The sequence below is a fragment of the Lampetra planeri genome, chromosome 44 (genome assembly GCF_965212315.1).
Source record: "Lampetra planeri chromosome 44, kcLamPlan1.2.h2, whole genome shotgun sequence".
In the NCBI taxonomy this organism is placed as follows: domain Eukaryota; kingdom Metazoa; phylum Chordata; class Hyperoartia; order Petromyzontiformes; family Petromyzontidae; genus Lampetra; species Lampetra planeri.
The window spans coordinates 1,886,658-2,152,371 of NC_136150.1; the positions used below are offsets into that span (position 1 = coordinate 1,886,658).

The window sequence follows — 265,714 nt, forward strand, 5'->3', positions numbered from 1 at the left end:
TCTTTAGATTTCTCTATTTTTTGTGATTCAACTTGAGCTGCCAATAAATGTCTTTACTGAAACAACCCACAGTTCAGAGCTGTTTTTATTATTATTCTAAAGCACTCAAATAACGTCGTGTTTTTTTTGTACGTGACTCCAAAACTAGTACGGCGTAATTCACAGGAAATCTGGTTTAAATCAGTCTGGTCTGTTAAGCACCATTACAGAGTACAGTGGAGCTCAGCACCATCCAGCGCCATAGTTAAAAACTGTTGTTGACTTTTAACTTCAACGCGAGTTCCATTCTGTCCTTGCGTGTGGCAGCAAATATGTTCAGGATCTAGGTGCCAATGTTGAGGTCTGCTAGCCACGGCGAGAGGGCTTCAGGAGTTAGTTCGCTTTGCTCTTTCAACTCCGTTGAAGGGCTGCAGACTCCGGCGGTTTGAGTCACGGGGTTAACTTCACCCATCATCACATCAGGGGTGTATTAAATGAGGTACCACTTTATACTAATAGGGTTTTTCCCCTTTTTTCTGGCAACAAAACTGACACCTATTGGTACTGGCAAAGGAGGTCCCATGATGTAGCTGCTCACCCCGAGCTCTCATTACTCTGGTAGTGCGTTGTCTTGAACTGTGCGCCTTTTGGCGTCATCTGGTCGAACACCATATGAGACGAGGCTCCAAAGAAAGCTGTCTCTGGTGTGGACCAATCAGTTTCAAAGACAATGCATATCAGAGGATTGTTTTTTGTTTGCATTTGACTGCAGGTATTGTGGTTCATGTAAGCATGATTCCTTGCAAAAGGTGTCAGTTTTGTTGCCAGAAAAAAGGGGAAACCCCCTATTAGTATATTTTGGTACTGGCAAAGGAGATCCCATGATGGAGGTACCACTTTACGCTCCATCCAATGATATCAATCGGTGTTCGGCGTCGCAATGTGGAATCTCCACCGACAGCATCCCGAGCCACCGGGGGGGGGAAATCAGCGCTGCCCCGTTGCATTTTTGCTTCTCTCCGCTCGGGGTCAAACGTGGCCGGGAGGTCACGGGGAGCGAGCCTGCGGTGGATCCACGAACTGCAGCCATCCGCAGGCAGCTAACGCGGCTTCACGGCTAACGACGCACCCCGCTGGGCCAACGGTGGAGGGGTCGCCACGTGGCTTTACATGTGCGGATGAAACAACGCTTCGCTTTTGGGCATTAAAGCCCTCTTGTTGTTGTTTTTTTTTTACGTATTAAAATAATACGAATAATAATCATTCACACTCTTTGGTATGAGATAAATCACGACGTTTCGTTTATACCTCCGTGACTTTGCCGAAAGAACCAAAGAGTATGGATTCCTGCAGTCACGAAAGCTTCAAATCAAGATATAATCATTCACGTGCATTTGCAAGCCGCCTTCCGCTAATGTCTCGAGGCGTCATGAACCGGTACCACCTTCGTCCGCCGTTCACGTGACCGTAAGCGTCGCGTCGCACGTAATCGCACCCCCCCCCCGCCCCCCGGTAAATCACTGTCCTTGAAGTTGATTGGTCCACACCCGAGACAGCTTTCCTTAGAGCCTAGTCTCACATGGGTTGGACCAGAAAGCTGTCTCGGGTGTGGACCAATCAACTTCAAGGACAGTGCACATTATCAGAGTTATGTTTTTTGTTAGCATTATGACTGCAGGTATTATGGTCTATGCAAACATGACTCCTTGTAAAAAGGTGTCAGTTTTGTTGCCAGATAGAAGGGTAAAAAAACAATTATCATATTTTTACTGGCAAATGAGGTTCCCATGGTATAAACAAGTCACTTCATCTCTGCACAATGAAGAGGCACACGATGTAAAGCTTTCGTGACTGCAGGGATTCATCTTCTTGGTTCTTACTGTAAAGCCCCCCTGGCCCTGCTTTAATTAGCCGCCACGAAACGCCTACGACCATTCTGGCGCCTGTGCGCACGGTAGACTTGAAAAGCCACGCGCGACATCTGCCCTGCAGCCGATGAGGATAGAGGGCAGAGGTCGCAACCGGGTACCCGATACCCGTACCCTACCCGATACCCGGCTACCCGCTTGCGACCCTGGTGCGGCCGGGTACGGGTAGACCGTGAGTCACCGGTGAGTCACCGTTTGTCACTCACTTCCCAACGTCTTGTCTCTTCTCACAATTCAAGTTCCTAGAATCAACCCACCCGTGTCTGCAACATGGCTTCATCCCAGAGGTCGCAATCAGGTACCCGATACCCGTACCCTACCCGTACCCGGCCGGGTACGGATAGGGTACAGGTACAGGTACGGCCGCGTACGGTGCGGAAGAAGTTCAGCCCATACGGAATAAGTTCAACACACACACACGTCATCACCATCCCAATTGATTTTGCCCACCCACCCCCCAAATTCGACCGAGACCAATCGACATCGCTGCTTTTGCCTCTCGGGTTTCCCCGCTCGGCCTTCCTGCGTGGCGGAGCCGAAAGCTTCGTCTCCCCGGGGGCTCAGAAAGGAAACAGGAAAGAGGGGGGAGGGGGGAGCAGGAGAACACAGATCATGACCTTCCGTGACCTTGCCACGGTGGTTTTGATGAGCGCTGGCTTGCCCGTCGCAGCCTCAAGCGTTTGCAGATGCCGCTGCATGTGGCGGCTGTGGCCCGCGCCTGCACTGCGTGTGTGACGAGGTGATCTGAAGCAAAGGGGGCATGATTTGTGCGGATCGTGCTGGGATTGAAGAGAGAGTGAGAGAGATGGAGAGGGGAAAAGCTGCTGACGTAAGGTCAAAGATGATCTGCGCGCCTGATCAACTCCCAGCAGCGTCGATCCAAAGGGTCCTCGGGAGATTTGCGACAGCAGTAAGCGGGTGACGACGCATCTTCTTCCCCAAGCCGGTGAAAAATAACAAATAAATAACAATAAACATACTCTTAGGTATTTTCGGTAAAGTCACGTAGGTAAAAATAAAAATAAATAATAATAATATAAATAATAATAAATCACGACGTTTCGGAGGCAACACAAGTCTCCGTCATGATTTATTATTTTATTTCGCAGGTGTTGCCTCCGAAACGTCGTGATTTATTATTTAATTTCTATTATTATTTCTGTGTCGGGTGGTGGCGAGTTTAACAACACATTTATATTTACGCGATCTAACCCAAGAAAAACTCTTCCACGGATAATATCGCTCGCGAAAGCCTACTACCACGACTACGCGTTAAACGTACTGCACGTACGTTGAACTTCTTTAGCAGAGGGTGGCCTGACCCACCCCCCCTTATGCACGACTACAAAGACAAAGATCCCCCATATAGCCTTAACAGACTGTAGGGGCAAGTGCTGTTAGCGAGCACCTATAAAGGCCGGCACGGCACCACACCAGGGGGTGGGTGGCCAACACCACGCCCGGCCACCTTTGTCTCCCCAGTGGCGATGTTAACACATCGCACCAGGTACTCAATTGAGGCTGAGTCGACCTAGGGGAGGCCCAGGGCCGGTTCAGATAATCGTCACTGATGTTGGCCATGAGCGGGAATCGAACCCGGGTCGCCGGGTTTGTAGCGCAGCGTAGCGCTAACCGCTACACTACCGCTCCCCACACTCACACGCACACACGAGGCACTCTCGCGATGGAGGTAAATTGAGGAGTTCGGTGGCCACGTGGGAAGTGCGACGATCGCTCAGACAGAGGCCCCCTGGCGAATGCCACGCACCAGCTACGTCAATCTGCGCCGGCCTTGAGGAGCGAGCGCACCCACGCAAGCACCCACTCACCCACGCACGTGCACACACACGCACGCACCCACGCACGCAGCTACGCACACACATGCGCACGTGCGCTGGGGGGGAGGTGGAGATTTACGCGCCCCCATTTCCGGCAGTCAAATCCCCAAACTGATGCACGACAGCCCAGCGCCAAGGCCGTGGCCCCCCATCCCCGAACTTGTCCATTCGTGCAACATGGGCACGGTTTATTATTGCGCAAGGCTCATTGGACAAAGTCGGTGCCGTTCACGATTCGCGTAGTAGTCGTAATGATAATCGTCGCAACAGCTACGACAACTTCAACTTGTAACGTGCACAGAGGTCGTTCGCTTTCCAAGGCGGAGGTGAATTGACGACTCGGAGGCGCGAGGAGGAACCACAGAGGGGGGCGGCAGCAGCTACGGGGCGACGAGCCGGCGCTGAGCAATTGCCCAAGCTCTGCGGTCCTCTAACATTGAAACGCGAGGTTTAAACGCGGCGTTGTATTCATCCGAGATTCAAGTCTAATGATGTACGTTGAGCTTCTTTCGCACCGTACGTAGCCAACCGTGCTAATCGGAGGTACGGAGTTCTAAATAAATGAGTGTTCAATTTAGATTTGAAAGTGCGTAACTCCCGTAACTTCCTAATGTCGGAAAGAAGAGCGTCCCAGACGGCCACGGAAGCGCATCTGAAAGCGCCGCGCGATGCAAAGAGTTCGATGCTGCCATCGAACTCTTTGTTCGATGGTAGAAATATGTTGCGAGAGTTTAACTCTTTGTTCGATGGCAGCAGCCAAAGGCCGCCACTGCGAGGATGGCCGGAATCCGCGTGACTTTTGTTTGATGATCCGACGTTTGTTGAGCACGTTGCTTGAAGAGCCCACGAGTTGGCCCAAATTTCTCGTTTGTGCGCGGCTCCGAAACGCTCACGGGCACAGCATGAAAAATGTCCCGCTGAACTCGGTTATATAATATGTGTTTTTATTTTATAATAACCCAACCGTACAGTCCTTGGCGAGGTATACATGGGAAAAGAAAAGCTCGGCGAGCCAAGCTATTGCACTTTCGGGGATGAGACCTCTTAGGGAAGGTTGGATCCGTCAGCCCGCCACCGCGGGGGTAGGAGGGGGGCGATGGTCGTGTGTAGCGTATTTATAAAGCGTCTCGTGATATTTAACCCAAACGAGTTCCAGCTGCAACCTTCGCTCGTCTGCGTTCGTTTCGAGGCGGCTATAACCCCCCCCCCCCACCGAGTTAACCCCACGTCCCTCATCCTCCTCCTCGCCCTCCTACAGAGCCGAAAAGCACCCCCTGCCCAGCGCTGTTGAAGACATGCCCCGCTCGTGCCCAAGGCCACGTTAAATTAGGCTTAGCACGCGGACGTTAGCCGTCTCACCAGGCATCACTGCAAACGCACATTCAGCCTTTGTTGAGCTGCTGGCTGAGAACCCAAAATAAAAAAAGAGACAAACATTCCCCCTTGCAGATCAACCGGTGCCACACTGCACACCAGTGTGCCAGGTCAATGCCCCAGCTGTGCCAGCGGTATTTTGGGAATTGTGGGAAATCGCCCGAAGATGCTGGATGTAATTACCAGCGAAACGTCGTACTACTCAAATTCTAAATGTTGCGGATTCACTCTTCAAACACACCGGTGGGCTGAAGAAGTAACCAATTGGCGTTTTGTTAACGCGACACATTTATTACTGATTGGCCGTGTCGGGTGGTGGAGGGTTGCGACACATTTATAATAACGCGATCTAACCAAAAAACCTTTATTATGAATACTACTGGTCGCGAAAGCCTGCTACGTGTTAAACTGTGGGAAAAGACCTCGTCGTTCAAAGACTGAGCACAGACGAACGCTCGCCACCCTCCCCTTCACGCCGTCGAGTGGCCAATCCAGCCACGCACACTTTCTCGCAAAAAGGCTCCCGTAGAAATATGTTGCGAGAGTTTAGCGTCAAGGAGGCCAATGCCACACCGAGTCTCATCGGCGTGGCACGGCCTGGCAAGCCAGTGGCACTGTGCCATCCATGAGCTAGGTTGAGGCGCAAGGCCTTGTTAGAAAGCCACTGGGAGCCATGCACTTTTAAATCCTCTAGATCAGGGGTGGGGAACCTGCCAAGGGCCATTTGGATATTTATAACATCATTCGCGGGCCATACTAAATTATCAACTTAAAAATTAGCCCGTTATATTTGGTTGAAACATTTAATTAACTCACCCCTAATGCGATGGCTGAAACTGCTTCTCTTTGGCGAGGCGTGTGATGTTAGCTGGTATTGACGATGTTGCTACTCGCAACTGCTTTGCCAGGTTTGCTCCGAGATGTATTGAATTTCGAGTCACACCTGCGGTTGCCTTGGCAGGGCCACACCAAATGATTTCGCGGGCCTTATACGGCCTGCGGGCCGGACGTTCCCCACCCCTGCTCTAGATTGAAAACGTATGCCTTTTAAGAACTGCGTTTTTGCGTTTAGTTTGTTGTCCTTTCCCCGCACATACGTACAGTGCGAAATATGATACACATACTGCCACAGTTGAGGCTGACTTGTCACCACTTGTTTAAAGTTGAAGGGCTCACAGTCCACTCTCTCTTCATCTCTGCCCTTTGTCTAAGTGTACCGTGGTAGAGGCTTCGAGTCAATATATACAGCCAGCATTTTGGGAGTCGAGTCGTTAGCTCACGTCAATAATGACAAGTGAAGAATGCAAGCACTCAATTGCTCACTGCCCAGTAATGTACAACTCGAATCAGATTACCCAATAGGTTTACAAGTAATCCCTTGTTATGATTATTATTGTTCTGCGTCAGTGTGGAATCAGATTACCGTAAATTGTATATGACCGGTCGATTACTGTTTTATGAATACTTTCATTTGCAAGGCAACGTGGCAGCAAGGTATGGAAAAAACACCCGTTAATAATCTAGACTTGAAGTTTTCGTGACTGCAGGTAAAGTCACGTAGATATAAAACATTTATTTTGTGTTATATCTACGTGTCTTTACCGAAAGAACCAAAGAGTATAAACCCGTTAATATTGCTATCGATATTAAAATACTTTATTTTACCAGTCCACACTCAGCAGGATGGTGAAGTGAGTTTAAACGCCTCCACGAATGGCGTACGAGGTTCTGGTGCTGAATGTACCACGGGGTCGGCAACCAACATAACAAGGAGAGACATTTTGGCCATGTGTCTGGCCCGTCCCTGATGAGATTTATCTCCCACCAATTTTTTTTGTTCTTAAATCCATTCACGAACCGTTTGTGTGCCTGACCACCTCGCTCGACAAGGTCGCCTTCATCCTCCGGAGCGCTGGACCACAGGCATGCGCCTCGAATCCTGCCCGGTTTGAATGTGCCCACAGTTCACCGAAACTTCGGGATATTGATAAAAGCCGTTCTGTTCCACACCCGGAAGAAACCCGTCGGCCTCTAAGAGCAAAGTCCCGTCCCGTTCAGGTCGGCGACGGTGTTTCTATCGCCCCGATCCTCCGCGCAGAAAATAAGTTCTCCCGAGGAGAGGGAGTGGAAAAATGAACTTTCGGAATCTCTGCTCTGGGCCAGCGAACACGGATCGATCCGCATCCAGGGTTCAAGTTCAAGTTAATTTATTAGGTATAGCCCTGTGAGCCATTCGGCTCTTGAATCGGGTGCAACCTGCACTGTGTTTGAGTTGTACGCCTTCTGGTGTCATCTGGCCCTACACCAATGGGGACTAGGCTCTAAAGAAAGCCGTCTCAGGTGTGGGCCAATCAACTTCAAGGACAGTGCATATTATCATCCTTATCAGAGTTGCTTCTTTTTGTTTGCTTTTTTGACTACTTGCGTTGTGGTCATTGCAGACATGATGCCTTGAATAAAGGTGTCAGTTTTGTACCAGTTAAAAGGGTAAAAACCTACTATCATATTTTGCCACTGGTAAAAGAGATCTCATAGTGTAAATGCTTACCCCGAGCTCTCAATACTCTGATATTGCACTGTGTTTGAGTTGTACGCCTTCTGGTGTCATCTGGCCCTACACCAATGGGGACTAGGCTCTAAAGAAAGCCGTCTCGGGTGTGGGCCAATCAACTTCAAGGACAGTGCATATTATCATCCTTATCAGAGTTGCTTCTTTTTGTTTGCTTTTTTGACTACTTGCGTTGTGGTCATTGCAGACATGATGCCTTGAATAAAGGTGTCAGTTTTGTACCAATTAAAAGGGTAAAAACCTACTATCATATTTTGCCACTGGTAAAAGAGATCTCATAGTGTAAATGCTTACCCCGAGCTCTCAATACTCTGATATTGCACTGTGTTTGAGTTGTACGCCTTCTGGTGTCATCTGGCCCTACACCAATGGGGACTAAGCTATAAAGAAAGCCGTCTCGGGTGTGGGCCAATCAACTTCAAGGACAGTGCATATTATCATCCTTATCAGAGTTGCTTCTTTTTGTTTGCTTTTTTGACTACTTGCGTTGTGGTCATTGCAGACATGATGCCTTGAATAAAGGTGTCAGTTTTGTACCAGTTAAAAGGGTAAAAACCTACTATCATATTTTGCCACTGGTAAAAGAGATCTCATAGTGTAAATGCTTACCCCGAGCTCTCAATACTCTGATATTGCACTGTGTTTGAGTTGTACGCCTTCTGGTGTCATCTGGCCCTACACCAATGGGGACTAGGCTCTAAAGAAAGCCGTCTCGGGTGTGGGCCAATCAACTTCAAGGACAGTGCATATTATCATCCTTATCAGAGTTGCTTCTTTTTGTTTGCTTTTTTGACTACTTGCGTTGTGGTCATTGCAGACATGATGCCTTGAATAAAGGTGTCAGTTTTGTACCAGTTAAAAGGGTAAAAACCTACTATCATATTTTGCCACTGGTAAAAGAGATCTCATAGAGGAAAAAACAAAAACATGAACAAAAAACATCTTTAAGTGAATATGTGACTAAGTGCAAACCGAAAATCCAAGAAAAGACAGCAAAATATTGCAGAAAAAAACACCGTACACCAACGCTGTGTGCAAAAATCCCAGTGGGATGCAAGTCAAACAACAACAACAACAACCACAAGACAACTTAGATTAAGGCCATCAGTCTAACTCTGTACTACAACAAACAAACATGGCTAAACCAATACACTTTTCGAAATCACCAAAATAAAGCCATGAAAGCAATGAAAAAGCAATCATAAGAACCGTGATGGAATTTTCACAACAAATGGCATCAACAACATGTACTACCAAAATCCTGCAGCCATAGCTGGCTGCATGAGTCACTCCACAACAGCAGGAGGGTCACAGCCGAGTCCACGGGGCGAATTTGCCGCGCCGGCTTCGGCGGGGCCAATCGATGGGGGCGCAGGGCGCCTTCCGCTACGGCCGGGAGGGCCTCAATTTCGCGCCATTCCCATGAGCCAGCAAACCCAGCGCCTGGGTCCAAGGTCTGTCAGTTTTTGGTCGTGACCCTTTCTGGACGTGAGCCACCATGCTCCCACCAACTTCTCCGCTGGCCACGCCGCTTTTCACCACAGGCGTGCTGAAGCCGCTACCACGCGTGCGTTTGTAATGACTCCGACGCACGTTCTCGCTTTACTAAGAGCCTTGATTGCGGGCACAACGCGATTCTTTAGGCCCAGAATTCGGTTTTTTCGTGCACAAAATTTGTCTTCTCTCCAAGACGTCCCTTCCCCCTGTGCTTATCCCCTTCTATAACCACAATAGAGGTGTTTTTGGGTTACATCGCGTAAATATATAAATGTGTCGTTAAACCCGCCACCACCCGACACAGCCAACTAGTAAGGGTTGTCACGTGAACAGAACGTGGCCAATTTGTTACTAGTACAGCACACCGGTGTGTTGGAGAGCCAAGCCACAATGACACATTTATACAAGGGATTATTGTGTCCGTCCGTCCGTCGTGGATAAAAAATGGGAGGGCTGGGTGGAGAGGGGAGGGTGGGGAGGGGCTGGGTGGGGGGTGGGAGGGGTGGGGCTGGGTGGGGAGGGGCTGGTCACCCCGTGGTGCCCTTATAAAACTCAACGTTTAACCTACTCACGCCGGCTTGTGCCCGCCCTCACAGTCGGGCATATTTGCGGAATACACCACGCCGCCGTTGACCCTGGCCATTGACCGAGCAACCCAACGTTACTACCAGCTCCCTCCGCAGGAATGTGTTATATTTACGCGATCTAACCCAAAAAAACCTCTATTATTGATCAAATTGAGACCCAAGTCTCGAACCTTCTATCACTCCATTTCCCTCAGCCAATCCCCGTCCTCCTCCTCCAATCTGTTGTCAACCGTCTCCCCAGCCCCGCCCATCAGTCAATCAACCCTCGTTTCCCGCCATTTACGTTTGAATTTCTCCGCCAATCATTTCCCTTCGCTGTCCTTAGCCAATCCGCTTTGAGGCCTCCCTGCACCAATCCGGTGGGGCCTTGACACACTTCCTGACTGTCCGTTTGCACGTGTACAGTGGCAGGTGAGCGGTCTGTTGTGTTTCGGTGTTTACAAACTCATCTTTGTTGAATGTTTTAGCTGTTGCAGCTCTTGTTCAGGAGCGACCTCGCCACCGCAAGTGATAGCCCAACGAAGTGGGCTTATTGCGTGGACATTTATAGCGGCCAAACACTCTTAAACGCGTGACGTTGATTCTAAATGTGGTGGGGGAAACCCGGGGTAAGGACCCGGACACAAATCGATGCGACCACGGGGAGAGAGACACCGCAAACTCCAAATATACAGCAGCAGGCGTCAGGGTCGGGATTGAACCCACGACGTCCTGTATACCAGGCGAGGTAGTCAACATCTCCTAGCCACGTTGATGATGAGAGAGATACGCAAACTCCAAATATACAGCAGCAGGCGTCAGGGTTAGGATTGAACCCACGACCTCCTGTATACCAGGCGAGGTAGTCAACATCTCCTAGCCACCTTGATGATAGAGAGACACGCAAACTCCAAATATACAGCAGGTGTCAGGGTTAGGATTGAACCCACGACCTCCTGTATACCTAGAGAGGTAGTGAACATCTAGCCACCTTGATGAGTGATGGTGCGCTTACCGTTCACGGGAATTAGGCTACCGTATGAGGCGCAAATCGATGGGCAGATGGATCGGCGTCCGCATGAATTGATGAATGGCTGATTCGATGGGGCGCCGCGGCTGCGAGATGTCCACTGCCTCGCCTGGTGCACAGGAGGTTAGTGGATTCGATGCCGACTCTGGTGTCTGCTGTATATTTGGAGTGTTCTTGTTTCTCTCTCTTCGTCATCACGGTGGCTAGGAGATGTTAACTCCCTCACTAGGTCTACAGGAGTTCGTGGGTTCGATCCCGACCCTGACGCCTGCTGCTGTATATTTGGAGTTTGCGTGTCTCTCTCTCATCATCACGGTGGCTATGAGATGTTGACTACCTCGCCTGGTGTACAGGAGGGTCGTGGGTTCAATCCCGACCCTGACCCCTGATGCTGTATATTTGGAGTTTGCGTGTCTCTCTCTCCCCGTGGTCGGGTGGATTTTTGTCCGGGTGCTCCGGTATTTTCCGTCCGCATTTAGAGTCAACGTGCGTGCAGAGTGTATGGCTGCTAGCAATTTTCACGTGATAAGCCACTTCGTTGAGCTATCATTTGTGTCCAGGTCGCTTCTGAAAAAGAGCTACTCAGCTCAGTGGGCCTTACCCGGTAAAATAATGTTTTTAATGAGATGATATGGAGGAATGGATTAGACGGATGAATGTAGGTTTGGAGGCGTAAATGGCAGGATGAGTATGGGCAAGTAAGTAGGAGGGTGGATGAGTCAACGAATGGATGGCTGATAATTTACAGGAGGTTGAGCTGCGTTGCCATTGTGGATGCTAAATGATGATTCGAATCTCTCCGCAGGAAGATGCTTCTTCGTAATTACATCGCCAACAGGTGCAGTGTCTGGATACTTCTTTAGAGAAATTGGCTACTTGACAAAAAAAGACAAAGATCCCCCGTATAGCCTTGAACGACTGTTGGGGCAAGTGCTGTTAGCGAGCACCTATGAATGCCAAAATGGCACACGAGGGGGTGAGTGGCCAGCACCATGCCCGGCCGCCTTTGTCTCCCTAGTGGTGATGTTTACACCCCGCACCAGGTACTCATTTGAGGCTGAGTCGACCTAGAGGAGGCCCATGACCGGTTCAGATAATCGTCACTGGTGTTAGCGTGAGCGGGAATCGAACCCCGGTGGCCGGGTTCGTAGCGCTAACCACGACACCACCGCTCCCCGCACTGCAGTGTTTCAAATACTTCTTTAGAGAAATTGGCCACATTTGATAAAACACAAACTACTGAAAATGCCCGAGATTGAGCCTTTGTCTGGGAATGCAGAGGGTATCGTTTCACTTTACATGTAGCTCTCTTTCTTAGCAGAGGCTCCTAAAAACTGGCGTAATAAATAACAAAAAAACATTTGAAAAAATGATGTAATTTAGTTGAGTGGCTGGGCTTTCACGGGCCCGCTAACCCTGACCTGCACACATCTCAAGTTCAAGATGACGCCATGACTGCAAGCGAGCAAGGGGGTCAGCTTAATCAGAGGAGAGTAACCAGCCGTGTCACCTGAGCTTCATGGGAGGAGGGCATGCGAGGTGACGCACGCGCAATGCACGTTGCATTAAAAGGGTCGGAGCAGGTTAAAGCGACGTCTCCTTGCTAAAGTCGGCACGGAGCAGTGTTCATTTCTGACAGAGTGCCCGGGAGCTCGCCCGTGAGAATTCCACATTGCAATAGGCCGAAGCACCGATGCGTGCATTTCTCACACTCGGGGAGTTTTCAAGATTTATCCATAACAAAGGGGTATTGTTTCTTTTGGGTTAGAGCGCGTAAATATATTAATGTGTCGATAAAACCCGCCACCACCCGACACAGCCAATGAGCAAGGTTTGTCACGTAAACAAAACGTGGCCAATTCGTTACAAGTACAATACACCGGTTGTGCGTTGGAGAATAAATTCCCCACAACTTCTCCACAATTCCGGTAAATCGCCTCATCAAGCTGATTGTAAATGTTGTGGCTTGGCTCTCCAACACACAACCAGTGTGCTGAAGTAGTAACTAATTGCCACGTTTTGTTTTAATTTTACCAGGTTAAAAAAAATAACTTCTATGGATGATATTGGTCGCGAAAGCCTACGTGTTAAGCTAAAAAAATAATGATATTATATTCCAGTTACCAAATGAACTAAAAGTTTAATAAGCGAAGATGCAGAAACGCTCACAGTGACGGCTCATAGTTAATGTACAACCCGCGTTGGAAGGGCGACTTTTCAAAAGTAATTAGCTTCTTGTTATTAATATATTTTTTCAAATATTTCACCTGGAAAAACATCGACATTGAACGACGCCCATGTGCGCAGATGCCCGAGTTGTCGGCTGACACGTGCATTTTCAAACGCGCGTTGAAGCATGCGTTGAAACATTTTAAATCCATCCTGCAACTTTATTGTGGACCCCTTGAGGTATCTTAACAGTAATTCATCATCCCGTAGCCGTTGTTTTTCAAAGTAACATGATCTGAATAAAGTATTTGATTACTGTTATGATGTGCATTCCTCGAAACCGATGGACATCGTTGAGGCTTGATTTACAGGCGTGGTCTTGGGAGTGTGGCTTATAGTTTGTGCCTTAGGCCCAAGCTTTAGGCACATTCATTTACACCTTTGTGGGATTTTTTCGTTTTTGGGGAGAAATTATTTTCGACTTTTTCCCAAAATTAAAGTAATCGTGAAACAGAAAGTCAACCGGTACATGTCCAATTCATGGTAATCTGATTCCACACGTACGCAGAACAACAATAATAACCATAACATGCTTGTGGCATCTTTAATTGGCTCAACATTTGTGTGTTCGTTTGTCTGGAGAGGCATACGTACACACCGGCTCTTTGCTCGTGTCACCTGGGATGTGGCCTATTTCTTGTCACGACTCTGAAGCTAAGCATCATGCATAGCAGGCGCTATAGGCTGCTCCGGGGCAACGTTGTGGATAGTAGAGGCGTAGTACAGCATAAAAAAAACGTTGTACTCTACCTCTAAGCTCCCACGTTTTACCAACGCACGCTGACCCAGTGTGGTGAAGTATGGTTAAATAACCCACCACGACGCGCATTGCTTGGGGAGTAGACCCCTACCCCCCTCTCCATCCAGCAGTGGATTAACACACGGGGCTGTAAATGTGTAACCACGGATACACATCTATAATGCAAAGGCGCTTCAAATGCGAGAGTGGTCTTCTTCGTGTTCTCCTCTCCAGCCTCTCCACGGTGGTCTTTGCCCAATATTCTGCACAGGCCACCGCTTCTGGCGTTGGCATCGCCAAATCTTGAGGAGGAGCATTGTGGGTGCTGCCAGGGCATCTCGGGAGACGCCCCACCGTGGGCTTCTCTGGACAAAATATTCTCAGGTTTTTTCGGTAAAGTCACGTAGGTAAAAAATTTAAATTAATAAAAGTAAAATAAAATAAAAATCACGACGTTTCGGAGGCAACACAAGCCTCCGTCTTCAGGTGGAATCTCTGGACAAAGCAAATTGTTCGGTTGCGCAGAAGCCCCGTGATTTCATGGGCCTTCTGCGCGACGGATGGTACGATGGCACATTTGCAATTGCACTCTTTGCATTGACGGCATTTTATCGGTAGAAATACACCCAGCGCTCACTGGCTTCAATGCACAAATCACTGTAGATTGCGCGCACACACACACACACAACCTCTGAAGCTTGACAAAAGAAACAGCTATCGATAATGAACCGTGTAACCAAAGAGATAAACCGGAGCCCCGAGTGGCTTTGGTGCTAATTGACGTAAACAAACGCTCGAAGACAAATCACAGACAACGTCAATTGATAAAAAAAAAACCCCTACGATATCTTGCTCGGCAAAAGTTTTAATTTATCATCAGCAGCTGATAAGAGGATGGACCTACACCCCCCCGCCCCCCTACTCTACTTGCGAGCAAAATTGTCGCGGTGCAACTTGAATGCCCAGAGAGATGAACAACGCGAGGTGTGTAACCTCGGATGGAGGGAGGGTTGGGAGAGAGAGAGAGGCGCGCGGGGCCATCCAATGTCGCGTTGAACTTTGCTCGCTAGCGCGTACGCACGGCGTCGGCTGTAAGTCAACAGACGGTAATGAAATCCAGCAAAAGGCCACCCATCTGTGTCCAGGGTTCCAGACAGAAGTCACCTGATAAAGCCCTTTGATAAACAAGGAGAGATGAGGAGGAGGAGGAGGAGGTAAGGCTCGCCTGCGCGTCACACCTCGTTGAGCCGTGTCAGACCTCCTGCCTCCCGGACCACTGACGACAACGCGCGTTCTGCATCACGCTGGTTTGGCACAATGCGCCGTCTTTATGGCCGTGGGGGGGTGCGGGGTGCCCACTTCAAAGCCACGTCCTTGGCACGAGACAGACACAGAGGGCTCCTTCTGTTTAGACACAACTCTGTGCAGTCTCAAAATGTCACCCCCCTCCAACCCCCGTCCAGCCACCTCCAGCTGAGCACGTGTTTTCCTGCCGCAATCGGCACGCGTCGGTTGCTCTGTGCTGAACGCGATTTGTCCCATGTGTGTGTGTGTCAGTGTGTGCGTGCGTACATGGGGAGCGGTGGTGTAGTGGTTAGCGCTGCGCTGCGCTACGCTACGAACCCGGCCACCCGTGTTCGATTCCCGCTCACGGCCACCAACACCCAGTGACGATTGTCTGAACCGGGCCTGGGCCTCCCCTAGGTTGACTGCCTCAAATGAGAACCTGGTGAGGCGTGTATAAACATCGCCACTAGGGGAGACAAAGGCGGCCGGGCGTGGTGCTGGCCACCCACCCTCTCGTGTGCCATTCCGGCCTTCATGGGTGCTCGCGAACAGCACTTGCACCAACAGTCTGTTCAGGCTACACGGGGGATCTTTGTTTTTTGTGTGCGTGTCTTTCTCTTTTACGGATGAGTATCAAATGAGCGGCGATTCAAGCCGAGGGATAATCATCTGAAGCCTCGTCACCACCGCCGCGGCCATCATCTTTGCCGCGCCTGGGAAGTTGATCAATATTAGCACCAGAGTTCACTGCCAATCGCTGTTATCAATGTTTTTAAGTTATATGTGTGTTATGGAGTGGTAATGTTGGCGGTATAAACTTAAAACTATTTTAAACTATTTTTATTTTCACAGGTAAGACCCACTGAGCTGAATAGCTGTTTTTCAGAAGTGACCTGGCAATCCCAAATGATAGCCCAACGAAGTGGCTTATCACGTGGACATTTATATCAGACATACTCTAAAAGCACGTTCATTCTAAATGTGGAGGAGGGGAAAAACCGGGGTACCCTGAGAAAAATCCACGCGACCGCGGGTGGAACGTGCTAATATTCCACAGGGGTCAGGGGCGGGATCGAACCCACGAACTCCTGTGTACCAGGCGAGGTAGTCAACATCTAGCCACCGCAGCGCTCCAGTGTCCTCCCACAAACAAAGCATCCCTTGGAAACGAATTGCTAAAAACACAAACAAATCTCAATGCCTGCCAGACATTGCTGTGAGCCTGGAGAAAGACAACCCCGGACTGGTGGCAAAAGGCCCTTCATCCCTACCCAGGTAAGAGGGCCTGGCCTCTGGCAAGCACTCGCTCTTCAGACGGGTTCAGGGCAAAGGAAGGGGCTGAAGGTGACTTGGGGAGATGACACGTGCGTTGCACGTGGAGCTGGCGCGGAGCCAAGAGTGGTGAGCATCAGAGTCACTTTAATAATGAATTCTGCAAGCCACTTGGATTCAATTCGGGAGCTCTGAGTTTGCCACGGGAGAAAACGGATACCTGTGAGAGTGCTAAATTGGATTAACTTGTGTTCCCCGCCGTTCTAAGTTCGAACGCGACAGTGTGATATTTCACCCGTGCTCCAGCTTTAATTCGATTGAGGGCTCGTATCTGGTGTTGATTAATCATTGCTTCTGAATGCTTTTGCGACCGTTAAACGAATGCAATCGTTCCTGCGGATTTCCAGGTTTCTAGCTGCAATCATTACTCGCGCTCAAATTAGATTACGATGCAATTGAACTTCTACGCATGCGGTGATTTGCAGCAATGCTTTGCTATTTTGCTCGCGCACCTTGAAGGGCATTGCAGTCCTCAGTTCCTGCAGTTGAGTTAAAGTCAAAGTGCCCCACTGCAAATGCAACGGGGAAGCATTTACATTGGCTGAGACAAGGGCGGAAATTCCACGTTCCCATGGTTGTCGATCGGTGCATTCTCAAAAGCATGAGTCGTCATCGCCAAGGCCATCGGGGTAGCGGAAGGTCTTCCCTCCCTCCCTGCCGCTTTCTTTGCAGATCTCGCTCAACGTCTTTCTCCTTGTCATTCTCCAACCTCACGTGCAAGGGGCGTCGCGGTGGCTAGGAGATGTCAACTACCTCGCCTGGTACACAGGAGGTCGTGGATTCGATCCCGACCCTAACGCCTGCTGCTGTATATCTGGAATTTTCATGTTCTCTCACCTTAATCACGTGGATTTTTCTCTGGGTCTTCCGGTTTTTCGCTCTACGTTTAGAATCAACATCACGCGTTTAGAGCATTCGGCTGCTATAAATCTCCACGTGATAAGCCACTTCGTTGAGTTGTGTTGCCAGGTCGCTTATGAAAAAGAGCTATATAGCTCGGTGGGCCTTACCTAGTAAAAACTATTTTTTAAAATAGTTTATACTCATTGTTTTTTTCGGTAAAATCACGTATGTAGAAATAAAATAAAATTTAAATAAATACAATTTAATTTAAATAAATCACCATTGGTTTTGTTCGGTAAAGTCACGTATATAGAAATAAAAGAAAATTTAAATAAATAAGATAAAATGTTAATAAATCATAATATTTAAAATTTATTTTATTTCTACATACGTGACTTTACCGAAAAAAACAAAGAGTATAATTTCTGCAGTCACGAAAGCTTCAACCCTAGATTTAAAAAAATAGTTAAGTTTATCTCGTCATGTCGCTCCTTCCTCGTGTCTCTCGTGATGCATTCTTTCCTCAAGTCTCTCTTCTCGTGTCCCTCCTTGTATTGAGGTGCCCCCTAATGCTCCTTCTAGTGGAGACCCTTCTGCCAGCAGTGGCGTGAGCGGGCAATTGCAGAGTTGCGCCTTTATCCTGCCGTTATTAATGAGCAATTTTTTTTTAAACGTGAGCCAAGCACTTTGGCAAACAGTGCCTTCTTCTTTAGAGCTAAGCCCTCGGGATATTTAACGTCTACTGCAGATGTGCGCACCGATAATAATCATGGCCTACAGCATTACCGGCACAAAGGTGGGATCCAAGTGGCAATCTGCCATCTGTCTGGTGACTTCCAAAGACATCCGCGGAAGAAGTCACGGCTTTGTCGACAGCCAACCTGCAGTGGTGAAATCATTGAGCGACCGACTCCCACCCCCCCCCCCGCCTGCGGCACTTTGTGGTAACAGTGACGGGCTGGGACGATTGGCCCAGGCGGGCATTCGTAGACGCACAGGAGGCCCAAATTGCCGTTGCGATCTCATCGGGCCCCGTTTGGAGACTGGGTCCAAAAAACAAATGGGAGCCGCGAGGAAGAATCTTTGGGGCGCCCGAATGTGGCAGCCGAGAGCGTAAATAAGCAATGAAGCGTACACATAGGAGGGAGTAAAATATTTTAATTGCAAAAATAAATAAATTTCGATTTCAAGCTTTCGTGACTGCAGGGATTCATCTTCTTGGTTTTTTCGGTAAAGTCACGTAGAAGGGAAATAATAAAATAATGAAACATACTAAAATACAACTCTCACGACGTTTTGGCCACAACGCACGCAGCCGTCCTCAGGCGAAGAACAGGTCTGTCGGAAAGACAGCACACAGACCGGCCCTCCTCGGAATTGACCGGGCCCACCGCGGGCGTTTGCCCTCGGCACTGCTGCCTCATGGCCAGTTGGGGGCCCGTCTGTGGCTGCCGTGAAAGTGGCCTCTTTCGCTGCTCTCGCCGCGCTTCCCAATGGATGTAATTTTTTCTAGATTTGAAGCTTTCGTGACTGCAAGGATTCATATTCTTAGGTTCTTTCGGTAAAGTCATGTAGGTAAAAATTTTAAATTAATAAAAGTAAAATAAAATACAAATCACGACGTTTTGGAGGCAACACAAGCTTCCGTCTTCAGGTGGAACCGTCACAGCACGATAGCTGTATCAAGTGAGAGAAATTTCACGATAGCTGTATCAAGTGAGAGAAATTTCACGATAGCTGTATCAAGTGAGAGAAATTGATCTCACTTGAGAGAAATTTCTCTCACTTGATACAGCAATCGTGCTGTGACGGTTCCACCTGAAGACGGAGGCTTGTGTTGCCTCCGAAACGTTGTGATTTGTATTTTATTTTACTTTTATTAATTTTTATTTTTTACCTACGTGACTTCACCGAAAAAACCTAAGAATAATGGATGTCATCTCAACGCGGCCGCGTGAATCCGCGTTCGCCCGTGCTGTTGTGGGTGCTAATTTCCGATTCGTCTCGTGCTGCTGTGCGGGTACGTCGACACAATGGCAACTATTGATGCCCAGAACGCTCCATGACGACACTCGTCATCTGACCCTGCTGAGCTGGGGTGGGGTGGAGTGGAGTGGCCGGGGGCTTGTTGAGATGAGGGCTAACTGCCCGGTTCATTCTTTAATGAGTATTGTCCACGTGTTGTGCACAAGGTCGCTTCGGCTGGTCCATAAAACTGAGAGGGCATTTAGCGGCCCCAGTTCATTGAAGACACAAATCAATTGTGCAACACGCGATGATGATGTTAGTCTGTAGTTGGTATGTTTTGGGAAAAGTGACAGGTTTCAACAATAAACTTTATAGTTCATTTCTTTAGAACAAACGTTTGCTGTCCTTCTCCCGCACATCCGATTAGCAGGGTTGGCTCCTTACAGTGAGAAAAGAGTTCAGCATTGTCACTCTACAATATCTAGTGCGGTATTATAAACATACGCGGTGGAGTGATGGTGCAGTGGTGAGTACACTCCACCATGAACCTGGCGATCCGAGTTTAATTCCAGATTCTGTGGGTCCCTTCCCGCCGCTACGGCAGTGACCAGTGTGGTGAAGTATGGTCGAACAGCCCCCATGACCTAAAGGCTCGAGGTCTTTATCCGGCAGTGGATTGACAAGAGGCTTGCAAATTATTACGATACATTTTCTACGACAAAACGTGTCGTTCAGTTGGGTGGCAATGTGGGCAAAAATCACACAACTAGTATACGCAAGATTGCGAATTAAAATTCTGTACTCAGTTTTGCCCACGGTCGATAAAATACGTACCACTTTGCGAGAAGTAAACCGTGATTGTCCCACCGTAGGAATGTAGAATTGTCACCAGCGATTAACGGCACATGTATGGCAAACGTGTCGACCCCTAATCAGTGCCCTCCCTACCTTATTACAGACCAATTCAGACCTTATTAGTCACCCCGTTCCCGTAAAAATCTCAACATTCATCCCACAAAGTCACAAGGGAGAAACACAAACAAATAGACCAATAAAACCGTTTGTTTTGCTCGTATTGAAACGGCTGTACGCCGTATAGACTTGAAAACTCTCTTTTGTTGCACAAAGAATGCGGCTAAACCGAATGCGGCTCAACTGTTGACGGGTATGGACACGCTTTGGCTATCCGGCATTCACTCCCCCTTTGCTAATATTGCCTTGAGATCACCAACACTGGAGCAGATTCGAGTGGCCTTCTCCAGTATATTTTGTGAGTGATTTGTTTTTACCTTTCTATACTCTGCACTTCTATCGTTTTGTTGTTGTTGCATCGTTCGTTCTTGTTACTTTCTGACCTCCCAAACCCTCTACTGGACATCCGTGAAAAAAGAGCTTCATAGGCTCATCGGATTCCTCCCGTAGTATAAATACATGTTGTGATTCTGGCTGTCTGTGGCATACTCTTAGTTTTTTCGGTAAAGTCACGTAGGTAAAAAATGAAATTAAAATTAATTTTATATTCATTTTTTACTTACGTGACTTTACCGAAGCCGGGTTTCGGGTAGGGTACGGGTATCGGGTACCCGGTTGCGACCTCTGCCAAGTACACATTTTGAGGCTGAGTCGCCGGTTCAGATAGTCATCACTGGTGTTGGCCGTGAGCGGGAATTGAATCCGGGTGGGCGGGTTTGTAGCGCAGCGCGCTAACCGCTACACCACCGCTCATAATCCCCTCCGCACACACACACATAGACATTCGGGTTTTTTTTCTACACTTGCACTCACAGAGACAAAAGCGATATTGAGATCGTATGAAATCTCATGTCAAGCATCGTGATGTGTCGGTGTCTGCATATGTCTTGAAATGTGTTTATCTCTCTCTATCATTGAAGGTCTCTGTGTTGGAATCTCTGTTTCTCTCTGTGTCTCTGTGTGTGTCAGGATCTATCCGTGTCTTTCTCCGTGTCACTTTGTGTCAATCTCTCTCCTTGTTTCTTTTCATCTGTTCTCTGCGTCTCCTCTGTGTGTCTATCTCTGTCAGTATCTCTCCATCTCTCTGTGTGCCTCTGCGTCAGTCTCATCTCTGTCAGTATCTCTCCATCTCTCTGGCTCTGTCTGCCACTCTCTGTCGGTATCTCTCCATCTCTCTGTTGTGTGTGTCAGACTCTTCATGTCTCTCTCCAACTCTCTCTCTGTGTGTCTGTATCACACTGTGCATGTCTCTCTCCATCTCTCTCTCTGTGTGTCTGTATCAGACTCTGCATGTCTCTCTCCATCTCTCTCTCTGTGTGTCTGTATCACACTGTGCATGTCTCTCTCTCTCCGTATCTGCCTCCACGTCCCCTCCTCCCCACATCTGTCCAGGGCCCAACTTGATGTCAATATTACTTAAGGCAAAAATCCCCCATATAGCCTCAACAGACTGTTGGGGCAAGTGCTGTTAGCGAGCAGTACCTATGAAGGGCCGGCACGGCACACGAGGGGGTGGGTGTCCAGCACCACGCCCTACCGCCTTTGTCTCCCCAGTGGCAATGTACTTACTACACACCGCAGCAGGTACTCATTCGAGGCTGAGTGGACCTAGGCGAGGCCCAGGACCGATTCAGATAATCGTCACCGGTGTTGGTGGCCGTGGAGCTGAGATCGAACGCGGGTGGCCGGGTTCGTAGCGCGGCGTAGCGCTGACCGCGTGCTACGCTTAAGCTCCCCCAGATTGCTGGGTCCACCCACTCGCGCCTAATGTGGTCAGATAAGAACAAGGCGCTTCTGGGCGTGGTTGCCGAGTGCACGGCGGAGTGAGAGTGCAAACACATCCATCTGCCAGGGGGGGGGGGCTCTCTCCCGAGAGACGGCCCCTAATGCAATTTCACACAATTTCATTCTGGAGGGGGGGAGGGGTGGGAGTGGTGGTGGTGGAGAGGGGGTCATATTGAAAAACATTGGACACGGTAACAGAATACAGCAAAGAGGCGAATGGGTGAAGGGGCGGCCGTGGGTTTTGGCGTCGTGGGTGAGTGTTGGACAGATTGGGGGGGGGGGTGCAACCATTGGCACACAGCTCAATGCGTGTCGGCCTGATGGGAAGAGGCTGCGCGCGGTGCAGGGAGCCTACAAAGGGGGACGTGGGGGGGTGGGGAAGAGCTTCATAGCTCATTGGATTCCGAGAGTATACATTCTTAAACGGATTCTGAGAAACGCCTGTGTCTGTCAACTGAGCCGGCAATTCTGCGTCTGAGTCGCGGTTTTCAGCCACGATTGAACCAGGGTCTCAAACACAGAAAGTTGCCGGTAAATTTATTTTCGTGTGCCAACGTCTGCCAAAAAATTAAATACCCCAAACCGAGCCGATTGACGTGGGGGGGGGACGACGCGTAGCCACATCGACTACGACCAAATTGCAGTCGAGCGGCGACCGGGGGGGAAATCTTCGTCGAGAAAAGAAGTCTCCGTCACTGTGGGCGAGCGGCACTGATGAAGGCCCGCATGGCACGGGGAGGGGTGAGTGGTCAACACCACCACGCTCGGCCGCCTTTGTCTCCCCAGTGTGCGATGTTTACACCACACACCAGGTCCTCTTTTGAGGCTGGGTCGAGCTAGGAGAGGCCCAGGACCGATTCAGATAATCGTCACTGGTGTTGGCCGTGAGCGGGAATCGAACCCGGTCGCCGGATTCGTAGCGCAGCGCGCTAACCGCTACACTACCGCTCCCCCCCCCCCCCCCACACACACAACACACACACAACACACACACAACACATCACACACAACACACACTGCACATACCCACAACACACAACATATACAACACACTGCACACACACACACACCCACAACACACACACCCACATCACACACTGCAGCCACACACACACATACCGCACCCACACACAACACAGCAGCAGCAGCAGCAGCCTGCATGACCTCCCGACACCCGCCGCTGAATACGGAGGAGGCAGGGAGAGCCGTGGACGCAGGGAGCCCTGCAGGAGGCGTGGGGCTACCGCCACCCGGCAGGCCCCCCACCCCCAAACCTCCCGGCACGGCTTCCCAGAGAGAGATGGTGGGGTGGGTGAGGGGGCTGTAGCTGTAGAACCTTCATGTCAGCTATCGTGACGATGGTTACCACCAATCCTGGTTAGCCCTAATTCAGAAGCACATGGAGAGGCTAGAGACAGATTGGGTAAGATAACAGCTGGGGACAGCACTTTCTCCCATCGGGCTTTATACGCATCACATTTTTCAAATGATTCCTGATGACAACTGGCAAACTAGTCAAAAGGGTTTGGCCAAAACTCGGTGATACATAAAATAAAAACCAGCGCTAAATGGCAAGCCTTTTTTTTGCAATAGCGATTCCATCCCACGCCATGCACTCACATCACACATACGTCATAGCACGTGGTGTCATCCCGTTAGCTGGACAATAATATCACGATCATCAACCACATATATGCATGTTGAATTTCTTTTGCACCAGTTTAACACGTAGGCTTTCGCGACCAATATTGTTCATAATCAACGATTTTTGGGTTTAGATCGCGTTATTTATAAATGTGTCGTAACCCTCCACCACCCGACACGGCCAATCAGTAAAAAAGTGTTACGTTGACAAAAGACAAATAGTTCACTGCTTTAGCCCACCGGTGTGTTGAAGCGTGAAACTACGTAGCCAACCGCGTTAATCGGAGGTGTGGGGGAAGGACAACAAAACTAAACACAACAACGAGCAGTTTAAAAAAACGAGTTTTAAATCTAGATTCAAAAGTGCATATCTGCCAGTGGCTTCCTTATATGGGAAGAGCGTTCCAGACGGTCGCAGAAGCGCATCTGAAAGTGCCGTGCGGTGCGGTGACCACCGCCTTTGTTCGATGGCGGAGCCAAAAAGCCGCCGCTGCTGCTACTGCAGCGAGGATGAGCGGAGTTCACGTGATGATGGTTTATGCTCCTTGATGAGATCAGCAAGGAATTGTGGTTCATTTGTGGCGAGCACTCTGTGTGTGTGCCATGAGTGCTACCTTACAACGACGTGTTCGTTGGGCAACCGGTAACCAATGCAGCTCTGCTGGCACGGTCGGACCTTGCAGTGCGCGTCACGAGCACGTGTCAGAGAATGTTGTACACATTGCAGCTTGCTAATGCTTTAGTTTGGAAGATGTCCCGTATGGTAGCGAGTTGCAAAAAGTAATGTGGAGGATTTGTCTGATTTATAAGCCCCAGTTCAAATTACATTTCACACATTTGGAATCGATGTATCACATTTTAATGGCATCAATGTGTACGTGCTAAATACATTTTTTTTTACAAATTATTACATTTTAATGAAGGTGTTGTGGGTTTTCGCAACATTTAAATTTACTTATTTATTTAATCAAAACTTTGTTACTTTGTGTGAAGTGATTAAACACGTTCTGCTCATGGACAATCAACTTTTTTGCGATTCGTACGTAATTTTGCTTTCAAAATGGAAAACAATAATTGTTGAATTTAATGAATCAGTGCAGTCAGGAACAGACCAGAGCGTTGTCTGTAAATTAACACTGCCATCGTGTCGTGCTGTGTGTGTGCACTCAACTTGCATGTGCAACACAGTGATTATACATACATCATTAATGGTCAAAGGTCTTTATAAATATTAAACGCAATGGAACATTGTGCCAAAAAACACATTGCCTGGGGTCGGGTTTTCTTTAATCACACTATTTTTTTTTTTAAAGCGATTATTTTAAAATTAATGAGCACTTACAGGGCATTCACATCATACAACACTTTCACAAAATTGATGTTTAAAATCTACTGTTATGACGGCTTATGATACCACGCGCGGTTGTAACATATTTCCTCGAAATACATTTCCTGGGCATGCAATGTGGTTCTTCGGACAGCAAAGGTAACTTCACGAGCGTTGAGTCAAAGAACATTTAAAAAAAAAAAAATTTAATACAATGTTCTTCAGATTTCCACCTTTTCCACAGACACAAACCCTGACGTTACGGTAGTCTCGATCGGTCTACGTCCGTATCACCTTACCTCCCGATATCAAAGTGCGGCAAGCCCATTTTTTTTAAAGAGGGGGGTGTGGGTATGAGAGAGCGAGCAGTTGCAGATACATCCCCATTGTTGTACTCTACTATCCCCCCGTGGCAATTCCCGCCACCTTCAACAACACAGAGTGGCCAGCGAGGGGTGAGGTGTGGCGAATTCATTTCCACCACTCACCAGCCGCAGATACAAAAAAAACACACGAGGGCTGATTCAGAGAGATGTATTGCTTCAGCGGGACAGGTTTTGGATAGACAATAATAATGACGAGAGACAAAAAAAAACACTTCCTATAACTCACTGTGGAAGGGAGAGGTAGTGAGCACAGTGAGGGACCACAGGCGAGTCATCTGAGCCAGTCCAACCCATGGCACCACCTGGGGGTTTGTCCCGTGACCTGTCAGCGGGACGTCCCACACTTCACGTGGCCTTGAAGTGCACGTAGCCTGGCACAAAGCGTCGTGGCGACGTCACCGTTGATGTTATTTAACACGGTTGGCTACGTACGGTGCGAAAGAAGCTCAACGCGCAGACGGACCTGCGGGGATGATGCCCGTTACTGAACGTGGCAGAGCTCGATTTGAGCCCTTTACATTTGTCGCTTTCCAGGAACGGCACGACCGCGCAAGCGACTTGGAATCGCAGAAGAGAACGTACGGTGGGACAGCCTCGGGAAGGGGAGGTTGTGACCGGCTCGTGCGATTGATGAGAGGACAGCTCAAAGGGCGGACATTGGAGTCCCACCCAGAGGGTGTGGGAGACACAGATCGAGATGATGGAACACTCGACCACGATGGCGGATCTCGGAGGTCGAGGTGTAGGCCGTGCAACAGGTGACATCTGACAGAAGGAAGCAATGCCGAGGTGTTGGGGGGAGTTGGTGGTGGTGGCGGCGTGCGATTCGAGCTACAATGACCCCGTGGATTTGCATCTTTTTTTCAAACTCAACGATTTTGACCGCCACCTTTGGTATTTCCACGCTAATTATGCGATGTCTAAACACCCCCCACTGCAGCAGGCAGGCACGCTTTGAAGAGAGGCAGTGGGTGGCGTGCGTGCTCATGCAAGCAGGCGTCACACACACACAGAGGGATGATGCATCAGTGTGCGTTGTCTCTCATTGCGTCAACAAAAATGCGCGAGAACGACATTGATGCGGGAACGCGCGTAGTTTCTCACAGCTTCATCGGATGCCTCTTTAAGTAATGAAGCGTCACTCCGAATAATGATGATTTACCGGCTCGGCGCGTTACTTTAATTCGCGAGCGAGGTTTGTGTGTTAGCGCTCCTCATCAAAAAAACCCGATGTGGCAGTGCAAAGCAAATGGACACCCTTCTGTAGCAATTACCATCCAACGACAACTGGCAAATTCAGCCTCGATTGTTTGACAATGCACTCAAAATCATGAGTTTGAGTTCACGATGACATTATACTGAAAAAAAAGATAACTCACACATTGAAAAAATAAAGTTAAGTATGGACGTTAATTTTCATTCTTATCACTCCGGTTGCTACATTTTCTCCCGTATTTATATTGCATGCATAAATAACCCACAACGATGAGCCAGACGACATTTCCACTGTGGTGAGATGTTAACTGCCTCGCCTGGTATACAGGAGTTCGTGGGCTCAATCCCAAGCCTGACGCCTGCTGCTGTTTAATTGGAGTTTGCGGTGCCTCTGTCCCTGTGGTCGCGTGGATTTTTCTCCGGGTCCTCCGGGTTTTCACTCCACATTTAGAATCAACATCACCACGCGTTTGGAGTGTTTGGCCGCTGCAAATTTCCACGCAATAAGCCTCCTCGTTCAGCTGTCATGTATATACACAGACCGTTTCTGAAAAAGAGCGAAATAGCTCAATGGTGCCTTACCCGGTAAAAACAATAAAAAACTTCAGTGTTTTACGACTCACTTTGCCCATAAAAAAAAACATAACGGAGTAACGATTGTCCCCATTGCGAGCTCCAAGCCAGCATTTGAATTCGCACAATTCCGAGGACATACGCACAGTTGAGACTTTACTATTACATTCAGGGGTCAACTACAATCCGTTAGGGGTCAACACACGAGGAGCACTCCTATGAGTGCCGCATCAATGTGGATTGTTTTTCTCTCCCACCGCGGGCGTATGCCCCATGGTCATTTGAACGAGGTTCTTCAATCAATGAAGCCGCGGCTTCGTGCGCAAAGCCAACAGCGGGTGTCACGTGGATATATTCACCCCTGCCATGGACGTGTGTGGCATCTGCATCACTGGCCCTATGGCTGTAAACAGGACATCAGATGACGGATTAAACAAAATTAAGAACGGAATTGAAAACACTGGGTGAGATTCTACAATTGGGATGAACACACCGGATGCTGGTGGAGCCATGAAGCGGAATAGACATTGCAGAACACCTTTTGAATGGCACAATTTTATTTCCACCTGATACATATATAATAACTCGTGGGCAGGCGTATCATGGGGCAGTGGGTCGGCAACCTACGACGGCTCAAGGGCCGCTTGGTGTCGTTATTCATCAAGCGCCGTCGTTTCGAATTCACCGCAAGAGCATTGCGGCTCTGAGATAGATTTTTACCGAATTCGTTATTTTGGTTGTCGATTCCCATGCCCTAGGGGTTTAAGAAAGCTGCACGGTGAATGAAGTACACACGGGTTAGCATTCAAAGTGCTGCCATGGATAAAAACGTATCCAAGGCGCTCTGCAGACCACCATCTGCCCGAGTGCGAAATCACTGCACTTGGTGGGACTTCAGTGCCCTCTGCTGTTCAATTATTACAACGGTTTTTCAACAACCGTTCAAAAGTAAATGTGGTCATTATGTAATAAAGGACTCTCTCTCAGATGTCGATCTCCGTTGTCCTTTATTGGGTTCGTAGAATCTCGATACCACGGCGTCCTCGCTCAGGCCCGCGTCCCTCTCGACGACCTCTCCACAGCCACTCGGCTGCTCCGATAGTTCAGTCTCCCTGCTGCTCCGATATGCAGTCTCCCTGCTGCTCCGCCTTGCAGCCACACCGCTGCTCCGCTCTCTAGCTTCACTCTGCCCCGTATACAGCTAGCCTCCCACAGCCGCTAGCTCTCTGCGTCTGACACCGATGGCTGACGGTGTCGACGTCTCCCACCGCGTGGCGACCGCGCCACTCTCTCCATCCTGCCCAGCGTGGCCTCCTCGTGTTTCACTCCGTCTCAACTCCCCCTTCCCCTTCCGGTTCTCTCCCTAAATCCTCTCCCCCACGTGACCCTAACTCCACCCACTCCCCACGTGACCCAGACTCCGCCCCCCCTCAATCCTTGCTCGCATTACAATTAGATCAGTTTCCATACCAAAACAAATGGAAAAGCACTCCCCTCTCTCAACCAGCGATGGAAATTCCACATTGCCATGGTAGGAGACACTTTCTCCGTAGGACTACCACTATTAAGCTTGGCTGACTTGAACCCGATTAGGGATTTTAAATGTACGACCTCCAGACTAAGTTGAGTGCTCCAAAAACCACGGCGAGTGGCAGGGTTATTACAAATGAGCATTTTAAAAATGCAAATGTTAACAGTCAAGATCACAAATTCATTATGCTCAGCGCCGTTCATTCCACCACACCAATCCATCCTTGTGCCAGACCCTACAACGTATCGGCCTTGGTCTGATCACCACCGGTTTCGCCAACTTGTGGTGCCACTCCAATGCCTGTCCTGGGAACCTCCGCACGGCTGTACATATTCTAGAACGTGTTGCTTACGTTACGATGCAATGGAATTGTGACTCTATCCTGTCATTGGATTTCTAGTGGCTCACACACGCGCCAGTTCAAAGGGGCCAGAATCTGCTAAGCGTAATGTAATAAGGGCGCTGGAAGCAGAAGAACATGTAGTGTTGGAGGTACTGAAACTCTTGGGTTTTTGCGGTAAAGTCACGTAGGTAAAAAATGACAATAAAATAATAAATGAAAATAACTCAATTAAATCACGACATTTCGGAGGCAACACAAGTCTCCGTCTTCAGGTGGGACCGTCACAACCAAATTTACTCTATCAAGTACACAAAAGCTTCAAATCTAGAGGTACTGAAATATGCAATCTGACATCGGTCCCAAATGGAATGAACACAAATTGAGTAAATACTGACGATGGGAAAAAGAGAAAAAAAACAGCCGTACAAAGAAATTGCAATCGTGACTGCAACAATCCATACTCTTTGGTCGAAACATCGTGATCTATTAATTTTGTATCTACGTGACTTTACCGAAAGAATCAAAGAGTAAAGAAATTGAATTTTATTAAATTATCGCATGTTATACAATGTCGATGGACAGCTGTATGTAAATAGAAGAAAATCTGGAACGTTTTGAAATTGGTGAAAACAGATTAGAAGACTTTGAATGAAAGAGAAAACATGCATGCACACAAATTATATCGCCTCGGGAAATATCATACAATGTGTCCAGAATATACAAAACAATAACCACAACGCATTTACAAATATATACATGTTCAAGTAGAATTCCAAAATGCTTAATGCACAATCTACATCCTTTCGAGGCTCCTAATAGTGTACAACAATGTTCCAATAATTGGCAATCACAGGTCCAATAAGTCTGGTCCTCCCAGTGAGGCTTCACGGGCGAGTCAACAAATGTACACGCGCACAGTCAGTCTGATCAAAGTGTTATTGTAGTGGTCAAAATGCAAGCTTTCCGATCAATTCTAATAACTTACGTGGACATGAATTGCCTTATAGAGCTACGGAGAATTGTGTGGCTTGATTCAAGACCATAGTATTCAGGCTCTTAAAGGAAAATAACTTTTGTATCACACATCTATAAACTAAAAAGCTACGACTAAACCAATTTTGTTCTACCAGGCAAGACCCACTGAGCAATGAGGCTCTTTTACAGAAGCGAGCTGGCCACAAATGATAGCTCAACGAAGTGGCTTATCAAGTGGAAATTGATAGCAAACAAACATTCTAAATATACGTTTCTAAATGTGGAGGAAAAACCCGGAGGACCCGAAGAAAAATCCACGCGACCACAGCGAGAACATGCAAACACCAAATATACAGACGTCAGGGACGGGATCGAATCCACGCCCTCCTTCATATCGGGCTTGGGAGCACTAGTGTCTCAATGCCTAGCACAGCAGTGGGTGGCGATCACATCTCTGTTGCTAGCCCCGAGATAAATATGTCCCATCAAGTGGTGCTCATGTTAATGAGAGAGAGGGCCGACAGAGTTGACCCCTGACAAGGATTTGAATTTCCAACCTTTGCGAATGCTCCGACACTGCACCACCTGGTCATAGCATGATATTTATAATTCTAAAATCCATCAATAACTGGCATTTAAGAATTCAGAAATATTGGTCATAATGTGGTAAACAAATCCTGTTGCAAATACAGATGTAACCAACAGCAACAATCTTCGTAACACATCAACAAGTGTGCTTCCACAAAAGGGGTCAACCATCGAAAAAAAATGTTCAGAGTTCTTGGCCATGTTCCTCTTTGCATTCGAGTCCATCGAATATTCCACTTGTTGACAAATGACACACACGATGAGCATTCATATTACCCGACTCATCTTCTTGGTTCTTTCGGTAAAGTCACGTAGAAGGGAAATAATAAAATAATAATAAAACATAATAAAATACAATTCACACGACGTTTTCGGCCACAACGCAAGCAGCCGTCCTCAGGTGAAGAACAGGTTTGTCGGAAAGGCGTCTGAATGAGCACCACCAAGCTTGGCAGCGTATATTTAAGCTGGGTTAGAGGAGGAAGGAAACACCGTGAGAATTGTATTTCATTGTTTAAATTTTCTTATTTAATTATTTCCCTTCTACGTGACTTTACCGAAAGAACCAAGAAGATCAATTGCTCTGGTCACAAATTGTAACCATGACCCACGTTAGCTCTTGACAAGAGTAAAAGCGTTCTCACATCTAAACAAGCCACAGGGCGGAGCAGCTGAATGCCCCCAAGTAGCCTGGAAATTCCTTCTCTCCATAGGACTCCCCTCTTGATCTTCACAAAAAAATGCTCGTTCTGTACACCCCGAAAAAGTACGACGGGCTCGGAACATGGGGCTGAACTTCACCAGTACCGTATATACCAATGCCAGCCTCTCCTCATAGTGAGAGAAATCGGTTTGAGACCTACACCGCTCACGTTTGTCGCACCCCCCGCCACAGCTACCGACGACACAAAGCAAATGGGAGATCCTTCTCCGTGCACGCTGCCGTGCCCCTCGCCGCCAACTTGCGCTTGCTCCGTGCCAGCTGGTTTCACCGCGAGGAATCGGTGGAATTAAAAAAGCACGCGATCCGGTTAGCGGTAGCGGTTCCCAACATTTTCGAGTGTGCGCACCCCCATTGCGACCTCCAAACACATTTCGAGGACCGCCACATCCCTGCCAGCTGTTTGAAATTGCACATTTCCTTGGCGATGGACGTCATTGCTTTTATTTTCCGCGGACCCCCCTGTAGTAGCCCTTCAGACCACCAGGGGGTCCGTGACCCACATGTCGGGTGGGAATGCGAGACGGTGGCGGTCCTCACAAAAAAGCAGCCCTTAAAGAGCCACCGCATGTGGCTACGGAGCCACAGGATGCCAACCCCTGGGCGCCACGGTGGCTAAGAGATGTTAACTACCTCGCCTGGTATACAGGAGGTCGTGGGTTCGATCCTGACCCTGACGCCTGCTGCTGTATATTTGGAGTTTGCGTCTCTCATCATCACGGTGGCAAGATGTTAACTACCTCGCCTGGTATACAGGAGGTCGTGGGTTCGATCCCAACCCTGACGCCTGCTGCTGTGTATTTTGAGTTTGCGTCTCTCTCATCATCATGGTGGCGAGATGTTAACTACCTCGCCTGGTGTACAGGAGGTCGTGGGTTCGATCCCGACCCTGACGCCTGCTGCTGTATATTTGGAGTTGCATGTCTCTGCTCGTGGTTGTGTGGATTTTTCTCCTGGTCCTCCGGAATCATCATCATGCATTTATAGTAATGTGGCTGCAATACATTTCCAGATGATGATAAACCACTTCTGTTCAGCTATCATTTGTGACAGCCAAGTCGCTTCTGAAAAATAGTTTTATAGCTCAAGTGGAGCCTTACCTGGTAAAACACAAAAAAATATCATGCCCAGGACACCAAGGTGGGTGGGGGGGGGGAAAGAGGGAGTTGAGGGTGAACTGCCAGGCGGTGGTGGCGGTGCAACGTCGTCACTGGAGGAAGACGTCCAGCTTCGGCTGGTTTTCCGGCACGGTTTTTTTGTGAGAGCACCGCGCCAGCCCGCCGGGTGGACGGCTCACTTTCTTCTTAATCGCCACCAGCGCCGGGCGGATTTCAGCCACGTTGGTCTGCAGCGGTAGCGAGTCAAGGGGCTGACCGCCATCCAGTGGAGCATAGTTTTGGACTTCACGCGCGTCTCTCTCTCTGTCTCCCCGTGGTCGCGTGGATTTTTTTTTTATCCGGGTCCTCCGGTTTCTGCCTCCATGTCTAGAAAAAAAGCGCTTAAGATTGTTCGTCTGCTCTAAATTCCCCACGCGATAAGCCACTTTCGTTGAGCTATCCATGTGGCCAAGTCGCTTCTGAAAATGAGCTAGATAGCTCAGTGGACCTTACCTGGTCAAAAAAAAAAAGTTCAGTTTAGTATAGTACTCCTTGGGAACCTCATTTGCCAGTAAAAATATGATAATTGGTTTTTTACCCTTCTATCTGGCAACAAAACTGACACCTTTTTACAAGGAGTCATGTTTGCATAGACCACAATACCTGCAGTCATAATGCAAACAAAAAACATAACTCTGATAATGTGCACTGTCCTTGAAGTTGATTGGTCCACACCCGAGACAGCTTTCCTTAGAGCCTAGTCTCACATGGGTTGGACCAGATGATGCCAAAAGGCGCACAACTCAAAGACAATGCACCATCAGAGTATGAGAGCTCGGGGTAAGCATCTACACTATGGGAACCTCATTTGCCAGTAAAAATATGCTAATTGTTTTTTTACCCTTCTATCTGGCAACAAAATCAACTTCAAGGACAGTGCACATTATCAGAGTTATGTTTTTTGTTTGCATTATGACTGCAGGTATTGTGGTCTATGCAAACATGACTCCTTGTAAAAAGGTGTCAGTTTTGTTGCCAGATAGAAGGGTCAAAAACCAATTATCATATAGTACTCTTGTTTGAAACCTAATTTTTGTGCTGAAATTCGTGTTGGGCTTCATGGGGTGGGATACTGCTGATGTCCACTGGTGGTTCTGCACTCATGGTATGAATTCCACAAAGTTATGATGGGGACCAGTCTCTCTGTAGGAACACCCATTGATAACTACCCACTAAAAAGGTACTCAATTTTATTGACCTGACGATGGGCTGAGCTAATGCTTGACCAAGATGCGAAATTTAAAATGTTCCAAGTTCGAAACATGCAGTACCATGTTACTATATTGTACAGTTTGTGACCATACAGTGGCAGGAAAGAGATACATTAATACATTACATATCCAGACAAATGTGTTCATATATTTGATAATGGCATATTTCTTGATAATGCATGAAAAGGATACAGGTTCAATGAACTTTGTTCTTCCTCCCATTCCATCAAAACCTGTCCGCACCTGCACACAGAGAAAGGCACAATTATTAGTATTTCTCTACAATATTATTTTTCATCATTCTCCGGTGAAGAATTCATGTAAATACATCTCCAGCTAGTTAGCGAATGGCTCAAGCGAAATACTTATGCTGTCACTTCAATAGATCCCTCAACTGTGTGATGGTCAGCTGAGCTTGTGAACCAACAACACTACAAAGCTTTGGATTTATGTTGGCAAAGGTAAAAGCCATTTGGCAAGAAATGCTCATTTTCAATGTGGACATAGTGACAGAAACCTGGTTATGGCAACAAAACAACATGAACATTATTTTATAAATACTGCTGTACATGGCCAAGGTCGTGCATCAACAATCGGGGGTATGACCAACGCACAAAATACACACGAGGCTAAGAGAACACATCACATACCAAAAAAAACACACATTTATAATGTAAAGTCTGCGAAGCATAGCCAGCAACTGCAAGCACGCTTGAAATAAAAAAACGAGATCAAACGGTGATTTAAAGTAAGACAAGGGTGGCGAGGTTTTGCATCCTAAATATTTTTGCTCGGCTATTCCCTGGCCGCTGTTCGTGCATCGTCAACGTCCTGTTCGTACGCACCGAGCCTTTTGTCGAGCAGCCCTTGGGTGTGCCCGCATATGACCTTTTCTTGAACAGCGTTGAGGTCTTCAGAAAGTGCGACATCTTGATTTCATCCTCGCTGTCATTCTCATCCTGCAAATGAAGAGAACACGATAAGGCTCAGCTTCGTCGTCATCGCAGTCATGAATGTCTCTTCTTGGTTCTTTCGGTAAAGTCACGTAGAAGGAAAATAATAACATAATAAAAATAAAACATAATAAAATAATTCTCACGACGTTTCGGCCACAACGCAAGCAGCCGTCTTCAGGTGGAGAACAGGTCTGTCGAGAAGGCAGAGTCTGAATGGCACGCCCCAGGCTTGGAGCGACTATTTATGCTGGGATGGAGGGGCGAAGAGCGTCTTGACAAAATAATTTGCATATCAAGAGGAATTTAGCATATTTATGGGAAATGCAGATATGCGACTAGTACTACTGTCTGTCGGCAAGGCTCTTCCTTGACGGTCTAAATATGAGCGTTGAAGTGAGTACGTGAATAAGAGGCTTTTAAGTACGTGCAGGGCACTCTCCGCTTTTACAACACAATGTTCCTAGGAACCCACGTCTGAAATGCTGCCTCAACACTGCCACAAGGCATAGCATAGTCACAAAATCTCCCTCCCAAGTCTGACTTTAAATAATCTACCGTATTTCAGCATCCAGCCAGTCATCCCTCTAAGGTCGATACAACTACTCTATGTAATCCAAAAGTGGTTGCCCTATGGGAGAACACTCCTAGAATTTTTCAAAAAATATTCTCATGTCACACGTCAGCCAAATACTGCCATGTAAATAATTGGACAACAGCATGACAATCCCTGAACAATAATTACTTTAAATAATCTTAAAAAGCAATATGAATTCATGAAATATAAACAAAAGCTGGGTAAATTATCAATAAAACAGTCCTGACATGAAGCAGCATATAACATTGAAACACAAAGTTCCTGTCAAAGTAAGTGCCCAAGGCAATGCTCAGCAGCTTTGATATCACATACGAAATTGTAACCAAGCATTTGTCCATGTACTATAAATTATAAAAACAGATATTCTGATGCACGCTAAAAATGTAATCTACAAAAGGAATAAGAATTGGCCATTTGATCAAGTTTGACTTAAACATTATTGTTTGCAATATGGATTAAGGTTGTGCTATCATCTTGCAATTAAAACTTCTCATGTTAAATTTTAAGTTAAATCATTTGTTTTTCTTTCATGTACCCAAAATACAACGTGAAAAGAAGTGCACAATTTAATCAGAATACATTTGAAACATGAGCATCCTAATACATCCTGAATAAAATAAAAACAAGGTAATATTTTTCGGTGGTATAATCCACAAAATGCTATTTCAGCAGTTGTATGAAAACGATCACAAAACGTTGCTTTAAATTAAATTCCAACTTTTAACAACGCGCATCTCCCAGCTGTGTGGCACAGTGGCTAGAGCACTCGCCTTAGATGCCCACAGGTTCACAATTCAATTGAGGGTTAGCTCAGCCAAACAAGCTCCAGTCTTGTGACATCAACAGCGGTTGTAGCGAGCAGACCGGCTCACCCACGGTATGAATTATGAAATATACACGGACGCGTCAAGATTACCAATGAATAGGAGCACATATCTACGCCAATTCTGGCAGGGACACGCTGTGACTGTGTATGGGGCAGGCAGTCATGCAGTGAATACGTATGCAAAAGAAAACACTACCGAAACACATTCCTGTGGAGGGAGCTGGTAGGAACGTTGGGTTGCTCGGTCAATGGGCAGAGTCAACGGCGGCGTGGTGTATTCCGCAAATATGCCCGACTGTGAGGGTGGGCACAAGCCGGCGTGAGTAGGTTAAACGTTGAGTTTTAGAAGGGCACCACGGGGTGACCAGCCCCTACCCACCTAGCCCCACCCCTCCCAAACCCCACCAAGCCCCACCCAGCCCCTCCCCTCCCATTTTTGGATGCACGACGGACGGACACAATAATCCCGTGGGCTGGTGGAACCAGGTGGTTCCTACCAGTATAAACAATCTGCTATTCAAAAGTGATCAACGTTAAAATGGGGAGAGGATGTTAGCATCTTTGGCAAGCAAACAATTCTTAAACTTTGCAATGCGCATTGCACTCACTTTATAGAAACCTCTGACACACCCAAACATATCAGCATCTCTCCCTTTCACAAATGAGCCACAGGGAAAGTATTCAGCTCAGGTGGATTCTCTGAACCACTGCTCCAAATCCCATATTCCTCTGGCAAGAACGAGATATCGGGTTGCTTTTAAAGGAGTTCCACCCCCTCCCCTCCACCCTACCGAGCCCCCCCCCACCCCCTTTGCGCGATCGGCATATTGTACCGGGCTCGCGTTGTGGCAATAAAAACATTTTTTTTTAAAGAACTCACTCACCACGAGCCGAGCACTGATAAGCACTAACCTATAACGGATGAAACAAAAACAATGACGAGTGCAATTTAATTCTGGATGACTGCAAATCATTGTATTGCCAGCCACGCGTGTCGGTTATGGCGAATATTAAACTATTTCCCTTCAACGTATTCAACTGCAGATAGCACAGCACAAGAAATGTAAACGTACACCTGAATAAACGAGACAAGCAGATTATAACGACGAATTTGTATTTCACCATCTCTGAATCAAGCGTTGTAAAACAAAGTGACGGAGCCCATTGTGTTATTATTTTTTAAATCCCACTGGTAATCATGAACTCATGAATATGCATTCCCCAGACTATGGGCATCCAGCAGCAGTGCCATAAGCCACAAAATAATTTATTTATCATGCTCAATTTATTCAACATGTCTTTTAACGATGTGATAAAACAAATCGCTTGTTCAACATAACCGTTCAATTAATTATTCAACGCAATTCGAATTATTCCACAAATGTGTTCTTGAGGCTCCATGCTTTCATGCGATTCACTTTTCATTAACCTTTTCAATCACGTTTACTGCCAGCACTTGCAATTGCAACACATTAATATCAATGTACACTAACTTTAAAGTACAAAAATTCCACAACTTTCACAATGTTATTTTGGCAATTACTTGAAAGTCATTAAATGCGGTGTGAAACATTCTGTTTTTCCCATATATTTATTTTTTACTTCCCACAATTAAGAGATTGTGCATGCTACAATTTAATCTTCTTCGTCATTCACTCTGCCAGTTTCAATCACCCAACGAATCTATACATAAAATTCACCAGTCTGGCCGTCACGCGCTGCATCTCGCAAACCGCTAAGTCACACAACAACAACAACAAAATCTCTACACGAGAACATTTTAGCTCAATTGTCGCCTTCCCAATCAACAATGCGCGCCCAAAACATTCACAAACCAACGTCCAATACAGACGTAAGGGAGCTGAAATCGTCCAGAAGGGTAACTGGTGTCGTATTGGTAGAGTTGAACTATTGGGAGGCTGTGCTTTCCCATTCAGAGGCAGTCCTCGACTTCCGAACGGGTTACGTTCCCGAGACCCGTTCTAAAATGTGTTATGGCTCAACCAAAAAGGGAAATAATTTTTCAACTCATGAATAAGAAGAAATAGTGTACATTTTCATGCAATACTCTAATAAATAATGTAGAGTAAATAAAATAACATAAAGTAACGTGAAAAGAAAACAAATATTTAATATTTTCACTGAACTCGAGTCCTGGTGCTGGCTTGCTTGTCGGGAGGTTCGGTTTGTAAGTACGACCGAACGTTCTCAGGTCGGACGGTAAAAATAATAACATCTTATGGCGGTCTGTTCGTAAGTGCAGATGTCTGTAAGTTGGACGTTAGTATCTTGGGGACTGCCTGTACTTACGTTAAACCCATTCCACAAGACGTCATCGTCTCTTATAACAAACCTATGGCTATGCTACAGTGACGTCACTCTATAGGCCTGAATAATGACGTAATGACGTGATGACATCATCACACTTACTGCCAAATCCTTATGCAATGTACAAGCGGGCAAATGTGCGGACAGTACTAGCTGCAAATCATTTGGTACAATGTGGCTTTGGAAGTGTACAAAATCTGTAAAATGTAACAAACTAAAAATAACTGCGTTGTACTTAAACACACGTGTGTTTGGCTTGTTGTCACAGTGCAAATCATATAATGCATTAACAAATATCTTCAAACTTAAGTCTTCAAGGCTGTCTCGTAAGGTGCAGTTAGCCAGTACCTATTAAGGTAATCACACCACACAAGGCGAATATTTTTGACAGCATAATTTCTGACCAAATCTGTGTGTAAGCACAAAACATTTGAGTAAGCACTCGTTTGTGGCCGAGTCAACATAGGGGCAAGGCCCAGGAAAGATTAAGATTCCACTTGTCACATATTCATGGTTGGGAATGTAACCAATTACCCAGAATTGTAATGAAGTGCACTAACTACTGCACCACAGTTCCCCATAATACAAATGCCTGCCCACATATAACACACACGCACACACAATCATACGTTCATGCATACATTATAGAAATGATTACTTAATAACGCGGAAATTACTATAAATTATCAACTTAATAATGGCAGTGTTTGTGCGTAATAAACACTGTTGAAGAAAATGTATGAAAATGTTCCGGATTAAAATAATTCTTTAATAAGTAAACATCTATGCTGAGACTGATATAATTAATCACGTTGTGTTCCACATAGTACATTCACTGTCACACATAATTTGCTCAATAATTGAAAAATGCTTAAATTATCAATCACAAAACACACACACGTTTAAATGATTCAAAATTGCAATAAATCCCACCCAATTTATCAACATCAGTTCACTTATTCCTACCCACATATTTAACCTTTACTATGCCGAGCATATTGCAGTAGTTTAAAACATCCCAATACAACGTAAATATTTTTCAGCAAATGCATGTGGTCCCAGTTTGAGTCAACCAGCACCACTGAGGTTATTATAGCCATCCACTTACATGATCATTTTAATCTCGCCTTAGACACATGACTGTACAAATACAAATCCTACATGAACACATTTGAACATGCCATGGTGGTGTGATGTTATATTCCCCGCCTGGTATGCAGGAAGTCGGGGGCGTTCAATCCCGACCCTGACGTCTGTATATTTGAAGTTTGCATTTTTGACCCCATGGTCGCTTGGATTTTTTCTCCGGGTCCTCCGGTTTTTCCCACCACATTTAGATGATATAGATTATTTGGCTGCTAGACATTTCCTAATGATAAGCCACTTCGTTGAGCTATCGTTTGTGGCCAGGTCGCTTGTGAAAAATAAGCTAATAGCTCAGTGGGCCTTACCTGGAAAAAAAAAAATTTGTTTTCGTAATTTTCTTACCTTTCCTATACTTTGCACTCCTATCATGTTTTTGTGTTGTTTGTTGCTATAACTTTCTGACCCGCGCCGACATCTGTGAAAACGAGCTTCATAGCTCATTGGATTCCTCCAGTATAAATCAATATTCTGATTCTGAACTGCTGGATGAAGGCCTGCCACATGGGGTTTGTTTGACCATACTTCATTATGCAGGTCACTGTGGATTGCCGCTGATGTGCCATGTCACCGTCCCTCTAAGTCAGCGGCTCTTAACCTTCACCGCAGCCTTGCACCCCCCTATGGTTCTCAATTGTTAAAAAATGTAGAATGTTAATCAATACATAAGTTTCATGAACCAAAGTAGTTGTACTTGGGTGCCCGTGCTTCATTTGCGCTTTGAAGAATTACCTTCTAAACTAATCTGGCTATGTCTCGCACCGCCAGAAAGGGCATCTCACACCCCCAGAAGGCGCGCGTGGCACCCCAGGTCGAGAACCACTGCTCAGAGTCATAATGTGGGAGCCCTGTGACTCTGGGCTACAACATCAAAACATGTCGCTTTTGGTGTTTGCAGACCCATGGTCAGCCCATTGTGCCCATCGCATGATGGCGAGGAGTTTTAACCACAGAATGGGGGCAACACCTCTCTTGTGGCCAGGAACCAGAAATTGTTGAGAGGCGATCTGAGAGCACTGCCGTAGATCGATACCAATTCAGTAATGACATGGAGCCTCAAGATCACAAGACCCGTTAATGTGCCTGATTCCGCCAGACCCACCAGAAACAAAGCCGGCTTGAGGCTGGATTAGTGCATGGACACGTGACCACAATGCACAAAGGACAGGTGCAATAGGTGTGCTGTGTGCAGCAGGCAGCAGACAGCAGTACAGAGAAAAAACAACCTATTGTTCTTTAGCATTCTCCCACCCACCATGACAAACCTGTACTGCTGAAGTAATGATCAAATGTCTCTCTCAACCAGCCATGTGTGAGGAGACCCTTCATCCAGCAGTGAAATGTTGAACGTGGAATGCGCGTGCGTGTGTGTGTGTGTGCTCAATGTGAGAACTTGCCTGGTTGTGAGAAGGAGCTGGCCTGCTAAGCTTTGCGGCTCTGTAAATGCGCACACAAAAAAACCACACAAGCACACAGTTTTACAGTTGTGGCGATCATCTGCGTGTGTGTGTGTCGTGTGCAACATATTACGAAGAGTGCGCTGCGTAACGTAGCACTATCGTGCAGTCCACGCTTTGCAGCCAAGGCTGCGACATTTTACGCCGCGTAACAATCCAGTCCAAAGTTGCGGCAGTAGCACTTGCTTACAATATCGAAGGTTGCAACAAGCTTGGATCCTGGTAGGGGGTTCATTGAGAACGCTTCAACGTTGCCCGATAGACCGGCCTATGGCTGGGAATGTAAAATTTCCCCGCACGTAAGCATACTTTCAATGTTGACGGTGCACTGTACAAGCTAATGTACAGTTTTCAATGCAACTTAACACAATACCGTGGCCCATCCACAAATTTACAAAAAAGGGGGTTCTTTGCTTGTAGCAAGGTAAGAGTGAATTATCACCAACCCCCTAATTGCATTTCCCACAAAAGTGGAATTTTCAACATTTCAGCATTGGTTCATGGTGGGTAACAGATACGAGTTCTCTCTAAGACGTATGGTCACCAGGAGATTACATTATGGTTTCTTCCATGCAGCTCACTGGTTTGAGACGACCATTTAACTCGACCTGAACATCTGGTTTCTCCATAACGGATGGATAAAACGCCGCATTTTAACCCCGGGTCCCTCAACATCAGAGGCAGGCTCAAAGCTCCGACGTAGAAATTACGAGCAATACATTTTTTTTTTTACCCTATAATTTAAAAGGTAAGATTGACGAAAATGCAGGCGAGTAGGAAATTAATCTCTGGGCGCACCACATTTTATACAGGCACGACGAAGGCCCGACCCCCTAAGTAAATTTACACCGCAGTTAGCCTCACGTGCCAAGCTTCATTACAGCAAACCATTGCTCCTGCACGCAGCAGCCCCTTCCGTTCAACCATCCGAGGCAAAACGGAGCCATACATTCTCTGCTGTTGCTTTTGTAGCTGGCAAATGGGGCGTAGGCCACAAATTGCCTGCAATACGGACAACATTATCCGAACAACAAGCACTGTTTAAGCGATTTGGCGCAAGGGGCGACATAGATGCTTGTTAAGCCGTAAAAACCTAAAATAAATCTGCCGTTGCCCTGCTCTAACGAACAAGACGACAGTGTTAGTGGTCCTGAGAGCAGTCATATAAATTCTATATTCTAACGGCAGGGGCCACTCTGTACTTAGAAGAATGACTACTATTGATTTCTCACAAAAGTGGTGCTTATTTTATTAAGCTCGGAGAAATGATTGGCAGCCTGTCGACCGAAACGGGAGTGGAAGCAAGCTGGATATTGACAACGGTGAATGCCTGCAATGTTAGTCTTTAAATAACTAGTCTTCACATGATTAGCACGAAATAAAATTGTTGCCTTTACCAAGCAATGCACATTACACATTGCATCCATGTGTTTTTGTGTGAATTGTGGGCAATTTATCACACTTGCATACCAGGAGGGTGGGGGCGATGTTTAAGGAACTGCATTCAAATCCCATGGTTCAACCCTAAATTCGAATTGCCCATTTCTATTCCCACGTAAAAGTGTGATTCTAACAGAGATAACTGGATGGGTTTCTGTTGCAATTCTATTGTGAATCCAGCTTAGCGAAATTTCCATGCGCTCGCTAACAGCACTTGCCTCAGCAGTCTGTTAAAGGTTCTTTGCCTTAGCGGTTAGATGTGTACACACACGTACACTTGCGCAAGTGCGCTCGTGCACACACCTGCTTGCAGTGTGTACACTGTTGCATGTGCATGTGTGAATGTTGGAGGCAGTATATATGTAGCAGCTAGCTCACTATGCTGCTAACAAGTTCGATTTCCACTTACGGCCAACGTCAGTGACCATTACCAGTCCCGGGCCTCCCCTCCAAGGTCGATCTAGCTTCAAATGAGTACCAGGTTCTGTGTGTAAACATCAGCATTGCGGATACAAAGGTGGCCAGGTGCGGTGCTGGCCACCCACACCCTCGAGTGCCGCGTCGGCCTTCATAGGTGCTGTTAGCGATCAGCCCTTGCCCCAACAGTCTGTGAAGGCTACATGAGGGGGGATCTTTGTCTCTGTTTTTTGGTCAAGTGTGGCTAATTTCTCTAAAGAAGTATCGAGACACAACACCTGTTATAAAGAAGAAGCATCTTCCTGCGGAGAGATTCACATCATCTTTTAACATCCACAATGGCAACGCAGCTTAACCTCCTGTCATCAGCAATCCATTCGTTGACTCATTCACCCTTCTGCCTGTCCAGCGACTCCATCCAGCCATCTACTCCTACAAACGTACAATCGTCAGTCTAATCCAATTCGCCATCTTATCTGATTAAAAATTAGTTTTACCAGGTAAGGCCCACTGAGCCATACAGCTCGTCTTCATAAAGGACCTGGTCACAACAACGTGGCTTATCACGTGAAAATTGCTAAACAGCCATATAATCGAAACGCATGATATTGATTATAAATATGGAGGGAAAAGCCACAGGACCCGGAGAAAAATCCACAAGACTACAGGGAGAGAACATGTATGTGCACGCAAACACACGAGTGTGTGTATGTATGTGTGTGGGGAGCGGTAGTGTAGCGGTTAGCACGCTGCGCTATGAACCTGGCGACCCGGGTTCGATTCCCGCTCACGGCCAACACCAGTGACGATTATCTGAACCGGTCCCGGGCCTCCCCTAGGTCGACACAGCCTGAAATGAGTACCTGGTGCGGTGTGTAAACATCGCCACTAGGGAGACAAAGGCGGTCGGGCGTGGCGCTGGCCACCCACCCTCTCGTGTACCGTTCCGGCCTTCATAGGTGCTCGCTAACAGCACTTGCTCCTACAGTCTGTTAAGGCTATACGTGTGGTGGAGGCCGTACTGGTTGGCCAAGCCGTCGGTTTGCTTGCGCTTGGCAGGGCCGCCCGCGGAGGTGCCCGGCTGGGGAGGCGGCTCCGGCGTGTCCGGGCTGTAGAATCCGTCCAGGTCGAGGTGCACGAACTGCCCCCTTTCTGGCCTCCGCAGCTCCAGTGGCGCTGGGCTGCACGTCACATGGTACAACCCAACCATCAATCAATCAACCAATCGCCTTATCTACTGCATGTATGCAGAACCGACACAGCATCACAGTGGTTCCTCTCTTCCTCTGCTCATGACCGACTAGATTTCCCTCTACAGGGTGGCAGGGGTGGCGCAGTGGTAACACAAGTGCCTCGCACAAAGAAGTGCCTGGGTTCGATTCATGACCTGGATGCCTTTCTGTGTGCACTGTGCATTCTAGATTTTAAGCTTTCGTGACTGCAAGGATTCATACTCTTAGGTTTTTTTCGGTGACTTTACCGAAAAAACCTAAGAGTATGGACTGTGCATATTGACCCCCTGTTCTGCAAGGGGTTCGTCTGGGTTCTCCGGTTTCCTATCATAGCTAAAGAACAAACAAAACATCCCAGTCAATGTAAATGGTGCTGGCAAAAAGAAAATCCCAATGTTGAAAAATTACCTGTAAATTACTCAATTAGGATTACACACAGGAACATTGTCCCCTACTCTGAAAACTTGGCAGGACCCTCAAAGAGTGTATTGAGACTCAGCGAGGAATTTCTGGGTAAATAAGCATCATAATAATAATAATGATGAATCATCCATGCAGCTGCCTGTTACCCTTAATGGTCATGTACTAATATTGAACATTTTACATTTTGGACGAGCTCATCTTCCTTCATCATCAACCAATCTACCCATGCATTCGTGCATCCATCATTCCACCCGTCTTCCAACCTATGCACCTGTGGTGCCATTCATTCAAACGTCACACAATAGCCCATCAGACCCGTGAACAATTTTGTACCATATTTGAGCGTGACCTCTGATATTGAAGTCTTCTTTTCCTCTCTGACATGTACTAGCCTGCTCTTCACCAAGCAAAAATCACCACGTGGGCTTCTTAAAATAATCCTTCATCTATCACAAGCCCAAAGGCACATATAAGTGCCTCACTCCCTGTACATCATCTTGGTACGCGGTCACATTAAGACGCTTGAGAAATCGAATTTCCTCTGCATTGTTCTAAAACCTAATTGAACGCAGCACCCCTATATAGACTTTCAAAAACTCTTAAAGCCCATTAGAGTGAAGAACATTGTCAATGTCCAAGTGGTTCCCCGCTGCTCTCACGAGGCTTGGACCGTGTTCACCTCCGATGGTGGCCCCTAAAAGCCAGCAGCGGCGATACCGACATTCGTGAAGGGGCAAGAGCCAGTCTATCCCTAAGACAACCCCGGTTGGCTTCTCTCCGGCAGGGAATTTGTTTAATCCACCGTGAGATGGATGGGGCCCCCCCAAGTCGAACCCAGACTCGGATCTGAACTCGTGACATTGCAGAGGGATGCGGCCGCTGACAGCGCCACCAAGGGCGGTGGGGTCTGAATTCAGCAAACACATTTGCGTGACCATCGTTGCGAGAAGCAATTAGCACGGATGACGAAATTAAGATTGCTTCCAGTGAAAAGATTGTTGCACAAAGAACACCACATATGCTAAACATGAGTGCGTGTTTAATATCCAGTGGGTGTCTGGGATTTGAACTCCAAAACTGGGTCAACGCTTTGAGGAAGGAAATAACAAGTTACCAAGCCACCAAAAAGCTACAACTTTTTGCAAATAGCTGAACTGAATTCAGGAAGCCATTCTCAACACACACCAAAGTGTGTTGTGAAAGCTGTTTGTTTCCAAGTCTACATTCATGGCTATTTGTGATAAATTCTCTTCAATTACAGATATAAATTATCATTACCCTGGGGCAAGTGCTAACAGGGTACCAAATCATGTACAAGGCCTCTCCATATATGGGGCTCCCAGAGGCACATGGCAGCAGAAAACTGTTCTACGACTGATGAGTCCAAATGATAAAAAAACGGACTACAGTTGTGTATTTTTGTAACGTTGCTTCCTGTTGGGATGGCCACATTTTCTCAACTCTGAATTGGTCTCGGCGACATTCATTCAGTTATTTTAAGCTGGTGGTCAGGGCCGAGAGCTCTTATACATTCAATGCACACATCTGTGCGCTGCTAAATTATAAGCTGTCACACCCCCCCTCAAAAATGTTTAATCTCTTGTCATAAATACCAAATGTATGGTGCCATCTGCTCTCGTTGATCAAAATGCATGAGTGCTATTTTGAGCCTGTTCCACTTTGCATTAAATATCCCGTCAGGTTATTTCAAGAGCTACCACAAGGTGGCTCCACAAACTCACTTTAGGTCACTAGCCTGGGACAGATTGCACATATGGACCAACCAACTGCACATGTCAACCAATGCCAGGGGTTGAGACATCACATAATCAGCGCAGCACAGAACACACATCATGGTCAGGAGTTGACTCACCCCATAAACTCATCATATCCCCGTGGCCAGTAAAGTAAGTGGTTCTATGTAAGTAGTAAATGGTTCGTGTTATTGTATCCTGTTTAATCGGATGAAATAAACCCACTGAGACATGTAAAACATTGCTTCTATTCCAAGGGTGGCTTGGGTTACAGCAACAACAATGTAAGATTCCCGCTCACGGCCACCAGCACCAGTGACGATTATCTGAACCGGTCCTGGGCCTCCCCTAGGTCGACTCGAGTTGGTTCAGGCGTGTAAACATCGCCACTGGGGAGACAACGGCCGTCAAGCGTGGTGCTGACCACCCAACCCCCTTATGTGCCGTGCCGACCTTCATAGATGCTACCTAACGCCAGTTGCGCGAAAAATCTTTGTCCTTGTACCTGGTCCATTACTCACCTTTCCTGTATGAGCCGGGTGATGGCTTCATTAGCTCGGCATGGTGAACTGAGGGCCTTCTGCAGGAAATCCACCTTCTTCTTAAGGCTCTACAAGGGAGGACACATACACCGGTGGGCAAGCATAAACAAATCCAATTGTCCGACAACATCAAGAGCGGAGACCACACTGAGGGGTGCAGGGAAAACAAGATAAGTTGTGCTGGGTAATTATTAGGAAAGATTAATCGATCATCAGGCACGATAACTGCATTCATTAACCGACATTTATTCTTGTGCTCGTGATGCACGCATCGAATCATGCATTTATGAATCAATTATTTCGATGTGTGTGTTGTACGTGACTGCTTTGCAATGAAGCCTGCAGACTCAAAAATTCCAGAAGCATTGCGATGGCAAAAAAAAATTCCATTCTTGAATTGAATCGTGACCCCAAATTGTCACAATCCTTCGAATTGTGTGAAGGGCAATTAATTTCATTCCGCGTCATTATGTGACACCCATAATGGCCATTATTATTTTATTCAATAAGGCACCATTTTTCCCCCAAATAACATGAACCGAGGGCGAAAGAGAAAAGCTCATCAATGCATCGCCGATAAAGCCAGTTGCGATAGATGTGCCGTTTCACAATGGAGAACTGGGTGAATTTCATACGTTTTGTTGGGGGCAATTCACAAACGGTGCTGTGTGGTTCGAGCACTGTTGGAAGGGTGTCGTCTGCCCGTCATCCTTCAAGGATTGACAATTAAAAATTTAAAATGTTAAACCGCTTCGTGGCAAGTCAAGAGCCGATGTCCTCTGGGAGAGACTGGTCCCCACAGTGAACACCAGGAAATTCCCACCGCTGGCTCGGAAGCAAACGATGAAGGTGACCACTTCCCTATGGCTTATTTGAGAAAGGAGACAAGTAACATGTGTTTAACTTTACACGGCAGTTGTCCGGTGTGTGTGTGTGTATATATATAGACTAGGGGTTGTTCGGGGGCGCCTGCAGTGCCCCTCACAACCATTGACGGCCTTCGGCCAGGAAAGTCACAAAATAAATGGCACACGAACGACGCATTCACGCAAGCACCCGATGCTCCGTTTTGAAGTTTTAAAATGACACATCTTTGAATTGTATTATGTTTTGAATTAGATAATTTTACTTCTTCACTAAAAGCTTATATCATTTTACACCTGGAAGACTTAATTGAAAAGGACATTTCGTGTGAATTTTCTCTCGTCGTTAAGTAGGTGGCCTTGCTGGGGGTTCGGTTCGATGCGGACTTTCACCCGTTTGGGATTGCGGGATCGAGATAAGGCGACACAGAGCTGCTGGCTGTGCGAAAAGACCGCCGTCAAGAGATCGATTCTCACGTAATCGAGCGTCTGTCCCTGCGCCTCCGTCGTTCATGCAGGGGGCGCGTAGGTTTGCAGCGCCCCCTGCATGAAAACGACGGAAAGTGCAGCGTTCATCACAGATAGATAAAGTTGTGCGCTTATATAAGAGTATTATTTGAATATGGCATTTCTAGCACTAGCCCAGGAAGGCATATGCTTGTTTGAGGACTGAGCCACTTTGAAGACAAAACTTTTCTGTGCAACGTCATGACCAATGCGAAAGGTTACTACTCCGTTGGCTTGCGTGTCGTCGTCGACAGCGCGTCACCAGTAATGCACAGAGAGATGTGACTGACACGTTGAGCGAGTGCGTGTCATGTGAAGTCGCGCACAGCGCCGGCAACGCCAACGCAGCAGCCAGGTTTTGTGTTGCCACCGGGCGGCATAGCGGGAGCAGGGCGAGCGCAACAAGGCGCACAGAGAAGAAGAACAGCGTGCAGATCAGCAAACAAGTTGAGCACCGTGTGTGGTGCACAGCCACCAAATATAAATCATGCAGGGATGGTGCGGCATCCAGAGCACACATTTCCCCATTTAACAGCATGCGGGCGCACCGTTCGCACGCACGCAGTGTGCACTACAAAACACAGGTAGGAAGAATTTAGAAACTAGGAATTACATCAGACACGAGGAAAACTGAAAGGACAAATCAAGACTAAGTATGTCAGCTCAAAATGAGAATAATCATTGACAAATATTCATAAATGAACCGAAAAGACACGTTGCCGCATTTGGTATAAGTGCAATCCTTAGAGCAAAAAAGATATCATCAATGCCCCGTGGGTTTGCTTTGTAGGCTTTACAGAACATGTCCATCTTGAGTCTACTGCGGAACTGGCTCAGTTTGTGACAAATTTCAGACAGTGGCCAGCAACGAGTTCCACATATATTGGCCAACGCCACACAAACGGTGAGGGAGTGGCTGAGCACATGAGTGAGTTTATTACTGAGTTGTTGCGTGAGTTTGTGAGTAAGGGATTGGGTGAATATGTAAGCGAGCAGGTTTAATGGGCGCGTCCATTTTTCTCCAGGTCCTCCGGTTTTTCCCTTCACATTTAGAAACATGCCTTCAAGAACATTTAGCTGCCATTAATTTCCACATGACAAGATACTTCGATGGGCTATCATTTGTGGCCAGGTCACATTTCAAAAAAGAGCTATGTAGCTCAGTGGGTCTTGCATGCGTTAAGACGTGTGCGCTCTGTCACAAGTCGTAACGCGTGCTTGCCATGTTCCCTTGACGACTTACTCATGCCTGCTTGGTCCCCGATAATGAGTTAGTGCCGGGTGGCCGGTGACATGTTTTGACAGGAAATCTTTCACGCCGTGATTGATAGGGTTATGCACGGGGGCACAGACGATCTTTTCTACCCACGCAGGTAAGCGGAAGAATTGTGATGGATCGCGGTGGTGACAGGTGGCTTGATTAATTGAGGCCTCACAAAGAGCCACCACACAAAAAGGTGAGCAAATCTATGCCGAGTAAATTCAACGTGACAAAGGTTGCCTTTTGCATGCACTCACACTCTACATCTCAATGGATCGGAAGGTAGTTACCGAAATGGACTCGCAATCGAAAGGTTCGGAGGTCAAATCACCATCAGGGATTAGCTGGGACTTTTGCGTGCACTTATAAAACACATTCCTGCGGAGGGAGCTGGTAGGAACGTTGGGTTGCTCGGTCAATGGCCAGGGTCAACACAAATATGTCCGACTGTGAGGGCGGGCACAAGCCGGCGTGAGTAGGTTAAACGCTGAGTTTTATAAGGGCACCACGGGGTGACCAGCCCCTCCCCACCCAGCCCCACCCCTCCCAACCCCCACCCAGCCCCACACTCTCCACCCAGCCCCTCCCTGCACGACGGACACAATAATCTCCTGTGGGCTGGTGTAACCAGGAGGTTCCTACCAATATTAATGCAGACTTGATTCCTTCAAAAAGGTATGCCATTTGGTGTTTGAACATCTTAACACCTCCTGTTTTATTGCCAGAAAGGGTAAAACCTATCCTTATTTTTCACGAACAAACGAATGCTCACACGGTACGCAATTCCAACAAAATCGTCAAGGAAAGCACTCCGCGTGTAAACAGTGCGGAGCACGAAGGCGGACTGAGAATCAGAATATTAAATTATACTGCTCGAGGAATCCGATGGGCCACAAAGCTCTTTATCACAGATGTCCAAGTAGGGGGGGGGGGGGGGGCAGGTCAGAACGTTGCAACAACAAACAGTACCAAAAACACAACAGGAGTGCAAAGGCATAGGAAAGGTAATCAAATCGCTTTCTTGTCGAGTAGCACCGTGCGACAGGGCCCTGAATATAGAAAAACACAACTCCAGGAACGTCAAATATCACTCCAATAACTGTGGCAAATAAGCAAAAAACTGTGATGGTAAAACCCGCAAAAAGGAAGGATTTGCTGGACTCGGTGATTGCCTATGGAGAAATTGGCCTCCTACCATGGGCAAGTGGTTCAGTGTCACGCGATTAGCACCGCTGCAGAACGCTACAACAAACAACAATACAGAGTGCAAAGTGTAGGAAAGGTAAGTAGGTCACTTTCTCGATGGTTAGCAGCGTGCTACAGCCCCGAATATTGAAAAGAGAACCCCCAGGCGTTACAAATAGCACTCGGATAATTGCGTCGCGAATATGCAAAAAAAACACGATTATAAAGCCCGCAAATGTGAAGGGTTCTCTGTACTCGGCGATTTCCTACAGAGGGATTGGCCTCCTACCATGGGAAAGTGGTTCAGCGTCACTCCAAGATTAGCACCGGCCTATTCTAGTTTTAGCACGGAAGCAATTTTACGTGAAAGGATTCTTATATTACACAGCTATGCCAGGGAGTACCAGATTTTCCTTGTCTGCTTGTTGGATGTCTTCCTTGGTGACCTTCAGGTGCTCCTCTGTCTGTTCTAACTTGCTGGATGTTCTCTGCAGCTGGATAACAAGACATGCGAGAACAACACAATATCAAACAATACAAAATGACCGCATTAAATGCATTTTTTTATTTCTATGCAGTGTTATGGGGAAACCCACAATACCACCCACACAAGTTCAAGATGGGCGAGTGCTTTTTCGAGTCTGACGATTATCATGATTCCTAGCCTGGAATCGCAATTAATATCCTTGGAATCAAATAAAATTCATCATCATAGAATTTTTTTTTTTTTATTAAAGGCTCTCAAATGAACACTCATTTATTGACATTGGTGGAGCGATGTAGGAATTTTACCTTGCCAGATAGAGCTTCAACATGTGTGCGCTGCTACTGCTATTGTTAATCCGGCTGTTATGGATTAACTTATGCAGCTCGCGAAGGATGCTAGGTTTAGTGATGTGTCGCTATTGTAAACTTTTAATCACAGTTGTTGGGAAAACTGTTACGTTGTTGTAGTAGGTTTTTACCCTTTCAACTGGTACAAAAACTGACACCTTTATACAAGGCATCTACTACTATATTTTGCCACTGGTAAAGGAGATGTCTCAGTGTAAATGCTTACCCCGAGCTCTCAATACTCTGATAATGCGCTGTCGTTGAGTTGTACGCCTTTTGGCGTCATCTGGTCCAACACCATGTGAGACTGGGCTCTAAGAAAAGCTGTCTCGGGTGTGGATCAATCAACTTCAAGGACAGTGCATATCATTATCAGAGTTGTTTCTTTTTGTTTGCATTTTGACTGCTTGTGTTGTGGTTATTGCAAACATGATGCCTTGTATAAAGGTGTCAGTTTTTGTACCAGTTAAAAGGGTAAAAACCTACTACTATATTTTGCGACTGGTAAAGGAGATGTCTCATAGTGTTACGTTGTTTATATAGCATTGTTTTAGTAAGTTTTAGAGGGGCTTGGTTTAGCCAGATTTTTTTTATTTAGTATAGATTTATACTTTAAAAAAAATATCTGTATTGTATTATCATTGTTATTGGGATCAAACATCGAAATTGATTTTTTTGCACTTTCTGTACGCAGCATGGACGGGTTGTGCTTTTTCTCTAGGATTTTATTGTTTACGTACATGATGTTCAGATTTGTGTACAATGAATTTTAGGTGTGTCTTGTAATTTTATTGTTTGTTGCGGTTGAACCCAAATCAAGAGCCGAATGGCTCACAGGGCAAATCCTAATAAATTAAACTGAAAACTGAAACACGGGGTGCATGTTGGACGTTGTCTAACCGTGCGCTATCAGCAAGCTGGCGACCAGGATGATGTAAATTCAGATTGTGCGGTGCTTTTAAGTGACAGCGAGGTGTTGTGGCATCCAACACAATTGGCCATCAGGTCCTGTTCACACTTAAGAGCAGCAGCCAGCTTCTTACCAGACTTTGGAATGAAAGACGCTCCCTTTGGATTCGATCCTTTTCTTCTACCACCAATTTGAGATTATCTTTCAGTTTGTCGTACTCCCTAAGGAAAGGCATCAAGCAAATTTTTTAAAAACACAATGTGATACACGCCAAATCTAGATTTGAAGCTTTCGTGACCGCAGGAATCCATACTCTTTGGTTCTTTCGGTAAAGTCACGTAGGTAGAAAATATTTTTTTTTTGTATTACATCTTCCCATGAACATCAAATAAAGCACACGTGATGATTCAATATAAAGTAATGTCTAAATATCAAAGAATATGGCATTCATGCTTTGTTAACAGTTACACATTTAGCATATGCTAAATAATATATCCTACAGACCTTGATATTTGGAAACACAAATGCAATTATTGCTCGTTTAAAATTGCTAATGTATAAATGTAGCAACATCAACCACATCTAGCTCTCACTGAGAAATAATTGCATTATTTAAAGTTTCCTTCATATCTATGCACAGCCAAACATTAAAAACGATTAATATCATGCACAAAAAACTTTGGGATAATAAAAAATAAGTACCAACAATAAACTTAAAATGTTTTAAACTAATTTCGTTTTTACTAAATTTACTAAATTATATCGAAAATAAATTGCATGTTAATATCACAATGTATTTTTCGTGCAGCTGATTTTTAGAATACAAAAAAATCTACAATACTCAACCAGTGAATACCTTTCTTAAAACAATTCTAAACTGATATCTTTAAATAGTATAGTGAAGTCAGTGAAATCTGTCTCTTTGCCATCGACCAATGGGGGCGCCGCACTCATCTGCGCTGGTGTCCACATTACCATGGCAGGGCCAGTCAGCAGACGAAGATGAAACCATTGTGCAAGCCCTCACTTGATGCAGCAAATCTGGCTGTGACGGTCCCACCTGATGACGGAGACTTGTGTTGCCTCCGAAACGTCGTGATTTTTATTTTTATTAATTTTAATTTCATTTTTTTACCTACGTGACTTTACCGAAAGAGCTAAGAGTATGAATCCTTGCAGTCACGAAAGCTTCAAATCTAGAATGAAACCATTGGCTTTGCTCAATGCCAATCATTTTATTGACCCTGGAACATAGTGAATTTACCAATGGAAAACATTCAAAGCATTCTGCCCTGTTTTTATCAATGGGCAGTGCATACATCCACCGTCCGATCCGAAACCGTGAATATTCTAAATTTGTATTCCATAGAGATCAGTCTTTCGTTACCCCAACAGCAGCTGGCTTCTCTCAAAATAGAGCAACCTCACCATGTGAAGCTAATTTTCTTATACCCCAAAGGGATGTCAGGGCTAAGTCAACCCTGACCGGGATTTGAACTCAGGTACTTGTGGTCAGGAGACTGCTGTATCTATCCCTCCCGAGGAAGGTTTCCGGGCCAAGCTGGTAACGATGCGTGTCGGGATAAGCTATTTCCCGTGTGAAATGGTGCAAAATATTGAAAGGAACGTGCTCAACGTGCACTGACAATAATGTGCCTTGTTTAAAGGCGTATTTAAAGTTTAACATCTTTTTAGATAAGACGTGAGCTATTACCCATTGAAATGAATACACGTTTACAACAGCAGACACTAGCCTACGTGCCATATTGTTAGGAAGGGCCAATTCATTCATAACGTGAATGCGAAATGATCACCTTGAAAAATGTGGCCAAAAGGAATCTCCCCCCTCCAGACCCAAATCCAGGCTAAGAAATGGGGTTTCTTATGATGGCAAATGTGACATGAATGGACCGCGATTATTAATTCTCTCCAACTTTCAATACAGAGGTTATTTTAACATTTATAAAACTGGGTAATGACACCAGCACACAATAACCTGCCCTTGTGAAGGTGACATCACGGTAATGTACACGTGACTTTAGCAGTAGTGGCAACGTGGTAAGAAAGCATGAATCACAATCAGAAGGTCATGAGTTTAAAGTCCTGTAGGGGATCCGTTCAGCCTATTATCCAGCCTTGGTCGATACGATGAGCACCGCTTTGTAAGAAATCAAAAGGAATCATTGCATGGACTGATCCTGGCCACGGAAATGTTGAATTTTCACAAATGCCTCAGGACTGCCAATGAAGGCAAGCATCACACCATTGCTAGTTTGAGCAAGGAAATAGTTAATATTTTTTACTTTCTAAATATGCTTTCATAATGGCCTGATTTGAGGCCATTATCACGGTTGATGTGAGCTGTATATATGTTGAACTTCTTTCGCACCGTACATCCGAGCTACTGAACCCTCCCCAAACTGCCATCTTAGTGGAGTTGGTGCCAAGCAGCAGTGTGTCCAGTCGTGTTTATAATCATAGTAGCTCAGCTTATTGAGAGTATATTTAGTATACTGATGATACTATGTAGTTTATACTTTAGTTTTTTACGTGGTTGTTTAGTTACTGCAGCTACATACTATTAACATTCCTTTCCTTTAACAGGACCCTGCGGGGTGGGCTGGTAGGAATAATACTTAGTACCGGTACAGGGATATCGACCGGGTATAGAGGAGTTAAAGAAAAAATTACTGTATTCTAGTGTAACGTTAATTAAAAGTGTTTGTTTTGACAAGAAACGCTGTGAGATTTAAACACCCCCCAACACCACCCTCAACACCACCCCTCCCACCAGCCCTCACCACCCCCCACCACCACCCCCCACCACCACCCCTCACCACCACCCCCCACCACCACCACCCCACCACCCCCCACCACCACCTTCTGCACTAGGCCTCGCGAAGCCTGCCGCACTAGGCCTCGCGAAGCCTGCCGCACTAGGCCTCGCGCCGTGCTTTTCGTGCACAAATAAGGCGATTAAATGTATCTCGTCTCTGTGTTAATAAATGTTTCTTGTCTCTGTGTTAAAAAACGTGCTGCGTTTCAGTAAAGTAATTTTTTTTTTAAATAAACGTGCTGCGTTTCATCTCTGTGTTAATAAGCCTGCCGCAATAGGCCTCGCGAAGCCTGCCGCACTAGGCCTCGCGCCGTGATTTTCGTGCACAAATAAGGCGATTAAATGTATCTCGTCTCTGTGTTAATAAATGTTTCTTGTCTCTGTGTTAAAAAAACGTGCTGCGTTTCAGTAAAGTATTTTTTTTAAATAAACGTGCTGCGTTTCAGTGAAGTAATTTTGAAGCGAAGTTTAAAGTTTTGCCGTGATGCGCCGGAAGCGACGGCCATCTTGTTTAATTCACAGATCGCAGGGGGAGCGGGCGGCCATCTTGTCGGACAGGGTCATGCCAAGTGTTTGCAGTAGGGGGTGATGTTGATACACGGACGGACGGATGGACGCGGACGGACGGACGCGGACGGACGGACACATTAATCTATTGGTGGTCTGGTCCACTTCGTTCCTACCAGTATTAATGCTACCCCTATCCCCTCCCTTTGATGCTGCTAATCCTGCATAATGCACGGGCATAATATGACTTTGAAAACCCCCCGCCCACCTCCTACGCATTTCACAAGTAGTACTAATCACATTCTTGCATTTCCCATAAATATGCTAAATTCCTCTTGATATGCAAATTTTTTTGTCAAGGTGCACTTCCCCCCTTCCAACCCAGCTTAAATAGACGCTCCAAGCGTGGTGGTGTTTCATTCAGACGCTGTCTCCCCGACAGACCTGGTCTTCACCCGAGGACGGCTGCTTGCATTGTGGCCGAAACGTCGTGAGAATTATGTTATTTTTATTATTTTATTACTTCCCTTCTACGTGACTTTACCGAAAGAACCAAGAAGAATCATAACAGTAACAAAGGTGACGGTGAGGATGACATCAGGTACCTTTTCATAGAAATGCAGTAGAGCGAGAGATGTTCCACAGCAACTGCACCCGTGCCAACATCTCCTACCAGGCCCTTCACCTCATCTCCTTGTGCACTAAGAAAGCTCTCGAGTCTACAGTAACACCCACAAAATGCCATCGAGTGAAACTCCCACAATAACGTTCATTCACAGCAATGACACACGTGTTAACAAATCATCGTCACACACACAGTGAGCGTAGACTTGCTATTATTATCTTTTAAACCTTTTCTCACAAATGTATTACACTCGTGAGATTGTGTCATATCAAGTGATCAAGTCCACGTATAGATCTCGCATAACGGTGCATCCCTTCACATTACAGAACAGCCCACAGAAGCAAACATCACAAAGCTGCCACTGAGATCTCTTTAAGTGATCTCTTTTCCACAAAAGGGGGCAACACTTTCCCGCCTGCTCTGCCACGGAGAGTCATACAGGTAGTCCCCGACTTACGATGGTCTGACTTACGATATTTCGATCTTACGATGGCGATAGCGATATGACAAAATTGTAACATATTTTACATTTTGCGCGGCAGGCAAACGCAGCAGCGTACGAGGTACGATACTGTACGTTGGGACGCTGCCAGGATGTACTGTACGCATATAGTTTATACAGTACGGTACTGTAAATTGCTATGTTTTTCTAAATTATTACCATTCTTTATAACTCCTGGGGAGGCTAGGCCATTTTCGACTTACGATGGGGTCGTCGTAACGCATCTCCATCGTAAGTCGGGGACTACCTGTATTTATGCATTAGAATCCAACCAGTAATTTTCATTCTCAGCGTTAGAATTGGCCAAAGTGCAAGGACGAATGTCACGCGATGGTATTATTGTGCGGTCACAGGTGACCCGGGGCTCTTGACAACCAACTAACTACACTTGAGGGAGGTGCTTTAATCACAGGCCTAAATTCTAACCGAGGATCTCAACGGTGCCAGCTCAATGCTCTGACCACTGAGCCAGCCGGCCACCTCTTCAGGAGTGTAGACTGAAAAGAATGAACGGTGGCTCTACAACAAAAAAGACACCATTGTACAATACCTCTCCATACTCTGCATCTTGGTTCGAAGGCGTTGAAGCTCAGCCTTGGTTGCCTTGGCATCTGCATTCTGCTTGTTAAAAAACTTCATTTGTTCCTGCATAATGCACATCAATGTTCGCAATGACCAATAATGATTAACAGTTATGAAAGCAACCCTCAAGGTAGGGTTGACTGTCCTATTGAAGCCACATGAATTATCGACTTAACGGCAAATTAGTGGGCATGTTACTTGCCGGGTTGTGCAGACACATCGAGCAGCTGCCTGGTCATTTCAAAAGTATTTACCAAAGTGCATTATCTACTGGAATATAGATAGCAAAGAACTTGTGACATAATTTACAGACAATTATGTACCACTGTCAAAGCTGGAATCGCAATATGAAAAATTCCTGCAAGGAAATGTGTTTGACTTATTTGTAGGCTTCGAGGAAATTTCCACATTTCTTGGCGGAATAAAAAACGGTGGAAAAATGTGCATGTTTCAAAACAGTTGGGAGATACCGCATTTCTGCAAACACAATAATGAGGCCCAATGAATAGAAATAGTGCGTAAAACTCGAACATGTTTAAACAAAGTGTATCATATTTATATTTAAATATGCACAGCATGAAACACTATTTCTATGCGATCACCTACACGAGGCTCCCATTAATGGGCCACTGTGTTGTAGTCAGGGTTCAATTGCAATACAGGGACACGTTCCGGAGCTGCTCGTGCATAACAAAGTTGCGGAAAATATTGGCCGATTAAAATAAAAACATAAATAAGCTATTAAATACATGAAAATTGTGTTGCGACCGAAACATCGTGTTTTCTTTCATAATTTTTTCTATCTACGTAATGTTACCGAAAGAACCAGAGAGTAATAAACATAAAGTAAATAAAAATATATATTACAAAATGAAATAACAGCTTACAAATTAACTTAGCTTAAATCATTCATGATCACTTTATCTCATCACTTTCTCGCATCACCATTCTCTCTCTCTCTGGTGACTTTCTCTCTCCTTCTCGATGCAGCAGTATATCATTTAATGTTGGGTTTGTCTATGGCAGTATATAGTACGGGGTAGACCCGTGTGATGTAAGAGAAAAAAGTTTAGCTGGAAGCATATTATATTTTTTGCGACATAGAATTGTAATGTATTACTTACTGTTAGTAGCTCAGCTTATTGGAGAGTATATTTCGTATACTGATAATACTATGTAGTTTATACTTCAGTTTTCTACGTGGTGGTTTAGTTACTGCAGCTACATACTATTAACCTTCCTTCCCTTTATTAATGCTACCCCTATCCCCTCCCTTTGATGCTGCTAATCCTGCATAATGCACGGGCATAATGACTTTGAAACCCCCCGCCCACCTCCTACGCATTTCACAAGTAGTACTAATCCCATATCTGCATTTCCCATAAATATGCTAAATTCCTCTTAATATGCAAATTATTTTGGCAAGGCGCTCTTCCCCCTCCAACCCAGCTTAAATATACGCTCCAAGCCTGGTGGTGTTTCATTCAGACGCTGTCTTCTCGACAGACCTGTTCTCCACCTGAGGACGGCTGCTTGCGTTGTGGCCGAGACGTCGTGAGAATTATTTTATTATGTTTAATTTTTATTATTTTATTATTTCCCTTCTACGTGACTTTACCGAAAAGAACCAAGAAGATGAATCCCTGCAGTCACGACAGCTTTAAATCGAAAGATGCAGCAGTCGTGAAGACTTCCGGAAGCGATTCGCGACCAGCAAGTTGGCGACAGGCGACAGGATGGTGTACCTGGAGAGCTGCGCAGATGTCTTGGCTCTCCTGCAGCTGCTTGTTCACCACCTCCAACCTTGTGGACTTGTTCCCCAGGGAGTGCTCCAGGATACCCATCGCTTTCCTTACCTCCGTCAATTCCTTCACTGAAAGGACGCGGCAGTCAACGGTGCTGCTTTTGGTCAACAAATTCCCCCTTGCTGTTCATTCATCGATTTTTAGGTTGGCTCATGGAATTATCTGGCCGAGTGTGCGTCATTAAATCCCTCCACCACCCGATTCAGGAATTCAAATGTAGCGTGGTTAGCACACTATACTTTCCTGTCAGTTGGCAGCATTGTGCTTGTACGCCACTGCCAAGACTAACATTGAATCGAGTACGACTACAACTATTAGATAAAGCTTTCGCAGGTTTCCATTCATTATGTGAAAAAATAAATTATTAAAGATACCATTCACAGCTAATATAGAGAATGTGGCAAGTATATTGTCCTGTTGGTTGGTCAATCCTTTCAAATAATGAGAACAAATATTCTCTTAACTGTCGCACACAAACTGGTGGAATATCAATGGTGGGTCAGGGTAAGGAACTGTACATGCCATGGGCATGTGGAATGTCCAGCCCTTGCACAGAATCAGTAACGAAAAATACAAACAACCAAATCGTGTTTGATCATGAGGACACTGATTTAACAGACGCTAATAATAAGGGTTCATAGACACTTCTCGGTGTGAAAATCTCCCATTTTTGAATCGCATCACTGGACCAATGTCCTTGTGGAATGTCTTTGCATGGGAGATGTTGGAATTTAATGGTCCATCCCACCTTCCGTAATGTAGCTTAATGTACTAGATTTTGAAAATGCCTTTCATGCAGTCCCTGAACGTGGATGAATATTTCATGCGTTTTTAGAAATGAATCCAACAGCATTTAATAATGCATTGATTCCTGGCACCCACGTTGCTGGAGGCAATTTCCTTACAATATTAATTTTGAAATCAAAAAATCTCACCATGTACAGAATGTGAAATTGGGTTAATAACATGTGACGTAAAATATAAAATTGGATTTGCTTGAAATATGTTTTTAAAAGTCAATATCATCGTCAACTTGACACAATGTCAAGTAAAATATGACAATTCTCATTGACTAAAGTTTAGTTATATTATATTCAAGTCTTTTATTTGCGTATGTGTATGCATATATATGTGTATATCCTGTCGGGGAGCACTCTGGCAGAGCATTCAAATCTCATTCAGAAGGTCAGAAGTTAAATTTCAATCACCAGCCACATCCATTGATGATTACTTGCTAAGACTTTCAGTGAAACGAATTTGATGACATTGTATTACAATTTTACATTCTATTTCAACAGGTATTGAATATGAAACAATGATTAAAGAAAAAGAAAAACATAATGGTGCCACTTAAAACTCAAGTTGTTCAATTCAAGGTCATGCCCTCCAGGGTTTACTCATTTTCATGTTACGCCGAAGGCCTGCGAGTCAATCGTTCAAAATGTATCAGTTGCTCAACGGAGTTTAATAATGCATTGAGGTCAATGCATAGCCATGCTTGTGGCATAGATGCAGAGAGGTAGGTGGTGGTTTCTGAGCTAGACTTATATACAAATATTAAAAGATTACAATGACATTCTCAGCTGCTGACTGTTACACAAAAAACTAGCACACATAGGTGAGGAGGAGGGTGTGATCCAAGTCATTGGAAGCTTGCCTTCTCGAATGCATTGGGTGACATCATACGTATGTGCCTAAAGCTATAATGCAGTGCCTGCACGTTTATTAATTGCTCCGACTCACTTTTCACCACAAGTTGTAAATTCTTCTTGTCCAACTCATTCTAAAACGAAACAAGTATATCGATTAAAAATGGGTCAAAGGAAAGATCAAAATATAGAGCAATGGCATATACTGTTCTATATATGTTTAAAAGAGCATACATTAACACATAATTACTCCATCTTTTAATTCAAAAGCAATAAATCATTACTTATTCCCTAAAAAGCAGTCGCAATATTAAATATGCATGCACGTGTGTGTGCGTGTGCGTCACCAATGCTCCTATAAATTGATGCATTTATTTTCTAAATATCAACATGGTGAAGCTGGTTAAGTAATCTTTAAGAAATTGTTTTTTTTTTACCATTAAAATTAGGGCTTAAATCATGTATGAGCCGACCTCAATAATGTTAATTTGGTGCTCGCTTCATTACCGATCAGATCCAAACTGAATCGACTTAAATGTGAAAGACGTCAAAGTTTCTCCCCGCTCAACAAGAGAGCATGGGGACACTGCTTAGCGATGTTGGCAGCCTTGATCGCCAGTGTGGTGGAAAGTTCGCAATGCTTGAAGACAGGGCAAAAAACAAACTTTACTTCCCGCAGAAGTAATTAAAACTCACAAACGTTCACAATGCGAGCCAAGCATGACGACAGCGCAGAGGTCGCAAACGGGTTTTGATTCCTTACCCGTACCCGTACCCGGCCGCACCAGGGTCGCAAACGGGTACCCGTACCTGTACCTGGCCGGGTACGGGTAGCCGGGTATCGGGTAGGGTACGGGTATCGGGTACCCGGTTGCTACCTCTGCGACAGCGGCCCCCAGATGTGATTAAAGCTTCAGGGATTATCAGTCCAGAAGCCAGATGGTCAAGAGCGACATCACACGAGTCTTTTTTTTCCTTCTGTCATTTTTGTCAAACATAAATTATTCCCAGTGGCATACATCAGCTGTATAGGGCAACGAGTTAATGCATCATTAGGATAAATGTGCTTATGGCATTGGGGGTATTAACTGTTATGTAAAGCATATGCTATTTAAAAATGTATGCGTGCTATTCGGTGCCACGTCTTGGTGGGCAGGAAGCAATGCATGCTGCCCAGCAGACAAGAACGTTTTGGAAAACATTAATTCAAAATGTTTTATTTTATTATTTTATTATTTCCCTTCTACGTGACTTTACCGAAAGAACCAAGAAGATAAAAGAACCCGTCAAGCTAATACAGAGTGACAATCTGTATGTTATTTTTACATTATGTAAGCCCGAATGGAATTGAACCAAGCATGATTATTTGGGTTGAACATACTTTCTCAAATTAAAATACCTTTTAAAATACATGCTCAAGTTCATGCAATTTTCGCGAGGGCTGGGAAGTTCTGACGATTTAAAATTGTGGAATCCATCCTTTACAACTGAAAATGACTCCTAACGGGAACATAGGATCAGCATAATAATACAATTGTGGGAGAGATAGACTGCCTGGAGCATTGCCTGGTGTTCAGGCTAAAAATGAAGCTCTGTAAGTAGGGGCTTGGCCAGCAAAGTGAATTCCCTACTGAAACAAATCCCTGTATGATATGTTCCATCGCCAATTCTGGTCGATACACCGGTGTGTCCTCGGTAGCGGTGTCTGAACACGCCGCGTGGTCAAGCACCAGTGCTTCACACACGAGAGGTTTTCTGAAGGCCCCTCTACCATATTTTTGGCCCTGCTTGAGATTGTTTGCCGAGTACCGGATCCGGTATTTTCCTGCTCTCGCCGCATTTAGCGCGTCCTCTAATGGTAGGCAGTCGCTCATTCCAGTCACTCGCTTACCAGCGGCGGTCAGTTGCCTCATTACTCTTTTAGCGCTCCTACAATGGTTACCATTCCTGTAAACTTTACTCATCGATGGCTCCACCCAAGTTAAGATAACTCGGGGTCTACAAGACTGGCTGTTTCATCTCACTGCGAGATACTGGACATCGAACAGCCGAATCGCTCATCGGATTTTTCCAGGATAAATAAAGATTCTGATTCTTCCACAGTGCGTTCGGCCACCACATTGCAGGGCACAACACTTCCCTTGTATGCCTTTACTCCATTGCACTTGGGACAAATCTGAAATTCTCCCCCCATAGTTGTTTACCCCAACAAGCTCTAATTAAAAACCTCGTTCGTTTGAAGAAACGTGTTAAATCTCATCTATTGTAACTTAAGGCAGTGGTGTGGGTTGTGGCCACTTGGTGTGTTATGGTTCCGCTGAACCTCTGCTCAGCAACTGTGTTAAAAATAAAAACATAATATAGAAATATATTACATCTGATTTATCCACAGCTGGAATGACGTTTATCCTGTGGAAAGATTGGCCCTGCCAAAGGAAAGTGCAATTCACACCACTGGCTCAGAGCCATCAACAGGGATGAGCAGAGCCCAAGGCTCATTTGAATATGAAGACGATTGGATTAGTTTGACGTTATGCATACATTTCCATTAATTTAATATAGATTGATAGAGCACCATCCTTTTCCTAAGTATGAACATACTTATTTGGTTATCAATAAACTGCGAATGTGGATTTGAGGAGCATCGTATTGTACATTCCTATCAAGCACCCACCAGACTTAAGATTAAAACAACATGGCCCAGCTGCAGCCGAACAAAAATTAATCTGCAAAGTGCAAATCCTCGAATGCGAACGCGAGACGATAAATGAAGAAGCTTTTGTTCCGTTTTTAATTGGATCTCACCAACATGCATATAGTGCCACTATAAATGCAAACGGGATAGGCTACAAAAAAACGGTAACAAGCCATTTCAATGGTTGTAAGATGTATAACATTTAAATAGCTTATTTTGTTTAAATTGCATATCCGGTATATATGTATGCAAATGCATTTCTCTGAAAAGGAATTAATTTAATGTGTAGTTTTTCACATGCAGGTCTTGAATACCAATACTTGCACTCACCGTTTACACTCGCAAAACTAATATTTGTAAAAAAAACACAGAGAAATAACGATGCAATATGCATTCAAATAGATATATGGCCCAATGTATCTTTCTCAAGACATTTCCTGTAAGTCCTTTACCATGTATCATTACCGCAAATGTGGTGCATGACCAAAAATATTACATCCATGCATTTCAATTTTGAAGGTGTCTCTGTCAGGCTTAAACGCTGTAAGGACAAGAAACCACTACGCTTTAACACTACAGTTTAGGAATCTAGCTATCCGAAGATTACTTGAAAACAAATGGATTTTTATTTAAATCAATTTTCAAATGAGCATGGAGTTGGCTGCTCTAAAACAATGGTGGAAATTCCACATTCCTCTGGCGAAGGACAAAAAACACAGCCTCTGCTGTTGTCTTCCCACAAAAATATACTCATTATTAATGAATATTGAGTAAAAAAACGGACTAGAATGTTAACCCACACCATTGCTTCCGAATATAAATTGATCATTTTAACCACATTTTTACTCGGCTGTTAAGCGATTGTTAATGACGGGGCAAAAGTATGTTCAGTCTCACTAATTAAGACACATTCACACCTTCAAGTCACACAAGCCTGGACATGAATAGCCACTCGAAGGATTTTACCTGCAGTGTTTCTGGATCCTGCAGGAAGCTACTTTCGTCAGCCACATCAAAGAAAAGCTTGCTGATTATGTTTTGGGCATTCACCTGTGAACACAGAACGACAGTAGACATCTCACAGCGCAACGTATAAACACATGGGGCATTCACACGAAAAACAACTCAAAATGGTTGTCATGCTCCAATAAGAATGTGTTGGTGGTGCTCATCCGTTCTGGAAATCCCAAACCAGTGGTGGAAGTGTAAAACTCATTGTGGGGAGGGGGGGCCCGCTCCCTCCATCGGGCAACCACTACTGACTCACCATAAAGTGGCACTGCTCATTTTAACGCCATGCAGTAAAACCTTGGATTGCGAGCATAATTCGTTCCGGAAACGTGTTTGTAATCCAAATCACTCGTATATCGAAGCGAATTTCCCCATAAGAAATCATGGAAACTCAGATGATCCGTTCCACAACCCAAAAAATACTGTATTCATATAAAAATTATTAAGACAAAATACCTTTTTATATTTTTATGACTTAAATTTTATATAAAGTAATCAAATTTATGAATTACATTTAATCGTGGCTGGTGTGATGGAGACGAGAGAGAGGAGAGGAGGGTTGTTGTGTAGGACGACTTTCACTTGCAGTACAATTACTAAAGAACAGTCACTACACTTGGACACAAAATAAAAAAAATGCTTTACGCACACACACGTGGTCACAACCCTACAGTAAACAGTATAAGCTCGCTCGAATGTTGACTATACGAATGAGGCACGCCGACTGAGACCGAGCATGGGAGACGATTACCCACAATCCCGCAGCGAGAGAGAGAAGAACCATCGGCTCAGTTGCGATCACGTGACACTCGGCAGACAAAGCGTATACTGTACGTACTACAGTACTCGTATTGCAAGACATCGCTCGTTTATCAAATTAATATTTATTTAAAAATTTGCTCGTCTTGCAAAACACTCGCAGACCAAGTTACTCGCAATCCAAGGTTTTACTGTACGTTGGGGTGATGACTCGAGTTGATCCCCAATCAGGATATGAGGTATAGGTTGGAGATTATAACCACAGCACCACAGGGCAAAATTACCCAGTCATGTAAAAATAACGATCCGTGCCCGACACTTAGTGGGACATTGTAATTTTTGTTCACAACAGCGGGAACAATATACCAGGCTGGCAAAAGACTTTTTTCCGCACGAAAACCCACGCGAAAAATGTGTAGTTGTGACCAGTGAAATATTGATGATACATTCATTTCCTGACAAGGGACCAAACATGCCACTGTTGCATTCTTTCAACTTTTTTGATTCCCAGAGTGCCTCATGTGCACAATGCTGAGAATGCACCTCTCACACAAGAGCCGGCATGAGGTCAGGTCAACACAGACACAAAGGTGCCTATGTTTAGCACGCAGAGCCAGCGTGGTGCTTACATTCAAAGGAGAGAACAAAGATTGCAACAATTAACTGCTCTTCACACCTCTGAATTGCACATATCGGTTGTGAAACACTTCACGCAAAACATGGGCAGAATCTTCAGCTAAGGTGACATATTTGTAAGGGTTCCCCATTAATATCACAATTGTATTTTTAACGTACCTTCCATCTCTATCCGAAACATGATTTTGATTGATAATTGTTTTTTTACCCTTTTATCTGGCTACAAAACCGACACCTTTTTTACAAGGAGTCATGTTTGCATTGACCACAATACCTGTGGTCAGAATGCAAACAAAAAACACAACTCTGATAAAGTATGCACTGTCCTTGAAATTGATTGGTCCACACCCGAGACAGCTTTTCTTATAGCCTAGTCTCACATGGTGTTGGACCAGATGACGCTAAGAGGCGCACAAAAAAAGGTGTCAGTTTTGTTGCCAAATAAAAGGGTAAAAAAACAATTATCATATTTTGCTACTGGCAAAGGAGGTTCCAATGATGATTTTGATTATTTGAATATATACATTTTTCCCAATATCTGACATTATTATAAGATATCTATTATATATTACAGTTCCATCTCTTACCCCCCACCCCTCCGAGGGCTTCATTAGTGAATTACCACTCATAAACCTCCACTCTGCTGCGCTCATGCACCCACGATGATCAGGTCAGGTGGACGAGGCAGATGGTTTGTTGCCTCGGAGAACTGTGGCGCTGGCTTCGGGGCATTTTCATCCAGCAGCGGATAAACAGTGGCTGACGATTGAGACAGATTTCAAATATTTATCCAGCAAAGTCCTCAATGAGTGCAAGAATGCCCTACTGTGTACTCAAGACGATTATTCAGAATCCTGATGAAGACATACGGTCAATTCCTTTGTTTCAAGTACTGCTGTAATGTGATAGGAAACTAGGGAATAACATTCTGCCACATACACACGCGCAGGCCACACTCCCACACACGCCCGCCATATAACCACTGGAAGACCCCTGTATTTTACACGATTTTACTTAACTCACCTCTGTCTGTTGTATCCTCAAATCTGTCTGTTGTCGTATCCTCAAATCTTGTAACTCAATTTTAACCCACTTCCCAATGTCGTATCGACTGCAACCTTGGTATACATGTCATGCAGATGACAATACTATATTCTATCAGAAAAATATGTATTTGTTTATTTATTTATTTTTAAGCAATCTTTTTTATGTTATGTTTTAGCTTGGGTCTAATTGTCCACGCTCAACTCACGTTGCCTGTATATCACCACGGTCCCTTACGTTATGGCAAGCTTCGGGGCCACTTCCTGGAGTCATGGTGTTCTGCCATTACGGGACATTTCATTAAAGCGTGTTTTAAAAAAAGTATTTTTAAATATTACTTTTTTAAGAACATTTTGCAAACAGCATTCATTCACAATTTTAAGCAACATGGAGGTGTCAAAACCCAAGACAAATAATAAAAATAACAAACCACACCGACGACAACAAATCATAGACTGGCCACCTTCGATGCTTGTATTGCCACTAAGCTTAAAAATATAAAACAGCCAGACCTTTTGGGAGAGTGGCCCCTTTAACACACAAAAGGACAAAACCATAGAGCCGCACTCCTAAGATAGAACACAACACGCCGAGATGAGAGCAGACTACGTACCCTGAAATAAAAAAAAGTACAGAGGACATGTATAAAACAAGAGCGCACTGAAAAAAAAATAAGAAAAGATAACGCAGCACACCCTGGAGAGAACAGCTGTTACACACTTTGAAATCCAGATCACGATTAGATTGACATTCTCCACCGTCCACTTATTGATGTATGCTCCACAATAACACTAAATGTGCTTCTATAAATCAGACACTCCCATGATGCAGTGTCAGCAAATGTCAGTGAGCGGTCAGTATATTATGAGGTCGCATTTTAAGATATCTGCATGAGACTGGGGTCAAATGTTCACCTGCCAGTTGCAGTTTATGCATCAAAGCTGGTTGGATTGGCAGATAAAGCATTATTTTGGGAATGTGCATGATGGCATTTGTTCTGGTATTCATTCTCAATAAACTATAAGGTGAATTTTCCAGTTCAGAATCAGAGTGGTGAGTTAGATCATTTAATGAAGCCTTTCAGAGAAGGTGTTTAACGATGGAACAAACAAGCAAATTAAATTCTAGATTTGAAGTTTTCGTGACTGCAAGGGTCCACTCTTTGGTTTTTTCGGTAATAAAAAAATCACGACGTTTCGGAGGCAACACAAGCTTCCGTCTTCAGGTTGTATATATGTATATATACAATCTGTATATAGTCTCGTGTCTCTTAGAGTTCTCTCCACTTGATACAGTAATTTTGTTGTGACGGTGCCACCTGAAGACAGAAGCTTGTGTTGCCTCTGAAACGTCGTGATTGAATTTATTTGTATTTTCTTTTTTACCTACGTGACTTTACCGAAAAAACCAAAGAGTAAGCAAATGAAAGCCCGTGTGGTTTCGGAGGCAGGTGGGGTTGTACTGAACATTGTTAACGTTCACGTCGTTAATGAAGCACTTGGAATGAGCCGTGGATGTTTCGGGGACCTTAAAACAGCATACGACTGTTTCAAAATAATAGCTACGGGAAATCCTATGTTGCTATTATACGTCAGGTTAAATAAGCGTCCTGCTTAGAGATAGCGTGTTAGTTATAGGCGTGTTAAGATTATAGCAAAAGGGTGCATTTTAGGTGTGTTACTTCTAATACTCGGGTAAGGATAAAGGCTAGGCTTGTTAGGATTCAGGTTATTCTTCTTAGCAGTTGATCGTTAAGTGGTAAGCTTATTAACATGCAAATTGATTTTCAATACATCACCACATGTGAAGAGATGAGCTAATTTTAGCATAAAAATCTATATGGATACGATCGCCATGGAGACACATCACGTTGTTTCCTTACAGGGCAGTCCCTACAGCCACGTGCGTGGCTGTAATCCATCTCACGATATTTCAGCTCATGTCGAAAATCTCACCCGCTCAAATGAGCACTGGGTGATGCTCACCTCCAGTCTTGGCCCCTCGCAGCCGATTGTGGAAACTTCATAATACAATACCAGGGACCAGTCTCTCCGAACGACATCTGCTATTGACTTCGCATTAAATTGGTGTCAGTTTTATTGACCAGTTAGTGTTGATGGGCATAGTAAAAACTCGATTTTAGTCCGCAAGTTGTACCTGGTTTTCATAAGTGGTCACTGGTACGCTCCCCACTGCATGAATAACCCAGTCATTATTTAAACTCCCAGATTTAATTGACCATTGCAACTGAGTGCTGGTCAGAGCACCAGCAGATTTGGGCATGTGATAGCACCTGTCAGCACCTGTCATTCTTGTCTCTGGCCTCTTTAATTAGCGGAAGGGCCATTGCCTTGACACGTCACCTGTTTATATATATTTCTTTATTTTACTGGTAGGAATCACCTAGTTCCACCAGCCCACAGGGGATTATTGTGTCCGTCCGTCGTGCATTCAAAAATGGATGGGAGGGGTGGGGCTGGGTGGAGAGGGGATGGTGGGGAGGGGCTGGGTGGGGAGGGGCTGGGTGGGGAGGCGAGGGTGGGGAAAGGCTGGGTGGGGAGGGGCTGGGTGAGGAGGGGCTGGTCACCCTGTGGTGCCCTTATAAAACTCAACGTTTAACCTACTCACGCTGGCTTGTGCCCGCCCTCACAGTCGGCCATATTTGCGGAATACACCACACCGCCGTTGATCCTGGCCATTGACCGAGCAACCCAACGTTCCTACCAGCTCCCTCCACAGGAATGTGTTTAAGGCCTGTGTTAATAATGAATGCGTTGAGTCGTTGGATATTTGTGCTCGTGCACCACGGTCAATGCAGTATGAACAAATACTTTGTTTAAAAAAAAATTACGAAAGGCAGCTGGAAGTTTCGGGCAGCTTAGCTAGCATCTAATTAGACCCAGAGCTCAACTTCAAACACCTGAATTTCTCCAAGAATCAACAAATTATTCTTGTGTAAATAGAATATAACTTATATAGCTTGGAAATCCTTAATGAAAGCAACATTTTCAGGAGAACTGCGCTACAGAATGTCTGACAATACAAAATGTTTGAAGTGTCACAGCGCTTGATGTTCTCTTCATGATCCACCTACCGTGCCTCCAAAGCACCTGTTTATAAGAGTGTGCCACCACAATACACTCAAAAGCTTTCGCTGTATCTTGCACATAGCACAGGTGATCAGGCCCGCATGTTTCTATCCAGCGAGACGCAACAGCCCACAGATAGCGCTGATTCCTACAGGATATAATTTGGTATACGTTCAAGGATTCACCCACTGCTCACCATCGCGATGAGCTCAGTCATGGAATAACACCCCAATGAGCACCGTCAGTCAGGCCCTCATTACACTACACCCACCTGTGGGCCAACAGAGAATAAAACTCAGGGATTGGTGGGTGGGTGGGTGGGTAACAACAGTGCCCCCAAGGCTTTGGATAAGGGGCCATAATATATAATACTGTATTGGATGAGGGCAAAGCCATAAAAATGATCCACGTGTGATATTCAACGGTTTCGATCCAACCTGCTCATGTTTATTTGATGATGTGCTGGTAAGAAAAGATGGTAAAAAAAATGATGCGTTTTCATCTTGGTTAACGTCACAAGTAAATAATGTCACGGTTACATTTGTGACCTTGGTCTGGGCCTGCAGGTAACCGCGATTCATTGAGATACACTGGGACAGGCGCCCATGGTGTCTCATTCTGAAGCTGTTCCCTGCCAAGATGTGTTTCTCGGAGGTCTGCAGAGGGGGTTATCCTTAATGGGGGGAAAAAAAAGTGCTTTGTTCAACATTTGACACTTACAGCACAATCGGAGGAGTGGGTGGGGGGAATCAATATATTTTTTACATAATGTTCAACCATTATGGAAGCATTTTATACAACATAAAAAACATCCATGTTCAAACAAGCAATGAGTGGCGCACAACTCAATTTTTAGCGCCGAGCCATAAGTGTGAATTCTACATTGCTGTGGTATCAGTTTCCGCACAGTACAGCCACTGTTGAATCCGTACTCATTAATGCAGCCTTACCAAATGGTGCTCATTTTAGACGGCCTAAAAGTATGATGAGCTCCGAGCGCAAATAAACGATGTTCAGGATAACCATAGAAACCACGTAATTGACTGTCCTCTTCATTATTAACAGCAGAAATTACAGCCTGCATTCTGACAGTTGGGCTGTTGTGTTCTTGACGTATGCCGTGGTGGTGCCCTAAGGGCTGCTGAAAGATGGCGTTTTGATAGGAGCCAGTAGAAATCACATGCCACGGATTGCAGCACTCACAATCGGATTCCAATCAACACCACCATGACCTCAGTAATTAGGACGTGTCCTGAAACACATCATAATTGATGAAGATCACTCTGGCATTGGTGAACAATAAAGAATGCTGCAGTACAAGTCCAGGAATGGAGTGACTATTTTAGTGCCGTAAATCCTCGCTTAACGCGCGCTGACACTACGAGTCTTCGCCTTAAAGCGTTTTTTCTTTTATGGAACGTTTTCGCTTAAAGTGTACCGTGCCCGTGATGACGCCAGATGTCTAGCGAGTCAGGGACTACTTTTCTGAGCGGCGTGGGGGGGGTGGCAGCATCGTTGGGTGATGCTGGGAGCTGGTACTGCACTGGTGTCAGCGCTGTGATACATGGCGTCCCCTACTCACCCTCGCTCATTCCTTTCGAGAAAATGACTCTCGCTTAATGCAAATACGGTTCATGCAGCAGCCCCATTTTGTTAAGCGAGGACTTGCTGTACTGTATTTAAAATGAGGATGCTGTAGCACCGGCTATGACCCCTGACTTAATTTCCAAGGGCCAGCAGCCGCACGAAGCCTACCACTTCGAAACGGCTCGAAAAACTATAATCTATTAATGCAAGCATCTCAGCTAGGATGGCCAATCCATGCCCCTCCAAGCTTCGGGCTTTTTACCAACTCTCTCAGGAGGTGTTGGTTGAGTAACCTGCCACGGGGTAAATACATATTTTCACGCGGAGAAATCTGGAAGAGGCGAGAAATACTTACGCTGATGCGGCACTGTGGACATGTTTTGCGGGCAGCAGTCTGCAGCCAGTGCGTCAAGCTATTTGAAAAAAAAAGAGAGATACGTGTTAGACGAGATATTATTAATACGTCTTGCACTTTATACAGAAACAGTTGCCACTCGGCAAAAGCATGTAGAATAACCATTGTCTTACGTCTAGGTATAGCTATACTCCTGACCTTTTCTGAAAGTGAACAGTGTAAGGCTATTTCTATAAGGGGGCGATACTATTATCATTATTACACCATTCTAATGTACATGCGCAGTATGACCTCTCACAATTTTCTCTAAAACCCCTCTAAGAGAACCTAATGTAATCATTAAATTATGCCCAACAGATGATTTTTGGCTCCAGTCCCAGACAAAGAATGAAAATGTCTCGCGTTCTAAAACAGCTGTCTCAAGAATGTGTGATACAGATGAAATTAAACTTTAACGGTGACAAAAAAAGCTATAATCATCGTGATGTGACGAGTCTTCATCACAAAGTCCTATGATATTTGCAATTAGATTTTAAATTCACAGTTTAATTTTATTATAGTTCAACAGTATGTAAAAAATATATATATTAAGCATTATCCATACACAAGGAAATAGGCGAGGCCATACATGTACACCCTTTCGCCAATTAAAGTGTTCATTAATTATACATTTTAAATCAAGTCAGTGTCTCCTTGCTCAACTGGGCAGTATTCATAAGCACCGACAGACATTCAACACTTCATAATAAACGTTTTTGGGTTAGATCGCGTTATTTATAAATGTCGTAACCCTCCACCACCCGACACGGCCAATCAGCAAAAAAGTGTCACGTTGACAAAAGACAAATAGTTCACTACTTTAGCCCACCAGTTTTTGAGTACGACGTTTCGCTGGTAATTGCATCCAGCATCAGAGCAATTCGCCAGAACTTGTATGGCAAAGTGCATTCTGTCCATAGCACCACTGTTGACTTTCCACAAAATAGTATTTAATTTATGGTCCCTGGAGAGCTGATGGGCTTGGGTCAAACCCCACGTGGGATTTTAACTTGCAGGCTTCCAATTTTGAGTCGAGCACTCTAAACACCCCACCCCACTGAGCCAGATAAGATGTATCCCTCGGTGTTATGCTCTAAGATAATCATTATTTTTCACTGCAATCAGTGGTTGACCAAGTGGAGACCCATCAACTCAATACGCATGAAAAACTTATTTCCATTGGGAGCCCAGGACTCAAAGCCCAAGTCTCAGCAGTGCTGGTTCAGTATCTCTGATATGGACATAAGTTAACCCCAAGAGCCTCCAAAGCCACATTGAGCATTTTTCATTTCCTGTGAAAAGTGAGATAAAACACAACAATGTTACACCTGAGGCCCATTTTGCGAAGTATTGCGGAGAACAAGTCAGAATAATATAACGTTATATACTGCACCTTTTGTCCACCTTCGTTGCTCTTTAAAATTCTTACTCAATTTCTCCCAGTGAGCAAAACTACGGACCCAAAGGTTAATTGTTGTCTGCGAATACCCTTCAATCGGTTTTACACTAACATTACACAATAACTAACCTTTGTGCGAGAAGCATAACAGCAAAACTGATCATTTGATTTTATTTCATACACATGCAAAGTATTTAGATCTTGAACCCTGAATAGTGCTGTAATGTAATGTAGGCACATACCACTCTTCATGGAATGTGTGTCCGCAAAGAATGGCTGATATGTTGCTTTTGTTATCAAAAAGGTCAGAACAGATGGTACACTGAGCTCGGATGGGCATTGTGACTACTCTCCCAGCTCCTTTTCCAATGCCTTGCCTGCACACAAACACACAAAGACAGAGATCCTTCATTTAGTCAATTGTTCTGGCATGTGTTGATATTCTAGAACAGCACATGTGTCCAGCACCAACCTCAGCCATCTTTCGTCTCCCCTTTGTTGATATTCACACACACACACAGTACCAAGCGACCCTTCAAGGTTGCATGGACCTAGGAGATGTCCAGAAACAGGGTTTACATACTGCTGGTTAGTATCACTGTGCATATTGCTAAATTATTATTTCACTCGTACATATCAATTCATACATCTCTTTTATTTTACGGGGTGAAGACACCTATGGAAGAGTTGTTATTTGCAAGGAAGATCTAAAGTACCGTGGGGAAAGTTATTATGTTTATAACTGCATTTACATAATACATTATTTGGACTGATGGCGCTGTGGTTAGTGTCTGCCTCAGTTATAATCGCAGCCATGGGTCAAACTCGACCCAAAATCCCTCTGGTTTAAAGAAAATGAGTATAACATTATAATAATAGGGTTTTTCCCCTTTTTTCTGGCAACAAAACTGAAACATTTTTACAAGGATTCATGTCTGCATTAACAACAATACTTGCATTCAAAATGCAAAAAAAACCACACTATGATAATATTTGCATTGTCCTTGAAACTAATTGGTCCACACCAAGGGACAGCTTTCTTTAGAGCCTCGACCCAATTGGTGCTCAACCAGAGGACGCTAAAAGGCGTACAGCTCAAAGACAATGCAATATCAAAGTAATGAGGGCTCGGGGTGAGCATCTACATCATTAGACCTCCTTTGCCAGTACAAAAATATAATAATAGGGCTTTTCCCCTTTTTTCTGGCAACAAAACTGAAACCTTTATACAAGGATTCATGTCTACATTGACCACAATACTTGTGGTCAAAATGCAAACAACGCTGGCCCTTGGTGTGGACCAATCAGTTTCAAGAATGCATATATTATCATAGTATGTTTTTTGTTTGCATTTTGACTGCAAGTGTTGTGGTTAATGCAGACATGAATCCTTGTAAAAAGGTTTCAGTTTTGTTGCCATAAAAAAGGGGAAAAACCCTATTATTATATTTTGGTACTGGCAAAGGAGGTCCAATGATAAGTATAACATTGTTGGTGGTGGATAATGGTAGTTCCTATCGAGAGTGTGGTTCACATGCGCTGAATGTGGAAATTATACTATACGCCTAGAATAGGAGAGAACACAGCATGAAATCAAAGGATATGTCCATATGTACACGATTACCCTCATTGGATGAACACAATCATAATTGTTTCGTGCCTAGAGTTTGCTTGGTATTTGGAAATGATACTAAACCTAACTATAGTGAAACCTCTCAAAGCTGTGGGGTGTCCAGAATACTGCATATAATAACGAGCAATTATTCCAGCTAAATTACATTTACACATCTTATTAACAAGTAATGAGGTAAAAACAAACGACTAAATATGCACAATTAAATGTTTACTGTTTAAGAACACTTAAAAGCACATTAGCTCTACAGTTTAATCCAAGCCACTTACCATCAACGACACAATGAAGCGGAGGTCAAACACCATTTCTTAAAATAAAAAATCAGAGGCTATCCTCATAGGGTTGAAGAGTTTATTTGTAAATTTAAGACAAATGTAAAAATAAGAGAACATGGAGGGTAGCCTTCCCGGCTTAGCCAACATTTCAGTGTATGCAAATTAAGGATTAATTTGTCGCCAATGATTGCTTCTTAGTTCCAGCAGATTCAAAATCCGCATGTTTGTTTATACTGGAGGAATCCGATCAGCTATGAAGCTCTTTTTACAGATGTTCAGTAGGGGCAGGTCAGAACATTACAATGAGTCTAAGCTGAAATAAACTGACTTACCGACTAGAGGTTTTACTGTGCAGTATAAATTTTAAATTGGACATCTTTCTAAAAAGAAAATCCCCCCAAAAATACAGTACTGCAATGCAAAAACATAAAAATTGCATTTGCACCTGGCCTTAATATGCACAAGGACTAGTATATGTAATAGGATATTTAATATTTGTTTCAATGTTCCACTATATCTCAATAAAAGCATATTCACATGCCAGACATTTTGCCAGACATTATGCAAGTGAAAAATTGACATTTAAAAGTTATGTGTTTTATCTGTTTACACCATTTGTGTTTGAAGATGGTCAATTTATTTTTGTACTGCACACACTGTGACCAGCATTTTAATTGTAAGTTGAAACATTGCCATTTTCTGGAATACATTAAGTTGTGATAAAACTTTAAAAATAGAGTCCATAATGTTATGGCATTCATATGCAAGCACTGTTCTTGTTAGGGCATCATGATATATACATTTTATTCATTTCATTGTATTCAAAGCTTCGTCTGGCAGTCATGAGGCCAGTGATTAAAATTCCACATTGCTACAGTGGGGTGCCAGTTGATCCAATGGAAACCCACCACTACCATCTCAACAAAGCGATACAGTATGTTATTTTATCGACCGTGTAAAAATGATGGGCAGTGAACTCCTGACCAAGATTTTCAATCATTACCACGTGAAGTCAAGTCAAAGCACTCTGCAACAGTGCCACCTGCATTAAGTGTTTTACTAATACACTACAATCAATGACCGATAAAATTCCTTATAATGTACTGATGCATCCTGAACATAATTACATTGCGGATGTAAAACACTGCATTAAGCAACAGAGTCTAAATTAAAAACATTACACTTAAGACCTTTGAACTCTTAGCAGGGCCATCCATTATATGAGAAGGCAACAAACAGCCAAACTGGTGACATAATTCTAGATTTGAAGCTTTCGTGACTGCAAGGAATCATATTCTTAGGTTTTTTCGGTAAAGTCACGTAGGTAAAACATCAAAATTAATGAAAATAAAATAAAAATCACGACGTTTCGGAGGCAACACCGTCACAGCCAGATATCTGGCTGTGACGGTCCCACCTGATGACGGAGACTTGCGTTGCCTCCGAAACGTCGTGATTTTTATTTTATTTTCATTAATTTTGATGTTTTACCTACGTGACTTTACCGAAAAAACCTAAGAATATGGTGACATAATGGTGATCCGCTAGGGACAGGGAAAAACAAATGGAGAAATAAAATAAGAGGGAATGTGGGAGATGGATTGCACCTGCTTATAGATCAGTGAAGGAAGCATCAGCAGGGGAATGGCCTTATCGAGCAGTAGATTAATAATAGGACATGACAAGTTTGGGAGGTGAACGTTGCTTGTAAAGATCACCTTAAAAATTTGACAAAATTCACAGGACCCACGACTAAAACAGGGACATTATATCCCCCAATATGATCACATATGTCATTAAAATAAGTGTAATGTTTTGATTTAAAGCTTTTGTGACTGCAGGGATTCATATTCTTGGTTCTTTCGGTAAAGTCACGTAGAAGGGAAACAATAAAATAAAAAATATATAAAACTAAAAAAATTCTCACGACGTTTCGACTGCAACACAAGCAATCATCATCAGATGTGAAATCCCATTGTTCTTGCTGTGGATTTTAAGTACAGTACAACCAAAAAACTTGTCGAAATCACCAAAATAAAGCCATGCGTATGAAAGGCAGGGCTCGTTGCGAGTACAAGGGGAGACGAGTGGGTTACGTTAAACCGAATTCACGTTTCCCAACGGGGCGAGAGAAACCCTGAAGCCTGTTTCGCGTAGGCCGCAGGCTTAACTCACAAGAAGGCTTGCGCGTTCTCCTTTCTCAAAGTCTCCTTACTTTGATTCGCGTTGCAACGTGGAGGACGCAGACGTCGGCGGCGTAATGCACGGGGGGTATCCAGAGTGCCTGGTCTTGCCCCGGTCTCTATCAGTGGCCCGAGTGTTTCGCGCGGACAGAGAGAGCGATGGAGGTTCGCGAAAACCGCACCGACCAAGTCAAATGCGCGCGCCCTGGGCCGCCACTGGTGGTGTCGTCACGCCGGGACAAACCAACTCAACCCTGGGGACGGGGGGGGTGGGAAACATTTACACTTGTAAATTTACATTTTTTGAATACACACTTATATATACGGCTACATTAAAACCATTGCACGTTGTAGGATAATAGTTGATAACTATAATAAATAATACGTAGTTATGTAAAATCATTTATAGATGTTTATCAAATGCAATAATATTTACACCCCCCCCTCCGGGATTGTGTGTTGTAGTGTGGCATGGTCGAGTTCAAACTCCAGATGACCTGATCCTGCTGGGATGACACCTACCATTGAAATGAACGTCTCCTTCATCAATGGAATATTAAAGGCCATGTAAACCAAAAAGGATTGGACCATATGCTGTGGTAGCACTGTGGCGGTGGCTGTGCGCGCCTGTGATCCAGCGCGTACCCTGGGCTCGCCATGAGAAGGCGGCTACAGCAAGTGGACTAACATCCATCGGCTTCAATCTGTACGGGGATTGAGTGTTTCTCCCTCGCACGCGTGGGTTTTCTCCGGGTGCTCTGGTTTCCCTTCACACGTATCGACGCGCATGCGTTGGCTGAAAACATCGTTACAACTCCAATGCAGGACCTCCGTGAAAAAAAGTCCTACGGCTTTAGTGTGGCTTTCCTGGATATATAAATCATTACTATTAATTCGTGATACCCAATAACCCATAGAGACCCATAGAGTCTTATATAGATGCAGAGAGACCCATATACACACAAAGAGATGTATAGAGACCCATAGATGTAAATTAAAGACAAGCCACATGTTACGATTGTGGCCATGTAACCAAAAGTAAACCACTTGTCTGAGCTCCTTCAAGCGAGAAGGAATTATAAAACTACATGAACTCTGGTCGTCCTGCGGATAGACTCGCCCCTGTCATAGGAACGTGGACTTTCCACCCCTGGCTCAGGGCTGTAAACAGGAGATGACCACAGTCTTTAACACTCACTTGAGCCAGATGTCACTTTTATTTTTAATCGGCCTTGTGCCTTCTCGGCCAATGTTTTTGCGGAAACATTTGCTCCTGCATGCAAACTCAATGCTGTGACTCTCTTTAAGTAGGGAATGTCATGTGGAACAAATGTTCATGGATTTTCAGTCGCCTTCTTGTTAATAAGACTCAGAATGTCAACGAGGCACATCTGGAAGGTTGCCTGCTGAAGCAACACGCTGTTTGTCGATAATTATTGAGAATGCCCCATAAGGCGATTGCCTAGATTGTGTTATTTTTTAGTATTAATGTCGCTCTATAATCAGGGAATATAAAACGGTCCCGGTCAAAATTCACACCACTAGTTGGGGGCTACCAGTGGAGATGAGCAGCCTCTGACATTCAGCGTTTGGGCACAGAGACACCATTCAACTTTTCTTGTCCACTTCATAAAGCCCGCTGAGCTATATAGCTCAGCGAAGTGGCTTATTACGTGGACATTTATAGCAGTAAAAATACTCTAAACGCGTGTTTACAAACGTGGAGGGAAAAACCGGAGGATCGGGAGAAAATCCACATGACCACGGGAAGAGAGAGACACGCAAACTCCAAATATACAGCAGGCGTCAGGGTCGGGATCGAACCCACGACCTCCTGTATACCGGGCGAGGTAGTTAACATCTCGCCAACATCGAACTACAGTCCTCACCCACTTCTGTGGTTAAAACTTATCTGGAAAATCAATATGATGGATAAAACATACTTCCCTTAAATATGTACCCCCAGTGAAGACCAAAACGTACACGTCCTGAATGTTCTTATGTAAATAATTCATTACGAATGTTTTATAGAAACGGACGATGCGGTGTGTAGATTATTAATTTTATCAACGAAGGGTCTTTATTCTTTAAAAGGAGTAATTTGTATCAAACACTTTAAGCACTTATATGTAAATGCTTTTGAAGTTATTTCATACTAAATTTCGATTTAAAGCTTTCGTGACTGTAGGGATTCATCTTCTTGGTTCTTTCGGTAAAGTCACGTAGAAGGGAAATAATCAAAATAAAACATAATAAAATACAATTATCACGACGTTTTTCATACTTCTGAGCCAGTACAAATTAGAGACACTGAGTCAGTACAAATTCCACATTCCGAAGTTGGGTAGTAGTATGACTCCAAAACAACCACTGTTGACTTTCCACAAAATGGTACCTATTGTATCGACCCCATAAGTATGATTGGCTGAGTCAATCCCCAACCAGTAATGATTGAACTCACATCCTTCTGACTGTGGGTCACGGTGCTTCAACCGTGGCGCCATTGTCGCGAATTGCATTTTCTCCAAAACCAATCTTGTAGGGTAATGGTGAAACAGCGGTCATCTGCTGATGCGGTGGGCCCTGTTGATGGGTCATATTTTCCATGTCTATCTGAACACATTTCTTCTCCGTAATAGAGCGGGTTTTTTGGGTTAGATCGCGTAAATATGAATGTGTCGTTAGACCCGCCACCGACTGACACTGCCAATTAGTAAAGGTTTCTCGCGTAAACAAAACATGACAATTCGTTACTCGTTCAGCACACCGGTGTGTTGGAGAGTAAACCCACAACATTCATGTTTACGCGATCTCACTAAAATAACCTCTATTATGGATAATATCGGTCGCGAAAGCCGACGTGTTAAACTAACATTTCTGCTGTTATCCACAGATGAACCGAGATAATAGGATCAATGTACGACACTTCTGCAACTTCTGTTATCTGCAAATTTAGCATGGATAATAGGATAAACTTTACACACCTTTTGGGTTACTGACTCCTCTTAATTCATGAATGAACACTGGGGCACCTAACAGATAACTTACAAATTACTTCCCTGATTGGCAGATACAAGCAAATGGGATGAATTTTACACCACTTCCAGGAGACCCCTCTTACCAAAAAAGAGGTGTGGGTCAGTCACGTGCGGTCAGGGGAGGCAGAGCCTCACCTGTAATACTCCAATGAAAATAGCTGTTACGAAAAGTAAAAAAACATCAAGCTTTTTCCACTGATTTGTCTAATAAATGTCATCTTTGTATGATTACAATAATTTGTATAGTCAAAATCGCCAAATTTGTGGAGCTCCGCTGCAAATACAGGGAGAGACGCGAGGTGAGCCTGTGGGTAATATAATTTTCTATGGGCACGGATAATAGGACGAGCTGATAATAAGGGCATGGAAACGAGGAGTGTCACTTTATGGAACAATAGTTTAGTAACCAGGGGCGGTTTCTTCATTAGGGCGATTGGGCGACGCACCACCAATGTCATTCAACCACAGAGTCACGCTAGCCGTCACTGTGCCTCTGGATATAGTCCAATCAGCGTCATGTCACGTTCTGTGGAGTACCGCCTCTTTTTGGGCGATTTCACTCCGGCTGAGAATCGCCCCGAGTGGTCCCGTAGACTTACATTCAAAGATGCTTTTTTTCGAACGGGGGCGCTGCAATGCATTCTCTATGGCTTCCGGGAGGGCTCGCACTAACGTGCTTACGTCATCACACGTAAGCACGTTGCATCCAACAATATAATTTGTCGCCACCTAGTGGAATCTTTAATAAAAGAAACTTGAGCGGATTGTATATTAATAGTGAGTATAGAAACAAACAAGATGTATTGTAAGAGTCACTTTATTTTTCATTAATATTAAAGAAGTGAAGTTGCCTTTACATGCTTAAGCTGTTAATTTATCCTTTGCATGGGTGGACCTTATCCTTATCAATCATCCAGACATTTGCCCCCCCTGAGAGATTTTGCAGGAGCCGCCACTGTTAGTAACGATGGATAACGGGGGGGAGGGGTGACGCGGTGATTAGCGGCACTGCGCTTTGAACCAAGCGATTCGAGTTGAATTACTGCCTACGGATGAGATCAGCGGCGATTGATATCTGAGCAGGTCCCGGAAGACTTTCTCCTTAATGAAGCCACACAAACCAGCGTGGTGAATGCCGATGAAACAACCCCGATGCCTGACGTGACATTCCGAAAGGCTGTGATCCAGCGGTTGATTGACAAGTCGCCTTAAAATATATATCGATCATTACTACATAATAACTAACGATGACGAGAAACATTATGTTTGCCAGGCTTTGGCTAGGTATACGAGACGTGTGACAAAATGGATAGGCGGCATACATAAAACAAAACAGACGCTGATTAATTAACGTGTGGGCATGGCACGCTGCCAAGTGGCAAATCGCCAATGCTCATACATCGAGCGGGTCGGGGGAAGATATACAAAAAAAATGAGGACAGCAAATTGTGGCCCCACTGGGACGTGCCAGTGCGTTGGAGTTGGGCTGCCCACGGGAGATTATTATTATTGCGCATGAATCCCGGGCAGGCCACGTGTCCTAGGTGTCAGTGGGTTCACTGCGCTCTCAATAACGGTTTCGACTAGCACCGGCCACAGGAATGTGGAATGTGTCCCCACTGGCTGAGAACCACCAACAGAAATCACTACCACCCTGTTGGTTATTTGAGCAATATTGTATACGTATATATATATATTTTAGTTTTTATTAAGTATTATTAAGTACTAGCTTTACTACCCGGCTTCCGGGACTTGGATTCACCACACACCAGTTACTCGTTTGAGGCTGAGTCGACCTAGGGGAGGCCCAGGACCGGTTCAGACAATCGTCACCGGTGGTGGTCGTGAATCGAACTCGGGTCGCCAGGTTCGTAGCGCAGCGCGCTAACCGCTACACTACAATGCGTTACGCTTCCACATGTGCGGGTCGCATGACAGATTTGACGTCACAGCTCATTTGCTGTGCAAAAAATAAATGGATTATTGAGCTCCCCTCCACAAAAAGTGTATTTTTATAATTTTTGCATGGTGTACAGTCTGGAAAGTACCCACATGGCAAATTTGCAGTTTGTTGCATGTCGGGAAGTATGCTAAACATTTTGAACAGACACACATATTCACAACTTTGCCATATAAATGGAGATTAGTTTTATTATGTATATACATTTCCAATACTCTTTGCTTCTTTCGGTAAAGTCTATTTTTTCCGCCTGAGGATGACCGCTTGTGTTGCGATCGAAACGTCGTGATTTATTTTATTTTTCTACCTACGTGACTTTCCCGAAAGAACCAAATAGTATGGATTCCTGCAGTCACGAAAGCTTCAAATCAAGATGTACATTTGCTGTTCTTTAGTTGTATCGTTAGAGCTGTCGGTGTAGAGTTCTGGATTTAGGCTGTCGAGTTATCTCACATTCGATGAAACAGCCGGGTCGCATGGAGTTTAGGGTTCAACTCCTGCAGCCCGTTATGTCATGTCAAGGAAAAATTGCCAATTCTTGTGTCGCGTGAACGCTCCAGACTTCGGGAACATAACTTATAACTGCAGGTCATTATGAGTGTCCATTATTAAAATTCTCAACAAATATACCATCCTGAAAAATGATTAATATACTCCATGCCCATTCTTACATCTTTGAAATGTGTCATTTATAACCGCTGGGTTTTTCATACAATATTGCGTGCATTTAAATTACTTGTTAACTTTGATGAATACCACTGCATGACTGTGATATATACAGAACACTGGCGTTTTTTAATCTTGACTTAGAGCTTTCGTGACTGCAGGAATTCGTATTGTTGGGTCTTTCGGTAAAGTCACGTAGATGACAAAAATCACAAATTTGTTATTTTTGGTTATTTTCTTTGAACCTATCTTCGTGACGTTACCGAAAGAACCAAGAACATGACTGGCGTTTTTGTGAAAAGAAACAAAGCATGCTTCAAGTGGAAGTGAACTGATGATGATGAGGATTTAGTACAGCCGATGAAGATTAACCGTTAGAGATACCACACGCCTTTTGGCGTAATCTGGTCCAACACTAATGGAGACTAGGCTCTAAGAAAAGCTGTCTCGGGTGTGGACCAATCAACTTCAAGGACAGTGCATAGCATTATCATCTTCAGAGTTGTTTCTTTTTGTTTGCATTTTGACTGCTTGTGTTGTGGTTATTGCAAACATGATCCCTTGTATAAAGGTGTCAGTTTTTGTACCAGTTGAAAGGGTAAAAACCTATTACTATATGTTAGAGATACCGTTGTAAGTGATTTAGCCATCCAATGGCTTTGTCTGAGAGTTGGTGGTGAATTGCAGATACACTCGCCCACCCACTCAACAATTCACTCACTCACACACCCACCGCCTTCCATTTTATATTTGGGGCAGTGCGACATCACGTGATCCACGTCTTGGTGTTCGTAGCCTCAGTCGCACACAGGGGAGAGTCTTCTTCTTTATTTTCCACTCGTGCGTTGGGTATCCACGTGCTCTGTGGTTTGTGTGGATCCAGTAAAACACTGCCCATTGTGTCCGTGGAAAATGAAAGCCGGGTGGTATGGTGGTGGGCTCGCTGATGAGCTGTGTGTAGAGGAAGCTGTGGCAGTGTGCTGGTGGGCTCGCTGATGAGCTGTGTGTGGAGGAAGCTGTGGCAGTGTGGTGGTGGGCTCGCTGATGAGCTGTGTGTGGAGGAAGCTGTGGCAGTGTGGTGGTGGGCTCGCTGATGAGCTGTGTGTGGAGGAAGCTGTGGCAGTGTGGTGGTGGGCTCCATGATGAGCTGTGTGTAGAGGAAGCTGTGGCAGTGTGGTGGTGGGCTCGCTGATGAGCTGTGTGTAGAAGAAGCTGTGGCAGTGTGGTGGTGGGCTCGCTGATGAGCTGTGTGTGGAGGAAGCTGTGGCAGTATGGTGGTGGGCTTGCTGATGAGCTGTGTGTAGAAGAAGCTGTGGCAGTGTGGTGGTGGGCTCGCTGATGAGCTGTGTGTGGAGGAAGCTGTGGCAGTGTGGTGGTGGGCTCGCTGATGAGCTGCGTGTAGAAGAAGCTGTGGCAGTGTGGTGGTGGGCTCGCTGATGAGCTGTGTGTGGAGGAAGCTGTGGCAGTGTGGTGGTGGGCTCGCTGATGAGCTGTGTGTGGAGGAAGCTGTGGCAGTGTGGTGGTGGGCTCGCTGATGAGCTGTGTGTAGAGGAAGCTGGGCAGTGTGGTGGTGGGCTCGCTGATGAGCTGCGTGTAGAAGAAGCTGTGGCAGTGTGGTGGTGGGCTCGCTGATGAGCTGTGTGTGGAGGAAGCTGTGGCAGTGTGGTGGTGGGCTCGCTGATGAGCTGTGTGTGGAGGAAGCTGTGGCAGTGTGGTGGTGGGCTCGCTGATGAGCTGTGTGTAGAGGAAGCTGTGGCAGTGTGGTAGTGGGCTTGCTGATGAGCTGTGTGTGGAGGAAGCTGTGGCAGTGTGGTGGTGGGCTCGCTGATGAGCTGTGTGTAGAGGAAGCTGGGCAGTGTGGTGGTGGGCTCACTGATGAGCTGTGTGTGGAGGAAGCTGTGGCAGTGTGGTGGTGGGCTCGCTGATGAGCTGTGTGTGGAGGAAACTGGACAGTGTGGTGGTGGGCTCGCTGATGAGCTGTGTGTAGAAGGAGCTGTGGCAGTGTGGTGGTGGGCTCGCTGATGAGCTGTGTGTAGAGGAAGCTGTGGCAGTGTGGTGGTGGGCTCGCTGATGAGCTGCGTGTAGAAGAAGCTGTGGCAGTGTGGTGGTGGGCTCGCTGATGAGCTGTGTGTAGAGGAAGCTGGGCAGTGTGGTGGTGGGCTCACTGATGAGCTGTGTGTAGAGGAAACTTGGTAGAGTAGGGGTGGGGTGCAATGATCAGCTGAGTTTGTTGGGTACGTTGTTTAAATCCAAGGAATCGGCCCATGCCGTTTTGATGCTGACATCTGCATCACACAGAGTTCGTGCCACGTCTTCTTGGTTCTTTCGGTAAAGTCACGTAGAAGGGAAGTAATAAAATAATAACAATAAAATCATTCTCACGACGTTTCGGCCACAACGCAAGCAGCCGTCCTCAGGTGAAGACCAGGTCTGTCGGGGAGACAGCGTCTGAAACGTCGTGAGAATTATTTTATTATGTTTTATTTTTATTATTTTATTACTTCCCTTCTACGTGACTTTACCGAAAGAACCAAGAAGATGAATCCCTGCAGTCACGAAAGCTTTACATCGAAATTCGTGCCACGTGTTTCCAAACCGACTGAGTTCTGTATCTCAGCTGTGGATGTGGGGCCGCTGGTCAGATCTTCGTTGACCGGCGGGAGGTTTTGGGTCGACTTCAGCTCGGCGCAGCGTTTGCAGCGTCTCCGCTAAATATCTGGCGGCGCGATATTTGACAGCGAGGGAAGGTCGAGGCAACGGCGTAGGCTTTCATTTCAGCTCCTACGAAAGTCGGCGTCGCGATGTTCAGTTGGGTTGTCGGTGAGTCAAGTGCGGCAGCTTCATGCCCTAATGGGGCGCAGTAGACTCTGCGGTTATGCACGCCACATGTCCAAAAGCACAGAGGCATCTTGCCCTTCACCGTGTGACTGGATAATTATTGAATGAGGTTCACCTTTCGTTTTTTCAAGTCGACTGACAAAACGTTCAACGCTGAAACGACGTCGGGCATGCGCACATTTTCCCGAACGAGTATCCAACGCGATTTTCTGAAAAATATAAATAGTTTTTTTACGTAAAAAAAAAAATCGCCATAAATCGCATTAAAATTATGGTTTAAGGGATGTTTGTTAATAATGTATGCGCCACGCTGTGGAAGAAGTCATCAACTGCGCTAATTAAATTTGCAGCATTTTGGCTCAATGGCCACGCCGCTTGAAAAATGTGATCATTATCGCGCAGGAGCGAGCATGTGCGCTTGTCAAGAGCATCTGCTGCTCTCAACGGAGACAAGATGAGGCTTGGCAAATCTGTGCAACGGGGGATGGAGGGGTTGGCGAGAAAAAAGAAAACAGCATCAGACGAGCACCCAATTAGTGGTAGGGGAAGATTAGCCCAGTTGTGAAAGTATGATATCTCTCTCATTCATGAGTGGCACAGTCAGCAAAAGAATACATTCTCAGGTTTTTTTCGGTAAAGTCACGTAGGTAAAAATTTTAAATTAATAAAAGTAAAATAAAAATAAAATAAAAATCACGACGTTTCTCTCGCTTGATACAGCTATCGTGCTGTGACGGTTCCACCTGAAGACGGAAGCTTGTGTTGCCTCCGAAACGTCGTGATTTTTATTTCATTTTTATTTTACTTTTATTAATTTAAAATTTTTACCTACGTGACTTTACCGAAAAAACCTAAGAATATGAATCCTTGCAGTCACGAAAGCTTCAAATCTAGAACAAAAGAATATAGTTCAGTAAGAGGGAGTTTTCTGTCAAAGTAGCCAGGAGGCACAGTGGGTTTTGGCGAATTAGGAACTGCAGTCGGAAAGGTTACACGTTTGGGCTTGTCTGCCCTCCTGCGCCAGTCAAATCGGTACATTGCCACTTAGTGAGAGGTCAGCTGTGGTCATCTAATATAAAAACTGGTCTCTCCCATGGCAAAATGGAAATTTCCTCCACTCGCTCATTGCATCAGGAAAATACGCGAGCCCAAACCGTCGCTCGTTTGGGCAGCAAGGCGGCACGTTGCCTTTTATATTGTTTCTACCTCAGGTGCTTTGTGTTTTGCAAAACACAATTCGTTGTTTCAGTACTCTCACCCGATTACAAACTAAAATGCTCTCACTGACTTGAATAAAACTCGTCGCGAAAAATAATTTACCAAATGCTCAAATGTCGTTTTGAGTGACTTTGAGCATCGGGGCTTTGGGACTCAGCCAGCAGCTACCAAGCTCCAGTCAGCAAAGCTCCACGAACCATCGAAGCCACCAATGAAAATGCGGCATCGTGATCTGAGACCATGGCTTGCGATGAGAAGCATAAGTTTGTTGTCCTTCCTCTGCACTTCCGATGAGCATAATTGGCCACGTACGGTGCCAAAGAAGTTCAACATACACGCAGACGTACAAGCTAAAATGGCCGTCAGGAGTCTGCTGAAATCTTTCATCAATCAGAGCGCAATAAAATTAGTATCTCCTTGGTTCTTTCGGTAAAGTCACGTAGAAGGGAAGTAATAAAATAATACAAATAAAACATAATAAAATAATTCTCACGACGTCGTGACGTAGAAGGGAAGTAATAACGACGTCGTGAGAATTATTTTATTATATTTTATTTTTATTATTTTATTACTTCCCTTCTACGTGACTTTACCGAAAGAACCAAGAAGATGAATCCCTGCAGTCACGAAAGCTTTAAATCGAAAATTAGTATCGCCTTGCGAAAAACTACAATAATGGGCGTTGTGTGGATAGACCTTCCCCCTGCCATAAGAATGCGGAATGTAAATCATTTTCTCAGAGTCACAAACAAAACAGTGAGAACCATCCCATACTTGTTTGGGAAACCACTTTTGTTTTTATTACCTCGGAATACACAAATGATATGACCCAAATTAGGTCCACCGTTGAGTTCATTTAGAATCCCAGAGGCATATCAAAATCTTCAAAATGATCCTTGTGAAACGAAACGTGGCAAGTGCAAACACAATACGAGATGTTTAATTTGCTACTTGGCGTTGATAACAACAAAAAGCGACGGGGCATATCCAAGATGCGCGATCTGGTGATGCACATAGCGTGACATAAAGCACACTTGTGTGCGTGACCGCATTGCATGCCGTAGCAAATTGACATTTGTTTTCATCACATGCTGGCTTCTCTCATGATGTGAGCAGCGAATAATAATTAAACAGGGCAGCGTGTCCATAAGATGTTTTTTTTGGGGTTAGATCGCGTAAATATAAACGTGTCGTTAAACCCGCCACCACCTGACACAGCCAATTAGTAAGGTTTGTCACGTAAACAAAACATGCCAATTCGTTACTAGTGAAGTACCGTTGATGACTCTTGGACACCGTTGGTGAGGCACACGTATTTATTCCGTACAAGTAGTCACAACTGTGGACATACAATACTAGAGGGGGTATCGGCCCCCTCACCCGGCTAGCTGGGAATACACTGCTAGCTATCTCTGACCTACCTCCTAGTCCTCCACTAACGGGCTAGGGGAGGCTGTCTGGCCCGACACTGGTAAGTCGGGCTACGGTACCCGGAGTCCCAGAGCACTAGCTCTGGTTCTCGGGACCACGCCGCTGGCTCGGTCCTGCGCGGCCCTGACAAGGGCGGCGTCCCAGGGGAGTCCAGGGCTCTAGCTAGACGATCTTCGGTCTTCACTGGTTTAGCTTTAACATTCTGCCCCGAGCCCTCTGACACATCCCCCTTTATACTCCACCCCCGCTGAGGGGTGGGGCCCCGGGCTGCCTGGTGCGGACGTCGTTGAGAGCACCCCCCCCCCCCGTGCACTCGCGTAGCCCCGCCCACTGTGTTTGTTTCCCATAAGCTGCCATGCATAACGGCTCTCTCTCTAACACCCCTACACTAGTAAACCCGCAACATTTACAATTCCAAAGTATGTTATGCCGGGAGGTTTCCATTGAGGCTGTGCAGCTGGTCGTGTGTCCCCCTGTTTCAGTTCAGGCCCCAGAAGATACCATCATCAAAGTACTTTCGAATTAACGTCAATATTTATCATAAACATTAATATTCCCCCCAATCCACACAAGGGGGTGACCCCTCTTAATGACCTCCAGCGAGTGTCCCTTGCACGACGATCACATGCTTAGGTCTCAGACCTGGAATAAGCTGAATTAAGTGAAACTCCAAATGTAATATAATGTTTTGATAGAGTCGTTGGTGACCAGGCCTAGACCATCAACTCATTGCAGCTGACAGGCCTAGTTTTCTCAAAAGAACCTGATACCCGTGTTCAAACTCTATGGTGCTGGCCCTGACAGAAGATGTATATTTTACAGGTAGGAACAACAGTTCCACACTGCCCACCAGGGAACACGTTCCTTCGGAGTGGGCAGGTAGCAACTTGGATGGACAGCGCATTCATGCACGACAGAAAGCTCGCGGTCACGTGACGCACTTCAACCAATCCGGGAGCGTGCTACATGTTTGGGAGGGGCTATGCACGACAGACAAATAATCCCTGGTGGGCAGTGTGGAACTGTTGTTCCTACCTGCATTATTTGTCTGTCGTGCATAGCTCCTCCCAAACATGTAAGCTCCCGGATTGGTTGAAGTGCGTCACGTGACCACGAGCTTTCTGTTGTGCACGAATGCGCTGTCCAACCAAGTTGCTACCTGCCCACTCCGAAGGAACGTGTTATGCACACACGCGCAAGTGTGTTTTTGCATATATGCTGCTCAGAAATGAAGTTATCAAATTCCAAATGGGCCTGGGTGCAATGCTCATCCCCATCCATGACCCAGAGCCAGCAGTTGCAAATTCAGCATTCCAAATCGCAGCAGCCATTCCCACAAAGTGATGTTCATTGTATCGACCCTGGCAGGAAGTTGAGATGAGTTTACCCCCTGACCAGGATTTGAATTCATAACCTTTCCACCGGTGAGTCGCGTGCCCCATCCACAGCTCCACCCAGCAGGATTTCATTGTCACCAACATCGCATTTTAATTGTGCCGTGCACTCTGCCGCTTCCCCGCTCGACGTGCATGTGTGCTCACGGCTTCACGCGAGGTCATCGCTCTCGTTCCGTCTCCTTGGTACCTTCCCCCAGGCTTCGGATGCTCGGCAGAATTCAGGCCGACCCCCCGTTGCGTCGTTCAACGTACATTTCAGGCCTTCGGCGATGACATTTGATCACGTGCGCTTCGCCAGTCGCGGCACGCGCAGTAACAAGCTGTTAAGGGAAAGCGCCGCTGCCTACGGGGCTGAGTTATCATGGCAACGCTTTCACCACGGAAACCCATCTCACCAACCCTGCAGTTGCCCAATCATTGCCGACAATTCTGTCCTAGGATTTTGAATGCTCCGATGCGGTGCCTTTGGGTCAATTGCTCCTCGAGAGGATGAATTTTGCGCTCCGAATTGTATTGAAGGGTAATGACCCTCCATTATGTAACCCTGTATAATGCGATGTAGAATGCGAGAGGCATGACAGCCTAGCTTATGTAACATCAAAGCTTCTGAATGTGGTCACTTATGTGGAAGGGAATATGTACGCTCTGGTGTTTGTCTGACAATTCGTGATTTTGGGTTCCCATCAGGCGTCAACTCTTACCAAAGGCCATCATTCCGGGCTTGGTAAATTGAGTACCAGTTTAACACGTCGGCTTTTGCGACCAATATTATCTATGAGTCGTTTGTTTGGGTTAGATCATGTAAATATTGATGTGTCGTTAAAACCGCTACCACCCGACACAGCCAATTAGTAAGGTTTGTTACGTAAACAAAACATGGCAATTCGTTATTAGTTCAGCCCACCGGTGTGTTGGAGAGTAATTGTACATTTTGTGGGTTAACTCTCGAACGCACCGGTATGCTGGACTAGTCACAAATTGGCAGGAAACAAGTTAGGCGTGGCACATAAAACTGGGGCTTGAAAGAGATTTGGCATATATCCTGCAACCTTTTATATTCATAGACGTGTTTGATTACCAACGATGTATGGCTTCTATTTTCACGTGTTTGACAATTAAGGTTGACTGAAGTCTTCGACAGTAGGCTTTGTTTTGCTGGAGTTGAGGGTAAAAGCACAAGTGTCTGTGGGTGCCTTTGTGAACCAAAGTACATTGCTCAGGCTGGGGAACATGAGACCATTTTAGCATTTTTTGAAGTTTAGTGGCCGGAATCTCAGCTCCAGGGAACTGCGTTTAATGTCGCTTCTGTGACTGAGTCCAAGCCAGATATTTGTTTTAAGTCATGTCACCCAGACTTGTATTACTCAGCCGCTGGCTCTCCAGGATTTAACGATGCATTTGTTCTGTCATGGCTGGTGAAGAAAAAAAATGGTTTTGTCGCATGGACAGTGTGAGCTTGCATAGGATTAATATTTTTGGGTTTTTTTCGGTAGAGTAAAAAAAACCCCAGGAATATGAATCCTAGCAGTCACGAAAGCTTCAAATCTAGAATTGCATAGGATTCTAATAAAATACTGAAATAACTCAAATTGGTGGTTCCAGGAAGTATATCATCTTATTTTAATGTTTCCAGTAATTTCAAATTTGCAAAGATGATACACTGCAAACAGATGCTTTGAACACTGGAGCGGTTGCTCACCGCATTCAACTCGCTACGGTTGGGAAAGTGGCATTAACTGCCAAAAGCCTTGCTAAGTGGGCCCATGTCCTGGCCTACAACTGGTTGTTGGAGTGTGACTTTTCAAAAGTAATCCGCCTCTCATTTGATAATTACTTGAGATGTTTTTTTACATCACGATGTAATCAATTTTCTTTAATTTTCGATTTAAAGCTTTCGTGACTGCAGGGATTCATCTTCTTGGTTCTTTCGGTAAAGTCACGTAGAAGGGAAATAATAAAATAATAAAAATAAAACATAATAAAATAATTCTCACGACGTTTCGGCCACAACGCAAGCAGCCGTCCTCAGGTGAAGACCAGGTCTGTCGGGGAGACTGAATTATTTCCCTTCTACGTGACTTTACCGAAAGAACCAAGAAGAACAATTTTCTTTAAGTTACGTAAACGGATTGAATCGTGTTCACGACCATTTGTTTTTCATGAACATATCAGCACAAACACAAAAATTAAACCTTCGTCCTCAACACTACGTTTAAGAAGACTACCTTTTCAGACAATGGGCATTCAAATTATTGTATTGTTTTTAATTTGTTCAAACGTGAAAAGATGGTACACTTTAGCAGATGGTTCATTGGCTGCTCAATCCACTAGAATGCGATCGGAAGTGGCATTACCTTGTATAGCTACCAACACAGCGCCTTACATTTAAATGAAAACACGTTATGTTGCCTTTAACATCAGTAGGAACAGCCCAAAATACTGCGATCGTAGCCTTTTTTATCCTCATATTAACCCAAAACTGCGAGACAAGATCATTTACTTACTCCCAATTTGTTCATGGCATTATTTTCAAACGTATAAAAATGAAAGAATCACGAAAAAAACGTCATCGTCCGGGATGTTATATACAACTAAATGTGATTGCACATGCAGTAGTAAAACATGACAAGTGGTACCTGACTTACAAAAACACATTACTTCGTTCACATATTACTCTCTAACGCTATTTAAACGCCACCCGCCTGAATTCGACTTCAAGCCACAAAGAGGCGTTGTTGGTGGTCCCCTTGACAGTGAATACAGCACATGCATCTCGAAGCAGACGAGTGATTCGTTAAAGGTACGGTAAATTGTGCTTTGCATTCACAGACGAACTAAGACCCCTCCTCCCCCCGCCCCCATAAAAAATATACCTCTTGCAATAGTCTCGCGTCGTCACATTCAATAAGGAATAAGGGGGTTATAAAATGTACAGAATCGCGTGCGAAGCACAAAAGCATTCCCAAAGCGTTGCAGTCTATTTAAATTACACAACAAACAAAAAAAACACCACGGGCTTTCAATCCAAATGGCATGACACCCGTGGTTTTAAAGTACACGCAATGTGAACTCACTAAATCTCTAACAACACGAAACCAGTGCCGATCATGAACCTTGCCTTGAGTAAGACAACACGTGTGGTGGGTGGTGGGGGAGGGGAGGCTTTAGCGAATCAAAATTGGAAAGTTGTGGAGGTCAAATCCTGGTCGGATATCTGTTCAACCTACCATCATCTCTCCAGGAGTCATTAAAATTTCGCAAAGCTTCGTTGTATTTAAGGGCTTGTCTCTTGGAATTTTGCCTCACTTGATGCAGTAATTCATCTTCTCGGTTCTTTCGGTAAAGTCACGTAGAAGGGAAGTAATAAAATAATAAAAATATAAAACATAATAAAATAAAATAATGAAATATTTTTTTATTTTATTACTTCCCTTCTACGTGAATTTAAGAAGATGAATCCCTGCAGTCACGAAAGCTTTAAATCGAAATTGATGCAGTAAATGTAGCTGTGACGGTCCCACCTGATGACGGAGACTTGTGTTGCCTCCGAAACGTCGTGATTTTATTTTATTTCTATTATTACTTCTATTATTTTATTATTTATTTCCATTTTTTACCTACGTGACTTTACCTAAAAAAAAACTAAGAGTATACTTCGTGGCAAGAACAAGCAACGTTTCCAAGTGAGAAACTGGAGTGCAACTTGCCTGCTGAACCTTGCTTTGCCACGACGGCGTCAGGGCAACCAATGATGGCATGTAAAGCAGCTCCCCTGCGCTAATTTGAGTGATCATACTTTAACGGAGGCCTTGAAAGCACCGAGACATTTGGAGACGATTTAAATGCAAAGTATAATGTTGGCGTACGTCGATTAGTAAAGCGTTACATCGTGCAATGCAACCAGGGCAATTTGCCGCATTAAGACAATTTAAAACTGCAAATCGGGAATTCGTGCAAATCATGTACTTTTTAAGGATTTTAATTTGTCAATTTCCTCCTTGTTATCCAAAAAAAAAAAAATCTGCGAATATAAAACGGCTTATAAATCACCGGCACCCAAAACTTTCCTGTATTTCCCAATGCCATGCAATTGTTTTGAGCGAGTGGCTACCTGTAGTCCAACCTCAAGACGCTGAGGTTACACCCAGCCGCTCGTCGTATCCCTGTGGTGTTTGCAAGCGAGTACCAACTTCGTCTTGTTGCACCTCAACAGAGGGCATGTGATTGAAGAAAGTGACCCACAATCACGGGAATCTGCAAATTCCACGAAAGGGCTTCAGGGCTGCCGACAGCGACAATGAACGTTGGGGTTTATCTCACGTGAGCGTGCGGTGTGGGGGGGTGGGGCACTGCGACACGGTCAAACGCTGTCTCCCATCTGACCAAAAAATTAACCCGTAAAAACTAAGTTTTTCACTATAAATCCTTTATATGCGTGGCGGCTAGAGTCCTCTCGTCCTTTGGCTTGAGATGGCTGCCACCTATGGGTCAGATGATTGTCTGCCACCATTAAGCAATTGGTAATTAAATATAAAAAAAAATTCCCAAAAAGTGTAAAGTTATGGGAAAAAAATTTCACGAAAATAAATTGTCACGCACAACGAGTCTGTGTGCAAAATGCCAGCTCGATTGGATCACGGGAAGTGGGTTAAAAAACGACCGAAAGATTTGCACGGTCGTAAGCGCGCAAGCAAGCAAGTGAACTTAATATAAAGGATTTAAAAAGACAGTCTGCCTGCGATCTCAACGATCGCTGCCTCGTTTCGGGATGGCGGTGAAGCGAGGTGTTTTCTGGGCAGTGCTTGAAACCGCCCACTGTATGTGAATGAAGCCCCCCCCCCCCCTTTCAGCCTTTTTCCCTCCGTTGCGAAACGGCACTCGGCATCACAATAAAAGGGGGGGGGGGTCTCGGGTCGATGTCACAGGACAACATGAAACAATCTCGACGGTAGCGCGAGGCATTTACCACGCGCCGACTCCAGTTTGCCGCAACACGCATTCCGACTCTACCAACCGGGTGTTTCTCGACGTTTACTGAAAGTGTTTTCTCTCTCTTTCTCTCATCACCAAGGTTGGCAGAATCTTGACAAACACCGACAGCTTTTTCAGGACAGCAGTTGATACATTTCCATCGCATTCATAGAAAGAACCCCGTGAACAAAGTGGCAGCGTTTGGCTGTGCTCACCTCACACTCCACACAAGGTGTGGTGAGCACGCCCGCTCCGGAAACATCAGTGCTGCCGTACAATTGTTATTTCACACCCTGGAGATGTTTCCATGGAATACATCAACTTTCCTCGCAGCGGCTCTTGACGAGCCGTTGAACGGAGACGTTCACTGCCATCGCGGCGCTTTCAGATGCACTTCTGTGGCCGTCTGGAACGTTCTTCCTTCCGATATTAGGAAGCCACTGGAGCTATGCAATTTTAAATCATCATCTAGATTAAAAACTAATTTATTTCGAAGTGTCTTTTGTGTTGTCCTTCTCGCACACCTCCGATTAGCACGATTGGCTGTGTACGGTGCGAAAGAAGTTCAACACCCACACATATACAAAAAATCCCCCGTATAGCCTTAACAGACTGTAGGGGCAAGTGCTGTTAGCGAGCACCTATAAAGGCCGGAACGGTACACGAGGGGGTGGGTGGCCAGCGCCACGCCCGACCGCCTTTGTTTCCCTAGTGGCGATGTTTACACACTGCACCAGGTACTCGTTTGAGGCTGAGTCGACCTAGGGGAGGCCCAGGACCGGTTCAGATTATCGTCACTGGTGTTGGCCGTGAGCGGGAATCGAACTCGGGTCGCTGGGTTCATAGCGTAGCGCGCTAACCGCTACACTACCGCACCCCTCACACACACACGCATACACACACACACACATGCACATACATACATACACACACATATACACACACACACATGCACATACATACATACACACACATATACACACATACATATACACACATACACACGCATACACACACATACACACATACATACTAGTACGCTTGGCAGAGCTCAGCATTGCTCCGCTTAGCGACAGGCAATATTTTGTTCGTTTTATTCCAGACAGTTCTGCTTGCGATGAAAGGTGCAAAACTTAAGCTTCGTGCTTTGCCCGTGGTTTAAATATTTTTTTTATTATCTTCGGACCATTAACTGCCAAGTGCTATTTTACAATGCTCACGAGAGATTCCAGGGCAGTTAAGTGTCCAGAGGGAAATGTCCTAATGCGCGCGTTGGCTGAAGCAACACAATCAATCCTGCAGACGAAAACAACAATTGGATGTTTTCATACGATGACGCCAACTCATTTCAGCACGGGGGTTGGAAAATGTGCCGAGGTCATGCAAATGTGATGCTAATGTTGTTCTCTCCCTGTCGCCAAGCCCCTGTAGCCATGCCGTGACTCCGTTCACTTAGAAAGTCTCCCGGAGCACGGTGACACTTTGCACGTCGAGTCAAAAGTGCTCCCCTGGCTCATGACGACGAGCGTGGAGCCGGCGGGCTGAAGTTCACAGTGAGAGAGGACTGAGACCACTCAAAGGAATGTTGACGCCCTCCCACGTGGTCGTCGTCCCCTCCTTACCCCCCCCCCCCCCCCGTGATCCGTGGATCAAACAAATCACTCGAACGCCGACGCAAGAGGTCACACGTTTGGCGCAGCGGTCCTTTCGCCGACTTAGCGCGGCAAATGAATGAACATCGTGGGGTCAGACTTATCTTCTCTCGCCACGAAGTGGTACCTGTTTGTATTGACCCCCCCCCTCCCCCGAGAGACGATGAGTTGATTCGAACCCTCTCCCCGCCGCCCGGGATTTGAACTCGTGGCGATCCGATTGTGAACCCAGAAGTCTGGGCTGAAATGCTACGCAAATTGGAGCTAAGCGTTCAAAGTAACAGCCATCCCACAGTAGCCGCCTTCTCGTCCAGGGTGCAGCTGTGAGGAGTTCTACAAGAACCCCATGGGTCCAAAGAGGCATTTCACATTCATCCATTCATACAAAGGCCCCACGAACATTTGTGTTTGAAATCCTATACAGAGCTCTAAGTGTTGTAAAGGCCCCTCACTTAGAAAATGATGTCTGTCCACAGGGAGGCAGCATGCGGGTCTCTGAAAGAAGAACCTTCTGCAGTATTAAAGGGCAAAGAGAGATGCGCTTTCGTGATGCACTTACAAAGCTCCCCATTGTGTGTGAACATCTACCACTGCAAAACGACGTGACGCATGCGGGGCTGGGATACAGGGTGAACTCTGGCTCAACACTGAACGCTTAATACGGGAACCGTTAGGCGAAACATCTAAAACGTCTCCATAGTAAACCAGGACGTACACCTCTCATGAATAGAAATACGTTTACAACAACAACGACGACGAAAGTCAAAGTGACCCCGGTACTCAAGCGAGCATTGGAGGGCAGTGGTGGAAATTCCACATTTCTATGGCAGCAAACAAAAAAAATCTCTCCATCGTACAATCACAAAAGTTTACCTTCCCCACAAAGCAGCACTTTTGTTTTTAGTGGGCACAGGTGATAATTGTGCGGGGTGAATATATGTACACGCATAACTTGTTTTTACCCCGCACTCGTTACAGCATTAATCTGATGTGCCTTTTGTGCAAGAGACGTCAGTATTTTGACAACGGAACGAACATGTTACGGCCATTCACTGCGATTTTCCACAATTTTTTTCTTCTCGAACAAAGTGTCGTTTTCATCCCCGGTCGCAAACGCTTTGTAAAATCAAACACAAGAGTGCATACGAAAATCTAACACACTTTCAAATAAGACCCCACTCAAATTACCAAAACACTCAGTTGTACATTGAGATTTTATATATATATATATATTTGGGTCACACTGAATGAGAAATGTCTGCTCTTCATCAGACTCAGAATTTGTATTTATCCTGGAGGAATCCGATGAGCTATTAAGCTCTTTTCACAGATGCCCAGGAGGGGAGGCTCAACACGTTACACCAATTTAACACGTAGGCTTTCGCGACCAATATTGTTCATAATCAACGATTTTTGGGTTTAGATCGCGTTATTTATAAATGTGTCGTAACCCTCCACCACCCGACACGGCCAATCAGTAAAAAAGTGTCACGTTGACAAAAGACAAATAGTTCACTGCTTTAGCCCACCGGTGTGTTGAAGCGTGAAACCACAACATTTACAATTTGAGTACGACGTTTCGCTGGTAATTGCATCCAGCATCATCGGGCAATTCGCCAGAATGGTGAATTGCCCGAAATCGTTGATTATGAACGTTACACCAACACGTGTAATTGCAACCCCAGTGCATCATAGTGGCAGTGGGAGACTCTCTTAACAGGCCATTAGATTGATGCACATGCCCATCATGTATCGTGTTGCAGTGTTGCGAACATTAACATCGCTGTACATTTCGATTTAAAGCTTTCGTGACTGCAGGGATTCATCTTCTTGGTTCTTTCGGTAAAGTCACGTAGAAGGGAAATAATAAAATAAAACATAATAATGTTTTTATTATAAAACATAATAAAATAATATAATAATAAAATAATATATTTTATTATGTTTTTATGTTTTATGTTTTATTATTTTATTATTTCCCTTCTACGTGACTTTACCGAAAGATCCAAGAAGATGAATCGCTGTACATGGTCTACTAGCACGCGGGTTTTGGATGTTTTCAAAGCCGTCTTGGTGTCTGCTTACTAAGTAATTCACTCTGCGGTTGACAAAACATTTGACTCTTTGTATTTGAAACCCTGAATATGTTTACGGACAGAAATGCTAAATTGAAAGTCAATTGGTACCGGTCTTCGTGCTCAAAGGATTGTTGGGGTGGTGAACCATCTCTGTTGAGGATCTTAAGCCGGCTGTGGAAATTCCACATTGCTTTGGCGGTGATTAGTCTATCTGCAAAACCACTGGAATTTTCCCACAAAGTGAAACGTCACGTTATAAACCCCGAAGGGATGATAGGTTGAAGCAACCCCCCTTCTGAGTGAGAGTCAAATGCTTTACCAATTGTGCCACCGAATGAGAATGATACTTTGTGTTTGTTGATCATAAATTATGAATGTCAGTGTTCTGTGTAAACATTGGTATTTTATCATGAAACAGAGTGATGCAATCTTCACGTCGAATCTGAGGATTCGTATTGACAGGTTGGTCTGCTGTGCTTTGTCATGGTTTGAAGAATCTCCAGGCGAGACAGTGTTCTTGACCAAACCGTCATTCATAATTGTCAAAATTATTGGAAAAACGACAGCAAAGGTGGATCGGTGGCACAGTGGATAGTACACTGCGCTCAGAACCCAGTCGGCGGAGTTTCGATCCCAGCCACAGCCAACATTGGCGAGTCGAGAGCGATTTCTTGAACAGCTCCTTTACAACCTTCTTTGCAAGCCCGCACTGCCCAGCGTGGTGAAGTATTGTCAAGAAACGCCCCTCCCTCCATGATTAAAATGGCTCGTAAATACACAGAGCAGTGCACTATTAGGCTTGAGTAAAGAGTTTTAGAATTCACATTCCGAATGGGATGCATAAAGCGGGCGTTCGTATCATCCGAGCAAAAAACCGTCCGTTAAAATATTTCTATGGCAACTTGAATCCCAGTATAGTAGTAGGTTTTTGCCCTTTAAACTGGTACAAAACTGACACCTTTATACAAGGGATCATGTTTGCAATAACCACAACACAAGCAGTCAAAATGCAAACAAAAAGAAATAACTCTGATAATGGTAATGATATGCACTGTCCTTGAAGTTGATTGGTCCACACCCGAGACAGCTTTTCTTAGAGCCCAGTCTCCATTGGTGTTGGACCCGATGACGCCAAAAGGCGTACAACTCAAAAACAGTGCACTATCAGAGTATTGAGAGCTCGGGGTAAGCTTTTACACTATGAGACAACTTGAATCCCATGCAGTGCTATGCAATTTCGATGGATAGCGACACACGGATGTTCCAAAGACGCCCAAAACCCAAGAGACCTCCAACGCAAGGTCTGCCACGACATTGCACAACGCTGCAACAGCACAGACTCAGAAACAGCCAGGCGGCGTTTAACAAACCGAAGAGTTTCGATTTAAAGCTTTCGTGACTGCAGGGATTCATCTTCTTGGTTCTTTCGGTAAGCTGGGTTGGAGGGGGGAGAGCGCCTTGACGAGGCCCTCTTCCCCCTCCAACCCAGCTTAAATATACGCTGCCAAGCCTGGTGGTGTTTCATTCAGACGCTGTCTTCCCGACAGACCTGTTCTTCACCTGAAGACGGCTGCTTGCGTTGTGGCCGAAACGTCGTGAGAATTATTTTATTATGTTTTATTTGTATTATTTGTATTATTTCCCTTCTACGTGACTTTACCGAAAGAACCAAGAAGATGAAACCGAAGAGTGCTTCGGCCACTGAAATTCCCGTTTGTCACGGACCACGTGCTAAGTAAGTGTCTGCAAACGCAGAGGCAGCAGTGTACACGTCTCAAGCGTGCGCGTGCGCGCGCGCGCGTGTGTGTGTTCGACCTGATGGGAAAGACGAGAATTCATTGATTTATTAACAATAAAGAACCGGACGGTGCGTGCGTCGTTGCGGCAGAGTTTGCCCCTGAGTCCGAATCTATCGTCGCATGCAATCGTATCCCGGCGGTCGAAAACCTTGCATACGCACGGCAACACACGAAGAAATCCACGACGTCTACCCACGAGCACGAAGAACTTGAAAAGAACCGCGGTTTTACGTGAGCGAACAGAGGCTGAAACAGGAACGCTAGAAGCTAGTGCATCAGAGGGCTCCGTGTTTTTTTTTACGTGTGTGTTTTTTTTGTGTGTGTGTGTGTGTGTGTAAATAAATAAACTCGTGCATTTTGTACACGTCGGCTTTCGCGAGAAAAAACATTTGCGATTCACGATCGGGTTAGATCGCCGTACGCGTGCGTCGGTGTTAAGCGAGGCGACTTCCACCATCCCCGACAGAGGCAATCAAAGCAAGTTGTGTAACGGGTTGGGGGAGGATGCGTGCCATAATTCTGCTTAGCTCTTCCACGTCGGCTTTTTGCGCTAACAGGATACAAATCGGCACGTTTAGCCCCGAGTGACAACTTGCTTTGCGTGGGCTTCGTCAGGTGCTGGGAGGCTAAAAGGCTCAAATCGTACGCGTGCGCGTGCGTGTGTGTATGTTGAACCTCTTTCAAGCACCGTACTTAGCCAATCGTTGCTAATCGGAGGTGCGGGGGAAGGACAACAAACTAAACACAGGAAACAAAATAACCTCGTACTTGCACGATCTAGCCCCCCCCCCAAAAAAATTCATGTAAATCTACAATGAGGCTCACTTGCCTCGATACGACACAGGACACATTAATATCCTCCAATGTTAACCGCATCCATTAAGTACAATTGTCCGATGTCAACTTCCTTGCATCGATACAATGTGCCTTGTGATGCGACCCATTGGGGCGTAGGAAAATCCAAACGAAAAGTGACAAATTCCACGTGGTGCATGCACAACGCGGGTTCACAGCATGTGACTAGGAGGGTGACGATGTCCGTAAGACGGTTCAATGTAATGCTGATATTCACGTGTTTGTCAATCAAACATCTGCGTGATGCGAACACGTATCGAACGGCTTTCACACAAAACTCGCTATCGTTTCACTAAATACGCACGCTCGAAGAGAGATTTTGCTATTCACTAGGAGACACACACACACAGACAGTATAACGTACATACACACAACGGCTAAAAATATATTAAAGTATTTGACTCTTCTATATACACGTTTAAAATTCATTCAGGTCTGTCCGTCACAGTTCATTTGACCGGAGTTGAGCGGCGTGCTAGAGAAAAAAAACAGCAAAGTGGCAATCACCGTCATCCGCGCGACTTATTTGCACCACGCCACACGCCTGGCTCAACGCAACAGACCAACTCCCCGGGCGCACATCGCGTCCACCGTTTCATTGTCGCAAACTAAAAAATATACAAATCGCCACGGAGATCACGGACGCGTATGGAGATCTCCCACGAGGCCGGCATCGCCATGCAAGCCGAGGCTTTGCATTGCAAAGATGCCGTTTACAATTTTTTTTTAACCCACTTTGACCCCTGAATTACTCGACACCTTCCAAAATTAGCGCGTCCGCGACGAACACGCGTGCGTGTGTTTGGACGTCGAACGCCTTTCGCGAACCGTACGTGGCCAACAGTGCTTAACGGAGGTGCAGGTGGAAGGGCAAGAGACTAAGCACAGAAAATAAAAATAGCACTCGTACTTACACACACTGATGTGTTTTCAAATGACACATATTCACTTTAAGATGTTTTTTGTTCATGTTTTTTTTTTGTTGCGGTTGCACCCGATTCAAGAGCCGAATGGCTCACAGGGCTATACCAAATAAATTAACTTGAATGAGGACGATAGTCCGACAATAATGTCGCGTGGATCTGACGAAGACTTGGGACCAATTTAAGTGGTCTTCGATCGGACGAGTCCTGAGCAGCAACGCAGCTTTTTTGTTGACTAAAGTTCGGTTCGTGTTGGATCACCTCCGCGTGACTTATCGTGGCCGACCCGTCACGGACAGAGGGCCAGAGCTAAATGCGTTAACCATTGTTGGAAAGCGTAAAAAAAATCATCCCCCGGGGTCTCGTTCGTACAAAGAAAACGGAGATCAAAGCGGCATTTCGTTTTCGTGCCGCGCTCAGCTCAGAGTTGAATACGAGGCGAGCGCGCCCCACGCACCACGCCCCGCGCTCCGGAAAACTCAAGAGCTGCCGTAAGATTGTTATTTGACAGCCTGGAGATGCTATGAGACATCTCCTTTACCAGTGGAAAAATATAGTGATAGGTTTTTACCCTTTCAACTGGTACAAAAACTGACACCTTTATACAAGGCATCATGTTTGCAATAACCACAACACAAGCAGTCAAAATGCAAACAAAAAGAAACAACTCTGTTTGTATTTTGACTGCTTGTGTTGTGGTTATTGCAAACATGATGCCTTGTATAAAGGTGTCAGTTTTTGTACCAGTTTAAAGGGTAAAAACCTATTACTATAGCCTGGAGATGGTTCCATCGAACGCACAACAACCACACACCGCTACACGTGGTCACTGGCCTGCACAGCTCCGATTAGCGGCAATGTTTTGCCCGAAACACTCCACGCAGTTCCGCTTGCGATGGAAAAGGCGCGGAACTTAAAACGTCGTGCTTGGGCGTGGGTTTTTTTTCTATTACAATTTTTTTGGGGGGAATCCAAAGATACAAAAAAAGTAGCCATTGGGGCAGCACTCCGTTACACTGGGAGGGGGAGGGTGGAGGACGGGGGGGGGGTCTGTGGGGTCCTCAACCAAGCGGTGAAGAAACTTGTAGAGTGCAACCGATGATGTTGACTCCCCGCCGCACGGTGCCACTGAATTTGAACGACCCTGCCCCCCCCCCCCTCCCAAATAATTGCTCGGCTCGGGCGATCCACTCTCCCCCAGCCCTCCTCTCAGCGAGTCTCCAATTCTCTTGCAAACAAAATGCTGCCGTCAAGCGAACTCGGGGCCCAATGATTATGGACGTGGCATCGGGCGGCCGTGTCTAAGGGGAGGTCGCGATGACCCACGGCTACTCAGCTCGTCGATCACACGCGGCGGTGGTGGAGGAATCTGTTGTTAGCTACGGGCAGCTAATTACCATGATTGTTGGCGGACTCACGGCCCTCGCGCGAATGGTTTGCGTGCGCGCGCAAGTGCAATCGTTTCTCCGCTATTTCATTTCAGCGAGTGCTTTGTATAGAGGATTTTAATTGGCTGTTTTTGTGTTGTTGTTTGTTGTTAATATTAGAAAATATATATTGCGCCAGTGATTACATTTTCCCAGGAGGCACAGCTGGAGATTATCCACTTTCCTGGGCGGGGGTTGTTTTCTTCTCTGCGTGCACACATTTGCTTAAGGTTGTCCTTAAAATAAAAAGAGTCAATGAGGGCAAAAAAAATAAAAATACGTCAACGTAATCGACCGCACAGCCGTTAATTGTCCGATAACGCCTTCATATGTAGGGGACCGCAGAGCTTGGGAGTTTGTTGGCGTCGTCACGTCACCCACGGCGCCTCTTTCGAGTCGTTCTCTCTGTTCGCGAGCGAGAAAGCGAGCGCCGTGCGGCTGCGGCGCATTGCAAGTTGATGTCATCGTCATCATCGTTATGATGATGATGATGACTGCGATCACATCGGCAGCATCGCCCTGCGGGAGAAACACTGAGGCCTGCTGCTGCCCGACGGCGAGGCGTGCGAGTGGGGCGCCAAACAAACGAGGTTCCAAATAATAATAATAGGGTTTTTCCCCTTTTTTGCTGGCAACAAAACTGAAACCTTTTGACAAGGAATCATGTCTGCATTAACCACAATACTTGCAGTCAAAATGCAAACAAAAACACACTATGGTGTGGACCAATCAGTTTCAAGGACAATGCCACTATATTATCATACCCAACACGATTGCGACGATGACAGCCCGAACCCGCCGCATTTCCATCGCAGTCGCCCTCATTTTGGAAGGTGGCTTAGTCTGAGTGAACATCATGCACAAGTGCGTTTACAAAATAACACGGTATACCTTGGTATGTACACAAATCTCACGTTCTCGAAAGCTACCTCTAGATACGATACGCTCTATAATACACTCACTACGCTGAAACATCGTGTGCATGCCTTCTGAAATTAGCTGCTTAAAATATATATATATATAAAAAAGAAGTATAATCAGGCTATTGTGTTGGCATTTTGTTCTTACCACGTAAAAAAAAGTGAATTTTAAATGTACAGTTTTACGGTTAGAGTCACTTTGAAACGTTATCAGTCTGCGATTACCAATTTACCAAGGTTTTTAGAAGTAACGTAACCCTCGATTTGGTATTTTCACAGGAGCGTCATACAGTCACTTGACTACTCTTGAATACGTTCTTCATTTAACGTACAGATGGGGTGGAGTGGTGGCGCAGTGGTTAGCGCGCTGAACTACAAACCCAGCGACCTAATATTCTATTCGTGGTCATGGCCAACATCACCACCCCCTCCACCGACCCACACTCACAAGTGTGGTGAAGTATGGTCAAATAACCCCAATGACCCTCACGGATTGGCAAGATCACCATCCATCAATGTCAATGATCTTAACCTCGTGATCTTTAGCGCCATGCTTTGACTGTAGGATCTTTAACGAATATCTACGTTCATGGGCTGCTACTGCTGCTGCTGCTGCTCTGTTAGCTTCAAGCTCGTGCCAGTGACACGACTGAGTGATTGTAAAAAGAGTAACCAGCCGGTGATCGCCACGTACAGGGTGACTTGACTTGTTTACACGCTGAAAATGGAGTTTCATGCAGGATTACCGATAGACGCGACACTTTCTACATTCGATTGCAGGAACGGACACTTAGAAAACGTTGCCGCTAACAGTGCTTTGATATATGACCAGTTGCCTTGTGTTAAAGGAACACCGATTTTGTACTGTCACGTGGTATAGCGTCATAAACATTGCTGGTTTTGATAAATATATATATACATAAATATTTCCACGCCTTATCGCACACACGGGTTAACATTTCCCAATGAGACGAAACTTAAACTCCCCCCTCTATTTTGTTCTAAGTACAGTGATTCATAATAACGATAATAATACATACTTAGACATGCTCCCTTGCAATAAGGTTAAATATAAGGTGGTCCCCGATCGGTGAATCTACAACCGCGCGTGTCAGTGCATTTACGTGGAGAGGCAATGGTGTCTCTGTTAACATGAACGCTACGGTACACAATATAATTCCTTTATATTCTGCGCGAGTTTTGAGCGAAGATTCATTTCCCTGCCATTGGCAACACGAGCAATTCCAGACGGGACTAGGAACACGCGTAACGTATTTTGTTTTAGGACGTACACATTTTAACCAAAAACAACTTATTACAAGCGGCGCCGTTTAAATTTTGACGGATGCAATGATTCATCCCTAACCGAAAATGTAAAGCGTTACGGGTTCGGGATCATTTTAGCACGTAGGCTTTCGCGACCAACATCATCCATAATACAGGATTTTTGGATTAGATCGCGTACATACATAAATGTGCCTACGCGTCTATATAAGGAACGAAACAGGTGGACTTCTCCACAAATCTGGCTGTCGCCTGATGAAGCTGGTTGTAATTACTGGCGAAACGTCATAAATGTTGTGGCTTGGCTCTCCAACACACCGGTGTTGTACTGGCACGTTCTGTTTACGTGACAAACCTTACTAGTTGCCTGTGTCGGGTGGTGGCGGGTTTAACGGCACATTTATATACGGATTCGAGATCATGATTTCGGTCCCAAAAAACATGTTGTGCTTTTTTTCGGGCCGTAGACTCTACGGCGGGTACGATGTGTATCGAGCCAAGAAGCTGTGGCATGCGGGGAGACTTCGGGGCCAGATTCACCTGGTCACGTAGGCCGTCATTTCCTCCGGCTTTCGGCAGAGCGAGGGCCCCTTTTTCATATCGCAGGTTTTTTGGGGGGGTTTATATCGCGTGAATATAAACGTGTCGGTAAACCCACCACCGCCCGACACAGCCAATGAGCAAGGTCTGTCACGTATACAAAACGTGACAATCGGTGACTACTTCAGCGCACACTTTCGCTGGAGACGACAACAAACAGTTCTAGATTTGAAGCTTTCGTGACTGCAAGGATTCAAATTCTTAGGTTTTTTCGGTAAAGTCACGTAGGTAAAAATTTTAAATTAATAAAAGTAAAATAAAATAAAAATCACGACGTTTCGGAGGCAACACAAGCTTCCGTCTTCAGATGGAACCGTCACAGCACGATAGCCGTATCAAGTGAGAGAAATTCCAAGAACACAGTATTTGTATATATACTGGTTGAGGGTGGGAGGAGCCAAGGTAGGCCCTGAATATTATTATAACGTCGTGATTTTTATTTATTTTACTTTTATTAATTATAATGTTTTACCTACGTGACTTTACCGAGACAACAGCTTCGTCGTGCGATGAACCAGAATTGCTACGACCCTGGGAATAAGAATCCACGCGCGGTGGCGGACCCTGCCACCGCGTTGCGCAATCACGGAACGACCCGACGACGGGAGGGGAGAGGGAGGCTTCGGCTGGAGCCGACGGGGAGCGGAAAGTTCACGACGTGACGCAGGGCGCCGCGTCGCCTGGCGTGCGAGGGCGTGACACGTAGCAGGGCCCCGCTGTGTCAATAATAAAGAAGAAGAGGATTACATTTTGACTTAAAATTTTCGTGACTGCGGAGATTCATATTTTTTTCGGTAAAGTCACGTAGATAGAAAATTTTAAAAATGAAATTTAAATAAAAAATGAAAGAAAAAATTTTGAAAATAATTTTAAACGCTATTTTTTTTTATCTACGTGACTTTACCGAAAGAACCAAGAATAAGAAGATGATTCTGCAACTTGTTTTCCCCACTGCTCTGGGCAATGTTATGCCCTGGACTTTTCAGCAAGTGGCGGAATGAGGGCACGCATGCACGTGAAGGAGACGAGATAATGGATACCCAAAATAAATATGAATTTCGCGGATTATGATGATAACGATGTTGTAGATACATTGCTGATTATTATGATGTTGCTGTTAACATTGCTGCTGCTGATGATGATGATGATCCAGAAGAGGTAGTGTTCCCAGGAAAGCCTCACTGTGCTGATCTTAATGCCAGGATTTCGTAAAAACAAGAAAACACACTCGACATCAATGGGGGCCCTTGATGTCCCATTGGGTTCCTGCCTGGTGAAATTAAGTTGATAAAGTGTCAAACACTTCAAATATACAAACTGAAAATAATCAATTGTTACGTGCATGATTCAATACATGCGTCACAAGTTTACGAATCAACGTCAGTTAATTGATTTGATGAATCATTACATCCGTACCAAATATAATCAGAAAATAAAACGCACGGTGTAAAAATGCAATTTCACATTTTCTGTGTGCATATATTTACTTACTCCAAAATATATATTTCTCAAACGTGCGTGGCCTTTTTCAAGAACGCGTGCCACTCTCTCATTTACATTTTTAAGTTTATTTTTTTCTCCGAGTATTTATTTTCGCATCTCCCACACGCACCCTGTCCTCCGAGCGACAAGCAAAACTTCCCAGACGCGACTTCAAACGCCGGTCGGGCTCGCCGCGAAACCAACCAACGAGACATCTCATCCGGCAATCACGGTGAGCAACCCCCCCTCCCTCTCCCACACGACCGCCCCCCCCTCCCCATCACCAAAATCACGAAACGACGACAAAACCGACGAGCGTCGACGACTTTCCCTACATCTCGGACCGCAACTCGTTTCCTGCCTCGTCTGCTCCGTCGCCATCGCTCGCGTGAACACAAATGACGATCGAATTTTCCGGCACGGCCGCAACCGCCGCTTCAGCTTCATCCTCGGCGGGCGCGGCAGCTCGCGGACCGCCCGCGTATGGCGACGGCTGCCCGCCGGGACGCGACGCCGCCGCCGCCGCCGGGCCCCTCGTCGGCGTCGGCGGGGACGCTCCGTCGGTGGCGCACGGCGGGCCGGCCTCGGAGCGCCGGGGCGAGGGGCGCGCCGAGCCGGGCTGCGGCGAGCGGCCGTTGGGATCGGGCGCCCCCCCTCCCCCTCCTCCTTCCCCCCCCTCCCCCTCCTCCTTCCCCCCCGCTGCCGCCGTCGTCTTCGGCGTTGCCGGCGGCGGCGGCGACCTCCGCGGCGCCCGGTGGGCCGCCCATCGCCGCCGCGGGAGACGGAGGCGCCGAGTGCTGCGTCGTCCGCAGGTGCTTCATCATGGCCGTGACGCGCACCGCCTTCTGTTGGGGGTGGCGCGCGCGGGGCGCAGGGGGAGCGGGGGTGGTGGGTGAGGGGGGTGGTGGGTAGGTGAGGGGGGTGGTGGGTGGGTGGGTGAGGGGGGTGGTGAGTGGGTGAGGGTCGTGGTGGGTGGGTGGTTGAGCGGGGTGGTGGGTGGGTGGATAAGCGGGGTGGGTGAAGAGGTGGTGGGTGTGTGAGCGGGGTGGTGGGTGGGTTGTGGGTGGTGGGTGGGTGGGTGAGTGGGGGTGGTGGGTGGGTGGGTGAGCGGGGTGGTGGGTGGGTGAGGGGAGTGGTGGGTGGGTGGGTGGGTGAGGGGGGTGGTGGGTGGGTGGTTGAGCGGGGTGGTGGGTGGGTGTATAAGCGGGGTGGGTGAAGAGGTGGTGGGTTGGTGAAGAGGTGGGTGAGTGGGTGGGTGAGTGGGGTGTTGGGTGGGTGGGTGAGCGGGGTGGTGGGTGGGTAGTGGGTGGTGGGTGGGTGAGGGGGGTGGTGGGTGATTAAAGGGGTGGTGGGTGGGTGGGTGAGGGGGGTGGTGGGTGGATAGGTAGGAGGAGACCCTCTTTCTACCTACGTGACTTTACCGAAAGAACCAAAGAGTATGGATTCCTGCAGTCACGAAAGCTTCGAATCAAGATTGAGGCCCTCCAAGTTTTTTGAGTGGCTTTGTGTCTCGTCGTGCCCCAGGCCCGATGACGAGCGGCGTGCCGCAGGCCGTGCCCGGCTCGTCAGCTGCGGCGTCGCCGCTCGTCACAGAGGCTCCGGCCACTCGCCGCCACAAACGGAGTTCGTGTCCCGGGCGTGGTCGACGCTTCCGGAGGTTCACGTTGCGGCAGCGGAAGCCTCTAGCGGCGGCCTCTCTCGGGGGCCTCATGCGGGGGCCTCTAGCGGCGGCCTCTAATGGGGGTCTCTAGCAGGGGCCTTCAACGGATACCTCCAGCGGGGGCCGTCATTAACACTGTGGGTTTCGGCAAAGGGCAGCCGGGCTGGATGTACTTGCTGTGAGAAACGAACCCGTGCCTTTAGGAGGAACCTGGCGTCAGTAGCCGCCGCGAGAGAGAGAGAGAGCGAGAGAGAGAGCGCGAGAGCGAGCGAGCGCTCGAACGGCACTCACCTTCCACTTGGTCTTCGCGAAGTTCTTCTCAATCTGAGCGCAGACGCCATCCTTGATGTTCTTGTCCGATGCCGCATTTCCGGACACCCTTGAGGGCACACACACACACAGACAGAGAGAGAGAGTGAGTGAGTGAGTGAGAGAGAGAGAGTGAGTGAGTGAGTGAGCGAGCGAGCGAGCGAGTGAGTGAGTGAGAGAGAGAGAGAGAGGGAGAGTGAGTGAGTGAGCGAGTGAGAGAGTGAGTGAGAGAGTGAGTGAGTGAGTGAGAGAGTGAGTGAGTGAGAGAGTGAGTGAGTGAGTGCAGCACACTCTTTTTGGAGGGGGACGTGGACTCGCGGCCTGTCTCCCTGTCACTCACAGCTTCTGGAGGGGCACTGGCGTGTGTGTACGCGTGGGTGTATACAAACACCACTTGCCCTAACGCTATGATACAGGCTACATGGGGGACCTTTGTCTTTGCCTGCGTGGGGGGCGCTGGTGTAACAACAGTTGGTGCGACAAACCTGGCGACCCGAATTCGCTTCCTGCTCAAGGCCGACACCGGTGATGATAATCAGCCTTAAAAGTTTTACTTGGTGCGGTGTGTAAACATCGCCACTAGGGAGACAAAGGTGGCTGAGCGTGGTGCTGGCCACACCACCCCTTCATGTGCCGTTACGGCCTTCATAGGTGCTCGCGAACAGCGCTTGCCCCAACAGTCTGTTGGGGCTACACGTGAGATCTTTGTTTTTTGGGTTGCAAGACAGGCAGGTAATACGGGCAAAGACGGAGACAAACATTGAGGCAGACAAAGGTAGAGTGAGATGAACATCCTGCAAATGCTTCATCCGGCACTCCAAATTCCTCACGCGCACGAAATATTAATTTTGGAACTGTCAAAACATCGCCGGCAGAACTCTCTAAAATGAAAGGCGTCGTGAGACGTGAGGCGAAACAATGTCGTGCTCTTCAAATTAGCACGGTTGGCTACGTACGGTGCAAAAGAGGTTCAACATGCGCACACAAACAATAATTAGCGCCATTGTGGAGAAGGCAAATAGTTGAAATCAATCAAGATGAAAGGAGAGATTGTTTTACTCAACGCATCATTCGCACAGCCTTCTGGGAATGCATTTTATCAGCGGCATTGTGGGTTTTTTAAATCCTTTATATTAAGTTCGCTTGCTTGCTTGCGTGCTTGCTTGCTTGCTTGCGCGCTTACGACCGTGCAAATCTTTCGGTCGTTTTTTAACCCACTTCCCGTGATCCAATCGAGCTGACATTTTGCACACAGACTCGTTGTGCATGACAAATAAATTATATTTAATTACCAATTGCTTAATGCTGGCAGACAATCATCTGACCCATAGGTAGCCATCTCAAGCCAGAGGACGAGAGGACTCTAGCCGCCACGGATATAAAAGATTTATAGTGAAAAACTTTGTTTTTACGGGTTAATTTTTTTCTCTTCCTATTCTTCTTCGAAAATACCAAACTCTTGCATTTGGTGTCTCGTCAGCAGAGCGTTATTGAGCAAAGGTTAGTTGGGTAAAGGAAAGGACATAATTCCACTATTGTCATCATGTATTTTCATTGTTGATTTCATCAGCAGTCTTCACGTTTTATATATAGATGTATAAATAACAACTGACTTCAAATCCACAGATTTCAAGGTGAGAACAAATGAAACATTGATCCACAATGCTTTGTCTAACCCCTTGAACTGAACACATATTTTACCCGTGGTTTTTTTGTAGTTTTTCCCTCTCTCAGCTCATCGATCTGTCTCCTTTCTCCGAGCCGAACGACGCTGACGCACGCCCGCTGTGGGCTGCGCGAACGCTAACACGACCGCAGCCATCACTTTGGCTTTGAAGGGCAACATTTCGTGCGTGCGAGCGCACGTGTGCATGGCGCAGAGTGGTGGCGCAGCGGTTAGCACACTGCGATACGACCCCCCCCCCCCCGGCTCATGGTTAACAAACGGGGGGGTTGAGGACTCAGTAAGGTCGGGGAGTTCAAGTCCCATGCGGAAGTCGAACTTATCAATCATCCGTCTGGGGTCATTATAACATGAGCACCGCTTCAAGCGTTAGACAAGGGCGAAGTGTTAACTACCTCGCCTGGTGTGCAGGAGGTCGTGGGTTCGATCCCGACCCTGACGTGTGCTGTATATTTGGAGTTTGCGTCTCTCTCTCATCATCATCACGGTGGTGAGATGTTAATGACCTCGCCTGGTATACAGGAGGTCGTGGGTTCGATCCCGACCCTGATGTCTGCTGTATATTTGGAGTTTGCGTCTCTCTCTCTCTCATCATCATCACGGTGGCTAGGAGATGTTAATGACCTCGCCTGGTATACAGGAGGTCGTGGGTTCGATCCCGACCCTGATGTCTGCTGTATATTTGGAGTTTGCGTCTCTCTCTCTCATCATCATCACGGTGGCTAGGAGATGTTAATGACCTCGCTTGGTATGCAGGAGGTCGTGGGTTCGATCCCGACCCTGATGTCTGCTGTATATTTGGAGTTTGCGGTGTCTCTCTCCCCGTGGTCACGTGGATTTTTCTCCGGGTCCTCCGGTTTTTCCCTCCACATTTAGAATCAAAGTGCGTTTAGAGCTATTTGGCTGCAATAAATGTCCACGTAACAATAATCTACTTCGTTGAGCTATCATTTGTGGCCAGGTCGCTTTTGAAAAAGAGCTACGTAGCTCAGTGGGGCCTTACCTGGGAACAAAATAAAATAGTTTGGTGAATAAATAGTTTAGTTTTACATCAGTGACGGGAAATTAATTAACTTCGTCTTGAGACCCCACTCATTACCAATCCATCTTGGTCACAAATCCCTCATGACCGACACAGTGCGTGGTGGCCTTCATCCACAAAGTGTACCGATAAGCCTATGTATTGTGTATTATTATGGTAATTATTTTTACAATAAAGCATATGCGTCGAGCCTATTCCTTCCCATAACCCCCCCCCCCCCCCTCTGTACTGTGATTCCAACGAAGCCTGCGGAATGATGAATTGCATTTGAGACCATCGCTCGCCCCGTGAATGCATGCGACCCCTGTGCAGCGCCTGCACCCCTGGTGTGTACGCCTGTGTGCGTGTGGTTCGTGTGGTGTGCGTGTGGTGCGTGTGGTGCGTGTGGTGCGTGTGGTGCGTGTGGTGCGTGTGGTGCGTGTGGTGCGTGTGGTGCGTGTGGTGCGTGTGGTGCGTGTGGTGCGTGTGGTGCGTGTGGTGCGCTTGGAGTCACGGTGGGGTCGGGGGCTCTCCTGGGTGGCTCTGCGGAGAGGAGACGCGAACCCAAGGGTGCAGTATCTGGGACACGATCTGGAAATGGGTGAACGTTTGCTATTTTAACGCCGGCGCAAGGGGCGAGAAGGAGGGGAGGTGGGACGGGGGGCCATGGTGTTCACGGATGCATGCGCACCCTCTCGACACTCACTTGGGAGGCGGCGGTGGTAACATCTGAGCTTCACAGCAAGAAGGACCCGGGTTTGATTCCCGACTCGGTCTCACTTCTGTGTGGAGTTTGTATGTTCTTCCCCTGCTCTGCAGAGTGACAGCGTGAGTGGGCGAGTGTGTGCTTGTGAGAGTATGTGTTCGCGCGCGTGTGTGTGGAAGTTGTATATTCTTCCCCTGTTCTACCGACACACACTCACACTGTCAATCTGCCTGCGAATATCTGAACCGGTCCTGGGCCTCCCCTAGGTCGACTCAGCCCCAAACGAGTACCTGGTCCGGTGTGTCAACATCGCCACTCGGCAGACAAATTCGGGCGTGGTGCTGGCCACCCGTTCCTCCTCTGTGTGCCACAGTGCCGGCCTTCATAGGTGCTGCTCGCTAACAGCACTTGCCCCAACAGTGTGCTAGAGGCTATGGGGTGGGGGTGGGGGGTATCTTTGTCTTTGTTGTCGCGGCGTCGTCGTTGCTGTGCGAGGACCAGGGACCTACCACGGGTGGGCGATGGCCTCCTGCGCAGTGATGCGCGTGTTCTGGTCCACGTCCATGAGCCTCGTCACCAGCTCCTTGGCTGCACGACACGCACACAGCCGGTCAGAGCCACGATGAGCAGAGCCGCTCAGAGCCACCATGCCCACACAGCCGGTCAGAGCCACAATGAGCAGAGCCGCTCAGAGCCACAATGAGCAGAGCCGGTCAGGGGCCACCATGTCCACACAGCCGCTCAGAGCCACAATGAGCAGAGCCGCTCAGAGCCAGATTGTGATCCAGGCACTATCCAGGCTTAAATCTTCTGAGATTCGACAATATTGTACGATTTCCGAGCGATTTGGCCATCGGCGGTCAAAACTCAAATGAAACCGAATTCAGAATCAAGGCACTCGAACGAGAAAGTTCTCATCTTTGGAAGTTCGTGGTGGAAATTGCACATTACCATGGCGGGAGTCAATCAAATTTTTTTTAAGGAAAACCTTAATTTTACTTCCCATTAATTGGCACTCATTTTTGCCGCCCCCAAAAAGGATTATGATCTCAGCCAACCCACGACTGGGATTTGAATTCGCAACTTTGGAACTGAGTTGAATTGCTCTAAAAGTCTCTGAGCACTCTGAACAACCCACGGCAATACCGAAGAAATTGAAAACAGCGGTGCACAGACATAATCAATATTACATTCAATATTAAATCTATATTAAATTAACCTAAATGTAAGAACAGCAGGTCATCGCTGTACAATTTCCATATCGAGTTCCAGGGTGTCCCCGTGTGTAAGACGTTCTTCCCCCCCCCTTCCCCCCCCCCCCATAGCGCAAATTCGCAAGTTACGGGAGTCATCTTCTTGGTTCTTTCGGTAAAGTCACGTAGAATGGAAATAATAAAATAATAAAAATAAAACATAATAAAATATATTATTATTTTATTTTATTATGTTTTATTTGAATTTGTATTATTTCATTATTTCCATTCTATGTGACTTTACCGAAAGAACCAAGAAGATGAATCCCTGCAGTCACGAAAGCTTTAAATGGAAATTTTACGGGAGTCATCTTGTAGGAAGACACTTCACACGGGCACTGCTACGGGCTTCACTCTTACACGCTCAACAAAAAAACGAGTGAAAGAAGATATATTTCGAAATACGGGAGGATTACGTTCCCGAGAACGATACGTAACCCGAATTTTCCGTATGTCAGAAACTGAACAATTTTCGCGATAGGTTTTTACCCTTTCAACTGGTACAAAAACTGACACCTTTATACAAGGCATCATGTTTGCAATAACCACAACACAAGCAGTCAAAATGCAAAAAAACAACTCTGATGATAATGATATGCACTGTCCTTGAAGTTGATTGTTCCACACCCGAGACAACTTTTCTTAAAAGTTGGTAGAGGAGGTCTCATAGTGAACAATTTTCCTTTCCAAAAATCAAAGATAAATTCCATTTGCCGTACTCCTCGTTTGAAGCCCGAGCGAGGTTCAAGGCCGCTGCCCGCCTTACGCCTCCTCACCCCGCGGTATTCATCCGCGACCTCGCCGCGCCGCACTGCTTGCGCTCACGTAACCGGCGCAAACATTTCCGCGCACTGAACTATTTTTTCGTGGACGCGATTCACGGGGAAGCATTTCCGTAAGGTCGGGTTTGCGTAAGTCGGGTCTTCCGCAACCCGGGGAGACTGTAACAAATACCTTTCTACGATAGCAATTAAAAGTAACAAAAACTATTTATATTTCTGATGGCGTCACCGCCCTGTCGTTCAATTCCCGCTCACGGCTACCAACACCGGTGACAACTATCTGAAGCGGTCCTGGGCCTCACCTAGGTCGACTAAGCCTCGAATAAGTACCTGGGTGCGATGTGCAAACATTGCCTCGAGGGAGACAAAGGTGGCCGGGCGTGGTGCTGGCCACCCACTTCTCCCTCGTTTGCCACAGTTCCGGCCTTCATAGGTGCTACTCGCTTACAGCACTTGCCCCTACAGCCTGTGAAGGCTACATGGGGGAGCGGGGAATCTTTGTCTGTGTCAGTGAACGTGGCTTTGTGGAGCTTGGGGTGCCGTGGATGCCAGAAAAAAAAAAGAAACTCCGCAGATTTTTACCAAAATACAAAAAAATAAACTAAACATCCTTCTGGACCGCCGTGTAAAACCTGCGCGCGGAGGTGGCGGAGACTCACCGGCATCGGAGATGTCGTCCCAGTACGGGGAGTCGAACTCGAACTCGGCGCTCAAGATCTTCCGAAAGAGGTTCTTGTCGTGGTTTTCGTAGTCTTCCTCGTCCTGGTCATCGTAGAAGGGTGGGTTTCCCGAGAGTCTGGGGGGTAGCGAAGGAGGTCGGGGCGAGGGGGGGGAGCCGTTATCCGACTGGAGGCTTCGCGCACGGCACCGCAGATCCACGTGGTTACAATCACCTTCGTCACGTGACGCGACAGCGCACGTGACATTTGGGGGGGGGGGGCGAGGACCAGCAAACCGCAGCCAATGAGCGTTGAAGGAGGCAATTTGAGAGATGCGTGTTCATGACTGCGAACGTAGCAAGTGTCGGATGTCGCCGTGACTTCAACAGCACGGAGCAATCCGTAAGGAGTTCGTACGACTTTTCAGCAGTCAACTTGCCAGCAGTGAGTAGATGTGTGCGGGGGGGGGGGGTGCAGGTGTGTGCAGGTGTGTGTAGGTGTGTGTGTAGGTGTGTGTGTAGGTGTGTGCAGGTGTGTGCAGGTGTGTGTAGGTGTGTATAGGTGTGTGCAGGTGTGTGCAGGTGTCTGTAGGTGGGTGTAGGTGTGTGTAGGTATGTGTGGGTGTGTAGGTGTGTGTGTAGGTGTGAGCAAGTGTGTGTAAGTGTGTGTAGATGTGTGTGGGTAGGTGTGTGTGTAGGTATGTGTAGGTATGTGTGGGTGTGCAGGTGTGTGTGTGTGTGTAGGTGTGTGCGGTGCCTCAAATATTGGAAGAGGTCACCCCCTGTGAGTGGCTGGCTGAGGTACCGGCTGTTGAGGAAGTACTGAGGGCGATCCGGAGTCTGAGACCAGGGAAGGCACCGGGCAGAGATGATCTCCCAGGCGAAATGCTGAGGGAGGGTGGCGTTTGTGCACAGACTGCCCTATATGACATCATAACAACAGTCTGGACCACTGGACGGGTTCCGCAGGACTGGAAGGATGCCCTGGTGGTCCCCCTCTTTAAGAAGGGGGACCGCACAGACTGTAACAACTACAGGGGCATCTCACTCCTCAGTGTGCCGGGTAAGGTCCTGGCAAGGATTATTCAACATCGCCTTGCTAGGCATGCTGAGGAGAGGCTTGCGGAGCCCCAATGTGGTTTCAGGAAAGGGCGGTCCTGCACAGATGCCATATTTTCTGTCCGTCTGCTACAGCAGAGGTGTAGGGAATTCCAAAAAGACCTACATCTCTGCTTTATTGACCTGGTCAAGGCCTATGATACCATCAGTAGGACTGGGCTCTGGGTTGTTCTTCGTGCTTTCGGAGTCCCTGACCCTCTGCTCACGATCATTAAGGACCTTCATGATGGTGAGCGGGCCCGGGTAAAACTACGTGGCCGGGAGTCGGAGCCTTTCCCTGTACACCTTGGGGTGCGACAGGGATGTCCTCTGGCTCCCACATTATTTAACATCTATTTCGACTGCGTAGTTCGTGAAGCCTTCAATAGCTGTACCGGGGGAATTACCATTTGGTACAGATATAATGGGAGGCTGATCGACGCCCGGGTGCGATCAAGGGATGGCTCCCTATTGGTCAACCACGTTATGTATGCCGATGATTTGGTAATAGCTGCTCATTCAGAAGAGGAGTTGGAGACGCTGCTGCTGAGGCTGGAGTGTGCCACTAAGAGGTGGGGCCTTACCATCAGCCCCACCAAAACTAAGCACCTGCCTGGGTATTTTGTACCATCGGGCACTCCGCCCCCACAACTCCCAATCGGTGATGGGGCAGTTGTGGAGAGAGTAGAGAGTTTCCCATACCTGGGCAGTGTGCTCATGACCAGCTCCAGTTTATCAGCAGAGGTCTCACTCCGAATCAGTCGAGCGGCAATATCTTTTCATCGGTTGCGTAACGCTGTGTGGAAGCTACCTGGTCTGTCGCTCCGCACGAAGCTTCAGGTCTTCTCGGCCACGGTCATTCCCTCCCTTCTCTACGCTTGCGAAACGTGGACCCCCCTAGTGGAGCATCTTCGCCGGTTGGAAACATTTAGGCTGGCCTGCCTACGATCCATCCTGGGTTTGACCAGGCTGGATTGTGTGAGGAGCTCACAAGTCCTTGAAAGATCTGGGCAAAGTCCCATCAGTGAGCTCCTCCGGCAGGCAAGGCTGCGTTGGCTGGGTCATGTAGCCCGCATGCCCAGCCACCGCATGCCTAAACAGCTTTTGTTCGGCCGGATCGAGGGGGCTAAACGGGCGCGGCACGGGCTAGAGAAGAGATGGAGTGATGTGGTACAGGAGGACGTGGAGCTGAGTGGACTTGCCGATGACTGGTACCAGCGGTGTCAAGATCGGCCTCAGTGGAGGAGGCTCGTGAAGGACGCTACTGGGCAGTTGGAGGCAGTCGCCCTCCAACAACAACGGAGGGCGGAGGAGCGACGCTCACAACAACGAGCGGAGCGCCGGGTGGCTAAAGCACAGCAAGTTGGCACAGTAGGGGGCACAGGTGGTGCATCAGCCAGTCATCTCGGTCATCTCGGTCAGTCGACCCGTGGCACCTGGGTCTGCCCCGTGACCTCCTGCCAGCGGGCGTTCGACACTTCACGTGGCCTCAAGGTGCACATGGCCTGGCACAAGCGTCGTGGTGACGTCACCGCCACTTAGTGGCGAATGGCGGTTGTTGTTGTTGTTGTTGTTGTTGTGTGTGTAGGTGTGTGTAGGTGTGTGTGTGTAGGTGTGTGTGTGTGTGTAGGTGTGTGTAGGTGTGTGTGTGTAGGTGTGTGTAGGTGTGTGTGTGTAGGTGTGTGTAGGTGTGTGTGTGTGTGCTCACAGGATGTAAATGACGACGCCGGTCGCCCACAGGTCCACAGGCCGCCCGTACCGCTGCCTCCCCACCATCTCCGGAGCTGCAGCCGGCAACAGCAGCAACAATAACAACAACAGCATCAACAACAGTGGCAACAACAGCAACAGCAACAACCGCAATAGCAGCAGCAACAGCAACAACAACAGCGAAAACAACAACAGCAACAACAATAGCGACAACAGCAACAACACCATCGGAACCTCCTTTGCCAGTAGCAAAATATGATAATAGTTTTTTTACCCTTTTATCTGGCAACAAAACTGACACCTTTTTTTTACAAGGCGTCTTGTTTGCATTGACCACAATACCTGCGGTCGGAATGCGATATTAGGGAGCAACTAAATGGCAAAACTCGTTTCTTCAGAACCGCTATTTGTGTTTAGCTTGTTGCCCTTCCCCCTGCACCTCCGATCAGCACGGCTGGCTACGTACGGCGTGAAAGAAGTTCAACGGGCACACATACATGCTGGCTTCAATGGATCATGGGTTCAATTCCTAAGATGCCTTTCTCTTGCATGCTATCCCCATCTCCGCCCCCCTCCCTCCCATCCCCGCCCCGTTCCGTTTGGGTTACCGCCGGGTTTCTGCGCTTTCCTCCAACAGCTTGAACGAAAAAGAAACATGCTGTGAGACCGGTGAATTGGCCAAACATCCCGATGCTGGAAACCCACTCGCCGTTTTAACCTCATCGAGATCGCTCACAGCGGCAACGTCGCCCCCCTACTGAGAAAAACCTCGGCTGGGCTCCTCCTGAAAACGAGTCTTCTATGTACGCGGATTAGTTCGTAAGTCCAACTTTACTGCTGCCGATTCCAAACGCGCTGTACGGCATGGACACTAAACACGGGGAATGGCTTTAAGAGTTGTAAAATCTCCTTTAGACATAGATGCCACTGGTTCTCCATGTTCTGCAGATGTAGATGCCACTGGTTCTTCACGTTCTGCAGATGTAGATGCCACTGGTTCTTTATGTTCTACAGATGCAGATGCTTGAATGACGCTGCCGTACACAGATGTAGATGCCACTGGTTCTTCACGTTGTGCAGATGTAGATGCCACTGGTTCTTCACGTTCTGCAGATGTACATGCCACTGGTTCTTCATGTTCTGTAGATGTAGTTGCCGCTGGTTCTTCATGTTCTGTAGATGTAGATGCCACTGGTTCTTCACGTTCTGTAGATGTAGATGCCACCACCGCCATCTATTGCACGGCGGTTGAACTTACGACTCTCGGTCCGAGCAGGCAACTGGACATGCGGACAGGGTTTGTTCGTATCTCTGAACGTTTGCAAGTCGAATGTTCGTAAGTAGAGGCGTCCCTGTATGTATGTTGAATATATTTCCCACAGCACATAACGATCCATGCTAATCGGAGGTTTGAGGCTCAGCGAGGCTTATTCCGGGAAAACAAGCGTAATGATGATAAGGGCTTAAGAGGTACAAGGAATCATAATCCTACAAACTCACAATAACAGTAAATACAGGGAATTAACATCATTATTATTGCTCTCAATTGGAGCCGAGATAAATTGTCCCTTCGAGAAAAAGGAGGTCGTGACATGTGTCGTAGCAGCAGGAGAGGGGTTTATTTTTTTTCCTAGGCTACGTAAAATCACTCGCTCAGAGCGGAGGTCAACTCGAGCATTAAAGGACGGACGTTTGGGGGGAGGAGTAATGCCTGCATTTCATTTGAGAGGTCAAAGAGCCGAACTTCAACGAAGCAACTACAAAAGATCCTTCTGGCCCTTTCGAGTGCAAAAAGTGTTCACGGACGCGATGAGGTGGTCAGAAACTCGCCCGTGCTACTCCAGCGGAGGCGGTGTTAGCAACGCGCTGACACGAACTCTCTCTCTCTATCTCTCTCTCCTGAAGGCCCCCCTCTCTCTTCGCGGCCAGCACGCCTCCACGTTGGCATTCAGCTCCCCGGACACCACGATGTGAGCGACAGTAGAACAGCGGTAACTCGTCTAGTTTTAGACCGATGCGGCAGGAAGATGAGGTCCGCGACAAGCGGGACACGTGGTGTGCACGGTGGAGGAGGACAGGTCACCGAGACGGCCATTGGAGTGGCACCCAGAGGTCAGTGACGAAGGAGATGACCCAAAGCCACACGGTGGTGGTAGCGGCGGTGGTGGTCACCTTCTTCCGTAAGGCTGTTGACGTAGCTGCAGAGCAACAACTACAATCTCACATTCAGGTGGTCAGGCCCAGACCACCGCGTGACGACCAGCGGAGTCGTGTAGTTGTGGATCGGGCGTTGAAGTCGTTCTACGTTGTACGGTCTGTTCTGGATGACTACAGCCGCGCACCGCTGGAGAGCTTTTATTTTTGTTTTCCACGTGCGCATCAGGTATCCGCGTCTGCTACCACGGTTTGTGCAGTGGATGCGGTTTAGGGTGGAACCGTGAGCAGCTCCGTGGAAGATCAGAACCCAGCGGGTGGTCACGGGACCGTCAGAGTGGACCACGGAGAATGGGAATCGAGCCGTGCGCAACAAAAAGCGTTTTGCAGATGAAAGTGACGAGCAAAGCTCCGCTGACACCGACGGGCCTCGGCCACGATGACCTCCTGATAGGCGAGGAGATGATGGTGTTGTCGAGATGAAGTGCAGAAGGCAGCTGCGGTGGGCTGGAGAGTCATCGTAGCTCCTGTGACGGGAGCGCAGAGCCAGCCCCGTCGAGGCTTGCCGTTATTTTGCATGCGGCTCAAAATTTGTCAAAGTGATAAAAAATAAATTTGGAATTGAACGACTGATTTGCATTCAAGAGAGAAAAACGTTGTTTTGGGATTATAATAAAGGTATGAGCCTTAACAGCTTTTAGCTTTATTAAAATTAATGGCCCCATTTCTTTATTTTTGTTCTGATATATTTAATGCATTAAATGTTTTATGGAAAGATCATAACCCTAACAATTTAGGTTTCGAGGACTCGGCTATTAGAAGGTCGGGGAGTTCAAGTCATCGGTCTGGGGTCGACATAAAACGAGCACCACTTCAAGCATTGGTCGGGGTGACTTACCCCCCCCCCCCCAAACCATGGAAATGTGGAATTGCAACAACTGGTTCAGACCTACTCAACTGAGATGAACATCACAACATTTAGGGGAGCCATGGAGGCGAGATGTTAACTACCTCGCCTGGTATACACGAGGTCGTGGGTTCGATCCCGACCCTGACGCCTGCTGCTGTGTATTTGGAGTTTGCGTGTCTCTCTCTCTCATCATCATCACGGTGGCTAGGAGATGTTGACTACCTCGCCTGGTATACACGAGGTCGTGGGTTCGATCCCGACCCTGACGCCTGCTGTGTATTTGGAGTTTGCGTGTCTCACCTTGCGGTTGCTTGGATTTTTCTCCGGGTCCTCCGGTTTTTCCCTCCACGTTTAGAATCACCATTACGCTTTTTAGAGTATTTGCTGCTATTAATTTCCACCTGATCATAAGCCACTTCTTTTATTCGGGTTCTTGTCTCTCTCGCCACTACGGCGTCCTCGCTCAGACCCGCATGCGGGGTAGATCTTCAAGGGACCAAGTTCAAGTTCGTGTATTAGGTATAGCCCTGTGAGCCATTCGGCTCTTGAATCGGGTGCAACCGCAACAAACAAAAAACAAAAACATGAACAAAAAACATCTTAAAGTGAATATGTGACTGAGTGCAAACAGAAAATCCAAGAAAAGACAGCAAAATATTGCAGAAAATACACGTACACCAACACTGTGTGCAAAAATCCCAGTGGGATGCAAGTCAAACAACAACAACCACAATACAACTTAGATTAAGGCCATCAGTCTAACTCCGTACTACAACAAACAAACATGGCCAAAGCAAAAAACTTTTCGAAAATCACCAAAATAAAACCATAAAAGCAATGAAACAGTGATCATAGGAACCGCTGCTTCGTGACCGTTATTGTATCAAGGACCGCCCGCCACCGTCTCGTATTGAGGTTTTTTTTTTTTTAAGAATAAAAAAAAAGTCTCTTCCTTATTATTTTGGTAGCCGACCCCCTGGGATAGAGGATGTAGATGTCAACGCTTAATAAGATGATGATGATGATATCGTGATGATGCTGCTGCTGACAATGAAGATGCTCGTATAATGATGCTGAACTCTGGCGGGCAATTGTCCCCAAAGCCCCGATGTGTGATGACATTTTCCTTCGTCAGAGACCGCCTCGCAGGCTTGCGCACATCATGATTGTGCAGACGCATGGACCATTAGGGGCGATCGTTACTGTGCAGCCGGGGACTTTAATGGGCCCAGAAGCGATTCCTATAGGAATCAATAGCAAATTCTTACAAGGTCAGAAATGTGTCTTCCTGACATTTTGCCCAATGGGCTCGCTCACACGCTTGTACAACAAGATAATATGAGGGCATGTGCATGCAGTGTATGTACTGGGGTGTACGTATGTAACGTATGTGCTTGTGAATGTGTGTGCGTGCGTATGTGGAGAGCGGTTGGGGCAACGCTGCGCTACGAATCCGGCGACCCGGGTTCGATTCCCGTTCACGGACACCAACACCAGTGACGATTATCTGAACCGTTTCTGGGCCTCCCCTAGGTCGACTCGGCATCAAATAAGTACCCGGTGCGATGTGTAAACATCGCCACTGGGGAGACAAAGGCGGCCGGGCATGGTTCTAGCCACCCACCCCCTCGTGTGCCGTGCCGGCCTTCGTAGGTGCTCGTTACCAGCACTTGCCCCCAGAGTCTGTTAAGGCTACACGGGGGAGTCTTTTTTTGTTTGTACGTATTTCTGTTCGCATTCAGTCCATCGACGTCATTACCTGGCTGGATGTCGCTGTGCGAACGCTGGCTCACGGTGCAAAGGATGCGGATTTAAATCCTGAGCGGGGTTCACTCAAAATCAAAACTAGGCCCGAATTGATCCACCCTTGCAGCGAATCAATTCATTGGTTCGGATATGCGGCCACGAATCGATTCTTTGCTTGCATTTTCCTTTGTCCCTTGCCTCTTTAGAATGTATCCACCCCATGAGCTTAGCCCGGTGTTGGTGGCTACGCTGCACAGCTAGGCCGGCTGCCTGTAACCCAGCACTGCGGAGGCTGCACAGAGGGTTGGGTTGATCGCCGCACAGACGCTCTGAATCTCCCTTCCCGCGGGCGTCGAGGGGCAGCCCCTCGTGCCCTGGCTCACGAGGAGAGGGCAGTACGGGATCGAGCGTTGCCCTCTCGCACGTGCGTGAGCTTTCTCCGGGCGCCGTCACGGGTGGACGCTCATTAATTGGCACGCAACAACCTTCGTATGTAGGGCACTGCAGAGCTTGGGGGAGGGTTGGGGTGGGGAAGGCGGCACGTTAATAAACTAAACTTGAATATTCTTGGTTCTTTCGGTAAAGTCACGTAGAAGGGAAATAATACATAATAAAAATAAAACATAATAGAAATTTTATTTTATTATGTTTTAAAATAAAACATAATAAAATAATTAAATGATTATTTTTTTAATAAAACATAATAAAATGTAATTATAATTTTGTTATGTTTCATTTTTATTATTTTATTATTTCCCTTCTACGTGACTTTACCGAAAGAACCAAGAAGATGAATCCCTGCAGTCACGAAAGCTTTAAATCGAAATTTAAAATATTTCATTTTACCAGGTATGGCTCACTGAGCTATGTAGCTCTATTTCAGAAGCGACCTGGCCACAAATGATAGCGCAACGAAGTGGCTTATCACGTGGACATATATAGCAGCCAAATGCTCTAAACGCGTGCTGATTGTAAGTGTGGAGGGGAAAACCGGAGGACCCGGAGAAAAATCCACGCGACCACGGGGAGAGAGACACGCAGACTCCACATATACAGCAGCAGGCGTCAGGGTCGGGATCGAATCCACGACCTCCTGCCCGCCAGGTGAGTGTCTCATCAGGTCACCAATGCTGGTGACCTGCCACATTTGTTTTTATCGGCAAAGGACCCTCTCCGCTTAGGTGTGAGTCCGAGTTTGATGATGAGAAACCCCTACGAGACGTAGCTCAAGCGAATCTGGCAGATTCAATTTCCTTCTGCCGAGCATTGGGAGCGTTGCGCTGTGCTATCCGCCGCCCATCCGTGCATTTTAGCTCGCACATATCCCGAGCAACAAAGAAAAACCCCGAACGCCATCATGTAAATACGCGATAATCTTCCATTACCCTTGATGCGCACGCAACAAATATTCACGAACATGAAGCAGTGCGCTATTACCCAGAGACTCGTGCTTAAACTTCGAGCACAGCGTGTGCCCGACAGGACGGAAGGGAAGTTATTTAGAGTTTGCAATTAAAAAATAATAGAAGCCACGTGCTCGGACATAAAAAAAAAAGTCTTAAAAAAATTAACTTTCGATAAGTTATTGCGCTAAAATATTCTAATAGCCAAAGCGTGTGTCTATTAATTATGCAAATGCATCCACGGTGCGTTAAATAATACACTGACGGACTGACATTCTCCAATAACATTTCCATTCAAAGCTCTATAACAACAAAGGGAGAGGAACCTTTCAAGGCGCATTGTTGCCATATTACTTACCGGAGAATTACCGGCTTGTGGAATCTATCGATATTTTGTATGAAATGCGAGAGAGAAGCCACTGAAAGTAATGATCTATTTTTCAAAGGAGAGACCCGAGCAACGGCAGCTACAAAACAGTGCTCTTTGTTTTTTTCGGTAAAGTCACGTAGGTTCCACCTGAAGACGGAGGCTTGTGTTGCCTCCGAAACGTCGTGATTTAATTTATTTAAAACTTTTTACCTACTTGACTTTACCGAAAAAAACAAAGAGTATGAATCCTTGCAGTCACGAAAACTTCAAATCTACAAATCAGCGGTTGTCTTCTTTTTGTTTGAAACCCCCCCAATTGCATCACAGTCGCAACCTTGCCCGAGCCGTGCCACGCGATGAAGAAAAATGCCCTTCCCAGAATGCCCACCGTCACCAAAGCATCGCGTGTCACAGAATGGCCCCCAGAAGAAGATTCCGCAGAGCTCGTTCTGGTGACGTAGTCCAACTTGTTGCAAAAGGTTCACGGTTGCGACCCCAATGGGCAGCCCCGGCTATTACTGCGGTTAAATTTCGATTTAAAGCTTTCGTGACTGCAGGGATTCATCTTCTTGGTTCTTTCGGTAAAGTTACGTAGAATGGAAATAATAAAATAATAAAATATTTCTCACGACGTTTCGGCCACAACGCAAGCAGCCGTCCTCAACGCAAGCAGCCATCCTCAGGTGAAGAACAGGTCTGTCGAGAAGACTCTTTGTCGACAGACCTGTTCTTCACCCTGAGAACGGCTGCTTGCGTTGTGGCCGAAACGTCGTGAGAATTATTTTATTATTTCCATTCTACGTGACTTTACCGAAAGAACCAAGAAGAAGAAAAAAAACAACAGGGGCTGTTAAGATGTTCGAACACCAACGAGATACATTTAATCACACGTGGTAATTGTGGAAAGAAATCTGTCTCTGCTGTTGGCCAATCAGTTTCAAAGACAACCGGAGCGCGTGTTTGTGTTTGCATGTTCACAACAAGTAGCGGTGTGTGGTTAATGCGGACACGATTCCGTGCAAAAGGTTTCTATTTGGTGTTCGAACATCTCAGCACCTCCTGTGGTATTGCCAGGAAGGATCAACACCTCTTCTTATGTTTTGACTTAAAACTTTCGTGACTGCAGGAATTTCACATTCTTTGGTTCTTTCGGTAAAGTCGCGTAGATAGAAACATAGAACAATAAAAAAACTACGACGTTTCGATCACAACGCAACACTTACATTTTTTTCTATCTACGTGACTTTACCGAAAAAAACAAAGAACACCTGTTCTTACGTTTAATACTTTGATGCTGGCAAAAAGGTCCCATAGTTTATTAAGATTACACGCGGGATCTTTGTCTTTGGAGTTTGTATGTTCTACACCTGTTCTGGATGGGTTCCCTCCAGGTTCTAAAATTCTGTTTCTGTAGCGCAAAGCACCACGCACAATGTGACTGCTTTTGGTCAAACAGCCCAATCCTGAAACAAATATGCGACGATCGGCGGTGTAAGTGGTGAGTGCGCTTCACTACAAAACCCAGCAACCACGAATCCGATTCAGTGACGATTATCTGAACCGGTCCTGGGCCTTCCCTAGGTCGACTCAGCCTCAAATAAGTACCTGGTGTGGTGTGTAAAAAAAACATCGCCACTTCCTGGCAAGACTATACTATAGGGGGGGTGTTAGGGTGAGAGATGTTCGTCTTGTCATTTCGTATGCAGATCTCAGGAGCCTTACATGCTAATGATAATTTTATTCAAACATACCTTGCCGTATTAAAGGCCATGTCTGCAGGCTTTGTGGGGCCCTATTTTTACCGGCACTCCCTCAGAGGGGCTGTCTCTGTTCGACTGCCCTTGTTCCACTACGCGTTACATTCGAGCACTGCGTGCCGTGTTCTGTCTAGCGGGAGCAGGGATGGTGGAGGTGTGTGTGTGGGGGGGGGGGTAATGCTTGATTCCCCTCACTGCAAATGCTGCAGGAAAATGGCAATCTCGGCCACGGCTCTTTTCAGATTGTGTTTTTGCCCCACTTATTTCGAATGAGAAAAGCACAAAAGGTTCCAACGCCGGCGTTCTGCAGCCCATTTGTGACTTGTGGTGGAAGCTGTCCTCTCTTCGGCGCCGTACTCGCACTGCGTGCGCGCGCGCGTTCACCGTGGTGGCAGAGCGGACAGCGCTACCCTGTTCGATTCCCGCTTTCACGGCCATCGCCAGTGACGATTATCTGAACCGGCCCTGGGCCTCCCCTCGGTCGACTCAGCCTCAAATGAGTACCCGGTGCGATGTGCAAACATCGCAACTGGGGAGACAAAGGTGGCCGGGCGTGGGTCTGGCCACCCACCCACCCACTCGTGTGCCGTGCCGGCCTTCATAGGTGCTCGCTAACAGCACTTGCCCAACAGTCTCAGAATCAGAATGTGCATTTCTACTGGAGGAATCCTATGAGCCATAAAGCCCTTTTTCCCAGATGTCCAGTCAGGCTGTACGGATGATCATTGTCTTTGTTTAAGTTGTACATCCTGCGTGCGGGCTTTTGGTGCTGGTTTATTGTTCGCGGAATAGTTTAGTAAATACAGAACTTGCTCCTCGATTGACCCGGCAACAGCTCTGCTCAGTCTTAATAATAATAATAAGCTCTGCTCAGCCTTAGGACCCTTCTTTTGGAATACCTCGGCAGTAGAGTCGTTCGTTGCGCCTTTGTTTACAAGTATCTTGCACGTGGCGTTACAAAAACAAACAAAAAAACCCCACGGAAAAATCAACAAACGTGAGGTGGTAATGCTCGTGACACTGCGCTCCGGCACAGAGGGGGTTGACGGCCCAATTAGCGCGCTGCGATGCAGTGACGAGTCAAAGCCACTGCGAGGATGACCGAAGTTCGCGTGATGCCTTGCGCTCCTCGATTGCGAGTCGGCACATCAGCAATCATCGCCCCCGACTGCCAGACTAATGGCGACTCGCATGCCCGGTGCCCAAGTCGCCTTGCGCCGCACCGAGACAGCTGCTGCTGCTGCCACTCGGGATGCCGCTTTTCAAATGTGTTGACATGAGATGCGACGATTGCGAGCACCCCGCTGACCTCGTCGAGGAGCGCAGACCACGATCACGCGAACTCCGCTCACCCTCGCTGCGGCGGCAGCGGCTGTGTCGGGTCACCGCATCGCGCGGCGCTCTCAGATGCCGTCTGGAACGTTTTTTATTCTCATACGAGGAAGCCATTGGGAGCTGAGCACTTTTAAATCATCATCTAGATCGATGACTCATTCCTTTGGAACTTATTTTTGCGTTTAGTTTGTTGTCCTGCCCCCCGCACCTCCATTTAGCACGGCTGACTACGTACGGCGCGAAAGAAGTTCAACACACATACGGCGTTCGTAACCGACGCTCACCACTCACCCAGGTACTCGGGTGTGCCGCAGGGCTCCTTGATGAGGCCGTCCTCCGCGCGTGCCAGGTGGAAGTCGCTGATGACGATCTTGGAGTGTTTCAGGCGGTTGTAGTAGACGATGTTCTCGAGCTGCGCGAGACGACGACATCATCGGGGCGACACGGACGGGGCAACCTCGGCGCGGCACGGAGGTCGCGACGAACAGAGTCCATTGGGCACGAAACTCGCTGGCCCAGTGGGCAGCTTCTGTCGGACGCGTTTCTCGCTCGACGCTCGGTTTCGCTGTCAAAACACTGGACGGGATACTGCGGTGGTGGTGATGATGATGATGAGAGCTTGAACTTGTCAAGCGGATCCAGCACACGGTGGGGGCTAGGAGATGTTAACTACCTCGCCTGGTGAGCAGGAGGTCGTGGGTTCAATCTCGACCCTGACGCCTGCTGTGTATTTAGAGTTTGCGTGTCTCTCGCATCATCATCATCACGATGGCTAGGAGATGTTAACTACCTCGCCTGGTATGCAGGAGGTCGTGGGTTCAATCCCGACCCTGACTCCTGCTGAGCGATGCAAAACGCTCCGTGCAGCGGGGAAAACACAACTCACTCACACGACGGCGACATCGCGAGCCGCTCCACAGCCGGACCGGCGGCTGTTCAACGGAGCGCCGGTGCTGGATCTCATTTTTAAAAAATCAACTGCTGCCACCCCAAGGCAGACGCCAATTCCCCCGATTGCACCGTGCATGCGCTGAACATCTTTCGCACCGTACGTAGCCAACCGCGCGAATCGGGGAGGTGACGGCGGCGCCGGCCCCGCCACCCTGGCCGCAGGGCGGACACGCACCTTGAGGTTGCGATGGACGATGCCCAGCGAGTGCAGGTAGGCCACGGCCTCCAGCACCTGCTTGATGACCAGGCTGGCGTCCTTCTCCGAGTAGTAACCCTGGTCCAGGATCCAGTCGAACACCTCCCGGCCCGTCGCCCTGCAAACCCACACACAGCACCAGCACCACCACCACCACCACCCAGAGGGCACACGGTGAGGGTGAGCGACGACCTCTGAGACGACGGCTCTCGGAGTCTGCACTTGCGATTGACCTTTCACCGTTGAATTAACCGGTCAATTGCCAACAGGTTGCTGTGTGTGCCGTTCGTCAAAGGCCAGCTTGACCACTGTAACTCGCAGACCTGCAACTGCTCGCTCGCGCCACTGCTGGCGGAATGGGCCTCGACTAGAAGGAGCCCTAGACAGCCCCCCTCGCGACCGTATTTGGCCTACTCTTCCATGCGAGTCGGACAACTTCAAAGGGGTGGGAGTACCCACACTTTACCCTACCACACGCGGCCTTCACAACATGGCACTCTTCCCCAGGTGGCCATCTGCTTTCGTTTCGTCCACATTCATTCATTCGTTCGTTATTTGTCCACCTTACGTGACCCCCCAAGTCCTGTGCGAACCACAACCTTCGCCGTGAGACGCTTGGCAAAATTGAAACTCTCCATCGCACTGAATTGTAAAAATGGCAATGGTGTGGTCGGTGGGCATCTAGGTGGGGGGGCGGGGGGGGGTGGGGGCTTTTTGCCGGCGGCATTACCGCGTTAAAGACACAAAGCCACAATGCCGCTGAGATTCTGGATGGGAATTCAAAGGCATTGTGACCACTCGGAAATGAATGGGCTACCCGTGCACAGCACACGTTCCCGTCACAGATTGACTTTAAATCCCGGCCGGGTTTCATCCGACAAATGCCTTCCTTGGCGCGCGCCCCGTTTAGGACACAAAGCGCGCTTGCGACCCCCGCTTGGATTGGAGGTGTGGGGTCAGCGTCTCCCTGCGAGGCGTCCACCGGCGTGCGGTACGATGAGAGCTGCCAGGCGAGTGGGAAGCGGAGCAAGCAGGCGCTCAAACCTCCGCGGGTTGCGATTTCAACGTCGTCTTTCCCAGCCGGTGGGATTCTGTCGTTCGCTCGAATTTCCAACCGGCGCTGCTAAGCTAAAAAAAAACGACCCAACCGTTGCGAGCAGGACCCTCCTGCCAACGAGCCTTGTGAAAAGTGTCGCCCCCCCCCCCGCCCCCCCCCCCCCCCCCCAGCTAAAATGAGCACGGGAAGAAGGCACCGATTCTCGGCTTACGGTCCCCCTAAGCCAACGGAGGTGACTCACCATTGACGCCGCAGGGTGAAACCGCCGAGGTTCAGGACGCTGTGTTTATTGTGCGCGTTGCTGCTTCCTCGGGCGGGTGTTTAAACACAGTCATTCGTATTTCACGCGAAAAACACCGTCACCCAAAAAAAACTACGACAATTGGTGGCTTACAATGGTTCGAACATATTTCAAGAGCAGCCTTTTTTTGCCAGAAGTAGACTTGGGGGGGGGGGGGGAAATGAAGGCTGTTTACATTTAATTGCACCCTTTAAAAATGTTAGTAGTAGAAAATAAATTAATAGACAAACAACAATTTCCGTCTGTTATATACTTTGAACCACACTTCTTGACATTATGTGGGTGTCACACCTGGTGTGCCATGTAATTGCATTGCTATTTTTTGCCGGTGCAACCCATGCAATTAACTTTCACCGGCAAATCAGAAGCAAGATGTCCTCGTAATTACAAAGCAAGCTAAAACATACCCAATTAGGGTTCTACATTTAAAAAGAATTGGGGGGGAAATACGCGTTAGGTGGCTTCGGGTGGCTCGCGGTACGGACGATGGCTCTCCCGTCAGTCACGGGGCCATCGCCGATGGGGGAGCGTGGGTTCCGAATCTGGATTTGTGCCACCCACGATTAAACCCAGTTTGCCCAAATCAGTTGACTGCCTCATCCCAGTCACCTACTAGGGAAACCCTTTCAGGCGGGTGGTGGAAATTCTACATTGCTATGGTAGAGCCCAGTCTGTGAAGCGCTCTGTGACAATTTGATCGTGAAGGGTGCTACACTAAATGACGTTCGATCGATGAATACGCATATGATAGTCGCCGCCGACTTACAACAAAGCAGCACCTCATTTAACGGGGATGATTGGCTCGGCGGACCACAACCAGGATTTAAACCCGCAACCTTCAGAATGTTAGGACAAAAAATTCCCCCACAGAACAACGGGGAGGAGAGAGGAGGGAGGGGGGGGGGATGATTGAGCTGGGAGGCACAGCCGTGGCTCAGAACGGCATTAGACCACTCAACGACAAAAGTCCCACCTTGACCGTCGTGATCACCAATATCGCGGACCGTGTAATACTCGGGGCTATCCGTAGATTCACTCAGGTCTCGGGGAAAAAAGAGGCAACGGGTCGGGAAATCAAAAGTCGAGCAGCGCGTGTACGTATATAGCGCGGTAGGGGTTAGTGCGCTGCGCTACGAACCCGGTGACCCGAGTTCAATTCACGGCCAACGCCAGGAATAATAATCTGAGCCGGTGCTGGGCTTGCCCTAGGTCGACTCAGCCTCAAATGAGTACCTGGTACGGTGTGTAAAAACATCGCCACTGGGGAGGCAAAGGCGGTCGGGCGTGGTGTTGGCCATCCATCCCGTCGTGTGCCGTGTTGGCCTTCATTGGTGCTACTTACTAACAGCACTTGGCCCAACAGTCTGTTAAAGGCTATACGGAAGGATCGTTCCCTTTGTCTATATGAGCGGTTGTCAAGAGCGTGGTCCCTGGAACCACGAGTGGTCCATGATACTCCTCCAGATGGTTCGTCGGGCGGTGATCCAAATGCAGGGTTGATCCGCAAATAATGACTAACGCTCATACCTTTTTGTTTCGAACATTAATTCATATTTTACTCATTTAATTATAAAATGAAGTTAGGTCAATTACCCCGATTAAACGACTCTAACCCTACAATCTAAAAGCCTTCATAGCTGCGTAAAAAAAGGGGGAAAAGAATCCGTTGCGGTAAATATGAATGCATCATTTTGTACGAGTGGATATTTTTAGCTGGAGATGAGCGAATGTGTGTTTGTCACCAGGGAAGAGGAGGGGGCCACTGGGTGATCCACGTAAAATGTTTACATCGGCAGAGTGGCCTGCGGGCCTAAGAAGAGTTTGACAAACACTGCTCTGTATGAATTGCTTATTTGCCCCTCCCGTGATGTGCAGCATGCCACCGACTGTTTTGTACAGTCTTGGGATGTGCTTGAGGGTGCACACTATAAACACACCGTGCTGTTGTTGTTGTTGTTGTTTTTGTTGATGCTGTTGTGTTCACATGACAGAGTTGTTTTGGGTTAGATCGCGTAGGTCTATAAATGTGTCGTTAAAACCCGCCACCACCCGACACAGCCAACTAGTAAGGGTTGTCACGTAAACAGAACGTGGCCAATTCGTCACTAGTACAGCACAAATGTATAGTAGTGTAGTGTATAGTGTAGTATACTAGTACAGCAGTAGTGTATAGTGTAGTGTATAGTGTAGTATACTAGTACAGCACTAGTGTATAGTGTAGTGTATAGTGTAGTATACTAGTACAGCACTAGTGTATAGTGTAGTGTATAGTGTAGTGTATAGTGTAGTATACTAGTACAGCAGTAGTGTATAGTGTAGTGTATAGTGTAGTATACTAGTACAGCACTAACCGGTGTGTTGGAAAGCAGATACACAACATTTGCAATCTGAGTACGACGTTTCGCCAGTAATTACAACCAGCTTCATCAGGCGACAGCCAGATTTGTGTTCACAGTTACGTTTCTTCACACTGAGCGGGATTGGAGAGCCGGCTACATTTTGTGTCTATCTTCCACACAATTGCAGCAAAGTGGAACATTTTAACATGGAGGAGGAGGAGGAGGACGCTTTCGCGACCAATATCACATCCATAATACAGGATTCTTTGGGGGGGCTATATCACTTAAATATATAAATGTTGTGCCGTTAAACCAACCAACATCCGACACAGCCAATTAGTAAGGTTTGTCACGTAAACAGAACGTGCCAATTCGTTACTAGTACATCACCATCGGTGTGTTGGAGAGCAAATACACAACATTTACAATCTGAGAACATAGCAAACCTTACTAATTGGCTATGGCGGGTTTAACGACACGTATATTTACGCGATCTAACCTAAAAAACCTGTATTATACAGTGAAACATCCCGAAACACCGACGGATAATATCGCGTTCCCGTATATTAAACACTTTTTTGAGAAGTAAATATATTGATGTGTCTCTTTTCATCTCTCTCTCTCTCTCTTAAACACAATGTCCCGTAGCTTCGACAGTAAAAAAAACTCTGCATGAAACAAGTCAACGAAGTCCAAACTCAATGTGCGCGATGGAGTCAGTAAGAGTTGTGAGCAGGTCGTGGGTTCGTCATTTATTGTGAAAATTCGGTCACAGTTCCTATGACCTGCACTGTTTCATTGCTTTTATGGCTTTATTTTGGTGATTTTCAAAAGGTTTTTTGGTTTGGCCATGTTTGTTTGTTGTAGTACAGAGTTAGACTGATGGCCTTAATCTAAGTTGTCTTGTGGTTGTTGTTGTTGTTGTTTGACTTGCATCCCACTGGGATATTTACACAGTGTTGGTGTACGGTGATTTTTCTGCAATATTTTGCTGTCGTTTCTTGCATTTTCTGTTTGCACATCGTCACTCTAAGATGTTTTCTTGTTCATGTTTTTGTTTTTTGTTTGTTACGGTTGCACCCGATTCAAGAGCCGAAAGGCTCACAGGGCTATACCTAATAAATTAACTTTGAACTTAACAAAAAAAAATCCCAAGCGCCACCCATCAAGCATAAATGAGAGCATCACCAGAATTCTGTCCGCAACACTTCTCTCTCGCCCTGCTCCACTTGGGAATTCCCTCCCATCGTCTCTTTTACCCCAAGCTCTCATGATAATAATGACGACGACGACGATGATAACTGCGCAATTCAAGAAACGCGTTAACTTTCATCTGTTAAATATTTTGAACGCGCTGTTTGTTACCGGCCACTTGGAATTTCGGGCCTTTAGGCCTGTGCTCAGCCACTGTGATTTTTTATTTTTAAAGTGCCCCCTTAACTTGATTTGACCATAGCATGTGTACCTGGTGCAGTGTGTGAACATTGGCATCCGGTGGAAGGCCAAGGTGGCCGGGCATGGCCCTATCCATAACATCTGAAGTGCACCACGCCGACACTTGCAACCTGTGGCCTGGAAAGGCTTAGCCTTAGGGATGCTGTCCACGCTTATCGTTGTCAGCGCGTACGCACAGATACCGCCCGTGGCAATTAGAGATCGCTAAACATCTCCAGGGTTGCGACTGCAAACACCTGGAGCCTGTCCTGTTGCTTTCACGGCTCCTACCCACGATGTGAACTTACCTTTCTCGCCGGAAAAGGGGGACCGCCATGACCATCAAAAGTAAAAAAAAAAAAGGACTTAAAATGTGAACCTATTCAGCCCGGCATTCACAGATGAAAACTAAATGAACCCTTTCCCATTCCGATGACGTAAAGTAACTTCATTTCGTAAGACGAACCGAGGCTCCCACAAGGCCACGCGGGAGGACGTGGCACAATTTGGCACCAGCTATCATAGAGAGCGGTCGTGTCGCTACTACGCCTCTCTAAAAAACATTAACGCTCACCGCTTGCATGTTCAGAGATTCAGCGGTGTACGAGACACCCACCCTGCAACTTGCAGACGTATCTGAGCAGGAAAGCGGTTAATGTCACAAAATGCACCGGTGCAGATTGACGTAATTATTTTAATGGCACAGTTCCCCCCCCCCCCCCCCCCGCTTTAAACGGAGGATAATACATTATGCACAACGAGGGGCCTTGCTTTTAAGAACGATGGCGCATTTGATGAACTCAAAGTTTGAGTGCTTGCTTGTAATCGACGGGCGAGCGAGGTGGTGCCGGGTGACGGACTCACAGTTCCAGGAACACGTAGTGCTCCTTGCGTGTCTCAAAAGCCTCGACCATCTGCAGGATGTTGGTGTGTTTGACCCTGGAACGCAAGGGGGCACGGGACGCGTCGCACACATGTTATTGCTGCTGCTGATGATGATTATTATTATATTGATGATGATAATGATGATGCTGCTGCTGCAGCTGCCGATGATGGTGATGATTATCAAGATGATGAAGTCGGTGCTGATACTCTTAATAACGATGATGACCCTGCTGCTGCTGCTGATGATGATGATTATAACTGATGATGGTTCTGCTGTACGTATGATGAACTTCTTTCGTACTGTACGTAGCCAACGATGCTAATTGTGGTGCTGTTATATATGATGACGTTGGTGACGCTTCTGCTGTTGATGATGAACATGCTGCTGCTCATCATGATGATGATAGCTTCCGCTGTTGACTATGAAGCCCATTTTGCTGCTGCTGATGATGATGATGGCAATGATGATGATGCTTTTGCTCTCGATTATGAAGCTGCTGATGATGCTTCTGCGATCGATAATGACGATGACGCTGTTGAGGCTCAATCCGCTGCTGCTTTTGATACTGACAATTGTTATTGTGATTTCACAATCGATTATCATTCTGATTATTACAACAATGAAATATTAACGACAGAAAAGCCTTCTAGATTTGAAGCTTTTGTGACTGCAAGGATTCATACTCTTTGGGTTTTTTCGGTAAAGTCACGTAGGTAAAAAAAAAATAATAAAAATACAATAATAGAAATAGTAATAATAATAGTATTTCTATTATTATTTATATTATTTTATTTTTATTATTTACCGAAAAAAACCTAAGAGTAGCAAAGCCTTCGCTGAAGCCGGCGCGTCGTCGTCAACACTCACATCTTGAGGATTGTGATCTCGTTGTTGGCGATCTTGCGAACTCTGCGTCCGTCCTTCTTTATGAACTTCTTGCAGGCGTAGACCTTCCCCGTCGACTTGTCCTTCGCCCGGTAGATCTCGCAGTATTCCTCTCTGCGGTAGACGGGCCGGCGGAACACAGCGCGTCGTCGCAACTCCGACCCGCGTCCGACAAGCTTACAATTCCCGACTGCACAGTGCAGGATGAACCGCAAAGCGAAATCGGCTTCGAGGGATATGGTGAAACGTCTAAGTCTACACCGCATGTATATGTGGTTATATATGGATGGGGAGCGGTGGCGTAGAGGTTAGCGCGCTGCGCTAACGAACCCGGCGACGTGGGTTCGATTCCAGCTCACGATTGTCTGATCCGGTGCTGGGCCTCCCCTAGGTTGACTAAGCCTCAAACGAGTACCTGGTGCGGTGTGTAAACATCGCCACCGGGGAGACAAAGGTGGCCGGGCGTGGTGCTGGCCACCCACCCCATCATGCGCCGTGCCGGCCTTCATAGGTGCTTTCTAACAGCACTTGCCCCAACGGTATGTTAAGGCTATACGGGGGATCTTTGGCTTTGTTATATACACGTAAGGGGATGTGGTAGTGTGAAAAAACGCCTCTCTGTTCACGCAAGCCACCGTACAGTGCCGTTGGCAGCGTCTACGCCGTTGGCGGAAATTCCACATTGCCAGAGCGAGGGTCAGGCAGCCTTTTCAGAGGATGACCACCTTTGACTTTGAAAAAAAATTAACGAGCGTACTATCCGGAGGCATCATATCGGAGGCATCGTATTAAAGAACGGTAATTGGGCTTAGGCAGGCGACGTTCCTCCAGACGGGACTGGTGACAGAATGTCAGCCAAGGAATTAAAAGCATCTCAAGGGAATGAGGATTTAAATGCTATTCAGCACCCGAATACAATCAGCGTGATTCATAATTTAGTTTTGGGTCAGATCGCGTGGGTGAAATGTGTGTTGTACTCGCTCCTCCACCCGATGCAGCCAGTTAATAAAGTTAGCATGCGATGAACAAACATGCAGATGTATTACCGCTTCAGTAGCACCAGCAATGTTCGAGAGCAATCCACAAAATACAATAACTAGATGCAGACATTTCGCCGGTAGATACAACCAGCATCATAAGGCAGTTGCCATCATTGCGAAAACTCCCTCCAGTCTTGGGCCTTAAATCAAATAAAAGATGAATATTTACCAGGTAAGAACCACTGAGCTATGTAGATCTTTTTCAGAAGTGTCCTGGCCACAAATGACACCTCAAGGAAGTGGCTTATCGTGTGCAAATTTATAGCAGCCAAATACTCGAAACGCACAATTCAAAATGTGGAGAGAACAAACGGAGGACCCGGAGAAAAATCCAAGCGACCATGGGGAGAACACGCAAACTCCAAATATACAGCAGCAGGCGTCAGGATCGGGATCGAACCCACGACCTCCTGCATACCTGGCAAGAGTTAACATCGCCACAATTTTACTCACGTGATCTCACCCAAAAAATCTAATACGAATCGTAATATTGGTCGCCAAAATAATCCTACGTGTTAAGTTGACACCCGATATCTCAAAGTGCTTCAGAAAACAAGACAATTCCCGTGCTGTAAAACTAAACACTAAAGTGTCTTACTTTAAGTAATTATCATGCTGTTTTTTTGGTGGTAATTACGGTGGCAGTCTGTGTGTGCAAAGCACTAAATCAATATATTTGCATTGACCGTTAGCACGTGTGGCATCGCAAAACACTTTCGCTTCGAGTGATTAAGGCGTTACTTTACAAACGTGAACAATCGCAGTGTTTTTTTTTGTGTACGGCAGCGTCATTCAAGTATCTGCATCTGTAGAACATAAAGAACCAGTGGCATCTACATCTGCAGAACCTGAACAACCAGCGGCATCTACATCTGCAGAACATATAGAACCAGTGGCATCTACATTTGCAGAACATAAATAACCAGTGGCATCTACATCTGCAGAACATATTGAACCAGTGGCATCTACATTTGCAGAACATAAATAACCAGTGGCATCTACATCTGCAGAACATGAAAAACCAGTGGCATCTACATCTGCAGAGCATGAAGAACCAGTGGCATCTACATCTGCAGAACATGAAAAACCAGTGGCATCTACATCTGCAGAACATATTGAACCAGTGGCATCTACATTTGCAGAACATAAATAACCAGTGGCATCTACATCTGCAGAACATGAAAAACCAGTGGCATCTACATCTGCAGAGCATGAAGAACCAGTGGCATCTACATCTGCAGAACCTGAACAACCAGTGGCATCTACATCTGCAGAACATATTGAACCAGTGGCATCTACATTTGCAGAACATAAATAACCAGTGGCATATACATCTGCAGAACATGAAAAACCAGTGGCATCTACATCTACAGGAGATTGTTTAACTTTTGAAGCCATTCCCCGTGTTTAGGATACATGCCATACAGCGTGTTTGTAATCGACAGGAGTGAAGTTGGACGTACGAACAAATCGACTTTACGAACAGACCTTTGGAACCTAACTCGTTCGTAAGTCGAGGAGTCCCTGTACAGATTTTTGTTCCCGACGAGCCGAAGTGCGGGCACCTCCCCACGCCAATGCGAGGGGGAGTATGGAAATGAAACAATTAGAATATGTGTTTTCCCTTTCTGTCAATAAAACAGGAGGCGTCTTCTTGGTTCTTTCGGTAAAGTCGCGTAGAAGGGAAATAATAAAATAATAAAAATAAAACATAATAAAATACAATTGTATATTATTATGTTTTATACAAACAAAAAACACACTATGATAATATATGCATTGCCCTTGAAACTGATTGGTCCACACCAAGGACAATGCATATATTATCATAGTGTGTTTTTTGTTTGCATTTGACTGCAAGTATTGTGGTTAATGCAGACATGAATCCTTGTAAAAAGGTTTCAGTTTTATTGCCATAAAAAAGGGGGAAAACCCTATTATTATATTTTGGTACTGGCAAAGGAGGTCTAATGATGAAATACACAGTCACCAGCAAACAAATGAAACTAAACGCTACAAATGCACGCGATGTGGCGCTAAAAGCACCGCGCACAACACGAAAGAAAAGTCACGTGGTTGTGGTGGTCATCGCGCACGCCAAGCGATGTCGCTAATTAATAACTGGGAGGCACGTATGGGCACTGCCATTTCAGACTCTGCCAGTACCACCGATGTCGAATTAATAATTAACATTGCACCTTTGTTCACTGCTGGACGCAGTCCAAGAGGCAATCCGAATCTGGTGGGATTTCAATGACACACATGCCCACAGTTGAACATGCATCTCAGACCGTATGGCCCACCAGATGTCCAACCCTGTGCACGGCAACCTTAAACCATCATTTGCGCTGTTATTTCAAAAACGTTTCAATCGAGCCGTGCGGCAACGCTGAGCGGAGCACCCGGCTTCACGATTGGGTCGCGAGTTCAAATCCCGAGATGTTTCGTCAGCCCACCGATGAAATGAGTAACCTCGTCGGGAAGTAGACAGTTGTCATCCAATGGATAGACAGCGGACTGACCCTTGACCTCAGCAACATCGACTTCCCGCCACGTTGCTTGCGACCACCAATCGAGATGACCCCCCCCCCCCCCCAAAAAAAAAGAGTGATTTACGTATTGCGACGATGATTTATCAGGTCACAGTACTCGGGGTTCGTCCGTTGGGCAGAGTGCTCCAGAGGGCTTTCTTATGGGACTGACTCCATTAGCGAACGTTATGGAAAGCTGCGCCCTCATTGGCCGAGCGGGCCACGTCGTGACGTCACACCGTTCAGAATCTTGTATTAACACTGCAGGAGGAAATCCGATGAGCTATGAAGCTCTATTTCACAGACGTCCAGTCGGGACGTTACAACAACAAGCAGTGCAAAAACACAAGGGTGCAAAGTACATCAAAGGTAAACAAATCATCCAAACACGTAAAATAAAACTAAACCATCCCCACCCTACCGGGCAACGCTCCCAGAGGTATTAACTTATTTTTCAGAAGCCACCTGGCAATCACAGATGATTGCTCAGCGCAGTGGCCCATCATTTGGACAATTATAGCAGCAAAATAATCGAAGTGGTTCAGTAGGAGCCAAAGTCCCACCTCGTAGCAGCGCCACGCTATCTGAGAGCCATGTTCAAACCCAGGATGTCAATGGGACCGGCTCGGTGGTTGTGACTGACACGTTATGAATGTCTTAGATCCTCACTGAATTAGGGCCCGTTTGGAATCCCTGGTCTCTGTCACAGGAATGTGAATGGTCCACCACTGGCCCAGGACAGACAAACAGGCAACAGAGCTATGCCCTGCCCAATGCTTGCTTGAGTAGGGAGAATTTTTTTTTTACTCACTTAATGGACTCATATTCTTAGGTTTTTTCGGTAAAGTCACGTAGGTAAAACATCAAAATTAATGAAAATAAAATAAAATAAAACAAAAATCACGACGTTTCCGAAACGTCGTGATTTTAGTTTTATTTTATTTTATTTTAAAATTAATTAAAATAAAATAAAACAAAAATCACGACGTTTCCGAAACGTCGTGATTTTAGTTTTATTTTATTTTATTTTCATTAATTTTGATGTTATACCTACGTGACTTTACCGAAAAAACCTAAGAATATGAATCCTTGCAGTCACGAAAGCTTCAAATCTAGAATTAATGGACTGACTTGGCCCACGTTTTGATATTCACAGGGCCCATTGTCTAAGGATGCTGACCATGAGGCGATACGGCATGACAGCCACCATCGGATGTCCTGGGGCTTTGAGCACCAACTGAGCTCCTTTAAAATAAAATCAAACCAGCATGGCGCCTGAACGCGGACTAAGGGGGTCACCGCAGCCTCGCACGCACGCGGACTCCGGCTGCTCAGCACGGACCTAATCAGAATTCACACTTCATCCTCGACTTTCCAACTCTGCGGGTAACACAAATAATTCAGGCTGTTTTTGCACACGATGCACACTACTCACGGACCCGTCGGCTCATTCGCGTCCCTAACATGGCAGCTACAAAAACATCAAATTAAATAATTTTCACGACCAGGAACGCATCGGCTAGCGTACCGCGTTCCTGCAATCAGATTACCAATGGTAGCAGTAACACCGGATTATTGCTCTGTTTTCGAAATCGTGTTATACGTAGCATCAGCCGGTTGATTGCTCTCTGTGATCCGTGGTGGTTCAGAGGTCAGAGCACTGAGTCAGCGCTGCTGAGATCCTGGGTTTGTGCCTGGGCTGTCACCCACAATTAAACCAGGCCATCAAAAGTGATGAGTTTGTGGTCACGGCCTGGTTCGCCGACGACTGTACACCAATGATATCACCTAAAACGTAGGTTTGTTTGTTTTTTGCCCAGATAATATTATAATTCGTAATAGATGTTTGCGGTTAGGCCACGTGATCATCTAATTGCAAAATTCGATTGTGAGGATTAATATTCAGCTTCACCGGTGAGCTGAACTAATAATACTACTATCTTCTTGGTTTTTTTCGGTAAAGTCACGTAGAAGGGAAGTAATACAATAATAAAAATAAAACATAATAAAATGAAACAATTTCATTTTATTATGTTTGTTTCATTTTATTATGTTTTATTTTTATTATGTTTTATTATTTTATTACTTCCCTTCTACGTGACTTTACCGAAAAAACCAAGAAGATGAATCCCTGCAGTCACGAAAGCTTTAAATCGAAATTTAATAATACTAATAATTATTAGGGCGTTAAATGCTCGCACACGTGAAAATAATTGTGTATTGGGTTGTGTCGGGTGGTGAAAGATCGCAGGTTTATACAAACCACTATGCGGCCGAAGCCAAAAAAAATGATCGCGGATCACGTGAATAATTAAAACAAAAATCTGACACCGGGAGTCATAATGCACGTCTGACTCTCATACGAAGAACACCGATCTCACAGTAGAGTATACGGGGAAGTCTGCCCCTCCCCCCCCATTGCGTCAAACCAAAAGACGACTTTTGAAGTTGTTCTTTTCAGCAGAAATGCTGTGACAATCTCGAGAACGGCTGTTCTCGAGAGCGCAAGACTTTCCGAATGGATTATTATCTGTGTCGGGACAACACTCTGCCAGCACACTCAGAGCACAGTTGCGTTGAGGAATATCTCACGAAAAGAATTCAAGTTCAAAACTGCCGGTGGGGGGGGGGGGGAGGGTTTAATAATTATTATTATTATAGAAAAACATTATCACATGAGCTGCTTGGGATAATAAATGAGTACAAGAGCAGTCGTGTGCATACAGATCATGGATCTAGACCTGCCAATGCAGCAGCATACTTGAATCTCAGAGGCTGTATCAGCCTGGACGCAAGATAATCATTCAAGGGGCATGACCGCAAACAGCATCAAGTGAGGCAGATTACATTACTTTCAGCATTCCGACAATGTTGGAATTAGATTACTCCACATTATTTCTGCAACCTCGCGTAATTAAGCGATCAAGCTGGATTACCTTTTAATGAAAGTAACCCTCTCAACAACCAACACCAACCGCTCAAGCCTCCTGTCCGGGTCAGTGGCCCAGTAACGACATTATCAGCTCAGGAGGAGAGGCGATCGGTCAGGAGGGGGGCCCCAAAATATGATTTGTCTCGCACGCTCGCACACAGGCGATTCGACATCGTGGCTCCTCTAGCCTCATCGCGTCAATGCGTTTAATCCGAGTTTTTCAACCTCTTGATATGCAAATTATTTTGTCAAGGCGCCCTTCCCCCCCTCCATCCCAGCTTAAATAGTCGCTCCAAGCCTGGAGTGTGTCATTCAGACTCTGTCTACTCGACAGACCTGCTCTCCACCTGAGGACGGCTGCTTGCGTTGTGGCCGAAACGTCATGATAATTATTTTATTATGTTTTATTTGTATTATTTTATTATTTCCATTCTACGTGACTTTACCGAAAGAACCAAGAAGACGGTTTTTATTCTTTAACACTGTTGTTCAAAACACATCTCGTGGTGCTTGTCAAGGGAGCCACAACTACCACCCCTCCCTCTCCTGCCTATTTTAAAGACAATTTCAGATCTTTTCAGAGATGTTCAGAACATTGACACTTTGTGGGCATGCAAAATGTCTCCGTGCTCACAATATTGACCTTTCTTGGACGTTGCACTCCGATCGTGTTTTTTCTGTTTATTGTTTGCCGTCGTGACGTTCTTACGCCTGTGAAAAAGAGCTTTATAGCTCATAGGATTCCCCCTGCAGTATAACTATTCTGATTCTAATCAGCGGATGCCACGTGACACCGCATTTGGCGGGAAAACCTGCGGAAGGTGGTATCGTTGCACGTGGTTGCCATTTCGTGTTTTCGGATCGATCGATGGTGATGCCACGTTAGTGATTCTTCTTCAACGGTGTCCTGACTAAAGCAACACCGCGCATCAGCCCCACTCCCCTTGCCCCTGGCTTGGCCACAGAGCCAGATGTCTCCTTGCGAAACCACCGTATCACCGTCTGATTCAGGGCACGGCACGGCACATAGCTAGCCATCTACTTGTGCTTTCGTGTGGCTGATGTGGATGCAGAGCGATCAGCTACAGTGAACACATTGAGGTGGTCAAGCCAGACAAGCGCGTGACGAGTAGCAGAGTGTGCAATGATAATAGCCGGTGGGAAGCCGTTACCCAAATCGTATGTGGCCCTGCGCTGGCTCGGATGTGCCAGTGGAAAAGAGGTGTAAGGTTACAAAGCAGGCCACCCAGCACAGCAAGTGTAAATACAGACTTGAATAATAGTCAATACTCTGTTAATATTACGCATGGATGTTGGACTTCTTTCGAACCGTACGTAGCTAACCGTGCTAATCACAGGTGCGGGGTAAGGGCGACAAACTAAACACGAAAATCAGTCCATAGCTCCAGTGGCTTCCTAATAGTGGAGGGAAGAACATTCCAGATGGCCGCTGGAGCGCGTCTGAAAGCGCACGACGCGGTGGCCACCGTCTTTGTTCGACGGCTGAGCCAAACGCCGCCGCTGCCAGGATGAACCGCAGTTCGCGTGATGATGGTTCAAGCTCCTTGACTAGGCCAGCAAGGCATTGCGGTTCATTTGTTGCAAGTACTCTGTGTGTGTGTAATGAGTGCGACCGTATGTATACGTTCAGCAGCCGGAAACCAATGCAGCTCGGCGAGCGCTGGACGGACACGGTGGGACCTTGCAGCACCCGTCACGACACGTGCCTAATACTGTTGTACACGCTGCAGCTTGGTAATACATTTGCCAGACGTCCCGTAGAGCAGCGAGTTGCAACAATCGAGCCTTGTCGATGCACTACGCTGCGCGCCACCGTGTTGGCTACGTCACGACTCGATAGTGGTCGACTGCGTCGCAGAGCCCTGATATGACAATTGCAGGGACCTGACGATATTTTGCACGTGGTGACCAAATGAGAGATTATGGTCGAGTATGGTGCTGAGGCTCTTTAGAAACGTGTAGAAAGCTGCGTCACATAGTCTGCGATTGCCACGCCTGATCCTTCCACAAATTGTTTTTTCTTTTGCCCGAGCCTGAGTGCCAACCGGCAGAACCTCCGATCTTTCTGTATTAAGCAGAAACATGAAGCGTGTTTTATTAGTATTGCGAGACTTTGGTGATATGCATGAATAGATATTAATAACATCACTCTTGGTAGTGAGGCAGTGTTGCATACTCTCACGATCCCAGGTGCAACGCATGATAAGTCATGAATATTTATCGTGACCAAATGCAGCGCTGAAATTGTCTTAAACGCTCCATAAAACATGAAAGCGAGGCAAGGTGGAGCCTGAAACTCAATTGACAACACGGGTCCTTCTCCGTAACAAAATAAAAAAACGCGCATTTGCTAAAGCTGTGCAGGAGAAGCCAAGAGCCCGGATTAGGCCGAATTCCCACACCCAACGGTGTGGAAGCTCCGTGTTGGAGTTTAAAGCCAGCGAGCTGCACCTGCCAAGGTGGAGGGGTGTGTGAGTGTGTGCGTGTGTGTGATTGTTGGGGTACGTGAGCAGCTTCTGTGTGGCCGGATAGAGAGAGAGAGGGGGCTAAACGGGCACGACACGGGGCTGGAAAAGAGATGGAGCTGATGGGGTATGGGAGGATGTGAAGATGAGTGGACTTGCTTAAGACCGGTACCAGCGGTGTCAAGATCGGCCTCTGTGGAGGAGGCTCGTGAAGGACGCTGCTGCTACTGGGCAGTGGGAGGCAGTCGCTCTCCAACAACAACGGAGGGCAGATGAGCGACGCTCACAACAACGAGCAGAGCAGCTGGGCGAATAAAATAAAGCAAGTTGGCACATTAGGGGGTACAGCTGGTGCATCTACCAGTCAACTCAGTCAGCCAACCCATGGCACTTGGGTCTGTCCCGAGACCTCCTGTCGGCGAGCTTTCGACACTTCACGTGGCCTCCAAGTGCACCTGGCCTGGCATAGATGCTGTGGTGACACTTCGTGGCGAATGGCGGGTATTGGTCTTGGTACGTGAGTGTGCTCGTCTATGGGGAGAGGTAGCACAGTTGGGAGCGCACTGCCCTCTGAACCCGTCGACCCAAGTTCAATTCCCGATCAAGGCCAAGACCAGTGACGATTTTCTGAACCGTTCCTGGGCCTCCCCAAGTTTGACTCAGCCTCAAATGAGTACCTGGTGAGGAGTGCAAACATCGCCACGAGGGAGACAATGGCGACCGGGCGTGGTGCTGGCGACCCACCCCTCGTGTGCCGTGGTGGCCTTCATAGGTGCTCGCTAACGGCACTTGCCCTCACAGTCTGTGAAGGCCATGAGCACAGACGCCGCGAATGCCGAAAGGTTGCGGGCTGTGGAGCAAGGTATTGCCACCGTTCCCACTGCACACCGACACCAGATTTTTCGATTTAAAGCTTCTTTCGTGACTGCAGGGATTCATCTTCTTGGTTCTTTCGGTAAAGTCACGTAGAAGGGAAATAATAAAATAATAAAAATAAAACATAATAAAATTATTCTCTTAGTGAGAATTAGTTGACTTTACCGAAAGAACCAAGAAGATGAACCCCAGATATATTTCTCAGTTAGCCAAGGCCAATTGAAACTGTGCAGTAAACGATAATAATGTTCGACGCATTGCCACCAGATCTTGGTACAAATCAATTCTGACCACGCGAATAAAGATGCCGATTCCCAGACTGTCCCGAGTCAGTCAGCCCAGCGTGGGGCACTGATGTGGCTTTGACGTGGCTCGGGAATTGAGAAATCTCACGACTCAAGATGCACCGCTCATGAACAGGCCGAAATGAACATCGGATGTTGTGCATCTGAGGAATGGCTGTAAAAAACGTCTTTGCCCATAGCAGGCCCAAACGTCCATGCTTACTGAGAGGGGACCACGCGCACACGCACCGATGTGATAATACTCAACTTGAGTGACCAACGGCTCACATCAGAGCAATGCAGATGTCTATTTTGTGCGTGTTACACAATCGCTGATTTTTTTCATATAAAAAACATCAGCTGATTAATGCATTCTGGGAAACCCCTTGCTTTGCGCTACACTGGCTTACACAAGTCATTAGCACGCGATCCACCCCACCGAGTCATTTGCTCTGACACTGACGATGTAAATGACAGGCATTAACCCCTCAGCCGACGGGGCCCTATCAAGGCATCTGATGCGGGCCTGTGGGCTGCGGTGGCAGCCCATGTAATTAACGTCCTGTCCGCGTGCACCAAAGCCACCGTTCTTTATCAAAGCGGAAAATAACAGGGCTCGCATAGCGGCAAATAACAGGGCTCGCGAAACGCAGACAAGCGCCAATGTCAAGCTATAATATCGAGCACTATAAAGGATGCCTCAATTAAACATTTACTCTTCGACGGGATAATGCGCTGGGCTGCCAGTCAGGTGCCACGGCGTTTGGCTTATTAAAAAAAGTCCGTTTCGAGCCAATGTCGAGTCGTCTCCCAGCGCGTGTGAGCAACAGTTGTGGAGGCGCGTTACGCAACGGACGCCATTTCGTGTTCTTATTTTTGGGTCTTTCGGTTAAAGTCACGTAGATAGGTTCAAATAAAATAACAAGAAACGACCGTTTCGTGGTGGGGCTTTTTAGATGTGTCAGTGAGTTTGGGGTCAGTGAGACGGCGATGACGGCGATGACAGCAAGCGGCTCGCTCAGATCTTGCAGGGACTTGAAGGCTTTTCGCACTGCGTCGTGAGTCTCTGAAAAGCTCCCCACATTGGCTACGACGTTTCAAATGGCTCTGATCACCTGACATCCTGCTGAAAGAGGGTTGAGATTCCGTGAGGCTTTTCTGGATAAGGCATGGTATGATGATGATGGTGACAATAATTGTGATAATATGATATAGATGCATAAACATATGAATGCGCAGCTTGAACCTCTGTCAGAGCGTTGTGAGTTCAAATCCTCGTTGGGCTGACAAAGTCCATCATCCCGCTGGTGTTGATGGAAAAAAAAAGTAAAGTACCAACTTCTTGGAATTTGACAGAGGGCCTCTTTAACAAAAACTCACCGTCATCATGTGCCGCATAGCCCCAATGCTCAATCAGCATTGGGGGGTTTTGTATCATGTACCTCATGTGCGTACGTATGTTGAACTTCTTTCGCACCGTACGTCGCCAACCGTGTTAATCGGAGGTGCGCGAGAGAAAATTGACCAATAGTTTTCGCACATTTTTGCTGATTGGTGCTTTTTTGTTTTAGAGGCAATTCTGCTGAACAAAAAAAAAGGTTTCACTTCTGCTCTCAGTGTAGCGAATAGATTATGTAAAATTGCCTGCACAATGCGCGATGAAATATTTACGACCACATCCTAGCGAGCTTAGGGCAACGTACGTTTGCAGATGCTTCAACGAGTCGGTCCAAACAAACTCGTACACACGAGCCCATTTGCTCCATCTCCGCAGAGGTTTTCCTTGCAACTTGCAAAACACACCTTTACTGGGATGCCTCAATTTGTTTATATCTCCCTCTCCTTGAATAAGTGCGTCCGTCTTGTTTTACGTCAGCGTGAAAGGTTCAACATCACGAGCCTCGATCTATCCGATGACGGATGAGGGTCCCGTACGTGATTATTTTGTCTCAAGTATCAAGCCTGCGAATTTAATTCAAGGACTTTGAAAAAAAACCTTTATGAGATTATTTCTTTACGATTTTTTTTTTCATTTGCATAATCAAGGCGGTAGGAAGTGCACATACGCAAACCTGCGTATCGCAGCACCAGGATCAGAGCACTGAATACGTAGTAGCCCTGAACACACCATGAGTAGCCTCAGCCATGAGTAGCCGTAAGTTTGTAATGTGATTGCAGGGAAACTTGGGATTTGGGTGATGGGTGACGCACATGAGTACAGGCGTAAACAAAGACAAAGATCTCCCGTATAGCCTTCACGGATTTTTGGGCCAAGTGCTGTGAGCGAACACCTATGAAAGCCGGCACGGCGCACGAGGGGGTGGGTGACCGGCAACACGCCCGGCGATGTTTACACACCACACCAGGTGCTCATTTGAGGCTGAGTCGACGTAGGGGAGACCCAGTACCGGTTCAGATAATGGTCACTGGTGTTGGCCATGAGCGAGAATCGAACTCGTGTGGCCGGGTTTACAGCATAGGGCGCTAACCACTGCACCGCCGCTCCCCACACACGCATAAAAAGACACGCACACACGTATGTAAACGTACACATGCACACGTGTGCAAATATGTAAACGCACACATGCACACGTGTGCAAATATGTAAACGCACACATGCACACGTGTGCAAATATGTAAACGTACACATGCACACGTGTGCAAATATGTAAACGCACACATGCACACGTGTGCAAATATGTAAACGCACACATGCACACGTGTGCAAATATGTAAACGTACACATGCACACGTGTGCAAATATGTAAACGCACACATGCACACGTGTGCAAATATGTAAACGCACACATGCACACGTGTGCAAATATGTAAACGTACACATGCACACGTGTGCAAATATGTAAACGTACACATGCACACGTGTGCAAATATGTAAACGTACACATGCACACGTGTGCAAATATGTAAACGTACACATGCACACGTGTGCAAATATGTAAACGTACACATGCACACGTGTGCAAATATGTAAACGCACACATGCACACGTGTGCAAATATGTAAACGTACACATGCACACGTGTGCAAATATGTAAACGCACACATGCACACGTGTGCAAATATGTAAACGTACACATGCACACGTGTGCAAATATGTAAACGTACACATGCACACGTGTGCAAATATGTAAACGCAGTGCAGGACAAAGATCCCCCGTATAGCTTTTAACAGACTGTTGGGGCCGACACGTGCGGCCGGGTAGCCAACATAATTTCCCGGCCGCCTTTGTCTCCCCAGTGCCGATGTTTTACGCACAGCACGAGGTGCTCACTTAGGGCCGAGTCGACCTAGGGGAGGGCCCAGGAACCAGGTTCAAACATTCGCCACTGGCGCCGGTCGCGAGCGGGAATCGAACTCGGGTCGCCGGGTTCGTAGAGCAGCTTTGCGCTATCCACCGCGCACGCGCGCGCACGCGCACAAACGCACGCGCGCGCGGGTGCACGTGCGCGCGCGTGCACGTGCGCGAACGCACGCGCGTGGAGAATAGAACGAGCTATGAAGAGGCATTCGTTGAGCGGCGTTCAATTTAAATTGCCCGCACGGAGCAAAAGCTGCTCGAGTCCTCTTTTTTTTTTTCTGAAACCCGTGGCGGTTGTCAGCTCCATATATTAAAACATCAAAAGGTAAACACGGCGATGGACGGCCAAAACGACGGCACATCTGCAGGAAGCAGGGCTGCTTTGTGAAATGGAATTATCGGTCGACGCTGCCCATAGTTTTCGGTCTTTAGTCCCTCTAAGAACGCAGCACAGATTACCCAACGTGATGATTAATAGGGTACTGGAGTATTTGAAAGAGACCTATCACCAAACTGTTTCGCTCGAAGGCCGTGCATATAATTCTTGGATTGCATTAAAAATCACGCATTGCAGGCATTAGCATAAATAACGAGGCTGTTTTAAACATCCTAAAGGGGAACTCTGAACAATTCTGTCAGCTGTGTCAGGGCAACATTTGTAGAGAGAAAAACTTGCAAAGTTAATTTTTGCCGAGGTCCTGAATGTTCCCTTCTATAAATTCAAACTGTGCTAGCGACAAGACTTGTTTCGTACACGCGTCGTCGCGCGCTCGTTGCGCACGTGTCAATTGAGTGTACACGTGTACACTTACACATGAACACGTGTACGTGTACACGTGTCAACGTGTACACTTACACTTGTACACGTGAGGAGCGGTGGGTCAGTGGTTAGCGCACTGCGATACGAACTCGGCGACCCGAGTCCCCGCTCGCGGCCAACATCGGTGACGAAAATCTAAACCGGTTCTGGGCCTCCCCTAGATCGACTCAGCCTAAAACAAGGTCGTGATATTCTGCGTAAACATCGCCATCGGGGAGACAAAGGCGGCCGGGCGTGGCGCTATCCACCCCACCTCGTCGTGTGCTGTTGTTGGACTTCACAGGGCGCTTTACTCAAACAGGCTTTGCGGGGGGAACCTTTTGTCTTAACGCACACGTGCAAGCATTCTACGTGCGATTATTCCACGTGCGCGCATTCCACGTGCGCGCGCTCGTGGCGGCGGCGGCGGCGTTCCACGCTCGTCAAATAACGCGCGGCGCTGCGGCCCACGGAAACCCGGGGTGGTGGTGTCCCGAGTCCTCCTGTCAATGAGCCTTCGCCCCTAGCCACGAGCTCAGAATAAATGAGGCTGGGCGCCGAGAGGGCCACGCGCGGTGCCACCGCTGGCCCCGGCGAAAATTGTCATCGATGTCGGAGAAGAGAAAGCGGGGGGCGGCAAGCGGCGAGGAAGTTGAGCGACGCGGTGGCGGGGTTGGGTGGGGTGTGAAGGACGAGGCAAAGCGCTTCGCGCTGCGGGGGACACACAATTCACAGGGCGGCGACATCAACAGGAGAGGACACATCGCGAGCCGGTCCACAGACGGAGAGACGGGGCGGGCGGAATAAGGCGAGGGACTTCAGAAGAGCCATGGTCCCAGGAGCTTGGAGCGGAAGAGGCAGAGCGAGGTGACAGAAGGGCAAGACAGAGAGAGAGAGGCGGGCAGGCAGCGCCAGACCATCAATAATGTAAACGGAATTTTGATTAGATTCCATAATGTGCAATTCTAAAACGAGTTCAAATCCCAGCCAGGTGCCAACTCAAACGAGTATCCGTCCAGGGATGATGACATCATCGTTGTCATCATCCCTCGAGAGATTATCGAGGCTATAATCCCTGATCTGGGCTATTATTCATGAGTACCACTTCGCGGAAAGTCAGCAGTGACTGCCTTTAAGGTGGCCTCGCCATACGAACGTGGAATTTCCACTCCTGGCTCAGGGATTGTAATGAGGACATGGATCACACCGTCCTAACGAGTGGGTGAAATTACTTTCAATGTTTTCTTTATTCACTAAAGAGAGCACCCGCTCCTTTCAACCATAATTAATGTTTGATGTTAAGTTTTTCATCAAACTAGGACCCGTGTTTGACAGAGAGGGCCCTTGCTTGGACACATCTGGCAGCTCACGAGCTTCAGTTGAAGAAAGCCCAACTCTGCTGATGAGGCAGTGAATGACAAAACTTGTCGAGAAGGCCCAGAAGGACGTGTGGCTGATTGATGGGATGTGTAAAAAAAAACTTGCATTTTTATATATCTATACGTGGAAAGGAGATGGTATTGTCTGTTCATATATTTTGTCGCTTAAATCATAGCTGCACTGTCGTGCCAGGCTGCGGTGGGGCTATGATTACCCGATAAGCATTTGAGCGTAGGTGCCAGGGCACAAGAACAAGTCCCAAGCTCTCCTGCACAATATCACAAAATGCAAACAGATGACCTGCCATGGATATACAACCAAGAATAATTGTCTACAAATCCAACATCCAAGGAAGAGACGGGGTGAGAAAGAGAGAGAAAAAATATTTAATTAAAATCATTTATTGTGGCCGAGTGAAAAACTGCGCCATGTAGTGACCGTTCATAGGGAACTGCCGTGTCGGTTATTGAAATAATTCATCACTATTCAAATATTCCGAGCAAAAACTCTTGATTTCCCGCGAGATATAGATTCCATCATTAAGTCCCTTTGCAGATCTGAAGAGCGGCATCCAATCACTCCGTGATCTTGCCGTACAATCCATTACGAATGTCCAGTGCGGTTTGAACTGTAAGATATGTTCGAAGGGTTCAATAGAGAAGACGGCTGCAACGTTTGGCTCGGGATAAACATTTTTTAATTAATTTTAACAGCTAATGCCTGTTGAGTTATCAGCTATTTTTTCAGGGACGGCCTGGCCACATTCGATAGCTCATCGAAGTGGCTGAAATCATCACACGTGGGAATTTATAGTAGCGGCCAAGTAATCTGAACCCATGTTTGTAAAATGTGGAGGGCAAAACCAGAGAAGCAACAGAGAACAATCCGCACGGCCACCACGGGGAGGGAGAGAGAGAGAACTCGCGAACTCCAAATATACAGTTTAACACGTAGCAGGCTTTCGCGACCAATATTATTCATAATCAACGTTTTTGGGTTTAGATCGCGTTACTTATAAATGTGTCGTAACCCTCCACCACCCGACACGGCCAATCAGCAAAAAAAAAAGTGTCACGTTGACAAAAGACAAATAGTTCACTGCTTTAGCCCACCGGTGTGTTGAAGCGTGAAACCACAACACCATGCTGGCGAATTGCCCGATGATGCTGGATGCAATTAGCAGTGAAACGTCACAGCACCCAAAACTTGTAAATGTTGTGGTTTCACGCTTCAACACACCGGTGGGCTAAAGCAGTGAACTGTTTGTCTTTTGTCAACGTGACACTTGTTTTTGCTGATTGCCCGTGTCGGGTGGTGGATGGCTACGACATATTTATAAGTAACGCGATCTAACCCAAAAACGTTGATTATGAATCCAAATATACAGCAGGCATCGCCAGGCTCTGGGATCGAACCCACAACCTCTTGCGCACCAAGAGAGAGAAATAACATCTCCACACAGCCCGAACCGTGGTACAGCTCCTGAACTGCTACTGTCGTGGTTAACGTGCTGTGCTACGGTCCACGTGACCCGAGTTTGAATTCCCACTCATGGCCGACACCTTTGCGAGGTCAACGCAACCTCGAATTAGTAGACTGGTGCATTGTATAAGCATTGGCATTGGGGAGACAAAGGCGGGCGGGCGGACCTGGTTGTTGGCCGCCCAACCCCTTACGACTTTTGGACATCTGTGAAAACTACTGGACATGTGTGAAACAGAGCTTCATAGCTCATCGGATTTCTCCAGGAGAAATAAAGATTCAGATTCTGATTCTGTGCCACGCCGGCCTTCATGGGTGCTCGCTCACAGCACTTGCCCCGACAGCTTGTTAGCGCTACACGGGTGATCTTTGTCTTTTCTCACTCAAAGCGGATGGGAATCGTCCCCAAGATACCTGCCGATCGATCGTGGAAGGATCGATTGGTTGGACGCATCGCAGGGTGTATTAGTCGCCACCGCTAATTACGCATGTGATGATTCACGCTCATTCAGCACCGTGATCCTACTTACAAGTGCATTCCATATCTGTTGGTGTCGTTCTCACCGTCTCGTTTGTATTGTTTCTCGAAGTATCTTTCACCGTGGGCTCAGTTTGAGGGTACATGTAACAGGATGTAGCCTAACTGGCGGCGTGAGACACTGGTGCTGGCGGTGGTGGTGGTGGTGTCCATGAGCAGGAATCGAACTCGGGTGGCCGGGGTTTGTGGCGAAGCGCCCTGACCACTGCACCACCGCTCCCCACCGCGTCACCGTCACGCGCTCACACGGCCACAGAAGCGCGTCTGAAAGCGCTCGGTGCAGTGGCCGCCGCCATCCTATAACACACCATCCTATAATCTACCATCCTATAACAGACCATCCTATAACATACCATCTTATAACATACCATCCTATAACATACAATCCTATAACATACCATCCTATAACAGACCATCCTATAACATACCATCTTATAACATACCATCCTATAACATACAATCCTATAACATACCATCCTATAACATACAATCCTATAACATACCATCCTATAATCTACCATCCTATAACATAACATCCTATCCATAAGAGGGTTTTTTCGGGATAAATCGCGCTATCTAACCCAAAACAAACTCTATTTTGGTAAATATTGGTCGTGGAAGCCCGCGTGTTAAACATACCAACAAATTCCATCCAGTGTGTCCAAGGGGACATTAGATTACCGCGGTGAATGTAGCCAAGATACAAAGGATGGTTTCAAAATGACATCAATATTTTGCGAGCATTCAAATAAAAATATAAGCAGGTGAACTGTGTTCTTGGAATCGGGGGTTTAAGCAGTCCGTGATCAAATCAAGTTCTCAAGTGCGCTGAGGTGATTATGTCGGCCCGGTCACGAATGGCTTAACAACAAAAAAACACGTCAGATTGAGTGTGTTTTTTTCATTGAATTTGATTAAATTCCAGCCTTGAGAATAAAATACATTGGGTTTGACTGCCATGTGATGAACATTTCTCCACAGCAGCGTGTCCTCTTGTGCATGTCTGTCCCACCACATCAATATAAACGCAATGGTTGTTTTTTTGTTTACCCCACAGCAGCAGCAGCATCAGCAGCAGCACTGGGTTGACAACATGCAAACCCTCAGACCCTACTCTTTGGTTCTTTCGGTAAAGTCACGTAGATGAAAATAAAAAAAAATAAACAATAAACAATAAGAATGGAGGCTTGTGTTGCTTCCGAAACGTCGTGATTTAATTTAGTTATTTATATTTTATTCTATATTTTTATTTTTTATTTTCATTTTTTATTTTCATCTACGTGACTTTACCGAAAGAACCAAAGAGTATGGATGCTTGCAGTCACGAAAACTTCAAATCTAGAACCCTCAGACCCATTTAGACTGAGAAAAAATAATGTTCCCAGAAGGCCGTGCGGCCGATGGAATGTATTTCCTTTCTTTTTACGTGGACAGACAAGTTGGTAAAGGATGCGTTTTGTCAACTTGGCAACGTTTGCTCCGTGAATTTCTCCGCAACGACGCGAAGGGTTATTTTGCGTGAAATATCAAGCCAGAGAATGCAATTCAAGGTCTCATCAGCCAACAAAAATTAAGTTTACGAGATTGTTTCAAGCAATGTTGATGAACTGCAAGATGTCCATTGCCATGGACCCCCCCCTCTGTCAGACATGGTTCCGAGTTTGACGCAAAGCGATATATTACACACACAACTGAATCATCTAAATTTCGAATTTTTAAAGGGATCTCAGAAGTAGTTTTGTTATTCTACTTCCCGCGGGGCATTCTCTCTCTCTCACACACACAAACACATGGGGTGACGAATGGCATTATCCCGTGATAGGATGGCGAGAGACCAACAGAAAGAATAGAATTGTGGGGATGAGGGGAGGAAAATGCATTTAAAATAACGGATTGTATCGGCAGAACACCTACCACCCACGAATGGAAATAAACGCACTCTCCCTCTTGTTTTTTTTCTATAGCACTGCCTCAAAAGAGAAAACATGCATCGTCATAATAGCCCGTTTCAGGCTATGATTGTTTCCCAAGGAGAACCACTTTGCCTGCACCCGAAGCCTGCTATATTTAGTATTTCTCCGCTGTGAGGTTGTGCGGCGACGAGCGTTTGACGCGACACGCGGTTTGGTGGAGCGCGTGCACCCTCAGCATCATTGGGTGCGAAGGAGCTGCGATATGCCGCCTGCCTGGGTTCGACTCCGAAGCCGCGTCCAAATTCGGCAGTGAAGCGATGGAGCGATGCATTCCGTCATGTCGTGGGCCCCCTGGGTGAGCTGAGCCTTAAATGAGTGCCTGATGCATGGTGCAGGACTTCGAGTGCTGAGCAGAGGAAAGACATCTGGGAGGGGGATGGCTCGTAACGACAACGATGACAATAAAACCCTCTCGCGTGTCGCTCCGCCCTGAACAGATGACTCGCAAACAGACATTTCCCATTGAGCTTCTGAGGTCAAACCGAAGATCGTCGTCATTATCATCATCATCGTCGTCGTCGTGTGTCTGTGTGCGCGTGTGTCTGTGTGTGTCTGTGTGTGCGTGTCTGTGTGTGTCTGTGTGTGCGTGTCTGTGTGTGTCTGTGTGTGCGTGTATCTGCGTGTGTCTGTGTGCATGTGTCTGTGTGTGTCTGTGTGGATCTTTGTGTGTGTGTGGGGAGCGGTAGTGCAGCGGTTAGCGCGCTGCGCTATGAACCCGGCCACCCGAGTTCGATTCCCGCTCACGGCCAACACCAGTGACGATTATCTGAACCGGGCCTGGGCCTCCCCTAGGTCGACTCAGCCTCAAATGAGTAACTGGTTCGGTGTGTAAACATCACCACTAGGGAGACAAAGGCGGTCGGGCGTGGTGCTGGCCACCCACCCCCTCGTGTATCGTTCCCGCCTGTGCATAGGTGCTTGCTAACAGCACTTGCCCCTACAGTGCGCGAAGGCTATATGGCGGGGGGGGGGGGTTCTTTGTCTTTGTGTGTAATGTGTTTTGATGCGTTAATCGTGCGCACACTCGCCAAGGCTAGGAGCAGAACAACGAGGAATGGCCAAAGGCGCGTGCCGTGAACGATAACAATCCCACAACGCACCCTCGGCACGCGGATCCATTGCGCTGAGAGTCACTCTTGCACGCAACAAAGACAAAGATCCCTCCCCCCCCCCGTGGAATCCTTCACAGACCGTTGGGGGCACATGCTGTTAGCGAGCAGCAGCACCGACGAAGGCCGGCAACCACGCTCCGTCCCGCCCGCCTTTGTCTTCCCCCAGTGGCGATGTTCACGCACCGTACGTGTTGAGGCTGAGTCGACCTAGCGGAGGCCTAGCACTGGTTCGGACATTTGTCACGGATGGTTGGCCGCGAGCGGGAATGGAACCCGGGTTGCCGGGATCATCGTGCAGTGCGCTAAGGGGCCGTCCATAAATGACGTCACGTGATTTTGGACGATTTCCCCCCCCCCCCCTAGTCACACGGCGTCACGAAAAGTCAAACGCCCCCTCAAATATGACGTCACAAAGCTCTGCCCCCCCCCAAAAAAAACATGCTTCAAATCGCTTTAAACTATTGTCATTGTAGTGCGTATTTAATGTACCGCTGCACTCTGATTTTGTAGGAGAAAACATTTACTTAAAAGTCTATTTAATTAAGTAGAACGTGTTGTCTATATTTATTTAAAGTTGCGCATTTTGATGTGACGTCACATTTCTCAAACACCCCTCGTCACACATCGTCACAAATGTCTGACCCCGCCCCCCCCCCCCCAGGTGCGTGACGTCATTTATGGACGGCCCCTAAACCGCTGCGCTCACCTCCTCTCTGTAGGCGCGCAGCTGAGCGGTACGATGCAGTATGCGGAATGAAACGTTGCGTGGCGACGTTGCCTCATCTCAGAGCTCTTCGTCCTGCTACGGGATGACCGCAGGCTAAATTTGACATCGCAAATGTGATTCGGCGTCTGCGGAAACTCCCTCGCCTTTAACGCGGTTGTTGTTGTTGTTGTTTTTGGTCCGCTGAACGCGGCACTTTTCTGGAACGCATCTACTACCGCGCTGAACGAGGGCTTGCGCTGTGCACGGCGGTTTGTGCAAGGGATCGCAATGCATCTGCCACAGTACCAAGGCGTTGTGGAACCCCGCTGTGCCCGCGGGTGGCGGGCTGGGAACCCGTGGTGCCAGAGGCGGCTGTTTTCACCTGCAATGTGCCAAAGATGTTAACTACCTCGCCTGGTGTACAGGAGGTCCTGGGTTCGATCCGCACCTTGACGTCTGCTGCTGAACATTTGGAGTTTGCGTGTCTCTCTCTCTCTCTCATCATCATCATCACGTGGCTAGGAGATGTTAACTACCTCGCCTGGTGTGCAGGAGATCTTGGGTTCGATCCCGACCTTGACGACTGCTGCTGAACATTTGGAGTTTGCGTGTCTCTCTCTGTCATCATCATCACAGTGGCTAGGAGATGTTAACTACCTCGCCTGGTGTACAGGAGGTCGTGGGTTCGATCCCGACCCTGACGCCTGCTGCTGTATATTTGGAGTTTGCGTGTCTCTCTCTCTCATCATCAGCATAGTGACTAGGAGATGTTAACTACCTCGCCTGGTGTACAGGAGGTCGTGGGTTCGATCCCGACCTTGATGTCTGCTGCTGAATATTTGGAGTTTGCGTGTCTCTCTCTCTCATCATCATCACAGTGGCTAGGAGATGTTCACTTCCTCGCCTGGTGTACAGGAGGTCGTGGGTTCGATCCCGACCTTGACGTCTGCTGCTGTATATTTGGAGTTTGCGTGTCTCTCTCTCTCATCATCATCGCAGTGGCTAGGAGATGTTAACTACCTCGCCTGGTGTACAGGAGGTCGTGGGTTCGATCCCGACCTTGATGTCTGCTGCTGAATATTTGGAGTTTGCGTGTCTCTCTCTCTCATCATCATCACAGTGGCTAGGAGATGTTAACTACCTCGCCTGGTGTACATGAGGTCGTGGGTTCGATCCCGACCTTGACGTCTGCTGCTGAATATTTGGAGTTTGCGTGTCTCTCTCTCATCATCACGGTGGCTAGAAGATGTTAACTACCTCGCCTGGTGTGCAGGAGATCGTGGGTTCGATCCCGACCTTGACGTCTGCTGCTGAACATTTGGAGTTTGCGTGTCTCTCTCTCTCATCATCATCACGGTGGCTAGGGGATGTTAACTTCCTCGCCTGGTGTACAGGAGGACGTGGGTTCGATCCCGACCCTGACGTCTGCTGCTGAATATTTGGAGTTTGCGTTTTGTCCCTCTGGTCTCGTAGATTTTTCTCCGGGTCCTCCGGGTTTTCTTCCCCTCCACATTTATAATCACCGTGCGCTTACAGCATTTGGCTGCTATAAATGTCACTTCGCTTGCGAAAAACAGCCACAGAGCTCAGTGAGCCTCACGTGTGTAGTTTATTTTTAGTTTAACAAAAATATTCATCAGCAAACGTGAGCTGTGGCCATTCACTCTGATGAGTCGGGATGAGCTGTAACAGTGGCAGAGTGGCGTGATGGGGTTTCTTCAATCGGTACCTCTACACTGCAGACATTGCCTGCAGAATACAAGGCCCAAGCTTAGCAATGCACGGCTTACGCTTCACACAGCTAACATTTTTAAGCGGCAGTCTTTAAGCTGGTTCCCTCATGATCTTTTTTCTTCCGACTGTACCTAAGCCACCCATTCGTGCTCGATTTGAGACGTTTTTTGAGCAGCTGTGGAAGTTGCCACGACCTTGAATCTCTATTTAATGCAGCCCCACACACACACACACCACAGGCCCGATTCTTGCAGCTGTGTTTCTTAGCCCGCCGTTAATTTGCCACTTTTTTTTACCACCGTTTTGCCCATTTTCACACGAAATGGCGGAAAATGCCACATCGCGTAATTCACGTGCGGCCCTATAAACTATTAACTATTTCTATGTTTTACCAGGTAAGGCCCACTGAGCCATACAGCTCGTTTTCAGAAGCGTCCTGGCCACTAATGACAGCTCAACAAAGTGGCTAATCGCGTGTAAATGTATAGCAGCCAAATATTCTAAACGCACGATTCTAAACGTGGAGAGAAAACGAACATACACACTCAGAATATACAGCAGGCGACAGGGATCGTGGAGAAGGAGGGAGGAGGAGGGGGAGGGAGAAGGAGGAGGGTGAGGATGAGGAGGGAGGATGTGGAGGTTAGAGGGGGAGGAGGGAGGAGGAGGGGGAGGGAGGTAGGATGAGGAGGAGGGGAGAGGAGGGAGGATGAGGAGGAGGGGAGAGGAGGGAGGGGGAGGGAGGAGGGTGAGGAGGGAGAGGGAGGGAGGAGGTTAGAGGGGGAGGAGGGAGGAGGAGGGGGAGGGAGGGAGGATGAGGAGGAGGGGAGAGGAGGGAGGAGGAGGGAGGAGGAAGGAGGAGGGGGAGGGAGGAAGAGGTTAGAGGGGGAGGAGGAGGGGGAGGGAGGGAGGATGAGGAGGAGGGGAGAGGAGGGAGGAGGAGGAGGAGGGGAGAGGAGGGAGGGGGAGGGAGGAGGGTGAGGAGGGGGAGGGAGGAGGAGGTTAGAGGGGGAGGAGGGAGGAGGAGGGGGAGGGAGGGAGGATGAGGAGGAGGGGAGAGGAGGGAGGAGGAGGGAGGAGGAAGGAGGAGGGGGAGGGAGGAGGAGGTTAGAGGGGGAGGAGGGAGGAGGAGGGGGAGGGAGGGAGGATGAGGAGGAGGGGAGAGGAGGGAGGAGGAGGGAGGAGGAAGGAGGAGGGGGAGGGAGGAGGAGGTTAGAGGGGGAGGAGGGAGGAGGAGGGGGAGGAGGAGGAGGTTAGAGGGGGAGGAGGGAGGAGGGGGTTAGAGGGGGAGGAGGAAGGAGGAGGGGGAGGAGGAGGAGGTTAGAGGGGGAGGAGGAAGGAGGAGGGGGAGGCAAGAGGAGGTTAGAGGGGGAGGAGGGAGGAGGAGGGGGAGGAGGAGGAGGTTAGAGGGGGAGGAGGGAGGGGGAGCGGAGGAGGAGGAGGAGGAGGGAGGAGGAGGGGGGAGTGGGGGAGGGAGGAGGAGGACACTGCAAACATACCATGGGAGCATGAGGTGCCAGAGCAAGTAAGCTCGATGGTTTATATTTTTGTGAATATTATTTATATTTTTATTCACGTGTCTGTACTAATGTCACCGAGCGGAGGCTCCAGTCCTCACAGCTGCCTGGGGAAGCAGCAGGAAACTGCTTCAAGGAAGACGTTAAGAAAAGGCCACTGCTTGCTTCTATTATGATGCTAATTATTACTAAACTAAACCTTTTTTGACTTAACTACGTAAAGCCCACTGAGCTGTACGGCAATTTTTCAGAAGGGGACGTGGTCACAAATGATCGCGCAACGAAGTGGCTTCCCATCGTGGTGACATTCATAGCAGCAGCCAAACACGGGACGTTGATTCTAAATGTGAAAGGGAGAAAAAAGCGGAGGACCCGGAGAAAAATCCACGCGACCACGGGGAGAGAGAGAGACACGCAAACTCCAAATATACAGCAGCAGGCGTCAGGGTCGGGATCGAACCCCCGACCTCCTGTACACCAGGCGAGGTAGTTAACATCTCCTAGCCATCGTGATGATGATGAGAGAGAGAGACACGCAAACTCCAAATATACAGCAGGCGTCAGGGTCGGGATCTAACCCACGATCTCCTGTACACCAGGCGAGGTAGTTAACATCTCCTAGCCATCGTGATGATGATGATGACAGAGAGAGAGACACGCAAACTCCAAATATACAGCAGGCGTCAGGGTCGGGATCGAACCTCCTGCATGCCAGGCGAGGTAGTTAACATCTTTCAACCATGGCACCCCAATTAAGATAATTTAAATATCACCCATGGTAATTGTGGAAGCAATTAAAGTGGCTCCATTTATCATAAACTGTATTTATGAAAAAAAGTTTGACACAAACGAACAAATTGGATCCACGCTCAAACAAGACATTGTGCAGGGCACATCCACCGCTGACAAGAGCCGGGTCAGTGGTGGCAAGTCCATTGTTGCCATGACAGGGGCCGACAGCGGAAAGATGTTTTACTTCCCACAAAGATTGTAAATGTTGTGGCTTGGCTCTCCAACACACCGGTGTGCTGTACTAGTGACGAATTGGCCACGTTCTGTTTACGTGACAACCCTTACTAGTTGGCTGTGTCGGGTGGTGGCGGGTTTAACGACACATCTATATATTTAACCCCAAAAAAAACCTCCATTATGGATGATATTGGTCGCGAAAGCCTCCTACGTGTTAAACTTCCCACAAAGTGGTACTCGTTTTAAGCAGCCCTCAAAGTGGATGGGCCCCGTGTCCAGCCTTTGAACCCACAGCCTCTTCCCACGGCAAAGCCCGTGGCGACCTGGCATGCATTGGTGGGGGCCCACCCATAGGCTCCGTCTGGATGTGATTAACATGGTTAATATAATTCGAACAATAATATTTAGTTATTGTGTTGGTGGTTGTGAATTGTTGGCCAATGTCTCAATTGCTTGGCAAATGTCTCGTTGTGTGTGTTTGGGGAGCGGCGGTGTTGCGGTTAGCGCGCACAGCGCTAAGAACCCGACAAACCCGAGTTCGATTCCCGCTCACGGCCAACACCACTGGCCATTGTCTGAACCAGTTCTGGACCTCCCCTAGGTCGACTCAGCCTGAAATGAGTAGCTGGTGCGGCGTGTAATCATCGTCACTGGGGAGACAAAGGCGGGCGGGCGTGGTGCTGGACACCCACCCCTTCGTGTGACGTGCTGGCCTTCATAGGTGCTGCTCGCTAACAGCACTTGCCCCAACAATCTGCTAAGGCTATACAGGGGATCTTTGTCTTTGTGTGTTTGGGGAGCGGTGGTGTAGCGGTTAGCGCACTGCGCTATGAACCCGGCGACCCGAGTTCAATTCCCGCCCATGGACAAAAATAGTGATGTTTGTCTGAACCGGTCCTGGGTCTTCCCTAGGTGGGCTCAGCCTCAAATTAATACCTGGTGCGGCGTGTAAAAACATCGCCACTGGGGAGACAAAGGTGGTCAGGCACGTGGTGTTGACCACCAACCCCATCGTGTACCGTGTTGGCCTTCATAGGTGCTCACCAACAGGACTTGCCCCAACATTCTGTTAAAGACTATACGGGCATCTTTGTCTTCGTGTGTGTGTGTGGAATCCTGAAGACCCGGAGAATATTTAATTTAGGCTTGAGTGAGGCTTTTCCTGGGTAAATGAAGGGCATTATTGCCATTTGAGCAATGTTCAATTTCCACCACTGGCTAAGGCCCATAAGCAGAAATCATTAGTACTCAGAATACATTTAATAACAATAAAAGCAACTTCTCTCATGCTGTCACGTGGCCAACCATTACAAGGGCTCTGACATCACGGGAGATGCAAGCGGTGACTGACAATTACTCAATTGTCTACGTACGGTGCGAAAGAAGTTCAACACACGTACACTTGAGATTACGCACAACACTAATTGTCGCCCCCTGCTGGCAGACAAATGCCCCAGGTCACTCTTGCAAATGAGACTCATCCCGGTCACCTGAGTCTTTAACCTGATTAAACAAACATGAACTTAAAAGTTAAAACAAAGCACATCTGCATATTATCCAAGCTAAACATTCGACACCTGCCGTGGTTTTGTTCATCGTTATGACAATTACAAAACAAAGACAAAAGTGCCCCGTATAGACTTTGAAGCACCTATGAAGGCAGGCACGTCAACACCACGCCTACCCACCTTTGCCTCAGCAGTGCTGATGTTTACACAGATACTCATTTTAGGCCGAACCGACCTACGGGAGGCCCAGAACCAGTTCAGATATTTCACTTTTTTTGGCCGTGAGCGGGAATGGAATTCGGGTCGCAGGGTTTGTAGCATGGTGCGCTAATCCATTTAATACCGCTTATCACAATTATATAAAATGTGTGTTTGTATATATATATGCACAGGGGTGCCACGGTGGTGAGATTCTAACTACCTCGCCTGGTGTACAGGAGGCTGTGGGTTCGATGCGACCCTGACACCTGCTGTATATTTGGAGTTTGCGTGTCTCTCTCCCCGTGGTCGGGTGGTTTTTTCTCTGGGTCCTCTGGTATTTCCCTCCACATTGAGAATCAACGTCACGCGTTTAGAATATTTGGCTGCTATACACTTCCACGTGATAAGCCACTTCGTTGAGCTATCATTTGTGGCCACGCTACTTCTTAAATGGAGCTATAAAATAGTTGATAGTTTTTTATACACATATGCACAAGGGCCAAAATAACTTTGGCCATTTATTTTAATTAGACAATCAACTTTTACGATCTATATTTATATTTCCCAATAAAGATAGCCCAACAGACGCGGCAGTGCGAAAAGATCGTGTTACCGCACTGCCGTTACAAAACCAACATTTCAGAGAGAGAATAAAACAAAATTCAACACGCAAACGTTTTGTTGCCTCACCCGAGGAAGGTTTGCATGATTGCGACTCTTAAAATATGCAGACACATGTCATTTTGTGCCCCTCCAAGTGTGCCCCATTCCCGCTCCGAACGTGGCATTTCACCGTGAATGCTAATCATCGCAGGCGGCATTAAACATGCATGGCGGGCCCCTTGCATGCCTATATATTGAACGGAATTCAGCAACACAACTTGACATTTTCTCTTCCTCTCTCTATACATGTAAAATAACAGGAAGACATCTCCTTGGCTTAAACGAGCATTTGAGAAGGTGCCCACCATATCGCACACACAGAGTGCTCGCCACAAATGACCCACAATGCCTTGCTAATCTCGTCAAGGTGCATGAGATCATCACGCGAACTCCGATCATCCTCGCAGCGGCTTTTGGCTGCAAGCCATCGAACAAAGTTCAAAGTTCATTTATTAGGTATAGCCCTGTGAGCCATTCGGCTCTTGAATCGGGTGCAACCGCAACAAACAAAAACCAAAAACATGAACAAGAAAACATCTTAAAGTGACTATGCACAAACAGAAAATCCAAGAAAAGACAGCAAAATATTGCAGAAAAAATCACCGTACACCTACACTGTGCAAATATCCCAGTGGGATGCAAGTCAAACAACAACCACAAGACAACTTAGATTAAGGCCATCAGTCTAACTCTGTACTACAACAAACAAACATGGCCAAACCAAAAAACTTTTCGAAAATCACCAAAATAAAGCCATAAAAGCAATGAAACAGTGATCATAGGAACTGTGACCGAATTTTCACAATAAACGACATAAACAACATGTACCACCAAACTCTGCAGCCATAGCTGGCTGCATGAGTCACTCCACAACAGTAGGAGCATCAGTCGGAGTATCAACATTTTTCAATGCACCTTTAAGATCAGCACACTAAGTCAAAACACAGGTGGTCACCGCGTCGCTCGCTTTCAGATGCGCATCTGCGGCCGTCTGGAACGCTCCTTGTTCCAATATTAGGAAGCCATTGCAGCTACGCAATTTTAAATCATCCAGGTTGAAACCCCATTTCTGTAGAACTGCTTTTCATGTTTAGTTTTGTGTCCTCCCGCCACACCTCCAATGAGGACGGTTGACTGCTTACGGTGCGAAAGAAGTTCAATACACGTACACACATCTTTCATTATCTCTACAGTGTGCATGGTCCCTTCTCGTTTTCGTGACGCCCTACACTCAATCCTGATGTTCCCGCACAAACTCTACATCCTGCAATGCTAATAGTATTCTAAACGAAACTAAACTTTATTTTTTTAATTTTTATTTTACCAGGTAAGGGTCAACTGAGCGACAAACAGCTTCTTTTCAGAAGCGACCTGGCCCACAAATGAGAGCCCAACGTTGGTGGCTCATCACGCAACAACAGCGGGCAGCTTGTGGGGGCACTGCGGCAAAACAACAACAACAAATACCGCTTCAGCAACTGCCCCCATGAGGCCAGCAAGGAGACACGCAACTACCGAGTGGTAACATCAGCGCCACCTTGTTTTATTACCAGGCACCAGTGCCGGATTAAGCTAGTACGGGGCCTGTAGCATATGTTATAAAGGGGTCCTATACTAAATTAACAAACAAATGTAAAGTAATTGCATTTGTTCATTTGCTATACAGCCAGATAATACGACAAATCGCTAACCTTAAACACCCAGTCGTTCATAAAAGTTGAAGACGGTATAGTACTATAGTAATACAGCAAGTGCAGAATCACTGAACCGGAATTGATAGCTTGAAAGCATTAAGCGCGGGGCCCTTGAAAGTGCGGCGACCGTAGCTACATGTGTAGCTACTTTTGCTACCAGGATAATCCTGCACTGCCAGGCACTCGCTTTTATGACCCACGCCACCCAAGGGCCACGTTTTGTCGCGGTATGAATTGTTCCAGTTTTAGCGATTTGCGTGTCTCGGAAATGAGAATCGTAGCGGAGCAGAGTGCCCACTCCTATGTAGGCAGACGCCGATCGCGTAGGTGCACGGACAACGCAACGGATACAACAACAATAATAACAATTGCATTTATATAGCGGCTTTTCATCAAGGATCTCAAAGCGCTGCACCAGGACACAGCAGCTGCAGCAGCTGCAACAGACGCTCAGCATAAAAATATAATAACGTTATAATTATTTTTCTTTTAAATCCATTTACTAAATGGACTAAAAATTTCAATCAAACCACGCACGCGGGTCCTCGGGTTCCAGCAATCGCGCGCGTCGCAACAACCAGCGTTCGATTAATTTTGCCGGGTACTCGTAACGTGCTGTGACTGGCCCTCTCATTTTGCCCGTCCATTTAAATCTAAAAAAAGCCACGTGCAAATGAGGCTGTCGCGCGCGTGTAGCGTGCGCGTGTTAATGGGTTCCCGCCCCCAGGGAAAAAGGTCGCGTTGAGCGATTCGTGCGTACTTGACATCGATTTCTCTACACGGTGGCTAGGAGATGTCAACTACCTCGCCTGGTGTACAGGAGGTCGTGGGTTCGATCCCGACCCTGACGCCTGCTGTATATTTGGAGTTTGCGTGCCTCTCTCTCTCTCATCATCATCATCATCACGGTGGCTAGGATATGTTAACTACCTCGCCTGGTACACAGGAGGTCGTGGGTTCGTTCCCGATCCTGACGCCTGCTGCTGTATATTTGGAGTTTTCGTCTCTCTCTATCTCTCCCCGTGGTCACATGGATTTTTCTCCAGGTCCTCCGGTCTTTCCCTCAACATTTAGGAACATGTATTTGAAGTATTTGGCTGCTACTATACATTTACACGTGATCAACCACTTCGTTGAGCGATCATTTGTGGCCAGGTCGCTTCTGAAAAAGAGCTATTCAGCTCAGTGGGCCTTACCCGGTAAAATAAAAAATAATGTCGTTTCATAAAGAGTTTAGTTTGTTGCTCGCTAGAGACTTGTCTTTTCTCTGCCCGACGTGCGTGTTCTGCATTGGGCTCGTGTGCAATAACAAAAAATGTCACAACTATTTAAAATAAGATCATTAACAAGATGTTTCATTACATGGCACGGCCGCCTCCCATCGCCGACATTGTCCCAGCATCGCACCGCGAACCCCTGCCACGCACGACACATGGTCATGTTGACAGCCGTGCCATGCCCGTTACGATATTTGCTCAAAGTCGTGCCAATGTGTGCGACCCCCCCCCCCCCCCCCATTGTTTCAACAACTAATACGTCCCAGGTGGCTCTGCGGCTGGAAGCGAGCGAGCGAGCGAACACCCCGGCTGACTCAAGAGCTGTAACCAGGAGATGACTCCAGCTCTTCGACGCTAATTTGAACAGGAACAAACAAAAAACACTCCGATTTTTATTTGACTGAAATAACCCTCTTGCGATATTCTCATTTTCCATTGGTGGCCCTCGGCCAGCGGATGACAATTCCACATTCCAATGGCAGAGGCCAGTCTGTCCACCGGATGACAATTGTTGACTTCCCACAAAAGCGGGGCTTCCTCGCTTTATCCAACCCCATGAAGGGATGATGATGAGCCGAGTCACGCTACAATCCTGGTGAACCTGTCTCTGTGTTGAAGGCGTGGCCATGACTCACAACAACGAACGCGTATCGCAATCTGGCTTGGGAAACCTCCGAGGTTGACCCAGCATGAAGTACTTGGCGCCGTGTGTTCAATATCGGCAGTGAAAGGATAACGTCTTGTTGCTTAATCACACCACAGCATCCAAAACGTTCAACAGCGCGATCAGACATGTAACAGAGAGATAAGAGTGCGGAATTATCTTTAGATTAACGGATATCCGGGCCTAAGGGCTACCACGTGTACCAAGGCAGCCGGAGCAGAGGCTCGTTGAGAGCACGAGCCACCGCATCTCCGTATTGCTTCGTGAATGGCTGTGTCTTTATATATATGAGCGGTGGCGCAGTGGTTAGCACGCTCCGTTACGAACCCGGCGCCCCGAGTTCGCTTGCCGCTCACGACCAGTAATCGTGGTGAATCTCTTATCAACGATCCTGGGCCTCTACGAGCTTTGAACTAGGACCCGGTGTGGTGTGTGAAGATCAGCGGTGCTGGCCACCCACACCCTCGTGTGCCGTGCCGGCCTTCGTAGGTGCTCGCTAACAGCACTTGCCCCCAACAGTCTGGTACAGCCTCTCTCGTATGTATGTTGAACTCCATTCGCACAGTAAGTAGCCCAGCCGTGATAATTGTAGGTGCGAGAGATCTTTGTCTTTGTGTCTACGTGTGTAGACGCTAATAGACTCAAACAGCCTGTTCAAGGCTATACGGGGAGATCTATGGCTGCGTCTCCGTGTGTGTGCTGTTTAATTCAAATCATCAAAATGAATTGCCAATTGTGCAAACCCAATTTAACACAATTGAGGCAATAGGAAAAATGAATTAACTGGTTTTCTTGTGATTATGCGACATTTGCATAACACGCATTGCACAATCTTCTATTGACATTGCATTTGATGTTTTTAATAAATTTCACATTTGCAATGCAAATGCGATAGAAGAAGACCAATTTCTGATCCAGGGATGAGCACATGTTGATTAATCTCAACTGTGATTAGTTTAATGAACAGAGGCAAAGTCAACAAAGACAAAGATGCCCCATATAGCCTTTGGAAGGCTGTTGGGGCAAGTGCTGTTCGCAAGCAACTCGGAAGGCCGTCTCCCCAATGCTGATGCTTACACACCGCACCAGACACTCATTTAAGGCTGAGTCGCCCTAGAGGGAGGCGCAGGACCGGTTCAAATATTCCAGATTAAGTGGGAATTTATCTCGGGTCGCCGGATTTCGCGGCGCAGTGCGCTGACCGCCGTGCCACCGCTCCCCATAACCACGCACGCACGCAACACGCAACGGTCCATTGCCCACGGATTACGTGGCGGCGATGTCACTGCGTCGGTTGTGCCAAGGCAGCCCGCAAAGAGTGGAGAATGTTCGCTGGAGCAAGGTCAAGGGAAGAGACCCAGGTGACCGTGAGTCGACTGACTGAGGTTAAATTTCGATTTAAAGCTTTCGTGACTGCAGGGATTCATCTTCTTGGTTCTTTCGGTAAAGTCACGTAGAGGGAAGATAATAAAATAAATAAAATAAAACATAATAAAATAATTCTCACGACGTTTCGGCCACAACGCAAGCAGCCGTCTTCAGGTGGAGAACAGGTCTGTCGAGAAGGCTGCGGCTGCTTGCGTTGTGGCCGAAACGTGAGAATTATTTTATGATGTTTTATTTTTTTATTTTTTTATCTTCCTTCTACGTGACTTTACCGAAAGAACCAAGAAGATGACTGAGGTGACTTGGCGGATGACACCACCTGTGGTCTTCACCGTGTCACCTCGTTGTCGCGATTTAGCCACCCGACGGCGCACTCGTTTTTGTGAGCGTCGCTCCTCCACCCTCCCGTTGTGGCTGGAGGACGACCGATCTCCAGCCGTACGGCAACATCGAGTCACCTCCATACGAAGCCAATCTTGACACCGTTGCAGCCAGCCATAAACCAAGTCCGTTTAGCTCCAACTCCTCGGCCCATCTGTTCTCCAGCCCACGCCGTGTCCATCTTGGCCCTCTTTATTTGGGCAATAACAGCCACACGGGCATGCGGCGGCTAAGCATGTGGGCAACGTGATGCCTCCTCGCCAGCGAGAGCAGCCAAGTAATCTTGTGTTAATCTCCCGCAATGGTCCGACAGACGCAGAGGATGGATCCAAAGCAGTGCGGCCAGTGTTTCACGGGAGTGGCACGTGTTCATTTAACAGTGGGGTGGATGAAAGAAATAAACAAGTAAATCCGTAAAAACAAAGTTTTTCACTATAAATCCTTTATATGTGTGGCGGCTAGAGTCTTCTCGTCCTCTGGCTTGAGATGGCTGCCACCTATGGGTCAGATGATTGTCTGCCAGTATTAAGCAATTGGTAATTAAATATTTAATTTGTTTTCCCTAAACAGTGTAAAATTTTGGAAACAATTTTTCACGAAAATTAATTGTCACACACAACGAGTCTGTGTGGAAAATGTCAGCTCGATTGGATCACGGGAAGTGGGTTAAAAAACGAGCGAAAGATTTGCACGGTCCTAAGCAAGCAAGCGAACTTAATATAAAGGATTTAAAAATATATTCGCCTGTGAAGGACACGGGGATCGATCCCGCGACCTTTGGCATGGGAAGCGAGGGCGCTACCAACTGCGCTACTCCGCCACGGCCTGTGGAGGGGTTACGCTCTGGGCTCCTACACTGTGACGTTCAGCCAAAGCCATGAATGAGTTGTATTTGAATAAATGTAAAATAAAAAATTTTTGCCTAAAAAGTGTAAAAAATTTTAAATAAATTTTAACGAACATTAATTGTCTCGCACAACGAGTCTGTGTGGAAAATGTCAGCTCGATTGGATCACTGGAAGTGGGTTAAAAAACGAGTGAAAGATTTGCACGGTCCTAAGCAAGCAAGCAAGCACGCAAGCACGCAAGCACGCAAGCAAGCAAGCACGCAAGCAAGCAAGCACGCAAGCAAGCAAGCACGCAAGCAAGCAAGCACGCAAGCAAGCAAGCACGCAAGCAAGCAAGCAAGCGAACTTAATATAAAGGATTTAATAAGTATAACCCGTAAAAACAAAGTTTTTCACTATAAATCCTTTATATGCGTGGCAGCGAACTTAATATAAAGGATTTAAAAATATATTCGCGTGTGGAGGACGCGGGGAACGATCCCGCGACCTTTGGCATGGGAAGCGAGGGCGCTACCAACTGCGCTACTCCGCCACGGCCTGTGGAAGGGTTACGCTCTGGGCTCTTTTACTGTGACGTTCAGCCAAAGCGATGAATGAGTACTATTTGAATATATGTAAAATATTTTTTTTTTGCCTAAAAAGTGTAAAATTTTGCGAATTTTTTTCACGAACATTAATTGTCTGGCACAACGAGTCTGTGTGGAAAATGTCAGCTCGATTGGATCACGGGAAGTGGGTTAAAAAACGAGCGAAAGATTTGCACGGTCCTAAGCAAGCAAGCAAGCACACAAGCAAGCAAGCACGCAAGCACGCAAGCAAGCAAGCAAGCGAACTTAATATAAAGGATTTAAAAATGGGCGCGGGTGCTGCACAGACATTACGTTCGCCGGGATGTGTCCTGCTTGTAGTATTCATGAGCGAGATGTATGCATTACTTTGCAGAGCCATGTGCCATAGCGGCAGGGTAATTCCACGGGGCTTACATTTCTTGTGTTTTCCACGTGAAAATTACACATTAGGGTTGCTCACAATGGTGAAGCGTCGTCGTGATCCGCAGTAGAACACGAGCATGTATTTACCGCGAGAATTAATGCCGATGGAAGAAAATGAAAAATACAAAAAACAATCCCTAGCACGGTATTGCCCCCATCACATCAAATATTGACCTGAATTGACAAGTGGGCATTAGGGCTTACATTATGGAGGCTAAGCCACGTGCATATTGTGCCACACAGTGGTAATCATGTTTTGTGGCCAGGTTTGAAAATGTACTTGACAAACAAAACAACTGCATGAAATGTATTTTTTTTTTTAAATCACGTAAGATACAATAAGCATTTAGAAGAAAAAAAACTAAACCCTTTGCCAATCCACTGCTGGATTAACGCTTCTCTACATTTTTGCCGGTCATGGGCCGTTGTTCGACCGTACTTCACCACCCTGGTCAGTGCGGATCGGACGGGTTCAACTCGGGCCAACCACGGTGCCACCGCTCTCCATTACGCAATAATATCAATGATAAAGGCGCAGCCATACAACTGCTTTCTCACGACACTGCTGCAGGAAGGGCCTCCTCTTGATGGGAGCTCTGGAAAGCCCCACTCGAGGGTGTTTGGCCTACTCTTCCACGCCAGTCATATGCAGAGCGGGCGAGAAAGCACTGCCCCCTTCCTTGTGTGAACCAATCGGTCGTTTTAAATGTATCTCAGAAGTAGTTCTTTGATATCCACTTCCGTGGGCCATTCTCTAATGTGCTCCCCTGTGGGATATCCGAATGGATTTGCCGTTTCATGCCGTGACGCCAATAGCACAATTGCAACAAAACTGGATGAAAATTACAACAACAAAAAAATCAACAGTGGTCGGAAGAGAACGGATTGCTCGGCAGAGGAACGTGGAGCTTCCAGACCTCCGTCTCAATGGCACCAACAGAGATGAGCGATACTTCTTTGCTTGTGTGAACGGTGAGGCGCTTTGAGATTTGTAGCCTAAAAAGAAGCACGTAAAAGTGGTTTATCCAAAGAGCCTGGCCACATAAAGACCGTTGATTGAACGCTACCATAATTAGCGTGACAAAGTTGTTATAATCTGCATTAGGGAGCGAAACAAGGCAGATTTCATCACGTTCACTGCACCGGATAATCGTCGAAACGGCACGGCGCTTGCTAGTGAACGCGTTGCAATTATCAATTTAAAGTGCCTCATTTGATCACGCGTTACAACTGTTGCAGCCTTGGGGCCATCTGGAGGTTGCATCGTTCGTGACAATCACGCGTCATCTTAGCCGATGATTGAAAAAATAATTTCAATTTTAATCCAGATACAATAGCTCCGCACGTGTCGGCCCAGTGTGAACAAATTAATGAATGGTAATTACACGTGGCTAAAAAAGAAATAAAAGAAGTAGATTACACACGCGCACACAAAAAACCCCCGTCAAACGCGTGTTACCTGTCACGTGTCTGCCGCGTGTAAAGTGTCTTCACATTAATACATATTCTATCTCGCGTCGTTTATGCAAAACTGCGTCTCACAACGTTGCACAAGACTACCGAAAACAATCACTGCATATATATTGTAGATATATATTGTATATCTATCTAAAAAAAAACATAGCAATACCCAAACCAAGGTTCAACTCAATTATAGGCCACAGAAAACAAAGCGTTGTTTTTTTGTTTGTCTTCAATGGGGACTTAAATCGAGGAAGAAACTGAAGTTGACGAACACGGAGTGGGAGCTGCAGATGCGACGGCGAAACGCCCCACCCAGAGTCTCGTCTGTAGCTCCAGGCTGCACGAGCTTGCTCCAGGTTGGAGGCGCTTGCTCCAGGCTTGACGAGGCTTGGGCTGCATTGAGGGAGGTAGATGGATAGATGGATAGGCCTGGGCAAGACCCATCGTGAGGGCACCTGTCACCAGCCCAGGTGGCGCTGTGGTTGTAAGACATCGAACTCATCGTCGGAATTCGTGACGAGTCGGAAATCCTGGCCTTGAGGGGACTCGGACCATCATCACTCTCGAGGGTCGGTAAAATGAGTTACCGCTGTGTGAAGACGTCCATTGGTGGTTGTTCAGTGGAGTGTCCAGCCCCTGCCGTGTGAACGCGGAATTTCCATCACTGGCTCAGGTGGTGAAGCCGGAGGCTGCATTGGAGGCTCACGCGGGCCGCCCAAGACGTCAATGATCGTTTTTTTGTTGTGTCTGTGTGGCGTCCGTTACGACCGCAGGTGGCTGTACAGCAGCAACATGATTTTCACACACAGGTTTCCTGCTTTAAGTTTTACCCACCCAGCAACATAGCAAAGGGCTGTTTCTTCCTGACCTCCTTGTCTGCTTCGACCATCTACATAACAAAGGCTCAGTCCCATTTGCAGCAGCCGCACCTTAACAACTCTGGCACCTCCCAGTTCAACCAGTCTACGCAACAAAGGCTCAGTCCTAGCAGCAGTATCAGCCGCACCAACCTCACAATACAGTAATATCCAGGTGCCTACCTTGGCTCCTCCCCCCTCAACCAGTATATATACAAGGTCGGGTCTCTTAGAATGTATCTTTACTTGATACAGCAATCGTGCTGTGACGGTTCCACCTGAAGACGGAAGCTTGTGTTGCCTCCGAAACATCGTGAATTTTTATTTTACTTTTATTAAGTTTAATTTTTTTTTTTCACCTACGTGACCTTAGCGAAAAAACCTAAGAGTATAAGGACTCAGAACTCCGAGGCGTTATGACGACGACGATGACGGCTGGAGGAGGAACAGCGTGAGCGGCAGACGCCGCAGAGCGGACACGGACCGAACCCATGGCCTGGACGTCACCCGTCCGGAAATGTCTCGATTGGAAACTCATTGTTTAAGAATTGCTTTTTGTGTTTAGTTTGTTGTTCTTCACCCCCTCACCCCCACACCTTCGATTAATACGGTCGGCTAAAGGCGTCGGGGTCGAGATCGAACCCATGACCTCCTGTATACCAGGCGAGGTAGTTAACATCTCGCCACTGTGGCACCCGCCCATATGGAATGGACATCGCAATAATCGCCCCCCCCCCCCCACTCCTTCCAACTGCAAAAACTTGGCAGGACTCTCCTCGTAGTTTTCGCATTAATGACGATGTCTACGAGGGTCAATGGAGACCGGCAGCGTCGTTAGGAATGCAAATGCGTGGTGAATAAAGGCACCCAGCAAAGAATCCACTCGATGTGTTTCTCTGATGGTAAATTAGATTTTTGCGGCACTCATCCCTGTCGTGGACGCCAACAGCGAACATTCGCCATTCCTATGGCAGAGGCCTGGCTCTCCGCAGAAAGGCCACCGTTTACTTTCCGAAAAAAGTATTTGCTCATTTTAACAGTCCCTCTGAGATATCATCTTCGCCTGGGCTCGTTATCGTCTGGGCGAATCATCGCCTGGGCGAATCATCGCCTGGGCCCATCATTGCTTGGGTCAGTCCCTCTGAGATATCATCGCCTGGGCCAATCATCACCTGGGCCAATCCCTAGTCCAATGATCGCCTGGGCCAATCATTTCCTGGACCAATCATCGTCTGGGCCAGCCCATCAGAGATATTACCTGGGCCAGTCATTGCCTGGGCCAATCATCACCTGGGCCAATCATCACCTGGGCCAATTATCGCCTGGGCCAGCCCCTCAGATATATCATCACCTGAGCCAATCATCGCCTGGGCCAATGATTGTCTGGGCCAATCCCCGGGCCAATCATCACCTGGGCCAATCCGTCAGAGATATCATCATCATCCCCTGGGCCGATCCACAGTAGGGATCTGAACTCGAAGCGCCCACACAATCGCTCGACCACAGCGCAAATCGGCCCTCGCAGGAAGCGAAGCGACGAATTCGAACTCTCGTTTCGTGCAGCAGCAGAAACTCAATTCAAACCGCAAACGGCAAAACGATGGCTCGTGCCCACGTGAGACGACGACCAACAAGCACATCCTGCCTTCAGTCAATAAATGCTGGGGGTGGGGGGGGGCTGGGGGACAAAGCACCGCTTAAGCACGGCCAATTGTAGATCCATTTTCCAAATGGAGGCACTCAAAAGATAAGGCGGCACGGCACCCACGCTAACCGGGGTGGGTTTTTTTTTGTCCGTTGCTTTTACGAATGCAACACCGAGTGTATCAGCGTAATCAGCACGAACGAATCCCCGGGCCCCAGTCAGTGGAGTTGCAGTGAAGCTGCAGCAGTTGCCTCGTCGTTCTAACTCAGCACCGAGGCGAGTGTTGTTTTTGCACCACTGATGGCGGTTACTGTGAAATTCGCCAAGCGTCTCCCTCCATGCCGATAGCCACTCATTCGCTCATTTGCATGGCCCTGCTTGCTCACTGACAACGTCCCAAGGCATTTGAAGAGATAATAAAAAATATACATGAAAAGAACGTGGGCCATTTCTATATAGCGGCGGTCATTCGCGCTAATCGCATTTCAAAACGCCACGGTAAAATGAGCGTCGCGCAGATTTCGCTACGGAGGCGTGCTGGAGGCCAGAGACAAGCGATGAAGGCACGCCAGAAGCAGCACTTATCAACAGTTGTCCACGCGCAGTGCTCCTATATTGGAATGTTTGGCCCAGTCCATTCGTGAGCAGATTGCATCTACGACGGGTTTCCAAGCCGATCGCGACCACGGCGAGAGAGGACACGCCGACTCCAAACACACAGGGCATCAGGGTCGTCGGGATCGGACCCACAACCACCTGCATACCAGGCGAGGTAGTTAACATCTCGCCGCTGACTTAATGTGAGAGCGTCAAGAATCGGGGGGCGGGGGGGGCTGCAGAGCTGCTTATTCTTTTCACTCACGGGATGAATATTGCAAACGACCACACGTCCGTTTGTTGATGCGGCGGGCGCTGGGAGAAGTCTTTCTCAATCGGGAGTGAATTACGGGTGGAATCGAGCGTAGTGCGCAGAGCTCCTATCGTACGACTTCTGTGCAGCACATCAATTACAGTAAACAAATCAATCATCAATCACAAGCAGCACATCAATCACAGTAACTTTCTAACCCCGGCCCATTACTGGACATCTGTGAAAAGGAGATGTGTGACTCATCGGATTCCTACAGTTGTAATACATATTCTGATTCTGATTCAATCGTCGGAGTTGCCAAGTTATAATCAACCCAGAGAGACAACGTTTTGCCAACTTCGCTGCCAGCATGTGCTGAAAGGCAACGTTACTGTTTGAATTATTGAAAATCGACCACCACCAATTTCCCTGCCACAATACAGGCAGGGGATTGCCCTGCACGTGACCGAATATGACTTCTCCGGCTGCAGTGGGCGTATTTATTTAATTGGTCACAAGTCTTCGGCGGACAAGTGGCACAGGGCGGCTGGTGACGAGGCTGCGCCCGCAAATGATCGCTGTTACATTTTTGATTTAAAGCTTTCGTGACTGCAGGGATTCATATTCTTGGTTCTTTCGGTAAAGTCGCGTAGAAGGGAAATAATAAAATAATAAAAATAAAACATAATAAAATAATTCTCACGACGTTTCGACTGCAACACAAGCAATCATCATCAGGTGTGAAATCCAAATTTTATTGCTGTGGATTTCACACCTGATGATGATTGCTTGTGTTGCAGTCGAAACGTCGTGAAAATTTTTATTGTTTTATATTTTTATTAAATTATTTAAGAATATGATCGCTCTTACGTTGTTTTCATCGATTTATTTTGGTGATTTCGAAAGCGTTTTGGTTTAGCCATGTTTGTTTGTTGTAGTACAGAGTTAGCCTGGTAACTTTAATCTAAATTGTCTTATGGTTGTTATTGTTTGACTTGCATCCCACCGGGATTTTTGCACACAGCGTTGAAGTACGGTGCTTTTTCTGGAAGACTTTGTTTTTTTTTCCTGGATTTTTCTGTTGCGCGTAGTCACTTTAAGATGTTTCCTTGTTCATGTTTTTGTTTGTTGCAGTTGCACCCGAGTCAAGAGCCGCGTGGCTCACAGGGCTACACCTAATAAATGAAACTGAAAACTGAAAGGCAGTTTTGATTTGAAGCTTTCGTGACTGCAGGAATTATTCTTTGGTTCTTTCGGCAAAGTCACGTATAAAGAGAAAATAATAAATTAAATACTAGCATACGACGTTTAGATTGCAACACAAGCAATCGTCATCAGGTATAAATGAAATAGAAACACAAATCTAGTATACTTAGAAATGTAATGTAATACAACAGAGAGTCGGATAACATAACAGTCAACACCCTACCTGGTTGATTACGTTCTTCCTGAGAATGCTAAATTTGAGAGAGAGATCAAACACAGAACCAGAGACATATAGACAGACATATAAGCAGAGACAGATATCACAGAGATACATAGAGAGAGAGAGACGTACATAGGCACACAACTCGCCCATTTAAATTTCGATTTAAAGCTTTCGTGACTGCAGGGATTCATCTTCATGGTTCTTTCGGTAAAGTAACGTAGAAGGGAAATAATAAAATAATAAAAATAAAACATAATAAAATAATTCTCACGACGTTTCGGCCACAACGCAAGCAGCCGTCCTCAGGTGAAGACCAGGTCTGTCGGGGAGACGGCTGCTTGCGTTGTGGCCGAAACGTCGTGATAATTATTTCATGATGTTTTATTTTTATTATTTTATTATAACTCGCCCATTGTAATGACGAGATGGAAACAGCCGTCGCGTTCATCATTCCAGCGACGAGATAACGGAATGTCATTGCATGACGACGCCCAATCTGTAAGCCGTGGGACTCATTGGGAGGCACTTTTATGAATCCCCATGAACAGAATTCGTAATTCCGTTTCCACCGAAGTAATTGCCTTTGCCTGAGCATGCCGCAAAAGTGTTTGTGGGTCTACGAGCGTGGGTGCTTGTAATAAGCAGCGGATTATTAATTCGTCTTGGAATTGGCTTCTTTTCATGAGAGCCACGCATGAAATCAATTAATCCATGGTTTGTTCTTCCATGCTGTCTGCTGCTCTGTCATGCTGAATGCATCACGTGTTCCTTGTTGGTGACTGGATGTTTTGAGAAAGAGAGACATATTTGGGGCGGTGACCGGGCCCAGCGGTGGTGCCCGGAGAAAAAACACGACGCGACCACGGGAGAGACACGCAAACTCCAAATACACAGCAGCAGGCATCGTCAGGGTGGGGATTGAACCCACGACCTCCTGTACACCAGGCGAGGGAGTTAACATCTCCCAGCCACCGTGATGATGACGAGAGAGAGAGAGAGACACGAAAACTCCCAAATATACAACAGGCATTGTCAGGCTTGGGATCGAACCCACGACCTCCTGCACACCAGGCGAGGGAGTTAACATCTCCCAGCCACCGTGATGATGACGAGAGAGAGAGAGAGAGACACGAAAACTCCCAAATATACAGCAGGCATTGTCAGGCTCGGGATCGAACCCACGACCTCCTGCACACCAGGCGAGGGAGTTAACATCTCCCGTCACCGATTGCGACGAGGATAGCGGCTAAATGAATGCGTGCGCAGTTTAATGGGCACACGCAGCGGCGTTCAAGCAAATGCGTGGACATGAGTCGAGTATATGAACAGGAGAGGAGGGGGGGGGTGGGGCACGGAATAAATAAATAAATACAAACACATGCATGGGCGCACCATTAGAAATAAATGACCGGAAAGACTGAGCAAGTAATTGCAAATCATCTCTTAATGAACGCGCCGAAGGATATGAAAGCAACTTCCTTCACACGCCCCCCCCCCCACTCCACTCTCTGATTGAGGGATGACTGCTGTGTGGTTATCTCGGCGTGGTCTGGGACTCGTTTTGTCGTCGCTTTTGCCGCCATGCCCAATCTTGATCAAATGGAACATATGTATATAATGAATGTACTTATCATTTATTCATATTCAGTGACTTGCTTCGCTTTTCCTGTATTTTGCACTCCAATCGTGTTTGTTGTTTAATTGTTTGACTGCTGCAACTCGCTGACCCGCCCCTACTGGACATGTGCGATAAAATAACTTCACAGCTCATCGGATTCCTCCTGAAGTCTAAAATAAACGATTCTGATTCCGACTCTCTCCCAACACACCTCCCTCTCTCTCCCTCTCACCACCGTCGCCCAAGCCCCACCACGGAACAAACCTTCACCGCCGCCGTCGCTTGGTCGGTAGCTCACCGTGGCCACGACCACTGCTGCCAAGCCCACGACCTCGTTGTTGTTCGGTCGCGAAGCGTCGCCACCAAGATGAAGAAAACTATAGTAATAGGTTTATACCCTTTGGAACCTCATTTGCCAGTAAAACATATGATAATTGTTTTTTTACCCTTCTATCTGGCAACAAAACTGACACCTTTTTTACAAGGATTCATGTTTGCATAGACCACAATACCTGCAGCCATAATGCAAACAAAAAACATAACTCTGAAAATGTGCACTGTCCTTGAAGTTGATTGCATTATGGCTGCAGGTATTGTGGTCTATACAAACATGACTCCTTGTTAAAAAGGTGTCAGTTTTGTTGCCAGATAGAAGGGTAAAAAAACAATTATCATGTTTATACCCTTTTATCTGGCACCAAAACTGACACCTTTATACAAGGGATCATGTTTGCAATAACCACAACACAAGCAGTCAAAATTAGACAACTCTGATAATGATATGCACTGTCTTTGAAATGTATTTGTCCACACCCGAGACAGCTTTTCTTAGAGCCTAGTCTCACATGGTGTTGGATCAGATGACGACAAAAGGCGTACAACTGAAAAACAGCGCACTATCAGAGTATTGAGAGCTCGGGGTGAGCATTTACACTATGAGACCTCCTTTGCATTTCGGGCGCAACACAAGCGTCCTTCTACAGGTGGAGACAACTTAGCGAAAGCACACCGCTTAAGTAAAAAAAAAATACGATGGTTTTTTTCTCCACTGATCTGTGTTATGTCATTTCTGCAGATCTCCGCTGCAAATCCAGCGAGAGATGAGAGGTGAGGCAGCGACGAGCTCAGCCTCCCCTCTGATTGCGCAACCCCTCGGAAACTGGATGGAGCGCGGGCAATAAGCGCGTACCCGTTACTTTCTCTCTGTAATGATCGGAATCATACAGAAGTGACATTTATAACGCAGATCAGTGGGGAAAAAAAAAATCTACATTTTTATTTTATTATTTGTTTACTTTTCGTAACAGCTATTTTCATTAGAGTATGACAGAGGAGGCTGTGCCTCCCCTGCCTCCCCTGACCGCACGTCCCTGTCACACCGTGCAACTGCTATTGGCCAAACATTAACAACGCTCAAAAAAACTACTCAATTGGGAAAACTTTTGTCAGGGCTCTCCTGACACTCACTCACGGAGACTCGATGAGGCGTTCCTCATTAAAGCACGCGGGGAAGATGCCCCTACGTGACCGGATGTCGGTTACTCCGCTCACCGCAAGAGTTGTTAGCAAGTGCCTCTCCCTCGTGCCTTGGCGTGCCCTCTGCTCCTTGTGACCTCGCGCAAACTGCACAGGTGATAGATGAAACGCGCGCTTTTCTCTGCGCGTGCAACGCTCCTGGGTAGGCGAGCGCTTCGCGATTAAATTACCCAAATTTTTTTTTTTTTATCTCAGAGAGAGAGACAGAGACTCACGATTTGATGAGCTGGCCAATCTCGTACTTGAGGGTGACATCGCTCAGTTTGCTGTAGACCTTCTGGCTGGAAAAGACGCAGCTGAACGGCATCTTGCGGCTTCTCCTCTTCCTCCTCCTGCCGCCTCAGCACAATGGATCTGGAACCGGCAAGAGAAGACCACCCCATGTGACAGCGGCTCTCCACGTCAACGGGGAGCAGTGCCGCCACCCCCGCAGCTCCTGCCGAGCATGTCATGTCACTGCGACTTGAGCCACTCCGACTTGACCCGCGCACTCCGATTTCGAATGTTCACGCTGCTATTAAACAAAACAAAACAACTTGGCGCAAATGAAAAATAAAGCGGCACGTTTTCCCGTCGCCTGCTGTATGGTAGCCTCTCCCCCCCCCCCCCCCCCACTTGTATTGGCCGCGGCGAAGGCGCAGCCCCTGCAATTTCTTCGCTCGCGCCACTGCTGGTGGAAGGGCCTCCGCTCGAGGGCGCTCCGGAGAGCACCCTCGAGACTGCACGTTGACGTCTTGGAAGAGGCGCTCGAGCGTACGCACACTTGACCCCACTTGACCCCAGCGTACGCGACCTGCCAATGTCATGAGCCGCCCGGTAGGCAGGAGCACCATAGAGTCAAATGCCTTGCCGGGAGATCGAACCGCCGACGTCTGTATCACAAGTCCATTGCGATATGACCAAAACAGCACGGCAAGCTCCCCACTACCACCGTGATGATTAATCAGGCACCTGGCAGGCGATCGATTGCCATCAGTGACTTGTCTGAACTCAACTATAAATTAAACTATTTTTATATTACCAAGTAAGGACCACTGAGCTATGTAACTCTTTTACAGAGGTGATCTGGCCACAAATGAAGTGGGCTATCATCGTGTGGAAATTTAAAGCAGCCAAATACTCTAAATGCACGCTTATTCTAAATGTGGAGGAGAAAAGTGGAATACACGGAGACAAATCCACGCGACCACGGGGAGAGAGACACGCAAACTGCAAATATGCAGGCGCTGGGGCCGGGATCGGACCCACGACCTCCTGCATACCAGGCGAGGTGGCTAACATCTCACCTTTCAACGATTCGATTCCTAGCGTTCATCGTTCTCTGAACTTTGGGGCGAATGTAAGCGGCCACCAATGGCCACACGTGAACCCATCCGTCACAACGTGTAGAGAAACACGAGCAAATCCACGCACACCGCACGTGGCCAGCGCCTCCAGTTTAACAGGCGAGTCGAATCGGTGCGTGGCTGTTCGGTGGACGGGTAGGCGGCCCCGTAGCAAGATCGTAATAATTCACCGCCCCCACGTGACTCCGGCGATGGACTCGGGGGGTGGGGGCAGCGGATTCAAATCGCGAGTCGTTTAATCCCAGTGGCCACCACTCGATGTGTAAGAAGTCCCGCCGAGTCATTTGCAGACGATTTTCAAATTTAGGAGAGAAAAAAAAGATTGGACCCATGACGCCTACAACACGATGGCCTCACGGGAATCTGTGACGTCCCACTTGTGAAGCAGACAGTGCCAATACACCGGTAGTATTAACTGGGGTGGCCCGTCGAATTCGCACCACGAACCTCGGCAACAAACGGCGAACGCTGCGCCGCTGGGTAACGTCATTGCGCAGGGCTGACGGTGCATCGATTCATCGATTGAAATCGATTCTTAATCTCGCGATACGTACGTACATACATACATGGGTAAGAATCAATGCTTTTGGTTTCAAAACCTGTTGCATGTCATTGGTTCACGTAATGCTGGTAGCCACTCGTGGCTGCTACATTCACGACAACGTTAAACAATTCACAAGGTCACGAGGGGTAGGAGGTGGGTGGAAGGTTCAATTGCCACCCCTCTCCTGAATTTGTGCACAGGCAGGTAAACATACAGGTGAGTGAGCATTGGATTTAATTTCTTTGGATATTGGACGCTTTGATTTGTGGGCCCAATTACATGAACGAAAGATTTCGGATTTAAATGCATAACCATTAAGTAACTTACACTGTTTATGCAATGCATTTAAATGTTATTTATTTAGCATAAACCTAAGTGAGTGACGCAATCATTTTTATGCAAATCTCTCTTTCATGCTTTCAGAAATGTAACAAAAAGCTACACCCTGCATCAGCGGTGAGGTCACGGTGAGGTCACGGTGAGGTCATGTGGCGGTGAGGTCACGTGGTGGTGAGGTCACGTGGCTGTGAGGTCACGGCGTCGTCACGGTGAGGTCACAGTGAGGTCACGGTGAGGTCACGTGTCAGTGAGGTCACGTAGCGGATACTTTCGTCAGGAAAGGCACAGATGGCCACACCGCGATGCGTGATGTCACTTGCTGTGATGTCACGTGACAAGACATTTCTCAGATAAAATCCGACAAAGAAAAAAAATCGGACCCTTATTTTTATATCCAGTCCAAATTGTCTGATTTGCTTTTCCCAAATCAATCCGTCGGTCGACAACACGTGAACCCTAATCCTCGTGGGATGCATGGATAGATTTCCTATAAACCAAGAGGAGATGAGCCCAATTAGACACAATTCCGCTGCCAGGCTGCGTACACAGCCACACGTGCGTCGTTTGTTCGCACTCACAACTCCGCTCTGGGAAACTTAAAAAACCAAAGTGCGCAAGAACGACACAGGCCGGCAGCCATCAACGGCGTACAGCACAAACGCACGCAAAAAAATATACATGCCTAGTTCGCGAGAGGATGGCAAGATGTAATCATCCATTACGCTGCACCGAGCATCAAGCGGCGTGTTTTGATAGTTGATGGTGAAGCCAATTAGCCATAATTACATTCAATAATTCAATTTCTTAATATTCGCCTTTGTAATACAACTCCCGAAGCACAGTGTGTAAGCGAGGCGGTCCCCGCGGGGAACCGGGCCGACGGGGTGATGAGGGGGGGGGACACGGGGATAATGTCGGGGGGGTGGGGGGGCCGCATCCTCGATATGCAAATTGTCTCCGCTGAATGCGCAGGAGATCTGCGTGTCAGCAATTGACCGCGATCGATCCACTGCTGGATGAAGGCCTCCCCCAATCCGCCACCGTCTCCCGCTTTCTAACAACGCGCCCGGCAAACCCCCACGCCAGCTGATGAAGCCGTCTTTTATAAATCTCTTTTCAGCAAGTTTTTACACAGTTTTAACGGCTCGTGTCATTTATCGCTTCGTGCGTCTCAAATGTTATCGCCGCACTGTGTACGCGTGCGGCGGCTCAGCGACGATGCCGTCGTTAAGCGCGCCTCGTTAAATTAATGCGCGTTGCTTTCATCGCTCCATCACGTCGGATGGACGCAACCCTCGGGCCAATTACATGTGCAGTGGTAATGATGGAGACACAGTCCTCTGCTGGAGGCAACGCGTCTATTTAACAGTAACGACTATAACGCGAGGTCGCTAGCACAAAGGGGTATCGGCCCCTCCACCCGATACCCTGGGGAGGCAGAGCCTCCGAGCTAGTGTATCCTACTCACTGGGACCACTTCCTCTATATATATCAGCCCTCGGGCTAGCGGGACCTAGGGGAGGCTAGCTGACCCGACCCAGCCAAAGGTCATTGGGTCCAGGCCACAGCCCCTCTCGGTCCCGGCCCTGAGAAGGACGTCAAGTCCGGGGGTCCCCAGGGTCCAATTCTAGGCTGGCTCTTCGGGTCTTCAGCCTGACGACGACTGGCAAACCCGCCGCCACTCTCTGCTTGGCAATCGACCGTCGTCCCTTGCTGCCCAAGCCCCCACGTGATGTTCGTCACAGTTGAGATGACGTCACTAGACATGCGCGTATTCTCGACGACTCCGTTGTGTTTTTCTTTCCAACTTGGGGCGCCACGGTGGCTAGGAGATGTTTACTACCTCGCCTGCTGTACAGGAGGTCGTGGGTTCGATCCCAACCCTGACGCCTGCTGCTGTATATTTGGAGTTTGCGTGTCTCTCTCTCTCATCGTCATCATTACGGTGGCTAGGAGATGTCGACGACCTCGCCTGCTGTACAGGAAGTCGTGTGTTCGATCCCGACCCTGACGCCTGCTGTATATTTGGAGTTGGCGTGTCTTTCTCCCCGTGGTCGTGTGGATTTTTCTCCGGGTCCTCCCGTTTATCCCTCCACATTTAGAAACGTGCGTGAAGATTATTGGGCTGTTATAAATTTCCACATGGTCAGGATGATGACAAACCACTTCGTTGAGCTATCATTTGTGGCCAGGTCGCTTCTGAACAAAAATATATAGTTCAGTGAGCCTTACCTGGTACAATAAAAAAAGTAGTTCTCTCTCTAGAAGTGTCCTTTTCAGCGTGCATCTCTCCACGCTACTTTGTGCACTTTCCAACGTTCTGCTGCTTATTGTTAGCGGCCATATGTCCGAACCATATGGTCATAGGAGGCAGTGCGCACTGAGCAACACTATTCGCAGCCTCGGATCTTTTTGTTTTAATGATGAAATCTCAGCACGCGGACAAAGTGGGTGAATGAACTGCATCATCGAGATCTCGGTGACGGGGAGAGAGGGAGAGGCGGAGAGCGAGAGAAGGGGAGGGGTCATCACGATGGGAGATTGACAGCTAAGAAGAGAGGAAAATAAATGTGGTCAGCTGAACTACAGGACCAGGTCACGGTCTCCTCCCTATCGAAATTCTTGAGGTCCCAGCCCAAGATTTAAATAACGCCCACGCCACCCTCCCCCAGTCAACCTTTGCCCTGCCATGGCAACATGGAATTTCCACCGCCACTTTCGGAGTGCCAACACAAGCAAGCGCTGCGTTACGCTCGCTTGGAAGGGACGACATCTCTCACTCCCGGCGTTAACGTTTGGGCCAATCTCGGGGGACGAGGTCACTCATTCTCCTTTGCTGATCACGTGGTGTGCACCTCTGCCTTTCCCAAGACGTCCATGCTGTTGATTCCCTGCCCCCTGTTCAAGGCCAGGCTCACGACCTCGGCGATGATGGTGACGATGATGATGGTGATAATGATGATATTCTTAGGTTTTTTTCGGTAAAGTCACGTAGGTAAAAAATTAAACTTAATGAAAGTAAAATAAAATAAAAATCACGACGTTGCGGAGGCAACACAAGCTTCCGTCTTCAGGTGGAACCGTCACAGCCACGACAGCTGTATCAAGTAAATGAGAGATTACAAGAGCTACCACTCCGTACACAGCAGCGGATGTGAGTGTGAAAGCGATGGGTATTACCTTGTTATCTCGGCATCTCTTGAGGAAGGCCAGCGTCTCGAGAAGCTGTGACTTCTTGTCTCGTTGTCTGTTAAAAACTCTAACAGATAGGTGGAATTCCTCCCCGTAGAGGGCATTAATTCTAGATTTGAAGCTTTCGTGACTGCAAGGATTCATATTCTTCCACTTCTGCTGCTGTGAGCGCGCAGCAGTGGGAGAGAGAGCGTTCCAGACGGCCGCTGTCCGTGCAGCTACGGAGAAACGGCGCTCAACCGGCACGGCCGTGGTGGTGCTGGGTTGCGATGAGCCGGTTGTTCGCTGAACTCGGAAGTTCACCCAACGGTGCGGTGGTGATTAGAGTGAGACTAGTGGAGAGGTACGGGGTGGGAGTCGAAACACACGATAATGATAACCCTGGGACAAGTGTGCCTCTATTCTCGCATCTGCCGGTGTTGTTACAGGGAAATGGGAAGAGAGAGAAAGAGAGAGACGGGGGTGGGGGGGGGGGAATTCCGATCTCTTAGCCAAGGGATGGGGTGCCAATCGCAGCCCGCTTCACCAAACCTACGGCGAAAACTTGGCCGAGACGGCGCCCCGGAGATTAATCGTCAACCTCGCTCCACGGACTCGCTCCACGGACTCGTTCCAGCGAAGGGTTCTGCAAGGGGGCTACCGAATGACAATCCCTGCGCCGGAAACCACTCCGGTCTTTGTAACCAAGAACGACGAAAACAACGGTGTCGACTTTTCGTCGTCGTTGTTGTTGTTGTCGAAACGTTATTGTTGTCGTGCGTACGCACGAGTTTTCGCTTTGTATATTGCTAGGGCAATAAAGCTGTACACGGGCGACGAGTCGCCGACGATTGAGTCGCGGGGAGCATTCGGCTCGGTGGTTTCGCCGTTTATGTCGCTGTGACTTGAAATGGATGTTCACAAACCACCCCACCTCCCCCCACACCGCGCAAAGGAAAAAGTTCTGCAATGCTGCTGCTAAGCTCTGCTCCATCGACTGGAGGGGTCTTTAATGACACGCGGCGCGTGTAACTGCTCACGCATAGACACGATGACGGACAGGGTCGGACGTGTATGTTCATTGGCATTAATGTCCGGGTGGCAAACAGTAACCGATGTATTTTCTACGTTGATGACAAAAAGAAAGCAAAATGCAACGACCCGCAACGTAACAGGTGGACCATCTGGCAGCCAATATTATTATTCCCAACGGATTATTGGGACGCGCCACGTCATGATTTGGCCACATTTATGTTGTCAGATCCTCCGCAGGCAGTTTAACAACGCGCAAAACGTCGTTACAGCTCACCGGTAAGTTGTAGAGCAATTCAGCAAATCGTAAACACGATGTTCCTCTCGGAGCCGCGGCAAAGAATGTTCAGGACAAGGTCCCAGGATGTCGTTATCACCTGACCGGGCTTCTCAAACGGGTGTCGTGACATCAAAGGAAGAACCCATCGTTAATTGGCGCATTACCGAATGCCTGCACACACGTGGCAATTTAATTCATTTGGCTGTTTCGGGTTGCCAGATCAGAACGTAGCGGCCGAACATGAATCTAAATCGGTGACGGATTAACAACGCTAGTTTTGAATACCCGTGAACCGCACGAGAGAAGAATATGCAACCCTTGGCTTCTTCCTTACACTCGATGGCATCAGCAATACGTTGAGGAGCTGAATGCCAATGTCCGGACAATGCTCGCCAAGCCGAGGGTCCTTCGGGAGAGAGCTCGTGTGCTTTTGTTTGTTCCTGCATTGAAGGAGCACGAACAATTCTGGCTTGCACGGCCACAATTGCACCACTGTGGATTGCATCCATACGGGATGGAGATGTTGCGCATCTGCCCATTGGTTCTCGTGCAGATGATGGCCATACCACCGGCAGTGTTTTCGAGGGATGCTAAAGCCAGGAGGGGTGCGATGATTGGGTCTCGAATGAGGTGCTGAGTCTTTCTATCAAGGCAAAGGTCCGATCGTTTGTTCTGTCTGGATTCAGAGTGGCAGGGCAGGCCCAGGACCGGTTCTGATATGAATCGCCACTGACTTGCGGTGGTGTTCAGGAATCTAACTCAGGTCAGCAGGTTCGTAGCGCAGCGCACTAACTGCTACGCCACGGATTTCCATATTACACAAAGATAAAGAACCCCCATGTAGCCTTCACGGCGTGATGGGGCAGCACCTATGAAGGCTGGCACGACACACGAAGCGGTGGGTGACCAGCACCACGCTCAACCGCCTATGTCTCCCCAGTGGCGATGTTTACACACCACTCCAGGTACTCATTTAAGGCTGAGTCGACCTCGGGGAAGGCCGGTTAAGACATTCACCACTTATTGGTTGTAAGCGGGAATCGAACTCGGGTCGCCGGAGTTGAAATGCTGTGCGATAACCACTGCACCAGCACTCACCACTCTATCACACAAGACAAAATACACCAAGACGAACATACACACACATACATACCAACACACACACACAAATACAAACACACACACGCATACATCCGCACACATAATAACACGCAGAGCCATACATACAAACACATACATACAAACACACACACAAATACAAACACACGCATACATACATCCGCACACATAATAACACACAGAGCCATACATACAAACACATACATACAAACACACACACGCACAAATAAACACCGCAACCTTGCCGGAGAACCAAAGGCACATCATTTGACTTAATATGAAACAGGCTGCACTGCCTCACTGCAAAAGCCATAGCCGCAGCAATGACCTACATATCAAAGAGGAATCGTATTATCTTCCTGTGCCCCACGGTGATCTCCCTTTGAGATTCATATTTACTGTGCTCAGGCAATTCTGATGGGTTGCGCTTCATAGGTTGACCCAGTGTGCAATAAACTCGCTTCAGGCCGAGTTGATCTAGGAGAGGTCCACGCAAGGATCACGGCCCAGGGTATTAAACCTGCGGTGAGATTTGGCGCGGGTGACCCCAGGGTGGGCAGTGCGAGCCCATCTGTGCGGAGTTCTGAGCAATGCCCTCCTCCCTTGCCCCCCCCCTCCCCTTGTATGGAGGGGATTTCTCCAGGCACTGCCAGGATTTCTCCCGAAGCACCGAAAAGCGATGAATTAGAATTGACCAAACGTGCCAATAAATAAGCAGACAATACCTGTGCGTGTGTGTGTTTATATATATAGATGTATAACAAAGACAACAATCCCCCGTATAGCCTTAACAGACTGTTGGGGCAAGTGCTGTTAACGAGCACCCAAGACGGCCGGCACAGCACAAAATGGGGTGGGTGGCCAGCACCACGCCCGGCCGCCTTTGTCTCTCCAGTGTCGATGTTTACACACCGCACCAGGTACTCATTTGATGCTGAGTAGACCTAGGGGAGGCCCAGGACCGGTTGAGATAACCGTCACCGGTGTTGGCCGTGAGCGGGGTTTCGAACTCGGGTCGCCGGGTTCGTGGTGCAGCGTAGCGCTAACCGCTGCACCACCGCTCCACTACCACTCTGACAAACAGGCTTAAAAATATATATATTTTAAAAATAACAACGCACGGAAGAAACAGCAAACGCTCCAGCCAAAGAGCAAAGCTGCGAACGTGCTGCGCGGGGCACATTTGAGGAGGATCGTAATTTCATTTCTCATCATTTCCATTTTCCGGAATTGTGCACAAAAGGATTTGGGGACGGGTACGAGGGAGATGCGCGTGCGGTGTAAAGAGCCGAGGAAGGGAAAGTCAACAGGCGTCAAAGCCGCCCGGAATCTCTCGCATTGGAGGCTTCAGATTTCAGACCGCGCGTGGGTCAGCGGAACCGAGAATATTCAAATTGAGTGAAAGTCAGTTTAACACGTAGGCTTTCGCGACCAATATTATTCATAATAAACGTTTTTGGGTTTAGATCGCGTTATTTATAAATGTGTCGTAACCCTCCACCACCCGACACGGCCAATCAGTAAAAAAAGTTCCTTACACTCGATGGCATCAGCAAGAACAGGTCTGACCTGTTTCCGACAGCCCTGTTCTTCACCTTAGGACGGCTGCTTGCGTTGTGGCCGAAACGTCGTGAGAATTGTATTATTTTATTATGTTTTATTTTTATTATTTTATCATTTCCCTTCTACGTGACTTTACCGAAAGAGCCAAGAAGATGAATCCCTGCAGTCACGAAAGCTTTAAATCGAAAACAGCACTGTTGGGCGCCTGTACGGATCTATGCCCCATTTGCCGGACGCGATGCGGACGATGGGCTGACCGTAGACCCACGATTTGGTCTCGAGGCCTTCCTTCCTGTTGTGGCCAAAGGCAATCGTCGGGCGTGGGGAGCTCGTGGCCTTCGCCGTTTGTAATTCGTTGCCACCCCAACTGCTCGCAGGACGCGACTTGTCACAGAGAGGCAAAACTGCGCGGTCTTTTGTCTCTGTATACTCTTAGTTTTTTCGGTAAAGTCACGTAGGTAAAAAAATGAAATTAAAATTAATAAAAATTAAATAATATATTATTAATTGAAATATTATTAATTTTTATTTAATTTTTTTACCTACGTGACTTTACCGAAAAAACTAAGAGTATGAATCCTAGCAGTCACGAAAGCTTCAAATCTAGAATCTTTTGTCTCTGTTGCGCAATGAAAGAGTGATGTTAGACAGCCTACACTAATGCCTTTGACCACCGAGGCAAATGATTAAGTATGCTTGTGGTTCAAAAACGTTCTCCGACTAAACGAGGGGCAATCATCAGAAGAGCGGCACCTGCCTATGAAGAGAACAGCGAATGCCCCGTGAGATCATTTTGAAGAATTGGCCGTTTGTGACGAAGCTGCGACCAACAATTCCGAATCTGATAGAGGACTCCAAATTAAATTCTTGGAGATATCATAATAATAATAATGCATTTCTATGCAATCTTTGATTATGCAGATCTGATCCGCAAAGGATAGCCTCTGTGGATCTCAGCTGCCTGAATAAAGGACTTATATTGACTCATTGATGGTGACAGCATTGAGGGTGACAGTTTTAATGGTGACAGTGCCACAGAGCTCAACATTTACGGCTTGTAATGTTTGATATTCTCATAAACTATGAATTGATTTTTTTTTCATCTTTATTGTATTTACAATTTCCATCCCTTACCGATCCTTGGCCACTAAATCTACTACTATATTTACCCAAGAATGTCAGTGTGTAACGCGCGTGACTTCACTCCACATCGACCAGCCCCCCTCATTAATAATCATGAACAGGTTACGGCCTCCACATAGACCCCCCTCATTAATAATCATGGGCGGGTGACGTCACTCCGCATGGGGGGGGCGAGGCGCCTCCTCCCCCTTCCTCAGCATCAACTCATAACCCCCACTACAATGGCAGAACCCTCACGTCACGCAATCTCCGTAACGCTATTGAGACATAGAATTAAAAAGGACGTCATGATGAACAGGGGATTATAACCTTTATATTAAATAAGTCTGTGCCACCGCGGCCTTACAAATTGCACTCGAATTGACGCAATGAATATCACGTCGTGGTCTGCTTTTCGCTTGCAAGTGTAGTGAGTCCAACTGAGTTGCAGACGTTGTCTTGGGAGCAACACTATTTATCGCATCAACTCAACACACAACATCACGTGACCCACACTCGGGTGTTGAACGCCCATCTAACCACGCTACGGCAGAACTAGGCGCGGTTCGCTATCCCGGTCCGGACCACGAGCTGGGTCCCAGACCGCGTGGCGAGAGGCTTCTTCAACCCGACGTGGATCTTCATCACCAGCAACACGAAGAACCCCGAGCCCCTCACGGGGGGGCCCCGTTATATCGGCCTGGGCTGGGGCTGGCTCCGCCCCTCGCCCCGCCCACCTTCTGGATCTCTCGAGCTCTTTCCCAAAGGCTCCCGAGAGCTCCTCTATACCACGTGACCGCCCAGCGGCCCCCGTCCACCGCATAACCCTGGCTTGGTGCCACTCTCTCTCGCTCCCCCACCGGGAGCCCGCACCGCACACCGTACGTGGTGACTCAGCGCTGACCAGCGCTCACCCAAGCCCCGCTAGGGCTGGTACTACGCACAGTAAGTGGGCTGCAGGTAATGCCAACACATTATCCGCCGTGGCTTCGCAAGCCCCGCACCACACAGCAGAGGTCGCAAACGGGTTTTGATTCCTTACCCGTACCCGGCCGCACCAGGTAATCGGGTAGGGTACGGGTATCGGGTACCCGGTTGCGACCTCTGCCACACAGTGACATTCACAGTCACTATACAAGTTTCAGATTTACTGCAATACACCCGTCCTTGGACGGGCAAAAGGCTAGTAGCTAATAATTACATTTTGTGAGTGTCATCATCACCAGCTCGCTAGCCCACTCCCCATCAGACACAGCTACCTCTGCAACACTAACAACTGAGGTACAGTATTAATATGCCATGTGCATAGATTCACCCCTGGTGCGTCATTCAAGATCGAAGCCGTTTGGCCTCATGAGATCCAACGCAGCGCTGCAAGCCCGGCGACCCATCTCCAATTCCCGTCCACGACTAACATCAGTGGCGAATGAAATCCGAACCGAGCTATGTAACTCTTTTTTCAGAAGCGATCTGGCTATCACAAATGATAGCTCAACGAAGTGGCTTATAATCGTGTGGAAATTCATAGCAGCCAAATATGGTGCGAAAGAATTTCAACGTACATATCTACGCACTCTAAACGCGTGACGTTGATTCTGAATATGGAGGGGGAAAAACCGGAGGACCCGGAGAAAAATCCACGTGACCACGGGGAGAGAGACATGCAAACTCAAAATATACAGCAGCAGGCGTCAGGGTCAGTACCCAACACCCAAATTTCACCAATCTACGCTGAAGAGCGTGGACAGAATACGGCCGAAACAACCTTCGTGGCCGACACAAGAGTGGGAATGGCCTTCATCCAGCAGCGAAATAACAAAAACTCAAATGGAAACAGCAGGCCGGGTTGTACAAATTAAAATTCTTTGACAACGCAACAGAAAACCACGGTCCACCCCCCCACGCCCTTTGTGAGCTCGGTTTTGACCGAGTCCTCTATTTTCTCTGCGCACACCTACTCAACAACAAACCCACTTCTTTATCCGCTACCCTTTGTCTCTCTCTCTCTCCACTTTGCCTCTCCTCTTCCCCCCTTGTCACCGTGCGTAGCTCCACAGCTCTGTTCTTCAATCCCGATGTTGTGCTCACCGCCGTCCGGGATTGCAAATAGCTGCCGTGCACTACGCGTGGCCCGTTTCTGACATGTGGCTGGGTCGCTCCGGCCTATTGGGGCTTTTTTTTTATTGACAACTTTGTTCCAGCAAAACCTAAAAGAAAACGAAATCTAATTCTGAGTTTGAGTGATGTAACCGCGGCCGGGTAATAGTAACGCGAGTACCAAGCATCGTGCAATATATTCCTTGCCGACCTGTCCGTCCGTGAGAACTATTGTGTCACCGTGACCTATAACCCAACTTGTGGATAGAATCCTGAGCACCGAGCGACGCGGACGCGGACTTGAAGAGCCCGACGTTGTTGGAGGCTCGTTCAAAAGCGCCCCAATGGGCCGCGACTGCCCGCGGCTCCAGATCGAGGAGGCAAACAGGTCCACCTCTTAGTTTCTCAGTGTGTTCCGCGAGTGGCACGCCACCGTTAAGGAGTCACCCCAACGCCCCTCCCCCCGAGACTGCCCCGGCGTAGCGCGGCGGAGAAAGAAGAGACCGCACACGAAGCCACCGGTGACCGACCGCCGGCGAAATCTCACGCGAGAGGCGCACCCCAATCTGGAAGCAGCCGCGGGGGGGGGGACTGTCTCAGGCATTCGTTCAATGGGGTAGAGGGGGCCTTGGCGGCGGTGCCCCTTTTTAAATCCTTTATATTAAGTTCACTTGCTTGCTTGCGCGCTTACGACCGTGCACATCTTTCGGTCGTTTTTTAACCCACTTCCCGTGATCCAATCGAGCTGACATTTTGCACAAAGACTCGTTGTTTTCGTGAAATTTTTTTTCCAAAATGTTACACTTTTAGGGAATTTTTTTTATATGTAATTACCAATTGCTTAATGGTGGCAGGCAATCATCTGACCCATAGCCAGAGGACCAGAAGACTCTAGCCGCCACGCATATAAAGGATTTATAGTGAAAAACTTTGTTTTTACGGGTTAATTTTTCATCGATTCGTTCTCGACTCGACTCCCGTGTCTAAGCTATCCCCTCGAGGGCTAGAACGGAGGGTGGGGGGCCGGCATACGATGGCACGCTGGCACTAAAGCACACGGAACGCCTGGACGCGCCTATGCCGGCACTCTTTCAGAAGGGTTCCTATTGCTGGGTCGCGGCGTTTCCAGAAGAGAGTGTGTGTGTGATGGGGAGCGGTGGTGCGGTGGTTAGCGCACTGCGCTCCGAACCCGGCGACCCAAGCTCGATTCCACACTCACGACCAATGATAGTGGCGGAATAATTGTAACCGGTCCTGGGCCTCCCCTAGGTCGACGCAGCCTTAAATGAATACCTGCTGCGGTGTGTATACAACACCAGCATTGGGGATACACACGTGGCAGGGTGTGGAGTTGGCCGCCCAACCCCTCGTGAGCAGCACTTTCCCCAATGGTCTGTTAAAGGCTACACGGGGGATCTTTGTCTTTGGCAGTGAACATGAGCTAGAGGACGAAAAGGTTTCATACCAGGAAAAACTCCAACATTTACATTTCGAGCACTGATCCACGTCCGATTCTCCCTTCTCTCGCCCACAGTTTCGTGGATTACCGTCGGAGAACATCTGAGCCCCTGCGGTGAATGTCGCTGTGTGGAAACGTAGACTCCTGTTCACCGTGTTCCCCCGCTATGAGCGATGGATACGGTCCGGATGTGCTGGTGAATAGCAAATTTTCATGAAATTGGCCTACGAAAACCTTTTTTTGGGAATTTCCTTAAATCAATATCTACATAAGCCACTGAATTAATGGAAATGATCATGATAATACGATTGGTTATAATGAATATATGATAAGAAAATAAGGTATTAAATAATAGTTTCTAAATGTACTTACCTTCAATTATGATGATGCTGCACAATAGCATCATCATCACTTTATCTCATCAATTTATGGCATCACATTCTCTCTCATCACTCTATCTCATCATTTTCTTTCTTTCCTTCTCTCTCTCTCTCTTTATCTCAATTCAGTCGTATAGAGTCCCGGATGCCATTCGCGGGTAACCAAAATCGCCGATAGCAAGTTCGTGAATAACGAGGGAATCCTGTACTGTCATGTCGTTGGTGAGAATACGCAACAGAATAGTAAATAAAAAGTCACGTGGCATTTTGTTACATTATGCATTTTTTTCCCTCCTGAAAATGGAAAATGCCAAGGATGCAAATGCGTAAATGCATTTTCAGTTTTCACACCGCTTCGTTTTCACGGGTGCCGTTTGTAATTATCAATGACCGCGAAGTGCTTAAATATTCAACGTTACCATTATGATATGAGAAGTGAACACATTTATAACCATCGCTATACATTTTTTATACTTTTAATTTAAATGCTGATTTTGTTGCACAATAGAGGAATGCTTTTAAATGGTTTCGATTCTGTTATTTTGTTGGATTTCCATCCGCCACCAGTGGCCTCTTGTGCTTAGAGCTCGCTCGGGTCCCAGTCTGAATGTCCCCAGTTCAAATCCGGGTCAAGGGTAGCCTCAGGCCTTGCAAGTGTAATGGCCGAAATTAATAGACACTCACCCCAAGCCAATGGCCAGACAAACTGTATTCATATTTAGATTTAAAGCTTTCGTGACTGCAGGGATTCATCTTCTTGGTTCTTTCGGTAAAGTCACGTAGAAGGGAAATAATACAAATAATACAAATAAAACATAATAAAATAATTCTCACGACGTTTCGGCCACAACGCAAGCAGCCGTCAAGTGATACAGCTATCGTGCTGTGACGGTTCCACCTGAAGACGGAAGCTTGTGTTGCCTCCGAAACGTCGTGATTTTTATTTTATTTTTTATTTTACTTTTATTATTTGTAATTTTTTTACCTACGTGACTTTACCGAAAAAACCCAAGAATATGAATCATTGCAGTCACGAAAGCGTCAAATCTAGAATTGTATAAAGGTGTCAGTTTTGTACCAGTTTAAAGGCTAAAAACCTACTACTATAACCTGAAGAGGGTTCTACGAAGAGAGGGTGGCGGGTGTGGGGGAGTGATTTGTTATCAAGCTGGCGACGTGTGGACACGAACAGGGGGGGACCACGTGTTTCTCTCGACCAGGGGGTCGTCGACCTGCGAGTCGAATGCGGTGACCCTTTGGCTTCCCCCCCCCCCCCTTGTGGACAGCAAGTTTAGAAAAAAAAAGATTTTCAAAAAAATTATTTAAAAAAAACGTAAATCTCAAAACATACTCTTTGGGTTTTTCGGTAATAGATATTTTATTGATCTATTGTTTTTCTATGTACGTGACTTTACCGAAAGACCCAAAGAGTATGAACTTCTGCAGTCACGAAAGCTTTAAATCAAGATCTTAAAACATAATTTGACGTTAAAGATCACTGATTAAACATGGCAGGCAATGGGGTCACTATGGAATGTCTCGGTGCCGACAAAACGTACAACGGTCAACGTGTGCTGCTTAAGAACAGCCGAGTGGGTGAACAACGAACTAGACGCAGGTGATTACATCACCTATTTCGTGTTTGTCGTCTGCTGCCTACCGGCTGCTGTGTTTGTGTACAAGCGGCTCGGGGTGTGTTGGGGCTCTCGAGATATTTCGGTCGAAGACAACAACAACAACAACAAAATGCCTCTTCTTCTTCTTTGAAAGCTTTGCCGAGCCCTTGCTTCTGACAGAGACACAGAGAGAGGAGAGAGACGAGAGAGGGGGGGGGGGCAACTGAAAAAGCAACCACGTTTTTTGGAAGCGAACGCGCTTGATGCTTCTTCGCTGCGTTCTACAAAGTGCGTTATTTGTTTCCTTTCTCTATTCCTGCCTAAACCTACGAACTAGTCATTGGCTGTGTCGGGTGGTGGAGGGTTTAACGACACATTTATATATTCACGCGATCTAACAAACAAAAAAACCCAGTGTTATGGATAATGTTGGCCGCAAAAGCCGACGTGTTAAACTAATGTACCTTACAGAAAATAACCTTTTATACGCAAATCATTTTTAATATATTATACATTATTACGAACAAATATAATTCTTATAAAGTGGTAAGACCTTCAAATCTAGATTTGAAGGTCTGTGTTTCCCCCCCCCCCCCCATCTACCCCTCCCCCACCTACCCACTCCACCTACCCCCCACCCACCTACCCCCCCCCCACCCACCTACCCCCCCCCACCTACCCCCCCACTAACCCCCCATCTACCCTCCCTTCTACCCCTTCCCCAACCCACCGCCACGCCTACCCCCCCCCGCCACAGACCCCCCCATCTGCCCCCCCATCTACACCCCCCCCACCTACCTCCCTCTACCCCTCCCCACCTATCCCCACCCCACCTAACCACTCACCTACCCCTCTCCTACCCCCCACCTGCCCCGCAAAGCAGTGCGACGCTAAACCACGCTCCAATCACATGCAAGTGTCAACATTAATCAACACGTGGGATGCATTTGCGTGCGTGCATCTTTTTTTTCTCGCACACATAACACACGAGGAAGGAGCGGTGGCGCAATGGTTAGTGCACTCGCCCTCCCAAACAGTTCTCCTTTAGACACGAGACCTATGGAGCCGATGTTCACGAACAGGCACAAGCCCATTTCCTCACCCACCCCACACCCAACTCCCCCACCTAAACTCCCTTGCCATGGGTATTGAGGAGCCATACCCTAGTACGACTGGAGTAGGTAGTATAGCAAAAATGTGTAATATACCTGTTCCATGCGCGTGGGATAGAGCGTTTCCCCCTCGCGCGCGCGTGTGCTGCAGTTTCCTCCCGCATGTAAACGCTCGTTAATTGGCCGCTAACACCTTAATAGAAAGAGGGCAGCAGAGCTTGGGAAATTGCTGGCATCGGCTCATCGCGCGACTGCTGCCTTCCCGCTTTGTCTGCTGTTTCCCGGACCTCTGAGCCGTTCTCTCTCTCTCGTGGAGAGTGAGCGAATGCTGTGTGTCGCGTTCAACCTTGAAAGAATCATTATCATTATTATACGTTTTAGCAGATGGTACACGACGCACACGAGCACAATGTGGAATACGCAATAAGGCGACTGGCACAGACTGCGGTCTGACAATCTCCAACGTCGTTTCTGCGCTCGGCGTAGTGAGACGACGCATGGTGAACGAATGCCACACACACACACACCCCTCCTACCCCACCACACACACGCCCCTCCTACCCCACCACTCCTACCCCACCACACACACACACACCCCTCCTACCCCACCACACACACGCCCCTCCTACCCCACCACTCCTACCCCACCACACACACCCCTCCTACCCCACCACACACACGCCCCTCCTACCCCACCACTCCTACCCCATCACACACACACACACCCCTCCTACCCCACCACACACACGCCCCTCCTACCCCACCACTCCTACCCCACCACACACACACACACACCCTCCTAGGAGGGTGTGTGTGTGTGTGGTGGGGTAGGAGTGGTGTGTGTGTGTGGGGTAGGAGTGGTGTGTGTGTGTGGTGGGGTAGGAGGTGTGTGTGGTGGGGTAGGAGTGGTGTGTGTGTGTGGGGTAGGAGTGGTGTGTGTGTGTGGTGGGGTAGGAGGTGTGTGTGGTGGGGTAGGAGTGGTGTGTGTGTGGTGGGGTAGGAGTGGTGTGTGTGTGTGGTGGGGTAGGAGGTGTGTGTGGTGGGGTAGGAGGGGTGTGTGTGGTGGGGTAGGAGTGGTGTGTGTGTGTGTGTGGTAGGAGTGGTGTGTGTGTGTGGTAGGAGTGGTGTGTGTGTGGTGGGGTAGGAGTGGTGTGTGTGTGGGGAAGGAGTGGTGTGTGTGTGTGGTAGGGTAGGGGGTGTGTGTGGTGGGGTAGGAGTCGTGTGTGTGTGTGGTACGAGTGGTTTGTGTGTGTGGTAGGAGTGGTGTGTGTGTGGTGGGGTAGGAGTGGTGTGTGTGTGTATGGGGGTATTCTCCATCGTGGCGAGTCGATGTCTCAGCTCTGACCGATGCGTTGGTTGAGCCGAATGATTGCGTGAAGGAGTAGCGGAGCGGTGCGTCGCTGTGATGATTCATCCGCCTCCTCCGTATTTGTTAATCGGACACCGAGGCGCGACACGTTCAACGCTGCGTTCTGGGTGACCCACAGTCGCGCACCGGAAAGTTTCTGATTTTGCAAGTATCAGCGCATCTGCTGCTGCTGCTGCCATGGTCTGTGTGTGGATAGCGGTTCAGCTTGGCCCGTCAGCTTTGTGCAAAAAAGAAGTCGGGATCTTCTGCGTCGTTGGGTCTTCCACGAGGTGTTTGTCACTTCTTGTGAACTCCATTCGACTTTACGAGCTTCATCATCATCAATGACGGAGACAGGATTTTCAGGTGGGGGGGGGGGGGGGGCAACCCCTCCAGCAATGAAAAATGATAGAGGAGTTGTTAGTGAGTAAGGACTTATTAGTGAGTAAGGACTGGTGCCTTGCTTTTTACTCGACGCGTGTGCGTCGATGGCGCAGCCATCGATCGAGGGTCGAATTCGAACCGCGTGGTGTGATCGGCATCGCGCTCGCTGAAGGTGAATGTCTTCAGGGAAGTCGTGTACTGGATACGCAACTGCGCACAATTCTGAGAGTCACTTATAACCGCTTTGCCGTTACTTATTGGCAATTATGGACTCAGACTATTGTCATATCATCTCATAGAGTCCCTGGCACGAAATAATATGCTGCACAGCGGCAGTGGGGGTCGCAAAATGCCGATGTATTACTAATGGGGATTTGGATCGGATCATTGGGGGGGGGGCACATGCCCCCCCATCCCCCCCCCCCCCCACTGGCTCCGCCAGTGATCATCATCAGGGTTGAACACTGTTTTCTCAGCACATGTATGCATGTCGAACTTATTTCGCATCGCACGTAACCAACCGTGCTAATTGGAGGTGCGGGGAAAGGACAACAAACTAAACACAAAAACAGTTCTACAGAAATGAGTTTTCAATCTAGATTATTTAAAATTTGCATAGCACCAGTGGCTTCCTAACATCGGAAGGAAGAACGTTCCAGACGGCCGCAGACGCGCATATGAAAGTGCGCGATGCAGCGACCATCTGTGTTCGATGATTAGCCAAAATCCGCTGCTGTGAGGATGACCTGATTCTAGATTTGAAGCTTTCGTAACTGCAAGGAATCATCTTCTTAGGTTTTTTCGGTAAAGTCACGTAGAAAGTAAAATAAAATAAAAACAAAAATCACGACGTTTCGGAGGCAACACAAGTCTCCGTCATCAGGTGGGACCGTCACAGCCAGATTAGCTGTATCAATATAGCTTAGCTGATACAGCTAATCTGGCTGTGACGGTCCCACCTGATGACGGAGACTTGTGTTGCCTCCGAAACGTCGTGATTTTTGTTTTTATATTATTTTACTTTCTACGTGACTTCACCGAAAAAACCTAAGAAGAGCATGACCTGAGTTCGTGTGCCGCTTTATGCTCTTTGATGAGATCAGCGAGGAATTGTGGCTCATTTGTGGTAAGCCCGCTGTGTGTGTGATGAGCGCGATATGAAAGGCGTGGCTGTTGCGCGGATATATTGGCCCATATCCCATCACATTGCTACATTTGAGATTGTGGCCAAGTTGCAGGTGGCCTTGGCCCAGCGCTTGGAAGTGGATATGGAATTAGCTCCGTTAACAACAATGACAACGCATCTCCCGGTGCTCACATGAACATCTGAGCCACGTCTTCTTGGTTCTTTCGGTAAAGTCACGTAGAATGGAAATAAGAAAATAAGAAAAATAAAACATAATAAAATAATTCTCACGACGTTTCGGCCACAACGCAAGCAGCCGTCCTCAGGTGTAGAACAGGTCTGTCGAGAAGACAGAGGAGAACAGGTCTGTCGAGAAGACAGCGTCTGAATGACTCTGTATTCTCGACAGACCTGTTCTACACCTAAGGACACCTGAGCACGGCTGCTTGCGTTGTGGCCGAAACGTCGTGAGAATTGTTTTATTATGTTTTATTTTTATTATTTTATTACTTCCCTTCTACGTGACTTTACCGAAAGAACCAAGAAGATGAATCCCTGCAGTCACGAAAGCTTTAAATCGAAATCTGAGCCACATTCGGATCTGTCGGCCGTCCGACATTCAGGGTTGGATCTGGACGGTCCAAGAATGGGCATCTGGGTTCGAGCGGTTAGGCGTTGATTTGTAGCGAGATGTGGTGCCGGTATTGCAGTGTTGAGCTTTACTGCAGTCAAAATGCACGTGTTTGATAATCTACGTCCACATTTGGTCTGGTGGAAATTCTACATTCCTATGGCAGTGACTGACGATACGATCATACAGTAACTACTGAGAAGGCTGATTTTTGTGCATTTGACTGATTCGTGTTTGATTTACATTTGAAAGAGTTAAAAATAGAAATAATTCCTCATGACATTTCACTTAGGGCACAACTTGAATATAATTGACGGGGGGGGAGAAAAATACAATGAAGAATATATTTCACATTCCTCAGCTGGTCATCTCTTCATGACTGACAATATAAGTGCTCTGGAAATGCAACATATATATTCGATATAATACACACACACACGGCTAACCCATCGTCATCTGCGAGTGCATTCTGCAGATTGTGGATTAACCAGGGCGAGAGCTTCTCCTCGTGGTCGCGTGAATTTTTCTCCGGTTTTTCACCTCCACATTTAGAAGCAAGGCGCGTTTAAAATATGTGGCTACTGTGACATTTCCACGCGAACACATTCCTGCGGAGGGAGCTGGTAGGAACGTTTTTGGGTTGCTCGGTCAATGGCCAGGGTCAACGGCGGCGTGGTGTATTCCGCCCCTCACCACCCAGCCCCACCCCTCCCACCCCCCACCCAGCCCCACCCTCCCCACCCAGCCCCACCCTCCCCACCCAACCCCTCCCCACCCTGCCCACCCAGCCCCTCCCCACCCTCCCCTCCACACCCAGCCCCACTCTCCCCACCCAGCCCCTCCCTCCCCAGCCAGTCCCTCCCTGCACGACGGACACAATAATCCCCTGTGGGCTGGTGTAACCAGGAGGTTCCTACCAGTATAAGCCACTCCCGTTGAGCCGTCATTTGCGATGGGCAGGTCGCTTTTGTAAAATAGCGATGCGTTTGGTCGAGTTTTATATGCCACGGAATGGCGTGGTCTACGAGATGCATTGCACGCAAGATCATGACCCCTCCTCCCAGCGGTGCCCAGCAGTTCGCACGTGTTGGTTCCAAAATCAAATGACGAATGCGGTTTTCTGTAGAACTTTCTAGATGGTTACGGGACTCGACCCATGAGAAAAGTGGTTGAATGAATTAATTACGTAAAAAAATGTATCTGGATATAGAGGGTTCCGATTGGTTGTTCAATTGCAACCGTTGACATTTGAAGTGTTTTCTATTGTTATCATCCAATATGATTCTCATTTTTATTCTAAAAGTAATAATGGGACAGATGGACATCTTAGTTTCTCCACTCGGTTGATTAATTGACTCGCAACGCTGGCAAATGCCAGGTGACGTTACGTTCGTAATGAATGTAAAATGAGATAAGTGCAACATGAACGAATTGCATTATAAAGCAATCACGGCTGCGCTTGTTAACGCCGATGATACGGAACCCATTATACCCCCCCCCCCCCCCCATTAAATGTTAAAACGGCGATCAGCGCAAAAATGCGCGGACTTAATTAAAGCGCGCGGAGAGGCTCGCGGCAAACCAATCCCCCCCTCCCCAAACAGCGTGACCCCCCGAAAGTTGAACCCGCCACCAGGGGGATGGGGGGGGGGTCCGATGATTCGTGCCGTCGCGGTCACCACGAGCGAGGAGAGACGTGGCCACGGGATGGAGGCGGAGATGGATGCGGAGATGGAGGCGGAGATGGATGCGGAGATGGAGGCGGAGATGGAGGCGGAGATGGATGCGGAGATGGAGGCGGAGATGGAGGCGGAGGTGGAGATGGAGGAGGGTGTCCCCCTGCCCGTGCCGTGGTGGAGTTGCGACGGGACGGGGAGGAGAAGACTGCGACGCAGCGCGATTTAACATGCCCGTCGGTTTCCCTCGCCGTTGTTGTTGTTGGTTGTTGTTGTTGTTGGTTGTTGTTGTTGCACTCATGTTAAGTTAACCGCACGCTGCGTCAGCGTCAGACGCCTCGACAGACCTGGTTTTCACCTGAGGACGGCTGCTTGCGTTGTGGCCGAAACGTCGTGAGAATTATTGTATTATGTTTCATTTTTATTATTTTTTTTCCCTTCTACGTGACTTTACCAAAAGAACCAAGAAGATGAATCCCTGCAGTCACGAAAGCTTTCAATCGAAACCAAAGAGTAGTTGGCTGTGTCGGGTAGTGGCGGGTTTAACGACACATTCATATTTACGCGATCTAACCCCCCAAAAAGAAAACCGTCTGTTATGGATAATATTGGTCACGATAGCCAACGCGTCACTCCCCTCCCGCTCGCTGCTTAGACTGGGAAACAGCTCAAGTAGAGGTATGTTGTTATCTCACCTCTATATTTAGTAAAAGCGCCAAGGTGCTGTCGGTCTGAGCCCACCAGTTCACGTGAGTGGCAGTGCCAGCCCTTCTGCTTGAAGAGACCGCGATCACGTGCGAGTGTTTCAAACGAAGAGGCCCGCATCTTTTTTATGCACGGTGTCAAAATGCGGACGCTGTATTTTAAATCCACGATATCTTGGACGTTTGCCAGTTCCGGGGGCCTGAATTCCTCCCTCGATATTTTCTTGGGAACGCCTCGCGTCGCGCAGATCGTCAGATTCGGCGTCGCAAGACATTTGTGCGTCCTTATTAAAGGCAGTTCATCTGAAGGACAAGGGAGTCCAATTTAACCGCTGTCCTTTAGGGCGCCTGGCAACCCACAGGCGCTATTCCCGCACGTGTCGTTGCACCCTACCACACACGCCACCGCACAGATTACCACCAAGACAAGCGGCATATAGCCGTCAACACTCTGTTGGGGCAAGTGCGGTGGGGCCAGTACCGATGCGGGCCAGAACGGTACACGAGCGGGTGGGTGACCAACACAACGCGTGGCAGCGTTTGTCTCCCCGGGACTGATGTTTGCACACTCGAGGAGACCCAGGAACCCGGTTCAGATATTTGTCGCCGATGTTGACCGTGAGCGCGAATCGAACTTGGGTCTCCGGGTTCGTAGCTCAGCGCACTATAAACACTGCACCGCCACAAAGGCCACCGCACACACCACCCCACACCACCGCACACACCACCGCACACACCAGCACGGTACATCGAACTTGGGACGGATGCGACGTTGGCAAAAATAATTCTCGGTTGGCACCGTTCCCTAAGTTTCCCCGGCTGAAATGAATCACCGATCATTGCTCAGACGTCACGACGCGTGGCACACGCGCGCGCGGATCCACGAGGGGGAAACGCGGCCACGTGGCCACGCGGGGAACCGCGGAGAGGCTGAGATGCCGTGGAGCGCGCACGAGCTGACGGCAGGCCAGAGGTCGCAACCGGGTACCCGATACCCGTACCCTGGTGCGGCCGGGTACGGGTAGGCCGTGAGTCACTGGTGAGTAGCCGTTTGTCACTCATTTCGGGTAGGGTACGGGTACGGGTAGGGAACGGCTACCCATACCCGGCCGGGTACGGGTACCCATTTGCGACCCTGGTGCGGCTGGGTACGGGTAAGGAATCAAACCTCGTTTGCGACCTCTGCGGCAGGCCGTGGCGACTGGATGGAGCGCGCTCGCCGTTCTCTCCCACCCCGCTACGGTGCACATCAGAGCCTCCCGCTGCCCCAGCTGCTGGGAATTAGTCAGCAGGCTCTGCGTCGATCAGATTGGGGCTCGCTAGCGCTACGGCGCCGCTGGGAGCGGCAGTGCCGTGATGAGATGGGATTCCAACATCGTCACAATCCAGCTTGTTGATGGCACGTGTGTGTGTTGGGAGGAGGAGGGGGGAGCGGTGGTGCAGCGGTTAGCGCGCTGTACGCTACGAGCCCGGCCACCCGAGTTCGATTCCCGCTCACGACCGATATCAGCGGCCTAAATTAGAACCGGTCCTGGGCCTCTCCGATGTTGACTCAGCTTTACACACACACATGGGGTGTGGTGTTTAAATATCAGCACGGGGCAGACAAAGGTGGCCCGGGCGTGGTGCTTGGCCAAGCCACCACCTCTTCGTGTGTTCGCAAGCGGCACTTGCCCGAACAGTCCGTTGAAGGCTATTCAGAGTATCTTTGCCTCTATATATGCCCTCTTTTCCTGCACGACGTCGCACGCCCCATTGCCTTGGGACGCGGTCGTAGGTTGACACTCGCAGCGTTGTTGCTGTTGTCGTGTTCACGGATTTTTATTTCTGTACACAAAGACGATATGGAGGCTCGGCTCGGCTCAACTTTTGTTGCCCTCGTGGGGGCGACAAAGACAAAGATCCCCCATGTAGCCTGAACAGACTGTCGGGGCAAGTGCTGTGAGCGAGCACCTGTGAAGGCCGGCACGGCACACGAGGGGGTGGGTGGCCAGCACCACGCTCGACCGCCTTCGTCTCCCCAGTGGCGATATTTCACACACCGCACACAAGGTACTCATTTGATGCCGAGTCGACCTAGGGGAGGTCCAGGACCGGTTCAGATAATCGTCGCCGGCGTTGGTGGCCGTGAGCGGGAATCGAACCCGGGTCGCAGGGTTTGTAGCGCAGCGTAGCGCCAACCGCTACACCCACCGCTCCCCATTCACACGCGCGCGCGCACATCGAGCACACGGACCTGACACCGACGTAAAATGCTGCCGGCCGCAGAACGTATGGGACGTCTCGCTCGGGCTTGTCCAATTTTAGTCCAAACAACAGGTAGCAGTTCTAGATTTGAAGCTTTCGTGACTGCAAGGATTCATATTCTTAGGTTTTTTTCGGTAAAGTCACGTAGGTAAAACAATTTAATTAATAAAAGTAAAATAAAATAAAAATCACGACGTTTCGGAGGCAACACAAGCTTCCGTCTTCAGGTGGAACCGTCACAGCAAGATAGCTGTATCAAGTGAGATAAATTCCAAGAAAACCGTATTTTGTTATATATATACTGGTTGAGGGTGGGAGGAGCCAAGGTAGGCCCTGGATATTATTATTGTGAGGTTCGGTGCGGCTGAAGCACGCTGTTAGGAATGAGCCTTTGTTGTGTAAACTAGGTGCGGATGATGTAAAGGTGCGTGTAAAAGGGACTGAGCCTTTTTATTAATTTTATTTTTTTTACCTACGTGACTTTACCGAAAAAACCTAAGAACGGGTAGCAGAGCGAGGGAGTACGGCGCCGAGGAGCGGTTGTCATGCGAGCGCATGGCGACAACCAGAGGCGGCTAGTCGGAAACCACTCGGGGCCTGTGACATCCACGAATTAAAGAGGCGAGCGCATCCGAAGCGGAGGCTAATTGTGGATCGCGCTCCCGCTCACGCTGAAGGGGGCTCTCGTCGGCTAGGGGTCACGAGCCCCGCTTTCCCCCCCCTCCCCGTGCCGGATTATCCTCGTGGCAAAAGTAGCTTCATGTGGAGCTAAGGGCCCCGCGTTAAATGCGTTCAAGCTATCAATTCCGGTTCAGTGATTCTGCACTTGCTCTATTAATGTGGTACTATACCGCCTTAAACTTTTACGAACGGCTGGATGTTTAAGGTCAATGATTTGCCGTATTATCTGTGGCTGTATAGCCAATGAAAAAATACAATTACTTTACCATGCAAGTACAACAAATTGTGTTTTAATATTTACGTGTTTTTAAATTTATTTAGGTGGCCCCTTTATAACATATGCTACAGGCCCCGCACTTGCTTGATCCTGCACCCCCCCCCCCCAGAACACTCACACAGAGAGCGGTACCCGCACCAGCACCTCGTAGCTGCGTGCGCACGCGCGAGATGAAAGCGCCGCGCCATCCTGCACGGAGCGACGTTTTAGAAAGCGGAGAAAATGAACAAATCACAAAAGGCAGCCGCGCGCATTTCTGATTTCACTCGCGAACCGCAAAATGTTCCCGGGAGCCGCCGTGATTCCTGGTAGTTTGTCGGAATATTGATTAGTGCCGCTGCGTTGTTGTTAATGTATGAATCGCACGCTTTTCCGTTTCAAGTGCCCATTGATTACGGAAAACAGAATAATGTATTTGCTTTCCGAATATTACAGGGTGTGGGGGGGAGGTATTATTTATATTAATGGCTCAAAAAACACTTTGGCATTGCAGTGACTCACCCGGCATGTTTGTGTACAGCACTCTTATGTATAAAGTGTTAATGACGCCCATGTATCCGGCCGTACGGTCACGTAATTAGAAAGCTCGACTCGGAGCACAAATCACACGACAGGTTCAATTCCCGGTCCCTTCGAGGTGACAGTAAAATGAACCACTGCTCCGACCGCCACTTTTGTCGAAGGTCAACAGCGGTGGTTTCATTTCGGCTGCTGTTGTGATTATTATATGCGATGGCGTTGCTCAACTGTGAGAATGCGGAATATCCCGATTCAATGGGATGGGTGCCACCCCAAGCTCCGCCAAAGCAAGAAGTTGAATTTGGCAAAAGGCCAAAAGTTTGTACTCTCAATGCCCCGGTTACTCAGTGTGGCTATGGTGGCACGGCTCAGACTCCGGGGGTTTCAAACCTGAGGAGCCGCCCATGATTAAACTGAGTTGCGTGGCGTAGCAAAGTTTAATTGCTTATCAAGGAGAGCCACATTTGAGAGTTTTAGGACTCGTTTTCAGGCGGGTGATGCGTTGGGGTTTTTTCTTTTATTTCGAGATGTTTTCAGCCAATCAATGTATGAGGCGTTTAATCGCGTGAGAGGAAACCGGAGCACCCTAGGAGAAAGTCCACACAAGTGATGGGGCAACGCTCTATCCCCCGTACAGATGGTTAAAGATGGCGACCGGTCCGCTTGCTGCACTGCCTTGTCAAGGCGAGCCAGGGCATGGCAATCTCAATGACAAAGTTGATTTGTCAGAGAGAAAAAGAAATATGGCAGAGAGAAAAGAAAAAAACAACATTACATATGGTTCTGCGGTTAATGTATGCTAAATTGCAGCGACGAGATATTACAATGCATATATATATTGGTTTGACTGCCGTTCGATGAACATTTATCTCTGCAGCAGGGAGGCCGAAAGAGTGCTGCAGTCTCGTGGGGAGAAGGTGTCATTTGAAGAGATCTAAGCAGTAGTTTTGTGAGAGCTCCTTCCACGGACCGTTCCACTACACGGGGTCATGCACTGCTCTGTGATAACGGTGCCCCCCCCTCCCACCCCCCTTGAGCCCCTGAAAATTGGTATTTTATTGCTACTTACCAGAGAAAATGCAATTGATGTTTTATTATTTTTTTTATTATTATTTAATGTTGGGCCCTGTTTCAAATGGTGACATTTTGGGGCCGGCAGTTATCCCCTTGGGAAGCTTATAGATCTGCCTCCGTAAGAAAATTCCAAATGGGTCGTTTCGCTTCATATAACCGCGACCGATGGTGCTATCGAGATAGAATTGGGTGGATAAGACAAAAATGAAATAAATGAAATTCTCAACATTCCTGCTGCTACTACACTTCACTTGCAGGCCCTGACACCACTCCAAACCGGGCGAGGCCACACACGCACACGTGACACGCACGCCCGTTGCCCATCACGATGTGGATGATGAGACCGGGGCTGGACCTTGACCCTGGGGCCTTGGGAATATTTCCTCGCAGTGCCCAATTAGCCAGCATCCAGAGCAGGCTCCATCTCCTGAGAGCCCCGCGGGGATTTCATGAATTGCTGGGTGAGACGGGAGCCATCCCACGGGTGTGCCAGTCGCCTTCCAAACTTAGCCCTGGCTTAGGGCCCAAGATGATCCAAAGCTAGGTGTTTGGCTGCAGCGTAATATAGACAGGGTTTAACCACCGTGCCATTCGACGCGATGCATTCCTCTAATTGGTGTGCCAAGGGCAGGTAATCCCGTATGACTCAATTATATCAGGTTACTGTCATTTAGCGTGTACCAGTCGATGACTTCGCATGAGTATTTTTTGCGTTTGAAAACTGAACCATAAAAGCAATTGCAACAGAATGAAAAACAAGCAGCTCGGGCTAAATGCGAGAGTAGCAGCGGGCGCTTCGTAGAAGTCACGTGACACATCCGACGAGCGTTGTTCGAGTGACGGCGATTCCACGGTTACATCGCGCTCGTTTGAAAAAGCGTCATTTGAAAAGTAGTCGACTTCTCAGATGTTACATTTGAAATGCCAAATGTAGGATTACCTCTGCCGCTGCGTTTGCGGTTACGTGGCTGCAAAGTCGCTAACCCTAGACGAGTGGGTGCTGCGGTGACGATGTTAACCTCTTCGCCTGGTATACAGAAGCTTGTGGGTTGGATCCAGACCCTGACGCCTGCTGCTGTATATTTGGAGTTTGCGTGTCTCCCTCTCTCATCATCATCACGATGGCTAGGAGATGTTAACTACTTCGCCTGGTATGCAGGAGGTCGTGGGGTCGATCCAAACCCTGACGTCTGCTGTATATTCGAAGTTTGCGTCTCTCTCTCTCATCATCATCATCACGGTGATGAGATGTTAACTACCAATCCCGACTGTGACGCCTGCTGTATATTCGAAGTTTGCATGTCCCTCTCCCCGTGATCGCGTGGATTTTTTCCGGGTCCTCCGGTTTTCCCCTCCACATTTAGAAACGTGCATTTTAGATAATGTGTCTGCTATAAATCTCCATAAAAGCCACTTCGTTGACATATCATTTGTGGCCAGGCCGCTACTGAAAAGAGCTATATAGCTCAGTGGGGCTAAGCTGTTAAAATAAAAAATAAAAATAGTTTAATTTATAGTGAGGAGCAGCTGACAGTAGAAACAGCGCCGTAAAGTGATTTGATGAACTCTGTTGGTTCTTTCGGTAAAGTCACGTAGGTAGAAAATTAATAGATCACGACGTTTCGATCGCAACAAAAGCAATCGTCATCAGGTGGGACAACCACGGCAAGAACAAACTGCTGAAGTCGGCGTCAGTTTTTCATACTGTGGTTGTCTCACCTGATGACGATTGCTTGTGTTGCGATCGAAACGTCGTGGTCTAAGATATTTCTACCTACGTGACTTTACCAAAAGAACCAAAGAGCTTGGATTCCTGCAGTCACGAAAGCTTCAAATGGAGGTATTTGATGTATTTAGCTTATTTTTGCAAGCGTAGTTAATCCGTGCAACTTGGGCGATCCGCACTCGGATAAGCGAGTTGAATTAACTTGATTGTACTTTTCGATTTAAAGCTTTCGTGACTGCAGGGATTGATCTTCTTGGTTCTTTCGGTAAAGTCACGTAGAAGGGAAATAATTACATTATAAAAATCAAACATAATAAAATACAATTGTATTTTATTATGTTTTATTTTTATTATTTAAAATACAATTGTATTTTATTATGTTTTATTTTTATTATTTAAAATACAATTGTATTTTATTATGTTTAATTTGTATTATTTAAAATACAATTGTATGTTATTATGTTTAATTTGTATTATTTTATTATTATTATTATTTCCCTTCTATGTGACTTTACCGAAAGAACCAAGAAGTTGATTTTACTTTATAATTTTGTAAAAATCAGCTTGATTTATTATGATCGGAAATGAGAACGCGACGCCATACTTCAGCGATCGAAGCGTGCATGGTTAGCCTGGCATTTACAGGTGAGAAATAAAATGTGTCGTTGTAAGATGAACCTAATTATTATTTTAATTGCATGGTTTCAAATTTGCAAAGGGCACGATATACATGCGAAATAGAATACAATTTGTTGCACAGGTTGGTTTAGGTAAGGCGCATGAAGCTCAAATCAGTTGAATGTGATTGATAATTGCAGAATGTGTCTGCGTGGCATATATGAATTGCCTGTCCGAATTATCGCTGCCCTCATCCCAGCCACTCATGTCCACATTTCCGTCGTTTTTGTAATCAAACAAAAACTATTCTGCAATTATAGAAGCAATCATAACAACCGTCTGGCGCATCTTAATCAATGTACATCTGTTTAAATCAACGCGCTAACTTGTACTGCCAACACTGGTACAGTGAACATGATGATAATGACAGGGACGATGCCATTTTAATCGGTACAAGACACTTTGCGGCCTCTACGAGTGGCTAGGGGCGGACTTTTATGACCCAGACAGGATGCAGAGCCGTGCCTCCTGGCCAACGCAAACCATTTAGTCTCTCCGCTGAGCAAGCTCGCGCACCAAACAGGCGTCATTGACGTCAATTCATAGACCCTGCGTCTGTTCACTCGGAAAACTAAACCCCCGTGCTGGATTACTATGAGACATCTCCTTTACCAGTGGCAAAATATAGTAATAGGTTTTTACCCTTTCAACTGGTACAAAAACTGATACCTTTATACAAGGGATCATGTTTGCAATAACCACAACACAAGCAGTCAAAATGCGGGCAGACGACCTTCACGAGGTGCGTGACATGTGTGTGTGGGGGGGGGGGGCCTTCGTCCAGCAGTGGAACGCGTAAAACAGAACGTCAACGATGATGGCTTGACTCAACCCTGGCTAAGGAATTGAACTCATGTGCTCGCCATCAAGAGCCCTTAACTGCCCACATCTCGGCCTCTATTGAGTCATCTCCCCCACGCCTAAAGCGGGCAATTAGAGCGCGCACAGAAATTATATTGTTCCAGCTGCTGCCCCCCTAATGAAGGAGTGATACGCTTAGCCTCTGCCCTTGACGTTACGCAACGCGTCGGTTAATTACCAGCAACGCGACGTGGGGATTGTGCCGCGCGCGCGAAATCTCTTGGACTCGATGAGACAATTGTCCTGCTGCTCTTCCTCCACCCCCCACCCCCAACGCGGCCAAGAGAGACACCGACTCTTCAATTAGGGCATCTCGGCCTCGTCATTAGCACGGCCAAAAGGCCGCTCATTAAATTCATCAGAGAGCTCATGCGGGCCTTTGGAGAGAGAAATAAAATAAAATAAACCCCCAGTCGCACGTGCATCGTACGAGCGAGATCAATCACGTTGCTTCTCGTGAGTCGCTGGGGGAGTCGATTCAGCGATGTGGTCAGACACGGGGTGCGTTCAGAGACCGTCCGTATGCCGACGCCTCCGATGAGATGGTAGCGCGGTTTGCGCCACGCGCGGTGCGAAAGAGGTCCCACGTGCGCTTCAAGGTGGCACATTTGAATACCGTCACACTCATGCTCACCGTCATTCAAACTGAAGCGATCAACATCGTCATGCCTTGGTCAATCCACTGCTGGATGAAGGCCTCCCTCAGCCCCCAAATCCATCGCCACCTCTCCCTGTCCCGCGATGCAACAGATCGTGGAGCACTTGCACGCAACCTGCCGATTTCATCCGCTCCTCCTTCTCCGATTTCATCCGCTCCATCTCCTTCTGCGAACGTGCCCTTCAGACGCGTTCCGTCCCGTGGCTGCCGCTCCGTCGCTACATCCTCGACCATCGCCGCGTCCTCAACAGTTCCAACGACCAGCTCAAATAGTCGCTCCAAGCGTGGTGGTGTTTCATTCAGACGCTGTCTCCCCGACAGACCAGTTCTTCACCTGAGGACGGCTGCTTGCGTTGTGGCCGAAACGTCGTGAGAATTGTATTTTATTATGTTTTATTTTTATTACTTTATTATTTCCCTTCTACGTGACTTTACCGAAAGAACCAGGAAGATGAGTTCCAACGACGCCAATTCAACTCCCGTGCCGCTCTCCAATCTGCGCGGTGCCTCGTTCCGTCTCTCCGTGTAATTCTCCGCACGCTGCCATCTCTCAGCGCCTCTTTGAAATCGCACTTTTCAGACCCGAGCGTTCACGTCAAATGTTTTTCTTGGTTTCCCTGCCATCGGGGGAGTATTTTTGTTGCGTCGCGAACGAAGCGTTTTGTCGTCGAACATTCCAGAAGCCGCGGAACCAGCGGCGTCCCGTGTTGATTCGGTGCCGTCACGGGAACTTAATAATAATAATAATAGTTCCCTTTGTAACGCGCGCAAATTTGCAGACGTAGTGGCCGCAACTCAGAGGCGCGGAGCCAAGCTCAGAGTCGCTCGAAAGCACGTGATTGTAGAGGTGAGTTTTTAAGTGTCTCTTGAAGGAGGCGATTGAGGTGATGCTGCGAATGTGCAGAGGGATACCGTTCCAGACTGTTGGGGCTGCCACGAAACGCTTCAGACGGGTTAAAGCCGACGCGTAAAAAAAAACCTCACCGACTTGGCGATCGCGTCTTGCTCCAGCGTTCGTGCTCTGTCGTATTGCAGCAGCAAAAAAAAAAACGCGTCACGCGGAGTTTTTAAAATAATAACACAAAAAATTCGGAGTTGTCAGCGAGAATCCCAACGGCGTCCGAGGCGCCCTCGAGACCCCACGGGCGCGTGACAGACGTGGAGATGATTGCTCTCTCAGTGCCCCGCGAAATGACACAGCCCTGGCTCGAGGGGGCTGATTCGCGAGGCGCCCCGGTGGTGGCTCTGAGATGTTAACTCCCTCGCCTGGTACACAGGAGGTCGTGGTGCTCATCCAGATCCCGACCTCTGCATGAGTAGGGCAGTGAGCCCAGTCGCCTACTGCTGAGGGCACCTGGCCCCGGTGGTGGCTATGAGATGTTAACTCCCTCGCCTGGTACACAGGAGGTCGTGAGTTTGATCCCAACCCTGACGCCTGCTGCTGTATATTTGGAGTTTGCGTGTGTCTCTCTCTCTCTCATCATCATCACGGTGGCTAGGAGATGTTAACTCCCTCGCCTGGTATGCAGGAGGTCGTGAGTTTGATCCCAACCCTGACGCCTGCTGCTGTACATTTGGAGTTTGCGTGTCTCCCTCTCTCATCATCATCACGGTGGCTAGGAGATGTTAACTACCTCGCTTGGTATGCAGGAGGTCGTGGGTTGCACTGTTTTACATTTTGCATTGAATCGGTAACGTGGGTGTTCATTCTCTCCTTCATCTCGGGGTGGTTTTCTACTCCGATTTATACTTTTGCGTCACCGTTGCACTTTGCGATTTGCTCTTTGGCCTCTTGAGTTCTCACCCTGGGGAAACAAGGTGAACTTGAAACTTGAAAAACATATTTACCCTACCATGAAATCGGTCACACATCCTAAAGCAGGATCATTCCCTGGAAGTGTTACCGGGATGTACTTTTCCAGGAAAGCCTCAATCGAGTATCAAAGTATTAAATAAATCATTCTCCTGGCAGGCTCGCATGCCCCGAGGGTTTGTGAGCTTCATAAACCGACATCGCATCCCAGAATCCTCGCCTCTGAAGTGACGATGCCTCCAGTGGGGTGATACCACCACACCTACCTCGTTCAGTCAGCCATGCCAACATGAACAACGGGGCAGCCACTCATCGCTATCAGCGCTCCGAACCACGTGGTGGAAATTCCACGTTCCTACGGCAGGGACACGTGTGTGTGTGTGTGCTATTATACTCTTAGGTTCTTTCGGTAAAGTCACGTAAAAAAAAACGTCGTGATTTATTATTTTATTTTATTTCCATGATTACTTTTATTAACTTTTAATTTTATTTTTTACCTACGTGACTTTACCGATAGAACCTACGAGTATGAATCATTGCAGTCACGAAAGCTTCAAATCTAGAATTGTGTGCTATTATGATCGTTGAATACTTATTACAGCATTGCAATCGCAAACGGACTTTCTGAGATAAATACGGTCCCTCCGTTATTGGCTCACGACGGCGCCGTGGGATCTATGAAAGCCGCAATAAACGAGCGGGGCTTTGTGTTTCACAATATTGTGGAGATTGCGGCTGGGTTTGAATTTGGCGAAACGCGAGTCCGAGGTATCCTCTCTGAATCCCCGACCCACAAAGAGAGAATGAACAAATTCCTGCCGGCGAAGAGCGCTCTGAATATTCGTGTCGTTGGGCTTTGGTTGCTGTTGTTGTTGTTGTTGCTGCTGCTGCTGTTGTTGTTGTTGCTGCTGCTGTTGTTGTTGCTGTTCGTATGTGCATGAGCACAGCAGGAAAGATCATCGCGGGCAATACAAAACAAATCCATCGCGGGGGGAGATGTATGAATTTCCAAAACAAATATAACACTCGGTAACGACTACAACGGGGCTTTGTGTGCGAAGATTGGAAAGATGTTAATCTTACCTAATGAACCTTTAGACTGCCATTTCCGATTTAAGGAAGTCACAAGTGCCGATGTTCGAACCATACCAACAGTGGTGACACGTGAGCCTCACAGTAACACGTGCCTGGGTTCGCTTCCTGAGCCGGGCACCTTATATGTATGGAGTCTCGATGTATGGAGTCTCGATATATGATGTCTTTCTGTTCTTCCCCTTTTCTGCATTGGTTCTTCAGCCTCCTCACATTGCCAAACGAACCGACGATGTGACGGGTGTTGATCATAGATCCCAATAAAATAACATTTAAAAAAAATGATGCAGATGATTCAATTAGGATTACTCTCAACAGCAACATTGCCCGCGACAGCGGCAACTCGGCAGGAGCCTCGTGGAGGCCGAACTGACCTCGGGGGAGGCTCAGGATCGGTTCAGATAATCGCCAGTCCCCTCACAAAGACAAAGATCCCCGTATAGTCTTAACAAATCGTTGGGGCAAGTGCTGGTAGCGAGCACCTATGCAGGCCGGAACGGATTACGAGGGATTGGGTGGCCAGCGCCACGCCTGGCCGCCTTTGTCTCCCAAGTGGTGATTTTTACACACTGCACCAGGTACTCATTTGAAGCTGAGTCGACCTAGGGGAGGCCCAGGACCGGTTTAAATATTTGTCACCAATATTGGTTGTGAGCGAGAATCGAACCCGGGTCGCCGGGTTTGTAGCGCAGCGTAGCGCTAACCGCTCCACCACCGCTCCACTATACAACTGCTCACCCCGTGACTCACTCACACACGCATCTTCACTGCCACACCCTAATAATCGCGTTACCTGCATTCTATCTGTCGAAAATCGAACCGCGTTTTCCAAGAATTGCTGATTATTGAGCCAGAGGCGTGATTAAATACCGCGGGACACGTGTTCGCACATCGATTTTATTTGCCTCGTCAATCCATAACGCTTCTCGGGATAAAGGGGTTACTCAATAAGCTAATGACCGATTTCAATTGCTTGAAAAGTGCTTACGTGGATGCAGAGTCGGGGTCTCTACCCTTCCCGGCTGTTAGGACAAAGCCCCAGATGTATATGTCTCAGTCAGCGAGGTCAATTATCATCGAAATGAAGTTTAATGCAATACCAGCAGCAGATCTCCGTAAAAAAATCAATTACTGCCGCCAAAGCACAAACCACGAACGCGGATTGTATTCTTTATTTAGCGAATGCAAAGTCACTAAAAGCCAAGCGGTGGCTTCTGTTCCTGCCGTGTTGAGGCTTCGTAGGCCTCCAAGAGAACCCGAGACTGTCGATTTGTAACTTTTGTTTCCGATTCCAAAAATAAAAAATAAATCGGCGTCTTATCTCTGCAACGCGCCGGACGGGAAAAGGATCGCCGCTCCTGCCGACCTGCGTCACCCCAGCCCCTCCCCCCATCGCTCTTGTTAAAGACCGCCGAGATGCAGGGCCGCATTGCGACGCTTCACAAAGCCCTCAAAATACGCGGCGTCGCGTTCTTAATAAAAGAGGCGGGTTGCGACTCTGTGCGCAGCGCGTCGATCCGCTTCCGGTGGCTGTTCGGCGCGTCCGTAGGAGGAGGCGGTGCGATTATCCTTCTGGCTACGCACCGCGCGGATTAAGTGTTTCTGCCTCGGCAATCTTTCACGAGTCAATCGACGAGTTCTGTCTGCCGCTGGAGTGTTGCGGGAAGATTGCGTTGGCCCAAATTGCACGCGCTGCTCCCAAAAATATCTCGCGGCGATCATAGAAATCCGTCGTCGCGCTTATCCACGGACACCTCTCTCGGTAAATGAGCGCCTGTCCCAGATAACCTGCAGCGCAGCAACGCGCCCCTGTCATTATCAGACCGTCGTTTGTCAAAGAATACGCGCAAACGAGTTATGGCAGTGTGTCCCTCCACGAGATAAACACTAGAACAAATTACAGCTCCATCTTCCCGAGGGAGATTTCTTTTGACAATCTAAGTAAGGGAATGAAATTAAACCGCCGCCTAAGAAAATCCAGCCGTGCAACAAAATTACGAAAGCTAATCCATCGTTACCGTTCGCGCAAAGTCGGGACGTGATCAGGCTGATACGAGGTCAGGAGGTCAAACACGACCAATGCAAGTTGACACCACCACCACCACCACGCCTCACTGTCACTTCCATCTGCCAGTTACAGCTGTAAGTTCCACGGTCAATATTTGGCCTTCTGTAGGTGGGCGCCATGGTGGTGAGATGTTAACTAGCTCGCCTGATATACAGGAGGTCGGGGGTTTAATCTCAACCCTGACACTTCCTGTATATTTGGAGTCTGCATGTTCTCCCCATGGTCAGGTGGATTTTTCTCCGGGTCCTCCAGTTATTCCCTCCACATTTAGAAGCAACGTGCATTTAGAGTACATATTTGGCTGCTATAAATTTCCATATGATAAGCCACTTCGTTCAACTATCATCTGTGGCCAAGTCGCTTCTGAAAAAGAGCTACGTAGCTCAGTGGGTAAAATAAATACCTGGTGAAAAAAAAATGTTTTAGTTTTTTCAGTTTAGTTTATTATTACAGTCAGAGACCAAATGTCTCCCGCTTGGTTCCACCCCTTGGGTATGGATACCTGGGTGCCAATGCACAGCACCTCTCAGTGACGTAACCGCACAGGGCACGTACATCGTGCGGCAGTCTAATCAAGTAGCAACACAATTCATGAGCAGAGTAAATCACGTCCGCCGCGGAGACGGAGTGATGAACTCAACTCGTTTGTAGATGCTGCAAAGGATTGTAACGTCACGCGACTGTGAGAAATGGCGATGGCTCGGAATCATTCATCCATCAGTTGGGTACATCGTGACTGATGGTGGCGATCGAAACGTCCGATTATATTCACCGTGCAGTCAATGTCTGTGAGGAAATAAGCTATTTTTTTTACACCTCTAAAATCCAGTAACGCCGGTCTACTCCTGACCTCTGACCCAACTCCATACACGGTCGATGTCACTGGCACATGTGACCACCGTATATTCAATCTAGCACTTTTAGAAATATTAAATCAGCAAGGCTAAACACAATTATACAGCCGGAGCAGTGGTGACCGAGGCACGTCTGTCATCCAGCACAGCGAAGGCTGCAGCGAGGGTTGGCTGATCGCACAGATGTTGAGCGTCAAGGAGGAGGCCGTGCCGAGACAATGCAGAGCAGAAAGGCGCGGGCTAATATCACCCGCCCCTTCTGCATGGGACAGAGCGTTGCCCCCTCGTACGCGTGGGTTGTATAAACACTCATTAATTGCCTTGAAACATCCGAGTATGAAGAGGACTGCAGAGCCTGGACAATTGTGGGTAGCACCGGCTCACGGCCTGGCATACTTCCTTGCAGATTTGTCCATGATTCCTCGGCAACTGTGAGATGCAGTTTGCATGCCCGACAACGCTACACAAAACCAAATATGAATAAATAAAAAAATATTCTGATTGTGGTGACCTCCTTGACATGTAGTCTTCGTTCACCCTCGCACCACGATATTAATAATTGCAACAGATGACATTAGTCTGCCGGTCATGTCAACCTTGATCGCTAATTTCAGCACTTTTCGAAACATTTACTATCCACTGTGGATTTACCTTAACTGCCGAGCAGCAGTCTCTTAGCTTGAGAGAGAGCAACATTCGAGCTCAACTAAACGTTCTTTTTTATTTTACCAGGTAAGGCCCACTGAACTATGTAGCTCTTTTTCAGAAGCGACCTGGCCACAAATGATAGCTCAACGAAGTGGCTTATCACGTGGAAATTTATAGCAGCCAAATACTCTAAACGCACCTTGATTCTGAACGTGGAGGGAAAAACCGGAGGACCCGGAGAAAAATCCACGCGACCACGAGGTGAGAACATGCAAATTTATAGCAGCCGTCAGGGTCGGACTTGAACCCACGACCTCCTGCACACCGGGCGAGGTAGTTAACATCTGGCCACCCTGGCGACCCTGGTGCCACTATCGGTATTTTAAAATCACTTGCCAGATACAAAGCTGCGATAAACAATTAGCAAACGTGCCCTCAAGCAGAGCAGACGCACCAGGCTGGCATCCTGTCTCGTTGGCCCTCTTCCATTACCATTCAATTCATAACATGTATTTACAACTTTATCCGCCGGCATATTAGTTTGCTTGTTCTGTTTCTTTTCTTCGTACAATCCAAATGCATCGCATACAAGGCGGCACGTACCTCGATATGCGACATGGTCGATTATCGCCAGTTTCGGTATCAGGAACTTGGGACCTTTTTACCATTATTGTACACACAAAGCTAAAACTAAAGCAAGATGATAATTAAATACACGGACATTAATCATTCGTTCGTCCGTCGATTTACTGCGCTATATAAATACAATTTCGATTTAAAGCTTTCGTGACTGCAGGGATTCATACGCTTGGTTCTTTCGGTAAAGTCACGTAGAAGGGAAATAATAAAATAATAAAAAATAAAACTATAAAATTCTCACGACGTTTCGACTGTAACACAGGGTAGGGTACGGGTACGACCGGGTACGGGTACCCGTTTGCGACCCTAGTGCGGCCGGGTACGGGTACGAGTAAGGAATCAAAACCCGTTTGCACCACAGCAGCAGCAGCCATACACAGCGCGGAACATGTCCCTCTCTCTGCTTCCTCCATTGCACCGCTCGACTTTGGAACTCCCCCCACCCACCTCCGCCATCGTTCACTCTTCGCAGGGCTCTCGTTGATAAAATTTCGCTCAGTGCAAGACATTTTACTTTAGATGTTGGCTTGGCGGGGCGTGCAAACTCAACAACAACAACCGCCATTCGCCACTAAGTTGCGGTGACGTCTCCACGACGCTTGTGCCAGGCTGGGTGCACGTTGAGGCCACGTGAAGTGTCGAACGCCCACTGGCAGGTCACGGGGCAGACCCAGATGCCACAGGTCGACTGACTGAGATGACTGGCCGAAGCACCACCTGTGCCCCCTACTATGCCAACTTGCTGTGCTTTAGCCACCCGGCGCTCCGCTCGTTGTTGTGAGCATCGCTCTTCTGTCCTCCGTTGTTGCTGGAGGGCGACTGCCTCCAACTGCCCAGTAGCGTCCTTCACGAGCCTCCTCCACAGAAGCCGATCTTAACACCGCTAGTACCAGTCATCGGCAAGTCCACTCAGCTCCACGTCCTCCTGTACCACATCACTCCATCTCTTCTCTAGCCCTTACCGCGCCCGTTTAGCCCCCTGTATCCGGCAGAACAAAAGCTGTTTAGGCATGCGGTGACTGGGCATGCGGTCTACATGACCCAGCCAACGCAGCCTCGCCTGCCGGAGGAGCTTACCGATGGGACTTTGTCCAGATCTTTCAAGGATTTGTGAGCTCCTCACACAATCCAGCCTGCAGGTTAAACCCAGGATGGATCGTCGGCAGGCCCAGCCTCAATGTTTCTAGCCGCCGAAGATGTTCCACACGCCGTCCGCAGAGCGAAGCGTCCGCGACGCGGAGCGCTCGCGATGCTTTCGTCGCTGCCCGTGGGTGCGCGCTCGCTGTCGGAGGTTATTTTATTTTTGTTGAATAGCGCGCGCTCATCAGGCAGATGCTCTTTGTTAATGTTTAAGTGTCTCGGGATTGATTCTCGGCGCACAACTGCGACGACGTTGACCGAGAGTACCGGAGGCTGAAACCACTACAAGACTCGGGGGTTTAACCCCTTTCTGGCAATAAAACAGGAGTTGTGTTCAGATGTTTAAACAACCAAATAGAAACCCTTTTGCAAGGAATACTATCTGCATTGACCACACACAGTAATTGCGGTGAACACGCAAACAAACACGCTCTGGTAATCGACGGCATTGTCTTTGAAACTGATTGTCCTACACCAGAGCCAGCAGCCTTCTTTAGGGCCCAGTCTCACCACCAGTGTCACACCAAAGAACAACCCCAAAATAAAAACAGTACAAGGGCAATGCACGCATCAGGGCATTTATGGCTCGGGGTGAGCAGCAATACGATGGGACCTTTTTTCCAAGTTTCAAAGTATATAAAATAAGAACAGCTGGTAGCCTTTTTTTCTGGCAATAAAACAAGAGTTGTGTTCAGATGTTCAAACACCAAATAGAAACCTTTTTACAAGGAATAAAGTCCCCGCGTTAATCACACGCGGGACTTGTGGTGAACATGCAAATAAACATGCTCTGATAATTATCAAAGGCAATGCCGTGTTTTAAAATACATTGCAATGTCCTTGATGGCCCAGTCTCACCACCAGTGTCACACCAAGAACAACCCCAGCAGGTGAACAGTACAAGGGCAATGCACGCTTCAGGGCATTTTTATTTTTTACCGGAGGCCGCTTTATCATTTCTTTCCTTTTTTTTTACCGCTCGTTGCATAATCCCACCGTGACACACCTCGACTTGATGTTTTATAAATGAGGTCCTGTAAGTGTTCTACCCAACGAAAGTAATACGTTTATAAGAAATGTTCTTCATTGAACGTGATTTGGAAGGCCGCACTTTCCCACTCGTGGCTGCTCAGTAAATAGGCCCACGTTGGCGATTTGGTTAAAAAACAAAAACAATCGACTTACGATTGGAAGATCGCGCGTTCAAATCCCAGTAAGTGTGTCTAATCAGCCCATCGTCTCTACGGAGACAAAGTTAAAAGGTAAACAACTTTTTGGAAAATCCAAAAGAGATGGGGAAAAAAATTAACCCGTCTAAACAAAGTTTATCACTATAAATCCTTTATATGCGTGTTCAATGGGCCACAACCCAGCCCACATTGGTCTTTGAAACGGGCGGCTAGAGTCCTCTCGTCATCTGGCTTGAGATGGCTGCCACCTATGGGTCAGATGATTGCCTTCCACCATTAAGCAATTGGTAATTAAATAAATAAATAGAATTCCTAAAAAGTGTAACATTTTGGAAAAAAAAATTTCACGAAAATACATTGTCACGCACAACGAGTCTGTGTGCTAAATGTCAGCTCGATTGGATCACGGGAAGTGGGTTAAAACACGACCGAAAGATTTGCACGGTCGTAAGCACGCAAGCAAGCAAGCAAGTGAACTTAATATAAAGGATTTAAAAAGCCTCCCGTGCTCGTGCGAGAGACACATTCTTGCTCGACTTCCGGCCACAAACTGACTTGAACGCACCGCGATGGCTGGCAGGAGCTTTGGCGGTGGAGTCAAACGTGGGAAGGCCCATCCAGTCCGCTGGCATGTGTCCGATGTCAAAAAAAAAAGTGTAGTCTCAACAACCCTCAAATGCGGGATGTCCTGAATGCGTAGCGGTGTGAGCACATGGCGAAGGGACCACGTTAGCATCGGGAAGACACACAACCCCAAAACAAAAACATTTGGGTAAAGTCACGTAGAAGGGAAGTAATAAAATAATTAAAATAAAACATAATAAAATAATTCTCACGACGTTTCGGCCACAACGCAAGCAGCCATCCTCAGGTACGTGACTTTACCGAAAGAACCAAGAAGATAAAAAAAACATTTGGGTGTTATTTAATTATCAAAACTGCATTCAGAACGACCGCGGTTCAAAATCCAAGCAGTTTCAATCAGCAAGTGTGAATTAAAATCGGGGCGAGTCACCTCCCAGATCATGGCTCCCTCCTACAGGACAAGTGTCAACGTTACGGATTTTATATCCCCCATCTGTACGCTGGGATCCACACAGGGAGAGATCTGCCAATTGGCTTAACTCGGGATACAATCGGTACATCTCAGCTGCAAATTGTACAGATATTCGCAGTTGGTTTTAGTGTGTGTGTTGTGTGGTTAATATAATAACAATTGAAATTTCAAAAAGTCCTAGATTTGAAGCTTTCGTGACTGCAAGGATTCATATTCTTAAGTTTTTTCGGTAAAGTCACGTAGGTAAAAAATTCAAATTAATAAAAGTTAAATAAAAATAAAATAAAAATCACGACGTTTCGGAGGCAACACAAGACGGAAGCTTGTGTTGCCTCCGAAACGTCGTGATTTTTATTTTTATTTTATTAATTTTATTTTTTTACCTACGTGACTTTACCGAGAGAGAGAAAGCCATTTTAAACAGATGCGTTTTTAGTCGAGATTTGTTCGCGGTAGTGTGGTGGTTAGTGAGCACGCTACGAACCCGGCGGCCCGAATTCGATTCCCGCTCATGACAAACACCGGCGACGATTATCTGAACCGGTCCTGGGCCTCCCCTAGGTCGCCTCAGCCTTTAATGAATACCTGGTGAGATGTGCAAACATCGCCACTGGAGAGACAAAAGCGGCTGGGGCGTGGTGCTGGCCACCCACCCCCTCGTGTGCCGTGCCGGCCTTCATAGGTGCTGCTCGCTAACAGCACTTGCCCCTACAGTCTGTTACAGGCTGTGGGGGGGGGGGGGAGGGTGTTGCTTGTGCCTTGTCCTTCTCCTCTGCTGCTCCTCGGGTCGGGAACCCTCCTTACCCTGGCCCAAGACTCTGCCAACTCTCTCTCTCTCTCTTTTCAAGTCGCACCTCAATGCCTACCCCTCCCCTCCCTGCTCCTCTGCCTGTGACCGGCTGCCCATCTCGATCCTCCCATAAAACTCTCCTCGCATCTCCGCCGGATCGTCGGCTGGAACTGCAGCACCGAAGCGATTCGTCGGGCCCGCAACGCAAAGCAACGCAGTGGAACGGCAGGAGAACACCGAGACAGGAGCGGGTGAAAGGATTTCGAACGCGTGTGGCCAGGCGCGACGTGCAATGGAGGAGGGTGATCCCACGTGCCCTTGGCTGCCCCATAGCCTCACGTGGCGTGGCTCCCATCAAGCACCACGTGGCCGTGATGTCGGCCTGGGTGAGAAGCTGCCTAATCCCGCGCCCGGCGTTGTGAACGCGTTCCAGCGGTGCGCGATGCCGCTTAGAGGGCACCACGACGTTGTCGTAGTGGCGTGCCGCAAGTCAGGCGTGGGACCGCCACCTTTGCCACCGCAGACCAAACCTGGACATGTTTCTCAGTCAGCCGAGGTCTTTGATTTTTTGTTTGCACTTAGTCACATTTTCTGTTTGCACTTAGTCACATAGTCACTTTAAGATGTTTTTTGTTCGTGTTTTTGTTTTTTGTTTGTTGCGGTTGCACCCGATTCAAGAGCCGAATGGCTCACAGGGCTATACCTAATAAATGAACTTGAACTTGAAGGTCTATAATGATCAACACTGTGCAAGTCGACTGCGATAAAGTTCAACGCAATGGCAGTCGGTACCAGAGCTCGGTACAATTCCATTCCATTCACCCGAACACAGATGACAATTATCTGAAATTAAGTTCAACGCAATATCGGTACCGGATCTGAATACGAATCTATTTGTGCCACCCAAAACACATGCCGCGTTCCAGACTTGTCCGGGGTTAAAACTTGGATATGTGGCGACCCCTAGTCACATGGCTGTGATTTTCAATTGTTTTTACTCACAAATAAAGCCGCACAGTAATACCGCACGTAGCATAAGCATGCATTTACTCAAAAACAGCTGCAGATTAAATTTTATTTTGGATTGTGGTTTTCCTTGAAGTAAGACGTGGGATACTTCTTTTTTGCACAATCGTCGTGCGAGAGATTATGTGCATCGAGGTACGATGTCTCTGGGTGTCACTGAGCTGGGGTTTGAAAGGTTTTCACGCGGAATTCATTGGATCTATATCGCACTCACCTGCTGGAAGCTCTCCTCTGACTCATGTTTCTCCAGGAATTTGTAGAGATTAAATTAAACCCCGATAGCGTGGAGGATTAGTTCCTGCACTTATTAATAAATAGTGGAAAATGTGTTCTCTAGTGCAACATTACAGTGCTGTATGATGAAACAATGGCTTCAACGGGGGAAACGAAATACAAAATGACACTGAGGATTGACTTTTCCACAATGATCGGCATGACTTTTTACTTTTGACATTTTGACAAAACTAATTTCCGGCTCTGTATTCTGTACTCTGTATTTCCAGTGGTCAAATGTAAGACCACTCCGACCGCACAATGTCCCCTCTCTCCCAGCACAGCGTCGAGATACCCCCAAACCCAAACCGATGATGCTCGCTGAGACCAGACAGGGACATCTCGGTGGGGGGCTATGGGGCCTACATTATCGCACTTCGCTCGGCCTGAACAACAAACACCGCAACAATCCATTGCATTACAATAGTTGGCATCACTGGATTCGGACAAGAAAAATATTAGAAAGCAAAATAGCCACAGTTTAACAGTGTAGGGAATGGTATGTAAAATAAATGTTGAATTTCTTTCGCACCGTACGTGGCCAACCGTGCTAGTCGGAGGTGCGGGGGACGGACAACAAATTAAACAACAACACACAGTTATTTAAAGAAACAACAAACTAAACAACAACAAAACATATTATTGGTTCTTTCGGTAAAGTCATGTAGAAGGGAAATAATAAAATAATAAAAATAAAACATAATAAAATAATTCTCACGACGTTTATGCAAATTCCTTTGTCAAGGCGCTCTTCCCCCTCCAACCCAGCTTAAATATACGCTGCCAAGCGTGGTGGTGTTCATTCAGACGCTGTCTTTCCGACAGACCTGTTCTTCACCTGAGGACGGCTGCTTGCGCTGTGGCCGAAACGTCGTGAGAATTATTTTATTATGTTTTATTTGTATTATTTTATTACTTCCCTTCTACGTGACTTTACCGAAATAACCAAGAAGATGAATCCTCTACACTGGCCAGGCATCTTGGATGCGGTCAGAGTACCCGACACGTTACCCCACCTGGCCTTGCGATCGATTAGCTGTAGTGTCACCCATTCACACTCGCCGCTCGGTGGACTGAGGCGGCGGTGTGTGGGTGGATGTGGGGAGGTGGAATCTACGAAGCTCGCACCGCCGTCTCAGCCGCCGCCGCCGGGATTGTTATCAAACCGATGACGCCTGTTTCCCGTAGCCATAAACAACAAGCTTCCACCCTTGCGAGAGAGTGCATCTCGTCTCATGTAGATTTGTATAGCGGCGCCTCGATCCAAGGAGCTTTACAAAACAATTATTGAATTGTGCAAAACATGAGAGTGGTCGGAATAAGGAGTGGGGTTGTTATTCAAAGTGGTGGTGTCGTCATGGTGACAGGAGAACAGGCGGGGGTGGGTAAGGAGGCTATGGGGTAGTAATAGGGGTTGGGGTAGTGATAGGGGTTGGGGTAGTGATAGGGGTTGGGATAGTGATAGGGGTTGGGGTAGTGATAGGGGTTGGGGTCGTGATAGGGGTTGCGGTAGTGATAGGGGTTGGCCAAAACCACGTCCGACCGCATTTGTCTCCTCGGTGGCGATATTTTACACACTGCACCAGGTACTCATTTGAGAATGAGTCGACCTAGGGGAGGCCCAGGACCAGTTCAGACAATCGTCACTGGTATTGACCGTGAGCGGGAATCGCCGGGTTCATAGCGCAGCGCGATAACCACTACACTACCGCTCCCCACACTCGCACACTAAACTAAACTAAACTGTTTTTTATTTGATTTTACCAGGTAAAACACCTCCGATTAGCACGGTTGGTTACGTACGGTGCAAAAGAAGTTGAGAGTACATACGTACAAGGCCCACTGAGCTGTATAGCTCTTTTTTAGAAGCGACCTGGCCACATAAGTGACTTATCATCACGTGAATATATTTTAGTAGCCAAATACTCTAAACGCACGTCGATTCTAAATGTGGAGGGAAATACCAGAGAACCCGGAGAAAAATCCACGCAACCACGGAGAAAGAGACAGGCAAACTCCAAATATACAGCAGGCGCCCGGGTCGGGATCGAACCCACGATCTCCTGTATACCAGGCGAGGTAGTTAACATCTCGCAATTGTGATGATGATGATGATGAGAGAGACAGCGCAAACTCCAAATATCTATAGCAGGTGTCAGGGTCGGGATCGATCCACGACCACCTGCACAACAGGCAAGGTAGTTAACATCTCGGCGCCCATACCGCACTGTGTCGCCTTGCCCCCAATCCCTTGTGAGTTCACTTCCTGTCCCTCCCCCATCCCTTGTGAGGTCACTTCCTGTCCAACCCCCCATCCCTTGTGAGTTCACTTCCTGTTTCCCCCGCACCCCACCCCATCCCAAAATTGTCGGCCGCACAAATGCCCATCGCATTCTTGGATTCGCAAGAAACAAACACCTCTCTTACGGTGATTTTTAATTTGATTTGCGACACGGATGACCCCGTTTAGCCAGTTGCACGGGTTATTTTACATGGGAGATCGGTGGTGTGAGCACGGCACCAGCAGCAGCAAAACGAAGACAAAACACTTCGACGCTGCAGAGAATGAGTACAGGGGCCAGCTTACGGCAAAAGGTTACAAATGTCTCGGTACGAATGCAATTAGTTCATCTTGCCCCCACATGTAAGCACCACGCGAGTAAGTACAGACATCCACTGGTAGAGTCTTACAGAGGCTGTTGGGGCAAGTGCTGTCAGCGAGCACCTATGAAGGCTGGCACGGCACACGAGGGGTTTGGCTGGTCAGCACCATGCCTGGCTTGCTTTTGTCTCCCAAGTGGCGATGTTTTAACGCACCAGGAACCCATTAAATGGTGAATCAACATCGGGGATTGCCCAGAATCGGTTCAGATATTCGTCACAGATATTGTCGATGAGCGAAATTTTAACTCGGATTTACGGGTTCGTAGCGCAGTGCGCTAACCACCACACGACCACTCCCCGCTAATACGTATTCACATGCGTACACCACACACCATCGGGTGCATTAGAGTGGCCTTGCATGAATGCCAAGCGAGGGCAATTATATAAATAGTTGTGTGTGCGTGTTTTTTTTATATGTACTGGGAATAATTTTTGTTGACATGGATCGAAGCACAAAGCACAGCATGTCAGGTTTTAAACATCGGGGAGCGGAACTCACGCAACATTCCCGCTGTGGCCGGCATCCGATCACCAACAGGAAAACGCGGAACCAAGAAACACCCAACGCCTGCTCGACACGTGGCACTCCCGGAGATGAATTAATTTGTTCACAAGTCTGAAAGACGCAGTGCCACCCGATTATGCACAACCTCTGCCAAGCCACCCTCTTGCCCTCCCCCCCCGCCCCCCGCCCCAGTTTCCAGAACATGCTCCCTGGAAACAAGCTCTTCTTCACTTCGCTGTCCGGATATGAAACTGCCTCCCCTGATGAACACATTGTCGGCGAAATCACCGGTTCTGGTCTTTAGGCCTTAAAATGCCGAGCACACACACACGCACGTACACAGGGGAATCGGCCTTGTAGGCCTACTGAGTCTTTGAACTGCGGTGACCCAATGATTATGCCGATTAGATTTACTCGTGCCTGATATGACTATTGTTCACAATTTCCCCAAATAACAAATAAATGCCACGTGTGCTGGCACCTTACAACGTACACACGAATGTCACCATTTGCCACAAAATACTATCAAAATAACCCACTGTCGTCATCATCATCTTCTATAACAATGCATAAAAGTCTTGCTAAAATAAACACAAAACTCTTTTAGCATCGTAGGCTCCTGCGACAAATACCGTGAGTGGGGTTGTTTTGTTTACCGAAACGGGGTCCCAGTTACATACGAAACGTTCAGCCGACGTTTGGCCAACAGTTCCGACCATATTCCAACATTGGCTCAATGGATGAATGCTTACTGGGGTGGCAGTGCGGCCACCGTGAAACCCTGCCAGACACCTTTCGTCTTCCCCGGTGTTGCAAAACAAATGATCACTCCCACTGCTCTGGGCATTTATTTAAGGCGGAGTTAACATTGCGGGCAATGTCTTGGCAACAATTCTAGATTTGAAGCTTTCGTGACTGCAAGGATTCATACTCTTAGTTTTTTTCGGTAAAGTCACGTAGGTAAAAAAAAAATAATAGTAAAATAATAATAAATGAAAATAACTAAATTAAATCACGACGTTTCGGAAGCAACACAAGCCTCCGTCATCAGGTGTAACTGCTCCAGTAAAATATTATTTTATTATTATTATTTTTTTACCTACGTGACTTTACCGAAAAAACCCTAAGAGTCTTGGCAACAACCAACACAGAGACAAGTAATAAGATAGAGCCGAGGCTCAATGAGACACTGGTCACATTGGACATTTTATGTTCCGCACATATCTCTGCTGTGCGAGAACATTGAGAAATGACGACGATGTATTTTGTACGTTACGCAGGTTTCCGCGTCCTATGTTATAATTGCGCCGCTGTGAGATTCACCGCGTGCGCGTCCGAACGAGTTCACGAGCACAAAGACCTCCCTCCTCCTGGTCAGGATGTCGAGTTTCTCGCTGTTGGCGAGCGCCTATTTAAGATCCTTAATTCTAGATTTGAAGCTTTCGTGACTGCAAGGATTCATATTCTTAGGTTTTTTTCGGTAAAGTCACGTAGGTAAAAACATTACGTTTCGGAGGCAACACAAGCCCCCGTCTTCAGGTGGATAGGTGGAATTCCTCCCCGTAGAGGGCATTAATGCATTAATGTGTTTACCTATTTAAGATCGGCAACACCGCGGCAGCGGCCGCGGCGGGGTGGAACGGCGCAACAGCAGCCAGCCGCCTTTGTCTCCCCGGTGCTCACTGTTTGCATAACCCAGACTCATTTAAAAACAGAGTCCATGAAAGGAAGCACCAAGCCAAGATGAGATAGGAGTGTGCCAATGTGCCCCGTGACCAGGACGAGATGTGAAACCTGGGTCCCCGGATTGTAGCGATACTCAAACAGTTTTATTATTTTACCAGGCGAGGCCCACTGAGCTGTATGGCTCTCTTTCAGGGGTGACCTGGCCGTCACTAATGATAGCCCAACGAAGTGGATTTTCACGTGGACATTCGGAGCAGCCAAATGCCTTTAAACGCAAGTCGATTCTACATGTGGAGGGGGAAAGTGGAGGGACCCAGAGAAAAAGCCACGTGACCACGAGCAGAACATGCAAACTTCAGATGTACAGGAGCGAGGGTCGGGATTGAACCCACAACCTCCTGCATACCAGGCGAGGGAGATAACATCTCACCCACCGCAGGCGCCACTGATACACTCCAAGACAAAGATCACCCGTATAGCCTGAACAGACTGTTGGAGCAAGTGCTGTTAGCGAGCACCTATGAAGGTCTGCACGGCACACGAGGAGGTGGGTAGCAAGCACCACGCCCGGCCGCCTTTGCCTCCCCAGTGGCGATATTTACACACCGCACCAGGTACCCATTCGAGGCTGAGTCGACCTAGGGGAGGCCCAGGATCAGGTCCAATAATCGTCATTGGTGTCGACCGTGAGCGGGAATCGAACTCGGGTCTCGGGGTTTGTAGGGCAGCGCGCTAACGGCTGCACCTCCGCTCCCCTCCCCCCACTCCCCCACACATATACATACCCACGTACGCATATACACACCCACGTACGCATATACACAGCGCAAAAGGCTCCAATGTTTAATAACATTTTACACCACACACCACTTTTAAACGCTGCAATCATGTCACGTATCCTGCCCGGCCTCCCGCGAGTGATGCACAGACTGGGAACGTGTGAAAATGATAAAAATAACAAAAATAAATCCACAAAACCCTACACCGTGTCACGATGTTCTTTTGCATCACTGCAGACAACAACCACTGGGGCAGACGGTGCACACTGTAGCTCAGGCAAGCCCACGCTGCTGCTGCTGCTGCCGCTGCTGCCGCTACTGCTGCAGCTGCACTGCAGGGGCACCTGTAACGTATGCACGTACGTCGAAATTCCTTCGCACCGTACGTAGCCAACCGTGCCGATCCGGAGGTGTAGGGTCCGTTAGCCGGGCAGCGGTGGCGGCGGTGGTGGTGATGGTGGTGGTGATGGTGGTGGTGTTGGTGGTGTTGGTGGTGGCGGTGGCGGCGGTGGTGATGATGGTGGTGGCGGTGGCGGCGGTGGTGGCGGCAGTGGTGGTGGTGGCGATGGTGGTGGTGTTGTTGGTGGTGATGGTGGCAGCGGTGGCGGCGGTGGTGGCGGCGGCGGTGGTGGCGGCGGTGGTGGTGGTGATGGTGATGGTGGTGTTGGTGGTGGCGGTGGTGGTGAATCAACGTCAGTCTCAACACGGCCGTGTTGAGACTGACGTTGATTCAGTCTCAACACGGCTGTGTAGAGGCAACAGCGAGGGTTGGCGGATCACCGCGTAGATGTTGGGCGTTGAGGAGGAGCCATACACACACACACAAGAGATTTTTTGGGGGGGTTAGATCGCGCAAATATATGAATGTGTCGTTAAAACCCGCCACCACCCGACACAGCCAACTAGTAAGGGTTGTCACGTAAACAGAACGTGCCAATTCGTCACTAGTACAGCACAGCAAGTGTGTTGGAGAGCCAAGCCACAACATTTACAATCTGAGTACGACGTTTCGCCAGTAATTACAACTAGCTTCATCAGGCAACAGCCAGTACATGCCCTGACTTTGGCAGGCAAAGGCGGTACAGCAAAATGTGGACTCCAGCGTGTGCCATCTCAATGGAAGGTTTCGCCCCTGGGGTGTGTCTGTGTGTCTGTGTCTGTGTGTCAGCTTAAATAGACGCTCCAAGCCTGGTGGTGTCTCATTCAGACGCTGTCTCCCCGACAGACCTGGTCTTCACCTGAGGACGGCTGCTTGCATTGTGGCCGAAACGTCGTGAGAATTATTTTATTTTGTTATGTTTTATTTTTATTATAATTTTATTACTTCCCTTCTACGTGACTTTACCGAAAGAACCATGAAGAAAAAAAATGTGATTATATCAGGAATCGTAACAATTAAGCATGAGCGTGCAAATTAAACAGATTGTTTGGTGATCCTACCGCATTTGTAGTGGTTGTACAAGCACTGTGGCCTTGGAACGAAACGTATATAGCAGCTGACGTTTCAGGGAATGATCCTAGCACATGAAAGAAGAGGCCAGATAGACGGAGTGGGTCATAAGGGGATGGAGACTGCACTTTTAAACCATGGGGCCTAAGGAGAATGATATTTTTAAAATGTTTCCTAATGAACAGTTTTTAAAAGGGCATATAAATAGTTGCCCTGTTAGTAGCTATTATGTAACAGACAAACCCTGCAAAAAATCCAAATTGTGTGAATAAATAAACTAATTTTGCAATAAAAGTAAAAATGTGACACGTTGCTGGCACATTGCATTGTGGGTAGAAACTGCTGTACGCAGGGTCAGTGAAACCCAGTTGGCGAATGTGTCTCGTCTCCACCCTGAGCAACCGGTTGCGCAACTGCTAGCAACTGCTAGCAACTGGTTGCAAAAGACATTTGCATCTATGCACAAACATAATATATGCAAACCAATTCCACGTACACCAAGCGACCAGGTGTGCGATATTTAATGAATGCATTTAAATTGTATTTTTTTTTTACAAGTTACAAAAAAAATGTGGATGAGATTATTAAACAATCACTGATCGTGTGCGATGGCTCTTTAAACGCTGCCAATGTAGATGCCCGGCGGTAAATGCCAGCCAGAGGCAAGCTCCCTCCTCCTTGCGCTGCTCGGAGAATAAAACAAAAATACGCATTGCGGGGCGCCAATGCCCGGAGCTGGATTTGCTTGAGCCGCCCATTAGGGTAAAAATCAATCGCGCGGCGAACTCGCCCCCCCCCCCCCTTCTCTCTCTCTCGTCTTGGGAACGTCTCTATCAAGTTCCCCTCTCCCCCCCCCGGGAGTCGTCGCCGCCGCCTTTATTTTAATGAACCCACCACGTGCCACAGCAGCAGCGGCGATCGGCTGGGAAAATAACCCCCCCACACCGCCACCAACACAACCACCACCACCAACCCAGCCACCACCACCAACCCAACCACCACCACCAACCCAGCCACCACCACCACCAACCCAGCCACCACCACCACCAACCCAGCCACATCTCTTAACAACCTCCCATCGAATTTCGATTTAAAGCTTTCGTGACTGCAGGGATTCATATTATTGGTTCTTTCGGTAAAGTCACGTAGAAAGGAAACAATTATTTATACATATATTTTATTTCCCTTCTACGTGACTTTACCGAAAGAACCAAGAATATAACCTCCCATCGATTAATACAACATTGCTCAGACCGCCGCCGTGGGGTGCCGTGATAAACACTGGGGGGGGGGGGGGCTTCGTGGTGGGCAAGGGGGGGTCACCATCGTAACGCAACGGCCGCTGGAAACGCACCGTCGTCTTCAGCAGCAGCAGCAGCAGCCGTGAACAATCCACTGCTGCGTGAATGTCTCTTACGATCCTGCTTGGGATGCAGCGGTTTGTCCGGGCACCTGGCGTCGCGAGGCAACTCTTGGCACGCACGCGGTGCCATCCCTCCGCCGTTCGTCGTCATCGTTGTTGATGTTGTTGTTGTTGTTATTTATTGGGTGCAATTGTGAACAATGGCCATATCGGACATGAGTACATCTAATCGGCCTAATCATTGGGTCACCGCAGCTCAAAGGCTGAGTAGTCCTGCAAGGCGTGCGGTGAAGTTAGTGGATGTCGCGTGCCTGTGTGTGTGCGTGCGTGTGTGTCTGCGTGCGTTCGTGTGTGCGTGTGTGTGTGCGTGTGTGCGTGTGTGCGTGCGTGTGTGTGTGTGCGTGCGTGCATGTGTGCGTGCATGTGTGCGTGCGTGTGCGTGCGTGTGTGTGCGTGCGTGCGCGTGTGTGTGTGTGTGCGTGTGTGCGTGTGTGTGTGTGTGCGTACACAATGCGGTAGTGTAGCGGTTAGCGCGCTGCGCTACGATTATCTGAACCGGTCCTGGGCCTCCCCTAGGTCGACTCAGCCTCAAATGAGTACCTGGTGTGATGTGTGAGCATCGCCACTAGGGAGGCAAAGGCGGCCGGGCGTGGTGTTGGCCACCCACCCCCTCGTGTGCCGTGCCGGCCTTTATAGGTGCTCGCTAGCAGCACTTGCCCCCTACGGTGTGGTAAGGCTACACGGGGGATCTTTGTCTGTGTACATAATGCACACAACACAAAAGGGACCAGCCAGACAACATTTTGGGATTTTTTTTCTCTCCCTTTTCCCGGCCACCAAGATTCTGTTTTCATTAGCATTAACTCAGGTCCGCATATAAAGATATATATACTCCCCTGACGGATTCACACCACTGCATTATGGTTTATTTAAGAAACCTCTGTACGAGTCCTTGAGTGGAGGGTGGGGGGGGAGAATATATATGCACGTGTTCGCGCCAGTATAATGTTTGTCAGTGGCTGCACATCATTATCATTGTACTGTTGCTTCCCTCTCTTCAGCAAGCCGCACTAACAATCGCGGTGGAGTATGGACATCTGCGAAAAAAAAGCTTCATAGCTCATCGAAATAAAGATTGTGATTCTCAAAATGAACCCTCCATATGGAGTAAAGAAATGGGCTACCATTGTTTTGCGGAGCGAGCAGCAATTGCGTCACGTGACTGCACCCTGCCATGTGAATGTGGAATTACCACAGCTTAACCATGGCACACCGGCAGTGATGAGGGTTAAGATTAATCATCTTGAATAACCGTACTTGAGTTAACCTAAACCATGTTTTAATTTTTTACCAGTTAAGGCCCACTGAGCTATGTAGCTCTTTTTCAGAAGCGACCTGGCCACAAATGATAGCCCAAATGAAGTGGCTTATCGCGTGTAAATGTACAGCAGTCAAATACTCTAAACGCCTGTTGTCGATTCTAAATTCGGAGGACCAGGAGAAAACTCCACACGGCCAAAGTGAAAGAGACACTGCAAACTACAAATATGCAGCAGACGTCAGGGTCGGGATCGAACTCACGACCTTCTGTACACCAGGCGAGGGAGTTAACATCTCCTAGCCACCGTGATGATGATGAGAGACACCGCAAAACTCCACATATGCAGCAGACGTCAGCGTCGGGATCGAACCCACGACCTCCTGTATACCAGGCGAGGGAGTTAACATCTCCTAGCCACCGTGATGATGATGATGAGAGAGAGAGACACGCAAACTCCAAATATGCAGGAGACGTCAGGGTCGGGATCGAACGACCTTCTGTATACCAGGCGAGGGAGTTAACATCTCCTAGCCATCGTGATGATGATGATGAGAGAGACACGCAAACTCCACATATGCAGCAGACGTCAGCGTCGGGATCGACCCCACGACCTCCTGTATACCAGGCGAGGCAGTTAACACCACAATTGTACGCCGCTTGTGAACAGCGTCAGAGCAAGTTTAAGATCAACTTCGCGGGGTGGCAAAATTCACGCTGGCAAATGCCACAAACACGCAACGATTCTCATCGGCTTACCATCGATGGAAATCACAGCAAAGGGGATTTTTCGCCAACTTTATGTGCAAGTTACAGTTGAGAAGTACTTGCCATCGTACACAGATATTTAAATACACACGCGCGCGCACGTGTGTGCGCTCTCGGGAAGCGATGCACGCGGAGGGAGAAAAAATCAGTTGCAATGGAAATCACGCGGCTAGTAATGCATAACATTTAATCAACATATCTAATTAAAATCAGGATTCGAAGAGGAGACGCAGCGGGCCACGTGAATATTCTCCCTTTGCATTTTTATCCCTTCGCCAATTATCGTTCACTTTTGCAGAGCCTCCCCCCACCCCCACCACAGCCCGTCTCGCCCTAACGAGGCCGCAACTGCTGACACGGCGCTTGTCCGATCCGCGTTGGAAGCTAGAACAGAAGAGAAGCTTCCAGAATGAAAACACATTTCCTTAGAGCTGCTTTCTTCTGTTTTTAGTGCTGCTGTTCATCCCCCGCCCCCCTGCCCCGCACCCCCCGATTGAGCGCGGTTGACTACGTACGGTGCAAAAGAAGTTCGGCATGCGGTACATACACGAGCTTGCCGAGACCGTATTTATGAACATAACATCGGCCACGGATTGTGATTTTGTATTATTATTTTTTGCTCCGCATGTGCAACACGTCACACACAAGCTGGACAAAAGGCACGACGTTGAACTCGATGTTCGATGCAGCTATAAGTATTCTTTGCAAACACATGGCGTGACTGCTGACGTGCCAAAAAAAATAAGCGTATACCTTGCAACGTACGAGGGCAAATATAATTTTTGTTGTCCAGGTCAGCCAGGTGATTAACAATGCAATTTAAACAAATGTGCACACGGGACACTTTCCAGTTTCTTCGTATTAACAAACTGAAAACGTCGCGTTTTTCATCACCACGTGCATAACTAACGTAGGGTACGCATCGCCTCGAATGAAATGTATAATTACTCCGATGCCAACAGCGGCGTAATCGCAACGCGCTCAGCCTTTTAATATCTCGTGCGCCAAGCAGACTGTGAGCCGAGCTCGTGCTTGGATGGGCGGATCATCTTGCGTAAAAACCGGCAAGGAGCAGGCGTACAGAGGCTCCCGTTGAGACGACGTGTGGGCAGCAGAGGGCAGTGCACACAGATCCTCAGTTGTAGTGTACCATGCTCCAAACGTCTATGCCACCCGCCCTCAACCAACCAACCCACGACCCGCACAATACCCGGCGAAGTAACGAGAGGAGCCATTATTTTGTTCGAATTCGGTCAACAACAACAACAAACAAACATCTTCTTGGTTCTTTCGGTAAAGTCACGTAGAATGGAAATAATGAAATAATTAAAATTAAACATAATAAAATAATTCTTTCTAGATTTGAAGCTTTCGTGACTGCAAGGAATCATCTTCTTAGGTTTTTTCGGTAAAGTCACGTAGAAAGTAAAATAAAATAAAAACAAAAATCACGACGTTTCGGAGGCAACACAAGTCTCCGTCATCAGGTGGGACCGTCACAGCCAGATTAGCTGTTTTTATTTTATTTTACTTTCTACGTGACTTTACCGAAAAAACCTAAGAAGATAAAATAATTCTCACGACGTTTCGACCACAACGCAAGCAGCCGTCCTCAGGTGGAGAACAGGTCTGTCGAGTAGACAGACTCTGTGGCCGAAACGTCGTGAGAATTGTATTTTATTATGTTTTATTTTTATTATTTTATTATTTCCATTCTATGTGACTTTACCGAAAGAACCAAGAAGATGAATCCCTGCAGTCACGAAAGCTTTAAATCGAAACAAACAAACAGCGAAGGAAAAACAACTCAACATTTCAAGAGCGGCAATTGAAAGTGGTGAATACGGGACGGCGGCCGGCTCCTTTAATAAACGACGGTCACGGAGGAGTCGTTCGTGAGAGCCACCGCACGCGTCTGGGGAGCCGCAAATGGTCGAGACCCCTCTGGGCCGAGCCTCATAAACACAGCGCCGGTCTCAAAGTGGCCTCCACGACTCGAACCAATGTGGGGGTGGAGGGGGTGGAGTGGGTGGAGTGCGGGGAGCGGTGGTGGAGCGGTGGTGGAGCGGTTAGCGCGCTGCGCTATGAACCCGGTGACCCGGGTTCGATTTCCGCTCGCGGTCAACACCAGTGACGATTATCTGAACCGGTCTTGGGACTCCCGTAGGTCGACTCAGCCTCAAATGAGTACGTGGTACGGTGTGTAAACATCGCCACTGGGGAGACAAAGGTGGTCGGGCGTGGTGCTGGCCACCCACCCCCTCTCGTGTACCGTTCCGGCCTTCATAGGTGCTCGCTAACAGCACTTGTCCCTAAAGTTTGTTAAGGCTACACGGGGGATATTTGTCTTTGATCTTTGGGGGTGGCGGGGAGAGTAAGGGGAAAGCGGCGACCCTCATTTAGCGGTGGATTGCAAAAACAAATGAGCGAGCGAGCTGTGCGTGCGGATCACGTTATATACAGTCAACCCACTGCTTCACGATAGGCTGGGTTTGGTGCGTAACGACACACAAAGTACGCGGCTGAATGTCCTCTTGCTGCTGCATGCAGGACGCAGCCGTGATCGTAGCGAATTCTTGCAGCACCGCCGACGACGAACACCCCCCTGAGCATTCGACATTCACTCCGTTTCAAAGCCCTGCACATGCCGGGACGTGTTGAACATTGCACGCGAGTTGCGGTGATTTTGTAATTCGATATCGAGGTAGCAGAGTGCCGCTCAACCCCCCCCCCCCCCCCACTGGATTGGTGAATCCTGCAAAAGTCTCACGCGATTGAATAGAGGCCCGTGCACTTCCATGAGGATGGGTCTCGCCCGATTGCGTTGACGCAACGCAAGCGGAGAGGGTGTTTTGTGCGAATTCGTGCGTTTGTCGAACGCACGCTCCGAGCGTGCGCGCAAAGGAGCGCGAGTGATGCAGCAGCTCGCCAGCAGCGCACTGCGCTACGCACCCAGCACCGCCCGAGAGAGTCCTGGGTCGCCCCTAGGTCCACTCGGCCTCAAATTAGTTGCCTAGTGCGGTGTGTGTAGTAGAAAAAATGTAAAAAATATTAACATCGGCACCGGGGAGACAAAGGCGGCCGGGCGTGGTGTTGGCCAACACCCCCCCCTCAACCCACCACATGTACCGGACCGACCTTAATAGGTGCTCGCTAATTGCACTTGCCCCGACAGTCTCGTAAAGGCTTCAGGGGGGATCTTTGTCTTTGGGCAATGCGTGAACAGGTCGTAAACCCGATAATCCGCGTGCAATGATGGGTTTTGCGAGTCGTACAATGCACACACACACACGTGGCGATGTTTACACGCGTGTGCGTGTGTGTGTGTAATGCATTGCACATACAAGACAAAGATCTCCCGTATAGCCTGTAACAGACGATAAGGGCAAGTGCTGTTAGCGAGCAGCACCTATGAAGGCCGGCACGACACACGAGGGGGTGGGTGGCCAGCACCACCCCAGACCGCCTTTGTCTCCCCAGTGGCGATATTTACACACCGCACCAGGTACTCATTTGAGGCTGAGTAGACCTAGGGGAGGCTCAGGACCGGTTTAAATAATCGTCACTGGGTGTTGGCCGTGAGCGGGAATCGAACTCTGGTCGCCGGGTTCGTAGCGCATGCATTGCAATGCATTGCATGGGCATGTGTATGTGCAATGCATTGCATTGGGGAGACACACATTGCATTGAGGATACACACACACACGTCCACGCACGTGTGGATGCGTGCATTGAAATTAACCCTGCCCAGATCTCTTAATTGGACTGCATGCATTTTTGAACACATGATAATTAGAAGCTATTGCATGCACGTGTGAAAAAACATGTTAAACCACATGCATGCGCGAATTGAGAGATATACTCTCTGTGTACTATATATATCAATGTACAGTATTGGTCAGAGCAATGTGCGCATGTTGTACGGACTGTGGTGGTTTTCCCTGGTGGGGGGAGCGGTGGCGCAGTGATTAGCGCACTGTGCTACAGACCCGGGCAACCCGCGTTGGATTCCTGTTCACGGCCAACAAAGGGTGACAGCGAATGTTTGAAGCTATCCTGCGCCTTCCCATCGGTCGACTCAGCCTTGAAACATGTGTACCTGGGGCGGTGTGTATAGGACATTAGCACTGGGGAGACAAAGGCGGCCGGGCGTGGTGGTGGCCACCTCGTGTGCCGTGCCCGGCTCTTTGAATGTGCTCGCTAACAGCACTTTTCCCAATATTCTCCTAAAGGCTGCATGAGGCATCTTTGTATTTGGTGTGTACCCTATAGCATGCAGACACGGCGCATATAATGCATTCACAACAGGCATCTCTAGCGGATGAACACAACACACACACACACACCACACATATATACACACACACACACAGAACAAAGACAAAGATCCCCCATACAGCCTTGACAGACCAGGGGCAAGTGCTGTTAGCGAGTAGCATCTCTGAAGGCAGGAACGACACACGAGGGGGTGGGTGGCCAGCACCACGCCCGGCCGCCTTTGTCTTCCCAGTGGCGATGTTTACACACCGCACCAGGTACTCATTTTTGGCTGAGTCGACCTAGGGGAGGCCCAGGACCAGTTCAGATAATCGTCACCGGTGTTGGCCGTGAGCGGGAATCGAACTCGGGTCGCCAGGTCCGTAGCGCAGCGTAGCGCTAACCGCTGCACCACCGCTCCCCAGACACAGAGTCACACAACAAACAGCAAAGAACCCCAGTTTTTCTGGTACACAGACCCTGACAATGTCACATTCTGTGTGACGACAACAACAACAACAACCCCTTACGCAGCAACCGTTGAACCCTCACGCACCCATTGACTTAAGCGGAACAAAACCAAAAATGAAATATTCCTACAGATCATTCAGCGATGCTGCTGCTCCTGCGGTTGCGGCTATCGAACGGAGCAGAAAATCGACAACCCGCTTCTCGGCAACGTCCGTCACAACGCAAACTGCGACCACGCATTGTTTCGTTTTCACGCCTCGCGAGGGGCCATTGCCCGAACCGTCGCCTCTGGCAGTGCTATTGACGAACGTGTAGAGTTTAAAGATATAGCCTTACAATGAGACTCCCCCCCCACAACTAACTCTCAAAAAGGTCACGCGCCTCTCTAATTTGTACTCGTTTTAAGGCTGAGTAGACTTAGGGGAAGCCCGAGTTCCCAGATCGCGACAAAGAGAGCGCAGTGCCGTGACCCCGATACGCCACGTACACAAGACAAAGAACCCCCGTATAGCCTTAACAGACTGGTGGGGCAAGTGCTGTTAGCGAGCGCGATGAGTGGCCACCACCACGCTTACACACGCCGCAACCAGGTACTCATTTAAGGCGGAGTCTACCTAGTGGAGCCCCAGAACCGGTTCAAATATTCGCCACTGTTGGGAACCAAGTTCGGATGCGCTAACCACTGCGCCACCGCTCGAACGTAAGAGCACACAAGCCACAGACACACCTGTGTGTATGTGTGTGTGTGTCTGTGTGTGTGTCTATGTGTGTGTGTATATGTGTATCTGTGTGTGTGTCTGTGTGTATGTGTCTGTGTGTATGTGTGTGTATGTGTGTGTGTGTATCTGTGTGTGTGTCTGTGTGTGTGTCTGTGTGTATGTGTGTGTGTATATGTGTGTCTGTGTGTGTGTCTGTGTGTATGTGTCTCTGTGTATGTGTGTGTATGTGTGTGTGTCTGTGTATGTGTGTGTTTGTGTGTATCTGTGTGTGTGTCTGTGTGTCTGTGTGTGTGTGTGTGTCTGTGTGTATGTGTGTGTGTATGTGTGTGTGTGTGTCTGTGTGTATGTGTGTGTGTGTCTGTGTGTATGTGTGTCTGTGTGTGTGTGTGTGTAACCACAATACAAAGTGTGCAGAGAGGCTGCCCGCTGATACTCGGCTCATTCATTCAGTGTCCACCAGCTGACGCACGCGCAACCGCCGATCAAGCGATTGTATCTGTGAGACCGATGCTGCTGCTCGCTGCTTTCTTACCCGGTAGAGAGGAAGAGGATGGATGCCGCAGTCTCAACAGCTGGCCTGGGATGATGATGATGATGCCGCCGACGAAGATGGTGATGATGATGGAGATCTTGCTCGGGTGTGAAGAAATCACGACGAATCGCACGGCGCGAACTCTCTCCGGGTTCGGTGCGCGATATCACTGCAGCGATGCGCTCACCGGCTGAGTGTGCGCGAGAGAGTGTGAGAGTGTGCACGAGTGAGAGTGAGTGAGAGTGTGATGGGTGAGAGTGTGAGTGTGTGAGTGAGAGTGTGCGCGAGTGAGAGTGAGTGAGAGTGTGATGGGTGAGAGTGTGAGTGTGTGAGTGAGAGTGTGCGCGAGAGAGTGTGAGAGTGTGCACGAGTGAGAGTGAGTGAGAGTGTGATGGGTGAGAGTGTGAGTGTGTGAGTGAGAGTGTGCACGAGTGAGAGTGAGTGAGAGTGTGATGGGTGAGAGTGTGAGTGTGTGAGTGAGAGTGTGCACGAGTGAGAGTGAGTGAGAGTGTGATGGGTGAGAGTGTGAGTGTGTGAGTGAGAGTGTGCGCGAGAGAGTGTGAGAGTGTGCACGAGTGAGAGTGAGTGAGAGTGTGATGGGTGAGAGTGTGAGTGTGTGAGTGAGAGTGTGCACGAGTGAGAGTGAGTGAGAGTGTGATGGGTGAGAGTGTGAGTGTGTGAGTGAGAGTGTGCACGAGTGAGAGTGAGTCAGAGTGTGATGGGTGAGAGTGTGAGTGTGTGAGTGAGAGTGTGCGCGAGTGAGAGTGTGAGTGAGTGAGAGTGTGATGGGTGAGAGTGAGTGAGTGAGAGTGTGAGTGAGAGTGTGAGTGAAAGTTTGATAAATGAGAGTGTGAGTGAGTGAGAGTCTGCGTGAGTGAGAGTGTGATGGGTGAGAGTGTGAGTGAGTGAATGAGAGTGTGAGTGAGTGAGAGTGTGAGTGAGAGTGTGAGTGAGTGAGTGAGAGTGTGAGTGAGTGTGATGGGTGAGAGTGTGAGTGAGTGTGAGTGAGTGAGTGTGCGTTGAGCACCAGCCCTGCCTGCTGTGCCTGTCCCCCCAACCCACCAGCCCCGCACGTGGCCCCGCTGCTGCTGCTGCTGCGAGTGAGCGGGGAGCGCCGAGCGCTGCTGGATCGTGGCAGGCTCCGAGAGGTGGGGGGTGGAGTTGGTAGGGGGGGTGGTGGGGGGTGGTGGGGGGTGGTGGGGGGTGGTGGGGGGGGAGTGGTGGGGGGGAGTGGTGGGGGGGGCTCCTGGCACGAGCCCCGCGTGGGCGGAGACAGTGAAAGCAGCGGGGCGGAGCTCCTCCACTACAGAGGCGATGGAGGTGAGTATGGGGCAATGTAGAGGGGTAGGGGGTGGGGGTGAGGCAATGTAGAGGGGTAGGGGGTGAGGGCGAGGCAATGTAGAGGGGTAGGGGTGGGGGGTGAGGCAATGTAGAGGGGTAGGGGGTGGGGGTGAGGCAATGTAGAGGGGTAGGGGGTGAGGGCGAGGCAATGTAGAGGGGTAGGGGTGGGGGTGAGGCAATGTAGAGGGGTAGGGGGTGGGGGTGAGGCAATGTAGAGGGGTAGGGGGTGAGGCAATGTAGAGGGGTAGGGGTGGGGGTGAGGCAATGTAGAGGGGTAGGGGGTGGGGGTGGGGCAATGTAGAGGGGTAGGGGGTGGGGGTGGGGCAATGTAGAGGGGTAGGGGGTGGGGGTGAGGCAATGTAGAGGGGTAGGGGGTGGGGGTGGGGCAATGTAGAGGGGTAGGGGGTGGGGGTGAGGCAATGTAGAGGTGTATGGAGTGGGGATGAAGCAATGTAGAGACTATGGGATGAGCTAATTGGATAGTGGGAGGAGCTTGCGTTGGAAAGGGGCGGGACCGATTTCCCATCACAAATCAACGTCTGAAAAAAAAAGTACAAAATCCATTCGACGGCTTCCTGAGTTTGTATCAGTCCACAAAGTGTGGCCATAACAATCATCATAATCATCATCCTACGACGACTACACGAGCTGGCCACGTGGACCCATCATTGGGGTTCGTTGTCTCGCGTTCTCCGTAGCCGCAGGTTCAGTCGGAGGAGACTTTTCAGCTCACCCGCGTCAAATCCGTCTGCTTCGGGCGGATTTCTTTGCCGATTCGGTTCACAGCCGCGAGCTTCGTCTGCGTCGGGAGTGGGGCCCCTGGTGGTTGATCGGAAAGGGTCTTCCAATTAAGTTATTGTCCTGCAAGCTAAGCAAGGTGAGTCTATCTTCTTGGTTCTTTCGGTAAAGTCACGTAGAAGGGAAATAATAAAATAATAATAAAAATAAAACATAATAAAATAATTCTCACGACAACGCAAGCAGCCGTCCTCAGGTGAAGAACAGACCTGTTCTTCACCTGAGGACGGCTGCTTGCGTTGTGGCCGAAACGTCGTGAGAATTAATTTATTATGTTTTATTTTTATTATTTTATTATTTCCCTTTTACGTGACTTTACCGAAAGAACCAAGAAGATGAATCCCTGCAGTCACGAAAGCTTTAAATCGAAAGGTGAGTCTAGATTTTCATTTTTCACTTTATTTTTATTATTTTATTATTGTTATTATATATTTTTTCTATCTACGTGACTTTACTGAAAGAACCATAGAATAAGGTTACACTATGAGACCTCCTTTACTAGTGGCAAAATATAGTAATAGGTTTTTACCCTTTCAACTGGTACAAAAACTGACACCTTTATACAAGGGATCATGTTTTCAATAACCACAACACAAGCAGTCAAAATGCAAACAAAAAGAAACTACTCTGATAATGATATGCACTGTCCTATTACTAGAATAAGGTTAGTCCAGGTTTTTTTTTTCTCCCACTGTTCGATGCTTTCTGAGAATCGAGGGTGAGTGGGACCCCCCCCCCCCGCAATGGCCCTCTTGATTCTAGCGTGTTGATTGCATTGGTTTGACGAAAGGGGAGGATATTGTTTACAGCTGATCATCGATTATCTGCCTACTTCCGAAATCATCCGGCGGTCCAGAGCCGCTCCGGCGAAACCGGCAAAAACCACACCACGTGCGTGACGAAGTAGCTTCGCTTGATTTCAGTGTTAAATATTACATGCAATACATTATACACTACATCCAACTTCATGAAAATACTGCACGCGCAAACACATCAACCCATGATGCAGAGTCTTGGAGATTGAAGTGGTAAATACGGTACAGTAAATAAAGTCACTTTTTAAAAATAGGATATTTATTTTTGTCTATTTGCATGTTTATTTGTAGAAATTTCAGACAGTTAACCAATTGAAAACACGAAAAAAACGTAATACCTGCAAACATAATGTCATACAATAATGTGCAAAAATAAGCAATTTAAAATAATGATGATTATTGATTTTCTGGCGTTTCCTGAAAATCCGACGCTCCCTTCTCCCGACGCTGCTGAATAATCGATGATAATCGATGATAATCGACGATCTACTGTATTTTCTTTCACCAGGGTGAGAACTCAAAAAGACCAGGATAGGGAGTCTTATCGGAAAGCGTGACCTGGGGGTCACCAGAATGACAAAAATAAAAAAATAAATGAAGTACAGCAAACGAAGCAAAGAGAGATCGGAGCACAAAACGAATTTCGTCTCCACGAGACATCGAAAGCATTGCACAAACATTAAGCAATTCTCTATGACAGAGAGTTTTTTTGTTAGATCGCGTAAATATAGATGTGTCGTACTGGTAGGAACCTCCTGGTTACACTAGCCCACAGGGGATTATTGTGTCCATCCATCCGTCCGTCGTGCATCCAAAAATGGGAGGGGTGGGGCTAGGTGGAGAGGGTTGGGTGGGGAGGGGCTGGGTGGGGAGGGTGGGGAGGTGCTGGGTGGGGAGGGTGGGGAGGGGCTGGGTGGGGAGGGGCTGGGTGGGGGGTGGGAGGAGTGGGGCTGGGTGGGGAGGGGCTGGTCACCCCGTGGTGCCCTTATAAAACTCAACGTTTAACCGACTCACGCCGGCTTGTGCCCGCCCTCACAGTCGGGCATATTTGCGGAATACACCACGCCGCCGTTGACCCTGGCCATTGACCGAGCAACCCAACGTTCCTTCCAGCTCCCTCCGCAGGAATGTGTTTAAACCCGCCACCAACCCCCTTACTAGTTGGCTGTGTCGGGTGGTGGCGGGTTTAACGACACATTTATATATCTACGCGATCTAACCCAAAAACCTCTATTGGTGGCGAAAGCCTACGGCGTGTTAAACTGATTCATAAATCAATGCTCAATAATAAATTGCCCGCAACCTAGGTCGGCGCCGGCAGATTATGTTTAGTCTATTCATAGCCCAGTTGCGCATTAAGTTACAGAAACAGTCAACAGATATAGGGTAACAATTGTATTATTATGTAAACAGATATGGGTATGTGGCACATTTATATGCAATAAACACTGCGCAGCTGGTCCATCTCGCTCCATGTATTCCTCGCCCATACGATAATCCGTTTATTCAGGACTGTACCCATCATCCCTGCGGGGTCGTTTAAATCAGTATCACTTTGTAATGGGACCCTGACAAGGGAATGTGGAATTTCCAGCAGTGGAGATTAATGTCAGCCCAATTGCTGGTTTCAGCAGGAAAGGTAGTGGCTCTTTTAACTTGCCTAATCATTTTGATTTAAAGCTTTCGTGACTGCTGGGAATTCATATTCTTGGTTCTTTCGGTAAAGTCACGTAGGAGGGAAACAATAAAATAATAAAAAATATAAAGCAATAAAATTCTCACGACGTTTCGATTGCAACACAAGCAATCATCATGAGGTGTGAAACCCACAGCATGTAAATTTGAAAAAAGTGGCGGTTTTTTAACGTCAGCACTACGGACAGCGACTTGGCAGTTGGACTCGTCCATCTGACCAACTGCCAAATCGCTGTCCGTGGTGCTGACGGCGGTCGTGCTAACCGACAGCGGATGACTGCGACGAACATCTTGCACGAATCGTGCCCGTGACAGGAGCCGAGGGTGCCGTTCGTGCCGCTATTCAACGAAGACGACGAAATTGGCCTTCGCTGACGGCACGAGCCTCCCGTCACAGTTCCTATGATTGCTTTTTCATTGCTTTCATGGCTTTATTTTGGTGATTTCGAAACGTGTATTGGTTTAGCCATGTTTGTTTGTTGTAGTACAGAGTTAGACTGATGGCCTTAATCTAAGTTGTCTTGTGGTTGTTGTTGTTTGACTTGCATCCCACTGGGATTTTTGCACACAGCGTTGGTGTACGGTGTTTTTTTCTGCAATATTTTGCTGTCTTTTCTTGGATTGTCTGTTTGCACTCAGTCACATATTCACTTTAAGATGTTTTTTGTTCATGTTTTTGTTTTTTGTTTGTTGCGGTTGCACCCGATTCAAGAGCCGAATGGCTCACAGGGCTATACCTAATACATGGACTTGAACTTGAACCTCCTCCCCTCCCATCCGGACGACAAATCACCGATCAACAACGAGTGCAGCACACCTCGAAGCTGTCACACCACCACGGGGTGCGCGGCAATCACGTGACGCTTCAGGGATATGCTGACGGGGGTCTTTAAACTGCGTGCTGTCACGTGTGCCTATGTTAGTGTCACAGTGTGCTAGTGTGTGCCTGTACCCACAAACCCACCGTGGATATTATTGTTCACAGCGGTGGAAATATCCCGCATGAGTGTGCAAGCTTTCCGCAATTGTTGGCTCCGCTGTGAGTGGTGATAAGCATCAGCTTGTAGCGCGCCAGGCAGAATTCGCTCACTCACTCTCGTCGAGAGAGAATGACTCGGAATAGGGGCCACGGACAAACATGAAGGCAGCCACGCGATTCCCACGCTCTGCTGTCCTCTATACATCAAGGCGTTGTCGGCCGATTAACGAGTGCTTTTTTACACGTGGGAGGAAACCCGGAGTTCCTTGGGGAAAACGCCACGCGTGTGAGGGCGAAACACTCGATCCCACAGAGGCGGAACAGGTTAAGTCCACTTGTTGTTGTTGTTTTCTGTACACCCACGGGAATTGGAGTTTCACCCAACATTTGGGCGCAGTGAGTCACTCGCCCAAAACCCTCGCCGCTGCCTCTCACGGCGCCGGAGGATTTTCTAGGTAAGCCACGTGCCACGTGCCGAGGATTGGCTGCGATTTGGTGGTACATTTACAAGTGGAAATAAGAAAAAAGACGAATGGTTAAAATACGAATGGGTGGGTTGGGGGAGTCAGAATTTTGTACGGGGGGGGGGGGAATGACCGGCCGATCCCTTTGTAAGTGGCAGAGAGTGGCCAGCAAAATAGCTTCCCCATCGGGGGGGATCCGGGGGGGGCTTGTAGATTAGAACCTCTTCCTCCACCTAACGACGGTAATTGGTTCCCACGAAACGGGTCGTTAAGCGATTTGGTCGCGTTAAGCGAGTATAGGAAATGCACGTTGAAGGCGTAATCCGTTCCGATAGCATCGACAATTGCCCCCCTTTTTAACCCAAAAAAACGTGCTTGATCATATTTAAACAATGCATATTAATACATAAAGATAGAACAACATTACAAACACATAATATTAAAAGAAACATGGTTAATCGATGCATTAATCACTATTTACTGTACCTACAACAGCACGTCGTTAACAGGGGAATGGTCGGTAAGCAAACACATTGGCCTCTATGGAGGCCCGTCTACTATACACTACACTATACACTACACTATACACAACTATACACTACTGTACTATATACTACTATACACTATAAACTACTATACACTACACTATACACAACTATACACTACACTATACACTACACTATACACTACACTATACACAACTATACACTAACCTATACACTACACTATACACTACACTATACACTACACTACTATACACCAGAGGTGGGACAAAGTCATTGTTATGCAAGTCCAAGTCGAGTCGCAAGTCATCAAATTCATGACTCGAGTCTGACTCGAGTCCAAGTCACATGACTCGAGTCCACATCTCATAGGTGGGACAAAGTCATTGTTATGCAAGTCCAAGTCGAGTCGCAAGTCATCAAATTCATGACTCGAGTCTGACTCGAGTCCAAGTCACATGACTCGAGTCCACACCTCTGCTATACACTACACTATACACTACACTATACACTATACACTACTATACACTACACTATACACTACACTATACACTACACTACACACTACTGTACACTACACTATACACTACACTATACACTACACTATACACTACACTATACACTACACACTACTGTACACTACACTATACACTACACTATACACTACACTATACACAACTATACACTACACTACTATACACTATACACTACACATTTGGCTCTATGGAGGCCCACCGTTAAGCGATACGTCGTTAACAGGGTTGCTAGTTTAGAGGGGTTCTACTACATGCCAATGTATCCGCAGCAAATCATTCTGGCTTTTGGGGGGGACTTTCTTAATGCAATTAAATTGACAAGTATTCTATGGTTCTTTCGGTAAAGTCACGTCGATATAAACAATTTTCTCGAGCGAACGCCACCAGCAACTACCATACATCATCACCCCTTTGACGTGCGTTCAAAGATTCCACAATGCATATATTGGGGGCATTCCCAACACAAGTAAACAATTATTTCCAAATTAATCGTCCCCGTTGAGTTCCGTTTTTATATTCGTTATGCAATATCTTATTGGCCTTTAATGTGTCCTTTTAATAACATAGTAATTATAACCGTTTAGCCAGTGGATAGGCTTCATGAACTGATTTAATCAATGCTGTCATTAACACGCTACGTATAGTGGCTTGTTGACGCGCGTGTGTGCTGGTGGGATGGCATTTTGCGTGTGTTGGTTTTAATTTAGGTCCCACTGAGACAGATTCAGATTACTGTGTGGATAGGGTTATAGCCCCTAGGGCAGGATCGTGAATTTAGTGCAGCAACCGCCTTGGAAATCTGCACTCACTGCAGTTGTAATTCTCTACACACACACACACAGACAAAGACAAAGATCCCCGTATAGCCTTAACATACTGTTGGGGCAAGGGCTGTAGTGCAGCGCACCGGTGTGTTGGAGAGTAAATCCACAGCACCCAACCTGAGCTGACATGAATGTCCACACGTGCATCCGGTCACATCGCGCCCCCCGTGACCCTTTCGCTGGGTCGCCAGCTGATGGGTTTTGTCTCCTTCTCCTCCTTCATCGCGGGCATTTGCAACGGTGCCATTGCGTCCGGCCGGACCCCCCCTCCTCCCCCCCTCCCCCCCAGCAGTTTCCCTTCATTTGATGCGAGTGCCAATTCGCTCGCTGCGTTTGCCACGAACGCAAAGTCGTGCCCGCGTCTCCGCGAGGCTGAACGATGTTTGTTGTTAATTTGCACTGACGGTAAGGAACACGTGAACACACGCAGACAAACGTCCCCCTCCACCACCCACCCACCCACCCGCTGTAGCCTGTAACAGACTGTTGGGGCAAGTGCTGTTAGCGAGCAGCACCTATCAAGGATGGCACGGCACACGAGGGGGGAGGGTGGCCAGCACCACGCCCGGCCGCCTTTGTCTCCCCAGTCATTTATCTTCACACACTGCACCAGGTACTCATTTGAGGCTTAGTAGACCTTAGGGGAGGCCCATGACCGGTTCAGATAATCGTCACCGGTGTTGGCCGTGAGCGGGAATCGAACTCGGGTCGCCGGGTTCGGAGCGTACCACCGCTCCCTACCAACACAGACAACACACTGTAACATTTTTCGATTTAAAGCTTTCGTGACTGCAGGGATTCATCTTCTTGGTTCTTTCGTTAAAGTCACGTAGAAGGGAAATAATAAAATAATAAAAATAAAACATAATAACACCGTAACATCCCTCGCTCTGGCTTTTACATCCATCATCATCATCAACCGTAACGTCTTAGTTCTGGTTCACCTACTGAAACAATCGATGACTCACCTTAGTCTCGAACGACTTCCCACCGCATCCTTTGTGTAAGACCCCCCCCCGTAACGTGCAAGCAGGCAGGCTGAGGAGGCCGTGCCAGCAAGGGGCAATCGTGGCAGGAAATAAATCCGGCGCTTTCGGCTTGAAGATGAGCACAGGGGGGACAAGACGCCGTCTTCCCGTTGATGTGACGAGCAGCACCTCGTCGACGGACCGAGCCGTGCGAATGATTCATCCGTGACTCGATCGGAAGCTAAAAAAAAGCCCTTTATGATTGAGATCGCATCAATGATGTCGTTTGCTAAAGAAGTCAATTAATTTGTCCTTTGAAAACGTGACACATTTTTTACTGTTTGGCCGTGTCGGGTGGTGGAGGGTTACGACACATTTTTAAATAACGCGATCTGACCCAAAAACCTTTATTATGCTTGAATTGTGTTTATTGTTTTTGCTTTGTTTCAATAACAGTCTCTCCATGGGGCGAGACAACTTTCACGTCGCTTAGTTCCTTTCAGCAATTGGACAAAACCACGTTCCCGCATCTGGTTATTCGTTATTGTATTTCTCTTCGTTGTGAGATACACGGGATGGCAACGCGTAGTTCATTTGGACATTCGCCGATGGCTTGATCGAAAACGCCAAGTGGGACGCATTACTCACGCACAACGCTGATAGATTAAATGTTGAAACCAAATAAATTAACCCACACCTGTTCATCTGTACACTTTGAACAGTTGACAGTCAAGATTTAGGAAGAGCCGACAGTGTTGTCGGCACAGGGAAGGTCATTAATTGATCCGATCAATGCCGTGACTGGTGCCAACACGCCGGAGCACAACGCAACCGAAATCCGCACGACCCCCATCGCGCCACGTCCAGCCACCACCTTCACAGGTGGACAATCGAAGGTGGACAATCGAAGGTCGCCCAGAATACGACTGCGGAAACCCTCGCAAAGCCCGTGGGAAGCACCGCTCGACCGGGATCATCTCTCAGCCGCTATTCACCAAGCACCACGCAAGAAGCAGAATTTGTGTAACCGCAGCGGCTTGCTTGGCTCGTATTTAACCAGGCGACTCTGGCTTGAATGATTAACTGTGTGGGGGGGGGGGAGCCCTGCTGCTGACTGTTATATCCATGAATATTGGCGTTGGCGCTTCACGCAAGTGACGAATGGCTCAAGAGTTCTCAGTAATCGCCGTGAATTGAGCACCCTGTCAATTTGCCACCCTGCCACAATGGATACAAACACCGCTGTTGTCTTTTTTTTCTTCATCTTCTTCTTCTTGTGGTTGTTGTGGTTGTTGTTGAACCGGTGCTTACAAAATTGAACCTTTTCTGCCAGTATCAAAGGATGAAAAAGGAATAAGAATAAGCTTTACCCTTTCTGGCAATAACACGGGAGGTGTCAAGATGTCCAAACGCCAAATAGAAATGGGAAAGCTGCTGTAGCTGTTCACCCCCCGAGCTATAAATGCCCTGGTAGTGGCATTGTGCTTGTGCTGCTCCAATTTGGGTGTCGTCCTCTGGTCTAGCACCGGTTGAGACTGGGCCCTAAAGAAGGCTGCCGTCTCTGGCGTAGGACAATCAGTTTCAAAGACAACGCCATCGATTTACCAGAGCGTGTTTTAAGTTTCGATGTTCGCCACCAGTCCCGCGTGTGATTAACGCGGGGACTTGATCACCTTGCAAAAAGGTTTCTATTTGGTGTTGGAACATCTTCACACAACTATTGTTTTATTGCCAGAAAGGCTAACAGTTATTCTTATACTATGAGACCTCCTTTACCAGTGGCAAAATATAGCAATAGGGTTTTTACCCTTTCAACTGGTGCAAAAACTGACACCTTTATACAAGGCATCATGTTTGCAATAACCACAACACAAGCAGTCAAAATGCAAACAAAAAGAAACAACTCTGATAATGATAATGATATGCACTGTCCTTGAAGTTGATTGGTCCACACCCGAGACAGCTTTTCTTAGAGCCTAGTCTCCATTGGTGTTGGACCAGATGACGCCAAAAGGCGTACTTATTTTATATACTTTGATACTTGGAGAAAAAAGTTCCCGAGCCATAAATGCCCTGATGCGTGCATTGCCCTTGTACTGTTTATCTTTTGGGGTTGTTCTTTGGTGTGACACTGGTGGTGAGACTGGGCCCTAAAGAAGGCTGGCTCTGGTTTAGGCCAATCAATTTCAAAGACAATGCCATCGATTACCAGAGCGTGTTTGTTTGTGTGTTCACTGCAATTACAATGCAGATATTATTTCTTGCAGAATGTTTCTATTTGGTGTTTGAACACCCTGACACAACTTCTATTTCACTGCCAGAAAGGGGTAAAAACCCCTAGTCTGCCTGCGAGGCACTTCAAACATTAACGAATAGCATCTGCCTTATGAGCGCGCGCTAATTAAAATAAAACACTTATTCTAATTTTTATTATTTTGTCATACTTGAACCAATGCTGCTGGAATTAATATGCACTCCCCCTCGAGGGCCGTGTGGCCGATGGGATTCGTACAACAACAACAATAAAACACCTTTACAATGTTTAATATCGGCGAGGCAGTTACGTGAGGGAGAAGCGTCATCCGCCTTATTCATTTGTCCTCACAGCTACTGATGCCCTCCACAACGACGCGAAGATCATTGATCTTGTCCTGGTTTCTGTTGGAGGGGCGGATGCCGTGGTTGAGATCGCCCGTCGGTGTCGAGAGAGAGAGAACGGCGGTCACGGGGGGGAGGAGGGGGTGGCTGCTGATGATGCTGCTGCTGATGATGATGATGATGCTGATGATGATGCTGATGATGATCGTACGGGTTCCACCCCAGCGTCTCCGGCTGAAGTGGAACTGACTGAGGGGGCTCAGCGTGACCGCAGCGAACCCCTCCACTCCCCTCTCCCCTCTCCCCTCCCCCCTCCCCTCCACGCCGCTGACGAAGCCGGCTGCCACTTGGCTGTGCAAGGCGACCGCACGATATCGCTCAGAGGAATTAGAAGAGACTACAAGTGATCAAGAGCGAGTACAACACGAGTGTTGTTTAGGCACAGCCGCGATGTCTCTACCCACGTGATTCCGAGGAGACCACCCAGCGGCAGACGAACGAGCGGCTCACTCGTTTTTGCATTTTGACCGCGGAGAGTTCACTGGGTCGCCTAAAGGTTCCACAACTCGTTGTGCCCGCGAATGAAAACTGAAGTTGAATAGGCCCGCTCCAAACGCGTATCGCCACAGCGCCTAATAACAACGATAACAACAAGAATGCAAACAGACAAGAATACGAATACAAGCCCCAACGCTGTCGCGGTCACATCGCCACGCGGGGTGAGTCGAGAACGGTCACGGGGGGCAGTGAATGAATGACTCTCAGAGCAGGGAATGAATGACTCAGTGAATGAATGACTCAGGGCAGGGAATGAATTACTCTCGAGCGACTGCATCACGGGGACGAGGGCCGCCTCGAGCAAAAAGCCACGACCACCTCGGTCACCGTAGCCCCACAGCAGCCTCTAACAACCTTGTTGTTGTTGTTTGTGTGTGTAACTGTGTGTGACTGTGTGTGTCTGTGTGTGTGTGTGGCTGTGTGTGTGTGAGCACCTGCCTGGGTATTTTGTACCATCGGGCACTCCGCCCCCACAACTCCCAATCGGTGATGGGGCAGTTGTGGAGAGAGTAGAGAGTTTCCCATACCTGGGCAGTGTGCTCATGACCGGCTCCAGTTTATCAGCAGAGGTCTCACTCCGAATCAGTCGAGCGGCAATATCTTTTCATCGGTTGCGTAACGCTGTGTGGAAGCTACCTGGTCTGTCGCTCCGCACGAAGCTTCAGGTCTTCTCGGCCACGGTCATTCCCTCCCTTCTCTACGCTTGCGAAACGTGGACCCCCCTAGTGGAGCATCTTCGCCGGTTGGAAACATTTAGGCTGGCCTGCCTACGATCCATCCTGGGTTTAACCAGGCTGGATTGTGTGAGGAGCTCACAAGTCCTTGAAAGATCTGGGCAAAGTCCCATCATTGAGCTCCTCCGGCAGGCAAGGCTGCGTTGGCTGGGTCATGTAGCCCGCATGCCCAGCCACCGCATGCCTAAACAGCTTTTGTTTGGCCGGATCGAGGGGGCTAAACGGGCGCGGCACGGGCTAGAGAAGAGATGGAGTGATGTGGTACAGGAGGACGTGGAGCTGAGTGGACTTGCCGATGACTGGTACCAGCGGTGTCAAGATCGGCCTCAGTGGAGGAGGCTCGTGAAGGACGCTACTGGGCAGTTGGAGGCAGTCGCCCTCCGACAACAACGGAGGGCGGAGGAGCGACGCTCACAACAACGAGCGGAGCGCCGGGTGGCTAAAGCACAGCAAGTTGGCACAGTAGGGGGCACAGGTGGTGCATCAGCCAGTCATCTCGGTCATCTCGGTCAGTCGACCCGTGGCACCTGGGTCTGCCCCGTGACCTCCTGCCAGCGGGCGTTCGACACTTCACGTGGCCTCAGGGTGCACATGGCCTGGCACAAGCGTCGTGGTGACGTCACCGCCACTTAGTGGCGAATGGCGGTTGTTGTTGTTGTTGTGACTGTGTGTGTGTGTGGCTGTGTGTGTGTGTGGCCTATGGGGAGCGGTAGTGCAGCGGTTAGTGCGCTGCGCTATGAACCTGGCGACCCGGGTTCGAATCGCGCTCACGGCCAACACCGGTGGCGATTATCTGAACCGGCCCTGTGCCTCCCCTAGGTTGACTCAGCCTCAAATTAGTACCTGGTGCGATGCGTAAACATCGCCACTGGGGGACAAAGGCGGCCGGGCGTGTTGCTGGCCACCCACCCCCTCGTGCGCCGTGCCGGCCTTCATAGGTGCTCGCTAACGGCACTTGCCCCTGCAGTCTGTTAAGGCTACACGGGGGATCTTTGTCTTTACCTTATCCCTCCTGAGCACGAGTCGAGGTCTCGTCAGGGGCGTTGACATCGATGCGGATGGTCCCCTCAACGATGTCGCAAAGCCCGGGTTTCTGTCGTCTGAAATCGCATCATCTGCTACATTTGAAATGTTGCTGTTGTTGTTTTTTTTTGGGGTTCGTTTAATAATTTACGCACCAATTACGCTGTGGGCGTCTCGGCACGGAGGAGCCAGGCAGGATCGTCCATCAGCGCCGCTCGCCGCAGGGACCAGCATCGCCACTGGGGAGGAGGCCCCCACAAAGAGGGGCCGTCGGGACACCTTCAGAGAGCGTCGCAGAAAATTGGGGGGCCTTTTCCTGATGACGGCCGCTTGTGTTGCGATCGAAACGTCGTCGTTTTTTTGGTTATTTTCTTTCAACCTATCTGCGTGACTTTCCCGAAAGACCCAAAGAATATAAACGCACGATGCATTTTTTTTTTGCTTATTACATATAAATGTTTAAACAAACTGCGCTGCCCCGAGACGTCGCCGGGTCGTTACGCGACCGTGCAACGCGAAGAATCACGCGGTGTGCGGTGATGCAGGGGCCAAAGCTGCCAAGTCTCTCGTTTGCTCGGAGGCCACTGCTGCTCCCGCTGCTGTTGTTGTTGTTGACAGAATGCGACGCTGCGGAGACGCGTGCCCAGAGCCACAGTGGCCCTCGCTCTGCGAATGCCTCGACTTGAGAGACCGAAAGCCTCCGGACGCCTCTGAGCAAAGCACGCGCGTTGCGCATGAACCTCGGTGGATATCAGGGTGGGTGGGGTGGGTGGGGGTGTGGGATGGTAGCTAAGCAGCACTTGAGCCTGGACAGTGCTTGGATGGGCGACCGCCGTGCGTGGCACGGGTTGTCTCGGGCTGCTGCGGAGCTGCGTTTGCCGGCAGCTTTGCAGAATCATCAATCATTGTTCTACTGCACCGCGCTCCCGTGCGATGCTCCCAACTCTTCGCCACGCTGCCGCGGCGTGGCGAAGAGTAACTAAGGGACCTCCGTGGCCTGCGCAGCGCGTGGGAGAGACCCTCATCCAGCAGTGGATTGACAAGGTGGAGAAGGGGGGTGGGGCGGCTGTAGACGTGCACGTGTAACGCGTCCAACGTTCGACGTTTCGGCCCATTCGCCCGTTAACTTGGGGTATGCTCAACCGGACCAGACGCGCAGGGAGCCAATCTCTCCCTTGGACGGCCACCGTTGACTTCGACAATAAAATAAAAACGATGTTCGTTTGTTAGCAGATCGTGGACAACGCCGTCGATAGCCCCCCCCCCCCAGACCACTGCAAGCGTCTCTCTACCCCCGTGCCTCCTTCCCATCATCCGCCAGATCTCCACAGCTGCCGCGGCAGAAGACACGCGGAGACCTCCCCAAGATCCGTCCTGACAGCCTCCCCACCATCTGGGTTCCCGTCTGCACACTGCAAAGCATCTCCAGATGGTGCGCGGGCCAAGGCGATTAGAGAAACACGAACGGCAGATTCGGCAGCAGGAGGACGCAGTGGTCACGCTCGCCGCTCACAGCCAGAAGGGGCTGGGCTCACACTCCTGAGTCGAGCGCAATTCTTCGTGGCGTTCGTACGGTCTCGTCCTGTTCTGCAGAGTGAGTGAGAGTGAGCGAGGGTGAGTGAGTGAGCGAGCGAGGGTGAGTGAGTGAGTGAGGGTGAGTGAGTGAGTGAGTGAGTGAGTGAGCGAGGGTGAGCGAGGGTGAGTGAGTGAGTGAATGGAGTTCGTACGGTCTCGTCCTGTTCTGCAGAGTGAGTGAGCGAGGGTGAGTGAGTGAGCGAGGGTGAGTGAGTGAGAGTGAGTGAGGGTGAGTGAGTGAGTGAGCGAGGGTGAGTGAGTGATTGAGCGAGGGTGAGTGAGTGAGTGAGTGAGCGAGGGTGAGTGAGTGAGTGAGTGAGTGAGTGAGTGAGTGAGTGAGTGAGCGAGCGAGGGTGAGTGAGTGAGGGAGGGTGAGTGAGTGAGTGAGTGAGCGAGGATGAGTGAGTGAGTGAGCGAGGGTGAGTGAGTGAGGGAGGGTGAGTGAGTGAGGGTGAGCGAGTGAGTGAGTGAGTGAGGGAGGGAGGGTGAGTGAGTGAGTGAGGGTGAGTGAGTGAGTGAGTGAGTGAGCGAGGGTGAGTGAGTGAGCTAGGGTGAGCGAGGGTGAGTGAGTGGCGTTTGTGCGGTCTTCCCTGTTCTGCAGAGTGAGTGAGTGAGCGAGTGTGAGTGAGTGAGTGGAGCTTGTACCCTCTCGTCCTGTTCTGCAGAGTGAGTGAGCGAGGGTGAGTGAGTGAGTGAGCGAGGGTGAGTGAGTGAGTGAGTGAGTGAGCGAGTGTGAGTGAGTGAGTGAGCGAGTGAGTGAGCGAGGGTGAGTGAGTGAGTGAGCGAGGGTGAGTGAGTGAGCTAGGGTGAGCGAGGGTGAGTGAGTGGCGTTTGTGCGGTCTTCCCTGTTCTACAGAGTGAGAGTGAGTGAGGGTGAGTGAGTGGAGTTTGTACGCTCTCGTCCTGTTCTGCAGAGTGAGTGAGCGAGGGTGAGTGAGCGAGTGAGTGAGCAAGTGAGTGAGCGAGGGTGAGTGAGTGAGTGAGTGAGCGAGGGTGAGTGAGTGAGTGAGCGAGCGAGTGAGTGAGCGAGTGTGAGTGTGTGAGTGTGATTATTTTAGTTTTACCAGGTAAGGCCCACTGACCTACACAGCTCTTTTTCAGAAGCGACCTGGCCACAAATGATAGCTCAACGAAGTGGCTTATCATCGTGTGGAAATCTAAAGCAGCAAAATTCTCTAAACGCGTGATGTTGATTCTAAATGTGGAGGGGAAACCCCTGGAGGAACCGAAGAAAACTCCATACGACCACGGGGAGAGAGACACGCAAACTCCAAATATACAGCAGGCGTCAGGGTCGGGAACGAACCCATGACTTCCTGCACATCAGGCGAGGTAGTTAACATTCCCTAGCCACCGTGATGATGATGATGATGATGATGAGAGAAAGAGGCACCACAAACTCCACATATACAGCAGGCGTCAGGGTCGGGAACGAACCCATGACTTCCTGTACATCAGGCGAGGTAGTTAACATCCCCTAGCCACCGTGATGATGATGATGAGAGAGAGAGGCACCACAAACTCCACATATACAGCAGGCGTCAGGGTCGGGAACGAACCCATGACTCCCTGCACATCAGGCGAGGAAGTTAACATCCCCTAGCCACCGTGATGATGATAATGATGAGAGAGAGAGACACGCAAACTCCAAATATACAGCAGGCATCGTCAGGGTCGGGATCGAACCCATGACTTCCTGCACATCAGGCGAGGTAGTTAACATCCCCTTTGCGTCTCTCTCTCTCATCATCATCACGGTGGCTATGAGATGTTAACTCCCTCGCCTGGTATACAGGCGGTCGTGGGTTCAATCACGACCCTGACGATGCCTGCTGCTGTATATTTGGAGTTTGCGTGTCTCTCTCTCATCATCACGGTGGCTAGGAGATGTTAACTACCTCGCCTGGTGTACAGGAGGCCGTGGGTTCGATCCCGACCCTGACGCCTGCTGCTGTATATTTGGAGTTTGCGGTGTCTCTCTCCCCGTGGTCGTTTGCATTTTTCTCCGGGTTCCTCCCCTTCACATTTAGCAACACGCGTTCAGAGTATTTTGGGCTGCTATAAATCTCCACGCGGTGACAAGCCGCTTCGTTGAGCTATCGTGCTTGGCCAGGTCGCTTCTGAAAGCGAGACGTTTCGCTCAGCGGGCCTTACCTGGTAAAACATTAAAAAGTAAATAAAAACGCTGATATGAGGAATAGCAAATTGCTAATCTGTCCAAAACGAGGGAGAGGAACGGAAATTCTGTCATTTGCTGATAACGCAGGACACTTACCCAGCTGATAATTATCCACATTAGCAATGATCGCACGGTGAATTGAGTTGGCGGTAGGGATCCGTCTCTTCCGCTCACGCAGACAGAGAGATTGTCCAAGAGCCGGGAATAGAAACGCATCCCTCACCGTTCACGCCTCCTCCCCACCACCGCCTCGCCCCCCACTTCGCCCCCCACCTCACCCCCCACTTCCACCTCGCCCCACCCCCACCACGCCGCCCCACCCACCATCATCCCCATCAACTCGCACCCACCCCCCCACTACTTTGCCCCCCCCAAACGGGATTTCAAAAAGATGCTCTCTCTCGCTCTCATTGCGGCCGCCCCTCAGTGGAAACAAATGTACAAGTCTCCCGTAGTCAAACGCTGCGGTGACCTCCAGTAGAGATTGGCAAACTGCACGTTGCCAGCCAAATCTCGCCAGGGGTAACAGACGTGTGCATTTCCTGCGGTGCCAGGGAGGATCTGCCCCACCAGTACTTACGCTGCCAGCAGCTCAAACCAATATTCCGCCTTTTGGGGGACATCTTCAGCAAACTGGGGGTTCCCTTCTACAACAGCAGCTTCGTATATGGGGGGCGCCTTACCTGGCTAGCAAGCGCCATGACCTCGCCAACTTCGCCTGTGATCAGGCGAAGATGGCGGTATACAGAACGAGGAAGAAGATGCTGCAAGGTGACACTGACGGCTGCTCTGTGGAGCTTCCAGTGTTCAGGGGCCTGCTCAAGGCGCGGCTCCGGCTGGAGCACGCCATGTACCCACACACGTGTCGGTGATGTGCGGAGCGTCTTCTTCGAACGCTGGGGAGCCGGACAAGCCCCTCTCTGTACCAGCGTGGACGGCACCCTCGTGGTGTTCACCTTCTGAAGCGTTCGCTCGTCACCGTGGCGTGCGCGATGACCACCACCACCACGTGACTTGTATTTCGTGTTGTGCGCGGCGCATTTAGCGCCACAGCGCGTGGATTTATAGAATATTAGTGTTTGTTATTTGTTTGCTGGTGACTGTGGATTTCGTATCGGAATCGCCTCCAGTGCTGTTGCTGCTGGCGGCAATAAAGGTTGTTTAAAAGTCAAAAAGTCTCACTCTCTTACTCTCTCTCGCTCTCTCTCTCTCTCTCCGCGAAAGGATGACACGCAGATTCGTGAAGCGTTCTCTCGCCGCTCTCTCACTCTCTCGCGGCCCGCAGGGCATCCGTCTCACTTGAACGGTGCGCCACCGGAACGAAGCCTGCGGCGGCGGTGATGTTTCCAACACCCCCGGAGGAATTCTTCTCGTGAGCTGCGGCGGCGGCGGCGTCTCGAGCAGGCTACCGTGACCGGCATTAGTCATGCGCCACGGTTAGTTAGCCAGGCCCGGGCACTGCTTTCAAGTGACGCCAAATTAGTTGGCTTTTTTTTACATTTCGTGGTGGGTAGAGGGGGGGGGCTACAGTCTCCGTGTTGAACCCCAACGAATCTCTCCGCGGAGGCTAATGGGCCAAACCCATGTTTTGCGTCGCTCGGGTAACCAATAGCCAAGTGACAAAATGAACCGCGCGTGGCTTACCGCGGGCAAGAGGTTGGCGATCGTCTCCACCGTGGCAATGATGGACTTTTCCATCTCTGGATCGGTGCATTCACAAGCGATCGGGAGATGAGCAACGCGCACGCCACCGTTGCGCACTTTGCCGAGTCGCGAGTAGATGTGTACGAGGAGTCGCAATCCGAGTGAGCCGGGCTTAGACGCACGAGTGGGGATTGAAGAGATTAGGACTCGATTCAGTGCGCCGCGGCATCGGGAGCAGAGTCAGTGTCTCCCAAGGCGGCGGGATCGAGCCTGCTGACACTTGAGGTCGAGCCACCTGCGATGATTATCCCCACGCGAATCCGCTGGGATTAGCTCCGAGTGTGTCACTCACCACCAGGGGGGGGGGGGGGGACAGGGGGGTGGTGCTTAGATGTGTACGAGCCAAGCCGCCTTGTCGGATAGCGAAGTCGCCGTCTGGTAGCAAAGTCGCTCTGGGGGGGGGGGGCTCTCTCTGCTCCCACGAGCCACCGAGGGCATGACGGAAATTCGCGACTGATTTGGGGGGCCATCGGGGGAAACTCCACATTGCTGTGGCCGGGGTCGGTCGGTCGGTCGCTCCAGAGGGCGATAAATTGCTGACCTCCAGCAAGTGACCCTAGAGGATATGTGACCTCTTGCAGAAATAAAACGGAAGCGAATATTCATATTTGAATTCGTACGGCGCTTGCTTAAATGCTTCGGTGACCCAACGCGCCTGACATTCTCGTCTCGACGTTTCTACCCACGTGACTTTACCGAAAGAACCAAAGAGTATGGATTCCTGCAGTCACGAAAGCTTCAAATCAAGATTGATACATAGGTTAGTTGTCAATTGTATTGATCTCGAGGGCTCAGGCAGAGTCTGCGCTGTGGCCTCCGTCTCGCCGCTGTGCCGCTTGGGATTAGTCTCACGGTGAAGTGGCCTAGCGGGGGCACTGCGCTCGCTGGTCGGTGCAGAGGTCCACGGCTCGGATCCGACAGGCCACCCTGGTCATTGCCGCGGGTCTATTCCGGTTCACGGTGGACTTTAAAGATCCAGTGACGTCTTTCGCAAGAGTAGTCCAAGGTCCAAATGTGGGTGGTGTAGGGGGGCGGTGGTGCAGCGGTTAGCGCTACGCTGCGCTACGAGCCCGGCTACCCGAGTTCGATTCCCGCTCACGGCCAACACCGGTCCTGGGCCTCCCCTAGGTCGACTCAGCCTCAAATGAGTACCTGGTGCGGTGTGTAAGACATCGCCACTGGGGAGACAGTAGCACGGTCGACAGCGTCACGTGGTGCGAAATAAGTTCAGCACATACAAGGGCTTTGTTTGTTTAGCTTTAATAGTTCGTTTTGGGTGGGTGGATTTTTTATTGGTGTCAGCCTGCCCGTGTTTCTTTATTATACAATGTCGCGTCACCTCCGGCTGAAAGGCGCTTTAGAAGTGCTGTTAGCGAGTAGCACCTATAAAGGCCGGCACGGCACACGAGGGGGTGGGTGGCCAACACCACGCCCGGCCGCCTTTGTCTCCCTAGTGGTGATGTTTACACGTCGCACCAGGTACTCATTTGAGGCTGAGTCAACCTAGGAGAGGCCCAGGACCGGTTCTGATAATCGTCACCACTGATGTTGGCCACACACATAAGCACAGGCGCACGTACACACACACAAGCGCACACACGCACGTACACACACGCACAGACGCACGGCCACGCAGAGACGCACACACACGCACACACACAGCGCGCGCACACACATGCACACACACACACACGCACACACACACATGCACACACACACATGCACACAACAACCGCCATTCGCCACTAAGTGGCGGTGACGTCACCACGACGCTTGTGCCAGGCCATGTGCACCCTGAGGCCACGTGAAGTGTCGAACGCCCGCTGGCAGGAGGTCACGGGGCAGACCCAGGTGCCACGGGTCGACTGACCGAGATGACCGAGATGACTGGCTGATGCACCACCTGTGCCCCCTACTGTGCCAACTTGCTGTGCTTTAGCCACCCGGCGCTCCGCTCGTTGTTGTGAGCGTCGCTCCTCCGCCCTCCGTTGTTGTTGGAGGGCGACTGCCTCCAACTGCCCAGTAGCGTCCTTCACGAGCCTCCTCCACTGAGGCCGATCTTGACACCGCTGGTACCAGTCATCGGCAAGTCCACTCAGCTCCACGTCCTCCTGTACCACATCACTCCATCTCTTCTCTAGCCCGTGCCGCGCCCGTTTAGCCCCCTCGATCCGGCCGAACAAAAGCTGTTTAGGCATGCGGTGGCTGGGCATGCGGGCTACATGACCCAGCCAACGCAGCCTTGCCTGCCGGAGGAGTTCACTGATGGGACTTTGCCCAGATCTTTCAAGGACTTGTGAGCTCCTCACACAATCCAGCCTGGTTAAACCCAGGATGGATCGTAGGCAGGCCAGCCTAAATGTTTCCAACCGGCGAAGATGCTCCACTAGGGGGGTCCACGTTTCGCAAGCGTAGAGAAGGGAGGGAATGACCGTGGCCGAGAAGACCTGAAACTTCGTGCGGCACACACACATGCACACACACACATGCACACACACACATGCACACACACACATGCACACACACACATGCACATACACACATGTACACACACACATGCACACACACACATGCACACACACACATGCACACACACATGCACACACACAGGGCGCACACGTACACACACACACACACGCACACACACACATGCACACACACACACAAATAAACACACACACATAAACACACACACATGCACACACACATGCACACACACACATGCACACACACACATGCACACACACATGCACACACACACATGCACACACACACATGCACACACACACACGTACACACACACATGCACACAACATGCACACACACACATGCACACACACACATGCACACACACACACGCACACACATGCACACACACACACATGCACACACACATGCACATACACACATGTACACACACACATGCACACACACACATGCACACACACACATGCACACACACATGCACACACACACAGGGCGCACACGTACACACACACACATGCACACACACACATGCACACACACACACAAATAAACACACACACATAAACACACACACATGCACACACACATGCACACACACACATGCACACACACACATGCACACACACACACACATGCACACACACACATGCACACACACACATGCACACACACATGCACACACCCGTCCTCGCCACTTTGGTGCCGGGCTCCGAGAGTGCCCTCAATTCCTGGCGACCTCAAACCGCTGCGGAAAGATAAACTCTCACTCGCAGCAGCAGTAGTAAGCAAGTAAGCAGCAGCAACAGCAGCAGCAAGCAGCAGACAGATAGCAGCAGCAGGCATCAACGGGTAGCAGCAGCAGCAGGCAGCAGCAGGCAGCAAGCAGCAGGCAGCAAGCAGCAAGCAGCAGCAAGTAGCAGCAGAAGGTAACAGCAGGCAGCAAGCAGCAGCAGCAGGCAGCAGCAGGCAGCAAACAGCAGCAGGCAGCAGCAGGCAGCAAACAGCAGCAGGCAGCAAGCAGCAGCAGGCAGCAGCAGGCAGCAAACAGCAGCAGGCAGCAAGTAGCAGCAGAAGGTAGCAGCAGGCAGCAAGCAGCAGCAGGCAGCAGGCAGCAAGCAGCAAGCAGCAGCAGGCAGCAAGCAGCAGCAGGCAGCAGGCAGCAAGCAGCAAGCAGCAGCAGGCAGCAAGCAGCAGCAGCAGGCAGCAGCAGGCAGCAAACAGCAGCAGGCAGCAAGTAGCAGCAGAAGGTAACAGCAGGCAGCAAGCAGCAGCAAGCAGCAGGCAGCAAGCAACAGCAGGCAGCAAGTAGCAGCAGAATGTAGCAGCAGGCAGCAAGCATCATCAGGCAGCAAGCAGCAGCAGCAGCAGGCAGCAAGCAGCAATAGGCAGCAGCAGGCAGCATGTAGCAGCAAAAGGTAGCTGCAGGCATCAAGCAGCAGCAACCAACAAGCAGCAGGGAGCAAGCAGCAGCAGGCAGCAAGTAGCAGCAGAAGGTAGCAGCAGGCAGCAAGCAGCAGCAGGCAGCAAGCAACAGGGAGCAAGCAGCAGGGAGCAAGCAACAGCAGGCAGCAAGCAGCAGGCAGCAAGCAGCAGGCAGCAAGCAGCAGGCAGCAAGCAGCAGGCAGCAAGCAGCAGGCAGCAAGCAGCAGGCAGCAAGCAGCAGGCAGCAAGCAGCAGGCAGCAAGCAGCGTGAGAAGCAAGCCACCACATCACATCCACCCAGACTCAAGTGCC

At 48.0% G+C, this 265,714-nt stretch overlaps 2 protein-coding genes across 3 annotated transcripts; both read right to left on the reverse strand.

The window, feature by feature from the left end:
* Nucleotides 1-28,071: 28,071 nt before the first annotated feature.
* Nucleotides 28,072-77,713, reverse strand: TRAIP (TRAF interacting protein). Of its 2 annotated transcripts, none has more exons than XM_078614350.1 (16): nt 77,524-77,713; nt 73,643-73,777; nt 71,963-72,020; nt 64,448-64,531; nt 60,881-60,920; nt 59,078-59,205; nt 57,301-57,395; nt 56,229-56,342; nt 52,414-52,501; nt 50,941-51,030; nt 46,700-46,788; nt 43,792-43,950; nt 40,853-40,892; nt 34,453-34,566; nt 33,800-33,850; nt 28,072-32,584 (listed from the first exon to the last, which is right to left on the reverse strand). In XM_078614350.1, the coding sequence occupies exons 2-16, from the start codon at nt 73,738-73,740 to the stop codon at nt 32,447-32,449; spliced, it is 1,386 nt and encodes a 461-aa protein (XP_078470476.1). In that variant the 5' UTR covers nt 73,741-73,777; nt 77,524-77,713; the 3' UTR covers nt 28,072-32,446. The 2 variants fall into 2 exon arrangements, with proteins under 2 accessions (XP_078470476.1, XP_078470477.1); XM_078614351.1 differs by having other exon boundaries at nt 77,484-77,711.
* Nucleotides 77,714-108,326: 30,613 nt separating this feature from the next.
* On the reverse strand, nt 108,327-242,310 carry CAMKV (CaM kinase like vesicle associated). Its single transcript, XM_078614352.1, has 12 exons — nt 242,200-242,310; nt 181,543-181,681; nt 136,618-136,749; nt 135,729-135,803; nt 129,713-129,851; nt 128,878-128,998; nt 118,910-118,985; nt 116,105-116,241; nt 113,920-113,998; nt 109,982-110,069; nt 108,750-108,875; nt 108,327-108,718 (listed from the first exon to the last, which is right to left on the reverse strand). Exons 2-12 carry the CDS (start codon nt 181,632-181,634, stop codon nt 108,362-108,364), a joined length of 1,422 nt encoding a protein of 473 aa, XP_078470478.1. The 5' UTR covers nt 181,635-181,681; nt 242,200-242,310; the 3' UTR covers nt 108,327-108,361.
* Between the last annotated feature and the right edge of the window lie 23,404 nt (nt 242,311-265,714).

What these genes read in the sequence shown, in the direction of transcription:
- TRAIP (XM_078614350.1), bottom strand. Translation starts at nt 73,740, where the DNA reads ATGCCCATCCGAGCTCAGTGTACCATCTGTTCTGACCTTTTTGATAAC. An exon ending in GTCCACAGTGCCGCATCAGC is followed by an intron (nt 64,532 to 71,962) that starts GTAAGTATTTCT and finishes CTGTGTTCACAG; the next exon opens with GTGAATGCCCAAAACATAAT. An exon ending in ACCGACGGCTTGGCCAACCA is followed by an intron (nt 40,893 to 43,791) that starts GTACGGCCTCCA and finishes GCGCATTTACAG; the next exon opens with AGCCGCAAAGCTTAGCAGGC.
- CAMKV (XM_078614352.1), bottom strand. Translation starts at nt 181,634, where the DNA reads ATGCCGTTCAGCTGCGTCTTTTCCAGCCAGAAGGTCTACAGCAAACTG. An exon ending in GAGATCACAATCCTCAAGAT is followed by an intron (nt 135,804 to 136,617) that starts GTGAGTGTTGAC and finishes CTTGCGTTCCAG; the next exon opens with GGTCAAACACACCAACATCC. An exon ending in CGGCACACCCGAGTACCTGG is followed by an intron (nt 118,986 to 128,877) that starts GTGAGTGGTGAG and finishes TGCCGGCTGCAG; the next exon opens with CTCCGGAGATGGTGGGGAGG.